Below are 285,511 nucleotides of genomic sequence, written 5' to 3'. Positions count from 1 at the left end.
TCCGTTGGTTTTAAGTGTCTGCCGTCAGCTCAGGTCATGATCCGGGATAACTGGGAGTCTCTCTCTGCCCCTCCCCCTCCCCCTGCTTGTGCTCGCTCCCTTTCTCCCTCTCTCACACTCTCTCTCTCAAATAAATAAATAAAATCTTAAAAAAAAAAAGAGAGAGGCTAAAGCCCAGCTGGGCGACCTGCCCTCGCTGCAGGCTCACACCCAGTCCACAGCGGAAGTCAGAGCAGGCCTCCAGGCCCCTCTTCCCGCTCTAGGCTCTGCTGTCTAACAGCATCTCCCCGTTGCTGTCTCTGCAATTGTGTTTAGTTGTTTGCAAATTCACACAGGGGTGAGGTTGGGGGACCAGGGCCGGGTGGCAGAGGGGCGAGGGGGGTGCACCTCCGTCTCTTTTCTGTGCAGCAGGCCCCCTGCTACGGCTCGGTCTGCCCAGAGAGCTGGAGCAGGCTTGGCTGCCAGCAGCAGGGGCTGCGGTGACGAGGTCTGCACCCAGCACCTGACTTTTGTTTTGAAGAAGGAACTGAGTGTTTACTACTTTCTGGAGGTCCGTTATGGAGAAATATTTTTAAAATTTTTTTTTAAATCTAGCTATCATTTGAACTAGCAATTCCACCTCTCTGCAATTATCTTTTTTTTAAAAAAACATACACATCTCAAAGTTATATGCACAAAGAAATACACATCAAATTGGCTTTTGTCGTGCTGCTTATCAGCCAAAAATTGAAAATAATCCAAATGTCCATCAGAAAAAGACAGAGCAGTTATGATACAAGGGACTCCATGCAGCTGTTCGGGGATGAGTGAGACCCATACGTGCCGGCATCAAATGATGGCCACTACACCTGCATATATTTAATAACATCTGTATTGATTATCCTCGTTTTAAATGCAATATCTGGTCACTGTTAAAATTCAAGCACAATAAACACAGGCAGAGCAAATATACGTTAAAGTCAGGGTATGCTCACCCTTATTGCAGGGGTGCTCTGTAGGAGGGAGTATGAAATTGGGGGGTTGGCATGTCCTGTTCCCCCATCTCGGGCTGCTCCTATGGCTGTGTTCAGTGTGTGGAAATCACTGAGCTGTACTCATGAAATGCCAACTTTCGTATGTATATATGGAAATAGATATAGTTATACGCCAACAAAACCGTCTTTTGAATATCTAAGTACAGAACATTGCGGAAATATGTAAAATTGGCATTAAAAGTCTCTTTTCTCCCAGATTTTTCCTGCATGTACTCTTTTAAACAGAAAATTGAAATCTTATAAAGTGTAATATGTAATAACTAAGATACAGAATATAAAAAAATCGAATCTTATTATTCTGCAAATTTGATTTTTTTTCTCTAATAATATATCAGTGTCTCTGCACGTAACTGTGTGTGCACAGAAAAAGATCCCGAAGGATATACTCCAAGCTGTTAATGGTAATTACTCTGAGGAATTTCCACTTCTGCATTGTATGTTTCTGTGTTGTGTGAATTTTTACGACAATCGTGTGTGACTTTTATAATTGGGGGTAAAAAAAGTTTGGAAAAAAACAGCATTTTTTTAAAAAGAGGCTCTGATCATTGTAATATTAAAAAATTGGAATCCGTTTCAATAGCCATCGATAAAGAGATGTGTTCATAAGTCACGATTTTTAAAAATCCATGCAATGGAAATCATGTGATGCGTTCAGGGGCTGCCAGACAGCAGAGCCTGACCACCAGTTGCACAAACTTGGGCAAAGCCCCTGTAACTTCTGGGGGCCTCGGTTCCCTCTTTTGCAGTGGGGGCAGCCACGGTCTCTGTCTGCCTTGCCGTGGGGCTCGCCCGTAGCAGGGTCTGGGAACAGTGCTGGCTCCCTGGGCCGGCCCTCCTCTCAGCAGGAAGCAAGGGCAGCGAATTCTGGGCGCCAGCCTGCAGGTGTGGCACCCGGCAGCTTGAGTTCAAAGGAGGAAGGGGGCTCCTACACCACCCCTTCCCTTTCATCCTTACTCACCCCCACCCCTGCCCCCGCAGCTTGTGTCTCTCTATCTGTAGGAAGTGGGCAACTTGTTTTCACAAAGTGATCCCCGGTCCTGTGTGGGCTGCAGAGCTGATCGAATCTACCACCCAGTCAAAGGGAAAGAGAGAAAGAGCCCTGTCTTCAGAGGCCTTTCCAGTTCTGGAAGACCAAAGAGATTTCCTCCAGCGCTTCTTGGGAAACCTCCCCAGATACGTCACGGGCACTCCTTGGTGACTGTGACTCACTGGTTCCTGGAGTCCTGCGGGCTACATAGCTCGGTGCCTCAGCCCCAACAGAAGGACACCGCGTCCCCCAGCACCGCATCAGTTTGGGATTCACAGACATATGTCTGACCGGGTGATTCTCGTCCTGCTGAACACCCAAGTGCTGAAAAAGGATTCTATCCCTGCGCGGTGTCATTGGCTCTCCTGGATCCTGTTTTCTCCCATTCGTGTACTGCCTTTTATGTGCAAGTACCCTTCTTTAGCTTAGCTTGGGCTTCTGAATTTGAATAAATAAGTCTATGTTTCTTTTCATATATATATTTACACTTTTTTTTAAAGATTTTATTTATTTGAGTTAGAGAGTGAGAGAGAGAGAGAGCATGAACCAGGGCAGAGGGAGAGGGAGAAGCAGGATCCTCACTGAGCAAGGAGCCTGATGTGGGGCTCGACATGGGGCTCCATCCCAGGACCCCAAGGATCACGACCTGAGCTGAAGGCAGATGCTTAACCAACTGAGCTACCCAGGCGTCCCTTTTCATAATTTTTTTTTAAGATTTTTTTTTTTTAATTTATTCATTTGACAGACAGAGACAGCCAGCGAGAGAGGGAACACAGCAGGGGGAGTGGGAGAGGAAGAAGCAGGCTTCCCAGCAGAGCAGGGAGCCCGATGCAGGGCTCGATTCCAGGACCCTGGGATCACGCCCTGAGCTGAAGGCAGATGCTTAACCAACTGAGCCACCCAGGCGCCCCTTTTCCTATATTTTTAATTGCACACTATCTCCCTTCCTGTCCCCTTTGACAAGTGAGCTAATCACCGGCCCCCTCTCTGCAGTTAGTTCTCCTCTTCCTCAGGCTTCTCGATGCCAGTTCAAATGTATTTGTTTTGGGCACCTTCTGTGTGTCCGGCTGGCCCGCGCTGGGACAGGGGGAACCAGGACAGACACAGCCTGCCCCCCCCAGATCCCTCCTTACTGGCCAGTGCCTGATCTCCTGAGGAGACCAAGGCCTGTGGGAGCCCTCTGGCCCTGTCCTGCCACCCGCATACACAGTCAGCATTCCCGAGCCTCGAGGCCACAATTTATAGGAACAAATGAGCCAAGCAAGAAGCCCACTTACTGAGCAAGGAGCACAGCCCGCCCTAGGCACCCCCTCTGCCCTCTCTGCTGGCTCCCCAGCCCAGTCTGTCTGGGCTCCAAGGCTGCGAGGACTTGACCTAGCCACACTTCTCAGTGTTTGCTCTGACAGGTACAGTCAACAAACCCCTTGGAGAACATACGCTCAACAAACCAGTTCTTAACTGAGCACCTAAAGAGTTGCTAGCATTAACGACGCGTTCAACAGACACCATCCTAACCGCATAGGCTCACAGCATGTTGGGGACTCAGACACAGGCCCGGCTCCTGTGCGGCTCCAAGAGTGAGTGCCCCACCCTACTGCCCTGGACAGACGGTGGACAGGTGAGGACCCAGATGACATTAACGCCAGCCGAAGGCATGGGTCGGACCTCACAAAAAGGTGTGCTCTGCTGTTGAAAGAGTAGGATGCCTTTCACAGAAGATTTTGTGGAGGTCTCTGTGGTTGGGTGGGGACAAAGTTGAGGGGAAGATTTGAAGTGTTGGTGGGGAGGCGGAGGCCCACCTTCCCCAACACAGCCCTCCCCAGCCCCCCATCAGCATCCTGTGGGCCAAAAGCTGGCTGCTTGGCTAGACCTGCTGTCTAGGTCTAGATGCCGAAGGAGTCAGGCCAGGCAAAAGGGAGGCCGTGACTCCTGTTCCTCTCCCCTCACTCCCCCCCAGGCTTCTGCCACGCGTGGGGAGCCGGGGAGGCCGAGGGAGCAGATAGCAATGGGAGGCTCACCCAGCGCAAAAGATAAGACTGGCCTGAGATCACCGAGCCTCTGGGTCGGCAGGGCAGGAGAAGATGAATGTGAGCTGCGCCTTTTTCCCCACCGTTTTTCCCACAGCCACACTAACACTTCCGGTTTGGGAATAGGGACAGAAGGGCAACTTCCGCAAAGCAAACAGGCCTTTGTGGAAGCCCTTTCCTGGACCACACTCAGAGCCTCCCTGGCCAGAAACTCAGCATCCCATCTCCGGTGGCCCACCTTGAGGCATTGGGGTGGAAGGAGGTGAGAAGGAAGGCTCACTGGGGCTCAGACGGGAGCCAGTGCTTGCCTAGCAGTTCTCCTCATCTTATCCGGCACCTGCGGAGTTTAGCGATGGAAGAGGGAACACACTGTTGGGATTTAATTTATGTCACTTCAGAGGGAGTGTGCCCCTGCATGTTTGCCTCCTAAACTATTCCTGATTATTGTGACATACAGGGTCTTTCAGGGGACAGCTATCCCACAGTGGAGCCTGGACAGCCCCTACTGATGTTAACTCAAAACCTCCCCACCCACCTCCCTGCCCTGCATTTAGTATCCAAATACATGAAGACCTTTGAGTGTGTCTGAGTGTTTAAGAGAGGATGGTTGGTTCACATGGTCTCATCGCACCTGCCATGACCTCTACACCAAAGGTTCATCTTCAGAGAGCGAGTGGTGATTCAGTCAAGGTTCAGAACACATTTTCCAGGAAAATGGAAATCTGTCATTGGCATCCAAAGTCCCTGGGTAGGTGGAAATGTAAGCGTGACAGCCCTCACTGCTGGAGGGGACATGGACAAGGGCACTCACAGGGGTTGCTGATGGTATCATGAGACACTACAGCTGTTTTCCTTTCGGAAAGCTGGCTTGGTAGTTATCTAGTGATGTCTAATATAAATCACATACTTACCTCAGCAATCCGGGGAGTACGCCCCCAGAAAGTAAAAGCATTATTGCCAAAGATTAAGTATACAAAGATGATTCTTTCCATTTCGTTGGGACAAATAAGAACTGGAAACAACCCCAAGTTCATCGACAGGGAATAACTACATAAAACGTGATCTGTACAAGCCCTGAAATAATATCACATAGCCATCAAAAGAATGACTCAAGAGAAGGACTTGGTGAGACTGCCAGGAATTCCTCGGGAGGAAAAGGTGGACCCAGGGAAGAATATAAAATATGATCCTATTTTTGTAAAGCAAGTAATCACGCGCAGAAAACCATACACATGTCTAGGGCTGAGGGTACACGACCGCATGGACGAGATGACGCCGCTGTAGGAGACACTCCTCCCCGCCCACGCTGGGCATGAGTGCTAAGAAGCCAACATTTCCCTGGAAAAGGAACTAGTTTTACTGAAGTAAGGAGAAATGGAAACAAAAGAATTCCTCCTTTTATTTTTTATTCACTTGACTATTAAAGTTCAATTTTATAATACAGTGGAAAGCACCTAAGAATAGATATTTTTTTTCATTCTTGCACTCCCGGGACGCCTGCGTGGCTCAGTCGGTTGAGTGTCTGCCTTCAGCTCAGGTCATGATCTCAGGGTCCTGGGATCGAGCTCCCCCTGGGGCTCCCTGCTCAGTGGGGAGTCTGCTTCTCCCTCTCCCTCCACCTGCCCCTCCCCACTGCTTGTGCACTCTTTCTCTCAAATAAATAAAATCTTAAAAAATATATATCCTTGCACTCGCTAATTTCAAAAAGGATTTGGGGGCAGGTGACACAGCTACATGCACAAAGGGAACAGTACAAAAGGGCGAAGCAGCAACGGAGTGGGAAGTGGGGACAACACAGCGGCACCCGGGTGGCTGCAGCACCTGTCAGCCTTCCACATACATTTATTTCCCCCTCGAGCTGAGTCGTTCGGTACTATGTCAAGACTTGGTGCTACTGTGGCTTTCGTCTTACTTGATGTGTTATCACCTCTTTCTATTTTTAGTTTTCCAGTCACTCCAGGTCATTTGTTTTCTCCTCTCTATTTGCCTGAAGTTGCCATTCACCACCCCAGAGCCACTGTGCTGCCGTGGCTGTGGGCTCGTGGTGTGAGCGCCCAGGCTGCTCAGGAGGATGGCGACGTGAAAGTGTGAGTTTCCACTGGTTCAGACTTTTGTTCTCAGAAGTAGAATTTGTACAGTAGCTAGACATAGTATCAGTTCCTACACTTTAAAAGATGGCATTTCAAGCATAGGTACAATGAGGTTATTGACTTACTCAGGCATGACCCTATGGATCGTTTTGTTTGTTATGTAATTAATTTATTGAAAAGCATGAGAACAATACTCCCTTCTCCTCCCCAAACTCTTGGTTTTTTATTTTTTTCTCGGGGTCCCAGAACTTGGCTGGCTTCTCAAAGTGTCAGAATCCCAGAAGCTGATCTTCAGTTTTTACTGTGACCCCCTCCCACTGTCCCGCCCAGGGAAGGGGGGTGTGCAGTTTTCCCACAAGCTTTCTTCTTGGTCACCCAGGTTCTGAATTTTGCATTCCTGCGTCCTCACGGTGATGCCCTGTGTTCCCCATCCTTCGGTCCTAGCAGAGGGAAAAATTGCAGAGATGGAGGAATGTGACTCACCTATCTTTTTGGAATCAAGAAGGTTTTCTTTCTCAAAGGCAAGAAGCTCTTCCTCCCAATATAGTTATCGGCTACTAGATACATTCCGGCCCATTTACAATTACTGATTCCAATAATTAAAATAAAGCGATAGGAGACTAGACCCCATTAGAATATTTGAAGTTCATGACACCAGTGACATTCACATACAAGGGGAAAGAATGGATTATATAATAAAGGTGCTGAGATCACTGGTCAGCTAGTTGGAAAAAAATTAAGTTTTTGCCTTTCACATCTTACATGGGAAGAAAGTCCAGGTGTCTTAAATAAGTGAATATTTTTAGAAATATACTGAAAGCAAGAAACCAGGAGGTCAGTAATTGAATGAATAATAAATTCTAATAAAAATTAAATAGGAACTGGTTTCTAATACAAATTGGAGTTGTTCAAACAACAAATTTAAAAAAGGAATGCATTTTTTTTAAAGATTTTATTTATTTATTTGACAGAGAGACAGCCAGCGAGAGAGGGAACACAGCAGGGGAGTGGGAGAGGAAGAAGCAGGCTCCCAGCCGAGGAACCTGATGTGGGGCTCGATCCCAGAACGCCGGGATCACGCCCTGAGCCGAAGGCAGACGCTTAACTACTGCGCTACCCAGGTGCCCCAAGGAATGCATTTTTTAAAAGGCAATAGACCTGATAGATAATACCAAATATAATATTTCAGATAGATAAGAGTGCTGATAAATAGTGCTACCATTGCCAAGGGCAATTTGGTAACAGGTTTCAAGAACCTGAGTTGTGTATATTTTTTGACCCAGCAAATCCACTTCTATCAATCTATCATGAAAAGGTTACTATGGATTATAACGGCAAAAACTCGGGGCTCAATCTCATGACCCGGAGGTCATGACCTGAGCCAAAGTCAAGAGTTGGACACTTAACAGACTGAGCCACCCAGGTGTCCCCATAACTTTTTTAAAATACTAATTCCTTTCTTATCATTATACATTCTCCTCATATATTTTTTTTTCCAAAATTGAAATTGCTTTATAGTTTTGTCTGGCTGTACGTGTAACACACAGATGTGTAATCCACACACATGGACAAGAGGGTAAACGTCACCTGTGATCTGCCACCAAATATCACAGGGTCATTATCTCCGGCTGCTCTGGGGGTTTCACTCTGAGCCCAGGGCCCTTCGAAAGGCATCTTCAGAGGCGAGATCATCCCGAGCATGTCCCGCAGCTGCAAAATCTCCTTTAAGATGAGAAAAATAATCATCAAATAACAACCGATAAACGTAAATTTTAAATTTCCAAACTATAAACGAGATGATCTACTTCGTACCCCTATTTTTAAAAGTTGTCTGTGGGTCTGACCATGCACATGCACACGTATGCACACGTTTCCACTTGTTTCCAGAGAAGGGTAGCCCACACCCAATCTCACTAAAAGTTTTAAGTGACCAGACGACCCATAGCTTCCCACATTGTTTATTGACATTTGCCCTCACTGGCCAGCCACCACCCCTATTTATCAAACACTTGTTATGTGCTTAGTGATCTGTGGTTTTACCTGCATTCTCTCAGTTATCCCCTTATGCACACATGCACTCTTACCATTGCACAAGCAGGATCAAGCCACCAGGCTATAAAGCGAATGGCAGAGATAGGACTTTCCTGAATCCCACCACCCAGTGACACCTAGTGAGCTGTCCTGTGCCCACACCCCAACCCGTGGGGACAAAAGAAAGAGCAATTTAATCTTAGGTCCTGCACAAGCTCACCTAGTCTCGTCACTATATGAAGGCCCAGAGTTCATGATCGCTATATAATAGCCATTCTGTGGGCTCTTTTCTACTCTGGTTGTGGCTGAATCTTCAGGACTGGTAAAATCGGATCCTTTAGGATTTAGACCTCTGTGTTGGGAAAAGGACTCAACTTCCAAAGTAGTACTTGAGGACCGTCTATGGCAGCCCTGCCAAGCGCTTGTCCTCCCCACACTTACATACCTGCTGTGACATGGAACCCACACTCTCTAATTCTACCACAAAGTGCTTTTCTCAAAGGAAGTCCCTGAGAGCTTCCAAGAACCCCTCCTAAAGCAAGTCTACTCAATGGCTTATACTTGACTGCAGTTTCGAATCACTAGGGCACCAAGATGAGATTTTGCTGCCACAAAATTCACATGGATGTCCACGCGTGACCATTTCCGTGGCCAGGTCCCAGCTGTCACTCCATCCCTTTCGAGCCCACTCAACGAAACCTACCTTGATACAAGTAAGCAAGTGACGCTATATTTTATAGGAATAGCCTTGAACCCGCTCTACTTACTTTAAGGAAGTGGGTATTTCTAGTTGCTGCATTTCAGAGCCAGCAGTGACAAGGTAAGCTACCCACACAGGGAAGGTTAAGAAAGTAAGCTGGGGTTCTTTCCAGGTGACAGGGCCCAGGCAATGCCTCACTTCCCGGGTCATCTGCTTTCCCAGAATGTCTGTTGGTGCCCCCTGGCCTAGAACTAATGCAGCTTTTAATGGTATCATTATGATCAGCGGTTCCTGTTTCCTCTTCATTTACAAACCCACAGGTATCACAGATCCTCCGACTATTTCATCGTTTGCAAGAAAGCCACTATTCTAGAATTGCCCCTTGTTCAGTTTTGCTTTGTTTATTGGAAGGAACAATTTGGCTTTCGAACTCCATCACCCTGCTCCATAACTGGGGAGGTATCGCTGGCTGACCAAGGGGATAGGTGTGACTTGCCTTCATTCCCATGGCCCAGATGGACTCCTCTGACAGCAAGGGGCAGAGCTAAGAAGACAACACGGGCCCTGGTGTTGCCTGCACAGCGCTCCCCCACAAGACCACACTTCCTTTCAGTCTTTCAAGGGTACATCAATATAACATAAACGAGACTTTCTAAAAAACCACCTAAAAATGCAGGTGTCTGAGTCGGCTTGGTCTACAGATTCATCAAAGCTTAGAGGAGCTGTTTTGGATGTTTTCCTCCAAAAACTCCAGGCGTCGTATCCACACATTCAGGTAGGTGCTCCCCTCCGTGACTGAATCGTGCCCGGTGTCCCTTCCTTGAGGACAGGGCCTGCAGCTGCTCACCAGGGGTGTGTGTCTTTGGGGGTGTCTGACACACACATGCTGAGTCATACAGCTTGATGGAGTCAGGTAAGGGCCATAAAGGGCAGGGGTGGATGGGCTGGAGGTGAGCCACTAGGAAGGGAGTGGCCTTTTCTAGGAAGCTCTGGCTCCTTGGGTTACGGTCTGCTGACCATGCAGACTCGGAGGAGGCAGGCACGAGTGGGTCACAGCACTTTTCTTCTCCTGCATTGCTTCTGCATGAATTTTGTTGGTTTCCTCCTAGAAGTGTTTGGGCCCTGGGAAATCAACCAATGGGAGGCCGAGTTGGCTGCTGCCCAGGCTTCCAGGGCTGGGGTCTCTCTCAGAGCCTCAGGACACCCACCTGGGGCAGGGCTCTTCCCACTTGGGATGTGCTCAGTGACTTCTGCCACGACAGTGGTTCTCTGACTCTGGTGTGATCACAGCAACCGCAAGCCAGCCACAAGCCTCTGTTTTTTGCGTGCCTGGGGTTTGCTGCGACAGTTACAGACGCTGGGGCTGTGCTTCAAATGGGGTCAGATTGAGATATGCAAAGAATCCCTGAATGTGGGACTCTTTCCTAAAGGAGTTAAAGGGAATAGACCAAGGAGGGGCTGGAGAGGAGCTGACGCAGTCGATCGCCCCCCCACAAGCAGGGGGAGTCGGGCAGAACTGCTATCACCCCAGGTCCCACCTGCACACCTGCCCTTTTATGTGGGGATGCTATGTAGGGCAGCCCCTCCCTGCTCCAGCAGTGCCCCCCACCGCACCCCTACACCACTGCTTGGGCCTGAAAGAACAAGTCCGTATACAAACACAGATGCAGTGCCGTCCCGGCTCTGTCCCCGGCCTCCTCGGCCTGCCCACAGCCGCTTAGGCACCGTGGGGAGTCAAAACTGACAGGGCCCAAAGAAACTACTCAGACCTTGGAAACCCAGTCTGGAGATTAATCCTCAGGAAATACGACTCTCGGTGATGTTAACACTATTCAATAACGTTATTTATGTATTTCAGAAATATCGAAAGCAACCTAAATGATTGACAGTAAGAGGCAATTTTAATAAACTGTGGTCCATTTACTTGGTAGACGATTATTCAAAGCTCAAAAATGGAGGTCATAAGGATTTTGTAAGAGACTCAGAATGTTTATGCAAATCATCGAGGAAAAACAGGACGGAACATTGCATTTGCTGGAAGTAAGGTCAATACAAGGCTCAGAAAGAAGCACAAGAAAGCATATTCGAGGGTGCTCTGGAGAGACTAGAATCTTCTTGTCATCTTCTGTGGCAGGCTCTGCTCCCCCCCTTTGCTCCTGCCTTTGCCTGCAGGCCTCCCTCTCTCTTCCCTGGGCCCAGTGGAGCCATGAAAAGCCCCTCCTTTGGGCCCCTAGCGGGGGATGTTGGGGGTAAGGATGGGGTCAGACATCTTCTCTCCCCATTTGCTCATTCAGTGGCAGGTTCACTCCTCATCCACTTACTTGCTCCTGGACCTTGGCCGGTGGCTTCTTGCCTCCAGGCCTCAGTTTCCACTTCTATGAACTGGAGATAACAATCGCCCTCCTGCTTTGACCAGACACTGCACGCACAGCTGTGCAGCAGCCTTGAGCAGAGACACACAACCAAGGGGTAGACCTGGGTGTGGGCCGTGTGCATTCGGCAGTCTGTGACCGTGTGAGAGGCTGCCCTGAGCATGGCATCCGAGGAATGCGGCCTCTCGGGGTCGCTGGCCCAGGAGGTCATGTGGGTGAAGAGTGTGGCCATCAGTGGCCAGCATGAGGTATTGGCGTGTTGGCTGTGTGCTCCCTTCCTCCTCTCAGGGTGGCGGGGGGTTCCCCCTGCAGTTCCCACTGCGCCTAGAACACACTCCGGCTCTCTCCCCAGTCACCACAGGCCCCTGCACACACACTGGGAGTCCCCTCCCCCTCTTTCTGCCTGGACCCCCAGGGCTCCTCCTCAGCCTTCCTCCCAGATCATTCCCCCATCCATCCAGAAGACCCCACGGGGTTCTCAGTCCCCACTCCTCACACTCTGCCATTCCTTCCTCTCTGTCTTCCCCGTTATCTCTGTCCCGCCACGCTGTCAGCCTCAGAGAGCACACGTGTCTCTTGAGCGTCGCTTAACCCTCCGCCTGGCACAGCACATGTTAAATAAATGAGCCAAGAAACATTACGTCTAAGGTGAAAACGAATCAGGGCTTGGTCCTTATCCTCAAGGAGCTTTACAAGTGGTTGTGGGAAAGGGGCAACGACTGTATGGTTCCACTCGGTGAGGTTCCGAGAGTCGGCCAGTTCACGGAGGCGGAAAGCAGAGCGGGGGATGCCCGCGCTCGGGGAGAGGCGGTAAGGGGGAGCTGGTGTTTAATGGGGACAGGGTTTCAGTTTGGGAAGATGAGAAAGTTCTGGAGACGGAGGGTGGTGAGCGTGGCACAGCATTTTGAACGTGCTTACTGCCACCCAGTTGGACACTTAAAAACGGTTAAAATGGCTAACTCAGCATTATATCTGTTTTGCCACAATTTAAAAATTTTTAAAATAATTATGGTGAAAGAGATAAACATAGTAACAATTGGAGCATGATAAGATGTCTGAATAAATGACACAGACAGTATCAGGCGAGGAGTGACACACACTGCTCGGTCCAGCCCCTAAAAAGAAAAACGTCCAGCCCTGAAGACTGTGCGGAGGGCCGAGGGCGGCTTTGCACTGAGCCTTGCTTCCCCAGAAGGCAAGTGAGTTCTTTTGAAGCCTTCCATTTGTAAAAGTAATAGAACCGCGGTATTATACGTTAGAGAAATTTAGACATTAGCAAAAAGAGCAAGGGAAAGGAATCTTGATGCATTTTCTTCTAATGTTTTTTAGATATTGCTTGCATAGCTGTAATCACATGGAATGTGTTTTTATAAAGTCTACTCTAAGCATTTTTCTTGTTCCCACATCGTCTTCATAATTTTAATACTTCAAAACTTTAATGTTTAAAATTGCTTTGCGTGGAATATCACACTTTACTTCAATAATCAGTTACTTCTAAATGTTTCGGTTGTTTCCAACATTTAACATCTCTGTCCATACCCTGTTGTACCAAATCAAAGGTTATATCTACTGGAGAAATGTTCCAGACCGGAATTACTGAGCACATGGGTATAAACATTTTATAGCTTTAAATGTTTTCCCGGCCACCAGCATGGGCCAGTTTCACCCCACGTTCACCCACATGTATCACCTTTTTTTTTTCTGCCGGGTTATAGGTGGGAAATATTTTCTCAGCATTGTATGATAATTCTGTATTGGAAGAGGATGACATTTTTTTAAAGACTTTCTTTTTTAGAGCAGTTTTGGGTTCGCAGCAATATGGAAAGGAAGGTACAGGGATTTCCCATGCACCTCCTGCCCCCACACGTGCACAGCCCCCCGTGATCAACACCCCCACCAGAGTGCTGCATCTGTTACAACCGACGACCCTCCGTTGGCACACCACTATCGCTCGGGGCCCATAGTTTAGGTTTGGGTTACTGTTGGTGTACGTGCTGTGGGTGTGGACGAGTGTGTGACGACATGTCTCCATCATTACAGCATCACACAGAGTAGTTCGCGGCCCTCGGCTCCTCCGTGCTCCGCCTATTCCTTCCTCCCTGCCCCCTAAGCCCTGGCAGCCTGTACTCTTTACTCTCTCCAGAGTTTTGCCTTTGTTGAATGTCATAATTGGAATCAGGCAGCATCTGTCCTCTTCGGATGGGCTTCTTTCACTTCGTAATGTGCACGTAAGATTCCTCCACGCCTTTCCATGGCTCGACGGCTCATTTCTTTTTAGCGCTGAAGGACATCGCATGGCCTACACCTACCACAGCCTACTGATCCAGTGGCCTACTGGAAACACATCTTGGTTGCCTCCAAGTTCTGGCAAAGCTACTATAAATATCTACACAGGTTTTTGGGTAGACATAAGTTTTCGACTTCTCTGGGTACACACCAAGGCATGAGAGTATGTTTAGTTTTTTAGAAACTATCGAATTGTCTTCCACAGTGGCCATGCCATCTTGCGTCCCCAGCAGCAAAGGTTGAGAGTTCCTCTGGCTCCACATCCAGCATGTGGTGGTGTCAGTGTTCTGGACTCGGCCCATTCTAGTTGGTGTGGAGTGCTGTCTCGTTTTAATATGCATATGTCCCTGATGACACAGGACGTAGAGTGTTGTTTCTTCTGCTCCCTTGCCATCTGTATGTGTTCTTCGGTGAGGTGTTAGCTAAGATTTGGGCCCATTTTCTAACTGAGTTGTTTGTTTTATTATTGTTGAATTTTACGAGGGCTTTGTAACAGCCTTTTCTCAGATGTGTCTTTGCAAATACTTTCTCCCAGGCCACAGCTTGTCTAATCACTCTCTTGACATCATCTTAGCTGAGCAGACGTGTTTAATTGTAATGAAGTCCGGCTTATCAATTCCTTCGTTCATGGGTCACATCTTGGAAGAATGTAGCATTTTAAAACTCTGTTTCCCAAGCGAAACATCTTCCCTTGTAGTGCACAGACCTGCCTGCTGTGTTATAGAGCTAAAGGAGAGAGCTTGTGCTGTAAACAGGGCAGGACTCAAAACCCTGAATAGGGTACCTGGTTCGTCTCCGTCTGTGCCTGGGGAAAATCAGGACAGGCTGCTCGGAGACAGTCATCTACGCACAGTGCCGTGCGGAGTTGTCCAGGGACACAGCAAGAGAGACTGCCCCAAGGCTGCTGGGGAGCGGGTCCTCACCAAGGCCACGGCAGACAGACCATCTAGAACCTGCGAGCAGAGCCAAGGCTCCACCAGCCCTCCAAAGTGAGAGAGGAGCGGGGCTGGAAGAGGCGAAAGGATAAAGGAGGCAGGACAGGACGGAGCGAAGGAATTCAACAGCGGGAAGGCAAGAGTGCAGTCAGCATGGCAAGCGTGCAGCCCCGCCAAGAGGAACCCCCTTTGGAGAGGACTGGTTGCTATGGGGGCTTCCCCCCACGGTGGCAGGGTCTTGCTAAAAGTGAAACTGTGATTTTCCAAGGGCTCTGAAGGGGTTTGCCCTGGGAGGGAAGATGTTCCACTTGAGGGTCCGCACTGGCTTAAAAATAATCCCTCCACCTGCTTTCTGTGACAAAGGCTCTGGGGCAGTGGCCCCAACACGTCCGTCATCGCAGCCTGGGCCAGGGTGTGAAGGATCCCTTGTGTCTTAACTCAAGTGTGCCCGACAGGACGAGACTCCGTCTGCCTCCTCGGCACAGGACAGACAAGAATAATAACACTCCCCCTGCTGAGCGCTTCCCGGGCGCCGGCACCGTGCGGTGAGAGGTGCGTTCCCTTTCTTGCTTTCTTTCCGGACAGGCTCACAGGGTGGATGGCAGTAACTAACCCCTTTAACAGATTAGGAAACTGAGTCCCAGAGGGGCTCAGCAGCATGATCGAAGTCCCACAGCATTTTTTACTAAATCAGAGAGCTAGGATTCAACCCGGGGCAGCCTGAGTCCAACGCCTTACCTCCTCCCCATACTCGCCAGCCATCGCGGAGCTGTTCCCGTAGACATGGAGCAACAGCGAGCCGGCCCGTTTGGAGAAACACTTGGGGCAAAAACGTGTGTAACCTGATAAAACGTCTGAGGTTTTGGATTATTTGAGAAAAAGAAAAAAAGTTAAGCTGGCCCTCTCAAATCAGGTAAACCCAGCTATACAGATGGTTCAGGAGAAGAGGTGAGGCTGGAGGGGGTGAAGCCCAGGCCCGAGTGACAGAGAGCATGGCTCGACACTTAGGCAGAGGCTGGCGTCCAGCAGAGCTGGGCTGCCTGTGTGATCCCAGGCAAGTGACCCTGGCTATTGTTTTTCCCAGTGTTGTTGAGAAATAATTGATATACAACATGATATTAATTTCAGGTGTACAACATAATGATTTGATATTTGTATATATTATGAAGGTTCAGCACGATAAGTCTAGTTAACATCCATCATCTCACATAATTATAAATTATTTTCCTGTGATGAGAACTTCTAAGATCTATTCTCTTAGCAACTTTCAAACATACAATACAGTATTGTTAATTATAACTAGAACTTATTTATCTTACAACTGGAAATTTGTGCCTTTTGATGTATGGGTTTATACCTTTTGAGAAGAGAAAGCATACCTCCAGCCCATTTCACCCACCTCATACAGTATTTGTCTTTCTCCGTTTGACTTATTTCACTTAGCATAATGCCTTCAAAGTCCATCCATGTTGTCTCAAATGGCAAGATTTCCTTCTTTTAAATGGCTGACTATTTCACTGTGATATTGATATATATATATATTTATAATATATATATATATATGGGATATATAGATATAGATATGTCCATTCATCCATTGACACTTAGGTTGTTTCCATATCTTGGCTCTTTTAAACAATGCTGCATTGAACACGGGGATGCAGATACCATTTCAAAATAGTGATTTAATTTCCTTTGAGATATATATATATATATATATGTATATACACACACATGTACACACACACGTACACGTATATATATACACACACAAATTTCCTTTGATATATATATACATATATATATATACATATACACACACACTTATATATATATATATACCCAGAAGTATACACCATATATATATATATATATATATATATATATATATACCGATTTCAAAAGTGGAATTGTTGGATCACATGGTAGTTCTAGTTTTAATTTTTTGAGGAATCATTATATTGTTATCCATAATGGCTTCGCCAATTTACATTCCCACCAACAGTACACAAGAGTCCCCTTTGTCCACATCTTCACTAGCATTTTTATCTTGTCTTTTTGTTTTGTTTTTTTTGTTTGTTTGTTTGTTTTTAAAGATTTTATTTATTTATTTGACAGAGATAGAAACAGCCAGTGAGAGAGGGAACACAAGCAGGGGGAGTGGGAGAGGAAGAAGCAGGCTCCCAGCAGAGGAGCCTGATGTGGGGCTCGATCCCATAACGCCGGGATCACGCCCTGAGCCGAAGGCAGACGCTTTAACCGATGTGCCACCCAGGCGCCCCTATCTTGTCTTTTTGATGATCGCCGTTCTAACAAGTGTGAGGTGATATTTCATTTTTGATTTGCATTTCCCTAATGATTAGTGATGTTGAGCACCTTTTCATGTGACTCTTGGCCATCCAAATGTCTTCTTTGGGAAAATGTCTATTCAGTTTCTCGGCCCATTTTTAAATAGGATTGGGTTTTTTTACTTCTGAGTTGTGTGAGTTCTTCGTTTTTTTGGAAATTAACCCCTTCTCAGACAGATGATTTGCTTGCCTATTTTTTTTAAAAGATTTTATTTATTTATTTGACAGAGAGAGATGGTGAAAGAGGAAACGCAAGCAAGGGGAGTGTGAGAGGGAGAAGCAGGCTTCCCGCTGAGCGGGGCTCGATCCCAGGACCCCGGGTCATGACCTGAGCTCGATCCCAGGACCCTGGGACCATGACCTGAGCTGAAGGCAGACGGTTAACAGCTGAGGCCCCCCGGCGCCCCTGCCTGGCTATTTTTGAATAACCTGAAGTTTACCTTCACTCAAGGCGGGCAAAGCCTGTTTCATTAACCTTGGTAATTCTAGTACTTTCAACAGTGCCTCGAACACAGCAGATACTCATTCCGTGATTAGTCTATCTATCAACCTTCTAAAGAGGACAGAATTTTAAAATATTTTGTTCTAAATGATTGGAATATTTGATATAAATAAAAGTACTGAAAGTCATATGATAGATGCCCAGATGTCCACTGTCAGATTTGCACAATTTAACATTTCGCTAAATTTTCTTCAGTTTTTTATTTCAAGATGTAAAATGTTAATACTTACTTCACCCCATTCCACCCTCCACTACCATTCACCACCAAAGTAGTCCTCATCCCAAGTTTGTGGGTTCCGCCTGGCCCCATTCAGGCTCTTGTATTTTTATATTCACAGTATTTTTATTATATAAGTATGTATTTATAAATAATGATATAAGAAATAATACAGAGCATTATTTTGCATGTGATTTTGTGTGGTTTTTTTTTAAGATTTTATTTATTTATTCGACAGAGATAGAGACAGCCAGCGAGAGAGGGAGCACAAGCAGGGGGAGTGGGAGAGGAAGAAGCAGGCTCATAGCGGAGGAGCCTGATGTGGGGCTCGATCCCAGAACGCTGGGATCACGCCCTAAGCCGAAGGCAGACGCTTAACCGCTGTGCCACCCAGGCGCCCCGATTTTATGTTTTATAAATGATGCCAGATTGTACGCACACTTTAGAAATCTGCTGCTTTCATTGAACGGCACATTTTTGAGATTTATCTGTGTTGATGCCTGTGGAGCTAGTTTGCTCACTTTGTTATTTAATTTAGCACCATTTGTCTAGCCATTCCTTTATTTAACTTTTTTCCAATTTTTATTATTCCAAATTTCCAGTTTGTGTTCTTTGTTACCTCCGTGAACATTCTTATACTTCTAAGTTTCTCTGAGTGATAAACCTGAAACCCCAGGTCCTGGGGTCGGGGAGGGAGGTGGGTTGGGGGGAAATGGTGAGGAGCTTCATTTTTGCTAGTTATCGCCGATTGGTCTCCAAAGTGGACGTACCAATTCACATTCGCATCAACACTGCACAAGAGCTCTTTGGCCCTGTCCTCGTGCTTGATATGATTAGTCTTGTTAATTTGTGCTAATCTGGATATAAAGTGATTATCAGTTGTTTCAATTTGCATTTCCCTTATTCACTTAAGCTTTAGTGTCTTTTTATATGGATACCGGTTGGTGCGTGTTCTTTGTTCCTTTTGAATTGAGTCTCGTGTCTTTCTCTTTTTAATTTGTAACGGTCTCATATGTTATGCGTTATTATCCTCTGTTGTTTCTACGCATTGCAATTATCTTTCCTTAATCTGAGATCTGTCCGTGAAATTTGTGCTTAACTAGTTTTTGTCCCACCTTCTTTTTTAAAATTTTAATGTGGTAATATATTGTCAGATCTTTATGGTTTGTGTTTTTATGTCTTGATCAACATATCTTGCCCTTACGCTATGTCATAAAAAATATATTTCTTCAAAAAGTTTTAAAGCAGTTATTTTCACATTTAGCCTCCATCCATCTGGGATCTACTTTTGCAAATGATTGGAGATAGAGGCCAAATTTTATATTTTTCCCATGGAAAGCCAATGGTCACAGCACCATGACTAAATCTTTTGCCCGCTGATGTGTCCAGCCACCTCCAACATTTTCATATGTATTTTTTCTGGGGCCTCTACTCTCTACTATCAGTTTATTACTATTAAAATTACTACAGTTTATAAATCCTGATATTTGAAAAAGCGGATTCTCCCCTTACCCTTCAGTGAAATTATCTTAGGTTTTTTTGCTCCTTTAGACTTCCACGTGAATTTTTATAATCAGTCTGTTAAGGACATCTAGTTGACATTTAGAGCTCACGGACTCTATATTAACTGGGGAACACTGACATCTTGAAGTTGCGTCTTCACGTCTAATATGGTGTATCTCTGAGAGGACGTTTCCCTCAGAACAAGCTCACTGACATCTGCGACAGACTGGCTTATCTTCCAACCTGAGACGACAAGACCAACCCACCTCACAACTCAGCTGGGAGAAATGTTAAAAGCATGAGGATGTCTCTTGCACGTACACACCTTTACACCCTCGATCCCAAATGTCAGGAACTAAACTGCGGGTCACACAGAACCGAAATTCCCCTTGACTAACCACGGGATGAAACCCACCATGACGCCCGGGGGGGGGGGGTGGGGAGGGTAAAACCCTCACCCACCTTTCCCAAATGACGTGAACTTGCTTCCTTTGGGGGTGTGATTACAATAAGTGATTCAGTGTGTGTGATTTCCTCCTTTTGAGGAGAATTCAGAAGAACAGAAACTGTGGTTCTGGCTTCGGGTCCTAAATTAAATGAGGGTGGATCGTCTTGTGCCCCTAGGCTTCTGGAGTGCCACAGTCCTCCCTCCTTCTGTGTAAGTTGACGCAACATCGAGCTGGTTCACTGAGTCTCAGATTAAATCATATGTCACCCACAGCAAGTAACTCACAGACTATTGCCAGTTTGGGGCGTGTCCTGAGCCCTCTTGTCCTTTGCAGGGCCTCAAGGGGAAGGCATGTCAGTCATCCCCGTCTCGTGATGCCTGCCTGCAAAATACAGCCATGCTGTGACCTCACCAAAGCGGCTTGGCCCCGGGGTCCCTGAGAATCAGGGGCAAGAAGCGCAGGTCCACATGAGTGGATCATTCACATTTTCACCAGATTCCCTCCCTTTCCCAACACGAAGTTCCAGCACCCCACCCCCACCTTAATCCTAGCAGACTCTAGCTCTGCCCTGGCGAGCCGTGAGCCCCGTCCTGGTGACCTACACAGTGTCCACCACTCATAAAGTGGCCCAAAGCCCTAGAGGATGGGGAACAGGGCAGTGCTGGAATTGGAAAGCTCTTGGGGACCTCTCTGTTCCTGCATCTCTGGCCCCGGGATCACCACGGGTATGGTTCACTCACTTCAGATAAGCAGCCCAAATGCTGAGGTTAGAGCAGGTGGCTTATGTCATGTGACCTCCCGAGGAACAGCCCTTGTAATCTCCTTTCATTGTTTTAAAGCTTAATAAAAATTTTATGGATCCGATTTTGTCAGAAAAACTAATAGTTTGCTACTAGTAACTAATAATTGTTTCCCAAATCCACCATCACCACATCAGTTGGCATAATATCACAGCATTTGCTGTGCATTTACACACGGGCACGCACACACACACACACACACACACACACGTGATTTTTATATAAAATATGAGTCATAACATATATATTGTTCTGCAACTCATTTTCCACTTAATATATGTTAGAATTTGCTTTATTCCAGAGCTTATGAATGTATTGACTTACTTTTAACTGTTACATGGTATTCCTTTAGGTCAGTGAACCATAATCTAAAGTCCCACTACCCCATTGATGAACAGTAGGTTTTCTCCAAAAATTCACTCTATAGGCAGGGCTGCATAAACATTTTTGTAACCGCCCCATTGTGTACAGCTGTGAAGAAGCACGTTTCGCTGCACACATAGCCAGTCACAATATTGCTCACGCACGTGCTGGAAAAACGTTGAGAAACAGTTATTTATATGGACGCCACAGGGCAACAAATAAAAACAGTGATAAATATGATAGATATTAACCAACCACATCAACATTCACTTTCAATGGGAACAGTCTAAATACACTAACTAAAAGACAGATTGTCAGGATATAAAACACAAGATCCAACCATCTGTTATGTACAAGAAGCCTAAAGGTAAAGTCCCAGATGGGTTGCAAAAGGATGGGAAAAATTGTATTATGCTAATACTTACCAAAACATAGTTATATTAATTTCAGATGGGGCAGACTTCAGAATAAGAAAACTTACCAGGATTAAAAGGGGGCATTACATAACATTTCAAGAGGTCAGTTCTCTAAGAAGATTTAACAATCCAACAGGTATGCACCTAAAAACAGAGTGTCAAAATCTGTGAGACAAAAACTGGCCTGACTGCAAAGAGAAAGACGCAAATCCACTATTATTGTTGGATATTTCAAATCCTTCTCTAAGCAATTGATAGATCCAGCAGGCAGAAAGTCAGTAATGAGTTCACTGACATGAACAATACTATTAACAAACTTGATTTAGTTGACATTAATAGAATACCCCATCAAACAACAGCAGAATACAAATTTTTCCCAAACTCTCAGAGTATTTACCAAAACAGACCACATTCTGAGCCATAATACACACCTTAACAAATTTTTTTTTTTAAGATTTTATTTATTTATTTGACAGAGAGAGACAGCCAGCGAGAGAGGGAACACAAGCAGGGGGAGTGGGAGAGGAAGAAGCAGGCTCATAGCGGTGGAGCCTGATGTGGGGCTCGATCCCATAACGCCAGGATCACGCCCTGAGCCGAAGGCAGATGCTTAACGACTGTGCCACCCAGGCACCCCACACCTTAACAAATTTAAAAGACTAGAAATAATACAAAGTATGGTCTCAGATTACAATGAAATTAAACTAGAAATCAGTTAACGGAAAGATATCTGGAAAATCTCAAAATATTTGGAGCTTAAACAGCAAGCTTCTTAACAATATGTGGGTCAAAGAATAAATCTCCAGAGAAATTTAAAAATATTTTTGAACTAAATGAAAATGAAAACACAACTTACCAAAATGTGTGGGATGCAGCAAAAGCATGCTTTGAGGGAAATATACAGCACTAAACGCCTGTATTTAAAAGGAAGGAAGATCTAAAATCAATAACCTAAGTTTTCACCTTAAGAAATGAGAGAAAGAAGAGCAATTTAAGCCTAAAACAAAAAAGAAAAAAGAAACAAAAATGAGAGGAGAAATCAATGAAATGGAAAACAGGGAAACAATAGAGAAAATCAACTAAGCTAAAAGCTGGTCCTTAGGAAAGATCAATAAAATGGATAAATCGCTAGCCAGGCTAACCGAGAAAGAAAGGAAGAAGACACTAATTACTAATATCGAAATAAAAGAAGGGTCATCTCTACTGTTCACATGGACCGTAAAAGGATACCGAAGGTATACTATAAAAGGATGGGGCCACTTGTGTATGACAGACTGGCCCATTCCCCATCTTCTTAGGCCTGGAAAAGAGCAAAAGACTCCAGCGTCCTACACCTTACTTTCCCCTCCCTCTCCACTGAACCCCCTTTATTTTAGGGACAATGAAACAGGAATCTATCAATACCAGGAAAATCATGTAATCTCACTGGGCATTACTTTCTCCCATATTTCAGCCCAGTTATCCTAAAATCTCACCTCTCTAAAAAAATTTTTTAAAGCACCCCTCCCCCCATACACACCTGAGTTGCATAACCTTGAGGCTCCAGAGTACCCCCACCTGCTTTGTGGCCGCACCGAAAGGTCTGCTCATGACCAGGGGCAACAGAGTGAAAGGGAGAATTCGTGGTATCTGGTTTGATGGGCTGGATTTTTTTTTTTCAATAAGGTGTTTTGCAGTAAGACAAACATAAGCACAATTCCTAGAACGTAAGACTTGAAAGAGATTAACCTCCTCACATTACAAGTCAGAAAACAGAAGTACAAAAGAACAACAACCCATATACAACAAAGAAAATTCAATGATCACCAGACTTGCAGGGGGAAAAAAGTCAACTTCAGTAAAAATCAAAGCAAATTTTTAAAACGTATCCCATTTCTTACCTCAAAAATAATACTGTCCTGCTTTTGGTTTTGTTACTTTGACACCTGCTATGGACCAGAGTTCAGTGAAGCAAGCACCCCCATGTGGCCGCCAACCGTGTACGTTTCTCAAGTCCTTAGGAAGCCAGTTTGGCTTTCAATGCCATTTCCCTCCAAATATCCAGACCAAGAAAATAATTTATTTTATTTTTTTAATGTTATTTATTCATTTGAGAGCGAGAGAGAACAGGCAGTGAGGAGGGGCCGAGGGAGAGAGAGAATCTCAAGCAGACTCCACACTGAGCAGGAAGCCTGACGCGGGGCTCGATCCCAGGACCCGGAGATCATGACCTGAGCTGAAGGCAGATTCTCCACCGACTAAGCCACCCAGGCGCCCCAAGAAAATAATTTAAAAGCCAAAAAAAGATATATGTGCCAATTTATTTATTTGTTTGTCATCGTAACAGCCATGTGGTTTTCACACTTCATAACATCACTTTAAAATACGGAAATAAAGTGGTCAAAAGATACAAACATCCAGTTCTAAGATGAATAAGTTCTGGGGATGTAATGTACAACATCGTGGCTATAATCAACAATACTGTTGTATGTTTGAAAGCTGCTAAGAGTAAATCTTAAATGTTCTCAACTCACACACACAGGGAAAAAATGTAACCATGTGAGGTGATAATCATTCCACAATACATCCATGTATCAAATCCTCATATTGTATACCTTCAACTTACACAATGTCACCTGTCGATTATATCTCAATAAAGCTGGAAAACATTTTAATAAATAAATAAAATACATAAAGCACAAACTGTTAGAAATATAAAAAGGAGGGGCGCCTGGGTGGCACAGCGGTTAAGCGTCTGCCTTCGGCTCAGGGCGTGATCCCAGCGTTCTGGGATCGAGCCCCACATCAGGCTCTTCCGCTATGAGCCTGCTTCTTCCTCTCCCACTCCCCCTGCTTGTGTTCCCTCTCTCGCTGGCTGTCTCTCTCTCTGTCAAATAAATAAATAAAATCTTTAAAAAAAAAAGAAAAAAGAAATATAAAAACGAAATGGTAAATCCACATAGTTTGAAAACTTACCAGTTCTTTCCGAATTAGCATATCAAATAGATAAAAATAAAGGACATAGTAGGTATGGATAACATATTTTACTAAACTTGATCTAACGTATAGAATTTTGTACTCAATCATTCATTCAACACTATGCCTAAAGTTATTTACAAAATCAATCACCAATCAAAAGCTCAAAAAATCCAGAAAACTTAAATACAGGCCACATTCTCAGACCTCAGGACAGTAAAATGAAAAACCAATCTATCCACTTAAAAAATTGTTAACCCCTTTTAAGAACTGTCGGGGTAATTAAGAAATAAAAATTGAAATTACATGCTACTTAGAAAAAATAAATAATTTAAAAAAGAAATTGCATGCTATTTAGAAATCACTGTATCATAACGAAAAAGTAGGCACAACCTAAATGTCCAACTAATTGGGGACTAATTGGGCAAAATATGAGCAGACTATTATGCAAATACCAGGTGAGATTCATGACAAATATGTTATAAAAGAAATGTGTATGGCATAAGAATTTTTAAAAGCAGCCTGGAAACCTGAATAGAAAATATGATGACAATGATGGGGGAAAAAATTGAAAAAATACATCATTATAGGCTTAGAACAAAAAAAGGACAAAAAGTAATTTAAAAAAACCCACAAAAAACTATTGAGAGTGATTATAGTTCCATATTGGCACCATGGGTGATTATTTTTCCTTTTCTTTTCTATTTTCTATTTTCCAAAATATTTTTAGCCTAAAAAAGAAGGCAAAACTTCTTAGGTTAAATATTGATTGTATACATCTGAGGCAGAGAGAGATTTAGGGATCTGTCCAGCCACAGTTCAGCGCAGCACCCCCCTCCCACACACACACACACTGCACCCCCGGGCCATGGGTCTAATCAGCCCTGCATCCACGTGAATAACCAAAAACGAGGATTGCTGTTACCAGAAGAAAGAGACTGGGCCTAGCGACTTGTTAGTAGCTGAGAACGTGACGCATTTTGACCAAGGGACTCTGGTGGCAAGCACCGCCTTCCCAGTAACTAAAACCAAACGCGGAATGAAGTCGGTGAAAAGGCCAAAGCAACCTCCCACCTTAGTGCTCCGAGGCTGTCCCCTCTCCCAGACCCGCCGGAGCCCGGGACCCCTCTCCGCACAGCGACCTCCGCGTCCCGCGCGGGAAGCCGGGGACCGGATGCCCCACCTGCCCCCAGGACTCCTCGAGCCCCCCCCCCCCGCCCACCTCCGCAGACCCCATCCGCTTCCTGCCCTCTGCTGCCCTCCTCCTACTCTTCCCCCCACAGCCCGGTCCAAGGCCCCCTCTTGGGGCTGCAGGTCCGAAGGAGCGAGCGAGAGGATCCCCGCCCGCGGCCCCTCCGCGCCTTGGGCGAGCCGTCCTCGCCAGGGGACCCCCGCACAGCAACCAGGTCACCCCCCGGCCGGGCCTCCCGGCTCTTGAAACGGCCCAGGATCTCCTGTCCGGCGCCCCAGGATCTTCAGCTGGTCCCTTTGCAGGATGGAGAATTGGGAGAAATCCTAGCCTGGCCCAAAGAAGAGGTGTTCTCAAATTGAGGATCTACCCACCGTTAAAGCGTTGGCATTCTAGCTATTTCTAGGGAGGAGGCATTGCACAAAGGGCTTAAGACTAAAGGTAGCTATTGAAGCATTGGGGACGATTAAGAGTCTACCCCAGGTATCCATCTCCCCGCCCAATACTGGGCCAGAATTCCACCTCTAACCAGGTATTTGATGCCCTGTAAAAAGGCAAATCCCGCCCTCCACCCCACCCCACTCCCCTGTAGTAATCGCGGTCACCAAAGAAAAGTAGGACTGAAAGGAGCCTGTAAGAGGACTTGGGAGTCGGGGTGGCGACCCTGAGAAAGGCAGGGGCGGGAGCTACAGCCGGGGGACACGGGCTGGATGGCGAGGTCCAGCTGGCCTGGACACCGGGTGGCTGGGCGGGAAATTGCCCCTGCCGCAGTTCTGCTTGTAGTCCAGCGCCGGCTGAATTCAGATTACCTCCCTCCCCCCACCCCCGCACCCCCAACAGGGTCAAAACTAGAGCAACATCGCTCCCTGCTGGACCGAGTGATGCGTTAGCTTTCATCCAAGGAGGGCAACGGGTGGGCCTCCTGGGGAGCTAGCGTCCGGGGCTGTTAGTCCCCGCCCAGTGAGGCCTTCCTGAGTGGCTTGTAGTAAAATGCTCACCCTCCTGGAACTTCTGTAACATAAATGTGTTCTACTGGGTCTTTTCTGAGTTCATCTCCAACTCTGGATTCTAGATCCCTCCTCTCTCCTTCCCCTGCCAGAGGCCCTGAGGCCCACCTTCTTCTTTCCACCCCCATCTCGGGGTCCTGCCACCCCGCTATGGCACCTCAATTTCTGCCTCTGTGCTGCTCTGAGCTCTGCGCCCTATGGGGGCGGGGGCATAAGGCCAGGACCTGACCTTCTTCTTTTTTTTTTTTTACTTCAATTAATTAACATATAGTATATTACTAGTTTCAGAGGTAGAGTTCAGTGATTCATCAGTTGCATATAACACCCAGTGCTCATTATATCAAGTGCCCTCCTTAATGTCCATCATCCAATCACCCCATCCCCCCACCCACCTCCCCTCCAGCAACCCTGTTTGTTTCCTATAGTGTAGAGTCTCTTACGGTTTTTCTCCCTCTCCGATTATGTCTTATTTTATTTTTGCCTCCCTTCCCCTACGATCCTTTGTTTTGTTTCTTAAATTCCACATATCAGTGAAATCATATGATAATTGTCTTTCTCTGACTGACTTATTTCGCTTGGCATAATACGCTCTAGTTCCATCCATGTCATTGCAAATGGCAAGATTTCATTTTTTGATGGCTGAGTAGTATTCCATTGTGTATATATGTACCACATCTTCTTTATCGATTCATCTGTTGATGGATATCTGGGCTCTTTTCATAGTTTGGCTATCGTGGACACTGCTGCTATAAACATTGGGGTGCAGGTGCCCCTTTGGATCACTACATCTGTATCTTTGGGGTAAACATCCAATGGTGCAATTGCTGGGTCATAGGGTAGCTCTATTTTCAACTTTTTGAGGAACCTCCATACTGTCTTCCAGAGTGGCTATACCAGCTTGCATTCCCACCAACAGTGTAAGAGGGCTCCCCTTTCTCCACGTCCGCACCAACATTTGTTTCCTGACTTGTTAATTTTAGCCATCTGACTGGTGTGAGGCGGTATCTCATTGTGGTTTTGATTTGTATTTCCCCGATAAGTGATGGTTAGCATTTTTTTTATGTCTGTTGGCCATTTGTATGTCTTCTTTGGAGAAATGTCTTCTGCCCATTTCTTGACTAGATTATTTGTTTTTTGGGTGTTGAGTTTGATAAGTTCTTTCTAGATCTTGGATACTAACCCTTTATCTGATAAGACATTTGCAAATATCTTCTCCCATTCTGCCGGTTGTCTGTTTTTTCGACTGTTTCCTTTGCTGTGCAAAAGCATTTTATCTTGATGAAGACCCAATAGTTCATTTTCGCTTTTGTTTCCCTTGCCTTTGGAGACATGTCTAGCAAGAAGTTGCTGCGGCCGAGGTCACAGCGGTTGCTGCCTGTGTTCTGCTCTAGGATTTCGATGGATTCTTGTCTCACATTTAGGTCTTTCATCCATTTTGAGTTTATTTTTGTGTATGGTGTAAGAAAATGAGGCCCTGACTTTCTTTAGGGGCCACTGTTTCCTGGGGTAAGAGTGGAAAATATGCTGGCTGGCCTGTGAAGGGGCTTGCTATGCACAGAAAAAGGAATTCTGTGGGAAATGGTGGGAGGGCTTCAGGCTTTGGATCAACCAGGGTAGGTATTGTAGACTTCAGCCAGGGCTAGCCCAGAAAATGGTGCAGAATGAGCAACTGAGAAGGGAAGAGGGTTTGCACTCCTTCCAATGACTCCACTTCCTCTCCATCATCAACTCTGCCTCCAGGGGCCTGGAGCCGGTACCCCAAACACACTGTGCCCTTCTAGCCACCGTGCCTTTGCAACAATGTGCCCTCAGCCTGGCTCCCCAGCTCTGCACCTGGCCTCCTTTAAGTCTAGATTCAGGCACAGCTGCGCCCGTCGCCCTGGCCGCCCTCCCCCAGCCTCCCTCCGCCCCCCTGTTAAAGGGTGGTGACTTCAGCTGGGCTTCTGTCCTGGCTGCACCCACCACATCCTGGCACCCCCATCTGGCATCATGTGTTTCCTTGCCTGTCCCCGCTGCTGGCCTGTCTCTCAGCACAGAGACCTGCAGAACTCCAGGCGGTGCCCTGAAGCACGACACCAACTGCACACCCCACGCGCACCCCTGCTCCATGTGGCTCCTCTCCACTGCACAGCCCCCTGGGGGGCCAGGGACACGTTCTCCCCAGTCCAAGGGAGAGGCTGACCATGGGGCAGAGGAGAGTCCTATTTCACGGCTCGGCCTCTGGGCACATGGAGGAACATTCCTGGTGGACAGGTCACCTTGGTGTCTGAGGTGTGGACAGGCAGCTCGTTTCCCTCATCCCTGCACACTGAGAAGGCGCAGACCATCCTGAGAAGCCGTCTTCATGGCGCCCCCACCCACCAGACAGAGGCAGGAGAGGCTGGAGGCCTGCAGGAGGGAGGGAGGGCAAGGCCTGGGGGTTCTCCGTCGTTTCCCGCCTTCCCAAGCTCCGCCTTTGCTGCCTTCCTCTCGGGGCGGCGTTCCCAAGCCCCGTCCTCCCCTTCCCTTCCTGGAGGAGGGACTTCTGAACCGGGCAGCGCGCTGCGGGCCCAGGTCGAGCCTTTTCCGCCGGCGCTGTGGTGAGTCGTGGAAACAACCGCCCTCGTCTCTCGAGATGTTTCCATTGCCGCGTCCTCCCGCTTCCACCGCTCGCCCCAGGGGTACCTGAAGAGCACCGCGGAGAGCCCCTCAGAAGGTTGCGCAGGGGGCTTCCCACGGGCAAGGTCACTGTTTGTAGAACGTGGGAGTGAGAGCTTTATGGTTGAGTTGAGGTTTCTTCATGGATCGTCCACCAGCGCCCGAAGAAAGAATGAACTGTCTGTGTAAGAAGAAAAAATTCCACTGACTTTTTAAAGTTTCTGTTTTGGATACACTGTATCAAGAGAATGGAAGGAAGGAAGGAAGGAAGGAAGGAAGGAAGGAAGGAAGGAAGGAAGGAAGAAAGAAAAACAGAGGAAGGAAGGAAGGAAGGAAGGAAGGAAGGAAGGAAGGAAGGAAGGAAGGGAGAAAGAAAGAAAGAAAGAAAGAAAGAAAGAAAGAAAGAAAGAAAGAAAGAAAGAAAGAAAGAAAAAGAAAGAAAGATGGAGGAAGGAAGGAAGGGAGGAAGGAAGGAAGGGAGGAAGGAAGGGAGGGAGGAAGGAAGGAAGGGAGGAAGGGAGGAAGGAAGGAGATGGGGGAAGGAAGAGAAAAAAGAGGGATGGAGGGAGAGAAAAGGAAGGAAGGAAGGAGAAGAAAGGGAGAAAGAGGGAGAGAGGGAAGGAGCAAGGGAGGAAGGAAGGAAGGAGAAATGAGCCTTTTTATTGGTTTATTTTGTGACTGGGTGTTTTTTGCGGAGACTTAACTGCGAGTACTCAGGACAGCCCAGAATCAAAAAGAGGAGCTGAAGCCTCATTTATTGTAGAAATCAGTGCCTGACAATTGGTCAGAAATAAGTCAGGTTCTCTAAGCACCAACAAAATGACATTCAGAGTGACAAATTGAAAAGACTGACAAAACTAAGAATTATAAAGCATGTGGGTAAATGGAAACTCATCCACAGCTGGTGTGAAGACAAACCGGTACCACCACTTTGGAGAGAAAATTGCCAATAGCTACGTAGGGTGGAGAGACGCTCGTGTTCCAAGTTAGTCACTGCTCTCAAGGTCGATATCCTCTTGCAGTTGTTCCTCTTCCACGCTGACACCCTATGGAAAACCTTGTACACAGACTGTAGGAAGGGTTTACCAGGACGTTCACAGCAGCATCGTTTATAACAGCAGAGACCGAAAACAGCCGCAAGTAGAGATCCATTCACAAAAGAACAGACAAACAGTGGCAGCTGTCATCACCTCTTAACTGCTCTTGCATCCCCCCTCTCAAATATGAAAGACTGTGTACTCCTTCACTCATTTTTTTGAAGTTTTTATTGTGGTAAAAATGCATATAACATCATATTTACCATTTTAACCACTTCTAAGTGTAGAGTTCAGTGGTCTGAAGCGCATTCACACTGTTGTACAAACACCACCACCATCCACCTCCAGAACTCTTATTTTGCAAAACTGAAACCCTGCACCTATCAAATAATAACTCTCCATCCCCCTGGCCCTCAGCTCCCGGCAACTCCCAATCTACTTTCTGTCCTATGAATCTGAGTACTCGATGTGTCTCCTGTCAGTGACATCATACAGTATTAGTCTTTTTGTCACTGGCTTATCTCACTCAACATCAAGGTTCTCAGCATTCATCCATGTTGTAGTATAGGTCAAAGTTTCCTTCCTTCCTTTTTTAAAGTTGAATAGTATTCCATTTGTGGATATACCACATTTGCTCATCCTTTCGTCTGTTGCGGGGGGCGGGGGGGACACTGGGTGGCTTCCACCCAGTGTAGCTATGGCGAATAAGGCTGCTATGGACATAGGTGTCCTCCTTCACTCAGTTTTAACTTGACAGCAAGCATTTTTCATCCTACAGAGTTGTGAAATACATAGTGTCCAATATGTTGTAAATATGGATGCTTTAAAATAAAACCTTTATGTCACTCTTTTCAATTGTTTCTGATACAATGTAAATAAATATCAATCTTATTTCAGCCATCACCTGTTTTTAAAAGCAAGAACAAGTTCTTCAGCTTTTGGAAATTTTTCATCATTCCTTTTCCCCCTCTAATTTATGAATTCTATCCATCTTCCTGTCTGGAAGTTTATCCTAATGTAATATGTATTTATGCTTGAAGATCTTTTATTGATCATACTTCTCTGCCAGAAAAACACTTAAATTGAAATTTTAATTTCCTATAACCATGAATTTCCAAGTATTAAAATTTTGTTTAGATTATGGCATCATTACAGCTCTGAGTAGTGTCGATGGTTCAAAGATAACATAAATTATGAATAGTGAAAATTAAGGGTTAAACATAAAAAGTAGCCTTTGGTGATAGTGTATTGCAGTGGCAAGATGTTACCATTGGGGGATACTGTGTAAAGAGTATAGGAGATCTCTGTATTATTTCTTTTAACTGCAGTATCAACCTACAATTATCTCAAAATAAGAATTTTTGTAAAACAAAAAATAACTCTGAGGGAAAATTCGGCTCTTAAAGAGATGGATAAGGCCCATTTAGTTAATGAACTAATAGAAAGTTATTACTTCTTCCTAAAAAAGACAGGGTACAACACCAATTACCTTCCTACTTTTTTTTTTAATACAATGTAAGCACTGAGAAATCTTGTCCCTATAAATAAATAGTTCATTTTGTTATAGCAGAGTCGCTAAATCTTCTTTTTCCAAAAAAATTTTTATTTATTTGTATGGCAAAACAGAAAACCATCATAGTGAGCCACCATCAGGAGTTCATCTGAATGATCTATTAGTTGCTCTCTTAGTTTTCTAGGGCTGCGGTGACAAAGCACCACAAACTAGGAGGGTCAACAACAGAAATGTATCGTCTCACAGTCTGGAAGCTAGAAGTCTGAGACAGGGGCTGAGTTAGTTCCCTCCGAGGGCTGTGAGGAAGAATCTTCGCCGTCCCTCACCCCTAGCTTCTGGCTTCTTGCCGCCATCTTTGGGTTTCTTGGCTTGTAGAAGCATCACCCTGATCTCTGGCTTTATTTTCACATGACATTCTCCCAGGATATGTGTCTGTGTCCACATTTCCCCTTTTTATAAGGATGCCAGTTATACTGGATTACGATCCACCCTAATGACCTCATTTTAACTTGACTTTACCTCGGATAAAACCCAATCTCCAAATAAAGACTTCAACATATGATTTTTGGGGGGACACACACAATTCAGCCCATAACAGTTGCCAAGTCTAGTAGGTCTTCTTTCAATTGTGTTGAAAGCAAACACTTGGGAACCACTGACCTGTAAGTAGATTGATTACCATCTTTAGAATTATCCACTTCTCAGTTTCTGGAAGCAGACTCAAATAGGCTTTACCAGTGTCCATTCGGTAGCTATGAACTGTACCATTCTTATCTCACCTAGAAGCCATTGCCTTCACTGATGAACTTAGAAGAGGTTGGGGAAATAGAAATATTTTTAATTTCGACACAAATTTGCCAAGACAGCATTTTAATTTAATATTTGTTTTTTATCATAGACTTTAAACTTTGTTTTCATCAAAACTTTGGAGCTAAGGATTTACCTCATTTATTCATTGCAAATAAAAATGCTGCCAATTAACCTCGTTGGCAAAGTCAGTCTTCAATGTCAAACCAATTAACAAATCAGACTTCGTGTTAAAAAAGAAAGTGAGGGGCGTCTGGGTGGCTGGGCCGCCTGGGTGTCTCAGTCGTTAAGCGTCTGCCTTCGGCTCAGGGCGTGATCCCGGTGTTCTGGGATCGAGCCCAGTATCGGGCTCTTCTGCTGGGACCCTGCTTCTTCCTCTCCCACTCCCCCTGCTTGTGTTCCCTCTCTTGTTGGCTGTCTGTCTTTCTGTCAAATAAATAAATAAATAAAAACAAAAATTTAAAAAAATTTAAAAAAAGAAAAAAAGAAAGTGAGGTTCTTTTTGCAACGCTGATGAACGTGCCAGGAATGAGCACACATCCCATAACAACCATCTGGCTCCTGCATCTAGCTCCACACAGAGAGGTGAGTCAAGGGACGAGGGCCAGGAGTTGGACAGAAGGTGGTCCAGCTCCAGCATTTCGCCCAGACACCCTCCTTGCCAGGTTCTCGGGAACTTTCCTCAGGAGAAATGCTTACTCATAACTAAGGGAATGGGCACGAAATGAAAAATGCCTGGGTGTTTCCCTTTGATTGTCGCCCCAGAGAGTTTTGCACCTCCCGGGCATTGCACCACAGTAACATACAGGACGGGCCTTTTTGTTCTAAAGCAAGAAAAGAGTGATTATGAAAGAGGAGGTGGGGAAAGAGAATCAGCACGAAGACTAGATACAGACATTTGAGATCTGTCGAAAGAGAACGAATGGGAGCTGAAGATCTGGGAAATGAGCCCTTTAAAATAACGTGTATCCCCAAAGACAGCCAGCCTCTTGTCCCCCAAGGGTATGAGTACTCTGGTTTGAGGACCACTGCACTGTGGAATATTCACAAGATAATACTACCATACAGCATTTGAAATAAATGACCTAAATCTATAGGTATCAACACAACTCAAAGTCATACAGTATGACAATGTTTCTATATATTGAAACATTCTCCAGAAAAAGTGGGAGTGGCACAAGTGGGTGAAATTGACAGGTATTTGTCATGGAGATGAAGCAAGGCCCTGTTAACTCTAGAACTCAAAGGCCTTTCTAGGCCCAAACAAGCTAACTCTTTCCAAGGAGACAGTATCGTCTCTACAGTCCAGGATTGGCAATTGGAGGCAGCAGGCCGTTGATTCCAGGTTGCCCCTACAGTCAGTGTCTTAGGAGCTGCGGTACAGAGCCCTGAGGAATCTCATACCATTGCCCTGCCTGGTTACGTGTTCCAGAATGGCTTCAATTCATGTAAATTAAGATTACTTTATTTCCATGCTTTAAGAACAAACACCTTCAGAAAAACAAAGACTTGCTTAAATTTGGCACAGAAACTGGTTACTCTCTTACCTTCTCTCTCTCTGGATGTTTTTTAAAAATAAGGGACTTGCTTGACAGAATACAAGTTGTTGCAGTTGGTCCCATGCCTTCAGGCCATCCCACGTGAGTGCCGCAGCTTGGGGTATGAGCTCACCTGGCAGTGAGGAGCAGGCCCCGCCCAGCCCTCTGCACACCTGACCCTACTGCAAGCAAGCATCTCCACAATTTTCGCAAATTGCATCTGCTCTCCCACCTGCTGCAAGGCGGATGTCGTTGTGGTTGCTCTGAGAATCCACCACATTCTGTAAAAAATATCATTGGGGTCACAAAGCCTCCTAGGTAGGTTTCACATGTTGCCTTGGCATCCCCCCACCCTCTGTCACGCTCTGTACAAAGGGGCTGCCAGCCCCATGGCTGACACTTTTCTTAGCTGCAAGGCTGGAAGGCCTCCAAGCCAGCTGCAGCTCTCTTTTAGGAGACCAAGATGGCCGGCCTGGACTTGACTGTTTCCTTGTCACCCTCAGTCATGTGGGTTAACGGACAGCACTTTGTCTACACAGCCAGGGGCACACACACACATGCATACATCTATATGCCAGGGGATGCCCTTCTGTGAGTCACGGTCATCGTTACAAAGGGTTTTCTCTCCCCAGCCTCCCTCACCTTCCATTTGGAAATGTAACATGTACCGGGCAAGTCTTCAGTAATACAGATACATTGTATCTACTACAGCCCACTTCCATGTCCCTTAACAGGAAAACTAAATTATGGAACACCCATAGAAAATGCACCCATCTGGAAGAATGAGGTAGATCCCCATGTGCTGATATGAAAACTTTCCTTCTTCTGCTATTAGCTAAGAAAGGGCGGTTGTAAAAAAAATACGTGTGTGGTACAACCCATGTGCCTGACGTGACATATAGAGGCGCCTGGGTGGCTCAGCTGGGTGAGCAGCCAACTCTTGATTTCAGCTCAGGTCATGATCTCAGGGTCGTGAGATGAAGCCTCACATCGGGCTCCACACTCAGCGGGGAGTCTGCTGGAGATTCTCTCTCTCCCTCTCTCTCTGCCAGCCCCCCATACTCGTTCTCGCTCACTCCTTCTCTCTGTCTCTCAAAACACATACATCTATACGTACGTGCATACATACATATACATAAAATAAAATAAACGACGTATTAACATCTGTTTATGCACAGACCACAGCTGAGGGACACACTCCATTGTCACAGTGGTTTTCTCTGGAGAATGGATGACAGTGAGGAAAGCCAAGACAGGGAATTTTCCTGTATAAGTTTTTGTATAGTTTGAAGTTTTTCAAGAATATGTAACTCTTGTAATGTAAAAGACACTTTAAAAAACATTTCTAAATATATAAATGTTAAATGTTCCCCTCTTGCACTGTTATTGGGAATGCAAACTCGTACGGCCACTGTGCAAAACAGTATGGAGGTTCCTCAAAAAGTTAAAAATAGAACTATCCTATGATCCAGTAATCGAACTACTGGGTATTTATAAAAACAAACAAACAAACAAAAAAACACACACAAAAAAACAACTACAAAAACAGAGGCAACTGGGTGGTTCAGTCGGTTGAGCCTCTGACTCTTGATTTTGGCTCAGGTCAGGTCATGGTCTTGGGGTCCTGGGATCAAGCCCCAAGTGGGGCCCCGGGCTCAGTGGGGAGTCTGTTTAGGATTCTCTCTCTCCTTCTCCTTCAGCTCCTCCCCCTGCTTCTGCTCTTTCTTTCTCTCTCAAATAAATAAATAATATCTTAAAAAAAAAAATGCAGGGGTGCCTGGGTAGCTCAGTCAGTTGAGTGACCCACTCTTGATTTCAGTTCAGGTCATGATCTCAAGGTTAGGAGATTATGCCCTGTGTCAGGCTCTGTGCTCAGTGGGGAGTCTGCTTGAGATTCTCTCTCTCCTTCTCCCTCAGCCCCTCCCCCATCATGTGCTTCCTCTCTCCCTCTAAAATAAATAAAATCTTCTATAAAAAAATACAAAAACAGTAATTCAAACAGATACATGCACCCCTAATTTTATAGCAACATTATTAATAATAGTCAAATTATGGAAGCAGCTCAAGTGTCCATCAATAGATGAATGGATAAAAAAGACGTGGTATATTTATATATGGAATATTATTCAGCCATAAAAAGGAATGAAATCTTACCATTTGCAATGACATGGATGGAGCTAGAGAGTATAATGCTGAGGGAAATAAGTCAGTCAGAGAAAGACAAACACCATATGATTTCACTCATACGTGGAATTTAAGATACAAAACAAATAAGCAAAGGAAAAAGAGAGAGAGAGACAAACCAAGAAACAGACTCTTAACTACAGAGTATACATTGGTGGTTACAGGAGCGGAGGTGGGTGGAGGGATGGGTGAGATAAGTGATGGGGATGAAGGAGGGCACTTGTGATGAGCACTGCATGATGGATGCCGGTGCTGAATCACCATATTGTGCACCTGAAACTAGTAAAACACTGCATGCTAACCACGCTGGAATTAAAATAAAATAAATAAATGTGTTAAATGTTCCATGTAGGGGTAAGCACCTTGGATGATTTGAGAAGGGTGGGGAGCACACACTGAAATCAAAGTAATTGTAATACTTAAAAAAAAACAACAACCATTCAACACTCAAGTTCTACAAGCACAGCTCAGCCCAAGCTATGATATGACATGGTGGGGAGGGGTGTCTGCAACACAGTCCTCACCGGGCAAAACCCACAGGTAGGGCAGACACATGGAACAGATAATGCCACGTGGCTTGACTCTAGAATCAAGGAGCAACAGTGTGAGGTATATGCATTATGGGATTCAAAGTGGGAAGGCTCGGGCACCCTGAAGAAATGAGAGGAGGGCATCCACTGGGGCTGGAAGGTTCCAGGACAGCAATAGGCAAGAAGGAAGGGGATATGATGCGCCAGGGCCTGAGAGGGAAAACTGCCTCCGGCCAGGCATTCACCCAGGCTTCACAAGTGTCCCTGCCAAGCGCCTAAAGCCAGGGATACAGAAGAACGAGGTCCACATCCTACACCCCTGGAGCTGGCCCCCAGGGCTTAAACAGAATGGTATTTCAGGCAAAGGAAACAGCAAAGACAAGGAGCCCAGAGTTTAGACAACCTCAAGTTCAGTGAGAATGCAGGGCCAGGGAACTGGGCAGAGGCTAGAAGGTGCCGGCATCCAGAGGCTCTGAGCCGAGCCATGTTTTAGCTTCCATCCAGTCCTACAGGTCATAGGAGGCTGCAAGAGTGACACTGACAGATCCTCTCCATGAGAATAATGATCATGGCAGGGTGCTGAAGGTCTGGGCGAGGGAGGTACTTTTGTGGAAGCTGTTGCAGTGGCCCCAAGAAAAATACTGAGGCTGTACGGTGATGTCTAGCAGCAGGGAGGAATCGCCAAGGGTGTGGTCAGCAGAGGACCTCCCCCCACACAAGGCAGGTGGCTGCGGCCCCATGGCATTCTCCTTCCTGCTAACCATGCAGACCACCCTGCGGGACAAGGGTGCAAGTCACCACTGCCTCGCCCTCCTCGGCCCTCAGTGCCCACCTTGCTAGAGCCATTCTGAGTGACTACAAAGGAAGTGGACACCCTGCTTTCCTGCTTACTCTCACCTTCCTCACCTCTTGTAATCTCTCTTTACTCTCTGTCTCTGCCGCCCCCGCAAGAGAGCCTTTGCCAAGGGCCATTTGCCAGCCTTTTACTTCACCGTCAAGCCCGCAGTTCTTAACCGTCCCCAGCTGCCCTGCGAGCCCGCTTCGACGGCCCCGATCATGGACCCCAGCCTCCTCACCCGGCTGGAAGGTGGCAACCGCGAAAAAGAGGGCGACTCTCCTCCGCGGGGCTTCGGGGCTTCGGGTGACATCACATCCTCCGAACGTGCAATCTGGTTCCTCGGCTGGCCGAAGGGCGCAACTTCCCGGCTCGGCGTCCCACCGGCTCCAGCGCGCGTCCGCACGCGTCGCGCAGCGCCGAGCACGCCATGGCCTCTCGGGTGACCGCCCTGCTCCTGCCGCTGGCCCTGCTGCTCCGTGAGTTGGCGACCCTCGGGGAGGACGGGGGGCGGGGCAGACGAGGAGCGCGGGGCTCCGGACTCAGCCTCCACGTCTGCCGCCCGCAGGTGCCGCCGCGGCCGGCGAGCCGAGCCAGTTCCGCATGACGCCGCGGAAGGTGGTCGGACAGCTGGGCAGCAAGGTGGAACTGCAGTGCGAGGTGCTGCTGTCCAGCGCGGCGCCGGGCTGTTCGTGGCTCTACCAGAAGAATGAACCCGCCGCCCGCCCCGTCTTCCTCATGTACCTCTCCCAAACCCGGGCCAAGGTGGCCCAAGGGCTGGACCCCAATCAGATCTCGGGCAAGAAAGTCAATGACACCCTCTACAGCCTCACCCTGCAACGCTTCCGCAAGGAGGACGAAGGCTACTATTTCTGCTCTATCCTGAGCAACTCCATGCTGTACTTGGGCCCCTTCGTGCCGGTCTTCCTGCCAGGTCCGGGCGCCCGGGGCGTGGTACCTCGCGGTGTGGGGTTTAGGGCTCACCTCTGAACCCGTTTTTTCACACGGACGCCCCGCTTTTGAGCCTCTTAGCGCCCTTGGGGGTAGGGGCTACTTAATACTGCTTCCATTTCACAGACGAGGAAACTGAGGCTAAGGTGCGGCTGGGTCGGGACTGAAGACGGCTTCCTAGGTCCGGCAGATCTGGGCTCGAGTTCGGGTGCTTGTCTGCTCCTGGGCAGTTACTTAAATTCTGGGAACCTGCGTTTGCTTGTCAATAAAATACGGCTATCAACCCAAGCCCACAAGCTTGCAGGTTGAGCCCTGGAGAGAGGCTGGGTGACCGGGAGGGCGCGGAGGGGTGAGCGCGAATCCTAGAGGTCCCCAGTCCATCTCCCCTCCCCGAGTGCAGAGGTCGCACGGGCAGAGGAGGCGCCCCCTTGGGCAAAGGCGAGCCAAGCAGTGGGGAGGGTTAGTGTCGATGTCCCCTGCCCGACTCCAACCACGCTGTTTCTCCCGCAGTCAAGCCCACCCCTACTCCGGCGCCGCGACCACCCACGCGGGCGCCCACCAACGCGTCGCAGCTGGTATCTCTGAGCCCGGGGATCTGCCGGCCTGCGGCGGGCAGCGCAGGTGAGACGGGCGCAGGGGTCCCGGGACGGGGACCGGCCAGGGGCAGTGCGGACCGCGGGGAGCGTCCCTGCCAGGCTCAGCCCTGATCCTGGAGGTGGAGCCGAAAGCTGCCCAAGTGGTGGGGAAACCGACACCCGACGGAGGGACAGGCCTGAGCTGGTGGTGTGGATTGGAGGATCCGGGGCCAGCTCTTAAATGTCGGCGTCTTCGGTGTCTTCAGGGGAAAAAAGTGGGCTGGACTTCGCCTGTGAAATCTACATCTGGGCACCCCTGGGTGGCATCTGCGCCGTCCTTCTCCTGTCACTGGTCATCACTGTCATCTGCAACCACAGTAAGTTCAAAGGGAGCACAGAGTGGGGGGAAACAGTTTGCCCTACTTTCTTCTCCTGCGCTGCTTGCTCCAAGCAGCCCTTGCCCGGAGATAGGATGGAGAGTTCTGGGACCGGAGCTGCACTGTAGGGTCAGGCACAGCCCATTTCTTTCCTGGAGGCAGAACTCGAGAAACCCCTTCCCATTCCTCTTTCCACTCTCTGGGACGGTTTTGGGAAGACAGAGCCCTTATCCCAGGAGCCGCAGCAGCGTTGTGTTCCATTGGCGAAGGCGAAACCTGTAGCAAGTGCAGTTTCTGGCTTATTACAAACGCCCCTGGGAGAGGGTGTGCCCCTGTGGCCCTGGGACTAGCGCCCAGGAAGACTGGGTCAAAACCATGACCGGTTGAGATTTACTCTGGGCCACCCCCTGGTGAACCCCTTACTACTTTGGGTCCTACGGTGGGTGAGTGTACTAACCCATCTTAACCCACATCTGTATTTGCAATGCTTTTAAAATTGATGAGAAAAGGGATGGAAAAGCAGCTCTTACCTGACTCTCAAGAGTTATAATCCTAAAGAAATAGGAAAAAGGAAGGAGGAAATCTGTTTGAGGACTATTGATGGTGGTGAGGCAGTCACTTTACTCCTCTTTTTTTCTTATCCAGGGAACCGAAGACGTGTTTGCAAATGTCCCAGGTGAGTCTTTTATAACCCCTGGGCCTCCTAACCCTGGGCAGCCCTATGCACAGGTCCTAGCTTCCCAAGCAGCAGTTGGTGGGAACCTTTCCCAGAGAGAGACCATGGCAGTAGAATTCTGGGGGCAGGGAGTCAGCATAGTTCCTGAGCAAAGAGAGGCACAAGGCTGGTAAGGTGAGGACATGGGAGGCACTGTTTGGGCTAATGGGGAGAGCAGACCTGAGGTCTTTTTATCTGGATGATTCTAACTGGGTTTTGTTGTTTTCTTAAGAAACTTTTTTTTCCTATTTACTTGTTCTAGATTTTTTTATAAGTATTCTTTTTTTTAAAGAGCTTATTTATTCATTTGACACAGAGACAGCCAGTGAGAGAGACAGCCAGTGAGAGAGAGACAAGCAGGGGGAGTGGGAGAGGAAGAAGCAGGCTCCCAGCAGAGGAGCCTGATGTGGGGCTCGATCCCAGAACACTGGGATCATGCCCTGAGCTGAAGGCAGACGCTTAATGACTGAGCCACCCGGGCGCCCCTACTTGTTACAGATTTTTGAGAGACTAGTGTTTTGAGAGCCCATCTTTTATCAGGGAAACAAATAAACAATGGCCTAGGCTCCTAATTTCCCCGTGCCAATGTAGTGCCTAGATTTACCACCAAAGACTAGAATGCGACAGCAGTTAGCTATCTGGCAGCTCAAGTGACTCCCCGATCCAATTCCAGCCCATGATCATTCTGAGCCGATCAGGAAAACAAAGAAACAAACAAAAACAAAGACCAATGCCTGGAAGAGGACTCTCAATCTCCTCTGTCCTTTGAACTTAGGCCGAGGCAGCCTGTGCTACCATCTAACTAGCCCCCCTCTAGCCCTGCACCATGATGGGGGTTCCACTCAGGATCTCTCTTTCTCCACACAGCAACCCCTTGTGGTAGATACTATGGTCCCATCTCACAGATAGCAGCTCAGATCAGGAAACCTACCCAAGATGGCAGAGCCAGGATGCCTCTCAGATTACCAAAATAATACACCATTTAATAAAAGCCTGCAGAGTACCGGTTCCTTGTTGTATATAGATTTCTTTTTAAATATCAAGTTTCATAACAATCTTTCAAGTAGTTACCATGACCACCACTTTTCAGATGAGAAAACTGAGGGTTAGGACATTTAGTGACTTGTCCAAGACCACACTGCAAATAGCAGAACTGAAACTTCTATCCAAGCTCAGGCTCCTTCCTGCTTGGGGGATGGGGATGTTTAAGGATAACCAGTTCCTTTCACTAGATGAAAATATTTTAAATTTTATACCTCGGGTTTGCATTTCACACTCCTTGGTATTTCTCTGCAGGAATCCAATTTCAATATCTCATATAACATTATTTTTTTTTAGTAAATATCATGATTTTTAACAGTGGAAATGTAATGAATTTCTGAGGGGATAAAGACCCTTTAACAACAGAGAAAGATTTGTAGCATTTGCAAGTATTTGGGGTGCAGTTGGGAGCTTTGGAGGAGAAGCATCCCTTGTCTTTATCTTCTCTGAAGAGTCTCATTTTGAAATGAACCGAGAAGAAAACCCTGCCCTAGCACACGAAGGACGCAGAGCAAACGTATCCGGGGGATGCACGTGCCTGAGTTAACGTGCTCTGTGATGACAGAGGGCAGCTCAGCTTCCAGACAGGTTTGGAGGACGGTGTGCACAGACATAGCATGCATGATGAATCAGCCCATTTAGGAGGTGCTAGTCCAGGTCTGAACTAACACACATTTTTAGTGGGACATCAAATTTGGGTTGTTTGTGCGAGATAAAGTAGCTCTGCTTGGCTGATGGTGGTGGTTTGCTCACATCCTCCTCTCCGGGGCTGAGAATCAGCTCCACAGAGGACTTTGGTTATCAGCCTCCCTCTCTCACCTCCATGGGTACCCTGACAAAGGCTCCCAGCCTGGCTCCATCACCTCCTAGTTATGTGACCCTGGGCAAGTTCTTTCATCTCTCTTTCCCAGTGCCCCCCACCCTCAAGTTGCTGTGACAACAAGATGGCAAGCGTAAGGCACTCGACAGGGTTGCTGTCGTCATTTGCCCAGTCCCACGCTGGTGTTCCAGGGCCAAGTGCGCAGACCCCGTAGGGGCGGGGAGGCTGGGGCAGGCGGAGAGGCATGGCTGGATGCAGTAGGACGCTGTGGCAGCCCTTGCTGCAATCATGGTCGGTCGTCTGCCTCTCTTTCAGGCCCATGGTCAGACCAGGAGGCAAGCCCAGCCCTTCGGAGAAATACGTCTAACATGGAGATGGGCCCTGTGCAGCAGCCACTACAAGACCAAACAGAACTCTCTCTGTGAGAACAGCAACAGTCCTTCCCATTTGGTTTTTCTAGCCTTTCTTCCTTATATACCCATGCTCATTATTATTTTTGTGGGGGTGGGGCGGGAAGGGTGACTTTTTCTTTATGTGTTTTCCTTAGTTGACACAAAACAAGACTTGTACATCTGCAATACACCACAAGGGTTACAACACCATTGTGGGCACGCGTTGGGGTAAAGGGTGAGCAGGCGAGAGCTACCACGAGCCATGTTCTCAGAATCTGGCAGTTAGAGCTGGGAGGTGGGGTGCTCAGCATGACTTGGTCCAAACCTCTTCAGTTGACATCCAGGGATGGGGAGCAGCTTGATCAGAGTCACAGCAAGTCTCAGCGCTCTTCCTCCAGCCATTCAGGTCTTTCTTCTGCAGGCGTCTGTCTCAGCGCCGGGGTGCTGTGTCTCAAACCGTAAGGGCGCAAGTGATTTCTTGAGCAGCGTGATAGACCCACGACTGCACCCTCAGCCCCGAGGAGGTTATAAGAGAACTTCTGCCTTTCACAGAGTTCTGTAATGCCATTGAATACTATCAGACTTTTTATAATCAAATGTGGAACTGCATGGCATAGGAAGTCCTCAAATAAAGGGGAAGGGGTACACTGAATACTGGAAAAGGAAAAACTCAATCTCTAAAGACCATCTCTGGGAAATCCCCAAGTGGAGGCAAAATTGCTCTCCCCGCCCCTGCAGTGCCGAGGGGCCTGTGAAAGAGGCGAGACCACCCCTTGACAAGCATGATCTGAGCATCAGTGCAGTTGAGCAGAGGTCCTCTGGAGCCTCTAAACTTGCGTACCCTCTCTGATCATGCTCCTGGAACATCGATGACTTCTGACAGTGTGCAAAGGCAGAATCGTTCCAGAGCTGCCGCCCCGGCCCCAGCCTCCCCTCGACCAGCAGATGTGGGGCTGAGACAGAACAGACTCCGGTGAGGCGGCCGAGAGCCAAACCTGCTGCCCTACACACGCATTTCCTCTCATACGGAGTTGAACAAGCAGCGAGTGCTCACTGGAAGAGAAAACTCCGATGAGGAAGTAAGAATGACCCGTTATTCTTTACCTCAGGTGTAATCCGTTGTTAATATTGTGGCGTACATTCTTCCTGATGATTTTCTATGCATATATGTGAGGTATATACTTCCGATTTTTAACAATGGGATTGTGCTCTGCTCTTTATAAATGGCTTTAATAAACATCGATGGCATCCTTTTTAATGACAAAATAGCACGCCATTTTTTATTGTGTCAACTTTTGTTCAGTTATTATTCAGCATTTCATTTTCCAGTTTCCAGTTTTTCACTACTATAAGACCACTGCCAAAACTTTGCACACATCTTTGTTTCTTTAGGACAAAACCCTAAAAGTAGAATTATTGGGCCGGTCCCCACTTTCACTGTGGACTCCCCATGTTCCCATCAGTTAAAACTGATGAGCCTCTTCTGGCATCACCGTGTCTTGTTCTTTCATGGTGACAGATGAGCTGATACTCCTCTCATAATAAACCATAAAATCTTCACTCTTGTTGAGGTAAAATATACACACTGGCAAGTGCCCGAATCCTACGTGTACAGCAGCTCCAAGACAGCATCAAGTGAATACACGCACATAGGCAGCACCAGGGCAACAGAGACCTTTCCCTGCCCTCCTGAAACTGCCTTTGCAACCTCAATTTTTAAAACCAAGACACTCCTAAAGAACAGAAATCAAGAGGAAGAAGTGCCTCAAGTGTGAGAAAGCAGAAGTGAAAGCTAAGAAAGTTCCCATGAGACAAAGTCTTGCCCTCGTCCCCTTCCTCCCCAAACCAATCCAGCCACGAGAACCAGGAGCCACTCCAGGGACTGAGACCCTGTTCAGAGTGGGCTCCAGGCTCTAAGGCTGCCTGTGGAAGCTGTCCCTAGGTTCCCTGGAAAGGGGGACAAGGAACATCCTGTCTCCTCATGGGAGACACTTCAGAGGATGGCTGTGGAGGGCTGATCTCAAAGAACCTGAGCCAGGGCGAAGACAGGAAAAGGGCTTTTCCTCTCTAACTTGCAGCACAGGTGATGAGTGGCTGGGAAGCCACCCTGGGCAGGCTCGGAGAGGGTTCACTACTTACTGATTTTTTCATACCCCCTAAAAAGTTTCACTTACCATGACTAAAATGGTAAACACTATTTTGAAGATTAAAAATATCAACATGGGGCTGGGGGCGCCTGGGTGGCTCAGTCGGTTGGGCGTCCGACTCTTGATCTCAGCTCGGGGTTGTGAGTTCAACCCCTGCGTTGGGCTCCATGCTGAGCTTGGAGGCTACTTAAAAAAAAAAAAAATCAACATAGGAAAAGGTATTCATTAGAATTGGCCCTCAGAACCAGGGAGAAAAGAGAAAAACAAGCTGCAGGCCAAGGCGGAAAGCATGCTAAAGGGGGGCTGTGAATTTAGGGTCGGGGCTTGCTGGTGACCACAAACGCCCAACCGTTCATTCTGCACACGCAGAAGGAGCACCTGACAGTTCAAGGCTGGCAGCCTCAGCCCCAAGTCATATTTCACTTTCCAGCTTCTAACCCGAAGCATTGGTTCTACACATGGCCCCAAGTGGAAGATGCCCATGTTTTTTTGGACCCTGAGAAACAGAAAGTAGAGAAATGACTTCTCTATTATGCAGTTAGCTTGGTGGTTCATTGAACAAATATTCATTCATTTAACAAAAAACATATTCCATTTGTGGAAGAAAGAAACCAGAGGACGTTGTCATTTGTTTCTCCAGTTGTGCAACTGCCCTTCAGAGAACCCATGCTACACTTGACCAGCCCCCATGACTCTTCAGCCAGTGGGACAGGGAGAAGTCTTTCTTTTTCACCAGCAAGAAGCCGCCCCTCCATCCTACCCGGGCCCGTGTGCAAATCTCCACCTCCACCCCCCTCCCACCTTCCGCCACCCCGATATTGTGACCACCAGGGGCAGGCAACACTTACTCTGCTCCTAAAAGCAGGCTTGAGCTGTGTCTCTCCACCGGAGGAACTGACGGAGGCCACAACTGCCTTAATTTAGGTTAAACGCAAAGTTCTGAAAGCAGCTTCCTGGCTCTGCTACTTGGCCTGTGACTTAAGGTCTCAAAACCTCGGTTTCCCCACTTGTAAAATGAGGGTAATGACAGTTCCTACCTCAAAAGGTTGTTGGGAAGAATATATGAGTTTACATGTATTTTTATTAAGTGCCTAGAAGAGTTCCTGGAACACAGTCACAAAATGTATACTGAAAACAACGCACCGCGTTTTTCCAAACCAGTGTAGTACCTGTTACACTTCGAATGCAGCCCTCTGTCTGATTCTCCCAATCTCTCTTCTCTAAAAGGGTAACCATTTCTGACGGAACACATTCATGTATAAACCAGGGATCTCGGCATCCCCGTGCTGAGGAGGACGGTCACCCTTCATACACATACACATACACATCTCGTTTTGAGAGAGCTCGGTCCCAGATACACACAGCCTCTGCTCTGTCATTGAAGCTCTCCTCGGCCTCACATCCTGAGGGCCCCCCCAGAGCCTCCCACCCCCTACCGTCCTTAGAGCCATTGGATAAGCATGCGCTCTACTATTTGTCATCTCAGCACCTACGAAAGTCCCCATCCCTTTGGACAACCTCACTTCTGCATGCCCATTGCTAGTTCCCCTCTTCCACTGTCCCTTAGGCGGTTGTGATCTGTTTCCCTGACTTAAATAAAATAATAGCCACCGGTTAGTTAGCACTCACCATGGGCCCAGTACCTCATTTGGGCTTCCTCCGAACTATGATGTAGGAACGATTACCATTCTTCTTTACAGATGAGAAAACGAAGGTACCGGAAGTTTCAAACGTTTGCCCAAGATCACACTAGAGCCTGGTGGGAGCAAGATTTGAACTCAAGTCTAATCCTACAGCCCAGATGCTTCATCTGCTCTTTTCTGTAACTGAAGTACAGTGGACACGTAATGTTAGTTTCAAGTGTACGACACAGTGACTCAACAGCTGTGTATGTTATGCTGTGACACCACAAGGGTAAGCACCTCAAAACCATTGTTTTACACCTATGCAGCCCATGGTACCAAACAAAGCTCACCACCTGCTCCGGATTCAAACAAATGGGGTCCTATTTGAAATCAGGGTAAGGGCCCTGCTTCTAACACAAATACCACTAGGGGCCAAGGAATTCAGCTCAAGGAGATGGTTCCATGACCGCGAACTCTTCATCTGTCTAGTTATCTCAGGGCAGTGGAAGGCTGCACCAGCTGCTGGTGCCAATGGCTTAATTCCTTTAAGTGAACGAAATTTCATCTGTTTCCTAGCTCCGAGGGATAGGCACATGTGGTGGAGACCGCAGGTTGCTTTTCAAACAACCGTTCGCCCTTTCTTCCTCACCAGCAGAACCCTCATGGTACGACAAGTGGTGACATGCTCAGACATTCCCCAGACTTCCCTGCAGCCAAGTGTGGCTAAGAAGTCATTGGATGGAGCTTCCAGGAAAGACTGTTCGAAGGGGCAAACTCAACTGGAGGCTGCTTCTTTTCCCACTCTCTTCCTCCTCTTCCTGCCTGGAGCACAGTTATAAAGAGGTGAAACTGAGGCCACGTGTGAAGGCTGTGGAGAATGACAGGAGCCTGGGTCCCTGACGGCATGAAGCCACCCGACAAACCCTGGACTGCCTACTCCTCACAGGCAGCTAACTGGTACACACTAGTAAAGTCAGGTCATCTGCCCAGATTTCCTGATCTACTTCTCCAAGCTTTCAGGACAATTTAATAATTTCCTGTGAAATTCCTCTTTAAGGCTGATTAGCTCACTGATCTAAAACAGCTAAAGGCAGCACGGTCTAAAGAATGAAAAAAAAACCTAAAATGCATTTCTAAACTGTTCAGAAGGGGAGAAAGCTCCTGAAATGATTAGTCTTGAACACTGACAAATAAGACGCCTCCTTTTAAAGAACACTTTTTAGAGGGGAAAACGACATCAAAGCCCTTTACTTGCATGGCGGCCCTTGCATGGTGGCTGAATGCAGTCCCCAAATGGAGTTAAAAAGATCCCTCCTGACTAGAAATTGGCAGAAAATCACACAACCCACATAGTGTAGAGACCAAGAGAAGGAGAGCGTGAACTTAGAAATTCACCCTTCTAGGAGCGCATAGGTGGCTCAGTTGGTTAAGCGTCTGCCTTCAGCTCACATCATGACCCCAAGGTCCTGGGATCAAGCCCTGCATGGGGCTCCCTGCTCAGCGGGGAGTCTGCTTCTCCCTCTCCCTCTGCCCCCACTTGTGCTCTCTTTCTCAAATTAATAAAATCTTAAAAAAATAAAAAAATAAAAAAATTCACCTTTCTAGAAAATGAAGACAACAGAAAGACTTGGGAATATATTTTAGAACACCAGAGCAAGAAAGCCCATCATTTAAGAGACCCCACCTTATTGCTTCTCTGAATTACAGAAGGGTTCGGAGCACTGACATTTTATGACAAAAACATCTTTTTGCTAGATTTTCATTATATTTCTCATATCTTACGTTATCTTGGTCCTTACTGAGTAGAGACAAAGTCTGTCTTGTTCACAATACTATACAGGACCTACAACATTCAACATTCACTTTAATTACGCACTGTACTGGGCTCCCCTGCTCTAACCCCATCCCCTCCCCAACCACCTCTCATGCTACTGTAGCCAGAGTGGACCTTAAAAATACACAACTTAATGCATGTCTCCCTTCTCTTCCCTCCCATTGTCGTTCGATAGTTAGGTCACTGGTGGGAACTAACCTCACTACAAGGGCCTTCGTGCTTGGTGCTCTGCTTTTCTCTATCTACCGGCAGTCCCTAAGCTTCAGGACACCAAGTATCCTGTTTTCTCTCACTGCCTGGCACTTAAAAAAAAAAATCCCACGTTGAATGATGGAAGGTGCCATACCAAGGTATGTTCAATGTTTTCTGCATTTAACGTACACACATCTGTTTGAGTTATTAAACGAAAGGATTCTAAGCCAGTATTACGCATGAAGCACTTTGACGTTCTCAAGGAAACTCAAAATTCTCTGACACACAGGACTCTTGCTTAGACAATACTTAATAATGTTTAGGTGTATTTGTTAGCATGGAAGACTCACAGGAGTGTAAGAAACACTCCACAACAAGGAAAGGTTTTTGGAAATTTTTTTTTTAAAGAATGAATAAAATACTTTTTCTCATACATATTTTTTAATAATTTTTATTTTGTTATATTAGTCACCATACAGTACATCCCCAGTTTTTGATGCAATGTTCCATGATTCATTTTGCATAGAACACCCAGCGCACCATGCCACATGTGCCCTCCTTACTACCCATCACTGGCCTATCCCAATCCCCCACCCCCCTCCCCTCTGAAGCCCTCAGTTTGTTTCTCAGAGTCCACAGTCTCTCATGGTTCATTCCCCCTTCTGTTTACGCCCCCTTCATTCTTCCATTCCTTCTCCTATCGATCATCCTAGTTCTTATGTTCCATAAATGAGTGAAACCATATGATAATTGTCTTTCTCCGCTTGACTTATTTCACTTAGCATAATCTCCTCCAGTCCCGTCCATGTTACTGCAAATGTTGGGTAATCGTTCTTTCTGATGGCTGAGTAATATTCCATTGTATATATGGACCACATCTTCTTAATCCAGTCATCTGTCGAAGGGCATCTCGGCTACTTCCACAATTTAGCTATTGTGGACAATGCTGCTATGAACATTGGGGCGCATATGGCCCTTCTCTTCACTCTGTCTGTATCTTTGGGGTAAATACCCAGTAGTGCAATTGCTGGATCATAGGGTAGCTCAATTTTTAACTTTTTAAGGGATCTCCACACTGTTTTCCAGAGTGGCTGTACCAACTTGCATTCCCACCAACAGTGTAAGAGGGATCCCCTTTCTCCACATCCTCTCCAACATTTGTTGTTTCCTGCCTTGTCAATTTTTGCCATTCTAACTGGTGTAAGGTGGTATCTCAAGGTGGTTTTGAATTGAATTTCCCTGATGGCTAATGATTTTGAACATTTTTTCATGTGTCTGTTAGCCATTTGTATGTCTTCACTGGAAAAGTGTCTGTTCATATCTTCTGCCCATTTTTTGATTTGATTATTTGTTTCTTGTATATTGAGTTTGAGAAGTTCTTTGTAGATCTTGGATACCAGTCCTTTATCTGTAGTGTCATTTGCAAATATCTTCTCCCATTCCGTGGGCTGCCTCGTAGTTTTTTTGACTGTTTCCTTGGCTGTGCAGAAGCTTTTTATCTTGATGAAGCCCACAAGTTCATTTTTTCTTTTGTTTCTCTTGCCTTTGGAGATGTGTCATGAAAAAAGTTGCTGTGGCCGATGTCAAAGAGGTTGCAGCCTATGTTCTCTAGGATTTTGATGGATTCCTGTCTCACATCGAGGTCTTCCATCCATTTGGAGTTTATCTTTGTGTATGGTGTGAGAGAGTGGTCAAGTTTCATTCTTTTGCATGTAGCTGTCCAATTTTCCCAGCACCATTTATTGAAGAGACTGTCTTTTTTCCACTGGATGTTTTTTCCTGCTTTGTCAAAGATTAGTTGCCCAAAGAGCCGAGGGTCCATTTCTGGGTTCTCTATTCTGTTCCATTGGTCTATGTGTCTGTTTTTGTTCCAGTACCGTGCTGTCTTTGTGATCACGGCTTCGTAGTATAGCTTGAAATCCGGCAACATGATGCCCCCAGCTTTGTTTTTCCTTTTCAACAATTCCTTGGTGATTCGGGGCCTTTTCTGGTTCCACACAAATTTAAGGGCTGTTTGTTCCAGTTCTTTGAAAAATGTCATTGGTATTTTGATCGGGATGGCATTGAAAGTGTAGATTGCTCTGGGTAGCATAAACATTTTAACTATGTTTATTCTTCCAATCCATGAGCATGGAGTATTTTTCCATCTTTTTGTGTCTTCTTCAATGTCTTTCAAGAGTGATTTGTAGATTCTAGAATGCAGATTCTTTATGTTTCTGGTTAATTCCGAGATAACGTATGATTTTGGTGCTATTGTAAATGGAATGGATTCCCTAATTTCTCTTTCTTCAGTCTCATTGTTCGTGTATAGAAATGCAACTGATTTCTGAGCATTGATTTTGTATCCCGCTACATTACTGAATTGCTCTATAACTTCTAAGAGTTTGGGAGTGGATTCTTTTGGGTTTTCCATATAGAGTATCATGTCATCTTTGAAGAGAGACAGTTTGACTTCTTTGCCAATTTGAATACCTTTTATCCCTTTTTGTTGTCTGATTGCTGTTGCAAGGACTTCTAGTACTATGTTGAATAATAATGGTGAGAGTGGGCATCCTTGTGTTCCTGATCTTAAGGGAAAGGCTTTCAGCTTTTCCCCACTGACAATGATATTCACTGTAGACTTTTCATAGATGGTTTTTATGAAATTGAGGAATGTACCCTCTATCCCTACGCTCTGAAGGGTTTTAATCAGGAAAGGATGCTGTATTTTGTCAAATGCTTTTTCTGCATCAATTGAGAGGATCATATGGTTCTTGACTCTTTTCTTGTTGATATGATCTATCACACTGATCGATTTGTGAATGTTGAACCACCTTGCATCCCAGGGATGAATCCCACTTGGTCTTGATGGGTAATCCTTTTAATGTACTGTTGGATCCTATTAGCTAGGATCTTGTTGAGAATTTTGGCGTCCAAATTGCATCGGGGAAATCGGTCTGTAATTCTTTTTGATGGGGTCTTTGCCTGGTTTGGGAATCGAGGTAATACTGGCCTCATAGAATGAGTTTGGTAGTTTTCCTTCTGTTTATATTTTTTGAAACAGCTTCAGGAGAATAGGTATTATTTCTTCTTTGAATGTTTGGTAGAATTCCCTGGGGAATCCGTCAGGCCCTGGACTCTTGTTTTTCGGGAGGTTTTTGATCACTGCTTCAATCTCTTCATAATTAATCGGTCTGTTTAAATAATCAATTTCTTCCTGTTTCAGTCTTGGTAGTTTATAGGTTTTCAGGAAGGCATCCATTTTTTCCAGGTTGTTTAATTTATTGGCATAAAGCTGTTGATAAAAGTTTCTAATGATCCTTCCTATTTCATTGGTGTTGGTTGTGATCTTTCCCCTTTCATTCATAATTTTATTAATTTGGGTCCTTTCTCTATTCTTTTGAATAAGTCTGGCCAGTGGCTTATTGACCTTATTTATTCTTTCAAAGAACCAGCTTCTAGTTCTGTTGATCTGCTCTGCTGTGCTCCTGGTTTCTAATTCATTGATCTCTGCTCTAATCTTTTTTTTTTTTTTAAGATTTTATTTATTTATGTGACAGAGAGACAGCCAGCGAGAGAGGGAACACAGCAGGGGGAGTGGGAGAGGAAGCAGCAGGCTCCCAATGGAGGAGCCTGATGTGGGACTCGATCCCGGAACGCCAGGATCACGCCCTGAGCTGAAGGCAGACGCTTTAACGACTGCGCTACCCAGGCACCCCAGATCTCTGCTCTAATCTTGATCACCTGCCTTCTTGTGCTGGGCTAGGCCTGTTCTTCTGTTCCAGCTCCAGCTTCCTGAAGTGAGAATATAAAACTGCATTTTAGATTTTTCTATTCTTTTGAGTGAGGCTTGAATGGCTATGTATTTTCCCCTTAGGACCACCTTTGCAGTGTCCCATAGGTTTTGGACCTATGTGTTTTCATTCTCGTTGGTCTCCATAAATTGTTTAAACTGATTTTTAATTTCCTGGTTTACCCAATCACTCTTGAGCAGGATGGTTCTTAGTTTCCAAGTGTTTGAGTTTCTTCCAAATTTTTCCTTGTGATTGAGTTACAGTTTCAAAGCATTGTGGTCTGAGAATATGCAGGGAATAATCTCAGTCTTTGGTATTGGTTGAGACCTGTTTTGTGACCCAGTATACATCCTTTAAGAGAATTGCTACCCCAACTTTCTTTTGAGGTCCATTGGCATGCAAAATGGTTTTCCATCCCTTCACTTTCAGTCTGGATTTATCTTTAGGTTCAAAATGAGTCTCTTGTAGACAGCAAATGGATGGGTCATGTCTTTTTATCCAATCTGCAACCCTGTGGTGTTTATGGGAGCATTTAGGCCATTCACATTGAGAGTGATTATTGAGAGATATGATTTTAATGATGTCATGTTGCCTGTGAAGTCTTTGTTTCTATAGATTGTAAATTTCTGTTCTGTATCACTCTTGGGGCCTTTTTACTTTTATAGAACCCCCCTTAATATCTCATGTAGGGCTGGTTTGGTGGTTACGAATTCCTTCAGTTCGGCCGATCCTGGAAGGTCCTTATCTCTCCATCAATTCTGAATGACAGCCTTGCTGGATAAAGGATCCTTGGCTGCATGTTCTTCTCAGATAGAGCTTTGAAAATACTCTGCCAACCTTCCTAGCCTGCCAGGTCTCTGTAGACAGGTCTGATGTTATTCTGATATTTTTCCCTCCGTACGTAAGGATTTTCTTCCCCCTGGCCACTTTCAATACTGTATCCTTGGATCTAATATTTGCAAATTGCACTATGACGTAACGTGGTGTAGGTCTGTTCTCATTGACCTTGGGAGGGGTCCTTTCTGCTTCTTGGACATGAATGCTTGTTTCCTTTGCCAGATTAGGGAAGTTCTCAGCTACAGTTTGTTCAAATATCTCTTCTAGACCTCTCTCTTTCTCCACCCCCTCGGGGATGCCGATGATTCTGACATTGGAACGTTTCATTGAGTCAGTAATCTCCTGTAATCTACATTCTTGAGATTGGATTTTTTTGAGCCAAGTTTCTGTTTTAACTTTCTCTTCTACCACCCCATCCACCAATTCACTAATTCATTCTTCTGCCTCATTTACCCTGGCCATCAGAGGGTCTAGTTTAGACTGCATTTGATTCATAGCATTTTTAATTTCTGCCAGACTCGCTCTCATTTCTGCCCTTAGAGATTCTATATTCTTGTTAATATTTTCATTAATAGTTTTTTCAAGCCTACACATCATCTTGACCGTTGTTACTCTGAACTCCATTTCTGACGATTTGGTTATATCCATATCCATCAGTTCTGTGGCAGAGGCCACAGACTCATTATCTTTTCTTTGCTGGGGGGGTGGGATTTCTCCTCCTTGTCATTCTGATGAGGAGAGGTTGTGGGGATGCCCAGAGCCCAAATTATTGACCAGGACCCAGGCAGTGTGCACTTGTTTTATAGGGACCTTAGGGATGTTGGCTTCTTGATTTTTCAGCCTGCCTTCTGGGGTAGGGGCCTGCCACGCTGATATTCAGGCAACCCTGTTTGGGTAGAGTTGCCCCGTCCCCTGCGAGGGGGGATGGGGATGGGCACAATGTGAGCTGGTATTTCCGGGCTTTTGCTCTCTGGTGGCTTTTCCTGGCGGTTTTCTGTGCCTCTTCTGAGAGACAGAGCAGCAGTGGCCAAATCCCAGCCTCTGTCTCAGAACAGAGAGATCGCAGTCCACTCTCCTGGCCACTTTAACTCTGTTTCTGTTGGTGCTGCCAAAAACCCTGCAGCGTCCCGGGATGTGCGCTCCACAGCTGGTGTCCCAGCCCTCACTTCCATGGCCGGCACATCTCTGTCCTTTGTGTTTCTAACACCGCCAGCCGCCCCCAGTTCCCGTGCGCGCTCCCAAGCTCCCTGTTTCAGTGTGGTTCACGCGCACTCTGGAGCGCTGGTTTTCAGTCTGGTCACGTGCGTTCCCCGGTTCATGGTCTCAGTCTGCTCTCTCGCGGGTGCCGTCCGCGAGTCTGCCCACTCCCCAGTGCAGGTGGCTACTGCTTCCCAGCGCCCGAGCACATCGGCTCCCTCCCCCTTCCTTTTATCTTCTGGTATCTGTGCACGGATTCACGGCTCCCCGCTTCGTACCTCAATATTCAGCGCTGGAGATGTTCATTTGTAGAGATCCAGATGTATCTTCCCGTTGTCTCAGGCTGATTCCATGGGTTTTCAGGATGGTCTGGTACCTATCCAGCTTGACTCAGGGCAGCTGAAAAAGGTGTCCCCTACTCCTCCACCATCTTTCCTCCTCCTTGCAGAAAGTGGTCGCTTTTCTGTTCATAGAGTTTCTGCTACTCTTTTCTTCATTATCCAGTTGCATTCATGGGTATTCAGAAGGGTTTGGTAGCTCTCTAGCTGAATTCCTGGGACCAGATGAACTTTAGGGCTCCTGCTCCTCCGCCATCTTGGAACACCCCTCCTCTCATACATATCTTGACAGAGATTTCAAAGTAGCCTTGTGAATGGATCATCATTCTACCATTGTCCCTTAATGCAAGGCTTTTTAAAACTGTGGATCTCGACCCATTAGCAGGTCATAAAATTAACTCAGAGTCTTGATGAACATTAACAAATAAATTGAAAATATCAGTGTTATGACACATTAGAAGCATTCATTTTGTAAAACGTGTTTCAAGAACTATAAACTTCGTGTATATAGGGTTATGAGATTTTCTTACTGGGTGCCGGAAAACAAAGTCAGGTGGGTCCTCTGAAGTGACATTTCTATTTGCTAGGGTACTATCACCAAGCCTCTACCAGGGGTGAGGGGCACCAAGCTACTGTTGGGTTTAAAGGTGTATTTTAAGTCTCTTATCTTGCCATTACAAAAATCCATTATTTTACATCTTTGGTGATCATCCTTGCCCATTTTGGTGGGGAGGGGATGGGAAATGTATTTTGCCATGCTGTGAATACAACATCCCCTTCAAATGCCTGAATGCTTGAAGAAATGCACTGATTTTTAAAATCACTGTACTAAAACAGAGTTCAAAGCACACTAAATTTAACTTTTCTTGATGACTCAGAACTTAGTCATCAAGGGTAAATTTTGTTAGTTAGATGTGATCCTCACCTGTCATTGAAGAGGGAGGATACCTCACAAAATACGGAGCATCCAAGAGGCCCCTTGTAAGGGAAGCCAGTTTTCTCACAAGCGTGCAGGTTCTGGTTCGGTAGGTCTGGGCTGGGGCCTGAGATTCTGCATTTCTCACAAGGCTTCAGGTGATGCCGCTGCTGCTGGAGATCACACTTTGAGTCCTAGAGAGCCCCAAATGCTGCAGGATAGGTGGGGAGATCTTTGGCCAGGCCTGCCAGGCCTCACCTCTACCACCTGAGCCACCTGCTCCAAGTGCAATTGGGTGGGACCCACACTTGTTTCCAAGTAGAAAACATTCTAAAATCTCAGATAAGAATGAGTCTAAAAAAATCTACAAAAGCAGCACAAATAGATTCTTGGTCTCCACCACGTTAGCTTGTCACTAAATAGGACAGACAGCTCAGCCCGGTTTTCTCCCTGGCAATGCTGACCGTGTATGCCCCACTCCACCAGCAGCCTGAGGGCAGCGGCTCCAGGGCTCCTCCTCCCAGTCATACGCCACCGCTCCAGCCAAAGGGTCCCAGCCATCCACAGGACGCAGCGCGCACAGGATGCAGGAGCCTGTAAACCTGAGCGCAATCCCCTCCTAGAAACTGCGATGGTGCCCAGCCACCTCCTCTTCCACTGCTGGGGGCACAGACACAGGAGGAAGACAAAGATACTTTCTCAAATTCTTTAGCAAATGCAGGCAAAGTTCTTCTTACAACCGGCACCTCCATACTCCCTCCCTCACACCTCTGTGACCTGGCACATTTATACAGACTGGTTCCACAAAACACTTTTTAAATGTGCATCTCTTTAATTTTTAAAAATATACACAGGAGAAGCCATGTGTTTTACATAGGAATACACACATTAACAAAGCATTTGTTATAGTTTTCCAAAACTCTATTATATCAGTCTGAAATTTATAAATTAGGTATATCAGAAGTTTTTAAATCAAAATAAATCCCTGAAACTACTGGATATGGTGGACTTTGTCCAAAATCAAATGAACAGAGAATATGAATATGGTTTGTGTTAAATAAGGTTTATTGTTAGCTTTATTGCCTATAGTCTATAAGATGCAACTTTATTGTGCCTTTGCAAACAAGATACATTTCTTAAAAAACTGATCAAAATTTTCCATACATATAGCTCTATATGATAGATTACAGTGCAACACTATTCTTGTTACATAATTATAGAAATACTATAGAACCCAAGAGCACAGCGTAAGCAAAAGAAATACAATCCTGAGCCATCTGAACAAGATGATTTGATGAATCCTTTTAGTCTAAGTTTAGAAAACACGGAGGAGGAAAAAAAAATACATGCACGCTGCAGTCGTGAGCAAAATACATTAAATGCCTGTTCCTTGCTGGACACAGGTGGGGGGGGAACGGTGAGTCTTGGACACATGCACGCTCACTCACACTCCCATTTTCTTCTCCTGCTTCCCTCCCAACCCCGCTACATTCACTCCCACCCCTTCCCAAAAGAAAAGATCAGGCACTAAGTCCTAGTGAACCCCACATCTGCCTTGCTGGAGAACGTGAAGTGACTGCTAAAATAAGAGTGTAAATCCTTACCCACAACATGAAACAAAGCGTGTGCTGTAAGCCAGTTCCAGCTGCTGCTGCCTCTTTGGAAGTAAACGAAGCATATATTCACTATAGTTTAGCACTGTAGAGGGAAACGTGTTGAAAACAAATCTTTGTTTTCTCTCCCTATCTCTTGAAGTAAAATCAACAGCGGAAAACTCACCCTAAAACTAATTGCCTCATCTGCTATTAAAATACATTTGTCATTCTATTTTTGGTATCTATTCAATTATAGTTCAATAAGAACAGTTCATGAAGTTTGTACCTGCTCATGGTAAACACTATTGTACCACATAAAACCCACCACAGCTGGACAGGCTTATGGAGCACCAAACCTTCTACGTTTGTGTTCCTTGCCAACGTTCCCTCAAGACCACAGCATTCTAGTGTTACCAAGGATAATGTACGTAGAGTTAAGTAATGAAAGGTATTTGGTTTGTGTCTTCACCTTACACATCCTAGTGATGAAACTAACCAAACCATGCCTTCCCTGAAAATAACCTGAGTCTGCTGACTAAGCAAACTGACCAGCTAGACTGTCAGTCCGCTAATCAGAGTTGAGCTGGAAAACCAGAGGGCTAATGTCTACCAGCAGCTTGTCTTGTGCGAATAACCAAGAGTCCTTGGTTTTTGCAATATCTGTTGTCCCAAAGGCTGAACCACTGAAGTGGAAATAACTCACAGCATAAATACTGAACGAACTACATACCTGTGGGACTACCTGGAGAGAAAAAGGATCCTCATTCCCCACATAATTTGGTGTGGGTTTTAGTGTCTCTGTATACATCAGCTGCTACAGAAAAAAATCAAAAGATTAACTTCATACCTTTCTTATTTTCAATTAAATGCTCATACACTCACAAAATACTCACACGCCCTATGAATATGAGGTGGCTCTTCTCTTCAACATTTTTAAAATCAAGAGGCACCAATACCCGTTCATTTATGTATTAGAAGTCTCACATAATCACCACCAAAACAACAGAAATGGTATTTGTGATGATCACACGAAGGAGAAAAAAGATTGAAAGACAAACTTAGCCACTGTACTTCAGACTGTACTTGAAAGCACAGACGCTCTGGCTAAATCAGAATCTAAGGTTCGAATAAGGTTTTATTGGTTTAGCATAGTCCCATGGCCTTTGTCCATGACTGATAAATGGAATGGTTCCTAAGGAAATCGAGGAAACCACTCTGGAACTCTGTTTGCAATGTATGTTATTATAATGAGTCGGACTCTAAAAAACCGTGGCTCTATCATGACCTTTTGCAAATGGAGGCAGAACGCAACAGAGCATCCTCCTGCACTGTGACACACAACAGCCTCCACGATAAGGTCCTGACACCACTGCTGCAGGTGTTTCTAGAGTAGAAAGGACAACATGTTGTATTTCAGCATCTTTGGTTAAGGTCTGGCCTTTTCAAATCCACCTTTCCTTCACCTTTAGTCACCAATATTTTAAGTCCATGCATTTAGTTAAAGGTCACAAGATATAATTTTCATGTTCAATTGTCAAATCAAGAGTTTCAAATTTCTGGCCCTCCCCTGCCCAGTAGGACTACAAGGACCTTACATAGGAAACTGTAAAATCAAATGCTTTAGTTAAAAGCACGCTCTCTTTAAAGTTTCGTGAGCTGACTGTCAACAAGATTCCCAGCACTGGGAGAGGGACAAAGCAGAGTTCTGGCTTTTGTCCTTAAAAGTGGCCTGAGCCAACTCTGTGAAGTGTCTGGCCCCCAAAATATTTACCACCAGCCTCTTGCACGACATATACATTGTACAAATCTTATATGAAGCCTAAATATTTTGTAAGTGTTTGAGATTGAAAGGTGAGAATAAGTTGTGAGTAAAGCTAAATCTGGCCTAGTGAGAAAAAAGGAGTAAAAACAAAAAACAAAAAACATACTCTGGATTGTAACTCAAAGGTAAATATAAGTCATAAACCAGGTTTACATCCTCAGCCAGAGTTGCCTGGAATTCTCTACCTTCTCTTTCGGAGTCCAAGGAGCTTCTCTCTGCTCTCTGCCTTCACTGCTTTAGTGGAGAGAAGGGAAAACTTTAGAGAGGGTTCCAACAGGAAAGCAGAAACACAGAGCTAGAGTCCCACTGGGGCCAAGAAGACAGAGGTCGGACAGAGCAAGCACTCTGAGCAGGCCAGCCGCCATTCCTGGCTAACCTAGCCAGCACACAGTAGTGCTCAGAGGAGGCCTGACCACACACAGCAGTCACGCAGGGCTTTCCTGCAGTACCCCTTTCCTTTTAGACAAATCCCTGCTCTCCGAGATAAACACTTCAGGACAAACCAGGCGGGCTGGTATTCGACTCTGCACATGTTGACACTTTCTAGGGAACTCAGCACCAAACCTGTTTTCTCCCTCCCTGCAAAAGAAACCAATCTGCAGTTTCAAATGCAAAGTGTCATGGTCCTCTTTCCTTCTGTATTTTCTTCTTTCTTTGTTTTCTCATCAAAGTTTTCCTATAGTGATGTTCAGTTCCATGTCAGATGAAATAAAGTTGCAAAATATTTGGTGATTTCCATATAACATTCTTCTCATAATGAAGTGACTTAATGGGTATAAGTCAGAAGTATGTCCGCAGAAGTCCTTTCCATGTAGTTCGTTCATCATACAGAGAAAGACTCTTACACATGGCTATTTCTGGACAGTGCATTAAATGAAGATACCTCACAAGAGAAAAGATCATCATCTGTATCCATTAGAGTAATATACAGATTCACAATGAGATGATACACTTTGCAGAAGAGAGGCATTGAACAGTATACTATTCAAATACAAAAACAGCAATAAACATATTCTGCGCTACAGAAAATATGCTAACTTCTAACTTTAAGGATTTAAAGTAACGAGTCTGGTAACTGCATTTTAGGACTGGAACATGCTTCTTCCCTTCCAGATACACAATGTTTGATGCTGGTGCACGTATATACACACACAAACAACACTGTGCCTGCAATGATATACAAATGAAACAGACAGCCAAGTCCTGAAGGCAGATTTCAGAGAATAGGGCTACCAAGACCAAGACAGCAAATAGTAACTTAAGAACACCTCTAACTTCAGAACTTCATTTTATTGAACACGCTTTTAAAACAAGCACCTCTTGGCAATAAAAGCAAAGAAACAATAGTACTCCTTCCACTCTGTTCTAGTGGAAGACTTCTCACACCAACCTGCTAAATTCATGATGGAATTTGAAATAGGCAGCCCGCTGGGGCTATAAGCAGAGCTCAAATGCAGGTCTGCTGACTTCTCGGTGAGAGCTGGAGCAGAGGAAAACATCAAAAAGCAAATTGGGAATCTATCACAGCTTTCTTCCTTAAGCAAAAAAAATGCAAATTAGTTGTATAACCACAATTCAGTTTTTCAAACTTTTTCTGAAGAATTTTCATTTAATTATGTATACATAACAGGAAGTAAAACTTTCACAAACATTCTCAAACCTCACAATTATCAAGAAATGACAAAAGTAAAAGCAGGAGAAATATTAAACACATGGCAGGGAGGTTGATTTCTGTTTCTGCTCTTAAAAAGTAAAAAAATCACCATATAATTAAGTACAAAAACCTGCATTGAATGACAACTGCTGGTGTATTTACTTGATCAAAAATGAAGACCAAGAATATAATAAAGCCCTATGATAATATTCATCTGGAGCACTCCCCTCAGTGTGTGCACACTAAATGTTGGCGAAGTTTCTGGAGCATTAGCTTATATAAACACGGGAGTCCTCAGTTAGCTGCATTAAATGGAACGTTCTCTTCTGAAATGCGCCACAATTCAGTTTCACTTACAAATTGCAAATTAAAGTTATTTCTTCAGAAAAATATCTGTTTGGCATCTCCTGGACTTTGTTCCATTGGACAATATGGACATTTTAATCTAAAGACAAGAAAGAAAATACTGAATCAAGGAACAGGATCAGTACTAAGCATTCAATTTCATCTATAAAATGTCTCTAACAATTACACACACACACACATCTGTATTTTGTTTGAAGGGTTAACTGTGCTTTCCCTTCATGTAACAGCCAGGCTCTAGCTCTGAAGGGTCACAAATACACACCGATCAAGCCAGACACTAAACTGAAGGCTCCTCTGCAGTAGAAATTAGTGAAAACTGTTTTGTAAACAAGACAAAGACAACGGTTTTGAAAACTGCTTTTGCGGTTTTAAAAGTCAATCCAATTCTTCTCCAAAGTTTAGGTTTTTCCTGTCTTTACACGAGTTTCCAATGTACCGGCCACACAATGCAGTCCCGTGCAGCAAACGTGACACGAGCTGCCGAGCCGAGCAGCACACAGAGCGGCAGGCCCTAGGCACCACCAGTGGCACCAGCAGGACTGCGGCACCGTCTGGGAAGGGCACAAAGAGCTGCATCACACGCCAGGACCTTCTTTCAAAAGAAAGACTTCACCATAATGGGTCTGAAATGAACTCCAATGAAAAATGTTCTAACTGCCTAAGCTAGAGATAGGCTTTTGAGACTTTTTTTTTTTTAAATAAGGAAGGCCCATTATAGGTATAAAACTTATAAATGTAGATACTCTTCCAATTAGCAAATCCAATTCTACAATTTACGTATCACATGTAGATAAAATAATTCACTTTAAAACAACAAAAGTTAAGTGCTCATTGATAAGGAACCGGTTAAATAAATTATCACATTTCCATATGCTAGAATACTCTGCAGCTTTAAAAAAGAATGAGGGCTCTCTCTGTAGCATATAAAAGACCTCCAAGATATACCATTAAGTGAAAAAAGCAAATTGAGAACCGTAAGAAGTGTATTACCATTCATATAAAGGCAGGGGAACAACGATAATGTACTGCCTACCCCAAAGTTAAGATTAAAGAACATGCTTATAAATCTAATCACCAAGTTTACGAATAAAAAGACTGGCAAAAAAAATCAGATACCACCCTCCCACTAAGTTACGAAAGAAAAACGTTTTTACCAACAGTTAAAAAGTCAGACACTTACTTGCTACCATTAAACATTTTATTCAGGGCATCCCTTGATATAATATGACCACAGACCAATTTCATGGGTGGATTGTTATCTGTTGTTTGCTGACGAAGAATGGGACAGGCAAATATAGAGTGATACCAGCACTTTTTACCAAGGTCCACTTCAATCTTAAAAACAGTAAAAAAGGTTCAAGTTATATTTCAGAAAAGCATCTGCATGTTAATATGCATGGGCAGCAAAAACATTCATCAGTCTACTCATGTGAATTTAACTTTTTACAGCACTATCACCTCAAAGACGCGTAGTCTCAGGGATCCACGTGTTACTTCTTAATTCTAATTAACCTTCTAAAGTATTTGTAACACTATTTTTTCAAACCAAATTCTGATCTTTGAAGAGTCAAAGGCAATGCTCTAGAAGTCAGACACTCCTGAAAATTTGTCGGGATACACCCTAACACCAAAACCAGAAACCCTGTTCTGTAGCACATTTAGGTAGGTGGTAAGATTCAGTGTAATAATAATTCCTTTAAAGGCAGACTAAACAAGGTTTACTTTTGTGCAAGCTTCAGATCTGAGTTTCCCATATTTTGTGTATAATGGCCAGAGAAACCACCTGAAACAAGGACTTGAAGCTCAAGTTCAGGAAGACCTTTCATAATCTGTACGTCAGACCCACGGCAGGTGTATCAATTGTTTCTCTTCACAGTGAACGAAACAAACAAAAGCTATGAGATCACCTAGCGTGGTGGCTGGCACCTGACATTGGCTCCAACAAATGTCTGTTCTTTCTGTTTTCTTTTTTCTTTCTTTTTTTTTATAATAAGAAATGGTTATATCAATATAAAGTCTATTACCCAGACTCCTCCAAGAATGTTGACAAAGTGTAACAGAATAATCCTGAGAAAAAAATGGCCAGATCATCACCTCCTATTGCTTTGCTACCCTACACACAGGCTTTCTAGGCGAATTCAGATTTCAGTATGCTCTATGCTAGTGCCAAATGTCAGAGATGCTCGTAACATAGCTGGGAAACTGCCACATTCTTAGAGGCACCTGCCTCAGCACAGCAAGTGAAGGCTCAAGTTCTTGTCACTTGTTCCAGTGAGCAGCAATGAAGCAGGGCTGCTGCCTGTATCCTGACCACACCCAGCACTGGGAATGCACCTGTGCCTTTCATCAAAACGGATCTCTGAGGAGAAGCTGGGGCAACCAACTGACAGTTACCAGCGGGAAGGGAACTGCAGATAAACCTGAGCACAAGTGTGGCAAAAAACCAGCAAAAACCCAAATGCATAATTAGCCTTTTAGGATCTATGACACAACCACGACAGGAATGATAATTCTAGTCAAAGTTTTAGTGCCTACTGTCAGAGGTCTGGTGGAAACTCAAATACAATGACCTTTGTCACCCCATGTCATGACGACTATGGCAGCAAAACTGGAGTACCTACTGTGCGTCCCATCCCATGTTATTCTAACCATACCAAAGTTATCCTAGACTTTAACAGTCCCATAAAGAGAAGGATGATCCCCATTTTAGAGATGGACCAACTACTGCTTAGAGAAGTAACAGAGTTGGCAAGTGACTGGAGCTGATGTTTAAAATCATGGTCTGCTCCATGACAGCAGTGGACACACAGCACTGGAAGGCCACTGATGACTGCAGGTGTCTCAGGCACAACCTTTATTTTAACAGCTATATGCTTATTTTAATAAGTACAAATCCATAATCTCATGAATACCAATGCTTAAGACAAAACTAAATTTAACCAACTGACCTCACTACTTTTGTATTTTAAAAGAATCACTGTATTCTTGAGTTGAGTGGCTTGTCAACTACGTGCAGGACACAATGCGTGCTACAGTGTATACGCCACACACCTGTGAGGTCCTCCTTCATGAGCTTTCGCCGCCATTCTAAGTCAAATTTTATTATTTTTTTTCTAAGTCAAAATTAAAACAAAAAACAACAACAATTCAGTGCCTCCAAAATGTACTGGCTTCCCATTTCTATTGTTTAATCATGTCTACACATAACATAAAAGAATCCTGGCTGAACGGCTACAATAATGTTCTCTGGTTAAAAGGCAGAACAGGCATTTTAAACCCTTAACATCCATGTTCTTCTAATGGCAGGAAAAAAATAAAGAACCAATAGAAAGTGGAACTCACGGGTAATTCATCTTTCTGGTTCCAAACTCCAGTGCACTGCCTCTGTTCAATCACAGCTTTGATATTAATTAAAGCTGGCAGCGCCACACAACCTGCTGAGAAACTGGGAGAGCAGAAGAGGAAATGTCAGTGCCAGGCCAGGTGTCAGACAGCCTGGTCCTAGGAAATGTCAGTTCCTCCAGACTCCATGTGCCGAGAGCCCTGGCCATTGGAGAGGGCACAGAACCCTCTGCTTTGCTGAATTAGCACCCAAAAACAGCTTTAAATTTTACAAAACCACCAGATTCAACAGGCTCTGCTTATGACATTCTGAAACAGTTTTTGCACATAGACCAGGATACCCCTGTCCAGGACAGAAGTGCTCATTTCTCAGCTCTGGAAGTGCTGGCAGTCAACTCTCAACTGAGTCCCTCTTCAGGACTGTCCTCACTTGAAGCAAATCACCTGACCAATGTCACATGTGATGACTGCTCTCTGTGAGGATACAGAAGCCCACCTCTGTTGCCCCAGTTCGGGACAATTCCACAGGCCCATCATGTAGCTCCAGAGCTCCTCAGGGAGAGGCTGAGGTCTCTGATAAGATATCGCCGTCCAACTTACCCTCTGCCAATCCTGCTGCTTTCATTTCCCAACAAACTTCCTGCATGTCAATTTCCACCATTTCACAATCTCTTCCCCCCAGAGAACCTGACCTGCAGCCTGGTCATGCATTCTAAGTGTCTCCTATGCTCGGGTGGAACACCCTATGGAAAGCAGATTATACCTTATTTGTGTCCCACACAATGCCTGGTACATAGCAGGGATTCAAAACACTTGAGGAATTAAATAAATAGGAGAGAGCTGAAGAAGTTATTTTCTTAAAACAGGTTCATAAACTTCTTGGTTTCAGGACTCACCTACATGCTTAGATATTAAGAATCTCAAAAGACATTTGTTTTTGTGGGTTATATCTATCATTATTATACTAGAAATTAAAACTGAGAAATTTTTAAAATATCAATTCATTTAAAATCATAAATATATTACATGTTATCAGTAACATTCTTACCCCAAAAAACCTCTATATTTTCCAAACCAAAAATAAATTTGTGAGAAGACTGGCATTGCTTTACATTTTTAACAAATCTCTTTAATGCCTAGCTTGATAGAAGACAGATGGATTCTTATATCTTCTGCATTCAATCTGTTGCAGTGTGTTCTTTTGATTGAAGTAAATGGGGGGAAAATCTAGCTTTAAACAGATATGTGGTAATTTAATTGCCTTTTCAGATAATTGTGGTATTTCTCTTTAATGCCACACCAAAACTCAACAAGGAATAGTTTAAGGTTAGTTGCAAAGTGGAATCTGAATCCTTTTGACTCTTTTTGTACCCTGCTCCATTAAAATCCGTCTGTCTCATACTGTGAATGAATCTTTTTCTCACGCATGGTTTTGTAAGATTAGTGAATTAAGATCTTCTAAGTGTTAACACATTTCATTATACAAATATCAAAAAACTCAAATTCATCAATATCACCAATCTCATCAGAAGAGTATGGGGAAGCTGTCAAGCCCACAGTGGCAGATACAAGTTTCCCAAAATGTCTATTTTAGCTTAAACTCATGAATTTAAAAGATACAAAAAGATAGTTGTTTTCCTTAACATGGCAGACTCATTTCATACATGCGAAAAAACATCTGACAAAAACCTAAGTGTAATTAACTGTAGTATCTTTTAACTGTGTATCTTTTAGTGATTCTTTCAAGTAAGAACTGTTTCATGAGGGGCGCCTGGGTGGCTCAGTCATTAAGCGTCTGCCTTTACCTCAGGTCAGGATCCCAGGCCCCTGGGATCAAGCCCCGCATTGGGCTCCCTGCTTGGCGGGAAGCCTGCTTCTCCCTCTCCCACTCCCACAACACCCTGCTTGTGTTCCCTCTCTTGCTGTCTCTCTCTGTCAAAGAAATAAATAAAATCTTAGGGAAAAAAAAAAAAAGTTTCATGAAAAAAAAAAAACCACTAGTTTATTGGCTCATAAAACTCAAAACAACATACAGGTATTGTTTGAGACAAGCATGATACTCTGGCTTGAAGCTGAAGTGCTTTATGAGAACTTCCCACCTTGTCACGTAGAATATTAAAAAGATGTGTACTTAAGGGTCAGGATGTAATAAAACTAGGAAGTTTTAAAGAACAGTCTGGAGTAGAGCCAGTGTGTGTTAAACTGCAAGTGTGTGGTGGGTTCAGTGTGTGAGTAATGCAGCGCGTCCTGTCAGGGTCCGGGACCGCTGCACTGACCTGTGCTAAGGCTCAAGCCGTTTAACCCACTACTAGTTATGCACCATCTGTGCAAAAATCAACACAGCGGGAAAGGTTCTCAGGGACACCCAGAGGTTCACAGGTCACACTGCCCTAAAACTGGTTTCACTGCCAATTGTGATGACCTCTTGAAATACCAACTAAACTCGTCCTCAGAAAGACAAATGTTCTCTTCAGGTTTAACATCAAGAACTAGACAAGAAATTAAGAAAAATCGAAAAAAAAAAAAACAGTGCCTATTTTAACAGCACGACCAATCTCCATACCTGACGCTGAGAGGGGACTCCACCGAGAGCCCCAGGAGGGCACAGGCATCCCGTGTAAAGATGTCACAGATGTCAGCCCACTGGTTTGCATCAAGTAGGTGAACATATGGTGAGTTCTCAATCCCTTGTCTCAGGTACACAAGGCTTCCCATCAAAACCTGAATGTCTACACAAAAACGGCAGCAATTTTTAAGTGTGAATGGTCACACCTGAAATAGGGCTGGCTTAGGGGTAGGAGGCTGAGAAAGGCAAAAATTCCCCCAACTGATATAGCCTAAATTATTAACTAAGTCTTTTAAAATTCTCGTCCTTGAGCTTGGTTTCTCCCTTCAACCTAAATTAGAGAGATGGCATAGAGAGAAAGGGGAAGAAAAGGAAAGCACTAAATATGAACTTCAACTTATTCTTATACACAGCATAGTATGACTACCATTGCCAGAGCAGTGAAGACGATGTCATAAATGAGTCCACCACAGATCTCTGGCCGTAGAACTGGCCAGTACACGGACGCTCAGTGTCACTGCTGCCACCCTGGCGCACCCTCAGACACTTTGTGGGGGCAGTAATAGCAGCATGAGGGGTGGCCTCGCTCTTTCTTATATCTCTTACGTATGGAATCCCAAAAATGCAATGTCTCTTTCATCCAAGAGGCTTCAATGTTTTACTTTTATTCTAGGTCCAGACTTTTTTCCTAGGTGATTATCATCTACAGTTGTTTCAGTTCATTAGAAAACATGTATTACATCTCTTTAAGATAAACTTAAATCCCAGTGGTCACTATAAGGTCTGTTCCAAATATCAAAAACATTCGGGGCGCCTCAGTGGCTCAGTTGGTTAAGTGCCTGACTCTTGATTTCAGCTCAGGTCTTGATCTCAGGGTCGTGAGTTCAAGCCCCATGTTGAGCTCCACGCTCAAACAAACAAACAGAAAAACAAATATCAAAAACACTTGGCTCCAGACTCACCTTTCTGATGATTTAGGGCAAATGGCTGAAAATTTTTAGCATATTGTAATGCCTCTCGCTGATTTGTAGTCCCACCCATTAATAAGCTAATAAAATACAGTCTGTGTAGTTTAAATTCCAAGGAGCTGTTTTGGGCTATGAGCATTTCTCGGTTTGACACTGCCCATCTAAAGAAAAAGCAGAAAAGATTTTAATGCAATTCAGAGCATAGGACAGCGTCAAAAATTCTTTGAAACCTAGCAATATAATAAAAGGGTTTGGTCTGCCATCTTGTGGAAATCAGTGGTAACATCAATCCCCTGGCCCAGAGACTTCTGTGAAGAAAATAAACGTAACAACTACACCCAAAGAGGCACTTCAGCCAGTCAAAGAAAAAAATACTAAGTCAGATGACAGTTACATATTTAGTAAGGTTTTACACCAAGACAAAATTGACTCTGATGAGTCACATGATATTTTTGGAACTATACAAGGCCACACTTTGAAGCAGGTGTCAGCCATGAGATTCACTCTCAATTGCCCATAACCACTACTCTTTTCCTGTTAAACTGGCATATTTATAAATGAATCACAAGATTCTGAATGAGAACCATCTATTTTTAGATTTTTGTTGGGTGCAACATTTTGTGTTACACACTCTGAAATTTAAAACAGCAAACGTCAAGGTGCTTTCAGTCCAATCAGGCAGATAAAGCCACATATATATGTGCCAAAACGATTTGTACAAACAGTGCTAATGAGGGAAAGAATAGTATTCAATTCTGAGTGATCCAAAGTACAGGGACTCATGCCTTTACAGTGCAAACAGTTGGGATAACCAGCCTTGAGCTGGGACTGCCACTTCAGGTGGGCGCTAAAGCAGAAACGTATACCAGGCCAGCTGTTAAAATCAACTTTGCAATCAAGTGGTAAGGAAACATTACTTTATTTCCGTAAACATATTAAGATGTAGAAGCTGTTCACTATTATATTCTCCTTTAATTTGACCTTTAGCTGGACAATTAGTCCCCACCTAAGCCATTTCACCAAGGACCACTGGAACCTGAACTGGGTATGAATATAAACTTGGAGTAGCTCCAGAAACTACAGAAGTAAAACGTCTCAGGTTATTCATAATGGATTGGCTGACTGAGATTAGACCTCAAAGAACTGTACTTTTACAGGATCCTACCCTAAGGGTTGCACACACACATGAATATTCTAATCAACTTGTGGATGCATCCACGTCTTAGAGTCCAATCATGAAGCTTCTCTGACCTAAAAAGTGATTGTTAATATTAATCACCTGGACTTTGGAAATATTTACTTAAATGTGAGTAAGCGCTGAATCATTGCCTGGCACTAACACAAATGCAGTCAAGCTGCAACACCAAGTCTGGGATAAATCCCGCTGACACCAACAAGGTACTTTTGGCAGCAATCTTTCATGAATGCCCAACACCAACCATCAGTACCAAAAGTATCGTGCTTTTGGCAATCTCGACTTTGTCAGGCACCTTCTTCTTGATTTCCAATTCCAAGGAGTACCTTTTATAAAAATTTAATTCCAGTACAGTTAACACACAGTGTTATATTAGTTTTGCGTGTACAATATAATGATTCAACAATCACATACATCACCCAGTGCTCCTCAATCCCCATCACCTATTTCACCCATCCCCCCACCCACCTCCCCTCTGGTAACCATCAGCTTGTTCTCTATGATTAAGAGTCTGTTTTTTGGTTTATCTCTCTTTTTTCCTTTGCCTATTTTCTTAAATTCCACATCAGTGAAAACACATGGTATTTGTCTTTCTCTGACTGACTTACTTCACTTAGCATTATACCCTCTAGCTCCATCTATGTCGTTGCAAATGACAAGATTTCATTCACTATTTTTTATGGCTGAATAATATTCCACTATGAATATATACCACATCTCCTTTATCCTTTCATCTATTGATAGACACTTGGGGCAAGGAGTACATTTAAATCAAGTTACTTACCAAAGGTTTATCCTGCACCCTCTCGCTCATAAAAGCATGAGTATGTTTTCCTACTAACAAGTAAGGAAAGGCAGCAAGCTTTTTCTTTTTTCTGCTTCTGATATGAGGTATATGTGTAAGAGTTTGTAGAGTCAAAGAAGGGAGCTAATAGAAAGTAACTACAAATTTTAATAAAGAAAGCCAGCAGAGAAAGGGCAAAGTTCTTAAGTAGGCAATTCACAAAGGAAAAAAATCTATTTCATCTTCCCAGGCAGATGTTCAGGATATAGTAGTACAGGGGGGAAAAGTTGTGATAGGTAGAAAAAATTAACTTCCAGTTGCCAGAATTTTTATAACAGTAATGACTGCAGAGAAGCTGGATTGCACACATTATGTACCAACTGCTGTGGCATGGGCTATGACAACCCAGAACAGGGCACCAACTATCAGAGCAGCACCAGGAGGCTACAAACAATGGGAGGACACACCACCAAGTAGTAGCTAATGGCAGTTAACTTTTCTATAAGTTATAATTATAAATTTTCTATAATGAACATATATTACTTTTATAGTTGGGAAGGTAATAACTTTTTAAGCGAATGTAAAAGTAAACAGAATTTAACTTCCTTTTTTCATCAAAGTGCTTACAGAGTAATTGCAAATTACATTTCCTAAAAGTAATTCAAGCCATGAATTATGAATTTAAGCTCTGCAAACTCTAAATATATGTAACCCATTTAATAATAAATACCTTGGAGAAGTATTTACCTAGACAATGTAGTTCCTAATTTACCACTTCTTTTTACTCACCTTCAAATTTAGCTATAAACAAGGCCACAAAATAATCAGAAAAAACTAACATTGCTAGTTCCTGACCGTAAATAGATATTCCATTACAAAAAGGAGTTGGAGGGGTATGGGGAGAATGGAAAATCCAAATTCAAAGAATATAAGTTATCACGTGTTTCTTAAATCATATTTCTTGACATTCTATCCTTAAACAGTGTATTATCTTCATTTAACTTCTGAATATTATATTAAGCCTAAATCTCACAAAGCAAGGGATTAGATTAACCATTTCTAAGCTTCTCCCTTTCTGGCAAAATGTTATTTTCTAAACTGCCCTCAAACATGTAAGCACATTTAAGGACTAAAATGAAAACCTTGCCCTATGGCACCTCTCCCTCATACTCCAAGACTGTACCCCCAGGTACCCACATTTGTATTTTCCTGACGCTAATTCCTTGGCCACAATTAACTGGCCAGGTAAACATGGGTTTTAAATTCACGCTCTTGTGTTGTCTCCTATAAGCGAGTTCATCTATCCCTTATATCCTTCATGATCACTTCACGATCCTGTATCTTCTGTTAAGTTCTTGATGGTTGCCTTCCTTGAAAATCAGACCACCTGCCTTAACTCATCTTTGGAATCTGAGTACAAATTTCACAGCAGCATTTTTATCCACACTAGCAGCCTCCCCAGAGAGCTCAACATTAGTCAATTCATCATGACTTCTGAATTGATGAAACCATCTTTGACTGGCAATGAAGTTCTTCAACATCCTTGTAATCAAGGTTTTCTTTCAAGGAAGCAACTAACTTCAACACAACCTGAATGCTAGCCAAACTGATGGAGGCTTTTTTTTTTCCTTAATCTTCAAACTGAACTACAAGTAAATGCTCCATTTAAACCATAGGCAGCTTTCTGTTCCTCATACAATTTAAATTAAAAGATGTCAAAGTACCTCTACCTTGGTTTTTATATTCATTGGGCTTTTTCAGTATGGCTTGTATCATAACTTCATGTAGGCCGACGTCTCATCCTAGTTTCACCCTGCCATTGTCATTTTTCAAACCTTTCCAATCACATTCAGTTTCACTTCTAGCAATTCACCTTTGTTGACCAAGCTCCTCTTTCAACTATCCATTTCTGTAACATGTTGTGGGTTCACCTCTAGGAGATGAGCAGACAGCAGCAAGACAAATACACACTTGCTACGCGAGGGTAACAGATGTGCAGTGACCAGTCACTGACAGACCTGGAGAAAAGTGGTGTGGTCGGCTGTGATCATGATGCACATCTGTTATGTACGTAGTCACCGTGGGCCGAAGAGCTGGGAGGACACTTCGCAGTCTATGCAATTACTTACAGTTAATATGCTGTGGTAACTGAGATCTGAACCTTGTTGTTGGGGGGAACTGGTATTATTTACCTCAACAGTGGTAAATGCAATCTGGGCATACTGAAATTGTACAGAGAAGACAGCCCATAGGCTCAATAGAGAAGACAGAGAGGGGAGAAAGAACATCTCACAGGGAGAAGGTTACTGTATATAGACACCAGGAAGGCCCAAAGTGGCACAATGGGGACAGATGCAACGTCTGAGGACCTGAGCAAGTCCACACTGTCTATGGCACAACTCTTCGAGAATTAGAAAGAAAATTCTCACCAAGATCCTGTCCCTCCACTTTTCTTTTCTGAGAGGAAGAGAGCTCAGATGGAAAACCAAGAGGTTTATGCCAGGAGGGGAAGTTATGCAACATAGGGGTGGGTGTCGAGGGAGAAAGCAATGGTTGGCCAACAGGATGAACTAGAGGCGTTTGTCATGTGGTGTGAAGAATGAAAGGAGGAAAATAGCCATGCTGAGAATAGAATGGAGATAGAGGTGCAGGCCAAGAAAAACACACAAACATATTCAGATAACCTGATCTAGCAACTTTCGTTAACATCGAGTGACATGTCCAGGTGAATTAAAGCTGGTCTAGATAGGAGACCTATTTGCTTTATGACATTAGAAGCTATGATCCTACCTCCCAACGTAGGTGCTGGTTAATTTTTACAAAAGTAAAATCAAACAGAAAGTGAGCAGATGAGAAAAAAGTTGAAAACCTCAAGGCCCAGGCTCAATTACCCCATTTTCTATAACTTTCCTAAATAATCTCTCCATCCACAGAACTCTAGATGTCCTTTATCTGAACTTCTCACAGGCTCATGTCACAATCTATTTGGTAGAACAGTTTGTGGTCTTTCATATGGCAGGAACTCTGTCTTGCTCATCTTGGCACACCCCCTTACTTTGAAGGGGGAATACTGATAAAGGGTACAGGTTAGTAGAGTCTACTACGCATGGACTTCAATCTTAGCTCTGCAGTGTGAATTTGGGCAATCTGTTATGCAATTCTCTAAAATCTGTTTCCTTACTGTAAACTGGGGGTAACCTCAAAGGGCTGTGGGAATCAAATGAGGGGGCGAGTTAAAGCACTGAGCACAGAGAGAGAGGCACAAACAGATACTCAATAATAAGCTTCTTAATTTGTATTTACTGAATGGATGAACTCTAATGGTTCTTTAAAGTCATTATTTTTAATAAGAAAATTATACTTAAAAAACAAGAGTTATCTGGGCACTTCCATGTAACACTCAGTGCTGTTTTGATTTTTATAGCACCAACTGTGTGGGAATACAATGACACGCATGTATCATTTAATACTCTTCAAAAACTGTCAAGGTATGTATGTATGTATGTATGTATGTATTTATTTATTTATTTGACAGAGAGGGAGGGAGGGAGAGAGAGAGCACAAGCAGGAGGAGCGGCAGGCAGAGGGAGAAGAAGGCTCCTCGCTGAGCAAGGAGCCCGATGTGGGTCTCGATTCCAGGACCCTGGGATCATGACCTGAGCTGAAGGCAGACACAACCAACGGAGCCACCCAGGCGTCCCAAAACTTGTCAAGTTTTCGTAGCTAGAAGTTCACACTGAATATTTGGGTAATTGATTTGCTGAGCAGGAATAAAGGGTAGAAGACAATCACAGCCTTAATTAACCTAGTAATAACCAAATCCAAATACTACGAAGCATAGGAAACTACAAAAGCATGAAATATAATTGGCCCCCAAAACTTAACTGTCTATAAGCAACAGAAGACGCATGACCCAAGACACATAAAAAACCAGTGGAAATATTAAGGAACAGAGTGCTGTATTCTCAATGGCATTTCTAGCAGAAAACTTTCGATTTTAAATTTTAAAAAGAAAACAACTACCATGATACCACAACCAAAAAGCTAACTATTCTATTAAATTACAATTTCACTGTTTTTCGTTGTTTTTTTTAAATCCTGCTCCCAAATCTCGAATGTGTCCAATGTGGGCCATGATAGCGCTGTCAGCTTTAGAACTATTCCTTGTTTAAACAAACACTGTAGGAGAACAGCCCCCCACCGCAAGGCACCAGTAAGGTCACTGATGTCACAATTATCACTGTTCGCTGCCATTGCATTCTCTGATAAAGAGATCTTTTGTGCCTCTTCCATAAAAAGACCTCAAAACAATACTACTGACTTAGGTGACTAAGTTAGAAGCAACCCACATCCACACAATTATCCCACAAAGCATTAAGCATTAATTATCCTAACTGCCAGGCCTCTGAAAAGACTTGGCACATTGTTAGCTCCATATTTAGAATTTCCATGTTATTCCAAAAATAATTAAAACAAGATCCCACCTCCACAGTTAGCTGTTGTCCCGCAGGAACCTAGCTGACAGCCTCATCTATTTACCCCTCTCCTCTCATAATTTTGCCAATCTGGGTCGGTGTCTATTTCTGGTAATAATGAAATAAAAATACCTCTTGCCAATTCGCACAGACACTCCACTACAACCTTTCGCTGCATTTTTAAAGGCTTACAAATATATTATTTTTCTGGTCTCCTTCCGGGGTATGTTCTTGGGGGGGTAAAAGCTGAAATTCTGGGAAATGAAGGATGTTTCTTTACTCCACAGGTGTGGACTTGGATGAATATTACTGGTGACCAAGTAAAGTACTTAAAAAATTCAGAGAATGGCAGAAATGACAAAAATCAAAGTCCAGCCAAAAGAGTTAGAATGCTGTAACTTTGCTTTAGAGACCAAAAAGAATGGCTAACATTTCATTTCTGAGATATTTTCAAATGGCAGTTTCTCAGGTATGGATTGAGTCCAGCACTGGGACTACAAACATTTTACTCACCTCAGAACCGGTGTGAATCTTTGTCCTTCTTACATGGTATTTTAAAAACAACACAAACTACAGTATTACACATTTGGATCTACTTAAGAGAACGACACACGCCATTTTTAACTTGAGCCTCTCAGTAATGCAGCGTCTGGTAAGAGGGCCCGACAGCTACACGTGGCAAGTGGCCACTATACAGGACAGCACAATTCTACAGATTAGTTTTTTTTTTTTTAAGTACTTAAATATGGAGCGTCTGGGTGGCTCAGTCGGTTAAGTATCCGATTCTTGGTATAGGCTCACGTCATGATCTCAGGGTCGTGGGATCGAGCCCCGCTTCAGGCTCTATGCTGGGTGCAGAGCTGACTTGGGATTCTCTCTCTCCCTCTGCCCCTCCCCCCGACTCACACTCTCTAAAAGAAAATCATTAAGAAAAAAAAAGGTACTTAAATATGACATGTTTTATTTATTGCTAATTTCCTACCACAAACCCAAAAGATTTTACAACCTAAATCAACCTAAAGAAGAGATCAGCATTTTATAAACATAAACTCCAGAGTTTTTCTTCTTGGTTCCCATTCCTGGCCTAGTTTAGCTCCTTATTCTTTTAAACACTTAATCTCAAGGACAGTTTGTTTCAGTTTTGTCCTTCTTTTTAAGAAGATTCCCAGTTCCTCTATAGTCATGGTTCACCCCATTCATTTCCAACATGCTCAAGTACTTGGTGAGGATATACCCAAATAAGAGACGGTCAAGTCTACTCTTCCTCCTGAAGAATACCTACTGTGCTGGAACTACATATAAACTTTGTGGAGCAACAAACAGAAAACAGATAACAGAAAATGATGTTACCACCCTAAGTATTTCTTCCCTTTTGGCCTTTATAGCCCACTACACTATCTTCTGTATCCTTTCCACTGGGTACCTCTATTTTCAATTAGCTTCTTTTAAGTAGAGTAGCTCCTTCTCCACCAGACTTAGTGCATGGGCCCAAGGAGTTAAAAATGTATCCCTTAACTTACCTCTTCTGCCTTTTCAGAATCAGAACCACCCTGAACAAAACAAAATAAAACAAAATGAACAAAAATAAAAATAAAAATTCAAGCTCTGGAAAAAAATCCAACTTGTTCAAACTTTCTTTTTTTCCAATGGCCTATCTATCAGAGCCTTCCTTCTTCTGTGGTTCTATGTGGCTATTAAAAAAAATATACCTGAATCAGCAAGACTGCCCACCTATAGGAAGCCAAAACTAAAAACAAGAAAACAGACACCAGAAACTGCTTGATCACTGTCACCTTCATTTCCAGTGGTAGTCAAGGCTCTCTGATCAGGCACTGCAGATTGCTCCCTTCATTTTCATTTTCTAAAACCTTTCGCCATGTAGAAACTGTGTTTTCTTCACTGATACTACAATTTCTCTTCAGTCTGGCAAGCATTTTCTTCTCCTAAGATCCACCATTCACACCACAAAGACCACAATGGCAAGCTCATCCCACGTCCCTCGTGGTTTTTATTTCTAGCCCCACCTAATCACTAGGCTTGGAGATGGGAGTCCTCTCACTTTTCAACAGCCTGCCTGATACTGTTCCTGGCCCGTCCAATCTAAAATCCTTCTGTGGTCTAAACTAACAAAATCTTTCTCTCTCTTCTGTGAAAAATTCGTTTAACTTCACTCTCTCTCTTTCTCATAACCATTCGGTCACCTTCTGTTCCCTCATAGCATTCTACTGAGGCTTTCCAAACAGAACCGCAAATTCTTCTAAAGGAGTGCTAGGAGGCCCCTGGGCCTGCATCTCAGTGTTGAAAAACCAGGTTTCCAAGTCTGCAAGGTTGTAAAGTCAGACCCTAGGCTGTGGCAAATCCACCAAGGTAATACTACTCTTTGAAACACCCTTAGAAAGGCAACCAACTGGTTTCTCCTGAAGATAGCACTTTCAAAGTGTCAGTAACTGGCACATACCTACAAGGACAGTTTCTATTCTTCTAGTATTTCTCCATCTCTTTGTATTAAGTTACTATTATTCTCTCGCTGACACGAGTTACTTTTGGCTTTACCTCTATCTACCCACATGAAGGAGAGGGTCATGTCTGTTCAAAGTTCTCCTTCAAACTATTCCACCATTTACTGAAGTATGGAATAAGCTATCTAAGTAAGTACCACGTTAGGTGCCAAGAAGAACTTAAAAAATAGATAAAGCAATCTGGATGAGAAGAAAAATCTGTACACAAACTCAGAAATATAAGGGGCAGGAACAAAAGAGTAGGCTGTGTCCTAACTAGATCTGTGTATATAATTAGCTGTTTTGCCACTTCTCTCTGTCATAGCACCATTCTTTTCTGCCTTCTTTCCATTGTTCATTATTTGTAAATGATAGCTAATGCTCTCCAAAGCTCCTTCCATGGCTTCTATTCATACTAATTTCTGTGGTTGGCCTCTGCCCCCTCAACTGCCTCGCCTGCCTGGAGGACTGGCTGCAGCCCCTCATGGGGGTTCCAGGACACTGCCTCCCAGCAGGTGCAAACAGAAGCTGCCACATGACCGAAAGATACTCTCTGCCTTGTACCTGAACCACAATTCTCCAAACTCATGTCCCATATTTTTCAACTTTTACTACAAGCTGAATGAAGTAAATTCTCTGCACCTTGCACACAAAGGATGCTGAGGAAATACCTGCTTTGTATTTACCAGTAATAGGCAAGAACTGGAAAAGTCTGAGTTGCTGTAACAGACATCTCTATTAAACTATCATTTCAAAATTTCTGTTCTGTAGAACTCAATTTTGTGGGTTTTAGTGTTTTGCGGGGATGGGGAAAAGAACAAGGACTCTTTGATCAAATATACATGGAAACAAGAGTTTGGCAAAGTTAAATGAGTTTCTTTAGGATTGTTGATGGCTCCTGGAATGTGCTAAAGTGAGTCTCTTGAAGAAGCGTATTTTGGGGGACATCACGTGAAGCGTTTCTCATGTGACCTTTTGACTCAATATCCTTTTCTTCCACAAAGCACTTCCAGGCCGTGATTCCTCCTCTATAAAACGAGTACTTATTTCATAGGGTTATTTATGAGGATTGAATAAGTTAATACACGTAAAATGCTAAGAACAATGCTAGGTATATAATAAGCACTCAAGAAGAGTTAACTATAATTGCCGCTACATTCCCCTATGCTGATACTATTTAATATGGCAATATTCCCAGAAGAGTGAAGTTTTGAAAAAAATTTTCACTGTGTAGTAATTTCCACTGTTACTACCAAGTGGACAGAATGAACCCTCCCTTTGCCTGAGAAGCACTGTTTGAGGCTCCAAATAACGGAAAACATTTATAGAAAAAATTGATATATATGATATAGTTATCAGTAAGAAACAGATCTAACAGAAAAAGCACAAAGTGAAAAGGGTGTTATAAATTTTCTTCATTCCTAAAGGAAAAAGCCTTGAGCACTTTGAGAGCGGAGGGGATCTAACCGCTCACCACAGTCTCTGGCACACAGTAAGCACTCAATAAAGTCTGATGAGAAGCCTGAGAAATTAATGGATTACTATTACCTTGAACAGCTCAAACATTATTTCCAAATCACTATAAAACAACTGGGAAACCCATTCATTTCTCTGTACACTCAATGAAAGTCTGATGAGAAGCCTGAGAAATTAATGGATTACTATTACCTTGAACAGCTCAAATATTATTTCCAAATCACTATAAAACAACTGGGAAACCCATTCATTTCTCTGTTTAGGCCCCCTCATTCTTCTCTATAGACGTTTAATCATGTAGGTGAAATACGAAAGTAGACAGAACAGTGGTTGCCATATTCTGTTTAAGAGCGATCAGTGGTACTTGGCAGAATTTAATCTCCCAACTGTGTCAAAATCTAACATCTGCTAAAAAAAAAAAAAAAAAAAAAAAAAAAAAAAAAAAATTAAAAAAACTGTAAAGGTAATGTGCACCATACACAATAGTACTATTTGACATCTTTTAAAGATACAGTACCTACCTACCTCATAATTATAATTTATACAGGAATTTATCATTTATAAACTTACACAGGAATCTCTCTCCACATGTTCATCTGAGCTAGTTTCAGAACTCTGAAAATTTTTTAAGACCTGATAAATGATCAGAAACAAAACTATGAAGAATTAAATGGGTTAAAGGAAGAAAAACTGGTGCATTTTACAAGAATCTTCCCAGTTATTTTTTTTCTGAAAACAATGATCTCAAATACTTCCAATTTTAAAATACCAGAATTCTATGGCTAGAACCTCACACCCGTATCACTGCTTCTATCATCTAGGTTCTTTCCTTTATTTTATGGGCTTTTCTTTTTTAAACCTGGTAATCCTCACATTAAAAAATTCTCAGACAGGGGTCAGCAAATTATGGCCAAGGTCCAAATATGGCTTGCTGTCCATTTTGTACACCAGATGGCCAAGATGGGTTTTTTGCTTGCTTGCTTGTTTTTTACATTTTTAAAGGTTTTTAAAATAAATCGAAGAAGAATATGCGACAGAGACCTTATGTGGCTTGCAAAACCTAAAATATTTACTCTGGCCCTTTACAAAAAACTTTGCTGATCCTGCTCTAGGGTATTATTCATCACAGCTTACTCAGTAATTCAAGGTAATTTGTATCAAAGACAAGTTCACAGTGAATCATTACATTTTACAGTGGTAATTAGCACAGAACTCCTTCATAACAATATCTGCAGTCTTCATGCACACCATTTAGTTCCAATAATCAATTAAGTTGGCTTTTTTTAGAATGCTAGCACAGAACCCCACACAACAGTATGGAAGTTCCAATATCAAACTCAGACCACCCAAACAATAGTACTTCAGTTATAATGCTAGTCTAAAGTAGTGGAATAGCTTGGATATAGGAAATCCTTTTTCCCTCTTGCGAATTCAGATCAATTGATAAGCAAAGAAAGCTCAAACCATTTTCTCCTATTTGTACACCCCCCATTCTTACTTAGTTAAAAGAAAGAAAATAATTCTTCCTTGCTTTCTCTGAAGTCTACCCCAGGTGAGATGTATAGATATATGTATATATATAGATATGAAAATCTCAAATGTGCTTTCTACTTAGGTTTCCTTATAGAGAGCTCTCCCCAAGTATTCAAAAGAAAACAAACACAGAAACTTACTCCAGAGCAGGTCTCAGAACTCTGACTTTTAATGCTTCTAAAATTCGATTTAACTCCACAAACGGTTCTTTCTGACTTGGGTCTACAGAAAGACCAGATTCCTGAAAAAAAAAAAAAGAACAAACTTTTGTTAGCAGTAATCAGGTAAAGAGATATGGTAAAAACATATTCTAAATTATAAAATATGGGGCAAGCCATTAAAAATAATTTTTTAACATGTATTTATATGGTACAGACTGATGACTGAGCCCTACTATCATTCTTTCCAATAGTAGTAGAATTCCTATGTATTCCATACAGAGCCGAGTACATACAGTTATGTATGGCATAAAGCTGGGTATGACTTTGTAAGACATAAGTTCTGGCCAGTGAAACATAACATGTACTCTTTGCTGGAACACCAAAAGCTGCAGCTAGAGTTCTGGCTGTTATCCTGGACCACAGGACAAGGGACACCTTAGAAACAGCAGAGCTACAAAAAGACTAGGTCCCTAAAACCTTCATGGAGCACAGCTCCTATATATGCTGTGGATGGCTTACCAACTCCTATTTCTGTGCAAGAGAAAAAAACTTCATTTTTTTTAAAAGCCACTGGTATTTTGGGTCTTATGTTACTTATAAATAAGCTTAATCCTAAATGACATAACTCCCTTTAGGAAATTTATATGGTCACACACAAAATTCCCATAAGGTACAGGGAAAAACCTCAGTTACTATTTTTCTCTATTGTTTAAAATAGAAGGGGTGAATGGCTGGTTCAGTAGGTAGAGTATACAATTCTTGATCTTGGGGTTTTGAGTTTGAGACCCACATTGGGTGTAGAGATTACCAAAAAATAAAATCTTAAAAAAAAAATAAAATACAATACAATAAAATAGAAAAGGCTTAGAGATTTGGTTTACAGACTGGCTTTAGACTATTTAATCTTTGTAGTCCTTCATTTTTCTAAACAGAAAATACAATAGCACATGGTGGCTCAGAACAGAGTTTGAAGATGTGAATTTGGGACTGAATCCTAGTTTCTTCACTAAGGAACCTGTATGGCCTCGGGCAAGCCACTTCTCCAGACCTCAGCTTCCTTAGCTGTAGAATGGAAGCAATTTCTACCTCACAGGATTGCGGTGAGGAATAAAGGCAGGGGGTTGGCTTGTGGACTCAATACATGGCAGCTGCCACCATTACGATTAGGTGATACTGATACTGGTAAACTATTCTGAGATCCCTAAGCTCATGTCTACTAGCAATAAAAGACAAAAGCTGCTCACCAAAAGTAAATTTTAGCTTTAAACTCATTTGATAAACAAAACGCTACAAGTTGTGCCAGATTCTTCTTCTCCGCTATCCTACCTTCCCTATTAAAAGAGGAAATGGAGATAGCAGCACTTTTGACCCCTTGGTTGATGACCTGGGACCAATGTGATGGGGCAGGGATAAGGAAAAAACAACTCAATAAGAAGTTCTAGGACTGTAGTTTTCACACACACACAAAAAAACTCCTAGTAAAATGAGGCCAGCCCTGACACTTAAAATATTAAAAACCCATCAAAAAGAACGATTTCTCAACATTTGCTGCAACATGGACGGCACTGGAGGAGATAATGCTAAGTGAAATAAGTCAAGCAGAGAAAGACAATTATCATATGGTTTCTCTCATCTGTGGAACGTAAGAACTAGGAAGATCGGTAGGAGAAGAAAGAGATAAAGGGGGGTAATCAGAAGGGGGAATGAAGCATGAGAGACTGTGGACTCTGAGAAACAAACTGAGGGCTTCAGAGGGGAGGGAGTGGGGGAATGGGATGGACTGGTGATGGGTAGTGAGGAGGGCACGTGTTGCATGGAGCACTGGGTGTTATACACAACTAATGAAGCATCGAACTTTACATCAAAAACCAGGGACGTACTATATGGTGACTAACATAATACAATAAAAAAAATATTAAAGATCTATCCACGGCCAGAAGAAGGTTCAAAAACTCCAAGGAGCCCTCTCGTTTCTGTTTCATCTCCTCACACACCGGCACACTGTTAGCAGGCACACTGTTACCTGGCAGAGCTCTTCAGCTACATCCAGCATTCCTTGTCGGAAGAAGTGCTCCACCATCACCTCATTGAGAAGCCTCTGACTGTCCGCCTGCCAGCAGCCATCTATTCCCACACTGCTGATGTCAGAATCAAAATTCTGGAAAAAAGAAAACGAATCGTGAATTGACTAGGATTTTTCACTTTACATGATTTTCACCCCACCTAACAGAAAGAGTGTCCTTCATTTCATTCAAATATCCATAGTAAGGATCCAATTCAAATCAACTGCAGCCTATGAAAGGAAGTCGTTTCTCACTGCTCCTGCTCCTTCCTAAAACTTGTCACTCTCATTGACTGATTACTGCTAGAAGAGAAATAAGTACATTTTCAAGAGGGTATTTTGGGAAAATACATACATTCAATCATTTCTGTGAATAAACTGATTTCTACGCAATATAGCATTTTCAGGTGTACAGTGCTACCTATAAAAACATATTCAAAGCAGCATTGTCTAAATTGGAAAAAAGAGAAAACCCATATGCCCAACATAGAATTAATCATGGCACAGCCCAACAACTGCTGTGCCAAGGTAGGGGTTGGGAGAATGGCCAGGTAATTAAGAGAGCAGGCTCTGAGGCCAATCTACCTGGGTCTGAATCCTGGTTCTTTTACTAGCTGTGTGATCTTGGCCCAATCAGTCAAGGTCTTTGAGCCTTAGCGTCCTTATCTTACATGGAGAAAATAACAGTACCTTTCTATTATGGGCTGCATCTTCTTACAATTCCCACGTTGAAGTCCTAATTCCTAGCACCTCATTAAATTAAGATGATGTCATTATGGTGGGCCCTAATCCAACAGGGCTGATATCTTTATAAAAAGAGGAAATTAGGACACAGGTAAATAGAGAGGAAAGACCCATGTGTTATGGACTGAATGTCTGTGTGTAACCAGTCCCCACCCCTCCCAAATTCGTACATTGAAGCCCTGACCACCAATGTGGCTGTATCTGGGGACGGTCTGTGAGGAGGAGATAAAGGTTTAATGAAGTCATAAAGGTGGGGCCCTAATCCAATAGCGCTGGTGCTCTTATAAGACAAGGGGAAAATACCAAAGTGTTCTCTGTCTCTCCACCCTGTGAGGACACAGTGAGAAGCCAGTCATCTATAAGCCAGGAAGGAGGCTGTCCGCCCTCAATAGGAAATGAATTGGCCAGCACCTTGATCTTGGACTTCCCAGTCTCCAGAACTGTGAGAAAAATAAGCTTCTGTTGTTTAAACAGCCTGGTCTGTGGTATTTTGTTTTGGCAGTTCAAACAGACTAAGACACCACGTGAAGACCAGGAGAAGACGGCTATCTACCAGCCAAGAAGACAAGCCTCAGAAGAAACCAACCCTGCCAGCACTAGGATCTTGAACTTCTCGTCTCCAGAAATGTGGAAAAATAAAGGTCTGTTTAAGCCACCCAGTCTGTAGCATTTTGTCGTAGCAGCCCTCGCAAATTAATATGCTCCCTTATTGGTTAAATGAAAAGTTGGTTGCTACTATTCTAGTATTACTATTCATAACGAAAAAGTGAGGTTCATGACTATGCATCTACTAACATGGAAAAATGGCCATGACACTTGAGTGAAAAAAGCAAGTTTTACAAAATTATGACCCCGTTTTTGTTTTTTAAAAAAGGAATACTTGCAAATGCTTAGGAAAAAATCCAAAAGAATTAAGTATTAGCAGAGATTATCACTTTTAAAAAAACTTTTAGTTTATTATAAAAGAATATTTGCTCCACACAAAGAGCAAATATTCCTTTTATAATAAACAAAAAGATTTTTTTTAAAGCACATGTTAAGAGTTCCAATTCTGGATAAGACCATGTAAGCACATTCCACCCTGTCCACTGAATGCAGATATAAAATCAGGACAGAATGAAGGCAGCAGCCATTTGAGGACACTAAAAGGTTAACTATAGATCTTCCTCCACTGATGACGGGGTTACATCCTGATAAACCCATCATAAGTTGAAAATAATGTAAAGTGAAAATGCATTTAATACACCTAATCTACCAAACATCATAGCTTAGCCAAGCCTATCTTAAACATGCTCAGAATGCTTACATTAGCCTACAGTTGGGCAAAATCACCTACCACCAAGCCTATTTTATAACAAAGTACTGAATATCTCATGTAATTTATTCAATACTGTAATGAAAGTGAAAACCAGAACGGTGATTCGAGTATAAAACGGCTGTGAGTGCATTGGTTGTTCACCCTCGTGATCGCGTGGCTGACCGGGAGCTGCAGCTCACTGCCGCTGCCCAGCATTCACAAGAGTAACATACTGCATAGCATTGCCAGCCCTGGAAAAGATCAAAACTCAAAATTCCAAGTAGAGTTTCTACCAAATGCATATCACTTTCACACCACCATGAAGTAAAAAAATCGTAAGTCGAATCATTCTGTGTTGGGAACCATCTATAGTAGTAAGTGGATTGGGAAGAGGCTCACAGAACTAGTGGTGAGTTTACTACTTTTCTCCCTCCAAAACCTCTCAGCCCAGATACAATACAGCCAAAACACAGAACCAGGTACCCAGAATGTGGACACAGAGTTCCAGGAGAAGCCCTCTAGTACTTGCATGAGAAACAGGAATGGGTTTCTCCTACCACCCAGAGAGGAAGGGAAATCACATGTTTCCCCCCCCTCCATTTTCTTGCACCTCTAGCTCAAGGCAGTCTGATGGTACATTAGTTTTCTATTGCAACTTAAATCAACACAATTTTATTATCTCACAGCTTGACAGATCAGAAGTCCAACAGACTCACACATTTTCTCTGCTCCAGGTCCCACAAAGTTAAAATCAAGATATCAGTGACCTAGGCTCTTATCTGGAGAATACAAGATCTGCTTCCAGGCTCGTTCAGGTTGTTGCAGAACGCAGTTCCATGCAGTTTTAAGATCAGGGTCCTTGTTTCCTAACTGGCTGTAGGGGTTGTTCTCAGCTTCTAGAAGCCACTCACATTCCCTAGCTCATGGCCCCCTCTATCTTCAAAAGCCAACAACAGAGGGAGTTAAGATGGCGGAGGAGTAGGAGACACCGTTTTCAGCCGGTCCTCCGAGTTGAGCTGGATAGGTACCAGACCAGCCTAAACACCCACGGAACCAGCCTGAGACGCAGGAAGACGCATCTGGATCTCTACAAATGAACATCTCCAGCGCTGAGTATTGAGGTACGAAGCGGGGAGCCATGAAACTGTGCACAGATATCGGAAGATAAACGGAAGGGGGAGGGAGCCGCCGCGTTCGGGTGCCGGGAAGCGGTAGCCACTTGCACGGGAGAGCGGGCGGGGCTCACGGTCGGCACCCGCAAAACAGCAGACTGAGACCGTGAGCCGGGTGCACGCGCCACCAGGCATCTCGCGGATCACCGGAATCCCGGTGCGCTCACTGGATCCAGACTGAGACTGGGAGATCCGGGAGCGCGCGCGGGGCGGCTGGTGGCTGGCGGCGTTAGAAACACAAAGGACAGAGACGCGCCGGCCCTGGAAGTGAGGGCTGGGACGCCGGGTGTGGGGCGCACATCCCGGGACGCTGCAGGGTTGAGCAGCACCAACAGAAACAGAGTTAAAGTGGCCAGAACATTAGTAGAGAACGGGCCGCAATCCCTCTGTTCTGTGACAGGCTGAAATTTCGCCGCTGCTGCTCTGACTCTCAGAAGAGTCACAGCAAACCGCCAGGGAAAGCCGCCAGAGAACAAAAGCCTGGAAATACCGGCTCAGGGAGTGCCCATCCCCATCCCCCCTCGCAGGGGACGCGGAGACTCTACCCAAACATGGCTGCCTGAGTATCGGCGCGGCAGGCCCCTCCCCCAGAACACAGAAGGCAGGCTGAAAAATCAAGAAGCCCACAACCCGGGCGCCTGGGTGGCGCAGTCACTGAGCGCCTGCCTTCGGCTTAGGGCGTGATCCCAGCGTTCCGGAAAGGAGTCCCTCATCGGGCTCCTCCGCTGGGAGCCTGCTTCTTCCTCTCTCACTCCCCTGCTTCTGTTCCCTCTCTCAATGGTTGGCTGACACATAAATAAATAAAATCTTTAAAGAAGAAGCCCACATCCCTAAGATCCCTATAAAACAAGGGGCACGGCCTGGGACCCAGTCAATAATTTGGGCTCTGGAAACCCCGCAACCTCTCTTCATCAGAATGACAAGAAGGAGAAGCCCCCCCCAGCAAAGAAAAGACAGTGAGACTGTGGCCTCTGCCACAGAAATAATGGATATGGATGTAACCAAATTATCAGAAATGGAATTCAGAGTAACGATGGTCAAAATGATGAGTAGAATTGAAAAAAGTATAAACGAAAAGGTTACTGAGAATATAGAATCCCTAAGGACAGAAATGAGAGCGAATCTGACAGAAATTAAAAATTCTATGAGCCAAATGCAGGCAAAACTAGAGGCTCTGACAGCCAGGGTCACAGAAGCAGAGGAACGGGTTAGTGAATTGGAGGATGGGTTAATAGAGGAAAAAATGAAAATAGAAGATGGTCTTAAAAAAATCCATGCCCACGAATGTAGGTTACGGGAGATTACTGACTCAATGAAACGATCCAATGTTAGAATCATCGGCATCCCCGAGGGGGTGGAGAAAAACAGAGGTCTAGAAGAGATATTTGAACAAATTGTAGCTGAAAACTTCCCTAATCTACCAAGGGAAACAAACATTCGTGTCCAAGAGGCAGAGAGGACCCCTCCCAAGCTCAACCACGACAAACCTACGCCACGTCACGTCATAGTGCATTTCGCAAATATTAGATGCAAGGATACAGTATTGAAAGCGGCCAGGGCAAAGAAATTTCTCACGTACCAAGGCAAAAGCATCAGAATTACGTCAGACCTGTCTACACAGACCTGGAATGAGAGAAAGGGTTGGGGGAGCATATTTAAAGCTCTTTCAGAGAAAAACATGCAGCCAAGGATCCTTTATCCAGCAAGACTGTCATTCAGAATTGATGGAGAAATAAAGACATTTCAGAATCGCCAGTCACTAACCAATTTTGTAACTACGAAATCAGCCCTACAGGAGATATTACGGGGGGTTCTATAAAAGTAAAAAGGCCCCAAGAGTGATACAGAACAGAAAGTCACAGCCAATACAAAAAAAGACTTTACTGGCAATATGGCAACATTAAAATCATATCTCTCAGTAATCAGTCTTAATGTAAATGGTTTGAACCATCCCATAAAGCGCCACAGGGTTGCAGATTGGATAAAAAGAAATGACCCATCCATTTGCTGTCTACAAGAGACTCATTTCAAACCCAAAGATGCATTCAGACTGAGAGTAAGGGGATGGAGTACCATCTTTCACGCAAATGGTCCTCAAAAGAAAGCTGGGGTAGCAATTCTCATATCAGATAAATTGGATTTTAAACTACAGACTATAGTTAGAGACGCAGAAGGGCACTATATTATTCTTAAGGGAAGTATTCAACAAGTGGATATGACAATTATAAATATATATGCCCCCAACAGGGGAGCAGCAAGATACACAAGCCAACTCTTATCCAGAATAAAGAGACATATAAATGAAAATACATTAATAGTAGGGGACCTCAACACTCCACTATCAGAAATAGACAGAACACCCTGGCAAAAACTAAGCAAAGAATCAAAGGCTTTGAATGCCATACTCGACGAGTTGGACCTCATAGATATATATAGAACACTACACCCCAGAACCAAAGAATACTCATTCTATTCTAATGCCCATGGAACATTCTCAAGAATAGACCATGTTCTGGGACACAAAACAGGTCTCAACCGATACCAAAAGATTGAAATTATCCCCTGCATATTCTCAGACCACAACGCTCTGAAATTGGAACTCAACCACAAGGAAAAATTTGGAAGAAACTCAAACACTTGGAGACTAAGAACCATCCTGCTCAGGAATGACTCGATAAACCAGGAAATCAAAAATCAAATTAAACAATTTATGGAGACCAATGAGAATGAAAATACAACAGTCCAAAACCTATGGGATACTGCAAAGGCAGTCCTAAGGGGGAAATACATAGCCATCCAAGCCACACTCAAAAGAATAGAAAAATCTAAAATGCAGTTTTTATATTCTCACCTCAAGAAGCTGGAACAGCAACAGAGGGACAGGCCTAATCCACGCACGAGGAAGCAGTTGACCAAAATTAGAGCTGAAATCAATGAAGCAGAAACCAGAAGTACAGTAGAGCAGATCAACAGGACTAGAAGCTGGTTCTTGGAGAGAATCAATAAAATTGACAGACCACTGGCAAGACTTATCCAAAAGAAAAGAGAAAGGACCCAGATTATTAAAATTATGAATGAAAAAGGAGAGGTCACGACGAGCACCATTGAAATTGGAAGGATTATTAGAAATTTTTATCAACAGCTATATGCCAATAAACTAAGCAATCTGGAAGAGATGGAATCCTTCCTGGAAACCTATAAACTACCAAGATTGAAACCGGAAGAAATTGATTTCTTAAACAGGCCAATTAATTATGAAGAAATTGAGTCAGTGATAAACAACCTTCCAAATAACAAAACTCCAGGCCCGGACGGTTTTCCTGGGGAATTCTACCAAACATTCAAAGAAGAAATAATACCTATTCTCCTAAAGCTATTTCAAAAAATAGAAACAGAAGGAAAGCTACCAAACTCATTCTATGAGGCCAATATTACCTTGATCCCCAAACCAGGCAAAGACCCCCTCAAAAAGGAGAATTACAGACCGATTTCCCTAATGAATATGGACGCCAAAATCCTCAACAAGATACTTGCTAATAGAATCCAACAGTACATTAAAAGGATTATCCATCACGATCAAGTGGGATTCATACCTGGGATGCAAGCGTGGTTCAATATTCGCAAATCAATCAGCGTGATACATCATATCAACAAGAAAAGACTCAGGAACCATATGATCCTCTCAATCGATGCCGAAAAAGCATTTGACAAAATACAGCATCCTTTCCTGATTAAAACCCTTCAGAGTGTAGGAATAGAAGGTACATTTCTCAATCTCATAAAAGCCATCTATGAAAAGCCTACTGCAAATATTATTCTCAATGGAGAAAAGCTGGAAGCCTTTCCCTTAAGATCAGGAACTCGACAAGGATGCCCACTCTCGCCACTATTATTCAACATAGTACTAGAAGTCCTTGCAACAGCAATCAGACGACAAAAAGGGATCAAAGGTATTCAAATTGGCAAAGAAGAAGTCAAAATGTCTCTCTTTGCAGATGACATGATACTCTATATGGAAAACCCAAAAGAATCCACTCCCAAATTATTAGAAGTTATAGAGCAATTCAGTAACGTGGCAGGATACAAAATAAATGCTCAGAAATCAGTTGCATTTCTATACACGAATAACGAGACCGAAGAAAGAGAAATTAGGGAATCCATCCCATTTACAATAGCACCAAAAACCATACGTTACCTTGGAATTAACTTAACCAGAGACGTAAAGGACCTATATTCTAGAAACTATAAATCACTCTTGAAAGACATTGAGGAAGACATAAAAAGATGGAAAGATATTCCATGCTCATGGATCGGAAGAATTAACATAGTTAAAATGTCCATGCTACCCAGAGCAATCTACACTTTCAATGCTATCCCGATCAAAATACCAAGGACATTTTTCAAAGAACTGGAACAAACAGTCCTTAAATTTGTATGGAACCAGAAAAGGCCCCGAATCTCCAAGGAACTGTTGAAAAGGAAAAACAAAGCTGGGGGCATCACAATGCCAGATTTCGAGCTGTACTACAAAGCTGTGATCACAAAGACAGCATGGTACTGGCACAAAAACAGACACATAGACCAATGGAACAGAATAGAGAGCCCAGAAATGGACCCTCGGCTCTTTGGGCAACTAATATTTGATAAAGCAGGAAAAAACATCCGGTGGGAAAAAGACAGTCTCTTCAATAAATGGTGCTGGGAAAATTGGACAGCTACATGCAAAAGAATGAAACTTGACCACTATCTCACACCATACACAAAAATAAACTCCAAATGGATGAAAGACCTCAATGTGAGACAGGAATCTATCAAAATTCTAGAGGAGAACATAGGCAACAACCTCTACGACATCGGCCAAAGCAACCTTTTTCATGACACATCCCCAAAGGCAAGAGAAACAAAAGATAAAATGAATTTATGGGACTTCATCAAGATTAAAAGTTTCTGCACAGCCAAGGAAACAGTCAGAAAAACTAAGAGGCAGCCCACGGAATGGGAGAAGATATTTGCAAATGACACTACAGATAAAGGACTGGTATCCAAGATCTACAAAGAACTTCTCAAACTCAATACACGAGAAACAAATAAACAAATCAAAAAATGGGCAGAAGATATGAACAGACACTTTTCCAATGAAGACATACAAATGGCTAACAGACACATGAAAAAATGTTCAAAATCATTAGCCATCAAGGAAATTCAAATCAAAACCACACTGAGATACCACCTTACGCCAGTTAGAATGGCAAAAATAGACAAGGCAAGAAACAACAATTGTTGGAGAGGATGTGGAGAAAGGGGATCCCTCCTACATTGTTGGTGGGAATGCAAGTTGGTACAGCCACTCTGGAAAACAGTGTGGAGGTCCCTTAAAAAGTTAAAAATTGAGCTACCCTATGATCCAGCCATTGCACTACTGGGTATTTACCCCAAAGATACAGACGTAGTGAAGAGAAGGGCCATATGCACCCCAATGTTCATAGCAGCAATGTCCACAATAGCTAAATCGTGGAAGGAGCCGAGATGCCCTGCAACAGATGACTGGATTAAGAAGTTGTGGTCCATATATACAATGGAATATTACTCAGCTATCAGAAATAACGAGTTCTCAACATTTGCTACAACATGGACGGCACTGGAGGAGATAATGCTAAGTGAAATAAGTCAAGCAGAGAAAGACAACTATCATATGATTTCTCTCATCTATGGAACATAAGAACTAGGATGATCAGTAGGGGAAGAAAGGGATAAAGAAAGGGGGGGTAATCAGAAGGGGGAATGAAACATGAGAGACTATGGACTATGAGAAACAAACTGAGGACTTCAGAGGGGAGGGGGGTGGGGGAATGGGATAGACCGGTGATGGGTAGTAAGGAGGGCACGTATTGCATGGTGCACTGGGTGTTATACACAACTAATGAATCATCGAGCCTTACATCGGAAACCGGGGATGTACTGTATGGTGACTAACATAATATAATAAAAAATCATTAAAAAAGAAAAAAAAACAAAAAAAAAAAAAAACAAAAGCCAACAACAGAGGTGACATCCCTCACACTTTGAATCTGCTTTTTCTCTTTCTACCAACCTCTCCTGCTTTTAAGGGCTCTTGTAAATTATACCTGGCTCACCTAGATAATCTCCCTATTTTAAGGTCAACTGCTTAGTAACCTTAATTATACCTACAAAGTCCTTTCACAGCAGTGCCTAGATAAATGTCTGAATAACCAGGGATCAAGAATCTTGGGAGGATAGCTTTAGAATTCTGCCTACTACAGCAGGCAATCCAAAACTCTGGCAGAGGGGGTCCTTTCTCTTCAATCAGAGGAGCTGTGGTCCCAAGAAGGGGTGAAAACCTCTACTGCATCTTTGCTTTCTGTCCTTCCACCACCTCGCCCCAGATACAGGCATAGTCATAGTAAATGTACAGAAGAGTAGGGTAAACAAAGCCCCAGCTTTCTGGCCAAATGACCAAAAAGGTGGCCCCCGAGAACCATGAACTCCCAGTGAGATCACAGAGAGGGAAGAATTCAGAAAACTGACTCCTTAAAGTTAAAGTTGTTTATGAACTCCTGGGCTCACTCTCCAGTTGCACATACATAGGCTGACCCTAAGCAACATACCAGACTTTAAAAACTGAACTAGGGACAGAACTAGATTCCAGGTCCCAGAATGGCCACTGGTTGGCACACAAATAAGACCTATCTGAATAGCTCTGACATTGAAACCACAACTCAGAGAAGACTGAACAACTTGCAGCCTGAACTCAACCAGGCTGGTTGTCTGCTAAAACGGAAACATCAACATTCTCCATAGAATTTAAACAAGACCCACAGTCTTGTAACATAATAGAGTTGACCATTGAACAACATGGGTTTGAACTGCACAGATCCACTTATACATGAATTTTTTTTCTAATAATTACACTACAGTACTATATATATATTTTCTTTTCTGTATGATTTCTTAATAACATTTTCTTTTCTCTAGCTTACTGTAAGAATATATATAGAACATATACGAAATATGTGTTTATCAACTGTTTACGTTATCAGTAGGGCTTCCACCCAACAGTAAGTAGTTAAGTTTTGGGGGAGTCAAAAGTTATATGCAGATTTTCAACTGTGCAGGGTGTTGTTCCAGGGTCAACTGTATTAAAAATGTCCAGGATACAATTCAAAATCATCTGGCATACAAAGAACCAAGAAAATCTAAACTCACATGGAAATAAATGGTTCAACAGACATCAATGCCAAGATGACAAAGATACTGAAATCATCAAAGACTTTCGATATAAAGTTATAAAACTGCTTTATAAAAGAAGAGCAAACACTTTCAAATAAAAGAAAGTCTTAGCAAAGAAACAGAAGACACAGTAATCAAAATAAAAAACTCATTGAATGAACTCAGTATCAGAATGGAGGTGACAACACAAAAAGTCAGTGAAGATCAACAGAAATTATCTAATCTAAACAACAATAAAAAAGACTGGAAAAAAATGAACAGAGCCTCAGAGACCTGTGGGACAAGACATCTAACATGCACATCATCCGAGGACCAGGAGAAGAGAGAGTAATGTAGAAAAAATATTTAAAGAATATTTCCCAAACTTAGCAAAAGACATAAGCCTACAGATTCAAGAAGCTCAGCAAAGTCATAAAAGGATAAACTCAAAGAAATCCACACCCAGACACCTCACAATCAAACTGCTGAAATCTAAAGACAAAGAAAAAAAATCTTGAAAGTGGCTAGAGAAAAGTGATGCATTGCTTACGGAATTCTCCAAGGAAAGCACAGAGGCTAAAAAGAAGTGACTCAACATTTTTCAAGTACTAAAAGAAAAGAATGGTCATCCCAGAATTTTATGTCAAGTAAAAATATCCTGTGCAAATGAAGATGAAATAAAAAATTCTCAAATGAAGGAAAGCTGAATATGTTGCCAGAAGACCTGCTCTAAAAGAACTGTTGTAGTAAATTCTTCAGATAGAAAGGAAATGATACCAGAAGTAAAAGCTGAACATCAAGAGTGAAGAAAGAACAAGTCTTCCTTGTGGTCTAAAAGCTTTCCCTAACCAGATACCACCTCACACTTGTCAGAATGGCTAAAATTAACACAGGAAATAAAAGGTGTTGGCAAGGACCTGGAGAAACGGGAACCCTCTTACAATGCTGGTGGGAATGCAAACTGGTGCAGCCACTCTGGAGAAGAGTTTGGAGGTTTCTCAAAAAAAAGTTAAAAACAGAACTACCCTACAATCCAGCAATTGTACTACTAGGTATCTACCCTAAGGATACAAAAATACAGATTCAAAGGGATACATGCACCCTGATGTTTATAGCAGCATTATCAACAACAGCCGAACTATGGAGAGAGCCCAACTGTCCATAACTGATGAATGGATAAAGATGTGGTATATATACACAATGGAATATTACTCAGCCACCAAAAAGAATGAAATCTTGCCATTTGCAACAACATGGATGGAGCTAGACTGTATTATGCTTAGTGAAATACGTCAGTCAGAAAAAGACAAATACCATATGATCTCACTCATATGTGGACTTTAAGAAAGAAAACAGATGAACATACGGAAAGGGAGAAAAGAAAAAAAGGAGAGAGGGAGACAAGTCATAAGTGACTCTTAATGACAGAGAACAAAGTGACAGTTGATGGAGGTGAGTGGGGGATGGGCTAGATAGGTGATGGGTATTAACAAGGGCACTTGTGATGAGCATTGGGTGTTGTATGTAAGTGATGAATCACTGAATTCTACTCAAGAAGTCAATAATGCACACTACATGATAACTAATAAAATTTAAATAAAATAAAAAATAAAATAAAATAAAAGCTTTCCGTAACCAATTTTACTTTCACTCCCTAAATCTTTCATAGGCATTACCCCCAATAAACTTCTTGCATTTTTTTAAGCACATAAATTTACTTAGACAAGATCATTTAGATTTAACTGAAATTAAAATCCTAGGCAATCACCGCTTAACTCAGACCAAGAAACACAGGATTACTTTATAGCACATACAAGAACAGTCAGAAACTGCTAAGCACCCACCATTTACAATTACCACAATGCAGGAGAGTTCTCCTCTCCAAAATTGAGCACATTTTTCTTTAAAGGGCTATCTACCCTATTTCTGGATGCCAAATCAGTAGCCTAAAACAAAAAACATATATTAAGACTCGGAATTACTCTAAAACCAAAAATGAACAAGCAAAATTACGGTCAGAGTCTTAATTTTTACTTACTTGCTTTTTATAGACCTCTTTCTTGGTCTAGGACTTAACCTAAAGAACATTAATAATACAAAGTACCTAAATGCTAAAGCAACAGCTTCCACACACATACTAAGGCTGTCCCTAGCACTGAAGAAAAAGCTACCACTGCTTGCAATAAGGCTAATTTCAAATCAGTTTATCAGATTCTGCCTGTTAAGAGATGACTTTGTAACAGTTCACCAATGCTTTTGAGTAGATTATTATATCTTTACACCATCTATGACCACTAGAGCGCTGAAGTGGAGATCGTGCTACTCTTTTTCTCTTCCAGACTAGAGCAGAGGCCATAAGGGTGACTGATGTCATAGATACTGTCCCATATTTTCTGCCCCAGACAAATGGCCATTCAAATGAATAAAGGAATGGGTATCTGAAGATGACACAAGTTATAACAAACTCCAGAATCTGCCTGTACTTCTCTAAATGTCTACATGTACCCTATAAGCAAGAATCATTGAGACTACGTAAGAAAGATTCTTCACTGACCTAGCAACGTCATTCAATCCAAACATAGCCTTCAGATTTCTATTTATTCATTTAGTAATTATTCTCCAATCCCATAACCCCCAACACATTTATAAGGTGTCTGTTCTGCAGGAAATAAATGAAACAACTTTGGAAGACACAACGGTCACCTCAAAGGACAGACCATGTTAAAAGAGACTATTTTATTTGGCAGTATAGATTAAGCCCAAATTTTAATAGCTACCATCAGCTAATAACTGCTCAAGAAAAGAATTCCTTCAAATTTCCCTTAATAGACATAAAAAAGTTAATGCTGACCATGTAAGACTTTAATATTTAAACAAATTTAAGCAATTTTACTATGCTCCTTACGTATCTTTATTTCCGTAAGGTATACCCTGGTCACAGCTATATGGGTAAGAAAAAAATCAAACACCCTTACACTCAGGATATCTTTACTACATTCAAATTCTATAACTTATTCAATAGTCTTGGAAAATATAACTAAACATGAATAAGCAATGCATTAGATGAAATTTTCTGAGCTCCCTTATACCCTCCTGACTTTCCAGTTTAAACTATCAAGGTAGAAAAATAAACTTACTTTCACAGCTTATTTTCTGCTCACATGTAGTAAAAATTAAAGTTAAAATTGTATAAAGAGGTTGAGGAAATGTAGCATAGTGTTAGAACTCCTTTTGTTATAACTGTATGTTCTTACTGTTGCATCAGTGCTAGAATCAGTTCCAGCTTCTGTTGCTAGGTGACCAAACTCGTTTGCATGGCTGCAGGAAATCAGTAGCATTGCAAACAAGCCAAGAAGTGGCTAATAAAAAGAAATATCTCTTATTAGTACTTCTGTTATACTATACTTCTTCCTTTTACATTTTTAAAGAAAAAACTCGTAAAGATGTTCTTAAATGTGAAAGCAGGATTCAAACAAGAATCAAAAGCAAAAAAGCACACATTCAAGGGTGTGTCTGCCTGGCAAGGATGTTATGGCTTAGAAAGAAATTCAAGGATACATTAATTCATATACTATCTCATGTATGTATTTTCAGTGCTATTCACATTTTTGATGATTTTAAGTTTGAAAATCTGGAAGCTGAGGGGTGCCTGGGTGGCTCAGCTGGTTAAGTGTCTGACTCTTGGTTTCGGCTCAGGTCGTAATCTCAGAGTCATGAGATCAAGCCCCGCATCCGTCTGTGCTCAGTGTGGAGTCTACGTGAGATTCTCCGCCTCTCCCATCTCCCGTGCCCATGCACCTGCTCTCTCTCTCTCTCTCTCTCAAATAAACAAATAAATAAAACCTTTTAAAATACATATATAAATAAACAATTACATAAGTAAAATCTGGAAGCTGAGACAGAGGAGGAGTAAATAACTTTAATAAAACATTATGAAACTATGAAATCTAAACAGAGCATCCTATCTCCTTGGCCACATAATGAACATGCTTACAAACTGGTTAGACTTTGAGGACTGGCTTTGATTGTTCACCATCCAAAACCAATACATTTCTGAAATACAGTTTATGAAATTATAATTTTATTTTTTTATGTTTTATTTTTTTAAGATTTTATTTATTTATTCGACAGAGATAGAGACAGCCAGCGAGAGAAGGAACACAAGCAGGGGGAGTGGTAGAGAAAGAAGCAGGCTCATAGCAGAAGAGCCTGACGTGGGGCTCGATCCCATATCGCCGGGATCATGCCCTGAGCCGAAGGCAGACGCTTAACCGCTGTGCCACCCAGGCGCCCCTATAATTTTTTTTAAAGTAGGCTCTATGCTCAGCAACCTTAAGATCAAGACAGGAGCTGAGATCAAGAGTCAGATGCTTAACTGACCGAGCCAGTGAGGCACCCCTGAAATTACAATTACTGAGCACAGACAACAGTAACGATACATGATAAAACTCAGTGTTTGTTTTAATTCTTAAGTGCCAATTCTTTAATACTGTTAATAATTTTTTAAAAAACCAAAAACTCCCCACCTACTTTTGAAGAAAAATTGTGTATGAACCTAACAATGTGCTATTGTTACACCTACCAGGAATCATTTCCCTTCTAAGCATCCAGTTAATCTGGTTTAGCAGTGAGGGACAGAGATAGACCACAATGGATACTTAACAGGGAATTAAGAAGACCTGTATTCTGGTTCCACTCAGTCTGGGAAAAGATAGCTACTTTACATACATACATACTTTACATGCATCAAAAAGAGGTGTGGTTTTTTTTTTAAATTCCTCCCAATATGAGATAACAATCAAAATTCCTCCCAAACAATAATAAAGACAAACAACCTAACTGAAAAAAAAAAATGGACAAAAGATGAGCAAGAAATACACAAAAGGGAGAAATTCTGATAGTCAAAAACATGAAAAGATGCACAACCCCAAAGATGATGATGGAAATGCAAATTTATACAACTAGATAAATTAATCAGATGGATGTGAAATAGCCAGAAAATTTAAAGTCTGATAATACCAAGTGTAGCTGAGAACGAAGAAAACAGAACTGTTGTTTAATACATGTTTGGTACGGGGCGCCTGGGTGGCACAGCGGTTAAGCGTCTGCCTTTGGCTCAGGGCGTGATCCCAGCGTTATGGGATCGAGCCCCACGTCAGGCTCCTCTGCTATGAGCCTGCTTCTTCCTCTTCCACTCCCCCTCCTTGTGTTCCCTCTCTCGCTGGCTGTCTCTGTCTCTGTCAAATAAATAAAATCTTTAAAAAAAAAAAAAAACATGTTTGGTAGGACGGTAATTTAGTATAAGACCTTCAGGGAAAAAATTTAGCAAACCTAGTAAAGTTGATGATGAGGCACATGGTCTCAGATGAAATAATCCATATTTGGGCACATACCAGCCAGCGGTGCCTTGCAAACTATGGCTAGAAAATAAATTCAGTAGTGTGTCATAATCAGCATTTGTAGATGCATTTCTAGATGGAGAGGCAACCTTCTTAAACATTCCATTCTGTCCTCTGTATGATATTCATTCTTCTATTTCAGTTTTCAAAGTTAAGAGAGAGGCAGGTTGTGCCTGATCAAGGAAGGAGCTGGGTGGGGGGCGGCGGGAGGGTGGGGGAGCATACTGGTAAATTCTTACTTTATAAACAAAGGGGAGAGTAATGTGATATGGTCAGAGATATGCCAAACTAGTGCACTGCACTTTTAAAATCCTTAAAATGCTCCAAAGTCTAACCATCTGTCACATTTGCAGCCTTACCCCACACAATTATTTTACATATTATTTTACACACCTTTCTGCTCTGGTCAATCTGCTTTCCCAACTGCCTCCTTATCTGAACAAATGACAGAAATCTGAGGAACTATTTTACTAATTCTCCCAAAGATGGCGCATACCTCTTACTAATCTCTTACTAATCTAGATGCATAAGAGAGAAATTCATACATACAGGGGATGCCCAAGGGCACTCACCAGGAGTTAATTCTCTCCAGGAACTCCAGTTGAGGAAGTTTCCTCAAAGTCATAAAATCTGAATATTTACCCAGTTCCTGCATCTGTTTTCTAGTTCTTTGATCAAAGCTTTCTGTATCTGTGGACAATAATCCCTATCTTACAAAGTGTTGGTAAAGACTAACTAAATAATGTACACCAAAATATCTACCAGGACCTAGCCCACAGTAAGCCTTCAATACAACAGTAGCTGAACTGGAGAACCAGGCCTTGCCACCAAATCTTCTGATTCTACATTAAAAAGAGTCTTCACTTTAGAAAACACAAATAAAAACAAAAAACACATTAACAGAGGCATTAATAACAAATCGATTAATTTAAAAATCACTTGAAAACAATTACACACTGCATTAGGTGGCACAACTTCATGGGTGTAAGGTCCCTTTTCCCTCTCAACCCAAACTGACTTGGATGCTAGACCAAATAAGCTATTTCATCTTCTAGCCTCGGGCAAAAGTGGGTCCATATCTCCAGGCCCAGTGGGATTCTCTGATCCTGCATCCTAATATGAGACCTGATTGCAAAGGTCTAGGCTTTCTTCTGTGGACTGGACTATAATGCAAGCAATTATCATTATCAACTAAAGAATGTAGTTTCATTCTGCTCAGAGCAGAGTAAGAACAAGATAGGCCCAGAGCTTAGATCTAATGATGTTGTATAACAGATGGCAAAGAAAAGAGAACTTAACTCATCTTCTCTTTTGAGAATGATCTTCAGACTGAAAAAGACAAAACCAATACTGTTTCACAGAAAATGGAGTCCAATATAGGTGAAGAGACCCAGAGAGCATCTAGCTGCTTGTATGAGTCAGGACTCTTGGTTCCTACAAACAGAAATCTCCTTTGCCCAAACAAGCTGGATTTGAAGAAAGGCTCAGGTAACCAGAGGTAGGTCAGAGGGTAGCTGAATCTCAAAAGATGTCCCCTCCCCACCTCTTGCCTCTATTTCTCTCCGAAGAAGAATTTTGTTTCCCACAACAGACCAGATTCTTTCAGGGGCTACTAATCACTTCTAGGCGCACATATTACCAGCCCTTCTTTCTGTAAGAGTTCTAAAGAGAAAGATCCTAGGAGAGGACTTTGAGGTACCCACCCTGGAGCAAACAACTGTGGCCAAGCCTGGGTAGGTCAGATCTATCCTCAGACCATGTAACTGTGGCAAAACCCAACAAGATATCAGAATGTACCTGCTCCTAGTCCAAATCACATAATTTAAAAAGAAACGCCTTGACCACAAAGACATGACATTTTTATTAAATGCCTTGCAAAAATTTAGACACATAGTCTACTGCATTTTCTTGAATTACTCACTAGTAGTTCAGGGAGAAGAGTTAGTTTGACATGTTTTATTTTATTTTTAGGGAATATGTTCCTGACTTTTTTTCATTGTTGTCTTTTTATAACTTTGTTGACCATTTCTTTTCAGTAATTCTAAAAATTCAATACTCAAAATACATTATCAAATTATCTGTCTGTATTTCAGAGCTCAACTTAGCTCTTTTTCTTAATCAGAGTGTATTTTTCTATTTCTAGTCATTTTAATTTCCTTTTTCCTCCATTAACAGTAACATCTCTCTACTATATAAAGATTTGTCCATTACATAATAACAGAACTTTAGAGCTAGTACATACCTGATCTCACCCACTCTGTATCTCAGCTACTATTTAAGGCCAAATCCAACACCCTTTCTCCCATTGGTATCTTTTTCTCCTCTCACACCCCAGTCGTACCTACATAAAAGGCAGTCCCAGATGGCTCACCCAGAACTATCTTAAATATTCTGTATTTTGCTTTTTATGGCATTACTCCATTTCTTAACACTCAGCATTCTGCCTCACCCATGTAGATGCTCCATCTACTGGCAGAAGATCAGCTTAGGCTGATGCTTTTTAGAAACTATTTTTAACCCTTATTTCCCCCCTTAAAACGCTATCAGCTCTGCAATGGCCTGATTTCCTAGCATAGCACTAGCGCGTGAGATCTTCTTCCAAACCCTGATTCGCCACTTCCAAGCTGTACACCTGGGGTATGTTACTTAATATCTGAGTCTTAAAATGGGAATAATGTACCTATATCATGGGATATACATATATGTACAGCACCCGGCTCAACAGCTGGAACATGGTCAACACTCAATAAGTGACAGCTATTATCTTCCTACTCCTGACATCTCCTTGGTCTAATTTCATCCTATTTAATGAGGGCAAGCAAATCCTCAACTGCTTATATCATTCGCTCCCTTTTTCCCTATCTCCTTGAATCAAACCCTTAGGCATTCCATCAACCCTGTTCCGGATAAGGCAGCCATTCCAATAGAGTCAGTCCCTGAGAGTCTTTCACAGGAGTCCAGCATTTCTCAGTTGTTTAGCCACTTTCTCAGCCCTACACACCTCACTCTGCTGTTTGAAATCTTACCTGTTCTTCCAAGTCAAATTTTTAAAAAGATTTTATTTATTTATTCATTTACTTATTTATTTAGAGAGAGCATGCATGCGAGCAGGGGGAGGGGCAGAGGGGGAGAGAGATGGAGAGAGAAGCAGATTCCACAATGAGCACGGAGCCTGATATGGGGGCTCAATCCCACGACCCTGAGGATCACAACCTGAGCCAAAAGCAAGAGTCGGACACTTAACCAACTGAGCCACCCAGGCGTCCCCCAAGTCAAACTTAAGATACCAACTCCACAAAACTTAGATTCAATAAGAGCACAATGATCTTCCCTTTGCTTTACAGTAAACAGAGTGTATCCCATGCAAATTTATCTTACGGTGCCTCAGAATTTTGCCAGCTCCTTCATGTGGACAAGGAGCACTCTTACATGACCAAACTAGACCATAATCTTCTAAAGAACATTACTGTGTATTTTGCTTTCAACTCTCCCACAACAATGTCTAGATTTAGACAATTTAAAATCTTAGCACTATTTATTTTAACATACACACACACATAGCTAAAGCAGTAATGGTTTTATTGACTTTTCTTACTTAGGAAGTAAACTCAAAAAAAAAGTCAAAAGACTTAAAACACTGAAGTAAAAGCCCTAAGCAGGAGAGAATTCTCAATGTTCTTAAAACGGGAGAGGAAATTAAAAATAGGCCAACACATTGTTTTTACTAAAAGTAATTTGCCACAGAACCCAACAGCTGATATTATTTATTTTAAATAGTGATCATACTATGGGCACCTGGAAATAGTCAACACATTAAGGCAGAAATCTTCAAAGTTTTTTATGTTCACAATAATTAAAAGCCAGTAAGTGCCTTGGCTAACACCACGAACTTCTTTTCTGCTTATATTAAGCGATGACTAAAGAACTTTAAAACAAGCATTAAAACATTAAAGGGAAAAAAATCATTAAGCACGTCAAAAATTTACTAATGTTCCTCACTCAAAACCAGCCTGCTCATAAAGGAGTCACCAGCTTCTCTGTCCTCCTCTTGGCAGGGTGGGAACATGTGTCCATAACAGGGTACACTCACAGGCTGCTGGACAGCATTCCGGTTTATTGCTCAAGTCTGTTTGTGGTACTTAAAGGCCTGCGCCATAATGGCTTCAGCTTCATCCTGTTTGCTCACCACCAGCCCATAGGAGTCCACCCAGCCTTGTTACAATGGGAGGCCCTAGAAGCTTGTACAAATTTACCAGGTCCAAACTACAAGTCAGTGGAATCTTATACGACAACAGCTTACACAGAATTCCTCAAGTATGTGAGAAGCACAGTGTCTAGGTAGTTCTAGTCGGGTAACTGCTTCTAGTTACAGCTCAGGCCAAACAGATGCTCCCACCCCAAAAAAGAGGGAGAGAGGGAGAAAATGCACTGAAAGATGGTAGAGAACTGGGTTAAAAGATCCAGGCTTTCTTCTGTGCCCCAGGACCATAATTCAACAAACGCTTAACAGTACCAACTTAACAATATAGTTTCATAGGATGGATCAGAAGAATCTGGAATCCAGGTCACTTAGAACCTAAACTACTTTCACAGCAACATAAATCCACACAAAAATATTTTTTTTTACCTGAAAAAGCCCTTATAACCTCCATGTGCATGACAAAAATGTCCTCAAAAGAGAAATGAATAAATTAAAATATATAATTAGGAACATTCACCTCAAACACATCCCCACCAAAAAAGCCAGAATATAGATTACTCACTATGCATTTCCTTGGTATCCATTCTAAAAGGGATTCTTTTGTTTCTAAGACCAAATACACTTAAATGTTTTATCTCAAAGATTAGCCAAAATATCTGACAATAATTATGAATATTTGTAAAGACTTGCTAGCTAAGGAAGACATGCTCTGCAAGTCACCATTAGCTAGGGGGACAAGAGTAAAAAGAAGGTTCTAATAATATGACAGGACAACGGGCACAATCTAGGAAATGGGGACACACAGTCACCCTATGAGTGGTAGAATACAAAGCTGGTGAATTACTGGCCCAAATGCTCTAGATCCCAGTGGCCAGCAGTCTACACACTTGAGATATGGCTGCTAAGGCCATCCTCACCTATCTCAAATCTGGGATCTCTTCTCAAATACTTTCTCTGATTGGCTGCTATGAAAACTTCAGCTCTTCCCACTACGATGACATCTTCTGGTCTTGCTGTCCCCACCCTCTGTCAAAACTACAAGCAGCCTGGTGGTCAAGCAGATGCCTCCTGTTACCTCCAAGGGTTTGAACCATCAGAATCACTAGATTGCCTTGGTCACTGTCAGCCACCAAACTTGAAGCTTCCTAAACACCACCTAGAGAACCCGAAGGTCCCTCACCCACAGTGACTTAAGACCCTCTCTAAAGTGCCCCGCCACCATTTTAGTGAGCCCTTAAGATAGTACATACCAACTGAAGATTTCCAATGCCATAGCCCCCAAAAAGTCTGATGCCAAAGCCACTTCCAAAGCTGTGCACATTCTCACACCAAACAGGCATCACAGCCTAAAAGTTATTTCAGAGAATACTCACTGCCTTCCCAGCCTTTGCTAGCAAATGCCGTCACTAATCCAAATATGGTGTTGCTGCTGCCAAGACTACTTCTCAGGCCTCTTTTGCCAAGTTGAAACCCTCAGCACTATGGCAGTGGTGAAAGCTCTCTGAAAGGCCACTAACACTTCTGTAAACCACAGCTAACCAAACAATCCTTAGAGCCCCTGCCACACACAGTCCAGTCACACTGTACCTACCAGTTAACAATATCTCCTTAGAAGCAAACAGTTCTGCCTTAGACTGCCTCGAGTCTAACCCTTCAATACTACTGCTCTACAGGATAATTTCTAACAAGTAGGCTTATCCATGAGTTAGACAAAGTCACCCTCTGGATTCCATGAGTTTCTGTCTACATCATAGCTACTAGCTCTCCTACATTCAGACTAAGCAGCAACTCATAGGACTGGGTTTTGCTACAAAGAGCTCTCCCAAAAGTTCTTCCTACCTTCCCACAAGTTTACAATGTGTCAGAAAAAAATCCATAAACAGTTATAAATTCCCCAATTGCTGATGTAGTCAGAGGTATCATACAGTAACCTTAGGCCCTGTGTCTTAGGCCCCACTATGAACTCCAAGGGCAAAACTGCCCCAGTGCTAAAAATAACCGCTTATAAGTAAATCACTAAGTCAAAGATTCAAGAGATGTCACTGGAATGATCGCCCAACAGAAGTGGACTGGCCTTGCTAGCTAGCAACCAAACCACTCACTCACACAGAAAGCAATACTGGAGAAAAGCGACTGGCGTGCACAAAGGAAGACAACAGTTAGGATGACGCACGGGAGATGGATGCAAGGATGTTATCCTAATCACCCCATAAGAGAGAAAGAGTCACTGCCAGGGAACTACTCAGGAAGTAGGAAGTTACTTCTGTAAACATACTCTCTCATAGGAGTTAAAATTTCTTTGGAAATTTAGTCATCATGATACCAGGAACTGTAGTCATATAAACAAATGTTTTTATTTTTGTTTTTTTAAATAGCAACAGAAAACTTTTAAGAATAACATAGTAAAACCAACTCTGAAAAAGCTAATAAAAGCCAGGATGAAAGGAATAGCATAAAAGAACTGAGGAAAGCAAATGTTATCAGAGCAATGATAGGAGATGGAGGATGATGTTTAAAAATCCCAGACACTTCCCTCAACACCATACCTTATCAATGGCTTTTCCAACCCGAGAAACACTGCTGTGGATGTCTTTGTGGTCTGAGGCCAATTTTTGAACAGTGTCCTTTATTCTCTTACAGCACTGTGTCAAAACAAGTGAAAGTGTCCCTGATAATTCAGCATCTTGGCCTATAAAAAAAGAAGGAAAGAAAGATTGGTTACTCAGGAAAGCAAACCCAAAGATGGCAAATTTCAAATAGGCCCTTTAGAACATGAAAGTTGGAAGAAAAGTGAAGAAAAACAAATATCTGCTTTGAAGCAGATGGTCACATTCATAGATAACATTTTTCAAGTGAATGTTAAAGTTATCTTAATTTATTTTTTGGAATAAATAAGAAAACTTTACTATGAAATAAGCCACTTTTGTAATTACTAAAATAGCACAGACTGTGAATGATACTGCCAAGGCATTTTTCAGAAAATATGTCTAACTGAATAAACTCAGTTATTCAATCCACTTAAAGTAAACTGTTCAAATTATTCTCAAAACATTTTCATTGTTACTCAATTTCCTAAAAGAGAGATTCAGTCTAAATGCTTTATATTCTATATAAAGAAATAGAAAACCCAACAAATTTCTTTGGATACCATGATGAAAAGAGTGAACACAGCAGAAAAAGAGTTAACATATCCCCATCTATAAGGCACAGTGAGCCATTCTTATCAGGGTTCCCATCACCCTAACCGATAAGAGTGGCTCACTATGCCTAAACTATACAATGAGGTTTATGCTGAACTCCTGCTTTCCTTCTGAGAGTCTGGAATTTTGGTATGTGCTACGCAGAGGGTGTCTATAATGACCAGTCCCCAGTGAACACCCTGAGCACTATGTCTCTAGTGAGTTTCCTTGGTAGACAACACTTCACACTTGCTACAATTTGATGCTGGAGGAATTAAATGTGTCCTGCTTGTGTGACACCCCACTGAGAGAGGACTCTTGGAAATTTTCTCCTGGTTTCCTCTGGACTTTGCCCCATAAGACTTTTCCCTTGGCTAATTTTGCTTTGTGTCCTTTTTGCTGTAATAAATCTTAGCCATGAGTGTGACTACATGCGAATTCCTATGTGTTCTCCTAATGATCACTGGAACCTAAAAGTGGTCTTGGGGACCTTGATACACACGATAAATCAACTAAAAGTTACTACAGTTCATATCATCTTTCCCAGTGGTACCTCCTCAGGAAAAAGGGAGGAGGAGAAGATGGGAGGAAGAGCAAACATTTGTCAATTACTTCATACATCTACATATCCCCACGTGTGAGAAAGAGGCCTGGCTTCTGAACTACTCACTATGATATAGCAGTGGTTCTTAAACTTGAATTTACATCTGAATCACCTGAAGGTTTAGTTAAAACAAAGGAGTTGGACCTCTATCCCCTGTATCTAATTCAAGAGGTCTGGGATGGGGCTCAAGAACCTGAACAACCCCAAAAGTACAGCAGCCCTAGGATGTTCATTCATTCAACAAATATTTACTGGGCAAGATACCTTCTGGTGAGCAAGATAAACAACACAAAATAAGTCAATTATAGTACATAGTATGACAAAAGAGAATATAATCTACTGGGGAGAAAAAGCAGAGTAAAAGAGATGGGGAGTGTATGTGAGCTGAACAATCTTTAAACAGAGTGGACATGATAGGCCTCACTGAGAAAGTGATATCAGAGCAAAGACTTGAAAGAAATGAGAGAACCAGCCATGGGGCTACTGTGGGGATAAAGGGTAGCAGAATTTGCCACCCCAAAATATGCTTCTTTGGCATAAGGATTATTTTGATCATAGTATTGTGAGAAACAGCAGATACAGGAAAAGTTCTAAAAACAGAGAAGTCACCCTTTTGTAAGGGAAATTTACATTTACGAGGGAAATCTCAATTAGTAAGAGTGTCTCCCTCTCTACACCAGGAAGAGAAGCTCTAAATCATAAGAAATGTATCAATGAAGAAGGTTCAGACAAAAATCTGCATAATAAATCTTACTTTTGTTTACTGTGCTTCTGCTTACTGTGTAAACTGGCCTCCCCTTTCTTTTCATCTTTAGCTGAAGATGGTACTTAAGCCTGAATTCTAGACCACCTCTTTGAGTTACTCATTTTTCTCTGAGACCCTCCCATGTATACATAAGGTATATATGTTAATAAACTGTTTTTCTCTTGTTAGTCTGCCCTTTATTACAGGGTCTCAGCCAAGAACTCACAAGGCTAAAGGAAAAATTATTTCTCCTCCCCTTCAGGGGAAAGCATTCCAAGCTGAGAAGACAAAAGCCCTTACAGAAATACACCAAGATTATTTAAGGAATAGCCAAAAAGCCAGTGTGGCTAAAGCAGATGTCTGGCAAAGAAAAACAGGAGGAGAAAAAGTTTAAGAGATAATGGGAGTCCAGATCTTGCAAGACCTTTCTGGCATTGTAGACTTTAGCTTTTATTTTGCGTGAAAGGGTATCCACTGCAAAGCTTTGAGCAGAGCAGGTACACAAACTGACAAATTTTAGTATGGTCATTCTGGCTCAAGACAGGAGTACAAGAACAGAAACAGGAAGAGAAGTTAGGAGGCTGTGGCAGCAATCCAGAAAAGAGGGCAATGGCTCAGCCCAGGGTGTTAGATGTGGAGGTGGTGAGAGGTGGCTGGATTCTGCAATATATTCTGAGGGTAAAGCCACAGGATTTCCTGAGTATGAGGGGAAAAAAGGACTCACAGATGACTCTAAACTTTTTAGCTTAAGTCAACTAGAAAGATGGAATTGTCTTCAATTAGAATGATAAAGATTAAAAGCTGAGCAGCTATGAAAGGAAGGAAGAGATAAAGAGCTCAACCTTGGGCTTGTTAAATTTGATATATGAGTAGTCACTCTAGCGCACATGTGGAGTGAGTTAGATTTATAAACCTGGAGTTCAAGAGCAAACACAGGGCTGGATATACAAATTTGTGAGTCACTGGCATGTGGATGATACTTAAAGCCATGAGGCTAGAGGCACCTGGGTGGCTCAGTCGGTTGAGCATCCAACTCTTGGTTTCGACTCAGGTCATGATCTTCTGAGTCCTGGAATCAAGCCTCGTGTTGGGCTCTGTGCTCAGTGGTGAGTCTGCTTGAAAATCTCTTTCCCTGTCCCTTTGCCACCCTCCCTGCATTCTCTTGCACTCTCTCTCTAAAATAAATAAATCTTTTAAAAAACTAATAAAGCCATGAGGCTAAATGAAATCATCAAAAGAGTCAGTACAGACAAAAAGAAGTGATAAAAGATGGAAGTCCTAGAAACTCCAAGTTTATAAGACCAAGATGAAGTGAAATTGGAAAAGGAGACTAACAGACTACTGAAAACACTGTGATGTAGGAGGAAAATCAAGAATGGTGCTGGGGAAGCCAAGTAAAGAAATGTGCCAAAGAGGAAGAAGTAAACAACGTGTTAAATGCTCTGCTACGTCAAGTACGACACAGACTGAGAACTGACCCTTGGATTTACAATGTGGAAATTATCAGTGACCATGACAAAATAGTTTCTCTAAAGTTTCAAGAAAAGAAACTAGAAGGTTGTAAGGACTGTGAAGAGGGAATATAAGTCTAGTTCAGTGACAACCACTGAAAGAAGTAAAAAGATAAGCAAACAGAAGATAGTACCCATAAGATACTCAATCCAATATGACGTAACCAAAATGAAAACTGCCCTCTTCTCTAGATACAATTGCACAAAGTAAGTATGAGGTGCTTCCAATTCCTAATAACATAATTTAGGCTAAGAGAAGACTTGATAATTCAGGAAAATTTCAAAATCTGTCAAAAGGTATTCCATACATACCTTGAGCCAAATGAATCTAACTGCTTCAGGTAGTTCTACTCTGGTCATTTCTGTATCTAAACCTTACCTAACCTCAGTACCTTCATCTCCTCTATGAACCTCTCTGTTCATAGATTTACTCAGTCTTCTCAATTCCTAATGAATTCTGTTCTTTCCACCATTCCTCTAGCACTGAATTGTATCCCACTCAACAATTTCATGTATAATTCCATCATCAATCTCAACTAGATATATGTAAGTCCTGAAGGGAAGACAGATTCTTATTGTAAACTACATATTTCAGTCTTACCACATGCCTTGCACAGTTCCATGCACTATAATATAAGTATTTGGATTGATGGTATATAAAGCAAGGAAAGAACAGTTAAAAAGAATGTCATATTCAACAAACAGTGCTGGAATAAGCAGATATCCACACGTAAAAGAATCATACCATATACAAAAATTACCTCAAAATGGAATGAACACCTAAATTTGAGAGCCAAAACTATCAAATTCTTAGAAGAACATGGGTGTATTCTTGACTTGTATTGGACAATGGTTTCTTAGGTATGATACCAAAAGCACAAGTAGCAAAAATAAATAAATAAACAAGTAGATAGAGAGATAAATAACCCCTTTATTCATTCAATTGGACTTTATCAAAACTAAAAACTCTTGTGCTTCAAATACTACCAATAAAGTGAAAAGGCAATCCAAAGAATGATAGAAAATATTTAAAACCCATATGTCAAATAAGGGTCTAGTATCCAGAATGTACAAGACCTGTTACAATCCAACAAGACAACCCCATTTAAAAATGGGCAGGGGCATCTGGGTGGCTCAGTAGGTTAAGTGTCTGACTCTTGATCTGATTTCAGCTCAGGTCATGATCTCAGGGTCCTGGGATTAAGCCCCATGCTGGACTCTGTGCTCAGCATGGAAGTCTGCTTGTCCCTCTCCCTCTGCTCTTCCCCCTGCTTGCTCGCTCTCTCGCTCAAATAAATAAATAAATAAATAACTTAAACAATAAAAATGGACAAAGAATTTGAATAGACATTTTTTTCCCCAAAGAGGATAAGACAAATAACCAATAAACACAGGAAAAGATGTTCAACATCATTAGTCAAAAGAGAAATGCAAATCAAAACTACAATGAGAAACTACTACTTCACACCCACTGGGATAGGTATAATGAAAAAGATGGACAACAAAAAGAGTTGGGGAGGACTGGAGAATTTAGAACCCTCACATATTGCTGGTGGGATGTAAAATGGTGCAGTGGCTGAAGAAAACAATTTGACAGTTCCTCAGAAAGTTAAACAGAATAACCATATGACACAGAAATTCCATGGCTAGGTACATACCTGAGAGAAATGAAAACATATGTCCACAAACAAACTTGTGTAAGAATGTTCACAGCAGCATTATTCATACTAGCCAAAAAGTAGAAACAATCCAAACGTCCGAATGATGACTGGATAAATGTGGCATATCCATATAATGGAATATTATTCAGCCATAAAAAGGAATGAAGCACTGATACAGACTACAACGTAGACAAAACTTGAAAACACTGTGTTGACTGAAATAAGCCAGAAACAAAAGGCCATACATTGTATAATTCATTTATATGAAATCTCCAAATCCACTGCCAGAAGTAGATTCATGGGGGCCAGAGGATGGTGAAGGGTAGAATGGAGAGTGACTGTTAACAAGTATGAGATTTCTTTGGGAGTGATGAAAATGTTCTGGGATTAGATAATGGTTATGGCTGCACATCTCTGAATACACTAAAAGCTACTGACTCACACCCTTTAAAAGGATGACTTCTATGGTATGTGAACTATTTCTCAATTTAGAAAATCTTAAAAATGCAAGCCATACGACTTATCCATTCTAGCATGTTTGTTTCTACAGTCGGTAGACAACAAAGTAAACAAAAGGTTAAAGGACAAAAAAGCAGAGACCAAGCTGGAGGACAGAGATCATCTGGAATTTACCAACTGAACTTCCATGCCCCAACCTTGAAATTTATTGATATTTTCAAATCTCAGCAACTTAAATGTCTGAAGTTTGGTGCTGCTGTCATTTCTTCTTTTTCTTTTACCATCTACAAGACCCTTCACTTTTTGCTTTTCAAGTTTATAAATGACAGATACTAGTAGTATAAGGTCAATTAATTAACATTGAGAGTTCTCAGTATGCCCCAAGGAAAAATAATTTCTACAATGTATTTGGAAGCATAAGAAAAGTATAATGGAATAATCTGAAAGAGAACCCTGGGAAAGCCCTGTTCAAAGAGAAAGATTCCACTAATGCATTTTCAAATGGATTTAGTGGAAAGCGGCCAAAGGTAAAAACAGGTTTAGAAATCGCTATAATAATCAAACTGACTGGGACCAAACCTCTGAGTCCTAAAGGAAGAGAGTTCTAATGTTCTTCTGATTTCTCTGTCTGAAAACAAACCCTGCTTCTAGAAGAACCTTTCTGTGAAAGAAATCTAAAGGGATTCAGTTCCTAGAAATAAAGCTGGGGAATTACTAACAGCCACCTTTACCATAACTAAACTAGATGTGAGGTAAATGTTAGAATCCCAGTTGACCACTGTGCTAGTCACTTTTTACCCAGGATAAAGTCCTATGCCAACTATCTTTTTTCTTTCTTTTCCTTTCTTTTCTTTTCCTTTTTTTTTTTTTTTTTAAGAGGGAGACAGAGCAAAACAGAGTTGGGGGTGGGGGGGTGGAATCCCAAACAGGCTCCAATTCCCCGCGTGGAGCCCAACACAGGGCTGGATCTCACAACCCTGAGATCATGACGAGATCATGACCTGAGCTGAAATCAAGAGCCTGAGCCACCCAGGTGCCCCCAACTGAATCTTTCAATGCAATAAACCTCCCTGGATTCGTGACCCATACCTAAGCATGAAAGAAATAGTTCTGAGGCAGTGCTCATCACTTACAGTGACCACATGCACTTTTAAGATTTTTTTAAGATTATTTATTGATTTTATTTGAGAGAGAGAGAGTAAGAAAGAGCGCAAGCCAGGGGAAAAGGCAGAGAGAGAGGGAGAAGCAGACTGCTGAGCAGGGAGCCTGATATGGGCTCAATCCCAGGACCCTGGGATCATGATCTGAGCTGAAGGCAGACGCTTAACGACTGAGCCACCCAGGTGCCCCAAAGTTTGTTTGTTTGTTTGTTTGTTTTAAGAGTAGTTTTAGGTTTACAACAAAATTGAGTGAGATACGGAGATTCCCCATATTCCTGCTACTACCCCCCCAACAACTATAGCCTCTCCCATTATCAATATCACCCATCAGAATGGTTTTGTTTTGTTTTGTTTTTTAACAAGGAGGAACCTACATGGACACATCATTATCACCCAAAGTCCACAGTTACCTGAGGGTTCACCCTTGGTGTTACACCCATGGATTCTGACAAATGTACAACGGCATATATCCATCACTATAGTATCATACAAAGTATTTTCACTGCCTTAAAAATCCTCTGTGCTCTTCCTGTTCATCTTTCTCCTCCCCCCACCCCTGGCAACCACAGATCCTTTTGTCTCCACAGTTTTGTCTTTCTCAGAATGCTGGATAGTTGGAATCATATAGCATGTAGCATTTTCAGATTGGCTTCTTTCATCTGAGTTAACTCCTAAACCATTTTTTAGAGAGCCCAGCTAAGACTTCAAGCTCTGCCCTTGGGCTTCACTGCCTAGCCATTTCAGGATTTATGTCCATTAGTTTCAAAGAAACAGTAAATTGTTTCCATAGCATCCTGTACTTCTCTATCAGAGTTTCACACTTCATTGTAAATATTTGTCTATCACCCTCATGAAATTACTTGAAGTTAGGAAATATGATTGTTGAATCTTTAGTGCTTAGCTCCACACCCAGTGTGGGGCTTGAACTCATGACCCCCAGATTGAGAGTCACATGCTCTACTGACTGAGCCAGCCAAGGGCCCCTAGTAAATTACATATTCTTATTTTCAAGCCCAGCATTGGAGACTCTGGCACGACTAACACACTAAACCAATACCCTCTGAACTGCCAGCAGTTTCACACTCAGCAGCTCACTGATCTTCTACTCCCTTCCAGAATATTTAGTGTGTACTATGCAAAGCATTATGGCCTAAATTTTCCAAATACCAAATAAATAATACACACACACACACACACACACACACACACACACACACCAATGTCCAAATAAAAACACACTCATAGAATAGAGACCCCCAGTTGTAAGTTCCTTTCCTTTTCCAAATAATGACCATTCCCTTCCCTCAAAAACCTTAAATATGCAGGTAAAGACTTGGGAAAAAAATTAAGAGGCCTGTGTTTTGAGCCATAGTTTCTATGTCTGTAAAAGAAAACTATGCCAAGGTGTGTCCAAAAAATGAAATATATTTCAACTTCAGCACATAATGTGTTTCTATAAAATTATACCCCAAGTCAGAATGTAGGAAGGTAGAACAAACTTTTACACAATAAAAGGAGTGCCCAATTCCCACACGGGGAAAAATTACAAAATTCCTAATTATATCTTGGTTTTATAAATAACTTTCAATACAGTTCATTTTGTACATTTGTTCAATTATTTTCCTTTATTACTAATCACATGGCTTAAGATGACCATAAGTCCAATTATGTGACAAGATTTACTCATCATTTTGGCTCATCTAACAACAAGGCAAAGATATTAAGACTGAAAACTATGTTCTCATCCCTACTCAGTGTTTGCATTTGCTATTTTGTTTGCCACTTATTTTTAGGACATCAGAAGGGAAGATAACCCTCAAACAATTGTATACACTATTAAAGAAAAATAATATTGCTCAAACTAAACAGCTGGTTGGTAGGCAGCACTATAATGGTGTAGCTTGATATATCTGCTCATGGACAGATAATCAAAAGTTCTAATCTGGCATAAAAGGCAGTTTAAAGGTGTCAATTAGACCATGAAGTGCATGCTGCCTAAGAGTCAACCACATGAGAGATGAGACTCCCTATAATTAAGAGCACCCTATAAAAAATGGTGAGGCACAACACGGAAAGGTGATTACTATGATTATTATTCAGATGTCCAAAATAGCTGAAAACATCACCACCTAGGACTAGAATATTTTGGTAGAAGCAAATAGTAGCATTCCCCAGAAATCACTAAGACCTGACTTAACAATCTTATGAATATTATTGAGGCAGAAAAAATTTTAAATATCCAAGTTTATAAATATTACACATATTGCATTTGAGCTCTTTTGCATTATTAAAAGTTAACTCCACTTCATAAAATGGACAGAGAGCTTAAATTTGGAATCAAGTGGAAAACAAAACGGCATACAAGTTTTGATGTGAATACAAAAAAATTCATTTAGTAAACATAATCCTAATTATACCTAAATGAAAACTGAGACCTAATAGAGCTATACTCCAGAATTCATTCTAGATTAATTCCTAAAAAAAAAAAAAAATTAGGGGCGCCTGGGTGGCACAGTGGTTAAGCGCCTGCCTTCGGCTCAGGGCGTGATCCCGGCGTTCTGGGATCGAGCCCCACATCAGGCTCCTCAGCTATGAGCCTGCTGCTTCCTCTCCCACTCCCCCTGCTTGTGTTCCCTCTCTCGCTAGCTGTCTCTATCTCTGTCAAATAAATAAATAAAATCTTTAAAAAAAATTAAAATAGAAAAAATCAAAAGAAGGCTGTAAGGGGGAAAAAATTCTACATTATTCCACTCTTTTTAAGGGGAGGAGGGGCAGAAGGAGACAGAGAATCTTAAGCAGGCTCCTTGCCCAACCCCCAATCAGACAGGGCTTGATCTCACCAAGCTGAAATCAGGACCCGAGATGAAATCAAGAGTCGGACACTTAACCAACTGAGCCACCCTGGTCTTAAAATAAACAAAATGAGATTAGACAAAGACAAAACAGGAGGGAAAAAGACTAAAGTCAAAAGGAAGGGAGAACCCTGACATGTAGAGTCAATTTACTGAATGCTAAATGCCTGTTGGCAGTGTTCAGGGTACAGATCAAGTATTTAAGACAGATTAAGAAATTTAGGATGGGAATAAAAGAAGACAAAGAATAAAAGGGTCTAAGATTGATTCTGAAGAAGTCACTGTCAAGGTGAACATGGAAAAGATTGCAAAACTGTAAAACAGAAAAACTTGAAACTTGAAAAGGTAAGGTTGGTATTTAAAAAAAATAATAATAAAAGGACTGCTTCATACTGTGAGTAGCAAACTAAATTGTGGCCTATTGGAGTTTGAGGCTTCTTATGAGCTACCTCAGCACCTAGGACACAGCAGCTGCTCAACAGAGAGATTCACTCAGAGGAAGAAGAAAAAGGCACAAATAAAAGACACTCGTTTTTTTTCTAGGGGCAGTATACACTGAAAACAAAAACTTTTTTCAGTATATTAAATGGTGGCAAATCTACAAAGTACAGTATTTTGGGGGTCAACCCCTGACCTTCCAGAACAGAACGTAGATTCAGATAGGTGTGTTCTGATCCAGTGCACTAGTGTGCTGCAAAACCAACCATGAGGGGGGGGAAAGTTTATATTTAAAAGCTAAATTACGTGGTACAGACTAATAGTGATCCTAGAGCAGAGAGCTAGACCAAAATGACTAGCACAGGGAAGAAAGGAAGGCTTCAAAAATACACGATGAGGCAAGAACTGACAGAGATGACAGAAGAAAAAGAGGACACAGGGCATCGTTTTTCAAATGTCTGCTAGACAGTCCCACTTTAGAAAGCCTATTCATTCCCTTCAAATTCAAAATATAGAGAATTAATCTCTAGCTACCTCCTTCTATATCTCTGAAATGAATGGCTAAATCAGATAAGGTTTCTTTCAGTCTTTAAATATAAATTTCATACTTAAAAATTAAACTCGAATTTCTATCTTCCCCTCTCATAAACTTATTTTCTTCCTGGTTCCATAACTGTCTACCTGTCAGTCATGCTCAAACCTTAGGTTAAGCTTTGATTTTTCCAACCCCTCTCTTCCATCCTGCCAGACTATATCCACACACCAAGTCCTGGTAATTCCTTCCCTGAGGAGATCCCATGCATGAGTCCCTGTACATCTCTACCATGACCACCCAAAGAGAGGTCCCTCTTTCATTAGGTCTAAGTTGACACTTAACTAGTCATCTTGCCTCTAGCCAAACCGCACTCCCAACTCCAATCAACCTAAATGCTGCTAATTGGTCTCAAGGTAAAGTCCCTGTCCAGTCCCTGTTCAAAATGTACTCCCCACCCAAGTCATTCAAAAGCTTCCCAGTCTACTATTTTCCCTGGTATCTGTGACTCTATAAACCCTGATTCTAATTTAATTTTAATTCTTCTACCCTATTTCTCCCTGCTCTGGTCCTTCCCTGCTCCCAGAATGCCTCTTGTACTCTCACTCCGCTGCACCTTTGTTCTTGCCAACCACCACTTCTGGCACCCCATCCTGAATGTCCACATTCAATCTCTGTTATTGAAACTTGACAGGTTAGAGGACTCTGTCTCAAATCCTACCTCTTCTTGCGTGTACCACTCACTCAGCACTGGCCTATATACATGGCCTTGCACTACCGGGCACTAATGGTTAAAAACACACCAGTGTCATCTCCTTTACCAGACAAAGTTCTTAGAGCATAAGAACGATTACTTGCCCTTTGTTAACTCCCACAGGATTTAGCCAGTTCTACATTTAACTGACGATTAATAACTATTAACCAGGTGCTCTGAAGTTCAATTAAAATAACACACACACACACACACACACACACACACACACACACCAGCAATTCTTTCTAAGGGCTTCTTCTCTCCTATTTCTCTGAACTGCTAGTATTTGTACTAACCAGAAGCACTGCTATTTATACTGTGTCATGGCCATGGTTTTTTCCCCTCTCGAATGTAAAAGTCAGGTCTCATTATGCAACTAAAGTTCCTTGAAGACTGTATCTTATGCCTTTTGAATATTTCTTATGGTGTTAGGCAGACCACTGGGCACAGAATGGTAGCTAACATACACCAGTATGAAAAATACCTAATAGTCAAAGTGTCTCCATAGTGCTTAACACTGATTAAAGGCACAGACCTTAAAAATAATAAAAACAAACAAAAAAGGTACAGACATTAAAAACAAATATACCTTGTTTTCAGATTTTAAAGCCAGTTTACATCTATTACCTATTTAATTCTCATAACTCTGTGATATAAGTTACCAGTTTACTGAAGAGGAAATAGGGTAAGCAAGATTATAGAACCAGTAAAGTGGCAGAGCAATAACTCAAACTCAGATCTCATGAGCTCAAGGACAAAATTTTGTGGTCTACTCTCCCAAGTGGCAGACTCATCTTCATATCTCCCTAACTAGCCTCCAAATTCCTGGAGGGCTGAAGCCATGTATAATGTTTCTTTTAAGTCACTCCTTATCTCCTCCTGAATACCTTCATATAATCAATAATGAGATATTAAATCTAGATGGATCCCACAGATATAGCAAACTCATCAAAGATAACACATAGCCAGATGCTATACCTCAAAATGAGAAGAAAGTATTCAGGCTCAATCTTAAGTGTTAGACTTTGCAGTATAGCCTTATGGATCCCAGAACAATGCTCCCTAAGAACCATTCTCAGCTGAGCCACACAGTCACCAAAGCCAAATAAGGTGAAAGTATATTTCTAAAAGTCTCAAACCCTGCTGGAGATTCTAGTCTGTTATTTGAGGGATTAGAAGGCCAGACGTTTCTGCCATTCTTCTACAAACTCTTGAAGCTTTCAAAAAAAATCCCCAGTTTAGAGAGCAACACGTCCCTGGTATATATCAACTTCTAGGGATTACATGGAGCACCATGAGGCTCCAGTACATAGCTCAGGACTAGAGCCCTCTATATTTCTCCTCTATACTGCATTTTGGGGTCATTTTCAAAGATTTTACAGATGAAGAAGCAGGACCCCAAATGAAAACAAGTCAGTTTTAACATCCCAAGCATCCCAAGTGAACAGTTTACCAAAACACCATTTTCACTATCCTAACAACTAAGAGACTAAAACATGGAAAGAATGGAAATTTCTCTACATACCCTAGTATCATATCACAGAAGTGTTAACATTGGTGAGGGAGAAACTTGCCATTATCCAGAGTTAGGAACTACTTAAAAGATAAAATAACCTTAGTAAAATGATTTTACTATGCCAAGCATACAAGCAATTTCAAATAAATTCCCAAAGGTAACAACGAACCAAATTGCATTTTTTTAGTCTATAAATTAAGTTGCACTAGCAAGTCAGTATTTGAATTGTATGAATGTTACAGTTAGGAGGCAAGGCAAAAACTGAGAAATAAAGGTTGGGTTAGTCAAGAAAAGACCTCAAAGAACACTGTTATTGGTGTAACTTGTAGCTGCTCAACTATAATAGACATCAATCACTTTCATCTGGGTACAAGTTTTTCTTTCTAGAACTCTCTCCTGTGATCACATGGCCATACATCTCCTGACACGGGGTAAGTACAGCCCAAGGTAGCCAACGGACTCCATGTCCTAGCCCCAGTTACTGATTCAGGGAGAGGGTTATGACCCAAACCAAGATAGCACCGATACTCCCTGGTAATTTTATGTTTGAAAATGTTGGAAAAAAAGGCATGTTCCTGTCTTGGGGATCACTAGCAATATAAGAATGATATGAACTCCACTGGCCATCTTTACCTCCATGTGGAGAAAGCTCCTCTGAGAATGAAGCCACGAAAAGCACAGTTGAGTGAGGAAGAGAAAAAGATCAGTCCTGTGACATCCTCTGTGCTTCTGGAGCCAGCTGGCCTTACCTCAGCCTATTTAGTTATGAGTCAACAAAGTCCATTTTAATTAAAACTATACTGCCACCTGCAATCAAACGAATCCTGAGTAATATACTAGTCTGAATAAATAAGGCGCCAAATAACAAAGCATTATCTCCTAAAAAGAGCCTGGAAAGGAAGGGCCCACAAAGTTAAATCAGCTTCTAAACCTAACTGGAAATGCCCACACTAACCTATTATTCTCACCAGCTAAAACAGCCCAAGTAGCTTGCTAACTCGTCTATTCTTCTCTTAGAGTATTTGAACAATGACTACTGTTATCCACCCAAACTTTTCTGACCTACCTACCTGCTACTTTCCAGACTAGATATTAAATGTAGATATCAAATTTAATTCATTCAAAATTTAAAGTCCTTTTTCTAAAAATAATGATGTACTATACAATGGCTAACTGAACATAATTTTTAAAAGAGCAAAAAAAATAAAGTCCTTCTTTTCTCAATGGTGTCTTGTTAATATTTAGCAAAAAGTTTCACTGACGGGGCACCTGGGTGGCGCAGTCATTAAGCGTCTGCCTTCGGCTCAGGGCTTCATCCCGGCGTTATGGGATCGAGCCCTACATCGGGCTCCTCCCCTAGGAGCCTGCTTCTTTGTCTCCCACTCCCCCTGCTTGTGTTCCTTCTCTCTCGCTGGCTGTCTCTACCTCTGTCAAATAAATAAATAAATAAATAAATAAATAAATAAATAAATCTTTTAAAAAAAAAACCAAAAACCGTTTCACTGACAGCTGAGACCAGATATTGTAGCCTACTCCAAGTACACCAAACAATAAGGCTGAATAAAGGCTCATCTACCAAACCCTGATCCTTTAGTATTCATTCAACATAATACATTCAACCCTGGTAGGCTCTGAAAAGCACAGGGATTTATATGTATAAATATGCATACTTTTCAGTAAGTATATGTAATATATACAACTCAAATTCTAGAATGAAAAGTTATACATACCATATGACCCTGAATCTCTGTTTTCTGTCTACTGATAAAAACGATACCAAAGAAATTAGTTTAAAATGTGGCCACAATCTGCTTTCTCTTCCATGCTTAATTGCCTATTTACCTTCTCATTTGTTACCTTCGAGTTTTAAAAACTGGAAGCAGTTCTGCAACTAGTAACTAAATTCTCTTTGATTCACCAAAGAAAGATGGAGGATTATGGTTTAAATGAGTTTTACTACTGGGAGTCAGACCACATATGCACACAAAAAAGGGAGTTTTAGAAGCTAATATATGTGTTGTACCACTCCTACAAATTAAGTTGTCTTTACCAACTTGTAAATTGCAATAGTACTAAGCCTAAATCACAGTAAGTAGAACTGCATGCCCAATGCCTCAAAGTAAAAATGAATAGTGACAAATTATTATTTCCCTGATTTTTCTTAAAAAATTTCCTGGACGTTAGCATCTCTGTGAAGTGGGCAACTAAGTGGCCCACAAATAAGAAAGAGTAGGAGGGAGACTTCTTACTGGGTATCCTTTTTTTATCATTTGCATTTATACCATTTGAACGAATTATCTATTCAAAACAAAATTTAAATTTAGAAAATTCATTTTAAAAAAGTCACTGAGAATCATTTTCAGAAACTACAATACAACTCCCTAGAATAGCCTAAAAAAATTTTTTTTAAATAGGCTCCACACCCAGCGTGGACCTTGAACTTACCACCCTGAGATCAAGACCTGAGCTGAGATCAAGAGTTGGACACTTAAACTGACTGAGCCACCCAGGTGCCCCCAGCCTAGCAATAACTTTTAAAAATACTGGATGCCCTTGACTCTTACAAAGACTGTAATTTTCCCAGTACACTTCAAACATGTCATAAATGCTACCCTATTGTTTCAGTCTAATCTCCATTTACCAAATGTGAAATCAGCATATCAGCAATACATGATATATAGTTCTCTTCTGTTCTCCCTTCCACCACAGAAGTGCTAATGGGAAACAAAATATATTTGCCAATAGAAAAAAAAAAATGCTAAAAAGCATATAAATAATCACAAAATCACCAACATTTATCCGTACTATCTCCCTGTTAATCCAGGGTTGTCCGAAGTGTGGTTCCCACACCACTGATGTGAATAGTGATTTTAGCTGTATGTGAAATGATATTTTAATAATTATGAATTTGCTTTTAATAGTTTATTATACCTGATACACCAAACCTATGATTTCACAAATATCAGTGCCTACAGTGAGGATAAATCTACTTAAGTGAAATCATGAATCCACCTGAAAAATAAGAGTGCACATGTGTGAGTGAAGTTTGAGAAGCACTAGTGCATTACCCAAATTAGATCAACGGCACACTGGGAATGATCACCAAACAGCATCAACCGTACAGAATCTTAAATGAGACCAAACTTCATGTGCACAGGGAAACTCACTGAAAAGCTGGTACAAGTACATGACAACAGTGCTCTCCTCCTTCCTAAGAGTTGAGGAAATTAAGTGAACCTGAAGTTTAATCAAAGTAACTAAGGGTAAGACTCGGAGCTTGGTACAATCCTTAACTTCTGGCAAATTAAGCTTAAAAATGATATTCCTTTCCCAGCCCAAACACCGCAACATTGACCTTTCATTTGCTGTGAACAGTCATCTCTAATCCCTTTTTCCTCAGATACCTCACTCAATAGGCTCGGGATCGCTCTCCCATCATCCAATCTACCACCCTAAGGTTTCCCAGGCAGTTTTTGGACCTGAAGAAAGCCTTTAAGTCAGTCCTCAGAGGAGGAATGAATCAGGCTTCAACAGAACTTCTTTTTAGTATTCTCTGTGATCCTTTACTGCCCCTTTGCTCTTCTGTTACTGCTATGTTGCCCCTCAACCACCAAAACTCCGTGGCTGGCTATGACCTAGTCAAAGCCTATACCTACCAATCAGAGCCTTATACTCTGAAAGTACTCCTCTGCCTTAGGCCTCACACTCCCATTAAAAAAAATTAATTAATTAAAAAAAAAAGATTTTCCTCTTCCTAGGCTGGACTTGGTTAGGGGTGGATTAAATGGCAGAGTACAAACTAATCCACCAGGTGCGAGTGACCATCCACAACACCCTTATTCTCCCAAAGGTACCTGAATTAAGAAAAATGCATTTTAAATGAAATAATTAGGGAAAGTTTATATGAAAGAATTTCAGGCCATACAGAGGCAATTTAAAGCTGATGAAGGAAATGTTAGGGCTCAATGCAGGACTGCTTCCAGGCCAGCTGCCAGGTGAGCCCCCTTTGGGCAGTTGCATAATCTGGAATAAAAGTGGTGAGAGTGGATATGGGGTGTCAAGGGCTTACTAACTAATCTTCATTTACGTATGTTTCTACCACAAACTATGCTAACCGTCCTCATTTGGTGTAGTTGCTTGCTCACTTTAGAAAAAAGATATTTAAACATAAGAAAATGTAAATCATCCTCAAAAACTGAACTTATCCCCTGACCCTAGCTAAAAAGATACTTCTGAATCAGGCAGTTACTCACCATCAGTATGATGCCATGTTGGGGGATCTACAGGGTTCCCAAGATTCTACTTTAATCACATCACATTCTTACAAGAATATTACCACAAATAACTCCACCAAATGAGATCCAAAGCCCTGACAGATGGTCCCAATTGGAGCCCCTCTCTCAAGTCACAGGAGCCCACAAAATCAATTGCCCAAACAAGTACATTCAAACTTGAAAATGGAGTTCCAAACTCAGATTTCAGTAGACATAACTTTAGGAAGGGTATATTTAAGATACAAATTTAATAACCACCACATCGCTGGCAAAGAACATTAGAAATTATCTTCTTTGAAAATTACCATAACCTAGATACCAAAGCATGATGTTTGCCTCCATACGTAAGAACACCATAAGAGAAAAGAGTTTACTTTGGAAACTAGACCTGACACTTGCGGTATTTATTTTTCTTTCATGTTTCATAACTGCCTTTAGTCACGTAATCCTATTATTATAGAATTAAAGAAAATCAAAGAAACACCACCATCAAACTGCAATTTGGTAGACAAGAAAGTAAAAAATAGGAGCCTGAGAACGGAATATATGCAATTCACCAAGTGAGACCATTTGAATAGCATGGCATTATCTGTGGCTAATACCCTCACACCATATACTCCTTGCAAAGTTCCCTGATACCAAGCAAAAACAATCTGTCTAAAGCAAACTCGTGCTTAAGCAATTTCTGGCAATTATTTTATCCATCTGAGATGGGCCCCAAATTCCCTAAAATGAGCCTTGCAATCACACTTCCCCTGTCAACTAATACCCCCTCTCTCTTATAGGAAGCTATTTTACTTTCCATCTATTCTCTCCAATTCTGCCTACCCAACCCCTCAACCTCTGACCTGGTCCCTAAAAGGGAAATGCTCCTTCCACCTCTCCAAGTCTAGACTCTTCACTCATTCTTTTCCTTTCAGCCTTGAACAAGACATAGATTTCCTGGAATGGATGGGCAGGTGGGCAGGCAGACAGACACAGAGGGATACAGACACACAACCCACACCCACACTCCCCCACCACATACACCTCCCACCCCTGTACTTAAACAGCTTTGGGCCTCCTTACACTTCAGTGTGCATATTTTTCTTAATTCCCACTAATCTAGTTTAACTCCCAATAGCCAAATACCAGCTGACCAACTTCTGTTTTTCTAAGCTCCTGCCCTTTATGTTTCTGCTGGCTCCTCCATGGCCCTCCACCTTCCAGGAGGAGTTCAAGGTGTGGTTGGACCCTACAGTCTTCCTTCCCTGCAGCCTACATGATCTTCACTCTCCTAGGTAGAAATGATAGTAGGAAACCATCTGAGACCTTACTTTCCCCCCCAAGTCTAACTGCATCTTTAGCCACCAGGACACATAAGCCCTTGACTGTCTTCATCAGCCCTTCAGGTTTATCTCCCATGTCCAAAAACCAAATTCACCAGAGCCTTCCCAGGATTCTCACCCAACTCCACCTCCGCTTCCCCTTCACCAGCAGCCATCTAGGTCTGCTTATTTTTCCATATTAATATTCTAACTCCTGGGGCGCCTGGGTGGCACAGCGGTGAAGCGTCTGCCTTCGGCTCAGGGCGTGATCCCGGCGTTATGGGATCGAGCCCCACATCAGGCTCCTCCGCTATGAGCCTGCTTCTTCCTCTCCCACTCCCCCTGCTTGTGTTCCCTCTCTCGCTGGCTGTCTCTATCTCTGTCGAATAAATAAATAAAAAATCTTTAAAAAAAAAAAAAAAATTCTAACTCCTATCCCCACTATGGTTGCAGGCTTGCTTCTTCCCCGAAGTTCAAAAGTGACTGCCATGTTCAGAATAAGATGTTTTAAGACTCCCTTACCATGGGCTAGCACTTACTCCCCTCTGAAAGAAGTCTAGAAAGAAAGATGCAGGAGGAGAAAGGGGGGAGGTGGGAGAGACTCGCCAGTGCCTTCACCTCACCTGCCCAAGTACCCGTGTCTCACCCCAGCTACCAAACTTTCCTTTCCATAAACTGCTGCTCCGCCTAGGAGTTGAGAGGGCTCCCCCAAACTCTTGAATGAATCTATTAAAGTCCTTTCTTTCTTGATCAGAAGGAATCACCACTATGAATATGTTATTCTAAGGATATCAGACCTTTAATCTCACTCAAAAACCAAAACCAAAACCCCTTCCCAACCAGCTTCCACAAGTTAACTTCAGCAAAGTATCTGCCCCCAGGTCCTAGAGGAATAATGAAATAATCTAGGTAAGACACCTTCTACAGAAAATCTGTCTTCTGAAAAGAAAACAAGTAAAAACTTGGCCAGGTGAGGCAAGGAACTAACTACTTGTGCCACAATTTGCTTCAGGGAAGTTGCCTGTACTTCCTCAGGCTACACTAGGAGAGCTGAACAGTCTCATTTAGCTCGTTTCCTAGGAATCACGTCCGTGCTGCTGCGGAGTTGAAGAGCTGCTTCCACACAGCAGTCAAATCGTGAAGTTGCAGCAGCGGCTGTTCTGTTAACCCACAGCTAAGAATAACACTCGACTTTCTAATTTAAAAAAAGAACAGAAAGAAGAAAGAAAGACTTGGAAAGTAAGTCCCCGGGCCAAGGATCTGGGGCAGGAGAGGAAGAAGGGGCTTCCTGTACTGACCCTCTTATCACCCAGACCCTCCGGTCCAACGCAATCAGCGCACCTTCAGCCCAGAGGAACCAAAAAGCACCCGGGCGGGCGGGGGCAAGGGGCGCCCACCGCGGGACGGCGGCAGTCTGCAGGTGCCACGGACCGGCCGCCACACACGTTTAACCCGGCTGGAACCCGTGGTTCCGGGCTGGGTTTCCGGGTGGATCGCGCTCACTCTTAATTGACAACGAAGTCGGGGCAGGTTCGAGACAAATAGGAAGGAGGAAAAGTCACAGGGGGTTGGGGCGCGGGTAGCGGATGGGGGGGCCTCCGCGCCTTGGGGGAGGCGCGGGGACACCCCTCCTGGCCCGCCGTGGCCCGAGGGACCGGGCCCTGCCCCGCGCGCCCACCCGGGCCGCCCTACCGTGGCTCTGCAGGATCTCGTGCTTGAGGCCGCCCGTATAGTCGATGAGCTCCTCCAGGCCGCGCTCGCACAGCTGCCCGTAGCCCGAGAACTTATGCAGCACCTTCTCCAGCTCGCGCTCCACCGTCACGCACTGATCCATTCCGGAGGCGGCGGCGGCGCTCAGCTCCCTGGCGCCCGGGTGTCCGCAGCCGTTCGGCCCGGGCCCGGCCGAGGCCGCGTCTTGCTCCTCGTCCCCCAGGCGGGCGGCGCGGGCGGCTGAGGCGGCCGAGGCAGCGGGCGCGCTAGCCGCGGCGCCGGGGGAGCCCCGCACAGCCCGTGCCCGCCTGCCCCATGCCCCCCCGGCCCCCGAATAGTCGCCGCCGCTCTCGCTCACTCTCCCCACCCAGCCCCGAGCCCCTGGTCCTCACTCGCCGCGTTCGGCTGCCTGCGGCGGCGCCGCCGATTGTTTTTGTTTTCACGGGAACCGACCGATGACCTGGTTCTCCCGGGCGGCACCAAGCGCCGCCGACCCGAGGGGGGGCAGCCACCCCAGCAAGGGAAATTGGCGGCGCGGGCCGTACCAAGCGCACCCTCGAGGGGGAGCAGCCTGGCGAGCGCGGGCGGAGGAACGCGACGGGCGCCCGCTCGCGCCGCCGCTCTAAAGGTGTGGGCAGTACCACGCGGGAAGCGTGCAAGGGAGAGGGCGAGGGTGGAGCAAGAACCCAATTGGTCGGACGAGCTAAATAGGGAACTTTAGAGACAGCCCGACGCTCGGAGAGCGCTACAACTACGCACTCCGTAAACAAGAGGGTGGAAACCGTCCCTAACCACTCCGCCCAGAAACGGGGAAAAAGAACCAATGGGCGCGGGGAATACGTAAGGAACGCACGTTCTCCAATCCCTGATCGAGGCGTAAACCTTCAGCCAATCGGAGTCGAGGGGTCAAACCAATAGTCTCGCTGTTGGCGGGGGTGATTTAGAGTGCATACTGGGAAGCAAGTTATTTCTGGAAAGCCATGAGGGAAACAAGACGGAGAATAAAAGGTCTGTTTTCTATAGGAGTTCGTCCTGGTCCTGATTTATGTCATCTCCCCATTACTTTTGGGACTACTGTCATTCCGAAGTTTTGGAAGACGGACTCGCCGCCCCGGACGAAAAACCAAGCCGAGAGGGGCGGGTAGTGCGGCGGGCGAGGGTCGCTGACAAGAATTCCAGGCGGAGGTGATGCTGGAGGGCGGGGGGCGGAGGGCTGCTCGGTAGCAGCGAGGGACCTGACTCCGCCGTCGGTGCCTCCGGGGACGCTGGTGCCACGGGGAGGTCACACTCCCCACCCCCCGCGGGCCTCAGCCCCTTGGCTCCGGGGCTTGGAACCTCTCCCGACCGGTAGCTCCTGTCTGCGCCGTGTGCGGGCAGCTTCACGCAGTTGGAACCCGCGTGGGAGAGCGGCACAGTCTGCCCCCTGCTCTCGGGCGCCTTAGTCCGTTGATACGAATTGAGTTACCTCTTTTGCGTAAATTCTTCCCGGACTGCCATGGTACCTCCAACCTTGGCCCGTATCCCCTTGCTCACTAAGCTTCCGTTGCGCTAGTGTTAGTTTTCCTCCAAAAGCCACATGAGCAATTGCCTCAGGGCCTCTGCACTTAGCTTTTCGTTGGCCTGGAAAACCTGTCCACCTTTCTCATCCTGAAGTTCTCAGCTCATTTGTCCCCTGAAAGGGCCCTCCCATGACGACACTAATAGAGCCTCTACCTTCCCGCACTCCTCCAGTGTTGTGTCGTATTTATTATAATATCAACCGTATCACCAGTTTTATTATTTTCACACCATTAAAAGCTGAAGTCATCTGTTTCATTCATTCGTTTACTTTTCTGCATGCACCTCTTCAGTAAATCTCCATAAAGGCAAGCCCTTTGCCTGTCTCAAGAACGGTGCTGGCAATTTTTTTTTTTTAATTAAGGTGAAATCTTTATGAGTCTCAGTTTACTTTTTTATAATTTGGAAATAATTGCAATTAATAGTACTTCATTGGCTTCTTCGGAAATTAAGTGAGATAATATATGTAAACACTCGTAGTAAGCAGGGAATAGCCACATGATAAATGGTGGTGGTGGTTGTTAGTATTGTCTGTTCCCAGAAGTAAATCTGAGATGGCAGCCTAAAATGGAATCACGTTGGTCTAGTCCCCAATCCTTCCATTCAGGTGATTCTCAAGGGCTGCCCTAACTGTTGCTGTTAAAAATCTCTTTTCTCCTTCCCACCTAACCCATTTTCCTTTCTCCTCTTTCTTGGCAGATGGCCCTGGTGGCTTTTTCCCTGAGAAGATAAAAAAAACATCCAGCTCCAGCATCCTCTGCCGCACTTCTCAAAGTATTTCTGTCCGTACCATCCATTTTTGTGACTGTTGTCAAGTGTCTGAGGGAACAAGAGTCTCCTCTCCCTTCTAAGTTGCCAACCCTTGGCTTGCTGGCTCCATCTCACCTCCCTCCAGGCCTTCTTCCCCTCCTTTGTACTAGGTTCCTCCTTTCTGCTTTCAGACTGAATGGGATTAATCTACCTGGGGAATTGGGGGAGAGATGATCTTTATTTATCGCTTCTCAAGCAGTTTCCCTTTTCCTCTCAGTCCCTGCACTGCCAAACTGCCCAGACAAATTCTTTACACTTTTTCCTCCTGGATCTCCTTGATAAGCTCATTCTTTTCTCAGTCTTTTTTTTTTTTTCCTTGACCTCACTGCCACACAAGAAAATTCTGACTTTCACCTGTAAAATTCTCCCTTGACATTGCCCTAGGATGGTACAATCACTCCTCCCTTGCTGGCTCTTCTTTCTCATTTAGCCCTCTATGTGGGTGGGCATTTGCCCCAGGTTTTATCCTCAACCTCTCTTTCTCTTTACCTGCTGTGCTGGGGCAGCACTTTACACTCAGCCCTCTCCAGCCTTGATCTGCCTCATAAGCTCTAGCTTCATATTGTCTCCAACCAGTAAGACATTATCATCCAGGGGACTTACTACCTCTAATCAACATGTCAAAAAAAAAGTTCGTATTTCCTTTCAATATTGACTTTCCTCCCTTTGACTCCTCTGTTTTTGTCAGCATTACCTTAACTCCCAACCACAGCTGCCACTTCTCCACCTTATTTTTTTAAAGATTTTTATTTTTGCATAATCTCTACACGCAACATGGGGCTCTAACTCACAACCCTAAGATCAAGAGTCAAATGCTCCACCAACTAAAGCCAGATGCCCCTTCATCCTCATCTTTAACTTACTTATAGGACTTTCAAAAACCCTTTATCAAATTCCTCGACTCTACTAACTTATTTCCATTGCCACCCAACTACATCCTTCTCAAGATCCCTTTGCTAATACAACTGCCTTCATTCACCCCAGAATCATTGGTGTTCCACAGGATTTTGTTCTCATCAGTATCCCTAGGAATGCAGATTGTCTCATCCCTTTTTCATCCATCCTCCACATGTAGTCAGACATGAAGGTCTATTGAGTCTAACTTCCTCATGTCCTAATGAGGCTTTCTAACTTCTGCATCCTCATCATCAGTACCTTGAGATATTTCAAGATTATAAATTGCTTCTCTTACCCCTATAGTGCCACCAAATGACTCTTCATTCCCCTCAAAAGGTTGTTATAATTAAATGAGATAATACATCTAAAGCACTCAACATAATGCCTGACACATGGTAAGAGCTATTATCCACTGATCAGAAATAATCATAAAAATATCAAATCATATTGTACACCTGAAAATAATGTTATATATCAATTATACTGCAATTAAGAAAAAAGAAAGAACTAATTACTCCCCATTACAGACAGCTTCAAATCATAACTCTCAGCTGCATGGTCTGCCCAGTGTAGCAACCCATGACAATCACCCATCCAAACACCAGACGCTTTCACATTTTCAGTGTGAAGTGAACACAGTTCATATGTGCTTTTTCCTCTCCTGGAATGCCTTTCTTTGTCCAAAGCCATTCAAATCCTCCCCTTTCTTCAAGTAACAAGACAAGTTCTACTTTTTTGATACCTTCTAGATCCTGGCCTGCATTCTTCAATATGGTAAGTCACCAACTGTATGTAGCTTTTTTAATTAAATAAAATTAAAAATTCAGATCCTCGGGGCGCCTGGGTGGCACAGCGGTTAAGCGCCTGCCTTCGGCTCAGGGCGTGATCCTGGTGTTCCAGGATCGAGCCCCACATCAGGCTCCTTCGCTATGAGCCTGCTTCTTCCTCTCCCACTCCCCCTGCTTGTGTTCCCTCTCTCGCTGGCTGTCTCTATCTCTGTGAAATAGATAAATAAAATCTTTAAAAAAAAAAAAAAATTCAGATCCTCAGTTGTACAGACCATATTTCAAGTGCTCATTAGCCACACGTGGCTAGTGGCTACTGTGCTAATTCATCACTGTAGAAAGTTATATTGAACAGTGCTGATCTAGACCATGACCACAGTACAGTTACCAGCCATTCCTTGACCTGCTATAGGACTTCTCTGTGTTAAGTTGTTTAATTCTAAGTGCATAGTGCTCTTCTCTTGGTTAACTTTTCCAGTTTGTTTACTCAGTTAGATTATTAGCTCCTAGGTTAGGGCTGACTTTTCTTTTTCTCTCATGTGATTTAATCAGCATAGAAAAAGTTCTTTGGGTATTTATTAAAGGAAAGAGCATAATAAGAGAAGAGACTTCAGGGCACCTGGCTGACTCAGTCGGTAGAATGTGGGACTCTTGATCTCAGGGTTGTGGGTTTGAGCCCCATGTTGAGTGTAGAGAATACTTAAAATCTTAAAAAAAAAAGAGAGAGAGAGAGAAGAGATTTCAAATTTAACCAAGGAGAGAAAAATAGTACTAGTAAGGGCAGAGATCTTTATGTTCCCTCTTTAGTTTGTATTGGTCCTTCCTACCCAGTGCATAATTGCCTTAAGCCTATGCCTTGACTTCTCAGAGGAGGGTCTGTAGAAGCTAGAGGGGGAAAACTCAGTATTCAGAACAACTGCAGGTTATTTTTCCGTGTTTGCATTTTCACCACACAACAAAGAATTTGCACATGAACACAAACAAACAAAACCACACTCCAGTATCAAATGGACTCCTGCCCCCATATTCTGTTCAGTCTGGAGAACCTCTCAATTTGCAATCATTCTGGACTTTGCTCTGGTCCTTCCTTCACTTTAAATTAGATTCTCTGTAACATTTAACTAATATTAATCAAAAGAAAGGAGAGGAAACCCTTTCTCTGCTGACTAAAATACATATTCATCATAAGGAAATTAGAAAAAAAAAGGTACATAAACAGTAATCTCATGAAATCCCAGAAGCCAGAAAAAAAAAGAATTTTAACATTTGGGGTGAATTTCCAGAGTTTTTCCTGTGTATACACATAAACCCATATGTGCATTTTCGTGAAAGATAGCTCTTTTTATATACATTTTGTAAACTGCTTTTGTTGTCCACTTAACAACTTTTCTCTAACACACACACACAAAAATCTTTAGAACTGCTTTTTTTTTTTTTTTTAAGTAATCTCTACACCCAACGTGGGGCTTGAACTCACAACCCCAAGATCAAGAATCACACGCTCTTCTAACTGAGCCAGCCAGACACCCCTAGAATTGCTTTTAACATTTTTTGAAATGCTTAATAGCTGTTGCACATTACTAGAACTTTGCACTCACCCTTATTCAACTATCTCATATATTTTTCACTTTCATTTATTTTTAGAAATCTGAAACTACAGAGGCAAGATAGAAAAAGTCAAAATTTCATCTTTCTGATTTGAGAATCTGTTTTTAAAAACTGCCTTAAAATATACTTTTATGCAAAATACACTTTTTTTTTTTTTTAAAGATTCTATCTATTCATTTGACAGAGAGAGAGACAACCAGTGAGAGAGGGAACACAAGCAGGGGGAGTGGGAGAGGAAGAAGCAGGCTCCCAGCGGAAGAGCCTGACGTGGGGCTCGATCCCAGAACGCCAGGATCATGCCCTGAGCCGAAGGCAGATGCCCAACAACTGAGCCACCCAGGCGCCCCCAAAATACACTTTTGATAAGGGTAAGAAAGACTTTATAAGAAGACCTTGTGGAAAAGAGCTTTTTAATTTACTGACTGTTCTAGCTCACAGCTAATATAAAAGTAAGAGTAAACTGACAAAATGTGTAATGAAAAATATATTCCTTCTCATCACTTAAAAAAAGTCAGTTTTCATCATTTTCAAACCAAAAAAAAAATCTCCATACTTATCTGGAGATTGTTACTAAGACCAGTTTAACAAACGAGTAAAAGTACAACTACAAACAAAAAAATATTGTTGTGAATGTTTTCCACTTTGTTGATGTCTCCTGTGTGGTTTGGGGCAGATTGCCACTTTTTGTGGAATGCAATCCACATTTAAGTGGCAATCAAGCTACCCCTGTAGAGATTTCTATGAGGATGGTATGCAGGCATTGCCCTCATATATGGTGCCCAACCTATAGGGAAGTATTTATACCTTTTGGACCTGTTCCCCACCTCCCCAGGTTTTATTGACCCAAATTGTTTCCTTTCTGGAATCTGGGATGTCTTTCTATACTTTATTTCCTGCTCACTCTTTTGTGTGTTTTACCAGGTGTAGCAAGAAGGGTGCTAACACTGAAGTAATTCATTCAACCCCTCCCAACCTAAGCTTCCTTATCTATAAAATGAGAAGCTTGAAATAGATGACCTTTTAGGTCCTTCCAGTTTTGAAATTATAGAGATGCCAATGTTTATTAAGCAACATGTGAAGTGTGACACAACCAAACAGGAATGAACAGATGCACCCTCTCTGCTTTTGAAAGCTTTGAGTCTGAATCATTATTTCCCTGTGGAAATGCAGTGTATTTTGCTTTATTTATCCCTAATTATAATAATAGCTACCTACCATTTATTGAGTGCTTACAATGTGCCAGGCACTTTGCTTTAAATGTATGATTATCCAAAGCAACTTTTTAAAGTAAATATTACTATAGTTGTCCCCATTTTACAGATGAAGAAACTGAGGTATGGAGGGGTTAAGTAATTTCTCCAGGATTACACAAATAAGACATGGTGGAGCTGGAATTTGAGTTTGAATCTGACTGTATAACCCACAAGCCACTACGCCTCAAAAAGGCAAAATTATGCTTTGTGATTACTTGTTAAGCACAGGATTTCTATTAGAATGGAGGGTTGTTTACCCTAGCTAGCGTGGTTTGGTATCAGGAGCTCAGGGCTAAGATTCACAAAAATTGTAACACTTGTACTTACCAGATTTTCAACATTATTCAAGAACCTTAACCAAACAGCCTCAATTTTTTTAAATAACAATATCTGCTCCACCTACCTTGTGACATTGCTAACAGTAATATGTACATATATATTTATAAACTTATATGAATATACTTTATGTAGTAAATGTATACATTTAATTAATAAATATATAAGAGCATTGTGTATATACATTAAATATGTAAAGTGCTCTGTAAACCATTAAGCCCTATAAAAACTTAGTGTTATTATTTCCTCTTATTATGTATGCATTTGATTCATCTGTTTATGGATTTTTCTGTGCATCTGTTCAGCGCAGAGTCTAGGTTGTAAATTGCTAAAATACAAGATTTATGACTTTTGACAACCTGGGGAAATTCCAGGTATTAAACTAAGCTAATGTTTAAAAATGGCCTTTTAAGGAGACTTCCAGTTAAACTAACATGAAGTAATCCCATTCCTTTAGGTTGTCCCTAAAAGCTCTAGACACAGTAGAAAAAACAAGCATAGTAATATTTCGGAAGATAGAAAGAAGTTGGGCTACATAGGAATCTGGAGACTTGAATGATACGATGGTAAGTTGCCAGGTTTCCTTACTTCCTGTCATATCTCAGACGGGGCAATGCAGAATCCTCCAACCCAGCACTAGGAACAGGCACAGACAATAAAAGCTCCAAGAAAAGTCTGTTTTCCCTACACAAAGGATGGAAAAAAGAATGGCTTAATAATGGAAAGCTTATTGGCAATTCTGTCCTACTCCAGCCAAATACAGAAAAACTGCACCCTCTAATCACAGCATGGTTTCAGCAGAGCTGAGCAAGGAGTTAATTTTTTATTCAACCTTCCCTAATCCATGGACGTGAGAGGCAGCATTCCAGTTCCTCTGCAGGATGATTTTGGCAGGGCTGGAGTAGGGAGCTGACCTTCCATCTCCTGCCTGGCGAAAGCAGGTGGTGCTCCAGTTCCCCCAGCAAGTGGTATCAGCAGATTGAAAGGGGAGCTGAGTTTACCCCCCCACACTCAGATGCAACAAGACAGAGTTGGTGCCCCACTTTCACTGTGAAGTTGTTAGTGGAGTAAGGGGGGAGCCGAACTTCCACCCCACCCATTTGCAACAAGGCAGTGTGAGTCAGTGCTCCACTTTTGCCAAGGTGGTGTTGGCAGGGCTCAGAAAGAAGTTAAACATACACACCCAGCAGCCCATGTGCTAAATCTCAACAGGAGACTTCCTGCTTTAAAAATAAATAAATGATTGATTGATTGATTGACTAAATAAGATCCAGAGCTTCATGATCTAATATCTAAAATGTCCAAGATACATGCACACACACACACACGAACAATTACTCATCCAAGAACCAAGAAAATCACAACATGAATGAGAAAAGACAACAGATAACCAATAATGAGATGAATCAAATGTTGGAATTGTCTGATAATTATGTTAAAGCAGCTATCATAAAAATACTTCAATCATTTACAAATACTCTTGAAAAAAGTTGAAAATAAATAGTACAGCAAAGAAATAGAAATATCAAAAAAACTAAATGGAAATTATAGAACTAAAAAATACATAAGTAAAATTTAAAAACTTACTATAACGGCTCAATAGTAGAGTGAAGATAACAGATGATAGAATCAGCAAACTTGAGGAATAGACCTCAAGCTGAACTTACTCAAGGTGAACAACCGGGGAAAATTGGAATAAAATGCGTGGAATCTCAGAGACTATGGGATATTAAAAACAAAAAAAAAAAGGTAACAATCATATCATTGTAGTCATTGGAGGAGAATGAGAGGAGAACTGAAAAAATATTCAAAGAAATAATAGCTGAAAACTTCCATAACTTGGCAAAAGACATAACCTGCAAATTCAAAAAGTTAAATTGCAAAAAAGACAAACCCAAAGGAATCCACTCCAAAACATACAACAATTAAACTTCTGAAAACTAACCACAAAGAAAACATTTTGAAAGCAGCCAGCAAGAAATGACTTTACTTATAGGGGAGCACCAATATGAATCACCTAATGTCCTGTGGAGGCCTGAAGGAAGTGGCACAATATTTTCAAGTATTAAAAAGATTGTCAACCCAGAATCCTATGTCCAGTGAAATATTCTTCAATGATAAAAGGGAAATCAAGAAATTCTCAGATGAAGGAAAACTAAGAGAATTTGTCACACCAAAAATTTTTTTTAAGTGGACTCCACACCCAGCTTTTTTAAAGTGGGCTCCACGGGTCTTGCACTCATAACCCCTGAGATCAAGACTTGAGCTGAGATCAATAGTCAGATACTTAAACAGCTGAGCCACACAGGTGTGCCAAGCATATTTTCTAAACAGAAAATGATAAAAGAAGGAAACTTGGAACATCAGGAAGAAAGAAAGAACACATAAGCAAAAATATTGGTATATACAACAGACTCTTTTTCTTCTTGAGTTTTATAAATTTCTAAAATGATAGTTGAAGCAAAAATTATAACACTATATTGTTCTAAATGTATGTAGAGTAAATATTTAAGACAATTATACTATAAACAGGGCAAAGACATAAAGGGAGTTAAAGTTTCTATACTTAACTTGAACTGGTAAAATAATGACACCAGTAGACTGTGATATGTATACATGGTGTAATACCTAGAGCAACCACTAAAAAACCTATACAACAGGTAAAATTAAAAAGTACTACAGATAAGGGGGGGATGTGAGGAGTTATTGTTTCAAGTGGTTCCACATTTCTGTTTGAGATGAAAGATTATAGAAATCAATAGTGGTTATGTTTGCACAACATTGTGAACGTACTTAATGCTCCTGACTTATATACTTAGAAATGTTTAAAAATGGTAAATTTTATGTTACGCTTATTTTTACCAAAATGGAAAATAGGTAAATTAAAAAAACATTATAGAAATGGTAATCAATTTTGTAATATATAAGTGTATCAAGTCAGTACATTGTACACCTTAAACTTACAGTGTTATATGTCAATTATAGCTCAATAAAGTTGGGGGGAACACACTGTAGATCAAATAAAATTTTCAAAGTAAAATTTTCAAAAATGCTCACGTAATTCACAGGATGGCAGGAAAAAAGAAACTACAGATGGAAAACAGAGTACACAAAAAATAAATAAAATGGCACACTTAGTTGTAACATATCAATAATTACATTAAATGTTAACAGCCTAAATACACCAATTAAAAGATAAAATTGGCAGAATGGATTTTAAAACATGGCCTAATTATATGATGTCTACAATAAGCTCATTTCAAATACAATGATATAGGCAATGAAAGGTATTTAAAAAGAAATATCATACAAACATTAATCAAAGGAAAACATGAGTGGCTGATAGTATATTAATATCACATATAGAAGACTTAAGAGCAAAGAAAATTATCAAAGATAAAGATGGCCAAATTGTGGTAAAAGGGTTAAACCACCAAGATGGCATGGCAATTCAAAATAGGTATGCACTAGACAACAGAGCTGCAAACAAAATATGAAACAAAAACTAAAAGAAATAGAAGAAATAGAAATTGACAATAATAGCTGGAGACTTCAACACCCCCTCTCAACAACTGATGGAACAACTAGCCAGAATATCAGCAACAATATAGAAGAGCTCAACACCAACAACCAAAAGGATCTGGTCAACATTTATAGAATACTTCACCCAGTAACAGCAAAATACACATGCTTATCAAGTGCTCATTGACATTTACCAAGATAGATCATTTCCTGAGCCATAAAACAATTCTTACTCAAAAGAAATAAAATCATACTGAGTATGCTGTCCAAGCACAATGGAATCAAACTAGAAATAAATAACAGAAAGATAATAGGAAAATTTCCAAACACTTGGAACAACACATTTCTAAATAATGCATGGGTCAAAGAGAAAGTCTCACTTCAAGGAACTCAGAAAATAAGTGCAAAACAGACTCAAAGCAAGCATAGTAAAGAAATAATAAATATAAAAGCAGAGAGCAATTAAAATTGAAAATAGGAAAACAACAGAGAAAATCTATAAAAGAAAATAACCTCTAGCAAGATGGACAAAGAATAAAAGAAGATACTAATTAGAAATACCAGGAATGAAACAGGGAATATCACTACAGACCCTGCAGACATCAGAAAGATAACAAGGAAATACTATAATGACTCTATACGTATAAATTCAACAACTTAGATGAATGAACTAGTTCCTCAAAACACCCAACTACTACAACTTGCTCAATATGAAATAGATTATTTTGAATGGTCCTAAGGCTATTAAGGAAATTGAATTCATAATTTTGAAACTCTCAAAAAAGAAATCTCTAGACCACATAGTTTCCCTGGAGAATTCTGCCAAACCTTTCAAGAGTAATTAACACCAATTCTATACAGTCTCTTCCAGTTTAAAATATGAGAGAATACTCTCCAGTTCATTCTCTGAAGCTAGTCTTACCCTGACACCAAAACCAGATAATGACAGTAAGGCAAAAGAAAACTACGGGCCAATATCTCTCATGAACTTAGTTGCAAAAATACAAAATTATAAATTGATCCCAGCAATATATGAAAAGATTTCTATATCATAATATAGAGGGGTTTATTTCAGGAATACAAGGCTGGCTCATGTTCAAAAGTCAACTAATGTAATCGACCATATCTACAGACTAAAGAAGAAAAGTCATACAATCATATCAGTTGTTGCAGAAAAGGCATTTGATAACATCCAACATCTATTCATGATTAAAAAGTCTTAGTAAGCTAGGAATAAAGGAGAACTCCTCGACTTGTTAAGAATATCTACAAAAACCTACAGTTAATATCATAACTATTGGTGCCAGCCTAAATGCTTTTCCCTACAATGTCCTAGAATGTCTACTCTCACCCTAGTGAAGTGGCAGGAAGTTTTAGCCAGTTCAGTAAAGCAAGAAAAAGAAAGAAAAGGCATGGCCTACAGATTGGAAAGGAGGAAATAATATTGTCCCTATTTGCCAATGACATTAGTGTCTATGTAGAAAATTCCAAAGAATCTATACATACACACACATACACACACACACACACACACACACAATCACACAATCCCAGAACTTAATAAATGAGTTCAGCAAGATCACAAGATGCAAGATTAACACACAAAAACCAATTGTATTTTTATATGCTAACAACATTTGTTGAGGAAACTGAAATTTAAAACACAATGTCATTTATAATTGCTTCAAAGAAAAATGCGTAGGTATAAATCTTATGAAACATACACAGGATCTGTATTCTGAAAAATCACAAAATAATGAAAGAAAGAAAAGAATACCTAAATAAATGGATAAATACACTGTGTTCATGAATTGGAAGACTCAGTGTAGTAAATATGTCAATTGTCCCCAAATTGATTGCTATAGATTTAATGCGATTCTGATCAAAATCAGAACAAAAACAAAAGCAAGGTATTTTGTAACATAGGCAATTTTACTGTAAAATTTCTATGTATAGGTGCAGGAATTGTAATAACTAAAACAACTTTGAAAAGGAAGAATAAAATAGGAAGAATCACACTATCCAGTTAAATCTCAATATATATGACAGTGGTCAAGACTGTATGGTACTGGCCCAGGGATATACACATAGATCAATGGAATAGAATAGAGAACCCAGAAATAGGCTGGCACAAATATACCTAAGTGATTTTAACAAAGGTGCAAAAGAAATCAATGAGGAAGGATAGCCTTTTCAGGAAATAGGGTCATAAAGTAATTGGACATTCATGGGCAAAAAAAAAGAATCTTAACATAAGTCTCATACTTTTTACAAAAATTATCTCAAAATAGATTACTGACTTAGATGTCAAACAGGTAAGTAAAATGTAAAACTTTTAAAAATAAGCAAAAATTGGGGTGCCTGGGTGGCGCAGTTGGTTAAGCGTCTGCCTTCAGCTCAGGTCATGATACCAGGGTCCTGGGATTGAGTCCTCCATCGGGCTCTCTGCTCAGCAGGAGTCTGCTTTTCCCTCTCCCTGCCACTCCCCCTGCTTGTACTCTCTCTCTTTCTCTGTCAAATAAATAAATAAAATCTTTAAAAAAAACTTTAAAAAAAAATAGGCAAAAATCATTGGGACTTAACGCTAAGCAAAGAATTTTTAGATTTAACACCAAAAGCACAATCGAATCCATAAAATGAAAAATTGGTAAGTTGAACCTCATCAAAACTGAGAATTTTGCTCTGTGAAAGATCCGGTAAAGAGAATGAAAAAGACAAACTATAGACCGAAATTTGCAAACTGTAAATCTGCCAAAGGACTTGAATCTAGAATATATAAAGAACTCTCAAAACTCAACAGTAAAAAAACAAACAATCTAATCAGAAAAAGGCAAAGGATGTGAACATACTTATCACTGAAGATGGTATACAGATGGCAAATAAGCACATAAAAAGCTGCCCAAGAGTCGTTAGCAAAATAAGATTTTAAATAACAATGAGGTATCACTACATACCTTCAGGATGGCTCCAATAAAATATAGTGATATACCAAATGCAGGTAGGGATGCAGAGAAACTGGATCACTCATACATTGCTGGTAGGGATGTAAAAAGATACTGCCATTTTGGAGAAGAATCTGGCAGTTTCATACAAAACTACACTTGCACTTGCCATATAACCCAGAAATTGCACTTTTGGGCATTTATCCCAGAGAAATGAGAACTTATATTCACACAAAAACCTGTACACAAATGCTCACAGGCATTTTATTTGTGATAGCTCCAAACAGGAAACAACACCAATGTCCTTCAACAGGTGACTAGTTAAAAAAAAACTGTGGTACAGTCATACCAGAGAGTACTACTCAGCAATAAAAAGGAATGAACTATTAATACACACAGTGCCCTGGATGAATCTCAGGGGAATTATACTGAGTGGAGGAAAAAAAACAGTCTCAAAACTTTCCTTTTATATCACATTCTTGAATAATGAAATCATAGAGATGGAGAAGAGATTGAAGGTTGCCAGGGATTGGGTATAGTAGGAGGGACAGGCTGGCTGTGACTGCAAAAGAGTAACATGAGGGATCTCTGTGATGGAATTCTTCTGTATCTTGATTGTGGTGGCCATGCAATTCTACATATGAAATAAAATTGCATCAGAGTTTGCATGAACCCACACACAAGTGCATGTGAAACTCGTGAAAACTGAATAAATTCAATGGATTCTACCAATGTTAGTTTTCTGGTTGCAGTATTGCATAATACAGGATCTCTCTGCAGGGGAATCTATAATTATCTCAAAAAAAAGTTTTTTTAATTGGTCTTTTGAGAATAATTATGATATTGAAGGGGGAAAGGCAACCACTCCTTTTATGTCCATAAATATTTTATCTACAGCCACTTCTCTTTGTTTTTAGGGTTACCTGGTTTACTTTTTCTAGTGATTAATTCTGAGTTATGTTTAATCCCCCTTTTTCTCTCCTCTCCATTTTTCCTGACAAATAATCAATAGGTTATTTGGATCTGATGCAAGATTATTTAGAGTTACATTCCAGTATAGAGACTTGTGGTTCTCAAACCTATGACTGATCTTCCTCATCATCCCAAGGGCAGGGAGAGCATTATGGATGTTGGGTACTGTCTGGTAGACAGCGCATATTAGTGTGTAAAGAGCGTGCTTTTGTTGCTACAAAAGACAAATGCCTCCATTACTGATCCTCTAAATCACCTTGGATGTTGAAATGAGTGGGGAGATTTTTCTGCTCAATTCATTCTAAGCTGCCTTCTCCCTTGGTTGAGAATCAGGCATTACTCTTTTCTAAAAAGAGTTGTGGCTTATTAGAATTCAGAGAGCACAGTGTTTACCAATAGAAATAAAGGTCAGAATATGAAGACCACATAATTGATTACAAACATTTGAAAGAATAGTAGCATATGTCCTTGGCAAGTAAAATGTTGTTTTGTGCTCCCATACCTTAGCATATGCTATTCCATCTGTCTGGAATGCCTTCTTTACATGTTTCAAATTTTGCTTAGGTGTCTGCGAATCCTTCAGAGTCCTTTATCCTACAGATATAATCATTCCCTATGCTGTACTATTTCTATAAAGAGTGCATAATTCCATTACAGTATGTAAGATGGAAAGAAGCAGTACAATATAGTGATTAAGAACTTTAAAAGAAATAAAATAAAAAGAACTTGAACTCTAACACCAAACTGAGTTTGAATCCCAGCTCCACGAGCTGTGTGACAGTGAGCAAGTTATTTAACCTCTTACTGCCTTAATTTCCTCATCTATAAAATGGCAATAGTACTAATACTTCATTTATTTATTGTAAGGTTTAAATTAATATATGTAAAATGCTTAGAAAAGTACCTGGCATATAATAAGCACTACTAAGTATTAACTGTTATCTTTATTTTTATATTTATTTCACTTAATTAGACCATAAGGTACTTGAGGGCAATATAAATTATCTATTACTGTGTTCAAATTATTACAAAACTTAATGACTAAAACAGCAAACATTATCTCATGGTTTTTGTGGGTCAGGAATCCAGGAACACTTGGTTGAGTCCTCCGGTTCAGGGGTCTTACAAGACCCTAATTAAGGTGTTACGTAGGCTGGTAGTTATCTGAAGGCTCAGCTAGGGAAGGATCGTGGGATGAAATTCCTCATGGATGTTGGACTGAGGCCTCAGTTCCTCAGGGGCCACCCTCAGTTTCTTGCCACTGGGCCTCTCCATAGGGTAGCTCACAACATGGCAGCTGGCTTCCATTGAATGAACAAGCGGGAGAGGTTGAGCAGGACAGAAGTCATCCTATTTTTATAACCTGATCTCAGAGGTGACATCTCTCACGTTTCCTGCATTCTGTTTGTTAGAAATGAGTCACTAGGTGCAGCCCACATTCGAGATGAAGGGATTACACAAGAGCAAGAATAAGAGGCAGGATCATTAGGAGTCATGTTAGAGGCTGCCTCCCAATTATTCCCATTCCTCCCACATGCAAAATATACTCACTGCCTCCCAAAGTTCCCAAAAGTCTCATCCCAGTATAGGCAGGGACTATATCTTCTTCATATTTGTAACTATAGCCACTTTTTTTTTTATTGATTTGATCAAAAGAAAAAGGATAATCTTTGTAATGAAAGAAAAGAAGATAATCTCATGTCACTAAAACTTAAGCTATATGAATAAAATTCTGTAAGTAAAAATGTAATGAACAAGATTTTGGGAGGCACCTGGGTGACTCAGTTGGTTAAGCATCTGACTCTTGATTTTGGTTCAGGTCGTGATCTCATGGGTCATGATATTGAGCTCTGCATTGGGCTCCACACTCAGTGGGGCATCTTCTTGAGATTCTCTCTCTCCCTCTCTCCCTCTCTCTTTGCCCCTTCTCCCCAGCTCGTTCTCTCTCTTTCCCTCTTTCTCTCTCTCTCAAATAAATTAATTTTAAAAAAAGAACACGATTTCTCTTAACTAATATTTGGAATGCCCTGAAATTTTTGGAGAATTTAATAACTACACAGATTTTAAGCATTCATCATTTTATTTCATTTCCATGTTTGGCTTGAGTGTGAAGATATTTCAAGAAATCATAAAAAAATCAGAAGGCAAAACCTAATCTTGCATCTTAAATTTCTATAAGCTCATCCATATATTGTTTTTCTTCTCTCTTTACAGTTGGATTCATGATAGCGAGGAATATAGATATTTTAAACTCCCTTTTCCAAATCAACTCCTGATCATGGATATCCAATAAAGTACAACCAACTAAAACACATCATTACATTGAAATAGAACTTTCCTAATCCAGCCATATCTAGGGCATTTCTCCAATCTCAGACTATAGGTGCATTCACATGTGATATGGAAGGAACACAGTAGGTATATGCCATACCATGTGACTCTCTGTCTCTATCCCTCTTCTCTTCATGCACATTTTTCTGAGGCATAAGCAAAAGCCACAGAACCAACTGCTTTGTCCTGGAGCCTCTCCTTTGACTTTCAGCAGCCTGTTGGAGAAGGGCATTCAGAGAAGGGAGAGGGAAAGGGGATTTTTTTGTGTGTGTATGTGAAGAGCTGGATTCAATGCCATGAGGAAAACCAAAGGAATTGAACCTGGAGGGAACAAGGTGTATGTTTTGATGGCAAAATAATTAAAATCTATTTTTCTTCTTCCCAGTCCAGTGGGCCAGAAAACATATTTTTCTCTTTAAAAACTATGGGATTTTAAAACTTAAGTTTTTAGATTTAAATTATCTAAACAACAGGAGATTTTCAAACTACTTCATTTATCAGGCTAAAAATCCTGGTACCCTGTTCTTATTTATTCCTGCCCCAAAAAAGTTATTTAAAAAAAAAAAACCTGTAGGGATCATTAGGGTCCTGGTGTTATTTTTCATGAGAAGCTATGAAGGATATTATTCACAAAAAAAATTAAACAACATATTATAGAAAAAATAGTTCTGTCCGTGGACCACCAGTCTCCTGAAATAGCACTTCTAGGGATCTCCTTGCACTGCCCACTTATTAAATCCAGTAATCTTTCTTGTGCTGCTCACTACTGACCCGTTTATTCTCAAAACTACTTCCTAGCATGAACTTTCAGTTCAAATCTAAATCAGTCTCCTTTCCTCTGTTCACACTATTGTTGCTCCCTGTCCCCATCCCTCTGCTAATCTAATGCCCTTCTCTCAATCCCCTGAAATCTGATCCTTTGCCTCAGACCCCAGATGATTTTTTCTCAGAGCCTCCCCAGATCATGAGAGCTGTCCTGGATCTCCCTTCTGTGGATTTCTCTTACAGATGGAATTTTCAGTGCTTAATTTGTTTCCTAACCAAATATCCTTTTTTAGTTATCATATAACCTTTTCATGAGTGAGCATCTATCATAAAGCTGTACTCAGAATATTTATTTTGCAGTTTTAGACCTTTGGAGATTAGTGGGTTATGAAGTGTCAGTTATTTCTACAGATGCTGTACAATGCTACCAAATGGTGATAAACAGTGCTGCATATTCTTGAAATTGAAAGGTACAGGAGCAGAAGAATGTGTTTTTCCCAAATTAAATAGTGGGTTTCTGCATGACCTTATATCAAACGCAGACTTTTAAATCAGCGTACCTAAATGAACTAAAACAATTTGCAATTACAGAGTCACCTGAAGGCGATATATCTTTAGAGTGTCATACGAAAAAACGTGTGTGTGCGTGCACATGCATCTGTATGTTTGTATTCTAGGATATGTATGGATTCCTTTCCTCGCGGTTTCTTATTTCTAAACCTCTTTAATTTTCAAATTTTCCTGAATATTTACTAAAACTAAGTCCTTTTGGGTCACTTTGTCAAGTTTGCTACTTTCCCTGGCAAGAATTTTATGCAGCTCCTCCTGAGGCCGGGAGGTAAACATCTCCGTGCTTCTGAACTAAATTGCGCTGAGAGTGACAGTTTTTTTCACCCTTCCTTCAGCGGTTTCTCACATAATTTTCCGATCTCTCTTACTTTGCTCTCCATCCATTTCTCCATATAAAACACACAAAACACATTTATAGTCAGCAGCCAAAATTGCTTGTCTATTTTCCACCAAACAGAAGATAGTACTAAGCCACTTAGGAAAATCCATCTTAATTTTACCCTCTCATGTGGCCATCTCAGGCAGGGAGCCAGTCTGGCAATATTTATTTACTGACCTAAGTTACCAATTTAACAACTTTTGCCAGTTTCTCCTGGCAAATTATAGTGTGTGTGTGCGTGTGTGAGTCTCGGTTCAGTAGTTTGCTTCATATTAAATTTAAAGTGACAGTCTCCCTTTCAGGGGAAGAGGAAAAATAGCTGGTTTTATCACACTCCATGGTTAAATTATAGGTTTCTTTTTAATTTTCTCTTTCCTGCATCTGTCCCAACCTAGCACAAGTGTTTAAGTAGTACAGTAGTGCTGAATTAATATTCTGTCTATAATACAAAAATTGTAATATGTCAGGCTGCTGACTTACAAAAAGTTCTAGGGGTGCCTGGCTGGCTCAGTTGGTGGAGCATGCAACTCTTGATCTCAGGGCTGTAAGTTCGAGCCCCAAACTTCTAAACAAAATCTTCTTAAAAAAAAAAGTTTTTAGGTGTCTTCCCCTATATTAATTATCATTAATATTAACCATAATTTTATAAATTTCATTTGCTGGAAATGAAATTTTTAATTTTAAGACTAATGCATAATTAGCAGTTTGACAAATTACATCTTAAATATCTGATAATGAGGGTTTAAGACAGTGAAACTCCTTAATTTCTTAATACATTGCCCTATACAGACACAAAAAGAGAAAAAGGCTGTCTCAGACAATCCATGTTCTTTCTATGATCTGAGCCCCAGTTCTTTCTTTAGAATTAATGGAGTGCCTAAAAATAAAAATTAATTAATGGACTGCCTAAAATCTATGACTCAACATACTATAGAGGAAGTGATAAAGCATTGATCCAACAACTCCCAAGAATGAAAACTCCCAACAATTTCCTGGACTGGTCTTCCTCTCTAAATATTCAGCCCTCTGGACCCGGAATTACTTGAGAGTAAATGTCATTATAGAGTTGTTATATTGGTTTTCTATTGCTACATAGCAAATTATCCCAAAACTTAGCAGCTTAAAACAACAAACATTAATTATCTCACATAGTTTCTAAGGTTTAGAAATCCAAGAGTGGCTTACCTGTGTGGCTCTGGCTCAGCATCTGAAAAACATGATTCTTTTAAATATATACATAGAATTGCAAACAAATGGGTTGCCTGAGTGTCTCAGTCAGTTAAGCTTCTTGCCCTCACCTCAGGTCATGATCCCCTGGTCTTGGGATTGAGGCCCGCATCTCAGGCTCCCTGCTCAGTGGGGAGCCTATTTCTCCCTCTCCTGGCTTTGTGCTCTCTCTCACTATCTCTGTCTCTCTCTCTCTCTCATATGAATAAATAAAATCTTTTTTTAAAAGATTTTTTATGTATTCGTTTGAAAGAGAGAGAGCACAAGCAGGGGAAAAGGCTGAGGGAGAGGGAGAAGCAGACTCCCTGCTGGTTGGGAGCACAAAATGGGACTTGATCCCAGGACCTGGAGATCATGACCTGAGCCAAAGCAGATGCTTAACCATCTGAGCCGCCCAGGCGCCCCTCCAATAAATAAATAAAATCTTAAAAAAAAAAAAAAAAAAAAAAGAATTGCAGGGGCGCCTGGGTAGCGCAGTCGTTAGGCGTCTGCCTTCGGCTCAGGGCATGATCCCGGCGTTCTGAGATCAAGTCCCACATCGGGCTCCTCCGCTGGGAGCCTGCTTCTTCCTCTCCCACTCCCCCTGCTTGTGTTCCCTCTCTGCTGCCTGTCTCTCTCTCTGTCAAATAAATAAATAAATCTTTAAAAAAAAAAAAATTGCAAACAAGTAAGCATATTTTATTTTACAAGAATGTTTCACTCAATTAGAATGTATCATGCGTTTCATTATCATTTCAATTGATTTCTGATCTTTTTAAATTGAAGTATAATTAACATACAATGTTATATTAGTTTCAGGTGTACAACATATTGATTCAACAATTCTATACATTATTCAGTGCTCACCATGATAAGTGTAGTTACTATCTGTCACTACACATTATTATGAAATTATTAACTATACTCGCTGGGCTATACTTTTCATCTCTGTGACTTATTTTATAACTGGAAGTTTGTACCTCTTAATCTCCTTTGTCTATCTCACCCATCTCCCACCTACTTCCATTCTGGCAAACACCAGTTTGTTCTGTGCATTAAAGAGTTTTTTTTGTTTGTTCATTTCTGTTTTTTAGATTCCACATATAAGTGAAATCTTATGGAATTTGGCTTTCTCTGACTTATTTCGCTTAGCATAATACCTTCTAGGTCTATCCATGTTGTCACAAATGGCAAGATCTCATTCTTTTTTATGGCTGAGTAATACTCCAATGTATATATATTCCACATCTTATTTATCCATTCATCTAACAATGGACACTTGGGTTGCCTCCATATCTTGGCTATTGTAAAGAATGCTGTGATAAATGGTACATATATCTTTTTGAATTAATTTTTTTCATTTTCTTTGGGTAAGTACCCAGTAGTGGAATTACTGGATGGTATAATATTTCTATTTTCAATTTTTTTGAGGAACCTGCATTCTGTTTTCCACAGTAGCTGCACAAATTTACATTCTCACCAGCATCTTATTCTCCAGATCCTTCCCAACACTTGTTATTTCTTATCTTTTTGATACTAGCCATTCTGACAGGTGTGAGGCGATAATCTCATTGTGGTTTTGATTTGCTTTTCCCTAATGATTAGTGTGTCATGCATCCTTTGAAGTGTCTTGTGTATGTTGTATGTATATCATCATCTCTGCAAAAATATCTATTCAGGTCCTCTGCCCGTTTTAAAAATCAGATTGGGGATTTTTGGTGTTGAGTTGTATAGTATATATTATATATGATATTAACCCTTTCTCGGATATATCATTTGCAACTATCTTAACTAAGTTGACCTATTAACTAGGTTGCCTTTTTGGTTTGTTTAAGGAAACCTCATATATAATGGAGTCAGGAAGCCCTGAAGGGGGAGCTTTCACCCATGTATGCCTTAACAAGGTTTCCTTAATCTTCACAGCATCAACGTAGCAAATAATAAAGGAAAAAAAATTAAAACATCGGTGACAAATCATGGAAAGATTAAGCAGAGAGCCATTAAAAAGAAATTGAAGATCCATTATAGAAAGGTGAAGATGGTGTATTTCAACGGGCAAGAAACAAAGAATCAAAAGTTTGGGGTTCTAGCCCAGTTCTCTTGGTTATTTGACTTTAGGTAAAACATTTACTTCTCTGTGACTTTGTTTCTTCATCTATAAATTGAAGAGGTTGGAAAATCATGGTATCTGAGATCTCTTTCTAAAATGATGTGGCTCTGTGCATCTAAGTTCTAATCGGCAAGACATAGAGGTATACAATAAGGTAAAGTCAAGCAAAATTCACAATTTAAGGAAATAATTGAAGAAAAAATTCTGAAGCAAAAACAAAACTTAATTTACAGGTAAAATTTAAGTTGTCTCTAAGAATAATCCTCAGAGAAAGACTCCCACCACTCTCCATCGCTAGTCAAGCAAATATGAAAGAATAACCCATCATAAGTGAAGCAATAAACAAAACCATAATTGTAATTAAAGATATTAAATCTGCATTTTCAAAAGATTATGATAATAAAGTTAATAAAGACAGAGTAGAGTTGAATGATACAAGGAATAAAATGTAACTGATATAAAGTCTGTAAATGTACTTCCTTTCAAATGAAAAGATTCAAATGATTCTTTTATAAAAACTACACAATAAGCATAAATAGCCTCACTCTATAAATGACTTTATCTAATTTCAAATAAATTTTTAAACTACCCAACCATAAGGAAAATAGTAAAACATTTTTAAAAAGATTCAGAGAGGAAATACAGATTATAATGATGGAATTTTTAATTAGCTTTATTGAGGCATAGTTAAAATATAATAAACTATACATAAAGTGTACACTGGTAAGTTTTGGCATATGTATATACCCATGAAACCCTCACCACAATGCACACAATGAGCACAGTCATCACCCCCAAAAGGTTCCTTGTGCCCCTTGATAATCTCTCTCTCCTACACTGCCCTGCCTTCTGCCTGTCTACGTGATCTACTTTCTGCTATTATAAATTACTTTGCATATTCTAGAGCTTCATGTAGATGGAAAAACACAGTATGTACTCTTTTTTTGTCTGGCCTCTTAGCATAATTATTTTGAGATTCATCCATGTTATAGCATATATGAATAGTTCAACAATTTTCATTGCTCAGTAGTATTCCATTGTATGGATATACCACAATTTGTTTTTCCATTCATCCATTGACAGACATTTGGGTCATTTCTAGTTTGACACTATTACAAATAAAGCTGATATGAATATGTGTGTAAAAGTTATTGTATGGACATATACTTTAATTTCTCTTGGTTAAATACCTAGAAATAGAATGGATGGGTTATGCAGTAAGTGTATGCTTAAATTTTAAGAAAAGTGCCAAACTTTTTCAAAGTGGTTGTACCATTTTTCATTCTTATCTCCACATCCTTCCTCTACATCCTTACAAACACTTGCTGTGAACAGTTTTCTAAATTTAAGACATTCTGGGGCGCCTGGGTGGCACACTCGTTAATCATCTGCCTTCGGCTCAGGGCATGATCCCAGCATTCTGGGATCAAGCCCCACATCAGGCTTCTCCGCTAGGAGCCTGCTTCTTCCTCTCCCACTTCCCTTGCTTGCATTCCCTCTCTCGCTGGCTGTCTCTCTCTGTCAAATAAATAAATAAAATCTTAAAAAAAAAATTTAAGACATTCTAATTGGGGTATAGCAGTATCTCACTGTGGTTTTTGATTTGCATTTCCTTAATGGCTAATGATTTTGAGCATCTTTTCATATGCTTATTTGCCATCTGTGGATCTTTGGTGGTGAAGTATCTTCTTTTGGCCATTTCTATGACAGATTGTCAGATTTTTTTAAAGACTATGTATTTATTTGAGAGAGAGCACGAGTGGGAGGGGGAGAGGGAGAAGCAGACTCCCTGCTAAGCAGGGAGCCCAACATGGGACTGGATCCCAAGACTCCGAGATCATGACCTAAGCCAAAGGCAGATGCTTAACCACCTGAGCCACCCAGGCACTCCTCAGATTGTCAGATTTTTTTTTTAATTTAATGGTTTTGAGATTATTTATAAATCCTAGACCCAAGTCCCTAGCAATTATAGTGCCTATCTCATTTCTTTTTTTATCTCTCAGGAATCACTTTCCTTCATTGCCCTAGGTGTAGTGTTGAAAACTATTATTTCAAATATTTTGTCTGATTCTGTTGTTGTTTCAGGTGGGAGGATAAATCCATTTGCCATAGCTTCATGTTGGCCAAAAGCTCAAGTCCATTAATCTTTCATAAAAGCTACACAAAAATCTTAAATAAGCTTAAATTTCACAGAGAATTCTATGTAATTTTACAACAATTAGTAATTTGACAGTACCAGTTTATGGGAGGAAATGGTAAAAATTATCTTTAAAAGAATTCTCTTCAGGGAGAAAGTCCAGAAATAATAATGGAATGTTTTTAAGCAATGAAAATCCTAGACAAAATATTTAAAAATCTTTGGGATAGGGGCGCCTGGGTAGCGCAGTCATTAAGCATCTGCCTTCAGCTCAGGGTGATCCTGGGGTTCCGGGATCGAGTCCCACATCAGGCTCCTCCGCTGGGAGCCTGCTTCTTCCTCTCCCACTCCCCCTGCTGTGTTCCCTCTCTTGCTGGCTGTCTCTCTGTCACATAAATAAATAAAATCTTAAAAAAAAAAAAATCTTTGGGATAGAGCCAAAAACAAATATAAGTATTGCTTGAAAAGCTTACATTGACCAAAAAAAGAGAACAGAGAAACCCAATTAGTCAAATTTATACTTTAGAAAAATGAAAAGGAAACTGAGAAGGTATAATAATAAATTTAACAGTACAAGTATAGTATTAGAAAGTGATAACTGGGGCGCCTGGGTGGCTCAGTTGGTTAAGCCTCTGCTTTTGGCTCAGGTCATGATCCCAGAGTCCTGGAGTCAAGCGCCAAGTCCGGCTCTCTGCTCACCAGAGAGCCTGCTTCTCCCTTTCCCTCTGCCTGCCGCTCCCCCTGCTTGTGCAGTCTCTCTCTCTCTGTCTCTCTGTCAAGTAAATGAATAAAATCTTAAAAAAAAAAAGTGATAACTTAGTATGAAAATAAAACTACAAATTAACTCTGATTGAAATGCAAGTAAACCACCAGCCCAACTAATTTTTTTAAAGATTTTATTTATTTATTCATGAAAGACAGAGAGAGAGAGAGAGAGGCAGAGGCAGAGGAAGAAGCAGGCTCCCTGCAGGGCCCCGGCATCATGACCTGAGCCAAAGGCAGACGCTTAACCAACTGAGCCACCCAGGCACCCCAGCCCAACTAATTTTTAAAAGGTACAGAAAGTACATAAATTAAGAAGACCCAAATGAGAAAGAAGATATTGCACTGATAAATATATATATTAGGAAATGATGTAGCCAAAATATTACTTAATACTTATCATTGGGGGATGGGATTACAGGTAACTTTTATTTATCTCTTTCTCTGTGGGGTGAGTGTTTTTACATTTTCTGCAAAGAACACATGCTACTTTGTAATAGAACTAGTATTTGGGGAAAAAATATGCAACCAAATTTAGAAAACTTAAAGAAGGAAAGAAAAAAAAATTTATCCAGTTGATTGACAAAAGGAAAAATTGGAGTGGCCAATAAAGGGATGAAGAGTTGTTCAACTTCACTAGTAATCAGAAGAGCACAAAATAAAACAATGTGAGACCATGTTACATCTTTGGGTTTGCATAAGTTGGTAAATCTGATAATGCCCTGTGTTGGCAAGGATGTGAAACCCAAGAATTCTCATATTCTGCTAGCAACAGTGTAAACTGGTAACGATATACCTTGATTCTCTGGGAAACAGGCTCTGAGACAGAAATCTGTATAAGGGGTTATTGGGGAGTGTGCTTGGGAACAACTCTTATAAAGAGGGAGAAAAGTAGCATTCAGCAGAGGCTGAATTGCAACAGAGGCCTCAGCTAAAACCGCTGGGGACTTTGGCAGCTAGAATGGCCCCAAAGCAAGGGGGCCAGGACTTTGTATCTTTGTGTGGACCGGTTATTAGATATGGGCTATCCCTGAAGAGGGGACATAATCCTGGGTGAGGTGGCTCCTTTCAGTCAAGGATAATTTTTAGAGAGAGACTCAACTATGAGCCATTAGCATGAAACAGTAGCTGAGGCAACGAGCACCTTGGTCCTCCAGGGGTTCTGGGCCAAACCCCACAGCGTCCACAATAGGTACTATGTTACCCTAGATAATAGCCTCCCAGATATGTCCACACCCTAATCTCTGGAACCTGTGAATGAATATATTGCTTTATGTGGTAAAAGGGAATTTGCAGATTTGATTAATTTCAGGATTTTGAGGTGGGGAGATTATACCAGTTTTTTTTTTAAGATTTTATTTATTTATTTGACAGAGAGACAGCCAGCGAGAGAGGGAACACAAGCAGGGGGAGTGAGAGGAAGAAGCAGGCTCCCAGTGGAGGAGCCTGATGCGGGGTTCGATCCCAGGACCCTGGGATCACGCCCTGAGCAGACACTTAACGACTGAGCCACCCAGGTGCCACTATACCAGGTTATTTGAACGAGCCCTATGTAATCATGAGGGTCCTTATAAGAAGAGGCCAGAGAATCAGGGTGAGTAGTAGGATATGTGACAATGGAAGCAAGAGGCTGTAGAGGTGTAAGGAAGGAGCCGCAAGCTGAGGAACACAAGCAACCTCTAAAAGCTGAAAAAGGCAGGGAAACATATTCTCCCCTGAAGCCTCCAGAAGGAACACAGCCCTGCCAACACCTTGACTCCAGACTTCTGGCTTCCAGTACTGTAAGAGAATAAATTTGTGTTTTAACCTACTTAGTTTGTAGTAATTTGTTACAGAGGCAATGGGAAAATAATACAATTACCATCATTCAGACACCAATTGAGCAGTATCTAATGGAGCTTAAACATACACATATTCTATGATTAGAAATTCTTTTTCCTTCTCCATTTCTCTCTCCTGCTCCATCCTTCAAAATGCCACCAAAAGTATATTTCTAAAATACATCTTATCCCTTTCTGCAAACATCTGTGCTTCCCCACCTCCTGTTGCCACACCTGCCCTGGCATTGGATTCTCTGTCATTGTCTGCAACCAAATCCTTTTAGGTACTCTGTTCTCCAGCTATATCCTGAGAGTGCTCGTTCCTGAATAGCACACTTTCATGATTTCAAGTCACACTGGGGCTTCAACACTACCTGAGAGGAGCAGGAGGAGGAGAATACAGGGATAGGATTGGTGACACCAAAGCAGCTGCCGTCCTGTGAGTGTGGCCCACGAGGCATGTTTGTCAGTTGTCCTTGTCTGACACTGAGACACTTCTGGATGAGGGTATGGCCATGTACAAGAATTCAGTAAAGCACATTAGTGTGCAGGCCTAAATCTAGTCCCAACCGAGACCTTGTGCTCAGAGCAGGAGCCTGGCTAGGACACAGGAGATGTTTTCATTCCCTGGAGCCCACGAGCTAGCACTACATCCAGGGCCTGCCTCTCTGCTCCCTCTCTGAGCTCATCTACCCCTACACCTTCTACACTTACACCTTTCCCACCTTGCTGGCTTTCATGCACTGCCTTCAATATGCCACGTTTATTACTGACTCAGGACCTTGGCACCTGCCATGTCCTCTGCCTAGAATGCGCTTCTCCCATGTAATTCTAAAATACACATAATATAGAAGTCCCATTTTAACAGCTTTAAAGTGTACAAATCAGGAGCATTTGGTACGTTCATAGTGTTGTACAACCATCACCACTATAGAATTCCAGACAATTTCCTCACTGTAAAAAGAAATCCTACACCCACCAAGCAGCGATTCCCTATTTCTCTTCTCCACAGATCCTGGCAACCATAAATATGCTTTCTGTCTCTATGGATTTTAGTTCATACAAATGTAATCATATGATACATGGCCTTTTGTAAATGACTTTGTTCACTTAGCAAAATGTTTTCAGAGTTCATCCATGTTGCAACATGTATTAATACTTCATTCCTTTTGATGGCTGAATTGTATTCCATTGTATAGATATATCACATTTTGTTTATTCATTCATCAGTTGATGAATAGTTGGATTGCTTCTATCTTTTGGCTATCATGTATAGTACTGCTATGAAGGTTCATGTGCAAGTTTCTGAGTGAACATCTATTTTCAGTTCTTTTGGGTATATACCCAGGAGTGGAGTTGCTGGGTCATATAGCAATTCTATTTTTAACTTATTGAAGAACTTGTGAACTCTTTTTCATAGCAGCTGCATCATTTTATATTCCACCAGCAATGTATAAGGATTCCAAGGTATAAGGATTCCCATATCCTTGGCCACCACTTGTTATTTTCCCAATACTTGTTATTTTCTTGTTGTTTTTTGTTGTTTCTTTTTTAATTATTGTTATTGTTTTTATAATTATTGTTATAGCCATCCTACTATGTGTGAAGTGGTATCACATTGTGGTTTTAATTTGCATTTCCCTAATGACTAATGACATTAAGCATCTTTACATGTGCTTGTTGGCCATTTGTATATCTTTTTTGGAAAAACGTCCGTTCTGGAGTGTTTTTCAACACCATCAAACAATTCGATACTCAGCAGATGCTCACAGAGTGTCCTACAAATTTAACTCAATTCTGACACTATCTTCCTGGATATATCATCAGATCTCACAGGTTAAGGGCTCAGTCGCACAAGACTGCTCCCACATCAGATACCAATTGCAAGTCCAGAGGTTCCCACGACCTCCACCTCCAGTTCAGTCATTTGCTAGAACAGCTCACAGAGCTCAGGGAAACATTAATTTAGGTCTATCAGATTATTATAAGGATATTATGAAGAATAAAGATCAATAGCCAGATGAAGAGATTCATAGAGCAAAGTACTGAGGGGTCCCATGCACAGGAGCTTTTGTCCCTGTGGAAGTGGCATGTGGCACCCTCCAGCATGTGGATCCTTCCACATGCCCAGAAGCTCCTCAAATCATATGTTCAAGAGTTTTTATGGAGCTTTATCTGCAGATCCTCCCCTCTTCACACTCACATGCCCTGATGCTGTCCCTTCCCCGAGGTTAGTAGATGGAGTTGAAAGTTCCAACCTTCTAAACACCTGATCTTTCTGGTGAGCTGGTCCTCAGTAACCTGAGGCTATCTAGGGGCTCCACCCTAATTACCTCATTAGCATAAACTCCAGTGTGCTTTAAAAGGATGCTTTATGAATAACAAAAGACATTCCTATTACTCAGGAAATTCCCAGGATTTTAGGTGTTTCATACCTGGAACCCAGGACAAACTTCAAATATATTTCTTATTATACCACTATTTATGCACTTCGCCCATTTTTCAATCAGGTTGTTTGTCTATTTTGTTAAGTTGTAAGTGTTCTTTATATATTCTGAACACTAGATCTTTATCAGATATATGATTTGCAAATATTTTCTCCCTTTCTATGGGTTTTTTTCACTCTCTTGATAGTGTCCTTTGAGGTACAAAAGTTTTTAATTTTGATGAAATCTACTTTATTTTTTTCTTTTGTTGCTTATGCCTTTGGTGTCATATCTAGAATCCATTGACAAATAGAGGTCATGAAAATTTGCCCCTATGTTTTCTTCTAATAGTTTTATAGGCTTATCTCTTATATTTAGGTCTTTGGTACATTTTGAGTTAGTTTTTGCATATGGTGTGATTCAAGGGTTCGACTTTCGCATGTGGATATCTAGTTTTCTCAGCACCATTTGTTGAAGATGATGCTGGCAGGCTGGGTCCAAGGATGGGGTGGGAGCAGAGGGTGTCCTGTAGGACTGGCCAAGAGAGTCTTCGGCTTCATGCAAGATGGAAATAAAATGTGAGCCAGCAGAAGGTGAAAGCAGAGTTTATTGAAGATATAGACAGAACAGATAACATACAGAGCGTCCAGGAGACTCAGAAAGGAAAGGAGCACAAGTCTTGTCTTTGTTCAGGGTCCAGGTTTTTTTAATTGAGAATGGTAGTCTGGTTTGGTGATCCAGTGTACATGTCCACTCAGGCATCCAGGAACTGGTTAGAACAAAGACAGGGCCCAGGAGCCGGGAGGCCTTGGCATCAAGTTAGCTAGTGCTGGTGGTCTGGAATATGCATATGATTTCTTTATCTTGTCATTCTCACCTGGTACTGCCTTAGATGTTATCTATTCTAGAGAAATCATTAATTCCTTGTCCCTTACAAGGAGGACAGATGCTATTTGCATTGAAAAGGCATGTGTAGAGTGCAGTGGGATACAGGTTCTAGCAAGAATAGAAGCAGGAAAAGGAGCAAAAAGATTTTTATGGAGTCCTTCAGTTTCCCTGTCTCAAAGAAACTATTCTTTTCCCTGTTGTGAATTGTCTTGTCACCTTTGTTGAAAAACAATTGACCATAGATGTATGGGTTTTGACTAGAATTCTATGATTAGAATAGTAGCTTCTAAAGTGGTTGTATGCACACCTGAAAGTATTCAAAATGACCTATTGGGTTATAGGAAGAAATAATTAAAACTATATTTTTATTTAATATGTAATATGTAACTTATATAATACATAATTTGATTAAATACATATCCATAAAACAACAAATTAAGCTCCTTAATATTTACCTTATAATTTAACACTGGATATACTTTAACTTTCTACATATCATGAAATATCACAGTGTATTTACTATAGGATATCATGAACATGAATAATTTTATTTAAAAAATGTTAAAGGATAAGGCCTATACAATACTTTGTATTGATATGGGAAGACACAATGCAACTTTTTGGTACCACACAGAGGGTTCACCAGCAGTCTCTCTCAATCTTTTCTCTCTGGAGGAACTCTTGAAATAATTTTCAGGTCTCAGAGGACCTCTGTATAAAAATTATTTTACCTACAGTTCATAGTACATTGGCATGATCAGTAAATTATAGATATAACAATTCAATGATAATATCCAATGTTCGTCTGAGTAGAGAATGATATATTTTTGAGGATCTGTTTATTTTGGTGAACTAAATTAGCCTACCATTTTTGTGTGGTTCCTCCTCCCGATAAAAGGTATTAACTCATAATACCTACTTGATTTTTTTACCTTGTCTGTGTAGATCCAAAATTCTTATCACAAATTCCTACTAAACGAGAGACTAATGAAGTTGGTATGTGGTATATGATGTATGCAAGAGGAGATATTTTCCTTATTTACAATTAAAATATCTTTTTAACCATCTCTTCTTGAAGAAGAATCAGTTAAGATTAGCTTACTTTTCTTAACATTTATCTCTTTATTGCCTTGTCATAAATATTTAAAACTCACAAAGCAAATATAATACATTTTTGTTAAATAATGGGCTGAAGACAAAATGAAATTTAATTTTTTTAAAGGTAAGGGGGTAGATTTAATTTACACAAAGGCTGTAAATTGATTTTAATTAATGTTATTTATAATGTGAAATTTATTGACAAATTTGAAAAGAAAAGCTACTAAAACTATAAAACAAGGAATATGAATAAAAATATGACCTAAGACAGTTTTATTCAAGGGGCGCCTGGGTGGCACAGCGGTTAAGCGTCTGCCTTCGGCTCAGGGCGTGATCCCGGCGTTATGGGATCGAGCCCCACATCAGGCTCCTCTGCTATGAGCCTGCTTCTTCCTCTCCCACTCCCCCTGCTTGTGTTCCCTCTCTCGCTGGCTGTCTCTATCTCTGTCGAATAAATAAATAAAATCTTAAAAAAAAAAAAAGTTTTATTCAAGACAGTGTAAAAGCATTTCCTCACTGACCAACATGATCAGGCTCCTGTTACAAAATTGCAAAATTATTATAGACATGTGTTACTTCTTGATCTCTTTTATCAGACTACATAAAATATTAAAAGTATTCTTATTGAAACTAAAACTAAAGAATGGAATTTACCTTTTCATTAAAACCTGTACTTGTTTTTTTGTTGGTCCAATACAAAGATTTCATTTTTAACTGAAATAGACAATTTCTGATGCTTGTTAAATAAGAAAAAAGCTTATTTACATATTTTAAAAAGTTAAACACTTCAGCAAAATGTCTGTTTTTTTCCCTTGAATAGCAGGATCCCACTTTTGCACAGAAATCCAGAACTTGTCTAGAGGCAGATCAGTAAAGCTTATCTTGAGTATACTATCAGACTGCAGCTTACAAAGTCCTTCTCTCAAAGTCATATTTTCAGGCTGACTGGAAGATTCAGTGAGTGTCATTACCCAAGTCATTCCCTTGTGGTGACGGGGAAGGAACATACCATCACGGTGGTTCTCTGGTTCTCCCAGGTGGTGTTCAATAGGATGTGAGACTTGAAAAAGCCCTTCTCACCTTCAAACCCAATCAACAGTGGAGACATGTCAAGATTTCCTTTGGCAACATAATTTAACAAAAGATTCCATTTCTTTTAAATCCGGGAATCTTGCCAGTTGTAGTCAAAACATTTTCTCCGAGCTTTTTGTTCATTTTTTTAGCCCAAAACTCCTGCTGAGAATTATTCCTCTGCTAAGCCAGCAGATTTCTCTTTGCAGCAGATTTATGTGCCCTTTAACCAGGTGTTCACACAGTTTAAAAAACATCCTCCAGTGAATTGTTCTGTCCTTAATAAAGTTGGCCATTTGACATCGTCCAGACTTTTAAAATTTCTTCATTAACAGGCTTCAACAGCAGCACCTCTCTGTGAAGAAAACAGTGTGTTGTGAACAAAATCATATTTTCTTTGTTCATTAGAGGTAAAGCCTCTTCTGGAGCCAATCTTCGGTGGGCCCTGTCAGTAGGGATGCCCACACAGTTCCTCCAGGACATATCTTTTGATTCCAAATGAAGACTAAATATTCAATGTTATCTTGGTTTTACTTTGTTTGCACAGCTCTGCCGCAGAAAAGAAAAAAATGTTCTCAATTTTCACTATTTTTACAAATCTTAAATGTTATGATAAGACATTTAATGGTAAAGTTTGTTGACCCATCAACCTCCAATGAAAAGCAATTGTTCAACTTATTACATAAAACTTCTTTGGTATAATGTTACATGCCAACAGTATGTTGACTGACTGGGCTGCTGGAGAGTAACATTTTCATTGTCATACTGTATCTTATCCTAGCATTTTACTCACTCTAATTTTACACACTGACATTATTAGGTTCCCACCAACTGAGTGCCTTTTACTTTCTGGATAATAAATAAATGGCTCCTAAGTAATTTGCTTCTTGAGACTTTACACTGATATGACTTTTTTAAAAACAAGAACTTTGCTCTGCTTTGAGATTCCAATAGCCATTTAAAATACTTGTCAAATGACTCTGATTTGGAGTTGTCTTTGCAATTTGGGGGAGACATTGATTAATGTGTAAGTTGTTTAACACAGACAAGGGATGAAATGAAATACAAAAGAGTGTAACATTTCTGGCACTTCAGGTGTTACAGAGCAAATTCTTACCCTTCCATGAAGATTTTATTGCGTCAATCTTATGTTTAAAATTCTGTAGTAAAAAAAAAAAAATCTGTAGCAATTCTCCATTACCAGGAAGCTAAATACAAACCCTGTAGTAAAGCATTCAAGGTTTTGTGTAATCTAACAGCACCCTAGTCCTGCTGTCCACTAAATTGTCTCTCCAGTCCCAGTACCAATTCTTCCACCCACTCCTGTCCCCCCTCCACTCAGATTCCATTCCCAACTCCAAATAGTCAATCACTGATATTAGTTTCTTGTGAGTATACAGAAACCTTACACATTTATACAAAAACAACATGTATTTTGTTTCCCTTTCTTACACAAAAGATAGCATAGTGGACTCACAGTTTTATTCATCCTTTTACTTATGCTACTGTCTTTGGTCTGGGATATGTTTCTGAAGCATCCCCGTTACTAAGCCAAGCAGTCTTTGACACCCATTGCAAACACCTCTTCTTGAAGCTTTCCCAAATCTCACAAATTGCAATGAAAGATTATGTTCTTGGGAAATTAAACAGGCACTTTAAAATTAAACTGTAATTAGCTGTTTAATATGTCAGAAAGTGTCTTGGTTCTTACTCAACATAGCAAAAGACAGAGTCTATATATTAGGGAAAAATCATTTGGAATAGCAGTTATTTGACAGTTTTGACTTAAAAATGGCATTTCAGGGGTGCCTGGGTGGCTCAGTCGGTTAAGTGTCCAACTCTTGATTTCTACTCAGGTCATGATTTCAGGGTCATAGGATCGAGCCCTATGTCAGGCTCCACACTCAGGGTGGAGTCTGCTCCAGATTTTCTCCCTCTCTTTCTGTTCCCTCCCCAACTTGCTCACTTGCTAGCACTCTCTCTCTCTCTCAAATAAATAAATAAAATCTTAAAAATGGCATTTCATGTGGGTAATCTAATAGATCTGAATTTAAATAAAACTTTCCCCTACCTCTTTCGTTTCCTATAGGATTCTTTCTTTAATAACCAACAAGCACAGCATTTAGTGACCTATATTCTTTTATTCCAATACTTCCCATCATTATATTAACCTTGTATGAATCTAAAGCTTTCTAGTTTTATAATTTTTTTACATATTATATATGGCTCTTACTCAACAGTAGTGACCCTTCTTCTACTCTCTATCTCCACCATCACTATTATTAACACAATCTGTACATATTATTATCAGCTTTACAACCTACTGCTTTGATGAGCAAAGCATGAAATCACTCAGACATTGCAGGTGGTGTCCCTTCCAACAATGCTTTTCCTGCTCTGCTTGCTAGTTCTAAACGAGGCTATAACAACAGTAGTTGGTGCATATCAAAGATTGCGCTCTCTAATTAATCGGTCACCTCATAACTAATTCAGGTTAGAAAAATTTGTGCTGAAGTTCTCTTCTTGCAGATGGACTCTCCATCCCCGCAGGGAGCATGCCCTCAAACATCTTTGGGCCCACAGCCAAAAAATTCAGTGACCAAACAGAAGAAAAGAAGACCAGCCCAGTTAGAAAATGTTTGCGCAAGGATTCTAATTGTTCTGGCTAAGGTCATATGCCTGTCCCTGAACCAGTCATTGTGGTCAGAGGTATGGAATTAATATTATTGCCCAAGCACCAGGTTATTAACAGAAGAAAGTGGGAAGGCAAAGGTATCCTGAATAGATACGAACACTAAATACTACTCCATGTTGAATTGGAAGATTCTCCTATCTGCCTCTTTATCTTCTGGGTTTTGTTTTACATCTTCTGTTATATAAATACTTGTTATATAAATAAGTGTAATCTCTTTTTCGTAAGAAAACCTTCAAATATGTTAACAGTGCATGTGTTCTTCTTGTTTCTTCCCTTCTCCAGCCAGTGACCCTACTGCTGGTTTCCCCCTGGGTATCTAGCCGTTCCTTCTTCCCCCTCTGGACTTTCTTCCCTGGCCCTCCCCTCCCCCAAGATGTTAGCCCTTTTCTTCACTATGCGTATTCTCTCTGAGTTAATTAGCATTGCCCACTGCTCTATCATTAGCACACACCAGCATTCCCTATGCTTCGGACTCTTTCTGATTCTCTTCTCATAGAATTCACCCAAGTTTCATTTAAAATCTTGCAACACCCACCCTTAGGAATTGTTTAATCATTTGTATAAGTTAGGATTGTATTTGCCTACATGTAAAAGATAACTGGTATCTTAGTCCATCCAGGTTGCTATAACAAAAAATATTATAAATGAGGTGTCTTAAACAACAAACATTTATTTCTCACAGCTCTGGAAGCTGAGAAGTCCAAGGTTAAAGTGGGGACAGACCTCCCTGAAGCCCCTTTGTTCTTTTGTAAAAAATATATTGATAAAAGCAATTTTACAAGATCAACAGCAAAAATACATTATTGATTTCTTTGCCTTTCCTTGAGTAGGATTTCGTTTTTTTCTATTTCTTCTATTTTTATCCATCGTTCAATGTTTCAAGCTCCCCAACCCTGGAGATATCCATCTGCCTAGCCCTGATTACCATGAGCTGCCTACTCAAATCCCAATCAAAAGCAACTCCATTTGCATTGTATGTGGCTATTCACAGGTAAAAAAAGACATACTGATAATATTTGAGTCTTCTCGTATGGAGCTTGTCTTAAAGTGACAGTATGTGCACAAATAGTGGGAGTTGTAAATTGGTACTATTTCTTTGCAGGGCAATTTGGAAAATATATCAAAACATCTTCTAAATGTTCATCTCCTTTGAAAAGTCAATTTTTTTCAGAGAATTTCTCCTAATTTGTAGAACCATGTGGTAGAATCAAAGAGGTCAGCAAAGTCTTGTTTGGAGTCTCAAATAATTGGAAATCTCTAAAATTAGGGAATTGATTAAATAGATAATTGCATATCCATACAAAAATTGATGTTGCAGAAATGCACCAACTGAAATGAAAAAAAATTCAGAACATATTGCTAAGTGAAGAAAACAATTTATTAAAAAAAGTATGTGTGGATCTGTTACTCTGTTTTTGTTTCTTTTAACAATGTATAGAAAAAGTTCTGGAAGGATTTCCACTAAGGCATTAATAAATAGGTGGGATTATGAAAGTATGATTATGAAAGTATGATTATGATATTCTCTGCATACTTGCTCATGTTTACTCTGAAGATCACGAAATACTTGGGCAATCAATGACAACAATAAATGATGTTTTGACTGCTGGAAGCATTATGTGAAAAGTTAATGACCCCGCCAAGAGGTCAGGCATCACCTGCTCCTCCCAAGCCAGCTAAAGTAAGAGTATTCCACTGTAGGTCAGGCCTTCTGGCAAAGGCAGATATGTCTTCAAAAACCAGTCTTCTCATTTCACACCCTGACCATCAAGCAACTGCAGAACTATCAAGGATTACAGGTTTCACAACTGGAGGCTCTGACACAGACAATTTGGCCCAAATTTCAACAGATTTGCCTGTTGGCTAAAGGAACGAAGGCTTCAAACCTCATTCACTGTCTCCAGAATTAACTAGTATTTTATCAAAATTTGATACTGTTTCCTTAAAAAAAGATCTTTCTATATTTAACTTCTCTAAGACACATGGCAAAATTGACAAAACATCCCACAGATCTTAGATTCTCTCAATTATAGCCTCTGTCTACATGGTGTTTGGATTATCATTACCCTACTATAAAATTAATATCATTATCAATCACATTATTGAGTACATACAACACAATAGGCACCACACTATGTACATTATTTATATTATTTAAGTTGACTTACCAACCTACTTTAAAGCAGGTGCTTTTATTACCATATATAATATATATAACAATATATATGTGTATAATTTGTAATTATTAGCCCTTGTGGTAGACAAGGATAAATGGATAACCCAGGATTTCTCTTCCCCGTTTTCTAACAATACCCTGGAAAATGGGGATGATGAGAGTATCTTTTCATAGGATGGTAGTGAGCTTTCTATAAGTGAATACATGACTATCACAAATAAAGCTACTATACACATTCATTTCCAAGGCTTTGTATGGTTATGTCTTCTTTTCTCTTGGGAAAATAAATGAGTGGTATGGCTGGTTCATATGGTTGGTATATGTTTAGCTTTTACAAATAATCTGCCAGATGCTTTTTCCAAAGTTGACATACCACTTTATATCCTCATCAACAATGTGTGAGTTCTAATTCCTTTATATTGTCATCAACTCTTGGAATAGTGATTTTAGCCATTCTAATGTGTGTAGTAATATCTCATTGGTTTTAATTTATATTTTCCTAGTAGCTAATGATGTTGAGCACCTTTTCATATGTTTATTTGCCAGCTATATATCTTCTTTAAATAAGTGTCTAGTCAAATCTTTTGCCAATTTATCATGGGTTATTGGTTTGCTTATAATTGAGTTTTTAAAATTTTTATATTCTGGATCTAAGACTTCTATCAGATATATGATTTGAAAGTATTTGCTTTGCCTGTGGATACTCCTTTTATTCTCTTAACAGTGTCTTTTGAAGAATAGAAATGTTTAATTTTGATTAAATCAAATCTATTAATTTTTTAATGAATTATACTTTTGGTAGCATATCTAAGAAATCTTTATCTAATAACCACTGCCACAAACATCATCTCTTATGTTTTCTTCTAAAAGTGTTTTAGTTTCAGGGGGCACCTAGGTGGCTCATTCCTCTTGATTTTGACTCCAATCATGTTCTTAGGGTCATGGGATCGAGCCCTGTGTCGGGCTCCGCACTTAGCAGGGAGTCTGCTTGGGATTCTCCCTCTTCCTTTCCCTCTGCCCCTCCCCCTGCTCAGTCTCTCTCTCTCTTGCTCTCAAAAATAATAACTAAATAAATCTTTAAAACTTTTTTTATATGTTCTTATAAACATTTTAGCAATATTTTTTCTTCCAATCCATGAGCATGGGATATTTTTCCATTTCTTTGTGTCCTCTTCCATTTCTTTCATAAGCGTTCTTTAGTTTTCAGAGTACAGATCTTTTTCCTCTTTGGTTAGGTTTATTTCTAGGTATCTTACAATGGTTTTTGGTGTGGTTGTGAATGGGATCAATTCCTTGGTTTCTTTCTGTTGCTTCATTATTGGTATATAGAAATGCAACAGATTTCTATACATTCATTTTTTTTTTATCCTGCACCATTACTGAATTTGTGCATCAGTTCTAGCAATTTTTTGGTGGAGTCTTTCAGGTTTTCTACATACAGTATCATGTCATCCACAAGTAGTGAAAGTTTGACTTCTTCCTTGCCAGTTTGGATGCATTTTATTTCTTTCTGTTGTCTGATTGCTGAAGCTAGAACTTCCAGTACTATGTTAAATAACAATGGTGACAATAGACATCCCTGTCTTGTTCTTGACCATAGAGGAAAAGCTCTCAGTTCTTCCCCATTGAGGATGATATTAGCTGTGGGTCTTCCCTATATAGCCTTTATGATTTGAGGTATGTACTCTCTATCCCTACTTCGTTAAGGGCTTTTTTTTTTTTTTAAGATGTTATTTATTTGAGAGTGAGTGAGAGAGAAAGAGAGAGCATGAGCTGGGAGAGGAGCAAAGGGAGAGGGAGAAGCAGACTCCTGCTGAGCAGGGAGACCAATGTGGGACTCAATCTCAGGACCCCGGGTTCATGACCTGAGCCAAAGGCAGACACTTAACCAACTGAGCCACCCAGGCGCCCCTAGGGTTTTTATTAAGAATGGATGCTATACTTTGTCAAGTGCTTTTTCTAGACCTATTGAGAGGATCATATGGTTCTTAGCCTTTCTTTTATTAATGTGATGTAGAATGTTGCTTGATTTGCAAGTATTGAGCTACCCTTGTAACCCAGGAATAAATCTCACTTGATTGTGGAGAATGATTTTTTTTAACGTACTGTTGGATTCGATTCACTAGTATTTTGTTGAGAATTTTTGCATCCATGTTCATCAAGAATATTGGCCTGTAATTCTCTTTTTTAGTGGGGTCTTTGTCTGGTTTTGGAATCAAGGTAATGCTGGCTTTGTAGAATGAGTTTGGAAGTTTTCCTTCCATTTCTGTTTTTTGGAACAGTTTGAGAAGAATAGGTATTAACCCTTCTTTAAATGTTTGGTACAAGTCCACTGTGAAGCCATTTGGCCCTGGACTTCTGTTTGTAGGGAGATTTTTGATTACTGATTAAACTTCTTTGCTGGTTATCAGTCTATTCAACTTTTCTATTTCTTCTTGTTTCAGTTTTGGTAGTTTATATGTTTCTAGGAATTTATCCATTTCTTCCAGATTGCCCAATTCGTTAGCATATAATTTTTCATAATATTCTCTTATAATTATTTGTATTTCTGTGGTGTTGCTTGTAATCTCTCCTCTCTCATTTGTAATTTTATTTATTTGGGTCCTTCCTCTTTTCTTTTTGATAAGTCTGGCTAGGGGTTTATCAATTTTATTAATTTTTTCAAAGAACCAGCTTCCTGGTTTCATTGATCAGTTCTACTAGGTGTTTCTTTTTTGTTTTTTGTTTTGTTTTGTTTTTAGTTTCTGTATCATTTCTTTCTGCTCTAATCTTTATTATTTCCCTTCTTCTGCTGGCTTTAGGCTTCATTTGTTGTTCTTTTTCTAGCTCCCTTTAGGTGTAAGGTTAGGTTGCATAGTATTTGAGATCTTTCTTGCCTCTTGAAGTAGGCCTGTATTGCTATATACCTCCCTCTTAGAACTGCCTTTGCTGCATCTGAAAGGTTTTGGACAGTCGTTTTTCATTTTCATTTGTGTCCATGGATTTTTTAAAATTTCTTCTTTAATTTCCAGGTTGACCCATTCATTCTTTAGTAGGATGTTCTTTTTTTTTTTTTCAAGATTTTGTTTATTTATTTATTTGAGAATGAGAGAGAGCACAACAGAGGGGAGGGTCAGAGGGAGAAGCAGGCTCCCCACTGACCAGGGAGCCCAATGTGGGACTCTATCCTGGGACTCCAGGATCATGACCTGAGCCAAAGGCAGTTGCTTAACTAACTGAGCCAACCAGGCATCCCAGTAGGATGTTTTTTAACCTCCATGTATTTGTGGTCTTTCCAAATTTTTTCTTGTCATGGACTTCAAATTTCATAGCATTGTGGTCTGAAAAACTGCATGGTCGAATCTCAATCTTTTTGTACTTGTTGAGGCCTGATTTGTGACCTACTATGTGTTCTGTTCTGAAGAATGCCCTATGTGCACTCAAAAAGAATATGTATTCTGCCACTTTAGGATGAAATGTTCTGAATATATCTATTAAGTCCATCTGGTCCAGTGTGTCATTGAAAGTCATTGTTTCCTTGTTGATTTTCTGCTTCAATGATCTGTCCATTGCTGTAAGTGGGGTGTTAAAGTCCCTTACTATTATTGTATTATTATCAATGAGTTCTTTTATGTTTGTTACTAATTGTTTTATATATTTGGGTGCTCCCAAGTTGGGGGCATAAATATTTACAATTGTTAGGTCTTCTTGTTGGATAGACCCATTTATTATGTATGATATAGTGCCCTTCTTCATCTCTTGCTATAGTCTTTGGTTTAAAATCTTGTTTGTCGGGGTCCCTGGGTGGCTCAGTCATTAAGTGTCTGCCTTTGGCTCAGGGCGTGATCCCGGATCCCTGGGATCGAGCCCCGCATCAGGCTCCTCTGCTGGGAGCCTGCTTCTTCCTCTCCCTCTCCCCCTGCTTGTGTTCCCTCTCTTGCTGGCTGTCTTTCTCTCTGTCAAATAAATAAATAAAATCTTTTAAAAATAAAAATAAAATCTAGTTTGTCTGATATAAGTATGGCTACTCTGGCTTTCTTTTGATGTCCATTTGCATGATAAACAGTTCTCCATCCCCTCACTTTCAATCTGCAGTTGTCTTTAGGTCTAAAATGAATTTCTTGTATGCAGCATATAGATGGATCTTGTTTTCTTTTGCTTTGTTTTGTTTTTATCCGTTCTGACACCATATGTCTTTTGTTTGGTGCATTTAGTCCATTTACATTCAGAGTAATTATTGATAGATATTAATTTAGTGCCATTTCTTTTGTCATTGTTTCTAGGGATTTTCCCTGTTCCTTTCCAGTCTTTGTCGCTTTTGGTCTTTCCCACTCAAAGAGTCCACTTTAATATTTCCTGCAAGGCTGGTTTAGTCATCATGAACTCCTTTAGGTTTTGTTTGTCTGGGAAACTCTTTATCTCTCCTTCTATTCTGAATGACAGCCTTGCTGTATAGAGTATTCTTGGCTGCATATTTTTCTCATTCAACACATTGAATATATCATGCGACTTTCTTCTGGCCTACCAAGTTTCTGTGGAGAGATCTACTGCCAACCTTATTTGTCTTCCCTTGTAAGCTAGGGACTTCTTTTGTCTTGCTGCTTTTAGGATTTTTTCTATATCTCTATATTTTGGAAGTTTAACTACAATATGTCTGAGTGTTGGCCTGCTTTTGTTGATTTTGATGGACATACTCTGTGCCTCCTGGATTTGGATGTCTGTTTCCCTTGCCAGATTAGGTAAGTTTTCAGCCATAATTTCCTCAGATAAACCTTCTGCCCCCTTTCCCCTCTTTTCTTCTTCTGGAACTCCTAAGACACAAATGTTATTATGCTTTATGGAGTCACTAAGTTCCCTAAGTCTACATTTGTGATCTAATATTTTTCTTTCCCTCTTCTTTTCAGCTTCATTATTTTCCATAATTTTATCTTCTGTATCACTTATTCATTCCTCTGTTTCTTCCATCTTTGTGGTCATTACATCCAGTTGGTTTCAAATCTTGGTTATTGTATTTTTCATTTCAGCCTGCCTAGTTCTTAGGTATTTTATCTCTGTGGTAAGAGACTCCCTAGTGTCTTCTGTGTTTTTCTCAAGGCCAGCTAGTATCCTTATGATTGTTGCTTTAAATTCTGGATCAGGCATATTACACATTATATGTATAATATTACATATCATATCTGTTTCAATTAGATATCTGGCTGTGTGACCTTTTCTTGTTCTTTCTTTTGGGATGAATTCTTCTGTCTTGGCATTTTGTCTAGGTCTCTGTCTTCTTCTGTGTGTTAGGAAAGCCTGTTATGTTTCCAGCTCCTGAGCATAATAGTTTTATGAAGAAGAGGTCATATACTGTCCAGGGCCTGGCACTTCAGGAAGTGTCTCTGGTGTATGCTGTATGCACTCTACTGCTGTGTTTTGGCTGCTCTTTCCCTCAGATCAGTGCTCTGCAGAGTTTCTACTTGACTGCGGTGGAGAGTGTTTGGACCTTGGCCATAATGTTGAAAGTTTTAACTAGGTGTGCTCTGGTCTGCTTGTTAAGAGAGACCTGATGCTATTTCCACTGCACCTGAAACATTGCAGAAGTCTATGGTCAGTGGATGTGGTGTGTGTGGGTGTTTGTGCTGCTCTTCTGGGGGTGGGGCCTTCTGCACTGGTTCTCAGGCACACTTGCCAGAGAAAAGCAGTACCATGGAGCACAAAGGGGCAGTCTTGGTGTAAGCGGTTTAGGCCACCACTGTTGGCCCTGTGCTATGTACTCAAGCTAGTTTATGCTGAGGGGCGAGGGAGAGAACTGGAACCAACCAGCTCCCTCATTCCTGGAGAGGGGAGTTTGCACTGGCTGCTGTCTGGGAAACCCTCTCAGAAGAGTGAACAGTCTCTCCTCATGTGTCCCAGGTGTTCCTCAGAACACCGCCTTCACCCTGTCTGCATCCAGGCCATCTGCCAGTCTGGCAGCATAGGATGCCTTGGGCTCTATCCTAGGCAGGCCAGATGAGTTTTAAAACTCCAAACTAGGGACCTGATGTGGTAGGGACCCACCCTGCTCCTCTGGGGGTGGGTCTTGCCATGCTGAAACTGATGTAGGTTTGTCCAAGAAGGGCAGTTGCACTAAAGCACGGGGGTGTGGAATTTAGAGTAAAGCACAGCAAAGAGCCAGTGTCCAGGTTAGCTGCCCTCAGCAGATATCTCTGCACCTACACTTTGGGCCAGGGAGGGAAATGGCACCCACCAGCTCTTTTGTTCCTGGAGAGGCAATGCCACTTCTTCCAGATGTACTCCAAGAAGGGGAAACTGTCTCTTCCAGTGCATCCCAGGGGATCATTGGATTGAACCATCTGCCCTCCTTCTCCATAGGAGCGCTGCTCCTGTGGAGAAAGAAGTCCCCTCAGGGCTCCATACTGGCCACCAGGGACTTCTAAAACTCTAGTCTTTGAGCCCTGCTGCTTATAAAACTCGCAAAAATCAGCCCCTCTGGTTTTCCCAGTCAGTGGCTTTGGGAAAGTGTTTTTTGGGTGATCCCCTGTGCATTCCTCTCCCTCTCTCTGCCTCCATCTGTTTCTCCCCCGCCCCCGCCACAAGCAGGACTCCCTCCCCTCCATAGCGCCCACAATCCTGTTTCTCCCCCAAACCATGTCTCTGCACCTTCTACCTTCCACCTCCTACCTCCCTCTTGTTGTGCAGTTTGTTCTGTCAGTCTTCAGATTGATTTCTTGGGTATTCAGAATGATCTGATATTTATCTAGCTGTGTTCAAGTCATGAGGCAAGCTTAGGGTCCTCCTACTACTCTGTCATCTTAGCTCCTCCTCCTCTTTAACATTTCTTAAAATGCAGATTGGCTCATGATAAATTCTTTCATCTGGTATGTCTGAAAAAGTCTTTATGATTTTTCCTTTTTCCTTCCCTTTTTTAGTTTTTAAAAAAGTGAGATATAATTCACATACCATAAAATTCAGTATGGTATAAAATTCAGTGGCTTTTCAAAGTCATATATTGACAAAGTACACAAAATTATTACCACTATCTAACTCCAGAACATTTCATCACCACCACCCCCAAATCCATACCCATTAGTAGTCACTCCCCATTCTTCCTTCCTCCTTCCTCCCAGACCCTACTAAGCACTACTACCCTATTGTCAACTTTCTGTCTCCCTGTCCTCATTTTTGAAAGACATTTTTACTAGGTAAACAATTCTAAGCTGACAGTTTGTTGTATGTTTGTTTTTACAGTTCTTTAAAGACATTTTTCGTTATTGTCTCATCTTATTTTTGACAAGAAAACTGCTATTTTCCTTATATGTTTTCCCCTGTGATGTAATTTTCCCTCTGGCTGCTTTTCAGATTTTCTCTTTATCACTGTTTCTGAGCAATTTGATTATGGTGTGCTGGTATAGTTTTCTTCATATTTCTTGTTTTGGAGGTCCATTGAGTATCTTGGATCTGTGGGCTTATGGTTTTCATCAAATTTGGGGGAAAAATTGGTCATTATTTCTTCAGATATTTTTGAGCTCCCCTAGTTCCCCTTCCACCTCGTCTGAGGACTCCAGTGACATATGTATTAGGTTTGAAGCTGTCCCACAGCTTACTGATGCTCTTTCCTTTTTCTTTTCTTTTTAAATTTTAATTCCAGTATAGTTAACATACAATGCTGTATTAGTTTCAGGTGTACAATGCAGTGATTCAACAAATCTATACTTTACTCAGTGCTCATCGTGGTAAGTGTATTCTTAATCCCCTTCACCTATTTTACCAATCCTCCACCCACCTCCCCTCTGGTAACCATCAGTTTCTTCTCTATAGTTAAGAGTCTGTTTCTTGGATTGTCTCTTTTTTTCATTGTTTGTTTTGTTTCTTAAATTCCACATGTGAGTGACATCATATGGTATTTGTCTTCCCCAGACTTATTTCACTTAACATTACACCCTCTAGATCCATCCATACTGTTGCAAATGGCAAATTTTCATTCTTTTTAATGGCTGAGTAGTATTCCATTATATATATCTCACATCTTCTTTATCCATTCATCTATTGATGGACACTTGGGCTACTTCCATATATTAGCTATTGTAAATAATGCTGCAATAAACATAGTGGTGCATGTATCTTTTTGAATTAGTGTTTTCATTTTCTTAGGGTAAATACCCAGTAGTAGAATAACTGGATTATGTGGTCTTTCTAGTTTTAATTTTTTGAGGAACCTCTGTACTAGTTTCCACAGTGGATGCACCAGTTTGCATTTCCACCAGCAGTGCATGAGGGTTCCTTTCTCTCTACATCCTTGCCAACAACTGTTTCTTGTGTTTTTTATTTTAGCCATTCTGAAAAGGTGTGAAGTTCTATCTCATTGTCCTTTTGGTTTACATTTCTCTGACAATTTGTAATGTTGAGCATCTTTTCATGTGTCTGTTGGCTATCTGTATATCTTTGTGGAGAAATGTCTGCTCATGTCTTCTGCCTTTTTTAAAATTTGGCTTATTTGGGGGTTTTTTGGTGTTGAATTGCATAATTTCTTTAGGTATTTTGGATACTAACCTTTTATCAGATATGTCATTTGCAAATATTATCTCCCACTCAATAGGTTGTCTTTTACTTTTGTTTCCTTTGCTGTGCAGAAGCTTTTTATTTTTATGTAATCCCAATAGTTTATTTTTGCTTTTGTTTCCCTAGCCTCAAAACATATCTAGAAAAATGTTGCTATGGTCAATGTCAAAGAAAGAGCACTGCTTGTGCTCTCTTCTAGCATTTTTATGGTCTTAGGTCTCACATTTAGGTCCTCAATCCTTTTTGAGTTTGTTTTTGTGTATGATGTAAGAAAGTGGTACAGTTTCATTCTTTTGCATATAGCTGTCCAGTTTTCCCAACACCATTTGTTGAAGAGACATCTTTTCCCGCATTGCTTTTTCTTGCCTCCTTCGTCAAAGATTAATTGACTAAATAATCATGGGTTTATTTCTGGGCTTTCTATTCTGTTCTATTGACCTATACGGCTATTTCTGTGCCAGTGCCAAATTGTTATGATTACTACAGCTTCATAGTGTATCTTGAAATCTGGGATTTTGATACCTCCAGTTTTTGGGTTGGTTTTTTTTTTTTTTTCAGTTCTGCTTTGGCTATTCAGGGTCTTTTGTAATTCCATATAAATTTTAGTATTATTTGTTTTAGTTCTGTGAAAAATGCTGTCAGTGTTTTGATAGGGATTGCATTAAATCTGTAGATTGCTTTGGGTAGTATGGACATTTTAACAATATTTTTTCTTCCAATCCATGAGCATGGAATGTCTTTCCATTTGTTTACATCGTCTTCAATTTCTTTCATAAATGTTTTATAGTCTCGGAGTACAGGTCTTTCATCTCCTTGGTTAAGTGTGTCCCTAGGTATTTTATTATTTTTGGTGCTATTGGAAATGGGATCATTTTCTTAACTTCTTTTTCTGCTACTTCATTATTAGTGTATAGCAATGCAACAGATTTCTGTATGTTGATTGTAGCCTGCAACCTTGTTGAATTCATTTATCAGTTCTCATAGTTTTTTGGTGGAGTCTTTAGAGACTTTGGTATGTATTTTCATGTCATCTGCAAATAGTGAAAGTTTTACTTCTTCCTTACCAATTTGAATGCCTTTTATTTCTTTTTGTTGTCTGATTGCTGTGGTTAGGACTTCCAGTACTATGTTGAATAAAAGTGGTGGAAATGGACATCTTTGTCTTGTTCCTGATCTTAGAGGGAACACTCTTGGTTTTTCCCCATTGAATGTGAGGTTAGCTGTGAGGTTTTCAATCTTTTTAAATTTGTTGAAACTTGTTTTGTGGCCTAATATGTGATGTATTCTGGAGAATGTTCCATGTGGACTTGAAAAGAATGTGTATTCTGTTGTTTCAGGATAGAACGTTCTGAATATATCTGTTAGATGCATTTGATCCCATGTGTCACTCAAAGCCACTGTTTCCTTGTTTATTTTCTGTTTGGATGATCTATCCACCGATATATGTGGGCTGTTAAAGTCCCCTACTATTATAGTACTACTATCAATTAGTTCTTTAATGTTTGTTTTTAGCTGCTTTATGTACTTTGGTGCTCACATGTTGGATGCATAAATATTTACAATTGTTATATTTTTTGTTGGATTGTTCCCTTTATGATTTACAGTGTTCTTTGTCTCTTCTTACAGACTTTGTTTTAAAGTTTATTTTGTCTGATATAAGTACTGGTACCCTGGCTTACTTTTCAATTTCATTTGTATGATAAGTGCTCTTCCATCCATTCACTTTCAATCTGCATGTATCTTTAGGCCTAAAATGAGTCTCTTGAAGGCAGCATATAGATGGGTCTTACTTTTTCATCCATTCTGTCTCTCCATGTCTTTTGATTGGAGAGTTCAGACCATTTACACTTACATTATTGATAGGTATGTACTTATTGGCATTTTGTTGATTGTTTTGTGTTTTTTTTCCCCCTAGTTTTTCTGTTTCTTTCTTCCCTTGCTATCTTATCTCAGTTTGCTGGCTTTCTTTAGTGATATACTTGAATTCCTTTCTCTTTATTTTTTTGCCTATATATTACTGCTTTTTTATTGGTGGTTACCATTAAGTTTGTGTTTAACATCTTCTGCATATAGCAGTCTATATTGAGTTGACTCCACTCTTTACTTCTCACCCTCCACACACAAACACACATGTTTTAGGTATATGATGTCCTACTTTACATCCTTTTATTTTGTCAATCCCTTGACTGATTTTTATAGATTTACTTATTTTTATTGCTTTTGTGCTTCCTACTTTTCTTACTCCCACTTATGGTCTTTCCTTTCCACCCTTTCCTTATGGAGTTTCCCTTGTATGTAACTTTTCTTTTCTTTTACACTTTTACAATTCTCTCCTTATCACTACTTTTTGTCATTTAAATTACTATTTGTCTTGGCATGAACCTCCTTGGGTTGATTTTGTTTGGGGCTCTCTGTGTCTCTTGGATCTAGATTCTGTTTCCTTCCCTGGTTTGGGGAAGTTTTCAGCTATTATTTCTTCAAATAAGTTTTCTGCCCCCTTTCCTCTCTCTTCTCCTTCTAGGATCCCGATAATGCAAATGTTATTATGCTCCTTGGTGTCATTGAGTTCTCTAAGTCTCTTTTCATTCTTTATTACTATTTTTTTCTCTCTCCTATTCAGCTTAATTGCTTTCCATTACTCTGTCCTCCAGATTGTTGATCCATTCTTCTGCTTCCTCTGGTCTACTATTTGTTCTATCTAGTGTATTTTTAATTTCATTTATTGAGTTCTTCATCTCTGATTTTTTTTTTCTTATGTGTTCTATCTCTTTGTTAAGGGTCTCAATGAAGTCCTCCACTCTCTTCTCAAGTCCGATGAGTATCTTTACGACCATTACTTTAAAATTTCTATCAGGCATATTATTTATATCCATTTCGTTTAGATTTCTTGCTGTGATTTTTTTCCTGTTCTTTCATTTGGGACATATTCCTCTGTCTCATCATTTTGTCTAACTCCCTGTGTCTGTTTCTATATGTTAGGAAAGTCAGCTACATATCCTGATCTTGAAACTAGTGGTTTTACAAAGAAGAGGTCTTGTAGTGCCCTGTAGTGCAGTTTCCCCTGTTCCCTAGAACCTGGTACTTCAGGGGTATCTCCTCTGTGTGTTGTGTGCACCCTACTGTTGCGACTGTGCTGCTGCTTTTGCCTTCAGCCCAGTCATCTACAATGGCTCTCTTTGCCTTTTGTGGTCAGGATTTGGTCACTTTGTTGTTAGTGGGCCAGTCTGAGGCTGCCTTGTGTTTGAGTTGAGTCAGATCAAATGTTTGCCAGAGATGCAATAGCATCAAACTCCAGGGCACTTTCCCTTGATAAGCTTTCATTGGTGAGTAGGGCCTCCAGTAAGACCAGATATCTGCCCCCAGCCCACTGCAGGGACCTCAGTGGGACTGGTGTATGTGGTTATCTTTCCCTCTGCCTGGGATAGAAGTCACTTTGGAGTGGTGCTGGCGCCACTGGGGCTGCTTGCACACTGCCAGGCTTGTGGCACCATTTTGGATGGGCTTAGTCCATATAGGAGAGGGCAGGTCCACAGGAGAACATGATGGGCATGGCTAGCAGTGCCAGCAAGGTTTGTGCTGGCCTGCCCAAAACTCCTGTCAGGGCCACCAGGTTGGAGTTGGCAAATCCACAGAAGCACATGGGCAAAACAAGCAATGTTAGCAGTTAGGTGGAGAGTGTTGTCCCTGGGCTTATTCTTGCAAGTGTCCACTTGTCCAGGCTGGGGGTCGGGGGAGGGAAATCGTGCCCCCAGCTCCTTTGTTCCCGAAGAGGTCTCCCAACAATCCCTGCTCTTCTAGCAAACCTCTGAGATTAGTAAACAACCCCCCCCCATACATCTCAGGAGTTTTTTGAACTGCTGCCTGCATTGTATCTCCCCAGGGCTGTTTGTTGTGCTCTCTCTTCAAGGGCAGGGACTCAGTTTCCTATCAGCCTCCAGCTCTCTCAGAGTTCATTGTGTTGATTTTTAAAGTTCTGGGTGGTAAGCCCTGCTAATAGTAAGAACTTGCAAATTTTGGCCCTTCTGGTTTTCAAAGGCAAATCTTATGGGGGTTCATATTTCCCATGCAGGATGCCTGGGGTGTATATTGCTTCCCCTTCATCTTCCCAACTATGTCTCTGCCCTTCCTACCCTCTTCAATGTGGGTTCTCTGCATTTAGCTTTGGAGTCTGTCTGCCAGTCTTCGGGTCATTTTCTGGGTTATTTACACTGATGTGGGTGTTATCTAGTTATATCCATGGAATGAGGTGAGCTTAGGGTGCTCCCCACTCTGCCACCTTCTCTGGAACCCTGCTTTTTCTTTTTAAAATTCAACTTTTCTCTGTGTATTTCATTTGAATAATTTCTAGTGCTAGGTCTTCACATTTGCTAGTCTTTTTTCAGTCATGTCTAATCTGCCATTAATCACATCCAAGTATTTTTTTCATCCTAGACGTAGTTTTCATCTCTTTAATTTCAGTTTGGATGGTTTTCTATCTTCGTGTTTCTACATAACTTTTTGAACATGTAGAATACAGTTATAATAACTTTTAATTTATTTCATTGCTTGTTCTAACAGCTGTGTCAGTTCCAGTTCATTTTTGATTGATTGATTTTTCTCCTCATTATGGGACACATTTTCCTGCTTTTTTACATGTCTGGCAATATTTGATTGGAATACAAACATTGGAAATTTCACCTTGTTGAGAGATAGATTTTTCTTAAGACTTTATCTTTTTAGAGCAGTTTTAAGTTTACAACAAAATTGGAAGGTACCAAGATCTCATATACTCCCTGTTCCCTCACAGGCATAGATTCCTTCATTTTCAACATCACTCACCAAAATGGTACATTTACCAAGGATGGATCTACATTGACACATCATAATCACCCCAAGTCCATAGTTTACCTTAAGATTCACTTTTCATGTACATTTTATGGGTTTGGATAGAAGTATAATGATACACATCCATCATCATATTATATAGAGTATTTTCACTGCCCTAAAAATCTTTGCTCTGCTTACTCATTTCCCCTCCTCAGTCCCTTTTGCAGGTGAATATTTTTGATCCCTACAAATATTTTAGGTCTTATTCTGAGATGCAGTTACATTACTCAAAAACAATTTAATATTTTGGGGTCTTACTTTCATGATTTATCAGGTGGGACCAGACCACTGCTTAGTTTGGAGTTAAGTATTCCCCTATTGAAGTAACATCCTTCTTTGTATGCTACCCAATGCCCTGTAAATCATGACATTTTTCAGTCTGGCTGGTGGAAAGAGGAAAGTCCTTGGTGGAAAATGCCAGTCACTGTTACCAGTAATCTTTATGGGTGGTTCTTCACCTGACTTTGGGTACTTCCCTAACAAACATGTGCTGATCAATAATCAAGGGGATTATTCTGAAAATCTCAGAGTAGTCTTTCTGTGAAACTTCCTCCTCTCTGATACTCTATCCTACAAACTCTAGCCCATTTGGGTCTTCATGAACTTAGCTCCATCTCCTCAATTCAGCCAGACCACTGGCATTTCCCTGGGCTCCTCCTCCCTGTAATTGCCTTGAAATTCTCCCCACACAGCAAGTTGAGACAAGGAGCATCCCATATATACACAATTGTATAACAAAATGTTTAAGGATAGATAAATAGTTTAGAGGTATGGATTTAGCCTAGAATGGGTGTTGAGAAAAGGGGATTGTCAGCATGGACTGAATCAGCTGCTTGTGGCTTGCATGGCACTGGGCTTGAGCGAGTCTCAGTAGAGGAAGAAGCAGGCCTGGGAGCAACTTCAGGAAAGGCTATCTCTGAGTGGGTGATACCATTAGCTGAGATTCTAGTAGCAGAAGAAGCAGCAAGATGGGGACTTGAAGTAGCTTCATGGAGAGGAAAAGAGCTGAAAATTTAAAAATTGTTCTAAACTGGGCAAATAGAGAATAGAGGAAGATATTCCAAGGAAATAGTTAGAAGAAATGCTAAGATGTGGGAAAGTAAAGGTGAATGTAAAGAGCAAATCAATTATGGGAGACATTTCCAAAGAAGGCACTGTGGAAGTGGGTATTGTATTTGAGCTCAGATAGATCATGGTTTAAATCCCAGCTTTACATCTTACTACCTCTGGGTTTCTGGCAAGTTACTTTCCTGATCTGTAAAATAAAAGCAGATCTTGTTCTAAAACCTGAAAACAGCCCCAGGCCTTGCTGGCTGTTAAAAGTTCTTATCAACACAGATTATGCTCAGTTCACAGGATTTGGCTCTGTTAAGCACCAGGAAATTTCTGCAGTAAATAATACAGAGCTATTAACCCCTAGCATTTATTCAACAGGTATTTGAACCAGGTATCATTCTAGCTGTTGGAGATAGAGCGGAGAACAAGTCAGGCAATAGCTCTACCCTTTAAGAGTTTACATTCTAGTTGTGGGATGTCAGATAATGTGTTAGTAAATGAATAAACTAGTGATGATAATGAGCCACATGGCAGAAAGAAAATAGTTCACTATATTAGAAAGTGACTTGAGGAAGAGACAGAGCAGGAAGAAAGTTACTTTAGCCAGGATGGTTAGGAAAGGGCTCACTAGGGACGTAACACTTGAGCTGATCATGAAGGATGAGACTGAGCCAGCTATATGTATTAGTTACCTATTGCTGCATAACAAACTACCTCAAAACTTAGCAGCTTTAAACAATAAACGTTTATTACCACATGATTTCTTTGGGTTGATGATCAAGGTGTGGCTTGGATGGGTGTCTCTGACTTGGCCTCTCACAAGACTAAAATCCAGATATTAACCAGGCGTGCAGTCAACTCAAGACTCTACCGGCGATGGATCAGCTTACAACCTCACCCACATGGCTGTTGGCAGGCCTTAGGTCCTTGATGACTATTGGCCTGAGATATCAGTTGCTTGCCACATGGGTCTGTCTTTAGGGCAGCTCACAATGGGCATCTGGCTTCCTTCAGAGCAAGCCAGTGACAGAATGAGAAAGAGTCCACCCCAAACGGGAACCACCTTCTCTTTGTAACCCATAACCTCTACTGCATTCTACTTGCCAAAAGCAAGTCACTAAATCCAACCCATACTCTAGGGGAGGGGATTACAAAAAGGTATGAATACCAGGAGGAAGGAATGGTCAGGGCCATCTCAGAGGCTGCCTACCACACATGCAAATAGCTGGGAAAGAGTGTTTAAGGCAGAAGGAAGAGAAAATGCAATGGTCTGGTGGGAGACATCCTACTTGTGTTTGAGGAAGCCAATGGAGATAGAATGGACTAAATCGAGTTAAAACAAAAAAGTAGTAGGAGATTAGGTAGTCAGAAGGCAGACATGCAGGGATGAAAAGAAGTTTTGATTTTATTCTGAGTGCAGTGGGGAGCCAGTGAAGTGTTTTAAGTAAGGGAGTCAGTGATATATTTCAACTACTCAACATTTTCCAGAGCTCTATGGTAGATGTAGCCCCAACAGGATTTGATGGAGCAAATGTGGTGGGTGGAGGAAAGGGTCTCTTTTGCTAAAAAAAAAAAAAAAAAAAAAAAAAAAAGTCTTAGTGGCACCTAAATACCTATTCAACTGAGTATAAAGACTTCAGGATCCTAATAAAATATTCTCAAGCTATCCTTCCAGCCTAATCTCCCACCACTCCCCTAACCTCCAGTCGAAGTGAAGTTTCTTGAGCATGCACTATGTCTTCCTGTCTTGAGCTTATGCCATTTCCTCTGCCTGGAGGTCTGCCTCTACCATCTCTATCTGTCAAACTTGAACACTTTTTGTCAAGTCCCTTCTTAAGTGCCACCTCCTATGTGAAACCTTTCCTGATTCTTTTCTTCTTTGCATCCCCTCTGTTCTTTGTTTAATCCACTTTGGGATTTTACCATATCTTTCCTACTATCAGTATTTCATGTCTAACTTGTAAGTTCCTTGAGCTCAAGAGCTCTGCTTTCTTTATTTCTGTAGGCTGCACTACCCAGAGCTTTAGCATATATAGTCAGTATTCAACAAATGTTTGTCAACTTGAATTAAACTGCGAACTAGATGATTACAGCACCTTTAGTTCGCTGAGAGGGCTTCCTGAGAAATAAGAATTTCTCTTTGGTTGATATTAAGTTATAATTTTCCTATTACAATTCACAAGTCCTACATGCTATGTTCTTTGATTATAATAGAATTATTTTAGATTATTATAATTATTATTAATTATTAGATATTAATAATGAAATTTTTCTTAGAGAAACCTCCAAATATTTGGAAACTAAATAACAAACTTCTAAACAACACATGGATGAAAGAAAGAATTAAAGGAGTAATTAAAACATATTTTGAACTGATAAAAATAAAAACACAGCAAGTGAGAATTTGTAGGATGCTACTAAGGTAGCTTTGAGGGAGAAATTTACAGCATCAAACACCTGTATTAGAATAGAAGAAAGGTTTTAAATCAATAATCTTAAGACACACACACACGCATGCACACACACACAGCAAATTAAACCAAAAGTAAGCAAAAAGAAGAAAATAAAATAATAAATATCAAAATATAAATCAATAAAATAGAAAATAATAAAGTAATCAATAGAAATAAAAGCTGCCTCTTTGAGAAAATCAATAAAGATAAAACACTGTGAGACTTATAAGAGAAAAAAGAAAATATATAAATGACAAATAACAAGATAGGTGACATCACTTCAAATTCTACACATATAAAAGGACAATAAGGATTATTTTAGACAACTTTATGTCAATAAATATGACAACTTAGATAAAATAAACAGTTTCCTTGAATTATAAAAATTACCAAAGCTCACTCAAGAAGAGTTAAATGTCTATATCTATATTCTGTATATCTATTTAGGAAAATGGGATGGTTAAAAACCTCCTCCAAAGAAACTCTAGGTGGAGATGACTTCATGAGTACATTCTATCAAACATTAAAGGAAGCAACAATACCAATGTACACAAACTCTTCCAAAAGTAGCAAAGAGAAGAGAATAGTTCCCAACTCATTCTAGGAAGCCAGGATAAGGTAGTACCTTTAAAATGTAACAAGACAAAGACATTACAAGAAAAGAACACCATAAACCAAAATCCCTCATGAGCAAAAATTCCATATAAAATGTATAGCAAATTGAATTCCACACTATAGATATAGATATAGATCTATACATTTACATATATATTTTTTAACACTATATTAAAGTGATAAAATATCAGGTGACCAAATGAATTTTATCCCCAGAATGCAAGGTTTGTTTGACATTTGAAAATCAATCAATATACTTTAGCACACAAATTAAAAATCATGGGCTTATCTAAATAAACGTCAAAAAGTACTTAATAAAATCTAACATTCATTCCTGATAAATACTCTCAGTAAACTAAAATTGCAAGGGAATTTCCTCAACTTCATAAAGGTCATCAAAAGAAACCTACAGCTACCATCATACTTGATGGTTAAAACTTAAATACTTCCTCTGTAAGATCAGGAACCAGAAATAATGTCTGCTATTATTACTTTAATTCAACACTATACTAGTGGTTCTAGCCAGTGCAATCAGGAAAGAAAAAAAAGGCATTCAGATTGAAAAGGAAGAACTCAAACTGTTTTTGTTTGCAAGTGACATGATCATTTATGTAGAAAATGTGATGGAATCTTTTTTAAAAAGCTATTAGAACTAATAACTGAGGGGTACCTGGGTGGCTTAGTCAGTTAAGCATCTGCCTTTGGCTCAGGTCATGATCTCAGGGTCCTGGGATCCAGCCCCATATTGGGCTCCCTGCTTGGTGGGGAGTCTGCTTTGCCCTCTCCCTCTGCCCATCCCCCCATTCATGCTCTCTCTTTCTCTCTCTTTCTCTCCTTCTCTCTCTCTTTCAAATAAATAAATAAAAATCTTTAAAAAAAGAACTAATAACTGAGATCAGTAATTACAAGATCAAAATAAAAAATCAATTCCATTTCTTTGTACTAGCAGCAAATAATCAGAAACTTTGAATAGAAAAACATTACCATATATAATAACATAAAAATATGTACCACTTAGACATAAATTTAACAAAGAAGTGAAAGACTTGTACACTAAAACTATAAAAAATGGCTGCAAGAAATTAAAGAAAACCTAAATAAAGGGAAGGGTGTACCTTGTTCATAGATCAGAAAACTCAATATTATAAAGATGTCAACTGTCTTCAAATGAATCTATAGATTCAATACACTGCCAATCAAACTCCCAGTTGGATTTTTTTTAGAAGTTGACCATCTGATTCTAAAATTCTTATGGAAATGCAAAGAATCTAGAATAGCCAAACCACTCTGAAAAAGACAAACATATTTGGAGGTATAACACTACCTGATTTCAAGAATTATTATGGGGGCACCTGGGTGGCTCAGTCAGTTGAGTATCCAACTCTTGATTTTGGCTTAGGTCATGATCTCATGTTCGTGGGATTGAGCCCCACATTGGGCTCCATGCTCAGCAGGGAGTCTGCTTCTCTCTCTCTCTCCCTCTGCACCTGCCCCCACTCCCACACTCTCTCTAAAATAAATAAATAAATCCTTTAAAAAAGAATTATTACAAAGTTACACTAATACAAACAGTGCAGTAGGGACACCTGGGTGGCTCAGTTGGTTAAGCATCTGTCTTCGGCTAAGGTCATGATCCCAGGGTTTTGGGGTTGAGTCCCTCATTGGGCTCCTTGCTTAAGGGAGAGCCTGCTTCTCTCTCTGCCTGCTTCTCCGTCTACCTGCCACTCCTCCTGCTTGTGTACGCATGCTCTCTCTCTCTCTCTCTGACAAATAAGTAAATAAAATCTTTTTTGTAAGTGCAGTATTAGCATAAATTTAGAAAAATAAATCAATGGAACAATATGGAAAGTCCAGAAATAAGTCCATACATATACCTGGACAACTGATTTTTGACAAAGGTGCAATGATAATGCAGTGGAGAAAGAAGAGTCTTTTCAACACTTGTGCAGGAACAAGTGCATATACATATGAAAAGTAAGAACTTAAATCTCTATCTCATTTCATATGCAAGATTTAACTCAAAATGGACCTAAATGTAAAAATATAAATCTGTGAAACTTGTGGAAGAAAATAGGAGCAAATCTTTGTGACCTTGGGTTAGGCAAGGATTTCTTAGACACAACATCAAAAGCATAATTCATAAAAGAACAAAGCGATTAATTGGACTTGGTTAAATTAATAACTTCTACTCTTTAAAAGACACTCTAATGATAATGAAAAGACAAGACACAGACTGGGAAAAAAATCTTTGCCGAACCTACATCTGGGGACACCTGGGTGGCTCAGTTGGTTATGTGTCTGCCTTCGGCTCAGGTCCCAGGGTGCTGGGAGCCAGTCCCACATTGGGCTCCTTGCTCAGCGGGGAGCCTGCTTCTCCCTCTGCCTCCTGCTCCCCCTGCTTGTGCACTTTCTTTCTCTCTGACAAATAAATAAATAAAATCTTTAAACAAAACAACCTACATCTGATAAAAGATTTGTTTCCAGAGTATATATTTTCAAAATTCAACAATAAGATAAACAAACCAATAAAAAAATTGAGTAAAACAGTTGAACTGACAATTTAAGATACATAGATGGCAAATAAACATAAGAAAAAGATGCTCAATGTTTTTAGTCATTAGGGAAATGCAAATTAAAACCACAATTAGAAAAACCCATAATGAGGGGCGTCTAGGTAGCGCAGTCGTTAAGCGTCTGCCTTCTGCTCAGGGCGTGATCCTGGCGTTCCGGGATGGAGTCCCACATCGGGCTCCTCGGCTAGGAGCCTGCTTCTTCCTCTCCCACTCCCCCTGCTTGTGTTCCCTCTCTCGCTGGCTGTCTCTCTGTCACATAAATAAATAAAAAATCTTAAAAAAAAAAAAAGAAAAAAAGAAAAACCCATAATGAATAACACTACATAGCTATTAGAATGGCTAAAATTAAAAAAACTTACCATACCAAGTTTGATGAGGATGTGAAAGAGCTGAAACTCTTGTGCACTTCTGGTGACAATGTCAATGTTACACCCACTCTGGAAGACAATTTGGCGGTTTCTTAAGAAGTTGAACATACATGGACCATATGATCTGCCCAATCTATTCACAGGCATTTACTCAAGAGAAAAATAAATTTATGACCACACAAAGACTCACACACAAATGTTTACAGAAGCTTTATTTGTAATAGCCAAGATCTCAAAACAGCTCAACTGCTTATCAGTAGGTGAATAGGTAAACAATGACATAGCCATAAAGTGGAATACTATTCAGCATTAAAAAAGAATGAACTGTTGCTACGTATAACAGCCTGGATGAATCTTAAAACCATCATGCACAATGAAAGAAGCCAACCAAAAAAATGTACATATTATATGATTAAACTATAGAAAATTTAAAACTAATCAATAGTGACAGAAAAGAGATTGGCGACTGCTGGGAGAGAGGGGACAAGTAGGTGGGGGAAGGAGGAATTACAAAAGTACAAGCAGAAACTTTTGGAGATGATCGATATCTTCACTGTCTTGATTGTAGTGATGATTTTCACAGGTATATACATGTGTAAAAATTATGTACTTTATTTTTTAAGGTTTTATTAATTTATTTGAGAGAGAGCAAGTGAGAGAAAGAGTGAGCATGAGCGGGGGAGAGGCAGAGGGAGAATCAGACTCCCCGCTGAGAAGAGAGCCTGATACCAGAACCCTAGGATCATGATCTGAGCCAAAGGCAGACGCTTAAGCGACTGAGCCACCAAGGCACCCCAAAATTATGTACTTTAAACATGTAGTTTAAACTGAGGGCTACAGAGGGGAGGGGGGTGGGGGAATGGGATAGGCCGGTGATGGGTAGTAAGGAGGGCACATATTGCATGGTGCATTGGGTGTTATACACAACTAATGAATCATCGAGCCTTACATTGAAAACCGGGGATGTACTGTATGGTGACTAACATAATATAATAAAAAATCATTATAAAAAAAAATAAAATAAAATAAACATGTAGTTTATCACGGACTCTCTATATAAACTTTAGTAAAAAATATATATGAATAAACTTTATCTGTATATAAAATACTTCTTTACTGAGTATACCTGACATATAATAAACTATATATAAAACCTTTTTTAAAACTTGGACCCAGAAATGAATATGTCACTTCCTGTCACGTTTCACTGGCCAGTGAAAGTCATATGTCCGCTCCTAACTCCAAGGGGCCAGGAAAGTGTATTCTGACCATGTGCCTGGAAGGAGAGAGTTGACTATTTGTGTATATTCCTAATGACTACCATACTCAGCCATAAGCTTGCTGTTTTTTTATAAATAGTATATGTGCTGTCTAAGCGAGCACTGGTTTTTTATAAACAGAACACTTGTCCCAGTTGTTACCTAATATAATTCACATTCATTTGCAGAACCACCAAACAATAGTAGACTTAGTAGCCCTTACTCAAAAGTCCTGCAAAGATTCAGCTGGTTTGTTTATAATGGTGAGGAACACAATTTAAATCAAATTGGCCAAGTAACCTAGACCTATTCTGAAATAAGTCCTTCTTAGAATCTAAGAAAATAAATAGATCTAGGAGAAAACATGTACAACCATTTGGTCTAGCTTCTGTTTCCTAGTCAATTAAGTGTAATATAAGTCCTACAGGAGAAATGGAGGGTCAGAGATTCCATAATGACAAATTCCTTTTCTTGCATTTATTCTCTTCACAGTTAAGAAATTGTTTCTCAGGGGCACTTGGGTGGCTCAGTTGTTAAGTGTCTGCCTTCGCCTCAGGGCGTGGTCCCAGAGTCCTGGGATCGAGTCCCAGCTCCTCCGCTGGGAGCCTGCTTCTTCCTCTCCAACTCCCCATGCTTGTGTTCCCTCTCTCGCTGGCTGTCTCTCTCTCTCTCTGTCAAATAAATAAATATAATATTTAAAAAAAAATTTTCTCATGTCCAACTAAAAAAAAGTTTTTTATTTAAGCTAATTTCATTTTGTTCTGTTCTTATCAGTCACTTTAATGGACTGATCTGACATATTAAAACAAAAGCTCTATGGCATAGAAAAAGGTTAACATGCTTAAAGTACTAAAAACTCTTGCACATCAGTGTGCACAAAAGACAAATATTTGTCTTATTTTTCTAACAACGTGGCAGATTATATTAATAGAGTTCCTATCTCACCTCAGCAGGCCTTCTTTCTGAAAAACATTGAAATGCTGTGTCTGCTGTATTATCTTCTGTACTTTTTATTCGTACTTTAAATATTTCTTAATTTTAAAAGAAAAAAACATTCTATTAAAAATGGTCGAAGGGAAGGGGCGCCTGGGTGGCACAGCGGTTAAGCGTCTGCCTTCCGCTCAGGGCGTGATCCCGGCGTTATGGGATCGAGCCCCACATCAGGCTCCTCCGCTATGAGCCTGCTTCTTCCTCTCCCACTCCCCCTGCTTGTGTTCCCTCTCTCGCTGGCTGTCTCTATCTCTGTCAAATAAATAAATAAAATCTTTAAAAAAAAAATGGTCGAAGGGTACAGGCAATTCACAAAAGAAAAAATATGTATATGAACAATAAATATAAGAGGTAAGGAAAGAGGGGCGCCTGGGTAGTGCAGTGGTTAAGCATCTGCCTTTGGCTCAGGGCGTGATCCCAGCGTTCTGGGTTCGAGCCCCACATCAGGTTCCTCCACTAAGAGCCTGCTTCTTCTTCTCCCACTCCCCCTGCTTGTGTTCCCTCTCTTGCTGGCTGTCTCTCTCTGTCAAATAAATAAATAAAATCTTAAAAAAAAAAAAGAGGTAAGGAAAGAAGTAATTTATTATTCAAAAGAAGTAATCAAGTCAAAATAGAAATTAGATGCCATTTCAGGTGTACAATTGGAAAATATTTTTTAAAATGAAAATGTCCAGTATTATCAAGGGTATTCCACCTATCTTCACAGTAGGAAATTCAATTAGTATAAACTTGTTCGTTGTGTGAGAATGGTGGAATTGGGCATATTTTCAGTTTTCTTCTTTTCGCTAAGATACATCTAAGTTTTCTTTAATAACCACATACCACTTTAGTAACAAAATAAACACTTTTAATTGAAAGCAATATTGCTTTTTTAAAGTTCTTTCTTATCCTTCTCTTCTCCATGATAACCAATTCCAATTTCTTTCATCTTTTCATAAAGGCCTTTTTTCGTTCTGAAATTGTATTTATCAAGATTTTCAAAACTTTCTTCATTTTCTCTATGTCCTTAATTCAATTGAGCTTACTTTCTAAAGTATTCTACCATAACTGGTTTGAATTTTTGAAAAATGCTTTCTGGTTTCTCTTTTAAATAATAGAGGTAGTCAGGCTGACAGTTCAGCTGGTTAGAGCGTGGTGCTAATAATAAAGTTATATTTGCATTGCATTTCACCAAAAGCATCCATTAGCCAGACTGACATTTAAGAACATGCTATGCTGTGTACTTTTATCCAAAAAAATAGACTTATTAAGTACATTTGAGGTATTCTGATACTGTTACAGAAGAGATGTATGGGTATCAGTATATGTGAGTAAATATATACATGTGTGCATGTCCATTTGTATAAAACATGTGCCAGTCACTGGGCCTTGTGCCGTATAAACTTGACTTCACTAAGTACTCACAACAATCTTATGAGATTACTGTTATTATTTCTATTTAACAGATAAGCCTTAGAGAGGGGCTGTAATGTGCCAGAGAAGAGCTGGTAAGCTAAGCCATGCAGATGGCATCCAGGAAGGGAAGCAGTTTATGTACAGAAATAAAACTATGTACAGGCAGCCTATGAGAAATGCCACAAATGTGATAAAAATGTGGAATTTTCTGGACCTTTATTGAATTCAATAAGTCTGCCCCACACAATTGGCTTCATGGGTGTGTGAACAAAGCAGTTGCACTGGACCCCAAGTGCAGAAGGACCCTGGACACTTGGGAGTTTAATGTTCTGCAGTTGTCATCTTAAAATTCTAAGTAATTTTTCCTTTGAATTTGTGTTTTATAAGTGAAATCTGATGAACATCAAAGCATGTGCCAAGACCTTGGAGGCTTCAGCTCACACGCGGTCTGCCTGCTGTCAGCTCCCCACCTCCTGGCAGCCAGCTCCCCATCTCCTTGGCAGTCTGCTTTCTGTCACCTGGTGCCTGCAGCCCTGCCCACACTCGCCCACCACCCCCCACTCCCTCCCCATCTCGGCCCTTCCCTCTGTGAAGGGGGCGGCAACAGAGCTGTTTCCACAATGCGGAAGGGGGTGTGGGGGTGTCCATGTTCTGCTGTGCCCTGTGCACCCACTGGAGCTCTGGACTCAGGCCCGGGGAGGATTGGGGTCAGGCATGCTCACCTGGGGTGCTCTGAGGCAAGGCTTGGCAGCAGCCATCCTTACCCAGGGCTGGCAGCGCCACAACTGTTTGGAGGGTGACTCTCAGGCGACAGGCCTCTTGCCCACCTCCAGTCCAGGTACTGAGCAAGTCCCTGTGCTGAGGTTGCAATCCTTTCTCGGCCCGCTGTCAGCTATAAGGTCTAGGGCTGGAGGGAGAGAGTCTGGGTGCCTGTGAGGACCTGCACTCATCCTGTGAGTAGCCCCTGACCAAGGGAGAGTTACATTAAATGGCAAATCAAAAACACCATGACAGGTCATGAAAGCTACCAGAAAAGAAAGGAAAAACTGTATATAGTACCCTTTTTTAAAGATTTATTTGAGTGACAGATAGAGAGAGCACCCCCACCCCACCCAGGGAGGGGCAGAGGGAGAAGGAGAGACATTCCTCAAGCAGACTCTCGCTGAGTGCAGAGCTGGAGGGGGGACTTGATCCCAGGACCCTGAGATCATGACCTGGAAATCAAGAGTCAGCCCCTTAACCGACCGAGCCATCCAGGTGCCCCTCTATAGTACCTTTTAAGGGTGCCTTTTTCCTGCACTTTGAACAAGGGGCATGCACTTTCATTTTGTACTCTGCGGGGCATGCGGGGGGGGGGGGGGGGTGGTGGTACTTATGTAGCCAGCCGTGCTGTGTTGTGGTCAGACCCTGTGAGCTTCAGGTGATCAGAGGAGGAACAGTTTACTCCAGGAGGAAAGGTGACTTTCTGTTTGCTTACTCCACCCTTATTTGCCTTTGTCTTGCCAGTGTTTGCAGAGTTGTACTGCTTGCTGTTCCTGGGTTGGAAGATGAGAGCTCGGGTGACTCCGGCTGGCTGGCGGGCCCGCCAGTGGAGAAAGGCAGTTTATCATATGGATGGCAGTGTACATAGCAGCGCTCCCCCAGGGTGCATTCATTTTAGCTTTATTGAAAGCCATTTTCTGCAGGTATCTCTCTGGTGAAAAGAAGTTTCTTTTTTTTGACGATTCCAGCTTGAGTGCCAAATAGGTCTCTGAATATTGCTTTGGGACATCTTTTATTCCAGCAAATAATGGCCTTAATGCACTGGAAAACACAACTTGGTAGCATTGCTGTGGTGATAGTCAATAAGGTCATCTCCACACAGAAAGGCCAGGCTGTACAGTTCTCACAATCACAGCAGGGGATGTTACTGGTGAAGGCATTTAGGAAACTGCTTTTCTCAAGGTAGCTACATGCCTAAAACCCTAATCTTAATGCCTCTCTTTTAATGAACATAAATGCCATATTCAAATCAGCTAGAAATTATATAATTGTACTCTGTCCATAGTAAGCTTTCAAAATATGAATCAATTGGCCTGGCAATAAAGAAATAGATCATTTCCGTTATGTTTGTTTGGTTGTTCGACAATTGTTAGCTATGGGCAGAGAGGGGGAAAGCCAGCAGACAGTAGCTTCATTGGGTGGTATGTATGCACTGCTTGGCATCATCTCCTAACAGAGCAAAGAACTCCCAGAAGACGTAGCTGAAAGGTGAGCTGATCTAAGTCAAGGGCTACCCATATCATCATTTTATTGTTTGTTATGAATGAAATTAACATTTATGTGCCGAAATGGGAAATATCAAATATGTTTATATGCTGGAGACAGACTTAAAAATGGTTCCCTTACCTGCCTTGAATCTGTGCTTAGCAGGGTGTATCAACCAGACATAAGACGATAAACACCTAACCTACCTACATAGGACTTAGATTTCTAGCCTTTTAAAAAAAAATTTTTTTTTATGTTATGTTAGTCACCATACAGTACATCATTAGTTTTTGATGTGGTGTTCCATGATTCATTGCGTATAACACCCAGTGCTCCATGCAATACGTGCCCTCCTTAATACCCATCACCAGGCTAACCCATCCCCCCACCCCCTCCCCTCTGAAACCCTCAGTTTGTTTCCCAGAGTCCATAGTCTCTCATGGTTCATTCCCTCTTCTGTTTACCCCTCTTCATTCTTCCCTTCCTTCTCCTACTGATCTCCCTGCTATTTCTTATGTTCCACAAATGAGTGAAACCATCTGATAATTCTCTTTCTCTGCTTGACTTATTTCACTTAGCATAATCTCCTCCAGTCCTGTCCATGCTGCTGCAAATGTTGGGTAATCGTTCTTTCTGATAGCTGAGTAATATTCCATTGTACATATGGACCACATCTTCTTTATCCATTCGTCTGTTGAAGGGCATCTTGGCTCCTTCCACAGTTTTGCTATTGTTCTAGCCTTTTTTTTTTAACCATTGCTAGTCATTTTTTACCACCCCCCCCCTTTTTTTTTTACCAAAATGTGTTTTTCATAATGGGGTTAAAGATCAAAGCAAAGAAAATGGGGTTATTTCTTTTTCATAGGCCATGAACTTTCACTCTCCTTGTCCTCACCAGAAGGTAAATTGGTTAATGTTGGCATCCCTTTTCCTATACTCCCTGTCTACCCTTCTGAGGTTCTTGCAAGCCCCACTCTTGCTCCTCTGGCTCAGTGGAACTGATCATGTCTTAAATTTAGAGATGTATAGACAAAAAATAGAAACTGAAGATAAGAACAAATCCGAGGGGCTCCCGGGCCTACTATGATACAAAGGTCTCAGGGCTGTTCTCTCAGTCACCCCTCTCCCTGGCTACCTAATCTGGAGAGGGCTGGAGGCTGTTTATGAGGGCCAGGCTTGAAAGAGGTATACATCTCTACTTGCCTCCTCATGGACTCAATTCAGTCACTTACCCAACCTAACTGCAAGAAAGGCTAAAAGCTCTTCTCTGTCTAGACTGTTGGTCAGAGGCCATGGTGTGGGGGACCTGTGTCACTACCTCTACTACACTAAACACTTGGTGCCACGGAATCCAGGAAAGGTTCAGAAATTGGAAGGATGACACTTTGGAAGCCCAAGGTGGTGGGTGGAGCTGAACACTGGAGGATTTCTGAAAAATTTCATGAGGTAGAGTTTGAGCCGGTACAGCCAAGCACTTGCCCCTCTCTGATCCCGGAGGAAGATGGGAGGTTTGTCCTCTGAAACGAACAGATAGGTTCTGGACTTAGAAATTCCTGGCAGGGTTATGTGAGGGAGATGAGGAACCCTAATGTCTGACACTTGATATTACCAGCTTCCTTCTCCCACTCAGTCCCAGGATGCTGATAACCATATCGGAATTTTCCAGGCAGGATTCCTCTCTGAAGAAAGCAAACATCTAAGGAGAAAAACTTATATATACCTCCTAGTGAAATGGCTGTGTATTGACCATTGACCCTTCAGTGAGCGCCACTCACTCTCAGAGAACTTTTCAGTACCTCACATTTATGAACCTATGAACAAGGAGAGAGCCAGGGATCACCAAGTAATTAAAGACAGCCTCTAAGGTGAAAGATGAAGTCCAAATAAACAGAGTGAAGGTCTAAGAGGCATGCAAAGAGCAAAAGAAAACTTAGGGAGAAAATTACTATTAATTAATATCTTCAGAGAGATATGAGAATGTATTTCATGCATAGAAAAAAGAGAACAGAGTGTTACAGAAAAGGCACATCCCTGTGACAAGAGAGAACTTTTGAAAATTAAAAATAGGATAGACAAAATTAAGAATTCAGTAGAAGGGGTGAAAAATGAAGTTGAAAAAAACTCCCAGAAAGTAGAACAAAAGGCAAAAAGAGGAAAACTGGAGAAAGAAGAGAATAAAATTATAGGATCAATGTAGGAGTTTCAACATCTCATTAACAGGAGTTCCAGAAAAGTGAGAAACAGACAAAGGAAATTATCGAAGAATCTCCCAGAACTGGAAGTAACGAGTTGCCATATTAAAAGGGCCCACTGTGCACTCAACGCAATGAAGGAGAGGAGACTTGCACTCAGGCACATTATCATAAAAGTTCAGAATAACAAGGATGAAAAGAAGAGTTGAGAGCTTACGGAGAGAAAAAACAAGTCACAACAGAAGCCAGAAGGTACTAGATCAATGCCTTCAAAATTCTGAGGGGAAGGGATTTCCAATTTAGAATTCTATAGTTGGCCAAACTATCATTTAAACATGAAGGGTAACCTTAACTAACTCTTAAATGGCTCAAGAAAAAAAAATGTATATACACTATAGAGAAAAGACATGTAAAGCAAACATGGCAAAAACATTAATTGGTGAATTGGTGAAGGGTATAAAGAGGTTTTGGTAATTTCTTGCAAGTCTTCTCTAAGTTTGAAAAAAGAAAAGAATGAGGCTAAAGTAAAGGAATTTTTAGATGTGTCAGGTCTCCGAAGTTTATCTCAATGTCCACTTTTTTAATAAGTCACTGCAGGATGAGATGTGTTCCATGCAAACAAGGAAGTGAAAGAATAAACATGCAACCATGGGATCAAGAAAATAGAACCCAACGTAGAGGGTTTGTGAAAGGAAGTCCTGGGATGAAGCCACATCGTAGTCTGGAGAGGAGCCAGTCTAGCCTGGAGCAGGAGGACCCAGACAGAGGATTTATTTCCAGTAAAATATGGAATTGATAAATTAACCATTTGAGTAGTTTTATAGTTCAGACAGAGAATTTGGGAATGAATAAATGGACAGGGCCATCGAAGATAGAACAAACCAAAATCTGAATTAATTATTAACTCCAGGGAAAATGAACTATTGCACAAGAAAGGAAATATAAATGATGTGGTTCAGCCATCAACAAGATTTATGTGGTCACATTAATATAAAAATGAATATAGAATACAATCACTTTGGGAATGAGGGATGGAAATGGTGTGTGAGTGGAGGGCATAAAAGAGATCATTCCTCATTTTCCATAGTAAGAAATCAATAGATAATGAAAAGATTGAGAAAGGTAGTAGAAACTTCTAATTTGGAAATATAAAGAAAACATGAGAAAAATGCTTCAAAGAATTAAAGGTAGTTTTCTCTGAGAAATGGTAGTTTTGTCAGAGTGGGTAGGGAGAAGCAGAGGATGTGTTTTTCATAAACAGGGTTTGTTGGGATAGTCTGGCATAATTTTATTACCATTGTCCCTTTCACTTTCAAAATTGTTCTATTTGGATGAAGACTTGAAGGGTTCTTTGACTTTCTTGTTGTTGTTCTTTGGCTTTTTAAACTATGTATAGGTAATACTTTGATAAAAATAAAATAAAAAGAGAGAAGTTTTTGGATCCTAAATAAAATAACCATATTTCATCCAGCTCAGCCAAAGACTTTGATTTTTTTCTCCTCTAAAATTAATTCTTCATTTTAAATTAAATACAAGCAGGCTTCCAGTTATGGAATGGAGTCACAAGAATAAAAGGCACAGCACCAGGGAATATAGTCAATGATATTATAATAGTGTTGTATGGTGACAGATGGGAGCTACACTTGGCGTTGAGCACAGCATAACGTATAGAGAAGCTGAATTACTACACTGAATACCTGAAGCTAATGTAAGTGTGTCAACTATACTCAAATACGAAAATTTTTAAATTATTTTTTTAAAGGTTTTATGTATTTATTTGAGAGAGAGAGAAAGCATGAGCAGAGGTGAGGGGCAGAGGGAGAAGCTGACTCCCTGCTGAGCCAGGAGCCTGATGCGGGGGCTTGATCCTGGGATTCCAGGATCATGATCTGAGCCAAAGGCAGATGCCTAACCGATTGAGCCACCCAGGTGCCCCTCAAATACAAAATTTTTAAAAAATAAGTTAAAGTTATAAAAGAAAACAAATGATGAAATATATTGAATTGAAACCCTTAAAGCCAGGAACTATCTTCTATTTTTTTTCTATATTTTCATTCATACTTCTAAATAGAGTCTGTACTTTATATTGTTTTAGAGAACTTGTATCTGTATTTTTCTTGTATTTCTGCTATTAGGTCTACAAGAGGCCTACGTCTTTTTTTTAATTTTTAAAAAATACTCAATTTTGGAAAGTTTCGCCTACTAGATTTCAAATAACCTGGCAACAAGGTCCTGTTTGACTTCATCCATGCACATTTCTCAGTAAAAAGCTCAGTGACTTGCTCATAAATATTGCTTGAATAAGGTAATGAATGCAAAATACCTGCCTACGTACATACAAGCAATGTCTGTTTCAAAGCACTTTTTACATTTACTGCCTCATTTAATCCTTACAACTGCTTCATGGGGTACACGTACTATCCCATTTTACAGACGATAAAAATGAGGTTTAGACAGATCTTGTGACTTTCTAATGAGGTGATACAGCTAGTAGATACTAGGTGACACCGGACCAGGCCCACTAATGATGGTTCCCACGCTCTTGCCACAATATCAGATGGTAAGGATTTAAGTCATTCCACAAATAAATAGAACCTGAGATGCAAAATCAAGAACTCAGGTTAACGGCCTTGCTGTTAGAGAAACAGATTATGAAAACCAATGAATAATTCAAACATCCTTTTGTCAGACCGGTGTTTGAACAGAAGTTATAATTAGCCTGCCCAGTTAGGCATCGTGGAAGCTGAAATCACCCTCATGGAAGGACAGCCCACCCCTCCCTTGGAGTCCCAGAGGATGAATTCCTGCTGCAAACCTCCAGACCATGGAAGCAGTCCTCGTGGTTGTTTTATTTTTCAAAACATATCTTAAAATTATAAAAACAATGCATGATTATTTCGGAAAAAATAATGAAATAGAGATAAAACACAAAATTAAAAAATTTCAACGATCTAAATCCCATCACCTAAAAATGAACGTGATTTACATTTCAGTGTATATACCTCTACCTTTGTCTAATACTAACACAAAAAAATAGGATATGATGCAAACTTCTCAGGAACCTGCTTTTCTCCCCCAAACACTATTTTGGATATAGTTTCATGTCTACAGCCATTCGTCTATGTGGTTCTTTTTAGCAGCTACCTGGTAGCTCACCATTCAGATTACTGTATTTGACTCATCTTCTGTCGCTAGGTATTTGGGTTGCTTGTTCTTTCTCTTTTTTTCCCTATTATTAATAATTAATAATTATTTCTTCTTTCATTTCTTTTTATTTTTTATTCTTATTCTTTTACAGCAACAACAAAACTCTGCACACACATCTCTGTGCACATGTCCAAGTATTTCCTCAGGATAACTTCCCTGAAGTGAGATTACTGGGCCAAAAAGCATAAATTTTAGGGAGACTTCTAACTCCTATTATAAATTGCCCTTCTGAAAAGTTGTACATCCTATTGATAAAGGATGTAAATGCCTGTACCACTGTATCCCACCAACCTTGTGCATTCTTTGATCAGTACTGTTATCTTTTCTAAGAGCTTAACCAGGAGGGAACAAGGCAAGGGGGGTTGAGATTGGAGGCAGTTGAAACAAACAAGAAATGCCAAAAGAGTGTTAATTCCTTCTTTGGAGTCCCTCCTACACTCTAGTATTTTTCCAGTTTGAAACTCTAGCCTGGATGGTTCCATCCTCAGCTCACAGCCCAGCTTTCCGGACCTGTCCCTCTTTTATATTATCTGATTTGGGGTCAGTGTCTCTTTATTAGTGAGTACATTGCTTTGAGATGAGGGTCCACTTTATATGTCAAGGTTTGGACAGCAACATTGTTCAGTAACAGGGTCACCTTGACATGCCTAAGTATTCCAAAATCTCAGAAACAACCTTGTTAGAATGAACTGTTTAATACAGTCTCCCACATTGATCTGCAAGCCATGGAAACAAAGCCACACTGAAGCTAGTTAAGACATAGGAGCAGAGGCCTAAAGCTGGTTGTACATTCCTACACCTCCTCCTCTGATTCTTCCTCTCTGCTCCCTGGGCCCATCCCCTCCTAAGTCCTCCTCCACTAGCTGGCCACTGAAATGCCTTTGTGTGCTTCATTTTAAATGGGTGCCATTCTGAGACTACATTCTCATGGTCCATTGCTTTCCCTCGCTTTCCATTTCTCATTTGCTCCATGATGGAAGATCACACCTCCATTCTTCCTAACCGCCCCCCCCTCCCGCCCCGCCCAGTTCAGGACATTTGACAGCTTTGCACAATGACTAACGTTTCTCTTGTAATTCCTGGGTCTTTTCCTTCCTGATCAAGGGAGCTGGTAGAAGCCAGCCTCCTCAGTTTAATTATGCAACCCCTTTCTCCCTCAAGACTGGCACAGAATTCGATAGAAAGAGTGCTCCACTGAGGTTAAACACAGAACTGGATAGTGGTGCATAATCACCCACATTACTCACTTTATATATGTTCCTCTTGCTGGCAGTGGCCACATTCAGGGAGGGTAACAAAAGACAAGACATGTAGACTTTGCACAGGGACATATCAACAGTCAATAACCTTTGTCCTGGGAACTCACCGCCTCAATATCCGGCTTTTAACACCCCTAACATTGAAGAGGGGGAGGAAAAATAACAGGAGGGACAAGTGGGCCTAGTTCTAACTCCCGTTTTGGCCAAACCTCCCCCAATACACGTAGTGCACAAACTACATTCTCACTGAGAAACGGATAATCATTGTTTTCTACGCCCTCAAACGTTAGTGCCCAAATTTTTCCAATTCACCAAGATCTAGCATAAACATTCTAGCATAAACATTCATCCATTTTACCGATTTTAGGAGGATCATTAACTGCCCTATTTGTACGAAAAATACACAAAGCGACAGAGTCCAAAGTCCAACCCTTGGCCCAACTCGTGTACTGAACATCTTCAGAGCAAAAGAAAAGAGAGCGGAGAACACACTGGAGAGGCAACTTTGGAAGCTGTTACGATGCCCAGCCAAAGTTGCTGCCCCGCACGGCTTTCCAGCCCCCTGGCTTAGCCTCCCTCTTCCCCCTCCTCACCCACTTCCCCCCGACGCGACCGTGGCTGCCGCTCCATCGTGGCCCCGCCCCGGCCCCGCCCAAGGCCCCGCCCCGCCGCCGACGTCAGTTGTTATGTCTCGGCCCGGGCAGCGGCCCCAGCTGATTCTCTGCTCCCGAGGCTACTGACGCGGCCTCGCGAGGTGGCGGGGGCGTCGGGGACGGCGGCCGAGACCCGCGCCGCCCATCTGAGCGGGGCGGGCGCTCTGTGGCCAGGAAGCCGCCCCGGGGCCGCCCAGGGAGCCGTCTCGGGCCTATTTTTGCTTTTCTTCTTCAGGACCGTCGGCCCGCGCGCCCTATTTTCTCTCTGCAGAGACCGTGACGCCCCCTCTCGGGCCGGGCCGCGGTGCCCGCCCGCCTGAAAGGCGCCGCCCGCCGGCCTGAGAGAACCTGGAGCCGCCGCCGCCGTGCCCGCCGCGCCTCTCGCGGAGCCTGGGCGGCCCGCGGGGCCTGGGGCCTGGGCGCCGGGCGCGGCGCTGCGGCGGCCGCTCCTCCCCGCGCTGGGCCCGGGGCCTGGCCGGGCGGAGCGCCGCGCCCTCCTGACCGGCCGCCGCCCGCCGGCCCCAACCGCCTCCCGGGCTCGCCGCCCCTCCGGCCCCGGCCTCCCGCCAGGACCCCCGCTTCCTTTGTGGATCTGAATGATTTGGGGGGCCTCCTCCCTCCCCCTTGAGATTACGGTGCTGGAAGGCCGACCCACCACCTCGGTCAGTGTCCCCCGCCCGGGTAACGTCCCTCGTTTTGTTCCTCCCCGCGGGCCTTCCCGCGCCCCGCTCCTTACGGTGTTTGACGGATGGTGTTTTTTTTTAGTTTTTTTCCCTTTATTTTTCTCGTCTCCTGACTAGAAGGCCCCGCGCGAGGCTCTGCGCCTGTGCCCCTCCTGGTCTTTTCCTCACCCCCTCACAAATAGCCAAACCCCCAGCCCCCCGGCCGGCGATGGCGCGACAGTGAGGGCGGCGAGGCCGGACCACGCTGGGACAGTGCCCGCGCCCCGCCGGGCGTGAGGGCACACACTCCCCCGCTCTGCGCCCCTCTTTTTCGTCTTCCGAGCTCTCTGAGAAGAGAGAAGACGCAGGGGAAGATGTGGCTGAAGCTGTTCTTCCTGCTCCTCTATTTTCTGGTCCTGTTCGTCCTGGCCAGGTTTTTTGAGGCCATTGTGTGGTATGAAACTGGCATCTTCGCCACCCAGCTGGTGGATCCGGTGGCGCTGAGCTTCAAGAAGCTGAAGACCATTCTGGAGTGCCGGGGGCTGGGATATTCCGGGCTGCCCGAGAAGAAGGATGTCCGGGAGCTGGTGGAAAAGTCAGGCGAGTATCGGGCGCCCCTGGGCTCCCCTCCGCCCGGTGGAGGGGGCGACTTGTACTTCCTTGTACTTGGTGGTTCCTCCAGAATGAGACGTTACCTGGAAGGGTTAAGCAGACTACTTCGAGAGCTGTCCAGGTTTTCTCTCCAAAAAAAAAATAGTGAATCCCAGTTTTGAGAAGGGGGCTGGAATTATGTGTACGGGTGTTGCTGTGTCTTTTTAAGGTTTGTTTGTTTTTGAAATAACAGATCTAAGTGCGGTTTCTTAGCATTGTTTACTAAGAAATAATCTTTTTTAAAATTAGGGAATGTCAGCTGGTTACAGACAAACTGGAAAGCATTATTTTTCGGTTGAAATTCGTAGGGATATAAGAAAAGGAAAATCCCAAAATGTCTGTAGATAGCAGTATTTGTCACGATAGTAATCATAGCATAATAACAGGAGGGGAAAATATTGGAACACTTAATATCAAAGAGGCATTTAGGGCTAAGATTTAAATTTTAAATCATGTGTTTAAATATAGAGAAAGTGTAAACCGTACAACCTTAGCTTTTCATACTTTAAGTTTGGTGAAAATAAAGTGAATATGTTTTGTGAATGCATACCTTGTTTCGTTTTGTTTTGGAAGAGTTTATGTTTGTCAGCGTTTTAAAAAAATCCTTATGTCTTGGATATAAACTTTTCTTTTTCCTTTTAGAAGTCACAGATACAGCTGCATAAACTTAAGTGGATTGAGAAGTAGAATGGAAATAGTGCTAAGAGAATATTTATTTAACATCTTAAGCAGTACATTGTCAGTGACTGTTGGTTTGGGGGTAGGATTGAACAAGAAATATGGTTAATTTTTTTTACCCCTGGATAAAATATATCTTTGTTTAGGTAAGTGTCCTAGAAGGGGAATGTACTGTAACTTGAGAAAGACATTCAGGGTTGCTGTAGGAAGCAGTTGAAACTGATGGTTATCTTTTTTGTTGCTTCAAATATATCGGTCTGCTGTGTCTTTTACAAGCCATTTTTTTTTTCCTTATTTAGTACCCTATAGCCATTGTTGTGAGATGGACAAGAATACTAACTCCAGAGGACTTTAGCACTGCATATTTGCAGGTTGAGGGTTATCAAATATGTATCTCACTACTGGGGTAGAGGAGGGAACCCTCTGTAGATGTGATGCTTTTTTTTTTTTTTTTTTTTAAGAGAAAACATAAAATCATTTTTTTTCTTGCCCCTTGTTACTGACTGGTTTACTACCACAGGGGTGGGGGATGGGAAATGGAGTAAAGTAGATCTCTAATAAATGAATTTTCTAGGTTTAGAAGTATCTTAACTGCCAAAGCCAAATCATTTCTCATGGTAAAAAAAATTAATAACACTTTTTTCTTTTGACTTTTATTTAGTGTTGCTTCCTTTGGGCCTAAAAATACTTGTCACTTCGGGTGTACAAGGAATGCACGTATCATTTAAAGAATACGCACAGCCCACGAAAATATGACTCAGATCACACATTTTATAGCAGAGAAGTCTTGGTATAGCAATTTAACTTTATAATTTAAATATTCATTGTAAATGATTTTGCTGCTGTCATGCTTGTTTTCACATTTAAGGCAAAAATTAAAATAATTTGACATTAGTGCTTACTTTTTATTTGATGATGCAAGCTCTCAGTTTACGCTGTAAATTTGAATATGAATGTGGAGTTTTTCTCTTATAGGTAATCTTTTGTATCTAATCTTCAAGTCTTCTAAGCCCTATTGCTATTTTAAGCAGGTGTAATGGCAAATTCTGTAAACCCATTTCTAAATCTTGTAAGCCAGAAGTATATAAATTGTACTGTTTAAAAATTATTTGAAGCTTGGCATGTTATACACAAAACTAAATAACACCGTGATGGCTTTTTGGATTTACCAGGAAATTAATTAATTTCCTAACAAATTATGTGATGACCCCACTAGAATATAAGCTCCATGAGAAGATGGATTTTTGTCTGTTCATTTTTGCCTGATGCATAGTAGGTTCTTATGACATACTTACTGAGTGAATCTTAAATGGGTGCGTTCAGGTTCTACTTTTCTATAGACGGAAATGGAAGTACTGTGATATGACTTTTAACAGTGTAAAATGGAATTAATAATTGAAATTGGGAATGTAGATTCTTTTTTTAAAGATTTTATTCATTTGAGAGAGAGGCAGAGAGAGCACAAGCAGGGGGAGAGGCAGAGGGAGAGAGAGAAGCAGACTCCCCACTGACCTGGAGCTCATGACCTGAGTCAAAGGCAGACGCTTAACCATCTGAGCCATCCAGGTGCCCCGGGGAATGTAGAATTTTGAAATCTTACTAGTGTATTTTTTTCCTTTTTTCAGGTGACTTGATGGAGGGTGAGCTCTATTCTGCACTCAAGGAAGAAGAAGCCTCTGAATCTGTTTCTAGTACCAATTTCAGTGGTGAAATGCACTTCTATGAGCTTGTAGAAGACACAAAAGATGGCATCTGGCTGGTTCAGGTATTAGGAACAGTGATAGAAGTGGAATTATTTTTACCACAATAGTATTCACCAGCTGGTGACACTTCTGTGTACTCGTGTCATGTTTCTTAAACATAACTCAGTCCTCATAGGGAGGCTCCAGTGTCCTCTTAAAGAGGTTTTGCAGACCTAGGACAACGAAAATTGAAGAGAGGGGGAGAGGAAGCTTTGAAGAAAGAGAGTTGACAAATCCATTGTAGTTGTTGGATCTTCATTAAAGTAAGAAACATATGGGTATATTCCTTTTGTTGAGCGATGTGCACTGTTTCGGTTTTGGTTAACCAGTTTTTAATTCAGTGATCCAAATGACTTTTTTATCTAAAGGAAGAACCCTGAAGTAAAAGTAAGAAAATTCTTCTATTAGGGAAATAACCAACTTTGTGACTATAGAGGACAAGATATTGTGGGGAATGGTGGGGAGTGCTCATTACTCTGCTATGAAATTGATGAATGATCATTTTAAACCCCAAACTCTTGTGATATCAAAACTGTGAAATATAATTAGCATATTAGAGTTGTAGAGCTATGAAGGGCCTAAAAAATAGTCCTTTATGCTTCACAAAGTGTGCTTTATGTACTACTCATGGTAAATGAGTGGACACACATTATCATTTATGGATTTTAATACAAATCAGAAAAGTCAATATTATATAGAACATGTAATTTCATAAATATTTATGGGAAGGCTACAGTTATTTAAATTTTTAAAAAAATAAGATCAGTTAAAGTAAAATATCAAGTAAATTAAACAGCATGATTTTGGCTAAAATTATGATTATTGAATCAGGATCAAATCCCAGGACCCCAGATTCCTTATCCAGTACTCTTGTCATTTCACACTGGGGTCGGCTAAGTTTGATTTAGGATATAAAAATCAAAATCTCTTCTTCATATTTCTTTCTGGGGACAATGATGTCAAAATATGGTAGAAGCAGCTAGGAGTTCAGAGACCTTGGATGCAGATCTGGTCCTGTCATAGATTTGCAATATAATTATGGATAGGCAGATTTTCTGTTGTACCTGGCCTCAAATAAAACATATACATCTAAAGAGGATGGAATAATACTGTGGTCCACAGAGCTAAAGTTTCAAGAGTTGAGATTTGGGAATTCTTCGGGTGATTACATTAGCTATTCATCACTTTCCTTTACATGCAGTCTTCCTATTGTGTTTGACCTTTTACCTGCCAAATAATCTAATTCTGTAATTTTTAAATTTAGCAGAGGGAGAATGTGGGAGGTTATGGGTGTAGTCTATACGTTATCCATCAAATTCTAGTTTATTTCTCTGTGAATTAATTGGTATTGAAAAATAAACTAGCATCTCTAAAGCTTTAATTTATAAGTAAATAGTTATTCCATTTCCTTTCCCAGATATTTATATCTGATGGTCTGATCAAGAAAGACTTGTTGGCTTTGATAATTTTTAGTTTTATTTACTGAGGTTGAGTTGAATAGCCTGTCCCATTTACCTGTGTTCTCTCTAAATGTTTGTCCATACATTGAATGATCCCACAGAGAAGAATAATAAATAGATGCTGAACACCCTCCAAACTTGGAAAAGCCTGTCAAAAGTCTAAATATTCTTTTGGTATATAGGATTCTGTCTATAGACAATGAATACATTCTGGTTCACTAATTAACATATATTCTGGGCTTGTAAATGATCTACCGTTCTTTAATATTCTTTTTTTTTTTTTTTTTTTTTTTTTTTTTTTTTTAGGTTTTATGTATTTATTTGAGAGAGAGAGTACATGCACAAGCAGGGGAGGCGGGGCAGGGGGAAAGGGAGAAGCAGACTCATGGCTGAGCAGAGAGCTGGATGTGGGGCTCGTTCCCAGGATCCTGAGATCATGACCTGAGCCAAAGACAGACGCTTAACCGACTGAGCCACCCAGGCGCCCCCACTGATCTTTAATGTTCTATTAAAGATAACTGTGGGGGCGCCTGGGTGGCTCAGTCGGTTAAGCCTCTGACTCTTGGTTTCGGTTCAGGTCATGGTGGTGAAGCTGTGGGATCAAGCCTCTCATGCGAGCGTGGAGCCTGCTTCACATTCTCCCTCTCTCCTCTGCCCATTCCTCTGCTCATGCGCATGCTCGCTCTCGATCTCTCTTTCTCAAATAAATAAGTAAAATTTTAAAAAATAATAATAAAGACAAACATGGATTAAACTCTGTTAATAGGTGACAAAATTCAAATAGTTAATTTAGCAGTTAGTTGTACACCAGGCCCTGGAGCTATACCAGGAACTTACCCTAGGCTAAGTCCTTGCTTTCTCAGGCAGCTCACATTCCAGTTGGGAGAGGTATGCAATAAATAAGTAAATATTTAATGTAACATCAAGTTAAGGGAAAATGCTAAGAAGAAAAATAAGGAGACAGTGGCAAAAAATTCTGATAAGGGGACACTTGAATGAAATGAAGAACAAATAATGAATGATAGTGAATGTTAGCATTATAAATTCTAATCACTGAATTATTTTCCTCTGAAAATATTTTTTAAGCCTCACAAGGTATTAGTAGTTGAAGAATGACTCCTAAGAAAAATGGAATGTATTTGTGTGGTTTTCCATGCGTTAATGGTAGTAGGACATAAATTTAATTTTTCCAGTGACCTTCAGGATTTGCACTGATCACCATTGTCTGGCTTGTGTCCCTTGGGGCCAGCCACTTACATCTGTCAGATGGCTGGCGTGGGTTAGAAGAACAATCTCTGGCAGGAAAACTGAGAAGATTGAGATTGAAACCCTGTCTTCAGGCATTCTGACGTCATCAACTAAGCTAATCAGCACATACATTGGTTTAAGCCCTTAAAAGAGGGCTGTTGGTTTTTTGTGTTTAAATTGAAAATGGCTGTTAGAAACAAGATAAGTATTCTCTCGGTTGCTTGTCATTCTTTCAGCTCAGGTCATATTTATCTAATCTCTTGTGAAGGATAACTTTTAAAAATTCTGTTCTTAGTATTTGAATTATCATTCTTTTCTGTTTATTTTAAAAGAAGCTGACTAATTTCAGTTTGCTGTCTTTTTTTTTTAAATTTTTGATCATGCATAGATCCCAGCCAGTTCAATCCTCTTCAGATTGCCTTTATTTTAGGTATCCTGTGAAAGAAATATTTAAACACATCAGAGTTCTTTCTTTTCCTCCCATTTTTTCTAATACCATTCCTTACTCCCATGAATTATGGTTTTCTTTTGTATTTATTGAGAAAAAAAATGTAGTTAGATGGCATATAACTGATAATTAGCACTGTAGGCTTCATAAATCATGTCACTGAAAGGATGTCTGGATTTACATATTAAGGGAAAATGTGACTTTAATAAATGGATATATGACTTAGCTATTCCATCACGTGGTCAGCTCATTATTTTTCTGGAATGGATTGGTAATCTAGGTTGATTATCTTTTTTGGTGACACTGCATGTGGAATGATGATACTACATGAGAAAAATGGAATTTGTACAGTTTATTTAATTCATCCTATATTTCTTATAATTTCTATCTTCTTTCTATCTTCTGTGCAATTCACGCTTTTATTTTCTGCATGATACATGTTAATGGCCTTTATATCTTTCTCTTCTTAATTGTTTTAAGATGTATTAATGCTCATGAATTATCCCTACGTTGAACCAGAGTATTAGGATGCTCCTTTTCATGTCAAGCTTTTCCACGTCTATCCTGTATTCTCTGTAATATGAGGTGAAAAGAACTAATTTTAGTTTTCCAGGCAGCAACATATATGGGACATCTTTATCATCAATATACTGTGTAACCCATGGAACAACTGAGTCCTCTTTTTTTCTAACTGTTCTTTCTAACATTTTAAGTTTTCCTGCTTTGTTCCTAACCTTAGCTCATATCTCTCATCAGTTATTTATCTTTTAGTATTGTGGATTCTTTGGTTTTATCACCACCCAATCTTTTGAGCATCACAGATTGAAGACACTTTTTTTTTCTCTTCAGAAGATGCTTAGAGAGGCAGATGGAACAATGGCTAGGCTTCTGAAATGGAAAAGGTAGCATGCTGTGGGTTTTATGGGTTCATCCTTATCTTAACATTTATATTTCTCCTTTTGACCTTGTTCAAAGAAGGGCTGTGATATTTGTTCCCTACTGGCTTTATCCCCATCATAAGGAATTTAACATCACTGGAATTGAGGTAGCAGTGAAAAGCATCATGTGATTTAAAATAAAGCTTTGGGTCAATATTTACTGAAGTATTATGTTATTATATTTCCTGTTTGGCTAAAAAGAGTTAATAGCTGTCTTAAAACTTGTTTAGCATTGTTCTAGATAATAGTTTTGTCCAGGGAGATTCTAACCTATTTCTTCCTTTCTTGACACTACCCTAAAGATGAAATACATGGCAGGCCATTTTATTGTTTATTTTCTCCTGGTGAAAAACTTTTATTTCTGTTTACTCATAAAGAAAGCTAGTGGGGGTACCAAAGAAATAATTAAATGCCATTGAATTTTGTTTCTGTCAATCACTTGTCCTCACTTCTAATGATTTTATACAATTTGCATATAGTTATTTAAGTTGGTCTATGATTTTAAAAGTAGAAACTCCCCATTAATAATGAAATATTGGGGGACACGTGGGTGGCTCAGCTGGTTAGGCATCTGCCTTCGTTTCAGGTCATGATCCTAGGGTCCTGGGATCGAGTCCCGCATTGGGCTCCTTGCTCAGGGGGGAGCCTGCTTCTCCCTCTGCTGCTGCTCCCCCTGCTTGTGCTTTGTCTCTCTCCCTCTCTCTCTTTCTCTGATAAATAAATAAATAAATTTTTTTTAAAAAAATGAAATACTGAGAGATGCAGAAAATATCATAGCCCAGCACTCCTATTCTATGGAGTTTTGTTATTTAATTTAGCCTAGATTTATATGGCAGATGTTCTGATTAGTATTAAAACCCACCTCTAAAAATTAGGCAGAAGTATATGGTTTTTTTCTTCTACCAATGTAACACGTATAATACATGTGGAAGGGAATAGACAATAACCTGAGGTCCAGTTTTTCTTTGTAAGTTTAACTGAACTATGCAAGGTTGACATCAGAAAATATGGGCGCTTAGCGTCACACACTATCCAACACAGTTCCGTGCCTGGTGTGCTGGAGTCAGCTCATACTGCTTCATGAAGGGTGATTGTTAACATCTCTTCCCAACTCCATGTTTAGAGACAACACGTTGGTAACTTGAAATCACCATATAGTAGTATTTATACCAAGAAAATCAGCAAGTAATAGAAATAAGTTCCTTTTTCTTTTGGAGAGCTAGTTGTTAAACATCTACCAGCAAACCACTGGTTTCATCCATTTGTCTAACCATCTAACAAATATTTATTGAAATCTAATGTGTGCCAGCTGAACCCTGGGATTAGCACTGAGGGCACAAATATGAATAATCTATAGTCTGTGCCTTAAGATAGCTTATGGTTTAGTTTACTAAAATGTGTAGACCAGTAAAAATCTTAGTATATGATTATCTTTCAGCTGAGTTAGATGGCCCTTGATGGTGCTAGCATCTCGAGAGATCCTAAACAACAGTGAAGTGGAACCTAGGAAAATTGTGGTAGTTTTTTTTTCTGGAAAAAGTATATTTTTAAATTCGTTGAATTGAAAGTCCTTATGTCTGACTGGAGTCGAGAACATTAATATGCAATTGCATAGCAAGTACTATTTATGCTAATGTTTGTCCAGAAAATATTCCAGATGATAGGTTGCTAGAGAAGAGACTTATAACAGATTCCAAAAACTTGGTGGCTTTAGAGAACTTGTATAGTCAGAAGTAGAAGAATGAAGTTATTAAGCTGTAAAAAGCTGAAATAGTTTAGTTCAACATAAATATTTAATGAGTACCCAAATGAATTAGGCACTAGACTAGCTGCAGGAAATGCAATGGTGAGCAAGTGTAGGGATGCCAGTTAGAGAGGCAGATACCCAGGGAAGGGGGAGGGAAAGATTCCTTCACTTCCAGCTTATACTGCCAACTCTGTTCCAGACTTGGAACTCGGGCTATACTTTCATCTAGTTTTTTTTCTAGTCTCTGAAAATATTCCCCACAGAGAACACAACATCTTTCCTGAACTGCCGAGGAATATGTCTCTGCTTTTAATAAGACCAGCATTGTGAGTGCCACTCAGAATCATCGTGCATACTTTTGGATATGAGCTGTAAGTTGGGAACTCTTACTGGCGTGACACAGTAGTAATAGGCTTAGAGTATTTGATTGTGCCATGTGACTCAGCCAGTTGGGTTATTTTGTGAAAATATTAAAATTTTTAGTGGTGGTTTAATTCAGCCTCTACAAAATTTAATTTATGCTAAGCCTTAAGTTGAATAATAGAACTATATAGGGCATTGAACAGAGCAATTTCTAATTGTGTAAATATAACTTCAGAGTCAAATAAAATGCTTTCATGCAGTGAATGCCTAGGGGAGTTTTCATTTTTGTGTGCCTCTCTGTGTTAGGGATCATTAAACACTTCAAAAGCATTTACTCTTGCTGAGTAAATAAGGCCCTGGGGTTAAACATTTTCCTGTACCTGCTCGGATGTTCCTACCTCTGATCACAAGCTTGTGTTGTCTGTGCTGTAACCAGCAGTGCCTGCTAACGACCCCCTCTCATTCCTACTTCCTTTCCTAGCATTGGAGTTCATGTAAGTCTGAAAGATACCTGTAAGTGGTCAGGATATTCACTGAAAGATGCCCCTAGTCTTAGGGCCATACCTTACATTGATTAAAACAACCTCTTAATTTACCCCTTGATGCAATGTCATTATAAACTGACCTGAAATGTTTGGGTTATTTGCAGCCTCGATCAGGAAATGGGAGTGAAAAGTTCTTTAAGAGTTCTTTTAAAAAGTAGGGAGTATGGTGGTATGATTGCACAGAGACTTCTTAAACCTTCTCAGTAATCTGAAAAATAAGTTCAAGATTTCCTTGGTTACTTGATGGAAAGAAGAACTACCATATTGACTCTTGAGTGGTAGGAGGAAAAAGAAAAGAAATGCCTGCCCTGCTTTTTCTTCCTGATTATTCAGATAAAATATATCCAACCCTTTTGGACCATGGAAAAATGAGAGCTAGGGACTCAGTGGGTAACGTAACTGGCTTGAACCTCCTCAGAAAGAGCTTTCATGTCCTCAGATTGCCCTCTTCCTGGTTACCTCCACCATCTGAGTATTGGAATAAATAACTCATTTCTCCCTCAATAAGGCCTCTTTTCACCAAAAACCACATCAAAACCATTTGTTTAATGCTCTAAATTGTGTATGTGTTTGTGTATTTATGAAGCGTCAGTTACTACAAAATGTTATGTATAGCATGTACGTCTCTATAGATGTGGGGATGATAGTAGCAATGGTATATGGCAAGGGTTAGTGGACATAAAGTGAATTTCAAGTCACTTGTCAACACCAAATGCTCTTGAAATTTGTTAGGTTTCCCAGCAGAGAGGTCACAGTAAGGTAGCTATACTTCTCTTGTCTCTCCCAGGGGTTTATATTGGCACTCATTTCACACACACCTGGGATTTCATTTCCTGGAGGCTTTGTGAACATGAAAATGGCCCTTCCTCCCAGAAAGGACCCCAGAGTATTGTGTTGTAATTTTGAATTAGATAACATCAGTTACATAGCCTTTGTGAAAATAAACTTTGTCTATATACCCTTGGTTTAAAATAAATCAAACAGATGGTTTCGTGAAGACTTTAAACATTTTGGCTTTCCTTTAAGTTCCCATTTAGTTTTTGTGTTTTTGTTTTTAACATATAATTTTGTTTTTTACTGGTATGTCTGTTGAAGTCCTGCCTTCATTCAAAGCAGAAAGATCAGGGAATAAAAGGAAAACATGTTAACAATTAGAAAGGCTAAGAAGCCATGGCAGATTTTGAAGGTTAACTTACAGTTTTTCCTTTTTCCTTCTTTTTAAAAAAATCTTTTACTTCTCCCAATCTTAATTGTGTTTGAAAGCTATTTGCAGATTTGAAGTAGAAGTTCAAGAGTGTAGAATTCATTATGGTAATTTTTTTTTGTATGTTAGAACCTTTTCATGATTGTTAAGAAAAAGCCATAGAAGTAGTAGTATTGGTTTAGTTAAAGCATAGGTTAATAGAAAACGTATGTTTGACTCTTGGCTCCATAATTATACTTTAAAAGGTGAAATTTGAACTCATTGAACCCACATGTGATAATTTCTAGTAAACTTTATTTGGATTATTGTTTAAAATTTTTGGAGCAGAGAAATGCCTCCAAAGGCTATTTTCTTCCTGAGTGACTTATTTCTAGAGAATAGGCCTACAGGGTGGAGAATGTGGCTAGCTTTTTTTATATGGTTTTGATTCCCCCTCAATGTAACTGCCATCGAGTGTGGAAGCTTAGTGCATTGTATTCAGTGTTTTCTCATAGAAGGACAGTTGTTCCTTCTATGAGAATTGCAATGATGATATAACTGGGAACAGAATTTTTTTGCAAAAGATGAAGATGTATTATAGATAATAAGTGGTTGGTTTGACTTCATTTTAGGTAATTAAAGTTTCTTTTTTTTTTTTTTTCTGGGTGAACAGGTCATAGCAAATGACAGAAGTCCCTTGGTTGGTAAAATCCACTGGGAGAAAATGGTGAAAAAGGTGTCAAGATTTGGAATACGAACAGGCACTTTTAATTGTTCCAGTGACCCCAGGTGAGTTGATTAGGCAATTCTTAGAATTTGAGTTCTGACCAGAATTGTCTTAACTAATGAAGACAGTGATATCAGAAGCCTGTTTGAACTGAAAGCTAATTATAATGTTTAGCACACTGTTAGTTACACAGGTGTTTGATTAATAGTTTTTGATGAATTGGCAGCAGTTTTAATTTCTTTCCCTGTGTACTCAGCTTGCCTGGCCCTAATTTCTCTCATTCCCCAACCAAGCAATATAGCTTACAGGGCTAAAAGCCCTCCGCTAGGTCTATTCTCTTTTCTTTGAGAAAGTAGAAAACAAGGTGGGGTGTGTTTGAGGGATTGGAGAGATGGGGGATAGTAAAGAGCAGATGGAGAACATTGGAATTGCAGGAGCTGAGTGGCAAGTAGGTCAGGAGGGCTAATGGTGAGAGTAAAAGGGTAGAGGGCCCGTGGAATAAGCAAAGAAGGGAGAGTGAAGGGAATATTGGAGAGCAAGCCTGGAAGGCCAAGGAGGCCAGTGACCTCATCTGAAGAAACCACATTACATAAACAGAAATACTAAGGTTTCTTTTTTAAGTACTGAATGTCACACAAGAAACTGGAGTAACAAACTCACCATGTTTTCTATCACTTTTAGTCTTCAAATTCTCTAACAGATCTCAAAAGGTTTACTTTAAGAACTAGAGGTTATTTTTGTGGTATTGTCAATCTGGAAGGTTGAACCTTAAAGCTATCACCTAACTGAACTGAAAAGAAAGCACATGATACATTTGTTTTCTTACATGAAGAAACGTATTTACTAAGACCTTCTTTGCCTGTTTTACATGATAAGGTTTTCTGTCAGAAAGATTGGCATTTAATTTATGGCACAACTCAGAAGCCAATATTCTCTGAGGTAGTTATAGAAAGATAAAAAGAATGACCAAGAGTAGAAATGTGTTATCACAAGTATCATATGAAATTTAAAAATTAAATCTACTTAAAGTTATTTAAGATGTAAATAAGGCAATTATCTATTTGACTTGTTGCTTTTGGGGGTGGAGGGTAAAAATAGAATTCATGTCAATGAATTATTACTTTGCATTATACAAATACAGTGTTAAGGGATAGAAGATATTTTCTTTTTAGGAATTCATAATTCTCAAACCATTTCACTTAAAGCGATATTGATATTAGTGGAATCTGAACTGTTAAGGAAGGAAATCAACTCAACAAGAAACTGAATCATGGTCTGTGATTCTGAGTCACCCAGATAGTTTCTCAGAGTCATTACTAACCTTGTCTTTATGACATAACATGTGATCTTCATTTATCTGAAGTTATATCACAAAATTCCTGAGATACAACTAATTGTATTATCATTATAAAACCATATGAGCTATGTTGAGACTTTCAATCTGATCATATAAATGTGTAGTGTGCTTATTTAAATAAAATATAATCCATGCTGGGGCACCTGGCTGGCTCAGTCAGAGGAGCATGCAACTCTTGATCTTGGGATCATGAGTTCAAGCCCCACGTTGGGTGTAGATATTACTTAAAATAAATAAAACTTAAAAAAATATATATATATATACACACACACACACACACACACACACATATAATCCATGTTTACTAAGTAAAGCATAACACATAACACTTATGATTTTATGATTTTTATATCAATATTTTAAATAGCAAAATAAGAAATTGAACATGTATTACCATCCATTTACAAATCTGTAACAAACAAAATACACCTGCATGGTAGATTTTCTTTTTTCCAACTTTATTGAGGTAAATTTACATATCACAAAACTCCACATGGTAGGATTTTGGGAAAAAAAGTACTTTAAAAAAAAAGGGAAATGTTGCACTTACAACTTCTTCTCTGTCATATAACAACTGTTTTTATTTTTCAGTATTTCCTTTCATCTCTCATCTAGTTTTTTAGGGGGAGAGTGATGTCACAAATAATATAGCAAGATTTTGTCCATCTCCAAAAGGATTGGAGTCATGACCACACTGGTTAAATCTAAACAAATGGGGGCACCTGGGTGGCTCAATTGGTTAAGCGTCTTCCTTCAGCTCGGGTCATGATCCCAGGGTCCTGGGATCAAGCGCCGCATCAGGCTCCCCGCTCAGCGGAGAGCCTGCTTCACCCTCTGCCCCTCACCCTGCTCATGCTCTCTCTCGCTCTTACTCTCTCAAGTAAATAAAATCTCTTTTAAAAAATCTAAACAAATGATTTAATTTTAGTTAAATTCTTCTATACTTACTTATCCTCTAACAGAATCTCTTCTTAATCTGAAAACTTACTTTGTTTCATCTGTATTAAATACCCCTCTTCATGATCTTCATTAAAGAGATGAAAGAATACAAAAAAGTATGGGACTTGCACTTTCTTGGGTGAGCTTTTGTATGGATTACTTTGTAACCATGCCTGTGTGCATCAGGTATTGGGTGGGTGCTTGGGTACAGCATGGCTCCTGTCTTCAAGGGGCTTGCATTCAAGTCTGGGACTCGGCATGTAGGATAATCTATTCTCTCTTCGCCCATCTGAATCTAACCACCTTCAAGACCTCATTCAGTTCCCAAACCTTTTGTGAAATCTTCATTCAAACTCTCAGTGATATTCCCCTTTTTGAACTTTTTTTTTTTTAAGATTTTATTTATTTATTTTGAGAGAGAGAGAGAGAGACAGCCAGCGAGAGAGGGAACACAAGCAGAGGGAGTGGGAGAGGAAGAAGCAGGCTCCCAGTGGAGCAGGGAGCCCGATGTGGGACTCAATCCCGGGACCCTGGGATCACGCTCTGGGCCGAAGACAGACGCTTAACAACTGAGCCACCCAGGCGCCCCCCTTTTTGAACTTCTTTTACGTTCTTTAGTAATTGAATATATATGGTTTTATACTTCTGTTTTGTTTCCTTAATAGGATTTTAAATTCCTTGTGAGCAGGAATTATTTTCCTATTTTCTTTTGGATCTTATAAGCACATAATGAAGTTGTAGGTACATAATAGATGCTGAAGTATTTGCTAATTTCCTTGACTAAAGCCTTTTCTTTAAAAAACAAACAAACAAACCAGAAACAAATATGAAACAAAACTACAAAAGGAGAGCTTGCTTTTGTTCTTGTATGACTGCCAGGTATTGGTACTGCTTTTGATTATTTGGAGGTTATTTGGTTTTGGGGAGAGAGTATCTTTCAGTGCCAAAGAAATTTGTTAGGGAGAAACAAATTGTGCAACAGTGAGGATGAGCAAGCTGGCTCATCCACGGGCCTACCTTTGACTTCAGTTTACTCTGTTACAGATACTGCAGGAGAAGAGGCTGGGTACGATCCACACTCATTATGTCTGTCCCACAAACAAGCACTTCTAAAGGGAAAGTCATGCTTAAAGAATATAGTGGACGCAAAATTGAAGTAGAGCACATTTTTAAGTGGATAACTGCTCACGCAGCTTCGCGGATCAAAACCATTTATAATCCTGAACGTTTGAAAGAAGAGTGGAATAAAAGTGATCAATATTGGGTAAAAATATACCTGTTTGCAAACCTTGACCAACCCCCAGCTTTCTTCTCTGCACTAAGTATAAAGTTTACCGGAAGAGTTGAGTTTATTTTTGTTAATGTGGAAAATTGGGACAACAAGAGTTACATGACAGATATTGGTGTATATAACATGCCATCATACATTCTTAGAACTCCTGAAGGAATTTACAGATACGGAAACCACACAGGTGAATTTATATCCCTTCAGGCCATGGATTCATTTTTGCGCTCATTGCAACCTGAAGTAAATGATCTGTTTGTTTTGAGCTTGGTTCTAGTTAATCTCATGGCTTGGATGGACTTATTTATCACACAGGGAGCAACCATAAAGCGATTTGTGGTTCTCATAAGCACTTTAGGGACATATAATTCTCTATTAATTATTTCCTGGCTACCTGTGTTGGGCTTTTTACAGCTCCCTTACCTAGATAGCTTTTATGAATATAGCTTAAAATTGTTGCGCTATTCCAATACAACCACACTGGCTTCATGGGTAAGGGCAGACTGGATGTTCTATTCTTCACACCCGGCCCTGTTTCTCAGTACGTACCTTGGACATGGTTTACTAATCGATTACTTTGAGAAGAAGAGACGGCGCAACAACAACAATGATGAAGTCAATGCCAATAACTTAGAATGGTTATCAAGTCTGTGGGACTGGTACACCAGCTACCTCTTCCACCCGATTGCTTCTTTTCAGAACTTTCCTGTAGAATCTGATTGGGACGAAGACCCTGACTTATTCTTGGAGCGGTTAGCTTTCCCTGACCTTTGGCTTCACCCTCTGATACCAACTGATTACATAAAAAATTTGCCAATGTGGCGATTTAAATGTCTTGGAGTCCAGTCTGAAGAGGAAATGTCGGAGGGTTCTCAAGATACTGAAAATGACTCAGACAGCGAGAGCACAGACACTTTTAGCAGTGAAAAGGAAGTATTTGAAGATAAACAAAGCATAGTTCACAATTCTCCAGGAAGAGCAAGTCACTGTGATGCTGAGGCTTGTTCATGTGCCAATAAATATTGTCAGACCGGCCCATATGAAAGGAAGGGGAGGTCATATGGATCATATAATGCTAATGAAGATATGGAACCTGATTGGTTAACTTGGCCTGCTGATATGCTGCACTGTACTGAATGTGTTGTTTGCCTAGAGAATTTTGAAAATGGATGTTTGCTAATGGGGTTGCCTTGTGGTCATGTGTTCCATCAGAATTGCATCGTGATGTGGTTGGCTGGCGGCCGACACTGTTGCCCTGTTTGCCGGTGGCCTTCTTATAAAAAAAAGCAGCCATATGCACACCACCAGCCCTTGTCAAATGATGTCCCATCTTAACCATGTGCAATTTGTCCTTTATAAGCTTTGAGTATCTTACAGCTTGCCTTTTTAATGTTAGTCACAATGTTTTTGTGGTTTGAAGTTTAGTTTAATGTTAGTGCAGTGACAGGAAATACACATTATGCTAATGTTGATGACAATTACTTGGTTGCCTTGTGTGTCAATTGAATGCATACTTAATTGTAAAAATTTTTATTTACAACATTGGAAATTCAGAAGTTAATGTTTTTTGTAAGCACAAAAGAAGTATGATAGAAATTTATCCTAGCAAGACTTTACAAGGTAGGATCAAATTCTAATGGAATTGAGGCGGTTTCTTATCCTAAATGTTTCCTCCCTTTTTACAATCTCTGTCCAGCACCTCTTGGTTAAATAATGTATGCTCTGAGACATGAAATTAAAACAGACCTATGAAATAAATTATTTTAAAACCAGAAGATTACAGCTTTTCCAATGTTAACTTGTTTTTGATGAGGTGGCTGAATGCTATAGGTGTTTTGCTGGTTTGAATTTCACAGGTAAGTCAGACGTGAGCCTTGATTCATGAGGAAAAACAAAAAGATAAATTATGTTGCTGATACTAGCCAAAGGTGACATTAGTCAGCCTCTTAGCTTGGTTAGCTTTGATGGGAAGGAATTTCATGGTGGGCTCTTTTTTTTTTTTTTTAAGTATTGAGTCGTTTGTGAGTAGTCTATTCATGTAAGTAAAATCAACTATAGCATATTAGCCACACATTGATTACTTATGTTTTTCCTGACTTTGATTTTGAAAAATTATAAGACTACAGAAAAATTGGAAGCAGTACAGTGAGCATCCGTTTCTCTAATTCACCAAGTGTTTATATTTTGTTACCTTTGCTTTATCTTCTCTATGTGTATATTTATCATTTTTCTTTCTTTTCTCTGGTGTTTTGTTTGTTTGTTGCTGATCCCTTTGAAAATAAATTTTAGTCATCCTGATGCGGCTTTACTACTGAATATATCACCATGTATCTCCCAAGAACAAGAACTTCTTTTTTTTTTTTTTTTTTAAAGATTTTATTTATTTATTCGACAGGATAGAGACAGCCAGCGAGAGAGGGAACACAAGCAGGGGGAGTGGGAGAGGAAGAAGCAGGCTCATAGCGGAGGAGCCTGATGTGGGGCTCGATCCCACAACGCCGGGATCACGCCCTGAGCCAAAGGCAGACGCTCAACCGCTGTACCACCCAGGCGCCCCACAAGAACTTCTTTTTACATAATCACCATACCATTATCATACCCAAGAAATTTATTAACGTTGATTCAGTAATATTTAATATACAATCCCTATTTCCCTCTTGCTCCCAAAATATCCTTTATATCTTTATATGTTTTTATCTGATTTTTATTGTAAACCTCAGGCAAGGTTCATGCATTGTGTTTGGCCTTCCTTTCATCCTTTTCTCTAGAGCAGCTCCCTGCCTTTTTTTTTTTTTTTTTATGTCTTTCCTGATAAATTTTTGGAGAGTACAGGCTAGTTGGCTAATAGAATGTTCTACATTATGGATGATATGTACCTCCCATTTAGTATAACATCAGTAGACACTTTGTATTGGTTTGTCCCATCATTGGTGAAGCTAAATTTGTTTAAAGTGATATCTTTCCATTGTAAGATACTTTTCACTTAAGAGGGAACCTGAGAGGCTATGTGAATATCCAACTTTTTTAAAAATTTTAATTCTAGTATAGTTAACATTCAGTGTTACGTTAGTAACCCAATGGTTTTAACATCCACTGGTGATTATTGGTCTAAATCAGTTATTAAATAGGAGTTGTACCATGGGGATTTTTTTTTTTTTTAAGATTGATTGATTTATTTTAGAGAGCAAGTGCGGGGGAGGGGGTTGGGGGGGTTATGAGGGGCAGAGGGGGAGAGAGAATCTCAGGCAGACCCCCTGCTGAGCGTAGAGCCTGACTCAGGACTCAATCCCACGACCCTGAGATCATGACCTGAGCTGAAACAAGAGTCGGATGCTCAACTGACTGAGCCACCCAGGTGCCCCATAACATGGGGATTTTCTAATTGCATCCTTCGTTCTACATTTTTTAGCTGGCATTTGTGTGTGTGTGTGTGTGTGTGTGTGTGTGTGTGTGTGTGAAGAATAGCTATTTTTCCATTTTTCTTACATGCTTTGACTATTACTGGACTTAGTTTCTTTTTATATTCAATGTGTTAAAATTCGTTATTATTTTTGATTTCCGAATCATCCCAAATTTGGTAAGTGGGAGCCTCTCTAGGCCAACTCTTCTGTGCTATTGATATGTCCCTTTCAATCTTGAAATGCTCGCTTTCTGACACAAGGTGTTCCAGGCTCACTTTGTATTTCCCCTGGCCCAGCACTGTGATCAGTTCTGAGTTTCATGGTGCGCTTTTAAAATCTTTTCTTTACTGCTCCTCAAAAGTATTTTCTTACTCTGAATTACTGCTGGGTTACTAGCAGAAACCTTTTTTGTTTTCTTTATGGTAGACAGCCTCATTTTCATTTAATGGAAATATTAAGGGCCAGCTATTAATATTTGGGAGCTCTTTTCAATTTTTAAATAAAAATACAAACACTGCTCCTTATGCTTTTAAATTTCCTTTTGAAAAAAGGCAATCAAGTTATTGTAAATGTTAGTGTTTCCCAGAGTTCTGCCATTGGTCCATGGCTCTTTCATGTTTTACATGTCCAGACAAAGGCCCCTCCCCAGATCTCCACTTTTATATTCAGCCATCTGCTGAACAGCTTCTGCTGGGTGCTTTTCAGTACCTAGTAAAAGACCTTTTCATTGTCTCCTCTACCCCCAGTCCTTCTCTTAGGGTCCTGATTTCAGTTAATGGGTCATAGACCTATAATATTATCCCATTATGAAATGTACACAAAAATATAGACATTTTAAAATAATTAAAATTTCTCCAGTATCCTAGGGCACATCACACTTTGGAGGTTACCACCCTAGAAGATAAACCAATCTCCTTAAAACCAGCTTTCAAGGCCCTTCACAATCTTCCTGCCTGACTTCGTAGAGACATCATCACACTCTGGACTGCTTGTCTCTCCAGGCCCAGGCTCTAGTTTTTCTCAGCTTGGTGCTTTGCTCTCACCTCTCCCTAGTGTTCTCATTTCTTCTCTGGTTTGTCTGGCTAGATCCCACTTTATCCAGAAATTCTACACCTTCCCACCTATCTTTTCCTTCCCCACCAGATTTATAAAGAGACAAACATAACTTTATACTGAAAGTTCAGGCAGCTGTCATCTTACTCAAGTAAGTGATCAAACTTACTATCCCCAACCATGGAGCAGATTGATATGTGCCCTTCTTCTAACATTAGTGATGCCTTGCCCTTTCTTGATATGTGCCCTTCTTACATCCCGCTGATACCTTGCATACATCTGTCATACTTGACTGCACTGTATTAAAACTCTGCAGGTACCTCTTTTGGGTGAACTTGAAGGTATCACCTATGCAGTACTCATCTAAATATCCACAGTGCAGGGCATAAAATAGACACACATTTCGAATGTTAGACATGCAGTAAAGATAAGACAATGAAGTTGGGGAGGAAATAACTGCCAGAGGATCAGATCTCCAGGGAAGCTTGACTCATCCCTTAATTGTTAAGCATAGCAAATAATGCTTTTGTCAGATTTTCCTGGAGGTGGAGAATTGAAGGAAATATTCAAGGTTGACAGACTCTAAACTTGTACTGTGTTTAAAAGAAAGTTTGAATTCGTAGAGCAACCTATTGAATTTAATGAACTAAATTTTCCAAGTATGTGGGCTTTATAGTTACTGAACTCTGGTTAGCTGTAATAGTAGGATACGTGATTGTGTTCTGCTCAGTTTTTCTACAGTCTTCTCTCATGTTTTTGTGTAAGTCTTTAAGGATAAGAGATCCCTGAGGGCAGGAGTAATGCTATAATCTACTGTTGTATCCTTAACATATTAGACCCAGAGTCAACATTCAGTAAGTAATTATTGGCTTAAATTTTTAAAATCTATTTTAATTTTGCCCTTTACCAAACTTTTTACCACCCATCTAGTGTAGGTAGAAAAGATAAAAGAAATTATATTTTTAGTACTCATTAGTACGGACAAAGACATCAATATTTATGGCCTGCTCCAAGACAAAAATCATATATATATATATATTTTTTTTTTTTTTTTTTTTTTTTTTTTTTTTTGTAGTCCCATACTTCTTTTATCTCCAGATTATTTGGGAGCCTGGAAGATTATTCATGTAATCTTTCTCCTTGCTCCCACATTTTTCCCCTTGGCCATTTTATTATTACGTAAAAACTATCCAAGGGACAAAAGATAGCAGAGGTGAAGTGTTGGGTCCTTTTCACTATTGAATTTGATTAAAATTTAGAGAAGAATGGAAATTTAATTGTTAAAATGACATTTTGAATCATCTATGTTTTAGTCATTCTATTCTTGTTCTTGTGGCCAAAATTTAAGTATACTGATTAATGACCAATTTAGGCAATCCCTGCTTAATTTTTTGTGCCATCTTCTCGCCCAAAGTTTTTATTGGTTCATATATAATAGAGCATTTTACTTAATAATATCCCTGTGCAACAGGTAGACAAGAAGGAATCACCACTTAATAGGTGATCGAAATTCAGGACAACCAAGATAGTTAAAGATGTGACTAGGACACAGCTTTCAAATCTGAATGTCTTCAGGGCCCAGTGAAACAGAGTTTGCGTAGGAGTGGTGGGGGCAACAGTGTGTTTGCTCTAACTAAAGGTATTCAAATATTTTTTTAAAAGATTATGTCAGCCAGTGAAAGCTGTGGTGGCTTTTTTAAAACCTCTGGATAAGATTCTATCTTGTTCAAGTCTCTTTCTATCATATTTTCACTTAGAAATAAGTGCATTTGTGGAAAAGACAATAGGAATAGTCTTTTGTTAAAATTACATAATCCCTTATGTTAATGATAAATTGCATGCTTGTTACTGTCAAGTTCTATTAGTTTATGTGATGATGGAATAACAGGTTCTTTATATTATATGCTAAACAAATGGTTCTTGAATATATTCTCATTTACAGTCTGTTTTAAAACACCATCTTAGAATTGACAATACCTAACAATTTATAACATATTTATCTAATAACAAAAATAATCTTAAAAGTAGAGAGGCACGCAGATAGATGTCAAAGGTCAGGTACTACCGGTTTTCTTTTTTTTTTTTTAATTTGTTTTTTCCAACTTTATTGAGGTAAAACTGATACATAACATTCTGTAAGTTTAAGGTGTACAATGTGTTGACTCGATAAATATATATATTGCAGTTTGATGACCATGGTGGCATTAGCTAACACTTCCATCACATCACAAAACGACCTGTAATAACATTTAAGACCCACTCTCTATAATCACAATGCTGTGCATTAGATCCCCAAAACTTACTCATCTTCTAACTGGAAGTCTGTGCTCTTTGACACGCATCTCCCCATTTCCCCCACCCTCCAGTCCCTGGTAACCACCATTCTACTTTCTGTTTCTATGAGTTTGGCTTTTCTGTTCTTTTTTGTTCTTTTTTTGTAGATTCCACATATAAGTGATATCATGTAGTTTTTGTCTTTGTCTGACTTATTTCACTTAGCATAATGTCCTCAAGACCCATCCCTGTTGTCACTAATGGCAAGATTTCCTTGTTTCTTGTGGCTGAATAATATTCCATCGTATATACGTGGTATATACAATGTGGTGGTACAAATGTGGTATATCTACCATATTTTTATCCATATATCTATTGATGAACACTTAGTATTTTCTTATAAGCATCTACTGAATGAAGGGAGAGTCACACAGATGCTTACTCACAATTTATTCTTACTTTACATAGAACTTGAATGAGTTTGGTGATTTAGCTTCCCAATCTATTGAATAGAAGCTACACAGATAGAGACTTTGAAGTAGGAGGTGGAGCCTATTAGAGGCAGGGCAGGCAAAGAAGTCATAGTTACAGTAGTTTGCCAGTAAGAGGTAAAAGGTTTTAAGAAAAAAAAAAAAAGACCCAAATACAAAACAGTAGTTTGTGGCCAGTAAGTATGGTGTCAATTTCCTGAAAGAACATCACTATCCTACTGACAACGATTCTATGTCGTTCAGAAAAACATTTTACCAGTACCATTTGCACAAGAAGTCAGGAAAATCCATCTTATTATATTCAAAATAGTTTTAAAACCATTAAATTTTAAAATGTTTTGAAACTTTAAAACGTTTCAACAAAGTGAAAAGTGTCTGTTTCCTGGAAAACCCATGAGGGAGAAGGGGTGGGAAAGACAGAAATCTTGTTTCTTGCCTCCCTTACAAAAGATAAACTCCTGACCGTCTCACCAATTATCCATAACATGCTGTCAGTCGTAGAAGAGAAAGATGATGTTCGTGTGCAATGTATATTTAGTCACTGTCCCTACCGTTGGTAAAATTCTAAGAGCTCTTCTCATTTGGGAGTGTACTTTGAGACCACCATCTATTTGTTGATAAAGCAGGGTCTGGTGACATATTTCCACATGGGCAATTTACTTGGGGTTTTGTGAAGTCCTTTCACAAAAACGAAGTAGTTGGGTTTCAGACTAGCAAAACAGAATTCTGGTATTTTCAGGGCCGCTTTTGTTTTTATTGTTTAAATGCTCCCCATTTAGTTTTACTTAATTCCTGAGTCAGGTGGCTAAAACAGTAGGTTTCTGGAACAAAATGCCTCAAGCTGACTCCCAGCTTTGTTGCCAGAGGCTTGGGTAAGAGACCCCTCTTGCCAAACACAGCAATATTTTGGGCTTTTAAAGCAGTATTGTTCAAATTATTTGTTAGTATTGAACATGGTGGACTGTGACCAAACTCGATGTATGTTGCTTTGCTTTAAAAGCACTTTATCTTGTCTGATGAGAGGGGAAAAAAGAAAAAGTGTCATTCTTAACAGTTTTCCTGTTTAAAATAATAGAATCTGAGTATCAGAAGCAAATGTAAAGGCTGTTTAGTCCAGTCTTCTGCCTTAATTGAGGTTGTGGATGTCCCTGTCATGAATAAATTGGCACACTCATCGTCTAACAAAAGTCATGCTACATTTACAAAAATCTATAAACCGTCTACCTGCCAGGATCCACAGAAAAGCATGCAGTTACCTGGCAATATAGCCATAGCAGGTGCTGAATACCCAGATTTGGATACATCCCACGTCACCATGGGAAGGAGAATGAAATCAGGAGTTCATCTGTTAAAAAAGCTAGTTCCAATATAACCCCACTCTGAAATATATTATGATATCTACATCTATTCATCAAAATGGCATATATTTAGCCAGGATTTTTATTTAGAAAGAAACCTGTGAACTGTAAGGTATTAAAGTCCAACCCCATGAGTTCAGCAACCATCTCATCCAGTTACCCTGAATTATCTCCAAAACAGGGAACAGAAGACATGGGATCAGCTTTCTTCTACTTCCGCTGAGCATATTCTCTCCTGTTACTGAATCAGAGCAGATGTACACAGACTGCTGTGTTTTCATGACTGTGGAAATGTTGAGAGGTAAAGGACAGTTTATGGCATGATATGCACTAGACTGGGTTATATAGAAATTTGAGAAAGGACCCTTCATTTCATAGTTATTCTGTCAGCTAAAAAAGACTACAGCAATTCATTCAGTTATGTTCCTTTAACGCTAAGGAGGAATATATGTAATTAGCCCATTCTGGGAAATTACATGCATTTTATTTAGAATCTGGTAATCAGAGACCTAGAGTTAATTCAAACAGCTTGGAGTTTTCTTAGTCCAGGAGAATGTGTTGTTAGCTATAAGATGCTTGTGTATCTGAGAATTAGTACATAGTCTTGAGAGCAGGACTAGTGTTTCTGAAGTAATATTCCTATATGGTGAACCATAGGTAGGAATCAGAAAACGCTTTTGATGCCTCATAACATTGCTGACCAGCTAAAAAGAGGAGAAGTAGGACAAGAGAAGGATGGAACAAATGGACAGTACCTTCACCATCTATTCCTTCTTTAACCACTTCCAGTCATCCAGGGAAAATACATTCTTTTTTCCATTTAGTTAAAGTTTTTACTAAAAGGCAATACATCTCCATAAAAGTATATAAATATTAAATGTGCAGGTTATTAATTTCTCACAAACTCAACGCTCACATAACCCATAACCCAGATCAAGAAACAGAGCAACTGTCACATCCCAGAAATCTTCCTTGGTTCCCTCCTTGTCACTACTTCCACCATCCTTCCCAAATTTAATCTCTACAATAACTTCGTAAATCCTGGGGTAGTTTTGCTTATTCTTGAATGTTATGTAAATGGAATCCTATAATATTCTGTATTTTGTGTACAGTTTCATTTAACATTGTGAGGTTCATCTCTATAGCAGTACTTCATTCATTTTCATTATTGCATAGTGTTATATCATCTGAACATACCAGTTTTTTCTGTCATAATAGACATTTATTTAGTTTACTTCCAGTTTCTGACCATTGCAAATAGTACTGCTATGAACATTCTTGTATGTGACTTTGGTTCACGTTTTTGTTGAGGGTAGAATTTCTTAGTGAGTATACCTATGTTCAGTTTTCGTAGACACTGACAATTTTCTAAAGTAGTTTTATCAATTTGTATCCTCCCCAACAGTATATGAGAGTCCCAGCTGTCCTACATTCTTGCTAAAATTTGATGTTAATTTTTGATTTCTGAAATTCTGGTGGGTGTATAGAGATATTACTTTGTAGTTATAATTTGCATTTCTCCAACAACTAATGAGGCTGAGACCTTTGTCTTATGTTTACTGGCCATCTGAATTACCTCTTTTGTGAAATCTTTTGCCCATTTTTCTATTGGGTTGCTGTTTGTCTTTTTTTATTGAATTATAGGAGTTCTTCATATATTCTGGATGTAAGTCCTTTGTCAAATATGTATTGCAGATATTTTCTCTCAATCTGTGGTTTTCCTTTCGGGAAGAAGGAGGGAATTTTTTTAAACCGTTGTTTTTGTTTTTAAGATTTTATTTATTTATTTTAGAGAGAGAGAGAGAGAGAGAGAGCACGAACAGGGAGGAGGGGCAGAGGGAGAAGGAGAAGCAGGCTCCACGCTGAGCAATGTGAAGGGCTCAATCCCAGGACCATGAGATCATGACCCGAGCCAGAGGCAGACCCTTAACCGACTGAGCCACCCAGGCACCCCTAGATTAATATTCTTAATTCCATTTTTTTCTTTACTGTTTTGGAAGTACTGCTTTTAGTGATTATCCTTAAAATTCTAACAAATTTACTCAATATCTAAAATTATTCAATACCTTTACTCCTTCCCAAGGAATATTAAGGTATATCTTGTTTTCAGTATCTCACTGCCACAGGGAAAGAAGGGAAGATGTGTGATTCGCCTGTGATCATTTTAATTCCAATGATTTCCCACCCATTTTTTCATATTACTGTTGTGGAATGTCTTAGTTTTACCCTTTTAATCTCCCCAAATTCAATATTATTATCATTTATTCAATCAACTCTTTTCAGATTGACTACAGTTTTCACTAACTTATTATTTCTTCTTGTATCTAAGGCCTTCCTTTTATCACTATTATTTGTAAAGCACATTCTTTAGAATTTTGTTTAATGTTGATCTGTCAGTTTGTGGGTTTTTTTTCGTCTGTTGTTAGTCATTTTTACTCCTGAAGATGTATTTATTTTGCCCTCATTTTGGAATGATAATTTAGCAAGGTATACAATTACAAGTTAACAGTTGGTTTCCCCCCACCCTATCTCAGGTCCCCATAAAGTTCTCAACAGTTTAAATTAGGAACAGTTTAATTTAATATCTAGGCCTAGGATTTGCAACATAAAGGAAGTAGTATAAATTTAAGCCCACAGGAAGGCAGTCATAATTACGGTTTCTTAAGGAAGCCTTCTAATTTTATTTTTTCACCAGATATGTGGCCTGAAACAAACATTTTCTTCTTAGCCCTCTTTGTTAGCAGATAGATTTTTCTCCCTATTCTGTCCTTTCACTGAAGATGAAGTCTTCAAGGCTCTTATCTTCAGGGGGTCTCAGTTGTGCTTCACCACTTTCCCAGCTTTTCAAGGCTTGTCTCCTGTTCCACTGCCCAATCATTAAACCCAAGCATACTATTTGAGTTCACTTACGTGACATTCAAGAAGAGATAAAACTAATTTATGGAGATACAAGTCAGAGTAATGATTATCTTTGGTGGGTATTGACTGGAAACAGGCATGGTAGAGCCTTCTAAGATTTTGGAAATGTTTTAAATGTTGATCTACATAGTGGTCTTACAGGTATATACATATGTAAAAATTCATCAGATCATACACTTAAGAGCTGTGCACTTTACCATCTATAAGCTATAAATAATTTTTTAAAAACACACAAACAAGGTTCTAAGTTTCTGTTATTGGCGGATATTACTAATTTCCTTTACTTTTTTTGAGATCACCCATGCACATAAAATAGTTCTGGTTATATTTTATCAAGACTCTCTATATGTTTGCAGTGAGTTTTTCAGAATATTCAGTCTAACGTCGTGTTGAATGTGTGAGTCACATGCTACTCTTCCAATTCTGATATTCTAATACTGTTTTTGGCCACTTTAGTAAAGTTTTGCTGGATTTGTCAAAGTGCAAGCTTTGTCTCTGCTATGCTGTGTGGAAATAAGAAAGGTCATGTGAATCTTCCATGAGAGTTTTAACGGTGGAAACAGTGCTTTAGAGGGCAACATGTGGTGGCTGTAGTGATTACTGTGATTTCGTAGGGAAAGTACATCCTTCAAGCTAGAGTCAGACCTCAGATATCTACTTACCCCTTCCAAGTGGAAACTGTCCCTACTTTGGGGCCACTCGTGGAGGATAGAAGTCTGTTTATTTTGAAAGGGTTCAGCTAACCAGTCTCCTTTCATCCTCTATCACCTTTTCTCTTCTCTAAAGTGGAGGACTCGCATATAATGAGAATCGTTGTAGTTTCAGTGGTACCCTTTCAAAAGATATGTTGAAGTCCTAACCCCCAGTACCTCAGAATGTGATCTTATTTGGAAATAGGATCATTGTGGATATAATTAGTTAGGACAAGGTTATGGTGGATTAGGATGGGCCCTTAATGTGACTGGTGTGCTTATAAGAAGAGGCAGAGAGACACAGAGGGAACATTGCTATTGACTGAATTGTGTCACCCCCAAAATGCATATGTTGAAGTCCTAACCCCCAATGTGTTGGTATTTGGAGATGGAACCTTTGGGAGATAATAGGTTTAGGTGAGGTTATGAGGGTAGGGACTTTATAAGAGAAAGAGACACCACAGCTCGCTCTTTCTACCATGTGAGAACGCAGCAAGAAGTCCAAATCAGGAAGAGAGCTCTCTCTAGAGCCTGACCATGCTGACACTTATCTCAGACTTCCAGCCTCCAGAACTGTGAGAAAATAAATTACTGTTGTTTAAGCCGTCCAATTTATGGTAGCTTGTTATGGCAGCACAAGCTGACTCGTACAAACACCATGTATTTGACAGAAGCAGAGACTGGACTAATGCAGCTGCAAGCTGAGGAATACCAATGATTGACAGCCATCAGCAGAACCCAGGGAAAGGGGAGGAAGGATTCTACCCACAGTCTCGGAGGAAGCATGGCTCTGCTGACACCTTGATTTTGGATTTCTAGTCTCCAGGACAGTGGGAGGATAAATTTTTGTTCTTTTAAACCACCTGTTTTGTTGTACTCTGTATAGCAGTCCTAGGAAACTAGTACAGGGTAACCATAAGATTGGTAGAGGAATGCTGGAAATGGGCAGATGACTCAAGGTCTTTCTTTGCCTTCTCTCAAGTCATAAGCTGTGGCTAGGAGCCCCTGAGATCTGAAGATTAGTCAGAAATTCAGATAAATCCATCCCCAAATTATTACATAAGGCATGGGAGGGAATTCAATTTTCCAAAGGTCAGTTTATATCTAACATTTTCAGAGTTCATCTGTCGTATAAAACAAAGTGTATCTTGGTTTTATTAGGCCAAAATTTCTGCTAGGACTTGGGTTGTGATTTTCTTGCCCAAAGCATTTCATTTAACAGTCTACCTAGTGAATGGGGAGCAGTCGTGAGCTACAATGCTCCCTTAGATGGGAAATATTACAGAAATGAGCAAGGACAAACTGGGGAATGGAGGAAAAACAGTCCTTTCTATTTTTCCTTTCAAATTCAGGGAAATATTTAAAGCATCAGGCATTGCAGTACCTTTCAAGTGAAGGATATGCATCTATTTATAATATTTTTCAGGGATCAGGAGAACGCACATAAAACCTTTGAAATTGTGTGTGAATAAACGTCTTTGTGAACATATGGCAAGGGAGTGTGATCCAGTTAGATACTTGCTGTGTTTGGCAGGAGCAAAGAGCTAGAATGCCTGCTCACTTAGTTCTTCCCACCCCCTCAGATGTGAGTCTTAGCAGGTGGGAGGATCGGGTGCATGCTTCCTGAGGTCCATGTATGAAGGACAAACTATAGCTCAGCCACAGTTTCGTCTACTGCCAAAGCAATATCAGGACACAAATAGAGTATATGCCGCTCTGAGGGTGGAGCCTGGAAAATGTGTGGAAGATGCGCAGGCCCTTTCAGTCACTGAGGAAACCTGCACTGATGTGTTTATAGGGCTCTGTCAGTAGCTATGGGGTCTGTATTTCAGTTAGATTCTACCCACCCAATCCAACCTTCTTCCACACTCTCTTTGGCCTCTCTGCCCTTGATAACCAGCTTTAAAACAAGTGCAGCTTTAGGAATTGAAGGGCCTATGGTCCAAATCCCACACCCAGAAACTGGGAAGGCTCTTAGGCACATGCTGTTTCTTTTGTACGGGATACTCCTCATATCTCTGCTGGCTCACCCTTCAAGGCTCACTTATATATCACCTTCAGGGAGGATTCACTAATCACCACGTTCTTCTTATAGTCAGAATTTTGCACATTTGTAGTAATTCACTTAATTTTATGGATCACCATTGTTTAATACCTGTCCCCACCAGATTGTATGAGGTTCTTTTTTGTTCACTGTGCTTTTCCTAGAGCCTATAGAATGCCTGACCCATAGTAGGCATTTGATAAATACTGTTGACTAACTGGAAGTTTGGTGTCTTCTAATATGAAAAATTGCTGCTTTATAGTTCATTCAAAAAGAAAGAAAAAGAAGAGGAGGGATATGGTGAAGGAAACCCTAAAAACATCTCTACAGGTTTCTCATTTTCTTTTTTTTTTTTCTTTAAAGATTTTATTTATTTATTTGACAGACAGAGAGCGAGACAGCCAGCAAGAGAGGGAACACGAGGGGGAGTGGGAGAGGAAGAAGCAGGCTCCCAGCGGAGCAGGGAGCCCGATCCCAGGATTTCGAGATCGGGCCTTGAGCCGAAGGCAGATGCTTAACGACTGAGCCACCCAGGCGCCCCTACAGATTTCTCATTTTCAAAGGGTTCCTTCACATTAAAAAAAGGAGGAAAGGAAAGAAGGAAAACAATTCAATGGAAAATGGACAAAGGATAAAAGAAGTAATTCACAGAAGAAATTCAAATAGCCAATAAATATACACAAAGATGCACATCTAGACTAGTAATCCTAGAAATGAAAACTAAGAACAATATTTTATACCCTCAGATTGGTAAAATTGCAAAATATTGATAATATTCATTTTAGCAAGGATTTAGGGAATAGGGTGCTCTCACACACTGTTAGTAGTTCAAAACTGTGCAAACTGTATGGAGAACATTGGTACTATTTTTAAAATTTAACCTCTGTCTATACTTATTATTTAATAGGGGGAATTTGGAAACCACCTGACCTCATACAATAGGGAAATGATTTAAAAAATTTGGTGCATTCTTGCCACAGAATCCCTTAGCTATAAATATTAACATCAGTGAAAGTCTATGTAAAAATTTTTAAAAAAGGAGATTGTAAAACAATATGTATTATATGACCTCAACTGAGTAAAATATATAAAAGCATATTCTCCAAAGGAAAAGATCTCAAACGGTTCACACTATCTGTAATTATAATAATTTTTTAAAGATTTTATTTATTTATTTGAGAGAAAGAGAGGACATGAGCAGGGGGAAGGGTGGAGAGAGAAACAGGCTCCCTGCTGAGTGGGGAGGCCAATGTGGAGCTTGATCCCAGGACTCAGGGATCATGACCTGGGTCAAGGGCAGACACTTAACCACTGAGCCACGCAGGTGCCCTTATAATTATAGTAATTTAATTATAAGGTCCTTTGAGACCTTTACCCCTGAGGAACTAAGAATGGGATTTTAATTTTTACAATGAACCTGTACTGTTATTTTTAAAAGGACTTATTGAGGTATGATTGACATACACTGCAGATATTTAAAGTATCCATTTGCTTTGACATTGTATACATCTGTGAAACCATCAGCACAATCAAGAGAATATCCATCACCCCCCAAAAGCTTCCTCATGTGTCTCTGTAGTCTCTCCTTCCTGCTTCTTCCTAAACTAACCCGTCCCCTAGCAACCACTGAGCTACTTTCTGTCACTATAGACTAGTTTGCATTTTTTAGAATGCTATGTAAATGTAATCGTACAGTAAATACTCTTTTTTTCTGTCTTCTTTCAGCATAATTATTTTGAGATTCATCCATGTTGTTGCATGTATCAATAGTTTGTTCCTTTTTATTGCTGAGTAGTATTCCATTGCATGGATCTATCACAACTGATTTATCCATTAATCTTTTGATGGACATTTGGGCTATTTCCAGTTTTTGGCTATTACAAATAAAGGTGCTATGAACATTCATTTACAAGTCTTTGTAAAGACGTATGCTTTATCTCCACTAGCTAGCAGTGCAATGGCGTTAAGTTTAGTATTTTATGTTTAGCATTTTAAGAAATTACCAAAACCTTTTCAAAGTGGTTGTGCCATTCTACATTCCCACAAGGGATGGAGTATGGGGTTGTGGCGCTAAGTGAGTGGTCTCTTCACCAAGACGTTTGATAATGACAGCAACCATCAGCTCACTGCATAGGTTCAATCAGATTGCCGGGCTAAAATGCGTCCAGTCCTTTTTAATCACAGATGCCTTTGAGAATTTGACTAAGGTCATGGTCCATGTAACGTATAGGACGACACAAACACAGATGCCAGGTAGGAGTCATCCACGTTGGCAATGACAATGCCGTGAACAAACACTGTGACACCTGGGCCGAAAGAAAAGAGCTGGCGTTCAAACATATTGAAAAGTTATCATGTTTGGGACTCGGTAAGAGCGGGAGAGAAGATGATGCCCACGTTAGAATTAGGTGATGGTGGCGACAACACAGGGGAGGAGAAGGTCTAGAGGGAGGAAGAAGGGGTCATTTCTGGCTTGCCGCATGTGATGTGCCTAGGAAGAGTGGTTGTAAATGGACTTCGTCTAGGTGGAGATACAGATTTCTGTGCAATAACATACACGTTTAGTCTAAGTATCAGAAGCAGCTGTAATCACCACGTGTAGTCTGTCAAAGGAATCACTTCCACACCTCACTAAAACACGCCTAATTCGTCGGAAGGATCTACGAATCCCCTTCCGGAAGGTGCGCAACTGCAACAATCTTTCTGACCAAGGTCCGCCCAGCCCAATTCTGCGCCTGCGTTGGACGCATGCGCACCACCTTCACTGCGGCCGCTCCCTTCTCTGGGAGTCTGGGCTCCTTTCCTATCGCCTGCCCCGCCCAGGCGGCTGCCCGTGACCTGCCTGGGCGCAGGGAACGGAAAGCCGGAAGGGGCAAGACGAGTTCGGTTCGCCATGGGGCTGTTTGGGAAAACCCAGGAGAAGCCGCCTAAAGAGCTGGTAAGGGCTACGATAATGGCAAAAGAGTCGGGGTATGTGCGTGGGGTGTAGTGGAGTTCGTAAGCGAGTGGCCGCTCTCCCTCCCGGCTGGCCAGGTGCTGTTTGGCCCCCATTTCCGGGGCCTTCCACTCGACGGAGGGGCTGGGGAAGAATCTGTAAGGAGGCGGCTGTGGCTAAAGAGAGCCCTGCTACACCAGAACTCCACAGGGGGGGCCGAGGGCCAGATAAAGAGTTTCTCAGCCCCGGCACTGGGCGCGGAGGTGGAAAGGCGGTCCTGGCCTTTGGAAAGCCTTTCCCCTGCGCGCGTTGGTACGTCCCGCCCGGAACCTTTCCCTGGCCGACACCCCGCCTCTAACGCCCGCCTCCGGACAATTGGCGGACCTGCCTCTACTGCGAGTGGTCCTCAGGGAGCCCCGCCATCGCCCCTGCCCCTTTTCCCTAACCCGCTGTATTAAGTGGGAGGGTCTGTTTTCTCTTTCCCTGCCCTACAACAATATTGTTGACTGCAGACCCGACTCGTGGGAATGGTACTGAGGATAACTCAGGACCTGGCTTCGAATTCTGAGTCTACCTGTAAACTGAGATAATGGGATAATTTGTAGCGGTTGTGTCCTGCAGAGTCAGTCTTCCTAAGTTTGAATCCTGGTTCCTTGTAGACCAAATATTGTGATCTAAGGAAAGTTCACGTCTCTGTGCCTTAGTCTTGTCAAATAGGAATGATAATAGTTTCACTTCAGAGTCATGGAAGATGAAAGACTGTTAAGTTTTGGCTAATAGTGCCAGTTAGGGTTAATTCTTTATATATGCTACAACCTGGCCACCCAGGTGCAGACCACCCTAGTCAGCATCACCTGGTAGCTAGTTAGAAGTCTGAGGCCCTACCCAAGACCTTTTTAATCATTTGAATTCTAATATCTTCAATGATTTGTGTGAACATTAAAGTTTGAGAAGCATTGCTTTACAACACCCGGTACAAATTTATCCATAATGAAAAAAAAAACAGCAACCCCGAAACCCTTAATTTAAATGATCTCACCTGTTCAGCTTTTGCAGGCATGTTTTTAAAAACCAATGTCTTCCATCATAAAGTTGCTGACACATAATGTGTGTGTTAGTGTTGGTTGTATTTGTTAACCATAGGTCCTAGAACACTATGTCCTCCATAAAAGTTACTGTAGGCAACTTACGCAGTTTTACTCCCTGGTAAAATAAAAATTGTGGAGCTTAAATGAGGTAAAAGTGTGTGACGTTACTTTGCAAGCTGTAGAGCAATATATAGATGCACATTTGGTGTGTATGTATTCAGAGGTGCTTGTTTTTGTAGAAGTATTTTTGATGTTAGGGAAAGATGATTTTCCTTCAGTGTTTGCCTTTAGCTTTGCCATTCATAAAATGAGGTAAGATTCTGGGAAAACAGTCTCATTACTGTTTAATCGATCTCTTGTATATGCGCTACTTGTGTAACAGTATTTTTAAATGATAAATATAATTGCTAAGAACATGATGTCAGAATACTCTTCCAGTAGGAGAACCTACCTAGGAAAGTGAATCAACACCAGAAAATTTTAGGGTGAATGCGTGAGATTGGTTTTTAAAATATGCCTGCCAGGGACCCCCTGGGTGGCAGTCAGTTGGGCATTCAGCTCTTGGTTTCGGCTCAGGTCGTGATCTTGGGGGTCGTGAAATTGAGCCTCATGCAGGACTCTGCTCTCAGTGCGGAGTTGCCTTGGGTTTCTCTCTGCTTAGGTTTCTCTCTCCCTCTGCTCTGTCTCTCTCTCATAAATAAATACATCTTTAAAAAAATATATGCCTGCCAGCGGGGTATCATAAAGATGAAATAAACAGCCAAGGAATGTATCATCTAGCAAGATAAGCATTTCAAGAACAAGTCTGGATTGGGTACTATATAAACAGTTACAGGAGCTCAGAGGTTGGAGTAATCACCGCCAGGCCGGGGTGATCAGAAATGATTTGGCCCTTTACTATCATGTTTTCCACACATCTCCTTCCTGTGAATTGATACTTGACTGTTTAGCGGGATTTTTAGTATTATTTACTTTAATTGGTGCTGGAGATACTCTTCCCAAGATTTTCTTTAAGTCCCTTTCATAGTATTTCAAGCTGACCTTTGAGTTCTGATTATATCTTGTTCTGATTTGTCAGTGTTTCTCTTTGCTTTAGGTTCAGCGTCTACCAAGTTCTTTTTATAACTTGTGATTTAGGACCAAGGAAAGTGTTTTGTCACCCTCCACAATTATTTAGTATTGAGTTTGTAATTCCAGAAGGTGCCGATAAAGCAGGAATGAGAAATACCTTTTTTTTCTTTATGGAGCTGCTGACACATGATAAAGTATTGGGAGACATATATGACTAAGACATGGAATGTCAGGTATTTTAGTCTTGGTGTTTTTTTTAAGAGAGAAAAATTTAATGTTTAATTTCACAAAAGGAGTTAAGTAAAGGAGACTAAAACAAAAGATAGTATTGGCAAGGAAGAAGAGAGAAAGGAGAGAATTGACAAAATGCCATAGTCTCAGCTGGACAACTGTTTAGTTAGGATAATTTATAGTATGCCTTCCACTGGGGCTGGAAGATGAGGGCTTGGGCGGGGAGTCACGGTCCCAGCACAGGTGTAAGGGCCAGGTGCAGCTGTGCCACACCATCATGGTTGTCATTTAGGCCATGGTCACAAGTCAGGTTAGGCAAGTAAGATACATTAGCGGTGGTGTTCCTACAGCTCTGATACAGTATGCAGCACAGAGTAGGTGCTAAATAAATAAATAAATCAATGAATAATGGTAAATCGGATAATGGTCAGAATAGAGTAAAATATTCCTAAAGCCAGATAGTCCTAAGATGAACAGTGTTTCAAGGGCTACTCTAGGGAAACATTATAGCTATTTAAGGAGCCTTACGGGCTAAAGTTATAGCCCTCAGGCTTCTCCAGTGCATTGATGGAAATGTTTTAGTGGTGAAACTTGTTCTACCTTGAAGTACCCACATGAAGAGTAGATTGGGCCTGCTAAGGATGAAAGAGCCTTGTAAATTACTTAGAAACCTGTGACTGTGTGGTGGTGGGAATCAAGAGGACATGAGATTTTGTTGGAAAGAGGTACTGCTGGAAAATTGTTCTGTCCTTACTTAGGGATTTTGCTGATTTAACCTTTGGATAGAGTAGTACAATCGTGGCATCAGAATTCCTAAATCATCTGACTAACTTATATCCTTAAACTAAGTTATGTCTCATGGTTGTAGGTTGCTATCAGAAAAAAAGAAAATGAGACAGGGAGATGGAGAAAAAGAGAGTTTCATTTACTTAGTTCACACAATAAACATTTATTGAGGTATTTTAGTGTATATTGGGTTGGACATCAGGTTTTCAAAAATAAGACACCGGATGACAGCATCAAAGAATACCAAGTTTACTGGGGGAGACTGGTGCGTGAATAAATACTCATACTTTAGAGTAAATAAGGGCAATGATGTAAGTATATGCAAGATCTGTGATGTCACAATGGAGGGAGTGATTAACTGTTCAGAGTGTGGAAGAAGACCTGATCAGGGAGGGTATCTAGATCTTATCACAAGAGGCATTAGTCAGATGGTTGATGTGGTATAGGATTAGGAAAGGGGGGCATCCCAAGCAAACTAAACTGCATGTGCAAGGTGTGGAAGTGTGGAGCATAGATTGGAGGAACCCGAAAAAACTCAAGAGTGTTTAGAGGATGAAATACTATGAAATCTGAGTGGGATGCAGGGGGAAGTGATGGCAGTGTCAGCTATAAAATTGCAGAGTTAGAGGGTAGATTAGCAAAGGCCTGTGTGTCATGCTCACTAAGGATGGGAGCATTCAGAATAGTGGTTTGGAGCAAGAATTGGAGGGAAGAGAATTAGATACGGGGGCCAGTTTGTGCCCAGGTGAGAGATGATGCTCGTCTTAGCTAATAGTGGAAATATGGGGATGGAGAGGATAGGATGAATTTTAGAAATATTTGGGAGATATGGTTGAAATTTGCTCATCTGGGTGTGGAATAAGAGTGCAAAGCTGTTTCTTAGGGTTGACGGGAGGTGAGGTTAAACAGAAACCTATCATTACCCTCAGTTTGGTACCATGAACTGAAAATGAGAGAATTCAGGAGAACAGCAGGTTTGATGGGATACTGGTGGTGGAGGGGAAGGAACCACAGAGTTCAGTTTTGGACAGAATTCAGGAGATAAGGAAAACATTAGAAAAAAGGTTATCCTGGGAGAGTAGTTTTCTACTTTGTCTGCTCAGAAAAATTGTAAGCTTCTTGAGAGCAAGGATCATGTTTTTCTTTATCATTCACTGAGTCAGCATAGTGTTGAACTCCCTTAGGAATGCTGAGGTGCCTATCAGATATTTGCTTGATGAACAAAAGTAAAGGTAGCGAGAGAACAGTTACACATTTGAAGTATAGCCTACTTGTCCCTCTTTTGTATATCCATCTGACAGTGATCACAGGCACATTTTGACCTAAGTTCAGTTATTTGATCCTTTTGGTGAATTTCTAGTTTTATGTATGTTTTAAATCTTGAAGGATATACAAAATCCCATTTTACAGAGGTTGCCTTTAGGGAGAGGTGTTAGGTAGCTGAAGGTCAAAAGTGGGAGGGGAACTTAGTTTTCACTATATACATACCTGTTTTAGTTTGCCCAGGCTGCTGTAACAAAATACTATGGACTAGGTAGCTTATTCTCAACAAATTTATTTCTCACAGTTCTGGAGACCAAGAAGTCTAAGATCAAGGTACCCACAGATTCAGTGTCTAGTGAGGACGCGATTCCTAATTATAGATGCCTGTCTTTTTACTGTGTCCTCACATGGCAGAAGGAGGAATCAAGCTTCCTGGGGTTTCTTTCGTAAGGTCACTAAACTCATTCATGAGGGCTCTTCACTCATGACCCAGTCACTTCCCTAATGCCCCACATCCAAATATTATCACATTGGGGATTAGGTTTTAACATGGGAATTTGGGGGGAGGACATAAACATTCTGTCTATAGCAGTGTGATTAGAATCTCCCAGCCTGGGACCTGGAATCAGCCATTTCTCTAAGGAGCACTGGTTTCTTTTAGTGGGAATGGTATTTAGAAACCAAAATTTAGGCGCTCATGGCGCTTATTGCTACTGGAGTGTTCTTCTAGGCCTTTTAATTGGACAGAACTAAGAAATCATTCTTTTAAAAAATCACAAGGTGATTAGAGAGTAGGTCGTTTTGAACCAGCCCTTCTGCCAAAAATAACTAGAAGAGCTAGATAAAAAGCATAACTATTTGTAATCACTTAAAACCATCAAGGCAGTGAAGAATTGCAAAATCGAAATCCCAGAGAAAAGGGAATCTCAAATACATGAGCCTGGTCATTTGGGACCACTTTCCCACTAAAGAGATCCTCTAATTCCCAGTGCAGTGGTTAAGAAGCCAAGAGTTTGAGTGGAGTTCTTCACAGACCCTATGGTTAGATAGTTCAAAGATTAGAGTGCAGGGCATACCAGTGATAAAGGATTCAGGATAATTCCCAAGGCTTTTGGTTGGGACTCTGAAAGGATACACTTTAGCGTGGCAGTGAGCAGGGAGTAAACTGGCTTTCACAAAGGCTGAAGTCCAGTTTCAAATCCCTGATTGCATTCATTAAGCTTAATTAAAAACCAATTGCTAGTGCCCTTGGCTAGGTGTTTGCCAAAAGCAAATGTAAGTCTTCTTTGGAAGGAGATAACATTATCCAGAGACAAATTATCCTGTGGATTTTTCATATACAGTGTTCAGAATTCAGAAAAAAAAAAAAAATGACTCATAGGAAATCTCTATTCTGAATTTGTCTTTATATATTCTGGATACCATCTCCTTATAAATGCTTTTTATTTGTTACTGTTTATATGGTTAGATATCAAGATCTCCAAATTTGTGGCCTTTCAGTGGTGTCTTATGATGAATAAGAATTCTTAATTTCAATGTAGTTAAAAATATCAGTCTTTTCCTTTAGGCTTATTGATTTTTTTCTTTTTTTAAAAAGATTTATTTGTCAGAGAGAGAGCAAGCACAAGCAGGGGGAGTGGCAGGCAGGACCTGGGATCCTGGGATCATGACTTGATTCGACAGCAGACGCTTAACCAACTGAGCCACCCAGGTGTCCCTGATTTTTGTTTCTTATTTAAGAAACTCCTTCCTAAATATAAAATCATAAAGGTATTCTATAATGTATTTTTAGAGTAACACAGTTTTGCACTCTATCTTTAAGTTATCAGTCCATCTGTAATCAATATCAGTGAAGGATGGGAACAGAAATTCAATGATTTTGTTTTCCATTTGGCTTACTGTTCATCTCCACACTATTATTGGAAAATGTCCTCTTATTTGTTTCCTGTGCCTAGTTTGCTTGGCATGTAGTAGACTCTCTCTGAGTGAATTTGTGTAAAGTGTTTATCTTGGGGCACCTGGGTGGCGCAGTCGTTAAGCGTCTGCCTTCGGCTCAGGGCGTGATCCCGGCGTTATGGGATCAAGCCCCACATCAGGCTCCTCTGCTATGAGCCTGCTTCTTCCTCTCCCACTCCCCCTGCTTGTGTTCCCTCTCTCGCTGGCTGTCTCTCTCTCTGTCAAATAAATAAATAAAATCTTTAAGAAAAAAAAAAGTGTCTCTCTCTCTGTCAAATAAATAAATAAAATCTTTAAGAAAAAAGTGTTTATCTTGATAATGTGAAACTCTGTAGGTTCCTTTTAGTTTTCATAGTATATTGTCTATTTTACAAATGGATTTTTTAATACTGTGCTCATTTTTTATTTTCATTTTTACTTACCAATTATAAATGCTTTTCACTTACTAAATTTTGGTACTAAATAAATGTTCATTTCCTTTTTATCTGTTTTCAGTTTCCTGTTGCTTTTATTGTAGTGATCTTTACAGTTCTAAGACTTGTTTGATACATTTTCTTGAGCTGTTTGTCTTGGACTGTATTTTACCCCAATAGAATATTAGAATCACCTGGAGAGATTTTAAATCCTACCTATCATTTCAGCTCTACTCCTAGCCCAATTAAGTTGGTATTGTTTTAAGTTTCCCAGGTGGCTTCTATGTACAATCAGGCTGAGAACCACTGGGGTATGGCTGGATGATTTTGGTTGTTCCTGTTTCTCCTGTTTTTCTTTTTGACAACATTTTATGAAACTTTCTCTTTGATATTTAAAAACATACAGAAAGTTTCTTTAGCTTTTTCGTTGTTCCTAATGGCTGAAATTTTATGCCCCTTCACAATGCATATTCCATGCAGTTGATTTCAACATAGGTTATTGAACATCTGCTTTGTGCCAGACATTGTGCAAAGGCTAAGTGAATAAGAAAAGATCTTTGACTTTCTGGAGTGGACAGTCTATAAGTAATTATAAGTATAATATGGTTTGCAAAAGAGGGGAGGTATAGCATTATGTGTAATTATATTGCAAGGGGTTTAACCTATCCTAGAGGTCAAGGAAGGCCTCCTCAAAGAACATTTAAGCTGAGACTTGAAGAACAAGTTCAGAAAATATGTTCTTTAACTATTTTTTCTGACTATTACTAACATTTGGGGAGAGAAATATTTTCTGGTGGTCATGTAAAATTGTTCTGTCAGCTTGTTGCCACTTTTTTTTTTTAAGTTCTTATTTATTTGTCAGAGAGAGAACACAAGCAGGGGAAGCAGCAGGCAGAGGGAGAAGCAGTCTTCCCACCAAGGAGCCCGATGCTGGACTCAATCCCAGGACCCTGGAATCATGACCTGAGCTGAAGGCAGATGCTTAAACTGACTGAGCCAACCCAGGCGTCCCTAGTTGCCACCTTCTACATAGTTACTGAATTGCTTCAATTCATGCCTCAGTGCTTCTAGTTATCAAAATACTTCAAGTATAAACATAAGGTATAGTTTATCATATTAAGATGTTAATAAAGTGAAAATTGAGCTTAATCAGTGTTATCGGAAGATTTAAATTTAGACCATTTAAAAACGAGTTTGCTTCAGTTAATTATAAAAAAAGAAATCTTTCGTGTGTATAGTTGAGTATATTTGTGTGGGTCAAATTCTAGGCCTCCATTCTGTCCATTGACCTGTGTTTCTATTCCTTGGCTGATACTACTCTGTGAGTACTGTAGCTTTAAAGTAAGTGTTGAAGTTTGGTAGTGGGGAATCCCGCAGCTTTGTTTTTCTTCACTGTTATGTTGGCTATTCTTGGGGATTTGCCTTTACATACAAATTTTGGAATTACTTTGTTGATATCTACCATTATAGATTCTGGTGATTTTGACTGGGATTGCATTGAATCTACAGAAGAAGTTGAGAAGAATTGATGTCTTAATGTTGAGTCTTCTAATCCACGAGCATGGACTGTCTCTCCATTTATTTATATCTTCTTTGATGTCTTTCATCAGCAATTTATAGTTTTCCAGTAGATCCTATACATATTGTTTGATTTATCCTTGAGTGGTTTCTTGGTTTGGTTGGTGCTATTGTGAAGCCTTCCCCCCCGCCCAGGTTTCAGATTCTAGTTATTACTGGTGTATTGGAAAACAGTCAACTTTTGTATATTTACATTCTGTATTAAAAATTTGTTATACTTGTTTGTTTAGTACTGGGAGATTTTTTTTTTTTAATATTAATGATTCTTTGGGATTTCTTTTTCCCCATAGAAAATCATGTCCTCTGTTAAAAAATGACCGTTTAATTGTTTTCTTCCCAATCTGTATGCCTTTTATTTCTTTTTCATGTCTTAATTGTATTAGCTGGGACTTCACTACAGTGTTTGAATAGGAGTAGAGAGAGATATTCTTGCTTTGTTCCCAACCTTAGGGTGAAAGCTTCTAATTTTCTACCATTAATTATGATGTTAGGTGTAATTGGGGGGGCTGCAGGTTTTTTTTTAAAGATTTATTTATTTAGAGAGCAAGCACGAGCGGAAGGGGCAGAGGGAGACAGAACCTCAGACTCCACGCTGAGTGCAGAGCCCAGTGCAGGGATTGATTTCATGACCCTGATGTCATGATCTGAGCCAAAACCAAGAGTTGGATGCTTAACCGACTGCGCCACCCAGATGCCCTGGGGGTTGCAGATTTTTAAAATTATTATTAAATTGAGGGAGTTTCCTTTCATTCAAGTTTGCCAAGACTTTTTATTGTGAGTAGGTGTTGGATCTTGTCAAATTTTCTGTGTCAGTTCATATGATTTTTTTTATTTAGCTTACTAGTGTGGTGGATTACAGTGATTGATTGTTGAATTTTATTTTTTTTAAATTATTTTTAAAGATTTTATTTATTTATTTGACAGAGACAGCCAGTGAGAGAGAGAACACAAGCAGGGGGGGTGGGAGAGGAAGAAGCAGGCTCCCAGCAGAGGAGCCTGATGTGGGGCTCGATCCTAGAACTCTGGGATCACGCCCTGAGCCAAAGGCAGACGCTTAACGACTGCGCCACCCAGGTGCCCCTGATTGTTGAATTTTAAACCAGCCTTGCATACCTGGAATAAATTCCGCTCAGTCATGGTTTATAATTATTTTTATATATTTTTTATACAATTTGCTAACATTTTGTAGAGGGTTTTTGCATCTGTGTTCATGAAAGATACTGCTCTGTAGTTTTCCTTTCTTGTAATGTCTTTGTCTGGGTTTGGTATTAGGATAATTCTGGTCTCATAGAAATGAGTTAAGAAGTGTTCCCTTTTATGTTTTCTTGAAGATTTTATTTTGAGAATTGTTACCATTCTTTCTTAAATACTTGAGTACCTATTTTCTGTTTTTTGGGGTATATACCTAGGAGTAGAATTGTTGGGTCATATGGTAATTCTTTATTTACCTTTGTGAGAAACTCCACAAACTGTTTTTTACAATGACTTCACCATTTTACATTCCCATCAGCAGTGTACAAGAGTTCCTGTTTCTCTACATCCTTGCCAACAAATGTTTTGTTTTTTTTTTTTTTTTGGTAGCCCATCTCCTGGGGGTGAAGCTGTATCTCACCAGTGAAGTAGAATTTTTTTTTTTTCAAGTGCTTGTTGGCCATTTGTATATCTTTTTTGAAGAAATGTCTATTTATGTCCTTTGCACAATTTTGAATTGGGCTGACTTTGTTGTTGAAGTACATTATGTACTTGTAGTAAGCCCTTACCAGATACATGATTTGCAAATATTTTCTCCCATTTTATAGGTTATCTTTTTACTTCCTCGATAATATTCTTTATGTAGTTTTTAATTTTTTTATAGATTTATTTATTTGAGAGAGAGAGAGCATGAGCGGGGGGAGGGGCTGAGGGAGAGGGAGAGAGAGAGAGGCAGAGAACCAAACTCCCCACTGAGCGCAGAGCCTGACACAGGGCTCGATCCCAGGACCTGAGATCCTGACCTGAGCCAAAACCAAGAGTGGAGACTTAACCAGCTGAGCCACCCAGGTGCCCCAGTTGTTTTTAATTTTAATGAGGTTCAGTTTATGTATTTTTTCTGTTTTTGTTCATGCTCTTGGGACATTTCTAATTATCCATTGCTAAATCTGATACTTTGAGAGTTTTATAGATTTAGCTCCCATAGCTAGGTCTTTGGCTCATGTTAATTTTTATATACTGGAAATAGGAGTACAGCTTGCTTTTTTTTTTTTTTTTTAAGATTTTATGTTTATTTGAGACAGAGAGAGAGAGAGAGAATGGGGGGAGGGGCAGAGGGCGAGGAAGAAGCAGACTCCCCACGGAGCAGGGAGCCTGAAATCGTGATCTGAGCCGAAAACAGACACTTAACCGACTGAGCCACCCAGGCACCCACAGCTTGCTTTTGATTAGTGTTTGCGTGGTATATCTCTGTATGCCTTAACCTTTAATCTTAGTCTTTATATTTAAGTGGGTTTTTGGCAGGCAACATATAGTTGGGTCTTGCTTTTTATTCCCCCTCCCCCACTCTGGCACATTGTCTTTTATTTGGTTTATTTAGACCATTCACATTTAAAACAGCTATTGATACAGCTGCATCAACATCTACAGTGTTGTAACTGGTGTCTGTTATACTTCTTTGTTATTTTTTGCCATCTTAAAAAAATTTTTTTTTGCCTTGTATGGTTTTGAGCCTTTTATATGATTCATTTTATCTCATATTTTTGCATATCAATTACACATCTTTAAGAAAATTTTAGCGATTATCCCAGATTTTGAAATATACATTTGCAGTTAACTTCTAATAACATGATACTGTTTTGCATGAAATGCAGGTGTGTTCTAACATTGTATTCCCAATCCTCCCTCCTGTCCAATATGACATTGTTCTCATTCATTTCACTTATCTGTATGCTGTCTTCATCCAATACATGTTTGCTATTATTACTTAAAGCAATTATCTTTTAAATCACTGAAGAATAAGAAAAGTAAAAACTTTGTCTTCATTAATTTTTTTGATACTCTTTCTTTATGTAGATACAAGTTTCTAACTATATAATTTTTCTTCTCCCTGAAGAACTGTGTTTAAACATTTCTGGTAGGCCAGATCTGCTGTGATGAATTCCGTCAACTTTTATTTGTTTGAGAGTCTTTATTTCTCCTTCTCTTTGAAAGATAATTTTGTTGAACAGAGAATTCTAGGTTTTTGAATTTTTCAAGAGTTTGAATATCTCCATCCTCTTTGCGCTTGCATAGTCTCTAACAAGAAGTCCTTGGTAATTCTTAACCTTGTTCTCCTATAGGTAAAGTGTTTTTTTTGCTCTGTCGTCTTCCAGGATTTTCTTTGCTCTGGTGTTCTACAGTTTGAATATGATATCACTAGTTGTCATTTTTTGGACTGTTATTCTAGTTTGTGTTCTCTTTGCTTCCTGGATCTTTGGTTTGGTGTCTGTCATTAATTTTGGAAAGGTCTTCTTCTTCTTCTTTTTTTTTTTTTTTTTTAAGATTTATTTATTTATTTATTTGAAGAGAGAGAGAGTGTGAGTCGGTGAGAGAGGGAACACAAGCAGGGGGAGTGAGAGAGGAAGAAGCAGGCTCCCAGTGGAGAGCAGGGAGCCTGATGTGGGGCTCGATCTCAGGACCCTGGGATCATGTCCTGAGCCAAAGCAGATGCTTAACGAAAAAATTAGGCGCCCCTAATTTTTGAAAGTTCTCTACCGTCATTATGTCAGGTATTTTTTCCATTCTGTTTCCTCTTTTATCCTCTTCAGGTATTCCAGTTATGTATTATTACATCTTTTGAAATAGTCTCACGGTTCTTAGACATTATTTTCTTTTTGTTTTCATCTTTTTCCTTTTTAAATTTCAGTGGCTCAGATTCATTGATTCATTTCTTGGCTATGTCCTGTCTACTGATGAACCTATTAAAGGCGTTCTTCGTTTCTGTTATGATGTTATTTCTTATATTTCTAGCATTTCCTTTTGATTCTTAGTGTTTCCATCCCTCTACTTGCCTTCATTATCCATCTCTTCTTGGATAGTATCTACTTTTTTTCACAAGAGCCACAAAATGTCAGACTTTTGTCATGTCTAATCCTGGTTTTGATGCTTGTTTTGTCTCTTCAGACTGTGCTTTTTCTTGCCTTTCAGAATGCCTTGAAATTTTGTCTTGAAAACTGAACAAGATATATAGGGTAATAGGAACTGAGGTAAATTGGTCTTCAGTATGAGGTTTTATGTTAATCAGGCTAGGAGTGTAGCTTTGTTAATGTCTGCTGTAGCTATAGGTGCCATAGGCTTAAAGTTATTCTAATGTCCTTGTTTTTATCTCCTTTTTTATCTTGGACATCCATAAAAACTCCTTTTTAGATAGATAAAACTCAACTTCACATCTCTTTTTAGCTCTAACTCATCGTTGTACTAGAGCCCTATTGGTGTAGTGGGAAGATGTGGAGGACTGGAAGCATTCTTCAGTCTTATTAAGTCTGTGGTTTTAGTGGCCTGTGTCCCTGGACTATGACATTCCTAAGTATTTCTTAATTTCTTGCTCACTTCTGGTGACACAAGACGACTGAAAAAAGAGCAGTCTGGTAAATGCCCTTTCCCAAAGTGGGACAAGGTTCTAGTAAGGTTTGTTTCACTGAAGAATAGGCCTTTGTTATGGAAAACAGTCTGTGCATATTTCAGAATGGTTATTTCCCCCTCCTTCTGTCAGAAACACAAAGGTGGGGGGACTTCTGGAGTTCCTGGAGGTAAAACCCATGAAATTGTGGTGTCCTGTAGGAGTTTCATTCTCATGGTGATCTGTACTCAACCTGTAGCAACTAGTCAAAATTACCACTTAAATGTTCCTTCCAGTGTTCCAGGTAAGCAGATCTCAACTATGATTCTCTGTATTCACCTCTCTTTCCACATTTCAGGATAGCAGTTTGCCCTGTAACCTTGGTTTTCTGATGAGTCCGAGCAAATTTTAGTCATAGGACAGGAATGATGGCTTCTGAGCTCTTTGTATGTCAGAGCTGAATCTGAAATTTGTCTTCTTTTTTTTTTTTTTTTAAGATTTTATTTATTTATTTGACAGAGAGAGAGAGGCAGTGAGAGAGGGAACACAAGCAGGGAGAGTGGGAGATGGAGAAGCAGGCTTCCCACTGAGCAGGGAGCCCGATGCGGGGCTCGATCCCAGAATGCTAGGATCATGACCTGAGCCGAAGGCAGACACTTAACGACTGAGCCACCCAGGCGCCCCTGTCTTCATTTTTGAATAATATTTTCACTGGTATAAAATTTGGGATTGAGAAAATTTTTTCTTGCAGTATTTTAAAGATGCTCCATTTTCTTATGATTTGTGTAGTTTCTTTTGAGAAGTCAGATGTAATTCTTTTTTTTTGTTGTTTTGTAATTAATGAGTATTTTTTTCTCCCTAGCTGGTTGAAGATTTTATCTGATTTTCATTTTATTTTATTTTCTAAAAGATTTATGTATTTTAGAGAGTGGGAGAGAGCGTGCATGAGTGGGGGAGGGGAGGGAAGAGGATGAGGCAGAGGGAGAGAGAGAATCTCAAGCTGACTCCCCACTGAGTGTGGAACCTGACATGGGGCTCGATCTCACAACCCTGAGATCATGACCTGACCTGACCTGAAACCAAGAGTTGGAGGCTTAACTGTCTGAGCCACTCAGGCACCCCTGATTTTCAGCGTTTTAAATATAATGTGTTTAGGTGTCTGGTGTCATGTCACATTCTATTTTTGTTTGTTTTTTATATTTCCCTTGCTTTGGATTCTCTTAAGCTTCTTGGATCTGTGGTTTGATATTTTTCATTATTTTTTTAGTTTGGTAACTTTTATTGACTACAGGTATTTGTTGATTCTTTCCTCATCTGTGTTCGATAAGCCAATGAAGACATTCTTTGTATGTGTTCAAATTTTTTTCTACCATTTCCAATTAAGACAAAGTGGATATGAACTCCCATTGTTCCTGTGGCTCCTGAGGTTCTGTGCTGTCCAATAACCCATACTCGGACTTCATCAGTTTATTAAAAATTTTAACTGAATTTTCCTTAATTGCCTCTAAGGTATCTGCCATCCCATGACACAGATCATTTAGTGTTCATTGTTTAGTATTCATTATTCCCTCTCTTCTTGAAAGTGAGTCTTTGTTTTGATTTCATTTTGACAGCTTCAGGAAAAGTTATTTTGTAGTTCATCCAATGTGTCTTATTGAGAGTCTTTGCAGCTCTCTGTATCTAGGCAGAGATGGATTCTCAAATTCTTTTTGAAAATTTCCCTCATTAAATTAGACCAATTAATTTCCAAAATTTTTTATATTTTATTTTTTTTAAAGATTTTATTTATTTATTCGACAGAGATAGAGACAGCCAGCGAGAGAGGGAACACAAGCAGGGGCAGTGGGAGAGGAAGAAGCAGGCTCATAGCGGAAGAGCCTGATGTGGGGCTCGATCCCATAACGCCAGGATCACGCCCTGAGCCGAAGGCAGATGCTTAACCCCTGTGCCACCCAGGTGCCCCCCAAAATTTTTTAAATGAATTAATTTATTATTTATAGAGAGCACATTCTAGCAAGGGGAGAGGGGCAGAGAGAAAGGGGAAGAGGGACTCCTAAGCAGGCTCCGTGCTCAGTGTGGAGCCTGGTATGGGGCTCAGTCCCATGACCCTGAGATCAGGAGCTTATACAACATCAGGAGTTTCACACTTGACTGGCTGAGCCACCCAAAAGCCCCTAGACCTATTTCTTAAGTGTCTTTGTTTAAATTTTTATTTTTTCTACAAGTGTATATTATATCCTTCTCCATTTTGCAGCCATTTGTACAGTTTTCTTTCTTGGTATTGTTTTCCTATTGCTACCCTATCTATGCTATATATTGGATCCTTACAGGGAAATGTATGACTTATGACACGGAGGTCTTTTTAAGAGACGAAAATCTATTTTTCTCTAAGTCAAAAAACTTGTGACTTTATTTTGCTCTGGTTTGGAAATAAGTGTAGGTAATTCATCAATTGTTATTTTTCCCTGTAATGAAGACAGATTGACTTTAATCTTCATTTATCATTTGTTATGCATTTTAATTTTTTCAACTTTTTATTTTGGAAGAAGCTGATTAAATGTCAGTTATGAAACTGCAAACAAAATTTGGGTTTAACTATTTTAAAGTTTTGGGTGATTGTATAATAGAAGGGAGTGTGGTATCTAAAACAATTAAAAATAAAGAGATTCAATGAGTCTTCCTAATATTATGAGATAGAATTTTAAAGTATTTCTTCCAAACAAAGATGATTTAAAGCACTTACAAACTGGGTCTTTAAAACATTCATAAAACAGCCTTATATTTTAAATTTTTAATTGAAATATAGTTGATATACAGTATTAAATTAGTTTTAGGTATACAACATAGAGATCCAGTGATCAGCTACGTTATGAATATCCATGATAAATGTTTTACAGTATTATTGACTGGATTCTCTATTGAACTTTTCATTCCCATGACTTACTATTTTATAACTGGAAGTTTGTACCTCTTAATCCCCTTCACCCATTTTGTCCATCCCCCCCACTCCTCTTCCCTTTGACAACTACCAGTACTCTATATTTATGAGTCTGTGAGTCTGTTTCTCTCTTTTTTTTGTTGTTTTGTTTTTTAGATTCTATCTATAAGTGAAATTATGTGATATTTATTTTTCTTTGGCTTATTTCATTTAGCAGAATACCCTCTAGGTCCATCCATGTTGTCACAAATGACAAGATTTCATTCCTCTTTACAGCTGGGTAATAGTCCATGTGTGTGTGTATATATATATATGTCATCTTCATTTATTTATAGATGGACACTTCCATATCTTTGCTATTATAAAGAACACTGCAATAAACATGGGGTATGTGTATCTTTCTGAATTAGGGTTTTCATTTTCTTTGTGTAAATACCCAGAAGTGGGATTGCTGGATCATGTGGTAGTTCTATTTTTAATTTTTTGAGGAACCTCCATACCGTTTTCCATTGCAGTTGCACCAGTTTACATTCCCACCACAATGCATGAGGACTTCCTTTTCTCCACATCCTCACCAATGCTTGTTTCTTGTCATTTTGATGTTAACCCATTCTGACTAGTGAGGTGATAACTCGTGGTTTCGATTTGCATTTCTCTAATGATTAGCTATGTTGAGCATCTTTCGGCCATCTGTATATCTTTGGAAAAATTCTATTTAAGTCTTCTTCCCATTTGTTAATCAGATTATTTGTGTTTCTGGTGTTGAGTTATAGGAGTTCCTTATATATTTTAAATATTAGCCCTTATTGGATGTATCATTTGCAAGTATTTTCTCCTCAGTTGGTTGCCTTTCCGTCTTATTGATGATTTCCTTCATTGTACAAAAGCTTTCTAGTTCAATATCATCCTAATTATTTATTTTTGCTTTTGTTTCCCTTGCCTGAGAAAAATGTTGCTGTAGTCGATGTCCAAGAGATTACTGCCTAAAATTTTCTCTTAGGAGTTTTATGGTTTCAGGTCTCACATTTAGGTCTTTAATCCACTTTGGGTTTATTTTTGTGTGTCGTGTAAAGAAGTAGTCCCAGCACCATTTATCGAAGAGATTGTCTTTTCTCCATTGTATATTCTTGCCTCCTTTGTCATAGATTAATTGACCATATATCTCAGGTTTATTTTTGACCTCTCACTTCTGTTCCACTGTTCTGTGTGTCTGTTTTTCTACCAGTGCCATATTGTTTTGTTACTCTAGCTTTGTGGTATATTTTTAAAATCCGGGATTATGATACCTTGAGCTTTCTTCTTCTTTCTCAAGTTTGCTTTGGCTGTTCAGGGTCTTTTGTGCTTGCATACAAGCTTTAGTATTAGTTGTTCTTGTTCTGTGAAAATGATGTTGGTATTTAGTGGGGATTGCATTGAATTTGTAGATTGCTTTGGGTAGTATGGACATTTTAGCAGTATTCTTCCAATCCAGAACCTGATATTTTTTCTTATTCTTTTTTATCTTACGTGTTATTTTTAAAGAATATTTCTTGAAATAGGTTGTATTGGCACATAAAATTCAAAAGGCAGCAAAGTCTATCCTTAGGTATACTAAAAACTAAATCTCCTTTCACTCTTGTTCACAAATTATTCATTTTCTGTCCTTGAAAGCAGCCTAGTTACTATGGATTCTCCTGTTGTTATTCTATAATATATGAACATATAAATATCTCTCTTTCCCTTTTTCCACATCTTTTTCTCCCCTTCCCCGTTCCTTCCTTCTCTCCTTTCTCCTCTCCCTCTTTCTCTAACATATGTCATACTGTAAATGTCCTTTACATTGCAATTTTCATTTATATTTTGAGAATTAATTCCATGGGTAGTCTTCATTGCATTGTTTTTTTCTTTTTAGTTAGAGCATAATGTCAGTTTATGGAAATTCTCTAATATGTTTAGTGTTCTTTTGATATACGTTAGGTTATTTCTAGTCTTTTGCTACTGTGAACAATGCAGCAATGCATTTTTACAAAAGTCATTTCACCGTTGCCATCTGTTAGATTGAGTACTCGCCCCTTAAGGATTATGAGCAGTTAAGCACTGTAATGAGAAACTTAGAAACAGTTTTTTTTTTTTTTTTAAGATTTATTTTTAGAGAGAAAGCGTGCACACATGGGGGGAGGGGCAGAGGGAAAAAGAGAGAGAAACGCGAGAAGACTGCATTGAGCATAGAGCCTGACATGGGGCTCGATCTCATGACCCTGATGTCACAACCTGAGCTGAAACCAAGAGTCACATGCTTAACCGACTGTACCACTTAGGCACCCTGAAAATACCAGTTTTTAATGACTTTTATTTTGAGCATCTGGATTTATTTAAGCAAGGGATAACCTTAAGTTGAAAGACAAACTGTTAAGAAGCTATCTATTTATTGTTATAGTTATTTATCTTTTTGAACTACAATTTTCTCAATACTGGACATGTAAACAAAATATGGAAATAAATTGGATACTAAGGTTAGTATAACACTTTAACAACTCATTTAAAATTTTATCTTTCTTCAAGACAGATAAGCTATTTTCATTTACTTTATAGTAGTAAAAATTTTCAATCTGATCCTACGTAAGTGTATACTGTCATAATACTTCCTGTATTTGTGGAGTTCCACGTTAGATTTATTTGAAAGATTCTGTTACTAAAAACAAGTTTAAAAATCACTGCACTGGTTCATTCTGCCTCGTTTTAAGGTTTGAATTTGAATTGTGAAACTTATTAACATGTGGTTCCTGGAATTCTAGTAACTGCTACAGGTTTGTAGTCCCCATGGGTGCATTGCTTCCAGCTGATTGGCTGTCCTCGGGGATTAGCAGTTGAAAGCATTAGAAATAATAGGAGCTAATCAGTACTTTGACCCATGAGAATAAAAATCTAAAATTTATGTTTAGCTTTATAATAAACAGTATTAGGAGTAACTTGCTACCTTATAAAACTCACTGCTATAATAGGTGATAAATATTTTTTCCTTTTTTGCTTTCTTTTAGAGTGCATGTGGGTGGGGTGAAGGGGAGAGGTAGAAAGAGAGGGGTAGAGAGAATATTAAACAGGCTCCATGCTCAGTGTGGAGTTGGATCTCACAACCCTGAGATCATGACCTGAGCTGGAATCAAGAGTCAGATGCTTAACTGACTGAGTCACCCAGGCATCCCAGTATTTTTTCTATAAACCTGAATCAAATAACTTTCCCCATCAGTGTTGCTAGTTCAAACAAAAATTATTGAACCAGATTGTTTTTGTACCCCATCCTTTGGTCTGTAGGTAAGGACACTATTTTACTTAGGTCCCTTAGTGGTGTTTGTTTTCACTCTGATTAAAATGTTATAGTCCCCTCCCCCCCCCCACCATAGTGGATAGTCACAGGGTTCCCTTGCAAACTTTTCGAAGTCTGCTCGAAAGTCACCTTAGCAATTGAGCTTTCTTCTATTACCCTATATGAAATAACAAACCTCCCCTCCACTGCCCTCATCCTATTTTCCTTGCTTCATTTTCTCCCTAGCACTCGTTTTGTGACAGAGTATTACTTGCTTATTTACTTACTTTGTTTCATTAGAATGTAAGTTCATAAGGTGGAGTCTCTGTGTCCTGCTTCATCACTAGCACATTGAGCAGATGCTCAGTAAACATTTGAATTGTATGAGTCTTGGATTTTCTTTCCTGCTGGTTCTGAAAGTTCTGGTTAGATTATAACAGTGTCTTCAAATGTCTTCATATATCTCCTGAAATAATTTTGACTACTTGTGTACCCTTTTGGACAGTCATAAATCAACATTTAATATTTTTTTATCGTAATTTTACGTAGAGTTGCACAGGATGTAATTTTTGGCATATTGTAAATATTGTAAAATTGTTACATCACTGTTTTAAAAGTATCACAGCAATTTGATTCCCATCAATATTCATTTAAAACATACATGCACACATTCTTATTTATAGTGAAACATTTTTAATCATTCTCTTTCTTGAAAGGAGAAATGCCATTTACTTCCATTCCATTTTCACCATATGGATTTCTCCTAATGTAGCACTTTTATGCTTGAAATAATTTAACAATCATCCTATTATACGTGGAACAAAATACCGTACATACCTTTTGTGATAAATACACTCAGCAAACTAGGAATAGAAGGGAACTTTCTTAACATGATAAAGGGCATTTATGAAAAACTACAGCTAATTTTATAGTAAATTGTGAAAGACTAAAGCTTTTTTTTCTAAGATCAGGAACAAGACAAAGATACCTGCTTTTGCCACTACTGTTCAGCATTGTACTAGAAGTTCTAGCCAGAGCACTTGGGCAAGAAAAAGATATAAAAGGTATCCATATTGAAAAGGAAGAAGTAAAACTATCTCTTTGCAGATGTCATGATTCCGTATATAGAAAACTCCAAAGAATCCTCATGTACAAAATACTTATAAGTGAATTCAGCAAATTGACAGGTTTTTAAGACAAGCATAAAACAATTAGTTGTGTTTTTTTACACCTGCAATGAAAAATCGAAAAAGGAAATAGAGGAAAAAAAATCATTTACAAAGGTATCTAGAAGAACAAAATACTGAGGAAAGAATTTAACCAAGGAAGTGCATCACTTGTACACTGAAAATTACAAAATATTGTTGGCGGAAATTTCAAATTCATGGCTTGTGAAACTTAATGCTGTTATGATGGCAGTACCACCCAAAGCAGTCTGCAGATTCAGTACAATGCCTGTCAAAATTCCAAAAGAAATAGTTAACCCTCAAATTCATATGGAATACAGCTGGCCCTGAATAACCAAACAGTCCTGAAAAAGAAAAAACACATTTGGAGGACTCAGAATTCCTAATTTCAAAAGTTACTGTGAAGCTATGGTAACGTTAACAGTGTGGTATTGGCATAAGGATAGATATATAGACCAGTGGAATAGAATTGTGTTCAGAAGTAAAGCCATACATGTATGGCCAGTTGATTCTCTGTGAGGGTGCTAAGATTCATTTAATAGTGGAAGGATAGTCTTTTCAACAAATAGTGCTGGGATAAGTGGATATTCACATGTAGAGGAATGAAGCTGGATCCCTACATCATTCCATATACAGAAATTAAAGTAAAACTCTTATTAAACCATAAAACTCTTAGGTAAAAACATAGGGGTAAATCTTCATGACCTCCTATCTGGCAATGGATTCTTAACTATGACACCAGAAGCACAACCACCAAAAGAAAAAAAACAGGCAAATTGAAAATCATCAAAATTAAAGCTTTTGTGCATCAAAGGACATGATCAAGAAAGTGAAAAGATAGAGAATGGGAGAATTTATTTGTAAATGATGTATCTGATAAGGTTCTGCTGTCAGAATGTATAAAGAACTCATACAGCCAGCAACAAAAAGACAATTAAAAATGGATAGACATGAATAGACATTTCTCCAAAAAATGTGTTCCAGTGGCCAAAAGGGACATGAAAAGATATTTAACTGCATTGGTCTTTAAATAAATGCAAATCAAAGCCATAATGAAATACTGCTTCAGTTGGTCCAACAGATTGACTATTAATAAAAAATTGGAGGATAACAAGTATTGGCAAGGACGTGGAGAAAAAGAATCCTTGAACATTCCTGGAAGGAATGTAAAATGGTGAAACTTCTTTGTAAAATAGTTTTGGAGCTCCTTGAAAAGATAAACATAGAATTACCACATGACCCAGCAATTCTACTCTTACTGGGTACATATTCCTAAGAACCGAAAATAGGAATTCAAATAAATACTTGTATACAAATGTTCATAGCAGTACTATTCACAGTAACTAAAAGATGGAAACAATCCAGAGGTCCATTAAAGGATGTATGAATGAACAAGTTGTGTTGTGTACATACAATGAATGTTATTCAGCCACGAAAAGGACTGAAGTATCAATACATGCTACAACATGGATGAACCCCCAAAACACTGTACTAAATGAAAGAAGCCAGACACAAAGGACCATATATTGTATGATCCCTTTTATATGAAATAGTAAAAATAAGCATATCAAAAGAGATAAAGCAAATTAATGGTTGCCAGGGAAGGGGGACTTAGAGATTATTTAAAGAGTATAGTGTGTTCTTCTGACATGTTAATAAGGTTTTGAGACTAGAGAGAGTTGATGATTGCACAGCATTGTGTAGGCATTAAATGCCATTGAATTGTATATTTTGAAATGGCTATTTTTATGTTATGTGCATTTTACCTTTAAAAATTTATAAACCTAATGTTAAAATTTTAAAAAATATATCCATATGATTTTAAGTACCTTAATATTTCTTCTGGTTGGAGTTACTACAGCTGTTGCAAAGTAAATTTTTCTTAGATTTTGTTAAATAATGATTTTAATGAAATCATTAAAAAGTGAAATTTATTGGAGGTATACTTTCTCTTAATGGTATAGATTTTTAAAAAATATTTTATTTGTCAGAGAGAGAGTGCACGCACACGCACAAGCAGGGGGAGTGGCAGGCAGAGGGAGAAACAGGCTCCTCACTGAGCAAGGAACCGGGTGTGGGACTGGATCCCAGGATCCTGGGATCATGACCTGAGCCTAAGGCAGGCACTTAACCTACTGACCTACCCTGGCATCCCAGTTGTATAGATTTTTTAATGCTGTTTAGTTCATGGGCCCATGGATGAATGCTACAAGGTTCAGCATCAATTCTGTTCCTGTTCTGTTATTTTTAATTTTAAACCCCGCAGTCATTGTTTATTATAAAGGTGAATCCTGATGCTTGTGGTGGGCTTATTGGTTGGATTTCTGGTAGTGATCACAGGCAAATTTTTTGGATTTGCAGTGATGGGGGTCAACTACCAGCAGCATCTAGTCATACCAGATGAAGATGTCTTTAATCTTGGAAGCCTAACCACCTGTTTCTGGTAACAGGCCTCCATGGCTTGGAGGTGGATTGAATATGTGCCTTATGACCACCACCCTTCGTACAGACTGAGGGGTCCATGCCAGCTAATCACCGTTTGCCCAGAAGCAGAACAGGTTTCAGTAGCTTGTACTGCAGCGTGCATGGTTGGATCATCTCCAGGGATCACCCATTCACCTAATGAGGCTGTTGCCCCATTTGCAGTGTGCCACAGCTGTGACCATCTTCCTGCCTCCAAAGACCTGCACCAGCTGCAGGGAGTCTGTGGACCGCATGGCTGTGGGCCCAGGCAAGAGATCCTCATCACAAGCTGCCACAAGTGGAAGAAAGCTCTGTTTTATGTTTTATTAGACTCCAGTACTGAGAAACATTGTTAATATTAGTAAATAGATGGTAATGGAAGTTCTGTCATCGTCACTCAGTTCTTTGAAATTCTGTGTCATATGGCAAAGAGCGTATAGTTATTTAATGTAAATTTAGTTTTAATGATTATCAGTTCACAACTCAGATTTTCCTTCAGTTTCTTTTGAAACTGAAGAATTAGAAAACACTTATTTGTAAGAATTTGATAGTCATTAGAGTAGTTCAGTGCTTTCTCAACAGCTACACTGGTATTTCCATTTGGCCCTATGTTTAGTGCTTTAGAAGTTTTTGCCTCTGAGGGAACTATATCATGGTAATAGACAGGTCAGAGGAATTTCTGTCTTCTGTAAAGTGAAAAAGCATTATTGTTAAAAAGGGGAAGGAAAAGGTGAACTGTTAACATAGGCAGAACAGGTTTTGAAATAGGTTTCAAAAGATTTTCAACTTTTAAACATAGCTTTTTACTATGCCCATGCACCTCTTGAAAAATGTTTATATACCTATAGGGTCCTGAACTCTGAGGTCTTGTATAAAGTACTTCTGACTGCCTGCTTTCAGATAAGAATCTTTAAATAGACTGGGACTTCTGTACTGTGAATAAAAAGATGAAAAAAAAAAAAAAGAATTTGGCCCTAAAGCTTTTGTTTGCAAATAGATTTATTTATTTTTTTGTCTGGAATAAATGTAGAATTCATACAAAATTCTTTAAAATTTGGTGAATTAGGAGTGTTGGCTTTTCTTATAATTATTTTCTAAAATTTTTCCCAGGTCAATGAATGGTCATTGAAGATAAGAAAGGAAATGAGAGTTGTTGACAGGCAAATAAGAGGTAAATTATAATTTTATGTCTCCTATTCCTTACCCTTTTGGTAATTTTGTATTAGTTCATAAAAATAAACTGCATCTACCCATTGTAAGACATAGTTTATTCTTAGATTATTTATAGTTGTCCTAATTATTTTGCTTTTTAATCATTATAAGAAAAACCTTTACGTTTTATAAAAACTATATCTTTCCTCTGGCCTGCAATTCAGCTCTGCAAGGGGAAGAGACCGTATTCATTTATCTCTGGTTTCCTAGAGATCAGGTTAGTGTTGGAAACAAAGCAGGTGTTCATGTATTGTGATAGGCAAAATAATGGCCTTCCAAAGATGTCCACATTCTAATCTCAAGAATCTGTGAATATGTTACCTTATGTGGCAAAGGGGACTTTGCAGATGTGATTAAATTAGGGCTCTTCAGGTGGGAAGATTATGCTAGGTTGTCTGGGTGGACCCATGTAATCACAAGGGTCTTTACAAGAAGGAAATAGTATGTTGAGAAAAAGTGAGAGAAGAGGAGATGTGACCATGGAACCAGATGTTAGGGAAATGTTCTTTAAAAGTGGAGGAAGAGGCCATGAGCCAAGGAATGCAGTTGTCCTCTAGAAGCTAGAATAGGCAAGAAATTGATTCCTCCCTGAAGACTTCCAAAACACAGCCCTTCCAACAGCTTGATTTTAGACTTCTGACCACCAGAATTGTAAAAGAATCAGTTGTGTCGTAAGCCATTGTAAAAAAAAAAAGAACTAAAGAAATCTCTTCTACTTATAAAGAAATGTTTTATGGAATTCAGATTAAATAAAGTGTGCATAAGTAAGGAATACAATCCCATTTTCGTGACTAATTGTTTATCTTAGCATGGCTATAAAGTGAAGAAAATATACTTCTAGATAAAGTTGATTATTAGGAAGTACAAACTTAAAATTAAGGTGACTTGCACAGAGATATTGTAATGTTTAAAACTTTTATGATTTTTAACACTTTCATGATTGGAGAAAAATTAATACCATAAGGATATTTCAGTATCACTCCCTTAAGAAAGGAATTGGAGAGGGCAATTCTGTTCCCAGCCATGATGGAATAATGTTTTTGAACTTGCACTTTCACTCCCATCATAAATAAAAAACTGGACAAAATCTGTGAAACATTGGTTTTCAAACCTTGGACAACTGACACTGAAGGATTTTGATTACTAGGAAGAGGGAAAGAGTCTTAATATGGTCCTGATTTTCCACCCTGGAGAAACTTTCTGGATCATAGCACATGGAAGAAGGTTCTAAGCAGAGCAAGGTGGTCTTGGGGTTGAGGAGACAGAGATCAGGATTCAGGGAGGCTATAGTCTCTGGAATTTGTGGGGCATAATATCAGAGAGAAGGGTAGTACTCAGAGAAAGAGCCCTAAATGTCTACACAGTGTATCATTGAGTCTTTAGCTGAATACTAAGCTGTGCAGACTTAGAATGAGATTTCAAGAGGTTAGGCAAAGAATAATTACTGGGGACAGAACAAATACCAGTGCACTATAAGCTAAACAATTCTTAGAGCTAACAAAGAATTGAGGGATGGTTGAGTTCTGATCAGACACAGGAAAGAGACATTGTTGAACATTTTGGACATTCAGTAGAGAACCCAGAAAGATCATGCCTTTACTATTAAGGCTAAGGTAGGCCTAGATTAAAGGTTACCATAAGCCCTCACCAACAAAGCTTAAAAACAGTTCTTGAAAGCTGATCTGCCGACAGATTAGCTGCCTGTCAAAATAAAGCTGAACACTCTTTAAAGGAAGACCCAAGAAAAGACCCTGAATCACCAAGGGAATGTTGAAAAAGAAAACTAAAGCTGGAGGCATCACAGTGCCTGACTTCAAGCTGTATTACAAAGTTGTGATCATCAAGACAGCATGGTACTGGCACAAAACAGACACATAGATCAGTGGAACAGAACAGCCCAGAAATGGACCCTCGACTCTATGGTCGACTAATCTTCGATAAAGGAAGAAAGACTATCCAATGGAAAAAGACAGTCTCTTCAATAAATGGTGCTGGGAAAATTTTATAGCCACATGCAGAAGAATGAAACTGGACCATTCTCTTACACCATACACAAAGATAAACTTAAGATGGATGAAAGACCTCAATGTGAGACAGGAATCCATCAAAATCCTAGAGGAGAACACAGGCAGTAACTTCTTCAACCTCGGCCACAGCAACTTCTTGCAAGACCCATCTCTAAAGGCAAGGGAAACACAAGCAAAAATGAACTCTTGGGACTTCATCAGGATAAAAAGCTTCTGCACGGCAAAGGAAACAATAAAACTAAAAGGCAGTCTATGGAATGGGAGAAGATATTTGCAAATGACATTACAGATAAAGGGCCGATACCCAAGACCTATAAAGAACTACTCAAACTCAGCACCCCAAAAACAAATAATACAGTCAAGAATTGGGCGGAAGGCATGAACAGATACTTCTCCAAAGAAGACATACAAATCGCTAACAGACACATGAAAAACGCTCCACATCACTTGCCATTGGGGAAGTGCAGATCAAAACCACAATGAGATACCACCTTATACCAGTAAGAATGGCCAAAATTAACAAGACAGGAAACAACAAATGTTGGCAAGTATGTGGGGAAAAGGGAACCCTCTTACACTGTTGGTGGGAATGCAAGCTGGTAGAGCCACTCTGGAAAATAGTATGGAGGTTCCTCAAAAAGTTAAAAATAGAGCTACCCTGTGACCCAGCAATTGCAGTACTGGGTATTTACCCCAAAGATACAGACATAGTGAAAAGAAGAAGCACGTGCACCCCAGTGTTCATAGCAGCAATGTCCACAATAGCCAACCTGTGGGAGGAGCCAAGATGTCCTTCAACAGATGAATGGGTGAAGAAGATGTGATTCATATATACAATGGAATATTACTCAGCCATCAGAAAGGTTGAATACCTACCATTTGCATCGACATGGATGGAGCTGGAGAGTATTATGCTAAGTGAAATAAGTTAAGCATAGAAAGACAGTTATCATATGGTTTCACTAATACATGGACTATAAGTAATAGGGCAGAGGACAATAGGAGGGAGGGAAGGGAGGGAAACCTGAATGGGAAGAAATCGGAGAGGGAGACAAACCATGAGAGACTCTGAGCTCTGGGAAACAAATTGAGGTTTGCAGAAGGGAGGGTGGTGGGAGGATGGGGTAACTGGGTGATGGGTATTAGGGAGGGCACGTGATCTGATGAGCACTGGGTGTTATACACAACTAATGAATCATTGAACATCATGTCAGAAATTAATGATAAATACTATATTGGCTAATCGAACTTAATAAAAAAATACATTGAAAGTAAAAAAAAAACAAAACCCCAAAATTCAGACACTCAAAAATGAAACATTCAGAGTGTCCGACATCCAATGAAAAGAACTAGAAAGAAGCAAGATATTATGACCCAAAATCAGGAGAAAAATTAGGCAATATAAATAGACCCAGAAAAAACAGATGATTATTAATAAGCAGACAGGATTTAAACAGCTATTATCAATATGTTGAAGAAGTTAAAGGAAAACATGAACATAATGAGATAAATAGAAGATGTAGAAAAGAATAAAATGAAACTTATAGAATTTAGAAATAAAATGAAATAAACCAAATAAAGTGAACACTGAGCTTAACAAGCAAATAAGGCAGTATAAAAAATAGGATCAGTGAAATTGAGTAGTGCAACTATCTAAACTGTAATACAGAGGGGAAAAAAATGGATATGAACACAGCATCAGTGACCTGTGGAACAATATCAAGTGGTCTCGTGTCATCTGAGTCTCAGAAGGGGAGGAGTCTGGAAAAGATCACATGAAATAGTAGCTGATGAAAACTAAACCCACAGACCCAAGGAACTCCGTGAGCTTAAAAGAGGACAACACAGGGGCGCCTGGGTGGCACAGCGGTTAAGCATCTGCCTTCGGCTCAGGGCGTGATCCCGGCGTTCTGGGATCGAGCCCCACATCAGGCTCCTCCGCTGGGAGCCTGCTTCTTCCTCTCCCACTCCCCCTGCTTGTGTTCCCTCTCTCGCTGGCTGTCTCTATCTCTGTCGAATAAATAAATAAAATCTTTAAAAACAATAAAAGAGGACAACACAAACAAAACCATACCAAGGCATGTCATATTCAAATTACCGAAAGTTAACAATGAAGAGAGAGAACAGTCAGGAAAAAAAGACACGTTCAATACAGAAAATGATGAGGATGAGGATGAAAAATTTCTTTCAGAAGCAGTGTAAACCAAAGCATCTTTAATATGATGAAAGAAAAGAACTTGACATTATCCTAAAATTCTATATCCAATGAAAATAGCATTCAAAGGTGAAGGTGAAATAAAGATTTTTAAACAAAAAGCCGAGAGAATTTGCTGCCAGGAAACTCAGGTACACTCATGTTCATAACAACATTATTCACAGTAACCCAAAGGTAGAACAACCCATATGTCCAGTACAAGAAATGTTAAAGGAAGTTGTAAGCTGAAGGAAAATTACACCAGATACAAACTGGGATCTACCCAGAGGCATGAAGCATGCTGGAAATATTAGGTATGTAAGTAAATATAATATTTTTTCTTTTTAAAGTTTCCTTTAAACATTATTTACTGTGTTAAGTAAAAATAATGTGAGGCTTATAACAGGTAGAATTAAACTGTATAGTAGAACAAAAATTGTGGTGTCATCTTTAGAAACTTTGTGAATGCAGTTAGTGTCCCACAAGCCTTGTTTATTCCTGTTTCGTGCTTTGCTCATTTTATTTTGCTTTATTATTTGCTCATTTTATACATTCTTATTTATCTTATGAAATTATCTTTAAGCTCTTTCATGATATTTCCTATTATTTTTCATTTGTGGTAGTTTATTAGTTAACTAACTCTACAACATGGTATCAGAAAAAGATCATGGGTTTTTGGAGTCAGCCCTACCATCTATCCCTATTAAAATTCTCTGAATCTCATAGAATTATGACATTTAAATTTGCAAATGTATGTAAAGTGTTTAGGCCAGTACCTGGCATAAAGTAGGGTTTACTACACTGGTGATACCAAAAAAAGGGGGGTACATTAGACAAAGTCTGACTTTGAAATAATGCGATTGCTTTAAATATTACTTGCATTTGAAGATTTATCATAAAAACACTTTTATTGTCTTTCATTTGGCTTTATATTAGCAGTCAAGGTGAATAGATTTTTTTTTTTTAAACCAGTGTGAAAACTAGAACCTGCTAATTAACCTATGATCTTGAAGTCAGGATATTGGTTACCCTTGGGGGCATGATGAATTAAGGTGGACATAAAGGGACCTTTGTAATACTTTGTTTCTTGATCTGGTTCCCGGTTATATGGGTGTGCTTACTTTGTGAAAATTCATTTAGCTCTACAGTTATGTATACTTTTCTGTGTGTATGCTATACTTAAATAAAAAGTTTAAAGAGAAAATAGTAACCTCAAAAAAGCAAAGTATAACTATAGGTAGTTCTCATCTTCTCGTGGAGGACTCGAGGTATTCCACATTTTTAGCTTTCAGTTAAATGTGAAACACATTTAGAGCACTCATGATAGGCAGTATTGGTATGAATTTAGATCATTTATATTGCCCCTTTCCTCAAATGAAAATAGCTTGGTTTCTACATCCCTCCCCCATGAGTATAAAGGTAATAATATGCATATTGATGCAGAAAAGTATAAATAAGAAAGTTAAAATCACCCTGAAATTCTCCCAAAGATAATACCATAAATATTTTGGTAATCATCCTTTCAGATATGTCTGTCTATACTTGTATTTACACATAAATATTTATGAATGGCTTATACTTTTCTTGTTGCGGTTTCATTAATCTATTTCTTATTACAATAAAATATATATAACCTAAAACTAATCAGTTTTAAGTATATAGTTCAGTGGCGTTAAGTACATTCACATTGCTGTGGAACCATTACCACTGTCCATCTCCATACTTTTCCTTCATCCCATACTGAAACTCTGTACCCGTTAAATAATAACTCACCATGTCTCCCCCACCACTCCACCCCTGCAACCGACACCAAATCCCCTGGTAACCACTATTCTATTTTCTGTCTATGTGTATAATTTGACTATTATAAGTACCTCATATAAGTGGAATCAAAGAATATTTGTCCCTTTGTGCCTGGCTTATTTTACTTACCATAATGTTTTCAACGTTCATTCATGTTGTATAGCATGAGTCAGAGTTAACTTTTTAAGATTGAAATACTTCATTGTATGCATGCTTCATTTTGTTTATTCATCTTAATATGGACATATGGGTGCTTCTGCCTTTGGGTTATTGTGAATAATGTTGTTCTGAACATGAGTGTACATGTATCTGTTTGAATCCCTTTTCTCTCTCTCTCTCTCTCTTTTTTTTTTTTTTTTTTTTTTTTTTTTGGTACTGTATACCCTATAGTGGAATTGCTGGGTCAAATGGTAATTCTATATTTAATTTTTGAGGAAACACCATAATGCTTTCCATAGCACACTGCACCATCTTACATTCCTAATATCAAGGGCTAAGACATTCAAAAGCAACCACATATATGGCAGAATAGAAAACGTCACTGTGCACACCCAGGTCAAGCTACAGGTCTGCAAAGACCTGAGAAGACTTTAAGTTTACAGTGTAGGTTGATCCCCAGCACAGAGATACCCTGCAGCAGTAAAAAAGAAAAACAGCAAACCCTGGTGAAGTGGGACAGTCTGACTTCAGAGTTATGAGATTCAAGTGTCTGATTTTCAACAACAGCAAAATCACAAGATGTACAAACAGGAAAGTATGGCCCATCCAAAGGAAAATAAATGAACAGAAAATGTCCCTAAGACCAGATGACTGTTTATTCAACAGATACTTGTGTTCTAAAGATGTGCAAAGAGCCAAAATAAAATGTGGGCAAAGTCAAGAAAATGAAACATGAATAAAGTGGAAATATCAATAAAAAGAGAAAACATGAAAAGACACCAAAAAGAAATTCTGCTGAAAAGTACAATAACTGAAATGAAAAATTTATTAGAGTTACTTGAAAGCAGATTTGAGCAGGCAGAAGAATTAGTGAACTTGAAAATAGTACAGTTGGAATTATCAAGTCTGAGGAGAAGGGGGGAAAATTGAAGTAAACTGAGCCTAAGGAATCTGTAGGACACCATGAAGTGGACCAGCATACACTTTGTGGGAATCCCAGAAGGAAAATAGAGAAAGGGGCAGGGAGATGATTTAAAAGACTAGTGACAGAAACATCTCAAATTTTATGAAAGACATGAATATAATCATCCAAGAAGCGTCACATATTCCAAATAGTGTATACTCAAAGAGACCAATGCTCATTATAATGCCACATTATAATATCAGACTTTATTTATTTTTTCTTAAAGATTTTATTTATTTATTTGACAGAGATAGAGACAGCCAGCAAGAGAGGGAACACAAGCAGGGGGAGTGGGAGAGAAAGAAGCAGGCTCATAGCAGAGGAGCCTGATGTGGGGCTCGATCCCATAACGCCGGGATCATGCCCTGAGCTGAAGGCAGACACTTAACCGCTGTGCCACCCAGGCGCCCCATAATATCAGACTTTAGATAGATAATGTTTAAAGCAGTGAGAGAGGACTTACCATATAAAAGGATCCATAGTAAGATTTTCAGCAGATTTCTCACCAGAAGTGTTGAGGGCCAGGAGGCAGTGGGTTAATATATTCAAATGCCGAAAGAGGAACTATCAACCAAGAATCTTATATCCAGCAAAACAAGGGAGAAATCAAGGCATTCCTGGATAAACAAGCTGAGAGAGTTTGTTACCACTAGACCAGCCTGGCAGGAAGTGCTACAGGGTGTCCTTCTGGTTGAAATTAAAATATGATAGTAACTTGAAGCCATATAAAAGAATAAATACCTCTGTTAAAGGTAAATACATGGGCAGTTATAAAAGCTAACATTTTTGTAAATTCAGTTTGTAACTCCATTTTTTTGTTTCCTACATGATTTAGGAGACTTGGGCATTTGAAAAAAATATATTAGGCTATGTTTTTGAACTCACACTACAGAAAGATGTACTTTTGTGACATCAGTAACTGAATGGGGTGGGGACAGAGCTGTATAGAAATAAAGTTTTTATATGCTTTTGAAGTTAAGCTCATATAAATTCAAATTAGTATTATAACTTTAGTATATTAACTGTAATCCCTATGGTAACCACTAAGAAAATAGCTATAGATTATACAGAAAAGCCAATGAAATAGGATTTGAAAAGTTTCACTATGAAGAAAACAGAAAAGAAGACATTAGTGCAGGAAATGAAAGACAAGAAAGTTGTAAGGCCTACAGAAAAATTGGCAAAATGGCAGAAGTAGGCACCTTCTTGTCAGTAATTAAATGTAAATGGATTAAACTCTTCAGTTGAAAGAGCTTAACAAAATTGATTTTTTAAAAATGATCTTACTCTATGCTGTCTATAAGGCACTCACTTTAGATCCCAAAGTACAAATAGGTTAAGAGTGAAAGTACAGAAAAAGTTGTCCCATGGAAATGGTAACCAAAGAGAGTGGAAGTTGCTATACTAATATAAAACAAACTTTAAATCAAAAAGATTATCAGTCAAAAAGACATTCTATATTACTAACAGTTTCAGTAGAATAAGAGGATATAACAATTATACACATATGTGCACCTAAAAACAGATTGTCAAAATATGTGAAGCAAAAATTGACAAAATTAAAGGGGGAAATAATTCTACAATAATAATTGGAGACTTTAATAACCTGCTCTCAAAAGTGAATGTAACAGTCAAGGGCACCTGATTGGCTGAGTCGGTTAAGCCTCGATTTTGACTCAGGTAATGATTCAGGGTTGTGAGATCAAGCCCCAAGTCAGGCTCCACGCTCAGTGTGGAGTCTGCTTGAGATTCTCTTTCTCTCTGTCCTTCTGCCCCTCCCCCCTGCTCATGTGTACGGTCTCTAAATAAATAAATCTTTTTTAAAAATGTGAATATAACAACCAGACAGAAGATAAATAAGGAAATAAGAGTACTTGAACAACACAATGAATCAACTAGATCTAATAGACCTCTACAGAATACCCAACAACAGAATACACATTTTTTTGAAGTGCTCATGGGACATTCTTCAGAATGGACCATGTGTTAGCTCAAAATTCAAGTCTCGGTCAATTTAAAAAATATATAAAATATCTTTTCTGACTACAAGGGTTGATTAGAAGTCAGTAGAAGAAGGAACACTGGAAAATTCACAAATATTAGAAAAATAACACACTCTTAAAACAACAGATGTGTCAAAAAAATTCACAAGGGAAACTAGAAAGTATTTAGAGATGAGTGAAAACTACAACACAATGTATCAAAACTTGTGCTGTGTAGCAAAAGCAGTGCTCAGAGGGAAATTGTGGCTATAAAAATGCTAATATTAAAAAAGAGGAAAGATCTCAAATCAACCACCTCTAACTCTACATCTCCCAGATTGAGAAGAACAAGAAACTACCTAAACCTGGCAGAATGAAAGAAATAATAAGGATTAGAGCAGAGAGAAGTAAAATAGAGAATAGAAAAACAGTAGAGAACAAGAAACCAAGAGTGAGTTCTTTGAAAAGACCAACAAAATTAACCAATCTTTGGCTAGATTGAATAAAAGTGGGAGGAAAGAGAAAGGACTCAAGTCCCTAAAATCGTAAATGAAAGTGGGAGCATTATTATGATTCTCCAGAAATTAAAAAATATATAAGGGCACTGTGAACAGTTGTGTACCAATGAATTGGATAACACATTTTGAAATGGACAAATTCCTAGAATCACAAAACCTACCAAGACTGAAAGTAAAGAGCAAATCTGAACAGACTTGATTGAATCAGTAATAAAAAAATCTCCTAACAAAGAAAAATTCTTGACCTGATGTATTCACTGGTGATTTCTACCAAATATTTAAAGAACTAACCCCAGTTCTTCTCATACTTTTCCAAAAAATTAGGAGAAAACATTTCCTTAGTTGTTTTGTAAAGCCATCATTACCTTGATACACTACAGGAAGAGAGAACTATAGACCAATATCCCTTATGAACACTGATGCAGAAATTTTTTTTTTAAAGATTTTATTTATTTATTTGACAGAGAGAGAGACAGCCAGCGAGAGAGGGAACACAAGCAGGGGGAGTGGGAGAGGAAGAAGCAGGCTCCCAGCGGAGGAGCCTGATGCGGGGCTCGATCCCAGAACGCCGGGATCACGCCCTGAGCCGAAGGCAGACGCTTAACGACTGCGCTACCCAGGCGCCCCTGATGCAGAAATTTTTTAAAAATGCAGACAATTCGAAAGGATTATATACCATGACCAAGTGGGATTCCTGGAATGCAAGGATAGTTCAATATATGTAAATCAACCAATGTAATATAGTACATCAACAAAATAAAGGAAGAAAAACCACATGATCATCTCAGTTGATGCAGAAAAGCATTTGACAGAATTTGACACCCTTTTATGGTAACATTCAACAAACTAGGAATAGAAGGAAATTGCCTCAATATAATGAAAGCCATATGTGAAAAATCCACAGCAAACATTACACTCAGTGGTGAAAGAAGAGTTTTTCTCTATGATCAGGAACAATGCAAGGATGTCTGCCTTTGGCTACTTCTCTCCAACAGAGTACTGGAAGCTCTAACCAGAGCAATTAAGTAAAAGAAATAAAAGGCATCCAGATTGGAAAGGAAGAAGTGAAATTACCTTTTTGTATTGATCTTATGTGTGCGTATAAACCCTAAAGATTCCAAACAAATCTATTAGTTCTAAAAAAACTGTTTTGTTAGAACTAATACATGAGTTCAGCAAATTAGCAGGATACAAAACACACAAAAGTCGGTGGCATTTCTGTACACTAACAGTGAACAGTCTGAAAAGGAAATTAAGAAAACAATCCTATGTATAGTAGCAACAAAAAGAATGAAATCCTTGGAATTAACTTAGCCAAGGAGGTGAAAGCCTTGTACAGTGAAAACTAGAAAACATTACTGAAAGAAATTAAAGATATAAATAAATGGAAAGACATTCTGTGTCCATGGATTTGGAGTACTTAATATTGTTAAGATATCAGTAACACCCAATCTGATCTGGAGATTCAGTGCAATCCCTATCAAAATCCCAATGACTTTTTTTTTAGAAATAGAAAATCCATTTAAAAATTCATATAGAATCTCAAGGAAGAGCTAAAACAGTTTTGAAAAAGAACAAAGAGGACTCACACCCTCTTATTTCAAAACTTACTATAAAGCTGTAGAAATAAAACCAGTGTACTACCTGCATGAAGACAGTCATAAAGACCAGTGAATGTTTTCCTCTCTGTTTTCCTTCTATTTTTAATTTTTTTTTAAGATTTTATTTTTAAGAAATCTCTACACTCAACATGGGGCTTGAACTCACAACCCAGAGATTCAAAGGCTTCACTGACTGAGCCAGCCCGCTGCCCCTGTTTTCCTTTTAATAGACGCACTTAGATCACCGTAAGAACAGATTTGAGTGCCAATACATGTCCCGCTTTACCTTGAATTTTTTGGTGTTTTGTGTTATGTTCCAAATTTAGATATCCAAAGAGAAGAAGAAAAAGTGAAACGGTCCGTGAAGGATGCTGCCAGGAAGGGTCAGAAGGACGTCTGTGTGGTTCTAGCCAAGGAGATGATCAGGTCGAGGAAGGCCGTGAGCAAGCTCTACGCTTCCAAAGCCCACATGAACTCCGTGCTCATGGGGATGAAGAACCAGCTGGGTAAGATGGCGGTTACCTTCCTGCCCCTCGTCGGCGCTCATGCGCTCGCTCTTGTTAGCAGCACGGGCTGCTTTCCTTGAGTAGGAGAAACCGTCTCAGCTCTGGTTTGTACTCTTTATATTGTCTTCATTGGAGTGTTACGCAGATGCAGAATATAATTACGACTATCATTTTATGATTCGTTTTCTTTCGCCTGTGTTGTTATAATAATGGCATATCAATCTGCTTTACTTAGAATATTATCCATTATGTGAACAGTGTTGTAAAGTGACCTGAGCGTTGACTCATGGGAGTAAGAAGTGCGTTGGAGGAGGCAGAAGAGCATTCCCTCTGTCCGGGTGCAGAGCACCCGAGGCAGAATTTTAAAATAGTCCATGTTTGTCTTTGGCTTTCACCCACCTCCTTTTCTGCCGTATCTCTGGCGGTCTCCCCAGTGCTTCCTTACATCTTAGGAATCCCAGACTATGTAATAGGTATTCAGCACACATGTGAACTATCAGTTTAATTTCAAAAAATGTGTTATAATATTTAAAATAAACATAATTTAGTTTTCTTTTATTGTCCAGTATAATACTGTTATGATCTTTCACTGCATCTGTCTCCAGGTCAATGGCAGCTTGGGTCACAGGTTAAATTTTACAGCCAGTTGGTTTCTGGTTTTTTACTTAATTTCTGTTGAATTAAGAAGTCCTAACTCAGAAGTATCATTCCTTGAGAATGGCAGCAGGTGACTGTCAGATATTTAGACTTGAGAGGCCCCTGAGTGGCTCAGTCGTTAAGCGTCTGCCTTCAGCTCAGGTCATGATCCCAGAGGTTCTGGGATCGAGCCCCGCATCAGGCTCCCTGCTCAGCAGGAAGCTAGCTTCTCCCTCTCCCACTCCCCTTGCTTATACTCCCTCTCTCGCTCTCTCTCTGTCAAATAAATAAATAAAATCTTAAAAAAAAAAAAAAAGGTATTTAGACTTGAGTACTGACTCAGAAATTACAGTGAAGTTTTTCACTAAGGAATATTTTCAGCTCTCTGTCAGATATGACATTGATGATACATCACACTCAAAAGCTAGGAGACTTGCATGTTTCAGTTTAGAAGCTGGTGCCAAATGAGTACCTCGTCCATTATTTGGTTGTATTTGGCTGTGAAGGTGTTCCTTTGCATTCAATGTTAACATTTAGATGTGGTAGTTAAGAATGCCTAGTAATGAATATATCATCAGTTTCTTTCTCCAGATACTGTAGTAAAACTGGATTGGGAAGGAGAAAAAAACAAAAAAATGCAGCCATACCATATCTTAACTTTAAAATCTGTTGTTTCAGCCCTAAGTAATTACACACACACACACACACACACACACTCTCTCTCTCTCTCTCTCTCTCTCTTTAAATACTGGATATACTCGATAAATACTGGATATATAATCTAGATGCATGCCTTTGAAGAAGCCGGAGTACCACAGAGACCGGGAAGAACTAATCTAATCTTACCTGTCAGTTTGAAAGCTTAAGTGTCCTCTTGCCTTTCAGTCAGCAAGGAAGGTTCCATGTTCACTTCCTGTTCTTTCTGCAACATGCTGAAAGGGTAAGATACGTGTTCAGTTGACCGTGATGAACTTACTTTAAAAATGTTCAGCATTTACTGAATCAGCATTAGAAAGCACAGCTTACTCTGCTGCCCGCTTCTCCCGTGAGTAAAGCACCGTGCGCACAGCCCCTTGGGTTCCCCGATTGCCAAGATAGAGGTACACCAGCTAACGTAGCAGGTGCTCGGGTACCTGTCACCCAGAATCAGTGAAGTTTGACATCTTGTTCTGTTAGCTGCAGTTTTATATTCTAGTAGAAGCCCTGTTACTAAAGTTGAAGCTCCTTTATAATGCCTTCCCGGTTTCAGCCCCTCCGTCTCAGCCTCCCCACAGGTAACCGCGGTCACGACTGTTACAGTTTGTAACGATGGTACTGCACTACACGTACCATTGTGCATAGTTCGTTTCCATTTATCGTCGTGGTTTTGAAGTATACCGATAATGATGCATTTTTAAACTACTGGATGGTGTTCCATCAGATGGGTGTATCACTTTTTTTCCTTCTCCCATTGAGGGACATTTAGGCTGTTTTAATTTTTTTGCTATTACAGTGCTGCTGTGAATGTCTTTTCACTTTCGCACATGCATTAAGGTTTCTTTAGGACAATTATATACTCAGAAGTGGGGTTGTTGTATTAAAAATAACTGGGCTTAAATTTTGGTGGAATTGCGAAATTGCTCTCCGAAGAGGCTGTACTGATTTACATTCCCACCAGCAGTGGTTGAGAGTTCTTTTTCCATACCTCTTCACCAGCCTTTGTCAGACTTCATAATTTTTGAGAAATGTTACCTTGTTAACAGCAGAAAACATTTCTCAGGGAACTAATGTACTTGATCATGGTCTTCTGTTCACCTTTTCTTTGTGTGTCCTGGTTCCTAGAAACCTTTTCAGTTACAGCTCACAAGTGATCTGCATGAAAAATCTCTTCTGCAGAATGTTCTTTCAGTAGTAAACATCAGAAAAGCTCTCATGTACTGCAGAGAAGTCAGAAGCTTGTTCTCCTTTAGACACCTGTAATAATATATTTTATCATTGGTTTCAAATATATATTATTTGTGGTTTTATCACAACCGAAAAGTAAAATATCTGCTTCTTGCTCTTTAAATGTCAAAGTGCTCCAAAGCTCCTTTCTGGATCCTCTGCTGTTTTCCAGATTCTCTGTCCCCCAGGTGACCTCACCTAACCTCGTTCCTCCAAATCTTGCTTTCCACATTTTTATCTGCAAGCCCGACTTTGTCACCTGGTGTATGGCTGGCATCTCCACTTTTTGTCTTAGTGGGCATGTCAGAATTGCCATGCCCACACAGAAATCGTGGCTGGTCGTACCTCAGCTGTACCCACACCCCCTCCCTGCATTTTCCCCTGGGAACCCAAGACCTCACACACTTTCATCTGTGTATATTTTCACTTGGATTTCTAGAAGACAGGGGTTCTGTCCCTCTATTCCCTGTTCTCTTAGTTTTTTGGATATGTTCATGTGATCATTTCCTTTCCATTGTACTTTCTATTTCTTTCTGGAAGCAAAAGATTTTAGTTGTCAGATTTCCCAGACTGATCCTTGAATTTTCTACCTTTCCTGTTTTCCGTTTTGAAAATCATAATAGGGGCGCCTGCGTGGCACAGCGGTTAAGTGTCTGCTTTCGGCTCAGGGCGTGATCCCAGCGTTCTGGGATCGAGCCCCACATCAGGCTCCTCCGCTATGAGCCTGCTTCTTCCTCTCCCACTCCCCCTGCTGTGTTACCTCTCTCACTGGCTGTCTCTATCAAATAAATAAATAAAATCTTAAAAAAAAAAATCATAACAGCACCTTCCTCGTAGGGTAGGTATGAGGCTTATTCAGCGCCTGGCACGTGGCGATTGCTTTAGATGTAGGTTCAGGGTATCACTGTCATCAATTTTGTCACTGTGTTTTCCTTTCTGAGAAATTTCGACTTTATTTTCCATTTCCTTTCTTGAATTTTTTATTTTGGCTGTTTTAACTTTATTTACACAGAAGAGTTCTCTGACCTTTTTTTTTTTAATCATCCTGTTCTTATTTCATGAACACAAACTGTTCCTCATATTGATAGTCTTCTTTCTGAAATGTTCTAGTGTTCCTTGAACTGTTTCTCAGAGCTCCTTCTCACCACCCCCTTCTTCCCTCTCTCTCTCCTCTTTTTTAAGGAAGAAAGGGAGAGGATAGGGTGGGGAGGCTGGGTTAAGTGTAGGCTGCCTGAGGACCTTCCCCAGTCTTCTCAGGCAGATAGACGAAACTACAAAGAGCGAAATGATAATACATTTAATAAATCCATTTTTTTAGCCCCTATCATGTGCCAGACATATTGCTGGGCACAGGTATGAAATAATCAACATTACAGGCACAGTCATTGCCCTCTAGGGTATGGAGTGGAAAACAAATAATTGGATAAATTTAACAAAAATAAAAATACCTAAGAAATAATAAACTTAAGAAGTAAGCGGATGGCCTACAAATTTGCAGTAAGCCCCCGGGGACTATAAATGGGAACTGCAGTCAGGTCAGCGATGGCTCCCAGGACTGATGATACCTGGAGGAGGACATGGGTGGTGGGGGATGGGAGGGGTCCAACCAGATTGCCAGAAAGCCCTGGGGCCAAAAAGAACTGTGCACTTAAAACACTGAAGGAAGTTCTAGGAGGTTGGGATGCCTGAGGGCAGGGGGAGGGGTGGCCGGAGAGCCTGAGCAGGGAGGTGAAGAAGACGGTTTTTACAGCTGTTAGGAGAGCAACGGTTTTCAGAGAAAGCTCAGGTTGAGATGGGCGGTAGTGATGGCACAGGTTAATATGCAAGGGGAGTTCAGAGAAGTGTTTTGGGGAGAATCGGAGTCCTCTCAGTTGACTGGTTGGGGTGCACAAAGGCACAGGTGAAATATTTCAGGCCGTGTTCAGCAAACAGCACTTGATACCATTTGACAAGAGCACATGGGCAGGGGCAGTGGGAGGTAAAGCTCCAAAGATCATTTGGAGTCAGTTTTATCAGTTAAACTGAGGAGTTGTCATTCATTTTTTAGGCAGGGGAGCGGCTGGCCCCCTGCGAGCACAGACTGCAGCGCAGCGAGGGCTGGCACAGCCGAGGGTGGGCAGGGGGACCAGGGCCCCTGGCCAGGCAGGGCTGAGTAGCTCAGTCTGACGGGATGGAGTGGAAGAGAGGGTGCTAGGAAGACCTAGTCTGGATGCAGAGTAAATGGACGTGGTGAAAGTATAAATAAGCTGGAAATGCTCTAAGCCCTTGAATCTGGGAAGAATGCAGGGCCATTAAAAGACACTGGAAAGCCAGGGGAAGGAAGAGGCTCTAAAGAGAGAATGGAGATTCTGTTTGGGGCTGTCCAGACTGACTCCCGCAGGATCGCCCTACTTTCCTAGCACGTAAGCACAATGCCTGGTGGGAGGCCCCCCAGGAAGGGCTGTCGAGAGGATCGAGAGTAGGATGTTCCTGTGGCAAATGAAATACAGCCGAGAGGGTAACTGGAGGTGGCATCGAGGACAGGGCAGGAGGGAAGAGTCTACATTTTGGAAGGAGAAAAGAGAAAATTAGAAATACTGTACTGAGAGTTCCCGAGAGAGATCAGGTCTTGCCCTCGGTGTCCGCCCCCCTTCCACCCTCAGGCTGCTGCTGCTTTGAAAAGCCACCGTTTGATGTAGTCATTTTCCTTAAGATGTTCTTTGGTTAAAATGCAGATGTCCCTGCAAGGGGTAACATGTTAAACCTTGTCAACTATTAATACATTGTCATGATTAGATGCTTTCCAAATGATCGCTTTCTGACAGCAGCTGCTTGCAGAATAAGACAGATGATGAGTATGTTTTAATTGGGGGAGTAAATTAAGAGAGATGTTCGAAGGCGGGGCAGGAAATAGAATTGCCGTGTGATCCAGAAATTCCATCTCTGGGTATATACCTAAAAGAATTGAAAGCAGGGACTCAAACAGATATTTGTACATCCACGTTCATAGTCACATTATTGACAGTAGGCAACAGGTAAAGGTAACGCAAGCGTCCGTTGTAGGATGAATGGATAAAATGTGGTGTGTACACACAGTGGAACATGATTTAGCCTTAAGTTAAAAAGAAATGCTGAGGGACGCCTGGGTGGCAAAGCGGTTAAGCGTCTGCCTTCGGCTCAGGGCGTGATCCCGGTGTTACGGGATCGAGTCCCACATCAGGCTCTTCTGCTATGAGCCTGCTTCTTCCTCTCCCACTGCTTGTGTTCCCTCTCTCGCTGGCTGTCTCTCTCTGTTGAATACATAAATAAATAATCTTTAAAAAAAAAAAAAAAAAGGAAATGCTGACACGTTACAACGTGGTTGGACCCTGAAGGCATTATGCTAAGTGTAATAGGCCTGTCATGAAAGGACAGGTAGCAACTATATGACGTCACTTTCGTGGGGGACCTAGAATAGTCAGAGCCATAGAGACAGGACAGTGGTGGTTGCCAGGAGTTGGAAGGAGGGGAAATGGGACATTGAGAGTTTAATGGAGATGGAATTTCAGTTTGGGAAGTTGAAAAAAGTTCTAGAGACGGTGGTGGTGATTGCACAACAGTGTGACTGTGACACTTAAAAATGGTTAAAACAGTAAATTTTGTTATGCATATTTTGTCACAGTAAAAATAAAGGTGGGCTAGGCCTGGATGCTGAGCCATCGTGGAGTCCTGGAGGCAGGGTCTGAATGGGAGCTCGAAGGCCGTGGATAGTTGAGACAGAGTGTCTAGAGGAGCAAGAAAGGCAGTGAAGAGGGGGGGTCAGGCCAGGGCAGCCCCTCTACTTAGGGAGGAACCGTCCCGATTTCCTTCTGTGGCCTCTGTTTTATTTGTGTTCTTGCTTTGATTGGAGCACTTTGAAAGTGAGTTTGCAAAATATGGATCTTTGAGGTGAAACATAATGTTTGTAAAATTTAAATGATGTTGAACCAAGAATTTTTAATTTAAAAGTTATGCAGGTTTACTGTAAAACAAAAAAAACTACATAAATATATAAAATAAAAAGTGTTCACCAGTTCCCTTGTTGTGGCCTCAGCCTCTTCCCCATCAGCAACTACTGTTAGAGTGCCGTGCGGAGCGTCGGGCAGTCGGCTTTGTTTCATAGGGTGTCATTATATATAAATGACGTGTACATGTAGTGACATACTGTTCTTATATACATAGACATTGTTATATACAGTGGATAGTACAGTAATAGATACGCATACATACATATTTCTTACCCAGGTCTCCGAGTCCAAGCCCATAAATAAACACACAGGAACAGACTTTTCCCTTTATTTGGCATTTAATGTTTAACGTGATCTAGTATATACAAGATTAAAGTTCAGTTTCTGTAAGATTTGCTGAACAATAATCTTCTGAAATAAATACATGTCTGTGTTATGTATTGTCCATGTGTTTATTCAGTGGTTTTAAATGTTTTCCTTCAAAACTTTCACAAATTTGAAATCTGTAGAGCAAATTGTCTTTTTCAAATGAAATATTTTTCCTTTGCACAGACAAAATACAGTATTAATAGGAATTTCTAACAGGGTAAAAACTTACCTCCCTAATAAATTGCTTGTTTGTTTCCTTTTTAATTTTAGTTATTGTTGATATGAATACTTCTTTTACTGAGCTGTGCGTGTACTAGAACATGTCATTGACAGTGACACGAGACCGTTGTCCTAAAATTTTTAAGGTCCCATCTGCAGATCGTCAGCAAGCCACATACTCCTTCCTCTTAGCTTTGCTCCCACAGAAAGGCCTTTCCTGGGCCGTATGAGCTGGATTGGCATAGCACTCCTCTGCATGCTTCCTCGCTAGGGTACAGCTAAATGAAGACTGTTTGTATAACTTCTGTACAATTACTGGGGTAGTCAGTAAAGATTGGGGTGTGAAATTTCTGTTAGAACCCCGTGCTGGAAAACAAATGATCTTTCCCATGGAAACGGTATGCTCCTACCAGTGGTGTCCTTACAGAGGCTCAGAACACTTTCAGCCTTTGCACCTTGGCTGTTGAGCTGCCAAAGCTGAGTTTATTCTCAGTTGCAGTAGCTCTCCCAGCCTAGGTCAGTGATCCCCAGCGGAGGGCTGTCTTGCCCTTCAGGGGACGTTTGGCAGTGCTGGGAGACATTTTGGGTTGTCACAGCTGGAGGGTGGGGGGAGTGCTGCTGGCATGTGGTGGGCAGGAGCCACAGACCCTGCTAAACGCTTAGAATGCATCGAACAGCCGCCTACAGCAGAATCGTCCAGCCCAAACCACTCGGCCTGCCACTGCTGAGAAGCTTAGGCCTCCATTTGTGGAATCAACTCACCCTTTTTAGCTTTTCTATTTATTTTTTTAAGATTTTATTTATATGAGAGAGCACAATCGGGGAGGAGAGGGAGAAGCGGACTCCCCCCTGAGCAGGGAGTCCGACGTGGGGCTCGATCCCAAGACCCTAGGATCATGACCTGAGTCGAAGGCAGATGCTAACTGACTGCGCCACCCAGGAGTTCCACCTCTCTACCTATTTTATCATACCTGCTAATGCAATGTCTTTGTAATAACCGTTTCAAATTATTTTTTCAAGTGGTAGCGTATAAATTATAAACTCGATTTTAAATTTTGAAAGTCTCCCAAACATACATGGTTCCAATAATTTTTAGTGACTGTAATTCTATTTTATGGCCTTTGGTTGAGTTCCCCATGTTATAGAATGCTTATTGTCTTCTTTTCCTTTTAATTTTTATCTTTCTGTTCTTTATTTCCTATTATGTATCAGAGGTTTCTTGTAAATCATTTATCTTTTAACTCTTTTTCTGAACCCTATAATAAGGAAAAAATATCTCATTCTCTTCAAAGATACTTTTTTTTTTTTTAAGATTTTATTTATTCATTTGACAGACAGCTATTGAGAGAGGGAACACAAGCAGGGGGAGTGGGAGAGGAAGAAGCAGGCTCCCAGCGGAGGAGCCTGATGCGGGGCTCGATCCCAGGACTCCGAGATCGCGCCCTGAGCTGAAGGCAGACGCTTAACGACTGAGCCACCCAGGCGCCCCCAAAGATACTTATTTTTGACACTTGAGTGTTCTTGTCACTTCTCTGAGCTTTCGCTTATCATTTGTGAAATATTGTGAGATTCCATATTTCCTTGAAATTGTATTCGTTCTGTTTGTGATTGCCATGTTTGAATTGGCTTTTAAAAACCACAGTCCAGTTTGTGAGTTCTTTCTCCCCTGGGCTCTCAATATCAAGGAGCTGCAGCATTTTGGTGTTGATGCCATTTTTTTTATATTTATTTTAATTTCCTTTTCTGTTTTTTAAGTATAACTGTAATTTCCACAAGAACCAATGATAAGTAGAGTTTTGTGCTTTTGTTGGTTTCAGTATTGGTGTCAAATTCCTTTCAGAATATCTACATTAGTTTTTGCATTGCTGATTCTGAAGTGAAGCCTGTATTTAGCTACTTTTGTTTCCATCTTTGGTTATTGTTGTGGTAGTATTCATAGCAGAACTTGTATTTTTGTGTGTATAGTATCTTTTTTAGCAGGCAGGCATTGGAATATATTGTTGCTTTATTTTTGTATATTCTTTTTTAATGTTTTATTTATTTGAGAGAGAGCATGAGAGAGAGAGCACGAGCAGGGGCAGAGGGGGAAGGAAACTCCCCACTGAGCAGGGAGCCTGATGTGGGGCTTGATCCCAGGATGCTGGGATCATGACCTGAGCCAAGGGCGGATGCTTAACTGACTGAGCCACCCAGCATTTTCTGAGGGTTTTTAATTAAGGTTTTTATTTTGAGATAATTGTAGATTCACATACACCCAGTTGTGAGAAGTAATACACAGAGATTCTGTGTACCCTTAGCCAGTTTTCCCCAAATGATAACATCTTACAGAATTATAATATCCCAACCAGGTTATTGGCATTGATATAGTCAAGCTGAAGAATATTTTCAGTTTCCATCTCTATAGGATCTCTCATGTTGTCCTTTTATAACCACACCTACCCACCTAATCTCTGGCATCTCCCTCCCTGCCCATCTCTGGCAACCACTAATCTGTTCTCCATTTTATAATTTTGTCATTTCAGGAATGTTATTTAAATGGAATCAGACAATATGTAACCTCTTGGGATTGATTTTTTTCCACTCAGTGTAATTCTCTGGAAATTAACCCAGGATTTGCATGTATCAGTGGTTCATTCCTTTTTTATTGCTGAGTAGTATTCCATGGTATGGATGTGCCACAGTTGAACCATTCACCTGTTGAAGGACCTCTGGGTTGTTTGCAGTTATCAGCTCTTTTGAGTAAAGCTGCTCCAAAAGTATGCAGGCTTTTGCAAGAACATTCATCTTTTCTCTGTGATCGATGCTCAGGAGAACATTGCTGGGTTTTGTGGTTGTATATGAGGAACTGTCAAATTGTTGTCCAGAGTGGCGGCACATCTTAAATGCCCACATGTCAGTGTATGAGTGATCCAGTTTTTCCTACATCCTCCACAACATTTAGTAGTGTCATTATTTTTTATTTTGGCCATTCTGATGGGTGTGTGGAGCTGATCATGGTTTTAATTTGCATTTCCCCAGCGGCTGATGAGCAGACATTTTTTCATGTGCTCACTTGCCAGCCGTATCTCCTCTTTGGTGAACTGACACGTCTCTACTTTTGTGTATATTGGAAATTTCCACAGTGAAATGCTGAAAGATTAACCCTTTAAATACTTGTGTTTTTTTTATGTTTATTTCTGGGTTTTAAATGTTTTTCTGTTGTTTTTTATGTTTATTTCTGGATTTTCATTTCTTTTCTGAGATCATTTGGTCTGTTATTGTCACCAGTATGTAGCCATTCTATGTCTGTAATTGAGAATTTGGGGAGAACTAGTTTCTGTTTGTTGAAATCCCTCCCTTTCCTTTTGCCATATGAAATTGATTGATTTTATTTCTATAAAAAATGTTCTGGATTTTTTATTGTCAGTACAAAAAAGGAAAAACACATTTCTGACTTAAATATGTCATTATATGTAGAAGCACTTGAGTCTTTTTTAACCACCTCAGTGTTGTTTGCTATTAAGACATGAGTATGTTTAACATTTTTTAAAGTCAAATTTGAGTGATAGTCTTGTTGTCTTCTGAGTTCATTTGTTGCTTTTCTTCAACAAGTATTTGAGTGTTAGCTGTGTCAGGCACAGTGCTAGGCACTGGAGTAAAATCGGGAGTGCACTTCAAATAAAAAAGAAATCTTGTCCTCTCTTGGACAAGCCTGTAATACCTTAATGAGAAGATTCGATGGTCCTTGCATAAAGATGGCCTACAAATTCATGTAGCGTACCGTTAAGGAAAAAAAAAGCCATCTGTCCGGCACGTTCCCACTGTAGAGAGCTGTTGGTGGGGCCTGCTCTGCATGTTGAGGTAGGAGCATGTGCAGAGGCCCCGCCGCTGGAGGAGCCTGGACACTGGCCGAGCGGCAGGAAGGCCTGGCGGTGGGTGGGGAGGGGCTAGCCGAAAGAGCTACAACCGGGAAATGCTGCTTATTTCATGATCCCTTCTGTGTGACTTGGATCTAATTTTAAATGTCAGCAAGTTTTCTGTACTGTTTTAACGTTTTGGAGGTTTTTTGTTGTTTTTCTTTAGAGAGAGCGTGCGTCTGTGCCTGTGAGCTGGGTGGGGAGGTAGAGGGGAGAGGGAGAGGGAGAGAATCTTAAGCAAGCTCCATTCCCCCCCCCCCCCCCGTTTAACTGACTGAGCCACCCAGGTGCCCCAGAGATTCTTTTTTTGTGAAATATATGTAGCTAAAAATCCTCTGTGTTCTGCCTGTTCACCCCTTCCTCCCCCAACCCCTGGCAACCACTGATCTTTTTACTGTCTCCCTAGTTTTGCCTTTTCCAGAATGTCATATGGTTGGAATCGTAGGGTGTGTAAGCCTTTTAGATTGGCTTCTTTCATTTACTAATACGCATGTAAGCTTCCTTCATTTTTTTAATGGCTTGAGAGTTCATTTCTTTTTTTTTTTTTTAAAGATTTTATTTATTTATTCAACAGATAGAGACAGCCAGCGAGAGAGGGAACACAAGCAGGGGAGTGGGAGAGGAAGAAGCAGGCTCATAGCAGAGGAGCCTGATGTGGGGCTCGATCCCAGAACACCGGGATCACGCCCTGAGCTGAAGGCAGACGCTTAACCGCTGTGCCACCCAGGCGCCCCAAGAGTTCATTTCTTTTTAGTGCTGAATATTCCATTGTCTGTATGTACCACACTTTATCCATCATCATTCACATTCAAGCAATATAATGGCTGCTTCTAAGTTTTGGCAGTTACGAAGAAAGCTGCTAAGCTGCAGGTTTTTGTGTAGATGTATGTTTCAGCTCATTTGGGTAAATACCAAGGAGTACAATTGTTGGATCATATAGTAAAAATATGTCTAGTTTTGTAAGAAATTGCCAGATTGTCTTCCAAAGTAGCTGTACCATTTTGCATTCCCATCAGCAATGAAGTAGAGCTCCTATAGTTCCACATCCTCGCCAGCATTCAGTGTTGTCAGTGTTTTGGATTTTGACAGTTTTAATACATGTGTAGTGGTATCTCTCTGTTTAATTTGCAGTTCCCTAATGACAGGTTGTTTTTTTTGTTTTGTTTTGTTTTGTTTTGCCATCTGTTTATCTTTTTTGGTGAGGTATCTGTTTAGGTCTTTTGCCTATTTTTAATTGGGCTGTTCATTTTCTTACTGTTGAGTTTTTTTTTTTTTAAGATTTTTATTTATCTGACAGAGAGACAGCGAGAGAGGGAACACAAGCAGGGGGAGTGGGAGAGGAAGAAGCAGGCTCATAGCAGAGGAGCCTGATGTGGGGCTCGATCCCATAACGCCGGGATCACGCCCTGAGCCGAAGGCAGACACTTAACCGCTGTGCCACCCAGGTGCCCCCCCGCTTTTTTTTTTAAGATTTTATTTATTTCTGTGACAGAGAGACAGCCAGCGAGAGAGGGAACACAGCAGGGGAGTGGGAGAGGAAGAAGCAGGCTCATAGCAGAGGAGCCTGATGTGGGGCTAGATCCCATAACACCGGGATCACACCCTGAGCCAAAGGCAGACACTTAACCACTGTGCCACCCAGGCGCCCCCTTTTTTTTTTTTTTTTTAAGATTTTATTTATTTATGTGACAGAGAGCCAGCGAGAGAGGGAACACAGCAGGGGAGTGGGAGAGGAAGAATTAGGCTCCCAGCGAAGGAGCCCGATGTGGGGCTTGATTCCGTAACGCCGGATCACACCCTGAGCCGAAGGCAGACGCTTAACAACTACTCTACCCAGGTGCCCCCTTACTGTTGAATTTTAAGAGTTCTTTGGATAACAGTCCTTTCTAAGATGTGTCTTTTCCAAATATTTTCTTCTAGCTTATGGCTTGTCTTCTCATTCTCTTGTAGGGGTGACTATTTTTATTATAAAATAATTATTATCTGCCTCACATGCTTTTTTCCTTTTGGAACACAGAAAGTACATCTTAGTCTGGTCTTTTCTTTTTCTCTGTATACATGTTATCTTCTTTATTTTGAGTTTCCATTGTAGCTCACACATTTATTTTTGGCCTTTTAAAAATCCACTTACCCAATCCTGATCGGTCATCGAATTAAATCTTTTGGAATTAGTTTTGTTTCTAAGTTTTTTTTGCTTCCTCTTTCCCCCACTGTATTGACTCTTCCCTTTCTTGTTTAACAACTGGAAATTTATACCTTTTTCAAAGTACAAGTGTTTTTAGTATTTTAACACTTGTCACACCATTTTTTTCTGTCTCCTATCTTTTTGTTTTTACTAATTCATTTCAAAAAAGTTTATTTAATAATGTCACATTCAGGCATACTCTCTGATATAGACTCAGGGCCCAAATTAGGATAAAAAATTGTGCGCATACTCAGACATTATAGTTCAAAAGAACTTTTTTTTACCTTTTTACAATAACCAATAGTAACTTTAATATTTTAGAACTTTTTTGTATCATTATAATGGCATATATAATTTATTATTTCAGCCATATAGATTCTTGATATTTCTGTTATAATAATCTCAATGTTAATAAATAGGTCAGTATTTTACTTTTCCATTCCAGTGTTAAGGGAAATGAAATATTCTCTGCAGCTAGCAAACTTCCTTACTCCTTTGGAAAAAAATCACAAAATTGTGTATAAGTTACACAGTCATTTCCCTGGTCACTCTTGTCTTCCTTAGATGTGAAAGCTGTCGTTGAACAGCTCGGAAGTCTCTTGAAATTCCAGAACAGATTTGGAGAGGTGCTAACTTTCCATTTTGACATGTTAAAGATGTGTGTGTGGCCGGGGTCAGGGCAGAGGGATGACCAGTTGCTGTTATCGTGATTTCTTAGATAGAATATATAGTATGGATATGATCAGACTACCAAAAACGTTTCCTTAACAAGGAACAGTAACCGCCATATGGCGACCCACAGATTGATTATGTATCTCATCCTGATTTCTCTCATTTTCCTGAGGACCAGTGACAGGTCTGTCACAGAGCCACCGCCATCCATAGGCTGGTGTATGGGGAGCACCAGTTGGGTAGCCTAAAGCGTTGAATTTTCCAGTGTGGCCTGTCAAGGTCTAGAGCTGTTCTTCCCGGGTGTGACTTGTCTTGGGTGTCACGGTCATTCCTGCTGACTTCTTCCTTAAAGGTTAGATGCAAGCCTTCAGGCTGCTTTCTAAATCGGCTGGGTTGTGCGCATGCGCAGAGAACGTGTACCTGTTGTAGCCAAAGTCACATACAATTGGGAGAAGTCAGTGTCTTGGTCAGCTGGCACAGTGCTGTGGTCTGTAGGTTCATAATAGCTTTGGGAGTCCGCCTAGGGCTGTTCTCTTTTATTAGAGTACCTTACGACTGTTAATCCAGCGTCACATTCTGTTAAACAGCCCTCTTACTTTTCCCTCTCAGCGGTCTTGCGAGTGGCTGGTTCCCTGCAGAAGAGCACAGAAGTGATGAAGGCCATGCAGAGTCTTGTGAAGATCCCAGAAATCCAGGCCACCATGAGGGAGCTATCCAAAGAGATGATGAAGGTGACTTGGGGCCAACCCTGCATCCCATTCCTAGCAGTCACCGCAGCAGATGGCCGGGGGCTAGGGCTAGGAGTGGGCAGGAGCAGACAGACCACTGTGGCCAGACAGCAATGATTTTGAAGTCAGGGGAGCAGCTCTTAACACTGGTTGAAACTGCCTGAGCTGACCATGGCAGGGGCTGGGTCAGATTGCCGGCATCCCAGGATCAGGGCCTAGAAAGGACTTCTACTGGTGGCCTTCAGACAAGGACAAGGCTCCAGAGAACATTGTTACCGAGCACCCTGCCGGCCAGTGGTGTATCACACATGCTGTATCACACACTCCTGGAAAGTCGTCCTGGTGGCCCTGTGAGGGAGCTATTTTGTACCCCATTTTACATAGGAGGAAATCGAGTAATTGACCTAAGTGACCTTGGTAGTGAGTGACAGATCTGGGGTTGGAGCACACATGTCTGACCTTATTGCCTAAGCTGCGTGAGAGTGGTGATAGTAAGTTCCTCAAACAGGTGTGTTTCTCACTTGGACGTGTGACCCGAGAGCCAGCATCGCACACCTCAGATTCTTCTATATTAGTTTATGTATAGAGATTGCCTTTCTTCTTCCTTAGGGAATTTCATGAATGAACTTGAATTCTGGGTGGGGCTCTAGGGCCTGGGAGAGAGGAACGGGAGAAAATTGATGGAATGACGACATCCAGTGCCCAGAACGCAGGTCTTTGGAACGAGAAGTGCTTGGGCAACAGTAGGAGGGAGGAAATGGGGTCAGGAGTGTGTGTCCTTTAAAAGTGGTGTGTGGATCTTTTTTCCCACGTTGTGATGACTGTCCATCTAGAACTGGATAAAAAGGTAATTCTTAGAACGACTTTTTTTTTTTTAATTTCCTTTTATTTTTTATTTTTTTTTAATGATTTTTTATTATATTACGTTAGTCACCATACAGTACATCACGGGTTTTTGATGTAAAGTTCGATGATTCATTAGTTGCGTATAACACCCAGTGCACCATGCAATACGTGCCCTCCTTACTACCCATCACCGGTCTATCCCATTCCCCCACCCCCCTCCCCTCTGAGGCCCTCAGTTTGTTTCTCATAGTCCATAGTCTCTCATGTTTCATTCCCCCTCCTGATTACCCCCCGTTTCTTTATCCCTTTCTTCCCGTACCGATCATCCTCTTAGAACGACTTTTAGACCTGCTCATTCTGACTTCTGTAGTAGCCATCAGGATCTGAGGGGATGCCCCTTTTACAATCTGGGGTCTTTCCACAGTGGTTTCTGAATGCTGAAATATAGATTGGGAGGAGGGCCTGCATGTGCTAGATAGTAAATATTTACTGAACTCCTTCCAGGAGACAGCCCCAAGTACGAACTGCAGCCCCTTGAGGCCAGGGACATGTTAGTCATTCCGTTTGTCCCCAGAGCCTGGCCCGGCGTGCGGCGCAGAGCAGGCATTGATGAATGGTTGCTGATTGAATAAGTGAATACACGAATGAATGACTTCTGCCTCTAGGATGTGGAAGGCTGTTACAGTCAGGATTCCAGTAGGCTCTTTTAGCCAGTTACGGAGCATGTACTGAACGTCCTCCAACACTAAGACGACATCCATTCATTCAGGTCAGAGGGCTCCACCTGTGTGAATTGAATTTGTTCATTGAGGTTGGGAGGAAAGGATCTGAGAATGGGTAGAATGTAGGTAGTAGGCTGATTCCTGTCATAAAGAATGGTCTGGCAGCAGAAACGCAGGCAGGAGAGAGGGCTTGCTTTAACACCTGATGCCATCAGCATGGTCGGTGAGCGCCGTGTCCTGCTAGGTGCCAGGGAGCCAGGGCCAGAGCTGCCACAAGTGACCCTCTGCTCCTTGAATCCCTGAATCAAGGTACAAAGTAAGGGGCTCAGCTCTTGCAAGTGGCAAAACAATTAGGATTTTTCTCTTCTGGCAGCTTCTCAGAAGCCTGAAGCCATACTTTTCTTCTGTGTCTCAGTCCCTTCCCATCTCTTCTGCCCAGGGATACCAGGGGCCTCTTTCTGTCATTGGAGGGTGCTGTTAGGACTTTTTGCTTCAAAACTAAACAAAAAAGTCAGTAGGGTCTTACTCGGAGCTTAGGACACTGCTTGGTAAGGAAGACTGTGGGTCCGGCTTGTGTTGGTCAGTTTTCGAGAATGGTTTTCTTGTGCCCCACAGTAGCGCCATGCTATCTTGAGGACAAAGGAGGCTGAGTGGCTGGCTTCAGGCTGCCAGGCACAGGGCTTCCAGTAGAGTCTGGGCGTTACTTTTTTGGGTCCAAAAACCGTCTTATTGTCAGGATTGGAGGATCAGTCTTTGGTGAATTGATTGATCTTTGCCAGACCCCCCTGGACTGGCCCTGTACCAGCAGCTGTAACCTGGATATGCTGAAGTACTTTTCAGGGTTCCATGGAGCCCCACTCTGCTCTTAGTACTTGTTATCATAGTGTCCACCAAGATTCCACTCCCTTTTCTTTTTTTAAGATTTTATTTATTTATTAGAGCACAAGCAGCAGGGGGAGTGGCAGAAGGGGAGGGAGAAGCAGGCTCCCCGCTGAGCAGGGCACCTGACACGGGGCTCAATCCCAGGACTTTGGGATCATGACCTGAGCCAAAGGTAGACGCTTAACCGACTGAGCCACCCAGGCGCCCCAGGGCACATGCTTCCTAAGAGAGCTCAGAGCACACTCATTTTCAGCAGCTTGTTCCCTAGGTGCTGTCATTACAGTCTGGGTTATTGTGTGAGGCTCTGCTGAGAGAGGCCCCCCTCCAGCCCTCATGCTGAATATGGGAAACAGTTTCCCTGTGGCCTTTGCCTTCAGAGAGGAGAGACAGCATCAGTGCTTCCTGTGGCCATTTGTCTAGGTGTTAGCCCTCAGAAGGGTGGTCTGGACTTGGAGACGCTAGAGCTCGGGTGGAACCAGACCCACAGAAGACTCTCTGGGGAACAGATTTACCAGTGGAGGGAAGTGATGTGATTTGTTCTGTGTTTAGGCTGGCATCATAGAAGAAATGTTAGAGGACACTTTTGAAAGCATGGATGATCAGGAAGAAATGGAAGAAGCAGCAGAAATGGAAATTGACAAAATTCTGTTTGAAATCACAGCAGGTATGGCCCTCAGATTCTTCCTTTCTCCCTCCATCTGTGGTTATTCTTCTCGCAGTCACTAAGTTATCTAGTAGCTTTTCCTTTAGTAGGACTCTCTTACTTCTACATTTGTTAGATTTTAAAGTTGGTTATGGATATTGTGTTTATTTTTCAAGAACTAGCTTTTTTAAAAGGCCAAGATTTTTTTTTATAATTTATTGTTATGTTAGTCACCACACAGTATATCCTTAGTTTCTAACGTAACGTTCCATGATTCATTATTTGCGTGTAACACCCAGTGCACCATGCAATATGTGCCCTCCTTAATACCCATCACTCCTAGAGTTTTCAGAATGGTAAGAAGCACTGCCCTCACAACACTGCCGTTGGGAGCTTAAATTGCTCTAGACTTTCTTGAAAGCAGTTTGGCAGTAGCTGTCAAAAGCTTTGGACCTAACAGATTGATTTCCGGGAGTTTATACTATAATTAAGGATGTGATGAAAGATTTAATTCAAGGATGTCTGTAGTAGCATTATTTATCATACTGAAAAGTTTAAAACAAGCTAAATGCCTAATAGTAGGGTATTGGTTGAATTGTGTTATATCTGTTTTAATGGAATACTTTATAGCTGTGGTAAATGTGGAAGTACATTCACTGACATGGAAAGATGTTCACAATATAATGTGTGAGAAAAGCCTTGTTACTGCAGTCCATACTCTTGTGTAAAAACCAGGCCTATAGAAGAAGTCTGGAAAGGGAATAAATAAAAAATTGTTATTTCCGAAAGATGGTTAATGAGGTTTTAAACTTTATTTTTACTTCTGGATTTTGGGTTTTAGGTTTAATAAAAAATTGGTGACATTTAATTTTTATCTGTTTTAAAATTGTTTTACAACTGTTGGGAGAAAGACTAGTTGCTGCAGGAAAACATTTTGTTAAGGTTTAGAAAGTTTTACTGAGAGACATTTAACATCTTCAGGAATCTGGTGTTTGGGAATTTAGACCAAGAGTGTCAGAACCAAAATTCTTAAGATCAGAATCCTCAGTTATTATAAGCTTGGTCTCATGACAAGCTGGTGTTTGCATATTTGTCATACTGAGCAAAAGCCCATGCAAACAGCTTGTTTTATTGGCCCTTTTCTGTTTCTTGTTGGACTCTCCCAGGTATGAAAGGCAGAGAGGATGAGAACTACTTCTTTAAAATGATATTTGGTTAATTTATTTGCTGTTTCTTTTCAGGGGCCTTGGGTAAAGCACCTAGTAAAGTGACCGACGCCCTTCCAGAGCCTGAACCTCCAGGAGCGATGGCGGCATCAGAAGATGAGGAGGAGGAAGAGGCCCTGGAGGCCATGCAGTCCCGTCTGGCCACACTCCGCAGCTAGGGGCTGCCCTGCCGGGCCCCCGGGCTCTTTCTCGGCCCGCCTGCCAGAAGCGGGTCCACTCCTCTGAAGCAGCCACCATTTTATGTATCTCTTGCACTACATCTCTGAATGAGACACTGCGTTCTGAGAAGGTTCTCTGCTCATATCTCTTCACTCTTTGCAGAGGTTTTGGGATCTCAACGGGATTGCCCTTGAGAGGCGGGGTTATAAATGCATCGTTTTCAGGGGTATACATAGAAGTATCGTTTGGGGGGGAGGGCAAAGGAGTCTGTCTTCTCGCAATGCATCATTTTCAGGAATATAAACAGAAGTTATCTTTTGGAGGAAAGGGCAAAGGAATCTGTCTTCTCCCGAAGCACTTCTGAGGCTAGAGCTGATTGCCGGAATGTTGAGGACTCTACCTTTTTTTGTCCCTAAAACACTATATAAAATGGATTTTAATAAATTTCTGCTTTAACACTTGGTCTCATTGTAGATTGTCATGTGCAGTGAATTTTCAAGGTGTTTGCAGTCTCATATGTTGACCTTGGAAAGAGAGGAGGTGCTGTGGCCAGTCGTACGGGACGTGGAAGCTCACACAAGAAGCTTCTGCTCCGAGGATGCTGTTCCCCAGCCTTCACAGGTGTGGTGTGGGAGCCACACTTCTGCTTTCTGTCATCTGTTGAGCCAAAAGGATCCTTGAGAATTGTGACTCCTTGTCCTGTGGCTGGATGACTGTGTTATGTTTTGACAGGTGTGTGCATGTAGTTTTCCTCCCCTCCTTCCCAGTGCAGGTTGGACCCAGGACAGACAGCTGTGAGATTAGGGTTCTCTCATCCTCTCATTGCTTTTCTCTGCTGCTGCTGTTACTGTTCAACTCATTTGGGTAAATACCAAGGAGCACAGTTGCTGGATCACTGGTAAGACTATGTCTGCTTTTGTAAGAAACTGCCAAACCGTCTTCCGAAGTGGCTGTACCGTTTTGCTTTCCCAGCAGCCATGACTGGGAGTTGCTAATCCTCCACGTCCTCGCGAGTAGTCGATGTTCTCAGTGTTTTGGATTTTGACCATCTAACAGGTACGTAGTATCTCACTGTTGTTTTAAGTTGCGATTCCCTAGTGACCTGTGATGCTGAACATTTTTCATGTGCTTTGTCACCTGTGTGTCTTTTTTGGTGAGGTGCTTGTTTAGGTCTTTTGACCATTTTTAATTGGGTGGTTCATTTTCTTGTTGTTGAGTTTGGAGAGTTCTTTCCATACTTTGGTGACCGTTCTTTCTCAGATGTGTCTTTTATGAATATTTCCTCCCAGTTGTGGCCTTGTCTTCTCACTTCTTCCCATTGTCTTTCACAGAGCAGTTTTCAGTTTAAATGAAGTCCAGCTTCCCAGTGATCTCTTTCATGACCATGCCTTTGGTGTTAGATCTTAAGTCATGGTCACACCCCTAGTCACCTAGATTTTCTCCTGTGTTATCTTCTAGGAATTGTGTGTTTTACATTTAGGTTTTGATCCATTATGATTTAATTCTTATGAAGTTTGTAAGGTCTGTGTCTATTTTTTTTTTTTTTTTTGCATGTGGATGTCCAGTTCCAACATGATTTGCTGAAAAGACCATCTTTGCTGCATTGTATTGTCCTTACTCCTTTTTCAAAGATCAGTTGACTATATTCGTGTGGGCCTATTTCAAATTCTTGGTTCTGTTCTTTTGATGTCCGTTGATGTGTTGCCTCTTCTGTCACCAATACCACACTGTCTTAATTGCTCTACCTTTGAAGTCAGATGGCATCAGCCCTTCAGCTTTGTTCTTCAGCATTGTGTTGGCTATTCTGGGTCTTTTGCCTCTGCATATAAATTTTAGAATTCATTTGTCAATATCCACAAACAAACTTGCTGTGATTTTGACTGGGATTGCTTTGAATCTATAAATCAAATCAACTTGAGAAGAACTGACATATTGACAGGATATAGTTTCATGGTTGCATTTATCTGGCTAGTTTATCCACAGAAGGATAATGGAATTAAGGGATGCTCATAGTCCCTGAGCATTTTTGTCTTATGTGGATAATCCGTTTATTCAGGTGGATGGATGGACAGAATATTTACAACCACTCTTTCAGCCATTCAAATAAAATGATCTAAATGTAGGGTTGGTTTGTTTTCATTGTTTGAAGAGGTCCTGTTTTCTCCATTCCTGCTTTCAGGTTAAGGAAAGAGCATTGTTGGCTTATCATCATGCGATATAGTCCATTTTTCCCTCACTATTCTTTTGGGCATCACTGGAAACAGAGACTGTCCTGGCTCTGGAAGGTCCACAGTCTGGGAAGGGAAATAAGGTGTAAACACCTGCAGTAGAGGTTCTCCTCTATCCTCAGCCTCTCAACTTAGGTCCAGCACTAGCAGCACCAGCTGCCGCGCTCTGCACCCCAACAGACTGAATCCACTTTGTGCCCTAAAAAAAAAAT

General features: G+C 40.6%; 3 protein-coding genes, 2 long non-coding RNA genes and 1 pseudogene across 14 annotated transcripts; 3 read left to right on the top strand and 3 right to left on the bottom strand.

Moving 5' to 3' along the window:
* Positions 1-37,758: 37,758 nt before the first annotated feature.
* CD8A (CD8 subunit alpha) lies at positions 37,759-43,464 on the top strand. The gene is made up of 6 exons (XM_026481198.4): positions 37,759-37,811; positions 37,901-38,266; positions 38,794-38,904; positions 39,125-39,235; positions 39,881-39,911; positions 42,127-43,464. Exons 1-6 carry the CDS (start codon positions 37,763-37,765, stop codon positions 42,176-42,178), a joined length of 720 nt encoding a protein of 239 aa, XP_026336983.3. The 5' UTR covers positions 37,759-37,762; the 3' UTR covers positions 42,179-43,464.
* Positions 43,465-55,874: 12,410 nt separating this feature from the next.
* Positions 55,875-124,585, bottom strand: RMND5A (required for meiotic nuclear division 5 homolog A). Of its 4 annotated transcripts, none has more exons than XM_026481219.4 (11): positions 124,284-124,585; positions 104,146-104,288; positions 81,521-81,655; positions 79,477-79,577; positions 75,350-75,379; positions 67,370-67,536; positions 66,405-66,570; positions 63,842-63,944; positions 61,680-61,834; positions 60,491-60,578; positions 55,875-60,014 (listed from the first exon to the last, which is right to left on the bottom strand). In XM_026481219.4, the coding sequence occupies exons 1-10, from the start codon at positions 124,423-124,425 to the stop codon at positions 60,515-60,517; spliced, it is 1,206 nt and encodes a 401-aa protein (XP_026337004.1). In that variant the 5' UTR covers positions 124,426-124,585; the 3' UTR covers positions 55,875-60,014; positions 60,491-60,514. The 4 variants fall into 4 exon arrangements, with proteins under 4 accessions (XP_026337004.1, XP_048078691.1, XP_048078690.1 ...); XM_048222734.2 differs by having other exon boundaries at positions 55,875-60,010; XM_048222733.2 differs by having other exon boundaries at positions 55,875-60,578; positions 124,284-124,584.
* Positions 124,586-125,189: 604 nt separating this feature from the next.
* LOC123002200 (uncharacterized) lies at positions 125,190-130,577 on the top strand. The gene is made up of 3 exons (XR_006411868.3): positions 125,190-125,309; positions 126,558-128,339; positions 130,143-130,577. It is a non-coding gene; the product is annotated as an uncharacterized LOC123002200 (long non-coding RNA).
* A 25,375-nt stretch (positions 130,578-155,952) lies between these two features.
* On the bottom strand, positions 155,953-194,927 carry LOC123002201 (uncharacterized). 2 transcript variants are annotated; one of them, XR_008958239.1, is made up of 3 exons: positions 194,403-194,927; positions 181,857-181,934; positions 155,953-157,095 (listed from the first exon to the last, which is right to left on the bottom strand). It is a non-coding gene; the product is annotated as an uncharacterized LOC123002201 (long non-coding RNA). The 2 variants fall into 2 exon arrangements; XR_006411869.3 differs by lacking the exon at positions 155,953-157,095 and adding an exon at positions 179,771-181,746.
* A 595-nt stretch (positions 194,928-195,522) lies between these two features.
* RNF103 (ring finger protein 103) lies at positions 195,523-285,193 on the top strand. 6 transcript variants are annotated; one of them, XM_026481317.4, is made up of 7 exons: positions 195,570-196,329; positions 198,684-198,823; positions 252,145-252,205; positions 263,821-264,000; positions 278,475-278,596; positions 281,593-281,707; positions 282,928-285,193. In XM_026481317.4, exons 1-7 carry the CDS (start codon positions 196,104-196,106, stop codon positions 283,068-283,070), a joined length of 987 nt encoding a protein of 328 aa, XP_026337102.1. In that variant the 5' UTR covers positions 195,570-196,103; the 3' UTR covers positions 283,071-285,193. The 6 variants fall into 6 exon arrangements, 5 of the variants coding, with proteins under 5 accessions (XP_026337057.1, XP_026337102.1, XP_026337064.1 ...); XM_026481287.4 differs by lacking the exons at positions 195,570-196,329; positions 198,684-198,823 and adding an exon at positions 228,023-228,210; XM_026481294.4 differs by lacking the exons at positions 195,570-196,329; positions 198,684-198,823; positions 252,145-252,205 and adding an exon at positions 228,041-228,210.
* Positions 250,946-251,288, bottom strand: LOC123001925 (40S ribosomal protein S16-like; annotated as a pseudogene).
* Positions 285,194-285,511: the final 318 nt, after the last annotated feature.

Source organism: Ursus arctos, unplaced genomic scaffold (assembly GCF_023065955.2).
Source record: "Ursus arctos isolate Adak ecotype North America unplaced genomic scaffold, UrsArc2.0 scaffold_8, whole genome shotgun sequence".
Lineage (NCBI taxonomy): Eukaryota > Metazoa > Chordata > Mammalia > Carnivora > Ursidae > Ursus > Ursus arctos.
Note: the sequence above shows the minus strand (reverse complement) of the source record. Positions and strands in the feature narration are given on the sequence as shown.

What these genes read in the sequence shown, in the direction of transcription:
- CD8A (XM_026481198.4), top strand. Translation starts at nt 37,763, where the DNA reads ATGGCCTCTCGGGTGACCGCCCTGCTCCTGCCGCTGGCCCTGCTGCTC. An exon ending in CGTGCCGGTCTTCCTGCCAG is followed by an intron (nt 38,267 to 38,793) that starts GTCCGGGCGCCC and finishes TTTCTCCCGCAG; the next exon opens with TCAAGCCCACCCCTACTCCG. An exon ending in GCCTGCGGCGGGCAGCGCAG is followed by an intron (nt 38,905 to 39,124) that starts GTGAGACGGGCG and finishes CGGTGTCTTCAG; the next exon opens with GGGAAAAAAGTGGGCTGGAC.
- RNF103 (XM_026481272.4), top strand. Translation starts at nt 196,104, where the DNA reads ATGTGGCTGAAGCTGTTCTTCCTGCTCCTCTATTTTCTGGTCCTGTTC. An exon ending in ATGGCATCTGGCTGGTTCAG is followed by an intron (nt 198,824 to 207,405) that starts GTATTAGGAACA and finishes CTGGGTGAACAG; the next exon opens with GTCATAGCAAATGACAGAAG. An exon ending in AATTGTTCCAGTGACCCCAG is followed by an intron (nt 207,522 to 210,799) that starts GTGAGTTGATTA and finishes ACTCTGTTACAG; the next exon opens with ATACTGCAGGAGAAGAGGCT.
- RMND5A (XM_026481219.4), bottom strand. Translation starts at nt 124,425, where the DNA reads ATGGATCAGTGCGTGACGGTGGAGCGCGAGCTGGAGAAGGTGCTGCAT. An exon ending in ATTCTGAAAAGGCAGAAGAG is followed by an intron (nt 67,537 to 75,349) that starts GTAAGTTAAGGG and finishes CTTTTTCTTTAG; the next exon opens with ATGGGCAGTGTCAAACCGAG. An exon ending in GAGTCCCCTCTCAGCGTCAG is followed by an intron (nt 63,945 to 66,404) that starts GTATGGAGATTG and finishes CTGCTCTCCCAG; the next exon opens with TTTCTCAGCAGGTTGTGTGG.